Consider the following 245,413-nt stretch of genomic DNA (forward strand, 5'->3'; position numbering starts at 1 on the left):
ATAAAGGTTTCTGTTACAAATAAATCAATGTCCCAGCAGTACATAAATGGAAAGTGGAAGAGGAGAGACCGTAAGGTTGTGATCATGTGAATTTATTAGAATTCAGGTCATGCTGATGTATGAAAAATGCTGTCAGGGAACAATAATTCACTTTACTTTGGACTGGATAGATTAGGAAATATGGCATCTTGCCTTAGTTTTCAGAGCTGGTATTTCATATGCATGGGAAATGTGAAATTCACTGTGTTAGTAAGGAATGAAGCTGTAGGGGAGAGAAAACCTGAGGCTTAGCCAAAACTTTCAAAGTGACTAGTGACACTGGATTGTTAATGGAATCTTATTTTTGGAAGGGTAATCTAGAAACATCTGTGTCTCTTTGATGCCTCTTCAAAACTCGGCAGCCAAAAATTGAGGAACACATCCTAACTTAATAACTCTTAGAGTCTCTCTGGAAGAGAAAGTGGGTACCAATACTTCTCTGGACAAGAAAGACTGTATATTTGTAAGTAATTTAGCAGTTGTCAACACTGGTTTACAAGAACAGTAGACAAACCCATAACAAAAAAACCACAATCTTTTTATAGTACTTTTTTAGCATCTTGCTTTCCCATTTTCAGACACATTATTCTCAGAACCTTTGTTTATTGCCCAGAAGTGGGCTTCATCAAGTTTATTAGCATGGTGTCAAGTGACATCAAGTGGTCATTTGAAGAAATCATTTGTGTCTTTCCTTCAGAGCAGTGGCCTTGGGCGGCTCTGCAGACCCCCAAAGGCTGAGATGCACAGAACCGTAGTGAGAGCTCAGTACTGATCCATGCTACTGTATTAAAAACAAACATTCATAAATGTGTCCACTCTGTGCACATACTTTGTGCAGTCCGTAAAAGACTACAGTCTTCCCATAATTCCACTGAGCCAAATGTTTGGGAAACAAATTTTTGAATCACTCAGGATCTCTCTACTTCCTCGATCAGCTACAACTGTTGGTTATCAGCCAGCACATTCCTGAATATATTGAAACAGAGCTCGTTATCCACAAACTTCATATTCTAACCTTAAGAAATCCATGGACCTGACCATCAATGCTCATTTCACAAGTGTATGAGAACTTTTGTACAATGCAGGTGGGCCATGTTCTAGGAGAACGGGTGAAACCACAGGCTTGATAGATGAGCAGCCCTGAGCAACCTGCTCTAGGAGATCCTGCTTGTGCACAGACATGGGACTAGAGAGACTCCAGGGATCCCTTCCAGCCTCACCCATTCTGTGAGCCTGTGGTTCTGTTTGGTTGCAACATTGAAATACTTGTTTTGAAAACACTTTTATGCGTTGGTTTGTTGCTGTGGGTTTTTTTTCCTCAGAATGTCCCTATCCTCACAATATGGTTCCAATCTGCTAGAGTGTAATTGTCTAGTGTAAAAACAGTCTTTCACAAAACTTTCAACTGCTGTAGTTCCCAGAGTTGCTGTGTGAAAAACTTCCAAATCCATAATAACTTGCCCAGCTCTGGGGGCAGAGACACCAGTACTTGAAACCTTGCTGTCTAGACCAGTTCTGGATTCCTACCAGGTCTGATGGATTGCTAGCTAGATTCTGTGCATGTTCTTCAGGGAGGCTGAAGACAACATAAATGCTATAAATTCCCCTCAGTTATTCTTTATGCAGGTTGTTGCTGTCTCAAAGTCTCAGAGTTCTAGCGACAATTAATTGCAGCAATTTTAAAATTTTCATCTCCACTTTTAACAAGTACTTTAGATTTAATAAACCTAGTAACTAGATTAATGTCATCTCATGCATTTCTCTGGCTTCCCTTGTGATGCTCTGGTGGGATTATGCAGCTTCAATCTTTTTTCAGCTGTTAAGGTTGTATTGATAAATATGTAATAGCACAGAAGTGAACAGAGTACTAAAAGTGCTGTTAAGAAGTTGTGAATTGAGATTGCTTATAGCACCTCTTGTATTCATGACCTGCTCAGAAGTGATTTGTTTTTCCTCAGCATTTCAATTAAGGCATGTTGAAATAATTTGAGGTGTAACTACTAGACATGACACATCCCTCTATCTTTAGAGGTTAAAAAAAAAAAAGCACCAGCTTGTCTAGGAGGTAGGAATATTGACACATTCAGGCAGTGTTTCTTACTCTATAAAGTTCATTTCTACCAAAGATTCCTTGTGCCTGATAATCTAAAAGAAAAGTGGACAGAAGTTTCCTGCAACTTTGGAAAAAATAGTGACAGCATTTAATGCTCTGTGGTGATGGGACGGCTCCAGACCCATCTGAGAAATGTATTTTTGTGTTACTAGAGAAGATCTTCTAAGGGACCTCGCTTCCAGGCCCTGTGAGAGGGACCTGCAAGTGTGAGGGGCTAGAGACAAGCTCTAATGCTCATATAGTAACCCAGGATAGAATCTGTTCCCATCATATCAAGGTACCTCCTGAATGATGCCATCACGTAGTGATGATCAAAACCATCAAGAAATGAAGGAACCAGTTCCCTCCTTTGTAGCATGGAGATAGCTATGGCAGCTCTCCTGTTCCGGTCTTGTTCCAGACGAAAAAAGCCCTGAAAAATTGTCATGACCTGGGCTGGACAGACCAGGGAGTCCTGTTTAATTCAGAATTCCCTCAGGCTAAATTAAGGTGAAACGACACCAAATGATCAGTTGAAGATTTTGTTCATGACAGAAGCAAACTGAACTAGGGGGGCATAAAAGTAGGTGGCAGCGTTTATCACAACAGGAATTGGCATGGGACTACTTCTGTAAACCATGTAACCCTGGCTAACCATACACCTCAATTCAGGGAATGAGGAGATCCCTCCCGTGGAGTCCCGAGGTTCAGAGCAGACCCCCTGGCTTTACAGACTCCTCCTCAGAGAAGAGCCCAGGGGCAGCTGGATCCACTCCTACTCCTAGACTTGGTCAACGATCTTATGTCTTAAAGGGATGAGATGTAGGGATTGTGGAAAAGGCAAAGGAAAGAAAGAAGAAGACAGAGAAAAAGGAAGAGAGAAAGATTTCACTGGTCCTGCGTCCAGCGTTGGTCCAGTCAGCCGAGGGGTCCAGTCCCGGTGGACTTGCGCACCCGGGGCTTCAGCTGGTGTCCTTTTATCATCCTTATCCCTCCTCCGGGCGGGCACTTGAACTTATTAGTCTAATGAGCAGTTTGTGAGCCTTTGGGCTTGGGAGTCATTCTGGGGACTAACTTCTTCCCTGCAGACATGGCCGTTGTTTGATCTTTGTATCGGAGCAGGGAGCTGCGCACCCTCCAGCACGCCCTCCCTCTCCTGTTGCTGGTGTCTGAGCTGATGGGCTTTCCACCTTGGTTCCTTGCTCTGCAGGGTTTGTTCTTCGGCAGAGTTTGTCTTTAAGCAGAACTCGCCCCACCACGATGTTTGAGACATTAACTCTTTCAGTCTCCCACAAAAATGGAGTTCCTTTATTTTTAAAAAATGGCCAGAGAAGATAAGCCTCGTCCTGTAAGTTCGTTAGGTGTAGCTCTGAACAGAGCAGGCATTTCCAGAGAGAGTCACTGCCCCGCCTGATTTCTAGATGCTTAGCCAGTCTTTGGTAGGAATGAGAAGTCCAGTACTGGGAAGAGCAGTTTTGGTGTTGGGCTAAAGAAGAAATGTCAGGAGGTAGCTGGAAGAGGTTGACAGCACAGGGTTGCTGTTAAGCAGAACTTTTCTGACTTGTAATTTTGGACTTTGGGTCAATTTTGGATTTTTCTCCTGCTCTGCTCACCGTCTCCCATAGCAACGAAGCAACTTTAAATGCTACTGGAAAAGTAGCGAACTCATTTAAGAAAAGGCTCTCCTTTATACCATGCAAGTTCAGACTGTGGGAAGCTTTGGCTCAGTCCCTCAATGTCATTTTTCAGATGTCAGTACTTTTATTGCAACTCATCCCACTTCAGCCTGGGTAACCAGGTACTGAATCCAAACTTTACAAAGATCCAGCAGTGCTTCCTGTCCCAGAGTACTCACATTTCCATGTAAAACTATATTTGTATCAGTCATTGATCAAACCCTCAAAATGCCACTTTACCATTTTTACAGTCACCCTCCTGCATATTTTTCCTTCCCTTCTTGAATTTCTTCCATACATTTCAATCTCTTTAAAACCTTTGTTTTTACAGGAGCGGTAGTGCTTTTCCCAACAGGTGAAACTATTTCCATTCCAGGTATTTGCCGAGCAGTTAATAACTATGTTCTATAAATCAAATGACCTAGTGTTTTCTGAAAAGCAATGGAAACTTTTCCATCAGTGGGAATGTGTCAGTATTTTAATTAAATGCAAAATAATAATCATTACATTTAACAATGCAAGTAGAAGAGGTTTACATTTTATCCAAATAAATGAGCAAACAGTCCAAATCCTGAGAACAACAGAATGAAATGGAATTAAGCTGCCTGTGATGGTTTCCTTTAAAATAATCATTGCTGGCCACTGTATCACAGGTGCTTCCATTTTTCAATTTATTTCTTAATTACATTTTCCTTTCAGAATTTTTTCTCTGACTTCAAGTGCCATAATTCATCTATCTCTTTTCCTTCCTTTCTAAAAGTTACCTTAGACTCAGTCAGAAATGGAAGTGGGGGAGCAAGCTGGAGCACTGATTGAAATGGAAAATGGCATCACTCTATTAAAGTCCAAAATAACAAATAGAAAAGTTTGCAAAAGGTAAAGAATAATAAAAAAAAAAAAATCAGCCATGTGTACAAAGTATCAGCAAAGTACCCTTTGGTTGAGTCAATTTTGTCCTGTATGTTAAACCGCCAGAAGAGTCACCAAAAGGGTTGGCATGTGCAGGGGCTTTCACATGCTTGGAAAGCACAAGGGGACGTATGCCAAAGCACTGCTGCACAGGAACGGTGAGGTGCCCGAGAAGGGGGATCGGGGCTCTGAGATTCACCATGTGGGCACCTACGGAGCGCTGCGGGTGGAGGATCTGCAGCCAGGAATTCAAGGCTGCGAGCGGAGTCTTACAGCACCTCCACGCTACGCCACCGCCTCGTGCACAGGCTTTGCTCTCCAGCACCACGGGGTTGCTCTGTGTTTTCGGAGTAGTCCAACCACACAGCAATGCCCTACATTTGCCAGGCTTCTAGGGAATACCTGTGCTGCTCAATGAAAGACAGGGAGCCAGCTTAAGAGCTGGACCCCTATCATCCACATTGCTTAGCTGATAACTCACTCTCCAACGCTGTTGTGGACATCTCCAACTCATTTCTAGACAAATTGGGGACAGAAAGGGTAAGCTCTAAACAGCGTAGATGTGAGCCAGCTGGTCCCACTTGCTCTTGGTGTCTGAGGTTGTTTCCTTTAGCAGCACAGACATGGCCCAAGCAGCTTTCTGGAGGAATTGCCTGGTTGGTGTTGTATCCCAAAATAATGCTTGCAGTTCTTTAGGGTGGAAAGTTACCGGTGAGGCACTGAGTTTGGGATCTCTGTTCATTCAGAGACTTCACAAAGAGACACGTGGAGTAGCTTCTTCTATCAAAAGGGCCTGAACTCTTTGAAGTGAGTAAGAGAATATCCCCCGGCTCCAGGGGTCCCGTATCTGACCATGGTTGCAGAACAGCTCTGGGGACTGCTGCAGAGACCAGAGGTGGGCTGGCTGTGCATGGGCTTCTAGAAAAGTGCCCACAGCGTTCCTCTATATCAGTAATAGCCTTTTGCACGTTGCCTGGCTGTGTTCTGGGCAGTTGGAGGAAAGCAGAGTTTTTGAGCAGTCCATCATAATGTGTTAGTGCCTTTTCTGTCCCGTTCGTATCCCATAGGCGCTGTGGTCTATAGAGATGTATTTTTGCTAACAAAATCTGAAAGCCTATTAGGAGTGACTTTTGTGTCTTTATCAGCAAAAATGCAGATTTAATCTGATATGAAAACTACTAATCCATCAGGACTTGGACATTTCATTAGCATGGAGAGAAGCTTTTATTGCCTGCTCAAGCTCATAAACTTGTCTCCAACTGGAAGGCAATGGCATGTAGTTTGAAATCCCAGAGTGGGGTAGTACATGTGCTCAGGTGCCACGTCAATCTATCTCACTTGCCCCAGGGAATGCTTGTAGCACTGTACTAAGCCTACGCTTAAAGGTCGCATGAGGAGAGACTGCTCTGCAGCCAGCAGCTTCGCCTCTGCAGTCACGGTGCTGGGAGCTGAAGCGTTGCTTGGGGAAGTGCGACTTGAGTAAGGAGATAGATGAAGCTGCTGGCCAGCTAAGCTGTCCCTGTGAGCCTCTGACATCAAGGAAACAGGGGAAGGGGAAAGGGAAGAGGAAGGGGAAAGGGAAAGGAATTTATTGAGAGTCATAGGTGAGGACTTGGCTGGGCTTTCCACCCAACAGCTTCAATTCCTGCCTTAGAGGGATGAAATAGTGAGTGACTCACTGGAGGAAGTCTTGCATCCTTTCTTCCCACTGTTGCTCTGTGCTGTCCCACCCATGCTTCTCACAGTCCCTTTGGTTCTGTATCACCCTCATCAGTGCTCTGCCTCCCTGTCTTCTCCTTTCCCTTTCTCCTCCCTCTGCCTCTGCATATGCCTAACTGGGCTTTCCTACTCCGCTACTCCTTCTCCTATGTGGTTCATCCAGCTTTATCCTCCTACCTTTTCCCAGCCTTAGGAAGGGTTCTTCTGTGTTAGCTCTTTGTCATAAACTGTGGAGAGCATAGATTTGAGCCTTGAATGAGGGCGCTTCTTGAAAGTGGTCCTGGAGGGGACAAGGAGCTTTAGGGCTGGGTCTACTCCTGGAAAGAAAAGTTGAGTTTACTGTTTTCTCCCCCTGAATCTTATATTTCATCCAATGTTAGAAAATACTATACATAAGCTATTGCTATCACAAACATGGTGCAGATCTGTTGCAGGAAGATTTATGCACAGTATTGGTTGAAAATGGCAAGAGCTGGTCCCTGCTGCATCTTCTGCCACAATTACTGGGGTGATGGAGCTGCATTTACGGGATGTCAGGGAAATTCTAATGAACATTGGTACAGTCCCCATCAAATTCTAAATACTGATGCTCTATTCAACCTCAAGGCTGGAACAAGGTTATTCAGAACACCTGGTATTAGACCCTTGCATTTGAAGGCCAGTCCCCTGTATTGCTGATGTAGCTGTATTCCCAGTGGAGGGGGGAACTGCCTCCCCTAAAGAGCAATTCAGAGTGATAATACCACCTCTTCAGACCCGCCTCCCCACTTACTAGCAGAATATAAAGTGAGGGTCTTCTGTTGCCCCTCAGACTGTCAACTGCTTGCCTTTTATGTTGTGCATTTAACTTATCTCCTGAGCAATCCTGATAGAAGAAATATGTCAGTGAAGTAAAACTCAGCAACCTGGTATGGCAAAAAATGGTCCTGATCCAGAAGTACACGATCCATTAGCAGAAAGAAAAAATGCTCAGTGTATTTATCTGATCACTTCAGCTGTTACACAATAGCTATTTGCAAACCCAGGGTTATGTCTCACAGCTGGCACAGCCTGGCTTAGATAAATATAAAACTTGCTGTAAGGGAATAGCTCGTAATTGGGTTATGCACAGTGTTTTAATTAGATTTACGTAAATGCATACAATGCATTGCAGAAATCAATAGCTTGAAGACCTTCTTTGGTTTTATTGTTTAATTCAGCAACACCAAATCAGCTGAATTTAATAGCATGCTTACATTTACCCCAACCATCCAAAAATGGCACTCTTAACGTGACGGATAGTATGTTTGAAGTGTGCTGTGCTGCATAATGAGCTCTGCTGAGAGGGTCGCTTGCACGATGCCCTCTTTTATCAGTCTGGCCACCTGGCCACTTGCAGTTTGGGTACTTGCAGACAGTACCTGTTCAGTATAAAGGAAGAAGGTAGGAAGTATTTTAATTCTAGGAAGAATTCAAGGATTAAACAAAAACTGTGCCATTCAAAACAGTACAGGTGAATAGTAATTCATCTGATTTGGTAGGCTGACATGAGCTTATCAGTTACTGGAGTTAAAGCACTTACCATCTCTGCAAATGGTACAGAGTGAAGCAAGGTCTTTTTATTATGGCTAGAAGTAAAAGCATATGAGCTACACATATCATGTTTCATAGACAGGGTGTACTGATTTTCTGCAGAGACCTTAAGGAAAAAATAATTTTTTCATTATTTACTTCAACTGAGCAATTGAAATTGTTAAAGATAATTGCTTTATTATTTACCCATAAAGACTTTCTTGTCTATATCCATCAACTGAGAGGAAAAAGGCAGAAGGAAAACAGTGTCATCAGCTATTTCTTAAAGGGGACAAACTCGAGTGCAGCATGAGATGGATTTAAAATACTCTGAGGTTCCCAAATAGCTATGTATTGCATTTTTTATGGAAAAAAGTAGCAGATTTTCTTTTTTTTTATTCTGTTTTGTTTCCTACCTCAGTGTGGTCTGGTTGGCACTACTGCTTTTTCCATACCTGAAGAAGCCTTTCTGCCCTTAAGAAAACTTTTACGTAAAATAAAGCTGACACTTTTAGAACAGCTTGGGACTGGGCTCACTTACAGTCAATGGAAAGCAACTGCCAAGCGCTTCAAAGCTATTGCTTTAAAAGATCACTTGTTACAGAGAAAACTATGACTTTCCAGGAACATCATCAAGTGCAGAGTTATGCATTCAGCAGTTAACTTCCAGGTTTAAGGAGTTTGTGCAAGGTCCATTTTTGCAGACTTTTCATGATACAGTCTTTAATTGACTGATTGCTGTCTAAACCTCCTGCCTTCTTCAGTACCTCAGTGGACATTGATCATTTCTCCTTGCTGGACAAAGTGTAGTTTCAAGCCTTTTTTACTGCTGCTACTTAGCCCCAGTATATTGTTCCTCACTAATGAATTTTATCACTGTAGTAACATGACCACATTTTTGGGTGTCTGAAGATGCTCAGTGAGTTGTAATAGAAGTTTCCAAAGCATCATTGTTTTTTCCCTGGAAATCCCAAATAGATCCTTCTGCTCTTCCATCTATAAGCCTGAGCTCTTCAGCTCTACCCCTCCAACCTGGGGTTTTGGTCTCTTTTTCCTATTGTACCATGCAATCCTCTCTTATTCCCTTTTCCCAAGTTCAGACCCTGTCTTGTCTCTTCACTCTTTCTCCTCCATTCTATTCCTTTGCTGGATCCTCCTCCCAAACTCTTGTCTCCTCCTTTCTTTCCCCCTGTCCCTGCCCCATCATTGCTTCATGTTTTGGGTGTTTTTCATCCCCTTTATCTTGACTACATGTCATCCTAGCTGTCCTCGTACAGCCTTTCTGTTTACCCAGTCAAGTGCGACACAAGCCTTCAGCAGTAATTGAAGAGAAAGTCCAGCTCCACTTTCACCACTGCAGGCTGCAGCATGTGGTATCCCACAGGAGCATGGCCTGTGCTCCATGCTAGTTGTGTCTAAGAGAGATCACACATCTCAGAGGCTGTGCAATCTTCTGAGACTGAAGCTGTCACCTTCAAAAGTATCAACAGTTAAAGTCAAAGTCAGAAAAATCCACTAAATTGCACCTTGGTGGATTTTCACAGCAGCAAGAAAAGGCAGAGCTGGCACCCCAAAGATCACACCTGCGCTAAATTCTAGTATGCTTATGGTTTCTAATGAAACTAAGCAAAGCAAAACAAAACAAAAAGGCTTGCCAATATTATTTTAAGACACCAAAGGAAAATACGCTTCCTGTTCTCTTTTATTCTTGTTCTGAAGTTCTAAACTTTGTTCTCTACTGGTTTACAACAAAAAAGAAGAGAAAAAAACCTCACAGTAACCAGAACCAAAACAAAAAGCCTAAGCAACCCCTGCCTTATATGACTTTTCAGAGTGGAAAATTTTAGTGATGGTATGGGAAAGCTATAAGCAACCAAATGCAGGTTCTCTTAAAGGAAGTATTGTATTTATTAGGCATTGCATGCACATACACACACACCCTGAAATGGCTCAGAGACCATCTTGCTTTCAATAAGTGATGTTTCCCTTCATTAAACAACAGAAGTTGGTGTTGATAAATACATACCATTAATTTAATATCAAAACCCCAAAGCCATGTGTATCCTCAGCAATGTTTGATGCTAACACTGATTTATACCATCATAAAGGTTAAATATAAATTTGATGAAAGGATGGAAATTGTAATTGTTGAGGGCTAAAGCTTTCATTCTGTCTGGAGTGTAGCTAGAGTGAACAGTAGTGGCACATTAGTGACAGGCTAAGAAATGGTCTATATAAGGACTATGAAAACAAGGACTTAATAGAAATAAAATCTTTGGACCAGCCAATTTGTGAGTTTTGATGTTTGCCACTTAGTTCAGTAAATTTTTCATTTTCTTACTTTTTTTTCTCTTGTCCTTCATCTTGTGCTATTCACAGCAACATTGTAGTTCCAAAAAACCAGGGTGGTCTCATGGGTCTGGTGAGACCTGTCCTCAAGCAAAACTTCTGCTAAGTGGACCAACACCATAGCCAGAAGTATCCAAGTAAATACTGTTTTCCAAAAAAACCCCTAACCAACTAAGATAAGTAATAAAGACAACTAATAGAGTTCTGTGCTTGAGCATCTTCATTAGACATATCCTGAAAATTATCTTGGTTGTCTCAATGGATTGAGAACTGGTGACCAAAAGGTGGTTTTCAGGAAGGAAGATTTAAGGTACCATTTATATCAGTGCACAATCTTGTGCTAACCAGGAAAATTTACAGTCACTAGACCTGTGCAGACCAGACTTAAAATGTATCATCTCAATTAAACAGATTTAAATCAGGGGTTACAGAAAAAAATAGGAGTCACTTCGGCTCTCTAAGGAGGAATCAGATCATAACCTGGCCATAGATGCAGAATTTGCATATGGCAAGAAATATGCATATAAGCCAATTAAGTATTTCAAATCAAAACAACAACCACTATAATAAAAAAAAGATCTTTCAGTTCAGTCTTTGAAAGAGTATGAAATAAATTCCTTTGTAGAAATTTGAAGGTGTGCCCAAGCAAGTTATATATATATATGAAAAGAAATCTGGATCTGAGGTGGGAACATGCACCTGTCCTATAAAAAAGGTGGGGTTTTTTTGCAGAATAAAATATTCTTCAGTGAATTTTCTAAGACTCAGTTTATGCAGGGAAATGCTAGCGTTACTGTGTAAAGGCAGCTGCTGGGCCAACTCAAATCAAGTTTGGACTGCATCCTATAACGTCTGTCTGGTTAAAACAGGAGTAAGCATATGCATTTTCAGTGCCTGGATTTGAACAGTAGTCTCCAAAATAACTGTGTTCAATATTTGGCAGACAAGGAACAAGGAAGAAAAGCTGAATCTTCAATAAAATTGTCACTTGTATTCGCAAGAGTAATATAGACCAGAGTAAGGTACTTTGAAACTGCCCAAAAGAACAAACAGGAAGATGGAGCAAGAGACAGTCAAACCCACAAGAAAAGATGAATAAGGGTCCATGCTGTGCTGGACTTGACAGATCCCCTGAATGAAAAAAGGAAATCAGTTCCACAAGGCAGCTAAGAGCCAATAACAAGTGAATGATAAGGACAGGAGGTGGCAGAAGAAAGAAGGTCCTGGGTTAACAGCTTGAAGAATTGGCACAAGGAAATGGTCGCTGGAGAATATTGCTTACCTATAGTTTTGCTTACTTGCAGTACATGGGGAGCATATGTAGTGTATCCTGTCCCCCTTAAAAATAAAGCTGGGTGGATGGTGGCCTGGTGCATCACTGTCTTTGCAGTTAGTTTCGTGGTGAGAAGAGTAACTATTTGTGGTGTTTGTGAGGCTACACTAGCCCACCACCTTTGATCCCCAGCTGAGGCATAGACATGAAGTGTTCCTTCAATTGACCAGTCCAGGTGCAGAGGGTGAGCTTTCACTCCATCAACTAGCCAGAGTGGTGAGCTGTGATGGCCCTAAATTGTGGTGGTGCATAACAGTCTAAGCACTCCAAAGCTTTCAAACTTACTATTATCCCTTTTATGTTTTATTCAGCCCTGCCTACTTCCAGCTGAAACTTTTCTGACTGTATAGTAGGGCTAGATTTTTCCATTACATATCTTATGGAAATCCATAAAGCAGAATTTTCAGAAGCACTGCTATTGGTTTTCAAATTGGACTGTTGAGACTGTAAATTAATGTGGTGTCAATACTTTTCTTGTGAAATGTTGCAGAGAAAGGAGCCCCCATTTCACTGATTTCTTTTTTGCTCATTTTTTCTATTTTAAGAACTCATATAGAAGGAGTCAGGCTTCCTGCAGTCATTCGGGTCTGATGGTTATTCCTGACACTGGTCACGTCACCCTAGAATCCTCTCAGGAGTTGTCTTCTTCCAGGTTCTCACAGAGCCATGGGAATAGAACCTGTTGGTAACACTGTGGCTAGTGGCACTTCCCAGGAGATGGGTCTGGATTATGCCTGGTCAATGGTTGCTAAAAATTAAGAGATCCAAAAAGATGGTAGTTAGGGAATCAGATTAACAGATCCTTGGCCAGAAAGAGTCACCCTGATCAGCCAGTCTCACCGCTTGCATAATGGAAGCCAGATTCAGGCAGAAATTGATGTATGAAGCTCATAGCTCTTCGTGGAGTTGCTTTAAATTCTTTTACATGAGGTTCTGTGTGCTCTTAAATACACCAAGGGATGGTGAACCCACCACTTGCCAGCCATAAGTTTGGGAAGCCAGTCACTGTCAGTGCAACAGCAGTGCTTTCTCTTCTCTCATGTGAACTGGCCCAGTGGCCTGCACACTGGCTTTTGTAATGTCTTTCACAAGCAATAAAGTCATCCCTGATTAACAGTGACATTTTCCCCACCATGATCTTGACCATCATCTTCATAACTTTCTCTTGGTTTAACTGAATAGATGACAGCGAGGTCTCCCTGACTATATCTGTATCACGCAAATGTATGGATTGCACACCAGAACTGACAATTATTGCTGAGATGCAGGAGCAGAGACCAGACAGAGCCCTCTCCCCTCTCCTGCTGCTGCCCTGCTTGTTGTTCTCACCCCCGTGGGATACTCAGTGGGCCAAAGGGAAGCAAAAGGCTGTAGATGTACAAATATCAAAGGCCCTTCATTTATCTTGTGTGAACTCATTTGAGGATTCCCCTGGCCAGCAGAAGCAAACCAACCATGAGCGGGGTCACCGCATGCACTGGCCTAAAAGCAGTTCTGCTTCAGTAAACCTTGGAAATTTGGCCTTGCACAAATTTCAAGGAACCTAAATCTTTTAAGTTGGCCACAGAGGAAAATAAAGAACGTGTTTAGGAAGTAAAATGCCTTAGTTCATTTCTCCTTTACGTTTATATAACATGCAACTTTTTAAAGGAAGAATCAAGTGTTTAACTTCATAAATCCTTGAAATAGTGTTGTGTGACATTGTCTGCTTTTTTCTTTACTTCTGTTTTCTTCCACAGATAAAATATTGGCAGAATCAACATTATTTTGGTATTGATTCATACTTCTGTTAAGCTATAACAAGCTGCCCATGGTCTTTGCTATACTTAGTTACATTCAGGTAGTCCTTTAGATAAACTCAGACTTGCTTGAATTCATTCATGGACACAGCTGACCACACCTGGGGCTGGCAGCTCCACTTAGTAAGGAAAAGAATCTGCCACCCTTTCTTCCAAGGTTTGGTGTTATACACTTTAGTTATTGCCAGTTATTTCAGTGAAACTGTCTGTGCAGTAAGGTACTTCTAAATACTCAGAAAAGTGATAGAATCCAGCTCTACCTCATTACCACGGCTATAGTGAAATGGTAAAGGCGGAATAAATTGCCTGGTATAATTATGTATATGCCAGATGTTTTTAATCATTCCACTTCAAGCCTCCTTTGCTAACTGCAATTTTGAGCCTTTTCTGAATCTAAAGGAATTGGTAAACATGAGTAATTAAAAAGAAATTAAATGGATTTTAGAAGTGAATTACTGTAGTTCCTGCAACACTATATAATATAATTAGCAACTCTAAAATCAATCTGGACTAGAAAATGTGCTTTATGTGGCACAAAGGATGTTTCATTTGTGGTTTGAACGAAAAACATAGTCGTCATGTTAGTGTGGTTAAACGTCTCAACAGAACCATACCAGGCAAGTAAGGAGAAATTTATTCTTACAGCTGATTTATTAAAATAGAAACAGAAGGCCATATCTCAGCTGGTGTAAATCACAATATTTGCACTGAATGTTACATGCTGAACTTGCACCAGCTGAGCCTGTGGCCCATCCTCCATTTGGATTCATGCAAGGAAAGGTCTGTTGGTAGCCTTGTTCATAATAAATGATTTTTGACTCTGTAGCTGGAACTCCTCTTTCAAATGAGACAAAGTTCCTGTAGCTGAAAGTAAAAGATACCCTACTATTAGGTAACTTTTTTTTTTTTTATTGTGTTGATATTTGGAATCTTTTCTCTGCTTTCCAATACTCTGAGGATATGAAGAAAAAAACCAAGGCTGTAACACGGATTGTCCCAAAGAAAACAGATTTCTGACGAAAGTTTTCCTTAGAGGCTAAAAACCACCTGTGCTTTGTCAGAACTCTGTGACATACCATAAAAGCTCCATTTATCTGGGAGAATACAGGTATTACCAACAGAGGAAGGTGGGTAAGCATGGGCTACCTGTTACAGGAATCACACACATAGCAGTGTTGGTTGGAAAGGATCTCTGGAGGTCTATAGTCCAATTTACTGGTCAGCTGTGATTTTGTCTAGCTGCATCTTGAAAGCCTCCAAGGATGGACATTATAGCATCTCCCTGTGCAGCTTGCTCTAGCATTGCAGCAGCATCCTGATGAAAAAGTTTCTCCTTAACCTCCAAAATAGCAATTTACAGGTGTTTTCCATTGTTATATTGTCTGCCCCTACTGGGTCTGCCTTTGTAATCTTTGTAATTACCCTTCAAGTAGTTGAACTACCCTTCAAGCCACCTGATCATGCCTTAGCCTCGTCTCTGCTGGATTAAACAAGCCCAGCTCCCTCACCATCTCATTGTAGGTCATGTGCACCCTTAACTTATATTGAACCCGATGTTCACCATAATCCCCTGCTCCTCTTCAGCAGATCTGCTGCTCATTGAGGCAGATCCCAGCCTGCACGAGGGAATGGGGTTAATTCTAGGTGCAGAACTTTGCACATCTCTTTGTTGAACTCCATGAGATTTCTGTTGTCCCAGGCAAGTTTCTCAAGATCCCTCTGGACCGAAGAGAAGCGTCAAAAGAGATAAGAATCCTTTTCCGTATATTTTGTGCTAAATACAAGGTACCTCCTTGATTTAAACCCAGTAAATTCTTGCACCTGATTACCTTATCCCTAATTATCTTATCCCATATTATAGAGTATTTCCTGCAGACTGGGAAGGAAGCAACAATATTTCTGTTCTGAAATACAGATTTATTAGAAGTTAGGGTACACAGCTAGTTTGCAGAAACACTTAGATACATGTACACTCAGAGTACCTACCGTGTCTGCTGCCTGCCTCTTGACCGTCACAGCCAACAAGTGGGTATTTGCCTCCTTTCACCAGGTTGCAAGTCGAAAAGTGGAAAGTTGCTTCAGCCATCCATAGGCTAGAAGTATGTAGACAATGCGAAGGAAAGCCTCTTGCATCATACTGATGAGATGCTCATCTGCTTCTTTTCAAACACAGAGGACCAGATCTTCTGCTGCTGCTAAACTGGCTTTCTCTGCGTTGAAGACATGGAGTTATGCCAACTGACAGCAGGGCCAGCGCAATAGCACTTTAATGTTTTTTGCCTTATTTAACTATTACCATTTGTTACAGGTTCGTTCATTAGATGCAGCATAAAGTACAAGTATTTTTATTAGGTTTTCAGTTCTCCTTTCCTGTTAGAGAAAGGCTCCACTTTCAAATGAATATTAGAAGAACATTAAAGTCTAAGCTATCCCTAATCTTTATGGTTTCATTCGAGTTCATAATATATCTTTTGGTTTATCCTGTGAGCTGGGAGCTATCTATTTGAGGGACTTAGTCCAAAGATACAGTATAAGCAGATAGTTTGGTTAAGCTGATTTTTGCAGTTTAAGTGAGTCTAAAGCACATCATGCCTGGGATTATCTTTATACTTGTGGTTAAATTTGACAGAATTTTAGCATTCTTTGTGTATTGCAGTGTACAGCTTGGAAAGTAAAAGGCAGCTAGGTTAGTGGTTTATATGTAAAGGAGCGTTTGAAGGACCGTGTAGATGATTTACATTTTCCTTCTTTTGTACATCACTCAGGGAGAAAGTAAATATTTTGGCAGCTTAGATCATGTGATAGCAAAACAAGAGACCTCATTAATTCAGATATTTCAGATTCAGCAACAGCAGAAAGGAGGGATTATGACTGCCCAATTTGATCCAACTGGAAAAATCTAAATCTAGACCAAGGTCAGGTACATCACAATGAAGAAACAATATAAAGTGCATTTAATTTCCTGAGAGCTGTGATAAAATTAAGATAGGAGCCCTGGGAAGAGAGTCTAATATACCACTCAGCCCTTTCAAGCCTCCCATGTTTACTAGGTGTGTCATAGCTGATTTGAAAGGATGATCCCTAAATAAAAACCTGCAGAATTTTCTATTTTTATTCTTTTAAGAGTTCTTGTCTTTCTGAGTAGGCCCATTCATAGAGTTAAATGATATTCAGTTGTTCAATATTACTTCATGAAAGCCTTTGTGCTCTTTGTCAGTAACTAGAGTTTGCCAGGGCATAACTCTGTGATAAGCTGTGCCTTCCCTCCCGTGGGATTGCAAATCATAGCTCTGCAATGGGCTTCGCCGTCTTAGATTTAACATTTGCCCTTCACAGTGTAGAACTGCTCATGGTAGAAAAGACCCTTCCTCACAAACAAAGCAGGAGCAGGACCCTGGAGGACTCCTGTGCCACTGCTGTTGCAAAGCATTTCCTTAAGCTTAATTTACTTTGCGGGGGCCAGAAAAGAAGAGCAGCACTAGCTGGAGGAGAAGCAGAGGCAGTGGAAACATTACCACTTTACGCTGCTGCCTCCTTGGTGGTTGTTCTAAGAAAGACTCTTGGTTCAGTGGGTGAAAATTTGTCCTCTTTATGTTTTTTCTTCTCTCTCCAGTCTATCTCTTTAATAACTTTAGTTGCATGCATATGGGAATATGTGTGTGCATGTGTGTATGTGCATGTGTATACACATACATTTTTATATAGGGGCATCTGCACATTGTGAATCGAAAGCATGTTGCTACTACCTCTTAGAGACTAAGGGCTCTGTTCTAAGCAGTAAATGTCATATGCATTCACTCCTGCTTGAAAATAACACCCAGCAGTTTCTTAGCTCTTATTAGATCAGATCTAGGTAACAGTGGGAAGGAATTTAAATTGCCCTCTAACCCAAGCCTGGTTTTCCTTCCCAATTTCACAACGGTTAGATGCATCTGTGAAAGATGCCCTTTGCCTTCTGCCCACTTTTTTGTTCACTTCACCCAGGTAATAAAAATCCTCTGTCCCACTCCAAAGACCAGACTGTAACAGCTGGCTCTTCAGCTCAAGTAACAGCAGTCAAGAGCAGAAGCATTTGTGATTGAAAGTAGCCATCGGTGAAAGGGGAGGATGGCAAAATATCTGCAGGCTGCTGAACATTTCCCAGCAATTCAGCTATGGCCAACTGTGAGCGCTAATTAGAAACATTGCATCACTGACCTGCTATTAAAAGGGAAGGGAAATGGGTCTGTTTACCTTTGTTGCATTTAGTTCTGCTTACAAAAGGAGCGACTGCTTCTCCTGGCTTCTGCAAAGCATGTTGCACATCTGATGCTGCACCAGAGCTGAAAATTCAACTGGACTCTGAGAAAGAAGTCGGTATTGCTACGAAATGTAGCTGTGCAGAGTCTCTCTCACATGCACATGCATATCAAAGTCAGGTTAAATTCCTGTTTAAAAAGCAAAGAAATTCAAGGTGTTTTTAGAGCACCAAGTTTAGTGTCTGTCACTCCTCGGTAGTCAGCACTCTTAGCACTGCACAGTCAGAACCCATAAGCACGTTTTCCCCCCGAGATCATGCAGATGTAAAGGCGGTGCATGCAGCAGGTCGAGGTCATAACTTCATGTGCAAGTTTGCATGTTATTCTCAAGGGTTGGTGAGCCACGCATTTACATTAAAAACATGTAAGTGATGGCTCTGGTGTGTTCGTATGGCTGTAGGGTCTGCTTTTACAGCTGCCAGGTGTCAAGAAATTTTATGTAATACTACTACTACCACTAATAATAATAATACAAAATTATTAGTTTCTGTAACCCTCAGCCTAAGCAGGTCTTTGTACTGGATTAAACCCCATCGCTCCTCTATATACCTGTGTGTCACATGCTTGTTCCAAGGTATGAAAACTAAATTTAAAATCTTCAGTTATCTTCCTTAATTCTGCAACAGCAAATCCAGAAGGGGAGAAAGGTTAGTCACCCCAAAAGCCATCCTGTTTCTCTGTTCCCAGGCATCAGAATAAATGAGAGCAATCATTTCTCACCTCATCAAGAGAGACACCTTGGGGGGTTTCACCTTACACTAATGCAAACTCCTCAAATGGATCCTCAGATGAGATGAGCTCACTGCCCCTTTCAAAACTGTGAGACCAGCAAACAGAGATCAGATGTGATAAATGTATTTTCATATTAAAAACCCCACTAACTCAAGGTGCTTTGGGAGCCAAACTACTGCTAATTTCATGTTAGCAATGTTGAGTTACCTTCTTTTGAAGGATTTTGAGGTCACTCTCCATCAATTCCTGGTTTGCTGCTCTCTGGATGAGCGGTTCTTGGTTGCGATTGTCTGCCACACTTGTTTAAGCTAACATTTTGCTTTGTTTATTTGGGATTTTATTGCTCTGCATAAAAAGATGTGATTAGCTAATTGAAACGTGAACTAATTACTGTAGCCCTGTACCACCAGCTTGGTTTGGCTTGACACCGGGGTTCAAGTTGAACATACAGCTGCAAGCCAGAGGGAGCGAGGTAAAGGTCTGAATATTTGCAGGGGAGCACTGCACAGGGGCCACTGAGGTGTTTCTGCAAAAAAGGCAGAAACGTACTGCCCAAGAGCCATGTCCAGCTTGGGACGCAGCTTGAGTGGACGATCAATGAGCGGTGCCAGCAGTGGTGTGCAACTGTGCATGGGGCAGAAGCCCCTCTGGCAACGGTGAACCTCGGAGCAGAAACCTGGACTGCGTTGTAGGCTGAAATTACCTTCTCACGATAGGGTTGGATACCTACACTGCAGGGGAGGAATGACCAAGTCACCCCTAAGGAGAAATTACACAACTCTTGAGTCCTCAGTGGTTTTCTAAGAAACAACCCAACAAGCTCATCTTCCTTTGGCGGATCCCCAGGTGGATCCCCAGTCACAAGGGTGAAGAATTTGCTGTTTGATACATGTGAGCACAGAACAACTTGCATCTCTTAGAAATGCTAAACTAATGCTGATTTTATGCAGGAAGGATCAACTGAATGTTGTAGCTGCCTGTTTTGAAAGCACATTTTCATATGTACCAAATGTTAAATGAACCCACCGATTGTCTAGGACTTTTTAAGTAGGTTTTACCCTGCACCAGGAGAATAGAAGGGTTGCATCACCCAGCCAGGCTGACATGGTGTTTTGGCAACATGGCGAACAAAAGCAGCTCCATAGAGACATCATGCAAACTGCTTCAAATTGGGTTAGAAATACGAGCTGGAAATGACAAACCAGGGACTAACCATGTGAAACTTGCAAAGGGAGAGAGATACTCACACAGTACCAGTGCTGAAAGAGCCCTGCTGAGCACTCTGTTTAAACACACATTTGGCATTAAGCGGGTGAGCCCACCAAAGGTTAAAATGAATAATCTGAGTAATAAATGTTCTTGTAGCCAAAACATGGAATTGAACTAAGAGAAAGCATGAATGCCGTTGCCAGGCTGCTGTAACCAGAGGCTGGGAGCACTACTGCATTCTCTGCGGGCCTGGGGACCATTAGTTCGTAGTTACCTGCTGGTTACAGGGCAATGTTTTGCCAGATCAGTGCCTCAAAGAACAGGTGGGATTTATCCCTGCAAAAGCAGGTACCTGCATCTCAGTGAGGTTCTGGGTTCCTAATTTAGACCAGGAGAGGAAGAGAGGTTTGTAAAGCACTATTCATCTGACCTATCTAGATATTTGAGAAAAAATTCTGCTTAGGCACACCTTTGCATGCATGCACACACTTGAGCACATGTGCATGACCACAGACACGTGCACATATTTTCTCTTTTTCTGTTGCCTGCAATACAGGTCTGGGTGATTAGCTGAGATGCAAACAACTATAGGTCAGACAGCAAAGGTTGAACAGATGAACCCCAAATGAACACTGCATTGTGTGGAGCTTTGACAGCAGCATGTACCCAGGAGGCAACATCTTTTCCCTGCATGGCACTGCTCAGTGCTTCGCTTGCATCCAAGCAAGTTCCCAGCCCTCTATTTAGAGCTACTGGGAAGGGCTGTTCTAGTTTCTTTCATGGGACAAGAAAAAAAGGGAATTTTGAGAGAGGATCATCTTATTCTCTCTTTCTATGGGTGACGTACACATCTTTTTTCCTATCGCCCTGGTCCTTCAGGTGTTCAAATGAGCAATACCATTGCTACTGAGCAGTGCTGGGCATTGGGTGAGCACGTGCAGGTCAGGGCTGGTGAGTCCTGGACATAGTCTGAAACAGAAATGGGAGCAGAGAGGAGCATTTTGGGGTGAAGCCCCAGCTCAGCAGGTCATCAGCACACTAGCCTCTAGCACTGGCAGCATGTTGGGCTTGGGTACTGGCCCCTCTTCATGACTCCAGTCCAGAGCTTGGCATCGATTTTTAAAGTATCTGAAAGCACTGAAAGGTTCTCTGCACATTGCTGCTAATGAGATTTCAATGTAAAATAAAAGGAACGGTGTCTAACCCAGATTAAACTCGCTCCTGAGTTATTTTTAGCTTACCTAAACTCTTTCAACCCTTTTGGTAAAACTCATCAAAATTCATCTCTACTAAAAGGATGTAACTTCAAAGAAATCATATGCATTAAACGTCAACATGCTTTACTCATTATAAATTACAGTATCATTACATCTAACATGAGTTAAAATGAGAGAGATTTAATTTCACTATCTTTAAATGAAGGCTTTTTAGCAAGGGAACAAACTTTGCTTTTAAAATTATTTTTAAAGTAAAAGTTGGTATAGAATCTTTATTTTACATGTTATCATACTTGTATATAATAATAAAGGCAAAAATATAACACTCCATTGTTCTTAGGAAGATGTGGAAATAGTAGCTTACTTCTGCTCATTTTACAACCCTCTTTTTGGATACACTTCTAATTTAAACTATGGAAACTGAAAACGTTCCTTTAAAACTGGTTGTCATGGTTATAAAATCCCGAAAGAAATGATGTGCGTCTGCATCTGCTGAGGGAAACATTTATGGCATGATTTAGCAGGGGGAGAAAAAAAAAAGCAACCACCCACCACAACCCATTTTCAGACTTGCTTATTACATTACTTGATAATAATTCATCGCCCTCCCCAAAAAGCTCCAGGAAGGATTCTCACACATTTTTCACTGCATGCAGTTCATTAGCAAATATCATATGGCGAGGGGTTAGTTCTGTCAAGTTCTAACAGGTTGGGGTTTTTTGTTTGTTTGTTTTCTTTAGTTGTCTTTGTTTCAAGCAAGCGTATCTGGAAATATAGAGTGTGCTAGACTACTAGCGTACATTTGCTGTCACAATTGATATCTTGGATTCCTTCCATTATTTTTCCTTCCCTGCTACAGTTAGAAAGTCGTCTGGCCAGAATAAAAAGCCAACCTCAAACCTGCAGGTCAAACTGGCCGGAACAAAAGTCTGCATTTCTTGATAGAGCTCAAAAAAGATAAAGAAAAGAAAAAGAGGGCGGGGGGGGGGGGGGGGGGCGGGAAGGAGAAAATGAAAGGAAAAAAAGAGAAAGGGAAATAAGGGAAAGGGAAAGAAACAACACCCCACTGAAGGAAAACTGAGTCTTTTGTGAAGCCATTACACCATCGTATGCTCCCAGGATGAAGTTTCCTAACCTTTTGAAGCTGTAGGTTTATTAGAAATGAGCCTATGTTGGGCCAGACCTTATCTCTTACAGGGATGCAGAAGTCTGCACATGTCTCAGAAACTATTGTTCGGCACTTTTAATTTTTTTCACTAAGAAAAGCTGATTGCATAGACAATTAAAAAATTACACTGCAAAAGGTTGAGGTAGCATTTTTTTAATCTTCAGAAAGAAGGAGAAAGAAAAAGCATGGGTGATCTGTTGGCTGGAGGAAATCTCTGCAGCTCCTGGCCCTGCTTCACAAAGTAAATAGCAGATAAGAAGGAGGAGGGCATTTTAGATAAATAATACGTTTTGTGTTATCAGATTTTGAACCACAGTGGGATTCCAAGGGTCTGCTTATACCCATTGATCCAGGGCTTTTCCTATTCAAAAACTGCTGCTGGAGAAGGAAGTTTGGTGTCCTAAGCATGAAGCAGAACCCTTCTGAGAAAGTTTGGAAAATAACAACATGCTGAGCTACTTCTGAAAGGCTGTGGATATTTCCAAACCCTTTGACTTTCCCCCACCCATGAAACCAGGGATGCCATTTTTCACTGTTCTGTTTCAGTGGAAAATTATTTCTAATGAATATTTTCTACACTCCCAACAGAAGCCCATAATTTATTGCATCTGAAAGGAAGGATATAAGAAACTGGAGAAGAAGGGGAGCATCAAGGGCAGAATTATGCTTCTCCGATACTCTCACCTCCTTCCTTTCCACCTCAACAAATGCAAAATCTTGCCACCATTTTTGGATGCCTGAATATGACTTCTGGTTGTTCATGTACTGCGTGATCACAGATTTGCCTTTTCCCTTGCTGTCTGTTGAGTGAGAGACGTGCTTTCCCATGCCTGCATTACCTAGCCCTTGCTCAGGATTTGCTCAGCCCTAATGGCCGGAATAAATATGAGAAGGAGGGACAGGCGGCAGGGCTGCATCTATCCAGCTTCCCACAGCTGGTCCCACTGGTACCTCCCACTGGTACTCATACCCTGCAGTCTCCTCTGCAGGGTACTGCAAAGTTGTGCCCTAGTGGAGCTGGGGTCTTTGAATGTTACAACACACACACACACACATATATATATATATATGAAAAACAGCTAAATACTCTCCAAACTCTCCTCCCATGTTGAATAGTGTCTGTTCTGCAGTCTTAGATCTCGCATACCAATGTGCTATTCTTTGAGTAGTGTCTACATCACTGATTTATAATGTCGTCCTAATGCCTACTTATAAGTAGATGGCAAGACTGATGAATCCATCAAGTCTGTCCATTTATTTCTCACCTCGGTTCTTTTCTTGCCTGTGCTTTATTTACCTAGCAGGCAATAAACTGATTCAATCTATCTCCTCACCCAGCCTTTCCTTATTTCCCTGCTAATTATTAGTAAATAGATTTGGCAACCTGTCGGAGGGTCACCCTCTGCCCCATGCCACAGGGGCAGCGGTCTCACCTGCTCTCAGCTGAGACAGACCATCACACCGCTTTGCTCTCTCCAGGGGCTGATGACAGTCGGCTACACTGCAATCAGATTAATTTGGAAGTACGTTACTTTCCTAGAGAAAATGTCACAGAATTACAAAGGAGAGAGATGGAAGAGGTTTATTAAATTGGTCAGGCCATCTTCCTGCCAATCAAGGGCAGTTCCCAACAGTGCACACTCCAAGCTCTGCTCCAGCGACGGTTTCTAAGTGCCTCGTGATGTGCTGCCGGCCCCTGCCCTTGAGGGCTCTTCACAGCCGGCACCGTCCCATGTCAGGAGACCTTCCTCCTCTTTGTTAAAGGAGGTGTGGAGTAGCACTAATCCTGGCAGCAGCACTTGTGAAGCCAGAAAGCACCTCTGGGACGGCATGCTTTGCTGTTTATCGGGAAGGTCACCTCAATGCCTCAGTGGGCAGTTTCCAGCTGATGTAGCTGTGCTCCCCTTCATGCCAACAGGGCAAGATACAAATTCAAACCCTTTGCTACAACATTTAACCTGCCCTAGACTTTTTACCTTCTAACCCTCTCAGTGAGAGCCTATTTTAAAAGAACACTTTAGGTTGTGCTCGTCTAATGAGAAACAAACCCTTCACATGGTCTGTATAAACTGGGAACTTCTGAAAATACCTATGACATTTGGACATCTTTGAAAGTTAGTGGGTTAGCACAGCACAGGGTAAATGTGGCCAACTTTTGGTCTGACCTCACCACACGAATCATTTCGGTGTGGGGCTGGTGGTGAGTTTCCATGACCTGCTGCAGAAATGATTGGACTGTCCCAAACGGTGTCCCGTTTGAGCTCTCAGATTGCTTTTCCATCCTGGGAACCAGAGACGAGCCTTTGAGAAGCAGCAACCTGCCTCTTCGGATTTCAGCTACTCCCATCCTTGTTTCAGCATCTCTGAAAACCAGAAGGGGAGCGACCAGATTTGTAGGGAAAACTCAGGTTTGGGATCTCTTTAACTCTCTCTCTTTCCCATGCAGAATCACAGGCTAGCTTTAAAATTATGCCCTGAATAGGGAGTAAACGAGTGCACAGCTCTTTGTCTCTCTTGCTTAGCTGCTGTGGGAGAGACAGGCAGCGCTAAGAGTGGCAGGAGCTCTTGGGAGGTAGCAAAGTCTGCGAGAGCTGGGCAGCAGCAAGTGACTTGCAGGCGTGGGGTGAACTGAAGAGACAACGAGCAGCAACAGGCACAGCGCCTGGCAGACGCGAGCCGGGGAGCTCGTGGAGGCAGGAGCTGTCACACAGATTTGTGCTTTCTCGCTGCTTTAGTTATTGGGCACTTCCAAGCAGAGATACTTGTCGTTTGCAGGGGAAGACCAACCCACCGGCTTTCCTCTGCAGGTGTATTTATAAAAAGCCTGGGCAGAAGCACACCTTTCTTCACAGGATAGCTCTGTTTGTGGCTTCATCTTCAGCAATAAAAATCCATACGTCCTTTCTTGATAGATGCTTCCTTCATACCTCCTGATCCACATATTCTCCATGTGCAGAAGAATAATAGATACTACCAGTGAACCACACTTTTCCCTTCATAATCTGCATTTTAATAACCATTTAGCCAGCCCCTCATAACACGTTCATGGAAAGCTTTTGGCAGGTCCTCTGAAAACAAATTTCTTCAAGTCTTTTGCAAATGGGCTCTTCAGCAAGAAGAGTCTTGATACACTCTACACATTGCTCTTGAAGACTTGTGTGATGACTCTAAGTACTGCATTTCACCTGCAGGATATGTATTTGCAAAGATTCAGGATCCAATGTTTCCATGCCTGTGTTTGTACAGCACAACAGCAATTTATAACCATCAGCCCAGGCCACTAATGACATAAGGGTCTTGTCACTTTAGCCCCATCCATCTGGATAATGGGGACAGATAAACTCATCCAAAGAGTTTCAGTGAGCTGGAAGTGCCCTGTGTCTTGCCCATCATGATGGATCTTTAGCAGGCTCAGGTTCCAGTTTGGCATCCACAGTTAGTTAGTTGCCTAAATTTCACGTGAGATGAACATAGCCCATAAGGAGTAGAATAGGAAAGTAATTGTTCCGATATTGTCTCTCTCTTGGTGAATGTCAGCAAAGCTTGAGGCTCTGCATGTCCATTTTTGATGGCAGAGAAATTAAGGTGAGTACTTTGCTAGTGTCTCTACCATTTCTTCATACAACACAATTTATTCAAGTGTAATTCTATAAATACATGATATATTTATTTGTTTGGCAGTCTTTGAAGAGAAGTGGTTATGAACAGGAGAAGCCATCTACAAATGGCTTGCAAGGCAAACCTCCACATCTAAGCTAAGCAGTCAGGATGTGTTTTTTCTGTCTTCCTCTCTATCCAAGGGCAGAAGAGCATCTCCAAAAAGTTGCAGCAGTGACTGCTGAGCAGCTGCTAGTACTGGCAGTCAAAAGCACTGAGCAGTGCTGCCACAAAGGTGTTTGCAGACATGTATTGCTCCATGTGAGCTCAGTGTAGCTCTTCAAATATCTGCCCCATCCTGCCCAAATGCTTCCAACACTCAACCCTCAGGCTTGCAGGACCAGCCTGCTCATGCCTGAAGGCAATGAGGTGCAACCAGGTGAGCAAGAGACTATACTCAGGCAGACCTGGCTAGATGGAAATCATTGGCCAGGAGACGGAGGTGGTCAAGGTGGCCCCCAAAATAGCTGACATCAGTGGCATACCTCTACCCGTTTGTAGCTTTCAATGTCTGGCTCAATTTTTGCTCTGAAGAGAGAAGCTGTTTTATTTCTATGTAGCAAACCACCGGAGAATTTCCAACATTAGAGAACTTGCTCACTCCGTCTTCATTGCTTTGCCTAATCAGAAGTGTAGGATGATCATTTTAACCAAATTCTCTGCCCACACTGTGGGCAATTAGGAAAAAAACTTCTGTAAGAAGTTGCCTATAAAGGGTGCACTGATGTGAGGAAGGAGCAGGTCTGAACCAAGCCTCTGTCTCTGCCCTGTGCTCCTGCTCCATGTTAGCTTACAAATGTTGTTTATGGCTGGATCCTAAATCAGTGGGAGCATCACCCTGGGGAATAATCTTCAGTGTTGGATGGTGCTCTCATAAAGGGCATGAGATAGGCATGTATATTAACTTTTTTCCCTGGCTTTCAGGGCTTGTTTAGGCAGAGGTAATATACACAGGTAAAGCAATCTGCAAAGTGAAACAGGCGCTTTCTCTCCCTCAGGGCCTGGGCAATCGTGGGGACTGATCCTGCACCCTGGCCAGCATCCTTGCCACTTGCAGGGGTACAAGTCCATCCTTGTCTGGGGGGGGTGGGGGTGGAATGAGTTTGGGATGCTGGTGAGGACCAGTCCCATGGATAATGACAGCAGTTGCCAGCTTGCTCAGGCACAGCTGCGCTACCGCACAAACCAGTGCTGTCAGCCAGTAACAAATTAGCTCCTGCAAATAAATCCACTCTTGCTTCATCCTTCAGTCTCCCTCCATTGTGCCTGGCAGCTCCCTTTCCAGCGTGGCTCCCAGGGCTGGGATGCACAGCCTTGACACAGTCCCAAACGCCCACTTGGAAAAAGCTGCTGCACTGATGCTGCCAGCTTCCTATCTGGCAAAAGCCAACCCTAATTACGAAAGACAAGCAGCAGGAATGGTCTCTGCCACTGGGTTTTCAGCAATGGAAATTATGGCCTGTTCTACCAGTGCCTGCCATGAAGGCTTTAAGCTGTCCTCCCTCCTGTGCTGAGCCTGGGGTCTTCTCACGGCAGCTGAGGATGCTGAGAGTAAGCGCTCAGTCAGTCAGAAAAAGAAAAGGTCAGCAATGGGTATTTTTCACCATAAATAGAAAACATTTTCTCCCCAGAGAACCTGTCCCTACAGATGGCAACACCTATCTGTGGACAGCTAGATTTGGATGCTTCACCCTCAAACTGAATTAGTTCCACTCTGTCCGTCACAACTGTAATTACCCCTCCGCACCCTGATACCATCACTGGCTGGGACAAAGGCTGTAGGATCTGGGTCAAAGCTACTTGAAGGGAATAGAGAAAACTCCACCAATTTCCACATGCTTTGGTTTCTGAGCTGAAGGAGTTTTGGAGCAATCGTGATTTCAAGAACACATCGGCAATGTTGTGTATGTTTATGTTAGAAAAGTCACTGGCACCTTGGCACAGATGATTCTTTGGGGAATGCCACCTGTGATGAAGCTAATGATGTAAGAATCAAAGGGAGGAAATGTAGTAGAAATTATTTAAATTTCCAAGTGAAACACTTCTGCCTCTACCCCACCCTCCCAATCTTCATTTTTCATTTGGAATGTAGATAACATATGGAATTTTTTTGAAGCAAAAAGTTATGCATTTGCACCAAATAAAATGGAACATTTTAGGAACAAAAGGTTATAAGCAAATACTTACTATCCATTTAGATAAAGTATTCCCTCTTCACCCTGATTTGCCTGGGAGAGGGAATTAGAAGCTACAGAAGTTTTACGGATGAGATACCTGTGCCCAGCTCAGCTTGATTTATTTCCTATTGTCTTCAGGCTAGTGAGGAGGAAGGCCAAGCATTGTTCTTATTGTTCTCTATAAAAGCTCTATTCTAACAATAGATATATGTGTCTCCCCCATCCCCTAGCCTCCTAAAAATAAGATTATGTTTTGCTCATTAATCTTAACAAATTGTGTTCTGCTTTGGCCAGGAAAACAAGAGCTATCGCTTTTATGGTGCCAGAGCTCAAGAGAAGTAACAACACAAACGCACGAGGTCAATAAAATGCACTTTTTATTCTGTATCAATGAAAATATAGCCACATGTAAATAAAGACGTGTGGAAAAAAAAAATCAACGTTGATCCTCCCTGAAGAAGTACAGTTCATTGTGCTAAAACCCATAATCCTTTGGGTTAGAAACAGTTGTCTGCCAATGCTTTAAAGTGACCCACATTTTCCTTGTTGAATTTTAGCAAACAGAAAAGTGCAACAAGAAGCTTGCTACAGATTAACCAATTTCAATCGACCTCACATGGCAATGTCCAAAAGTGACAGGGTAGTCACATTTAACCAAAGCGTTCCCACGCATTCTTCCTCGGCAGTTACGCGAGTGGTCAAGGGAGCATCCACTCTGTATGAACTGATGTGTGATTTTCAGTACAAAGATGATCCTTCCTTGATGTAATTCTTGATCGCTTTGCAGATTTCTGATATGGTAGCAGAGGTGCATTCCTTTTATAGCTGTTCAGTTTCAAATGCTTTATTTTTTTCTCTAGGTTTTTATAAGCTTCCTGCTGTCAAAATACAGTTCTCAATTGCTTTTGTAGAAATAATCCTGAAAGGCAGAGGCATTTAAAATCCCCCAAATCCTCAGTATATTAACAACAGCAAAAAAGATAGCTGGGCTGTTCAAAAATATCGTCAGTAACATGAATGTCATTTGCATTGGCTAGTGTACAAAGAGCAGCAAGTAGTAACAAAAGAAACATTATCTAAGCAATAACCCTTTCCCCCAATTTCTCCCTTGCAAAAAAGAGTTTTGTCAAAATATTTTTCTTCCCCGCAGTCCAGTGTCTGTGAATCACATACATTCAAAAGCTGCAGTTACTCTGTAGATCAGTTTTTTCCCATATGAGCTTTTAAAACCAGTTGTTTTGCCCAACTTCTCTATGAGGGTTGCACAAACACGATTATACCAGCTGGTGCTTTTTCAGCTAATGGGACACCTTGAAATTTTAAATCAAAACTAAGGACCTCAGGGTAAAAAAAAAAGGAGGCTTTCAAGCCCATTATGCTTTGCTTGGGAAGAAAGTCCTGCTAATGTTAGTGGAACAATTCCCACAAGCCAGGGATTAGCGCTGCAGGATTGTCCCTGTTAGGTGCTCAGGGGTGCAGAGCGAGACATCGCAGCACAAGCGTGGGTCAGTGAGCGCTGAGCTGGCAATACAAAGCTGCCTGCTCCCAGGGAAAGAAAAAAAAAAAATGTATATTGGCCGTGCAGCTACATTTCAGCAGAGAAAAAGAAAGAGAAGGCAGGTTATGCCTAGGATGGGTGCTCAGCACAGACCATGTGGGTACATCACGAGGGCAGGCTGGGGTGTTTTTTTAGATTTAGCCTCTTCTGTGCAGGCTTGTATAGCAGCTCCTGCTCAGTTTAGTTTTCACTTCTCATTTGGGGTGAGGGGGAAAGCCTAAGAAAAAAAGCTAGAAAAATAGTACAACATTTTGACTGTAATGAGGTCCTCAAAGATGACAACACTTCATTTAGAAAAATCTCCCCCTGCCACTAATTGTCAGAATACTGTGAGCACGGCGTTACGAGGGTACTTCACCAGACACCACTGGGGAGCTGGGGGTGCACAGACACATAGGCAAGATCATGCCCACCCCTCGTCCCTCTTTCCTCCCAGTATATATTCCCCAGACTTTCCTTCATTTAAGAGACTAGGATGACTAGTTCCTAAACACAAGTGGGAACACATAAGCATTTCAAAGGGATGAGGAAGGCAGGGGAGGAATCCTAAAACCCATGCCAAAACTCCCATGGCCCTCATGGAGCCAGGACTTCACCCTTCGAAGCCTGGTCTGGGTCTGGGGTGAGGGCTACACCTCATGAAGTCCTACGCAAGCTGCTCCTTCCCTGTGTGATGCTCTGCTCTGCTCCAGCTGCGGATGGACATGAGGAAACACAAACAAAAGCTGAGCACATCAGCCCACGTCCGAATCGGCAATGCTTGGATACAGGGCTGCAGGGCAGGATTCAGAGTCCCACAGTACCTGGTGCACAACCTCCTGTCTTTGTCACTGTGTGTCTCTGTGGTAGCAATAATAACTTTATTTTTAACTGTGCTTCTCCCCAGAGAGAGTTTGCACAGATTATGTACATATCTGGCTTGCACAAGGATATTCTAGACAGTCATGAATTTTGAGCAGTTACTTTGGATGGAAATTACTGACAGTTCAGAAACCGAGAATAAGTCATTTGGATTCAAATATGTATTAATTAAAAAGTGCCCTTTCCCTGATGGGTTCAGCTGATTTTTATGGCAATTCACCTTGCTGTCCCAATCTTCAAACACATCCTGTACATTTCTGCCTGCATTTGGCATGCAGCATTTTGTAGGGCATGAAATCTTGGAGCCATTTGCATTAGACAAGGGCCTGAAATTAAAATTCTAGTACCCGCAGTTCTCGGTTTTGAGAAAGCTCAGCCCACACTGGAACTCACTGCCCAGGTCCGTCTGTGAGAACTGGGTTAGACTACAGAGAAATTAATGGAAAGATTTCCACTGAGCTTAATAAGAACATTCACAAAAGATGCTCAAAGTCTGAAAATATTTACCTTCAAAACAAAGAACACAATTCAGAAGATCTGCTGAGACCACTTTACTGAATCACTCTGTCACTGGCTGGTATTTAAGCAGGACATTAACAAATCAGCTCTAACTACAATTCCTATCAGCATATTATTTCTTCTGAACACAAATAGCAAAACAGATCATTATGTCATTAAATCTGCTGATACAACATTACTTAATCAATTTTCCCATTTCTACAAGTTGCTAGCCTAATAATCTAGGCAAGAAAAAAAGAAGTCAAGGAAGGAGGAAAAGTGAAAGAAAAGACAGAAAGAAAGAGAAAAGAGATAAGCAAACAAGGAAGGGTAAAACCTGCTTTTCATTGTGGAAAATATTCTGCTTCATATTACGTAGCTTTGAAAACACACAGAAATTATCACAAGATACAGAACTACACCTGCATGTAAAAGCCCCAGCCGAGTGCTATATGCATAACAACAGTAAATAGGTATGTAAAGTTTATGAAGCATATCATGTCCTAATTCATGTGAGAACGGTTTGCAGTACTAATGGGATTTCGTTACATAAACTGTGCTGATAAGGCATTGGAGCTTTAGACAGTTAGCAAGTGTATTTTTATTACTGGCATGTTTTCCAGAAAAAAATATGGTGAACCTTTATCTCCACTGCATCCCCACAAGCTGCAGGTTTATTGTGGTGTCCCATGTCCCTTACAGGGCCACAGCTTTCTTAAAGGGCAAATAATTGACAATCAGTAACAAGCAAGGAAGGGAACAAACCTGTCCTATGAGAAATACTGCAGTACCAGCTTTAGGAGCATCTTTGAATCACTGCGGAACTAGTGGCAGGGGAAATACATTGAGGTTAGTTGTGAAATTTGCCGGTGCTAGTAAAATAGTGCTAACTATTCCATTTGAGGGAACATGTTTTGCATGCAAGTTTTCTGGGAAAGCTGATTAGCCAGTTCTGCACTCCCCAGAAACAAGCCTTAGTTCCCCTTGTCTGAGTACAGGGCTTTTATTGGGACAGTTGAAAGGTACATTTACAGTGTTTGCTTTGCACTTTAACGCTAATGAGCTTTTTCACTGGTATCAATAAATTCTCCCGCTCACATGTTTGGCATGCATTGCCAGATAAATCCTTTATTGTCTTTCTGGTAGCTTGCCCAATTCCCACAAGGCAGATTTTTAAAACCCAAATCCTTGCTAGCTACTGCCTCTCCTACTCGATAAATTGAATTTACCACTTGATAGAATTATGCAGTTGGTGGCATTCAGCCCTTCCTTTAAGTCAAAAAAAAAAATGTGGCTGGGAATCTACAGAGCATCAATGGGCAGTAGGAAGAGTTGGGAGGTACCATAGCATCCTTGGACCCACAGTCCTTTTCTAAGAAGAGCCACATCGTGGGAGGACTCTGCAGAACAAAAACCCTTCTGTTATTGATTTCAGGAGAAGGACATTCACACTGATGACCACATAGCAATAAGCTCTGAACATGTAGTGAGTGCAATGGGGTCGCTGGTATTCAAAAGCTAGGTTTAAACTACTAGTGTAGGTGACATTCCAGCTCTGTAATTTTTAAGTACCACCTGACTGAGCTTGTTTGTAATGCCAGGACTCCTAATTATACCTAAAATAAAATAAAAAAAAAAAAGAAGCCATTGCCAAACAGCATTTGATGATACAAGTGAAGAAGGCAGTAATTAATCCTGCAGGGACAACAAAGGACTAATTAGAAGCAGAGCAGAAATTTTGTTTTGCTTTAGAGAAAAAAAAAAACTTTTTCCATAAGAGCTCGGGTAAGACACCTAATTTACAAACTGAACTGTGACGTCCGACTAATGGTCCTGGCAGCAGCCCTGAATGCAACTGGATTCCCAATTGATCAGCCAGAAAGCACAGGGTACCACACCACTCCTCGCCTGCTTGCAATGAGCCGTCGTGTCCCCTCCTGCCCCACCATCTGGAGGAGGTGGACACCAGCACAAAAGGGTTTTTTTCCTAGGAAAACAAAGTGGTGATGGAGAAAAGAGGTGCAACAACCAGGAAATTCTTCTGAAATCAAGCCTAGGACGGGAAAGCACCTGTGTGTCCTGGCATAGAACACATGGAAATGTTGAGCAGAGCCCTAAGGTCTGCCCGAGGAAATGAAAAGGACTTTTACTAGCACTACACGGCATCAGTTCAAAGTGCCGCTGGTGGTGAAGTTCACCCAAGGTGTAACCAGAGGAGGAAACCAGAGGAAATGGTCACACATGGCAGATGCTGGATTGAGCATGAAGCTGGTGTCTCACTTGAGTTCCCCTTCTCAAACTGGCTCATTAAAACCCACAAACGCTCCAATCCCTGCTATCCCATGGAACACTGTACTGTTCAAGATTGTACAAAAGTCCATAAATAAAATTAAAATGAAGGTTTGTTTAATAAAATAGTGCACCGAGAATGGAAGAAGGCTTGCCCTGTCATTCCTGTTTAATTTGGAGACTTGCTGCTAAGCCACCGATCGGAAAGGATTTTTTGAGTAACCCTGTGAGGCATCATGGATATGGGGGAGGTTACAGAGTCTGGAAAAATGGCTTTTCAGTTAAATCTAATAGGGCCAGGTGTAAACCTTGGAATGTGCCTAGAAAAACAGGGAATAAGCCTGGGAATGGGGCAGGGGCAGACTCTAGGGATGTGCACGGGCCAACATGGATGTACCCAGACCCTTTGGGCAAGCCCAGGCCATTTCAGCAACGCTGTCCACAAACTGACAGTGGCAGGAGCAGGCTGAATCCAGAGGGTTGAGAATCACCTCCAGATCCAGCCGCTAATAAGAAACCTACTTGCCACTGCCCTTCACACGTTTTCTGTAGCCTTGGATGTGCATGTCTGCCAGTGCAACACCGAAAACCAGCTCAAATGCTATTGATTTTCTGATGGCATTTTCAGACACTGTAATCACCTTTCACTGGGCCAGGGAAGAGGTTGGAAGAGGGAGTGGGTGTTGCTAATGCATCCATATTAGCCCACTGTTTCCAGAAACTGCATGGTCACTGAGACATTTTTTTCAGTGTTTGGCATCAAGTGTGGATGTTAGCTGATGCCCAGTGACCGGCTTCATTTATTTATATGCCATAGTTTCAGAATATGCCAAATTTCTCTGGTGTCTGCTTGATGAGTATCAGCTCTTAGAAATGTTCATTATCTTGAAAATTGGCACCACATTCCTCAGTATGGTATTTAAATTGAAACCCAGAAAATAATGGAACATAACTAAGAACCTTCAAATTTTACCTCCTCTCTATTTGTGCTATTAAAATGTACAGAATCACCGGATGATAAAACAACATAGCTTGGACGGGACCTTTTGGAAATCATTTGGTCTAACCCCCCTGCTTAAAGCAGGGCCAGCTTCAAACATAGAGTCCAAACACCGATGCTACACAGTTTGGATACCATATGCCCCCTTCTGACAGGTCTTTGGCAAGCTGGAAGAGCTTTGGCTCTCCTGAAGCCCACATTTTCCCCTAAGGGCATCTATATTTGAGTATCCTCTAACGGCCTTTCCCTGTTCCACAGCTGTCACCCCAGAAAGAGCTGCCAGACTCATCCTTAAATGCCACCTGAAGGAAAGAGGAGCCTGTCAACTTCCAAATAAATAAATGAGGAAGATGCAAACAGCCACTACGCAGAGACTAGTAAGTATTGACTTCAGTGGAACATTGTCACCATTTTTGGACACTATTCTTTACACCCTTTCCCTCTCCCCCCTCTCCTCCCACTGCACAGCACAGAGCCAGGGCTCTGCTGTAGCCTGGGCAATCGCCTGGCAGTTGGTCACTCTCTGTCTACCTTGGAAGTTCTTCACTACAATTTTTCCCTTTGTTGGACGTTTCCGAGCCTTGGGTTCTTTCCACTGCATGCCACAGCTCAGCGATAAAACTCCTAACATCCTCAATACCTCAGAGCAGTCAAAGATCCCAAATAGGTGGTAGTCTTTTACTGTCCAAAAATTGACTGGCGATTCCCTGCTGTGCCTTGGCGTTGCGCATCATGATGAAGAGCATCTCAACTGCTATATACCTGTGAAAATGGGGGTCCCTGGACTATCCTGTCAAGGCATTGGGGTAAAAAGTTAAAAACCTGATCACCACAGGCCAAGAACTGAGCATCGGAGTGTCTTTATGGAGCTCTCATTAGCAGTTTAGGAGCTGAACACTTTGTTTCTGGCTGTAGGCTGAGACATTTCAGCATTCCCTGTACTGTTAGTCACACCTATATGAAAGTTCTTCTGTGCTGGGAAGATGGTAAGTGGTCCCTTTAGGAGGCATCTTTTTATACAACCGAGATCAGGCTGGGAGCTTGAGTTATGGGTTGCATTCACTTCATTTACCCTCCAGCAGTCTACAAATAAAGTGTCTAATCTAAAGTCATTACTCTACAGTAAATGATGAGAGACTGGCACCTCCACAGCACGATTTATCCCACCTGTCCAAAACACCTGTCTTAAATGGGCCAGATCTGAGTCCCCATTCCAAATAGGCAGGTATATATGCATATGGTGTGTCGATATATCCTTTGCAGGCAGGCAGAAATATACTCTGCCAATTGCTCGGTCTGAACTGAATCTGCTCTGAACCAGATAACATACACTCATGCCACTGGCAGGGAAGGATGTGTGTGGGGGACTGAGCCCAACCTAATATAAAATCCTTTTTATAGGGCTTTTAATTAAGGCTAATTGATGTATTTGTGGCAGACAGCCAAATACGGAGTTGGTGCACACCAATAGTCTCAGACTATGGGCCAAGCAAACTTACATCTCCAAGCAGAAAATAATGAAGAAATGTACTTATCTGCTTTATAGACAATGGATAAAAAGGTTGTGAGAATATTGCCCCAGATGCCTGGTTCCACCTGCCTTGCATCAGGAGGCTGATTAACATATGATAAATTAATATGATTTATTTATCATGGCCTGGTCAAGCCCTTTATGAATGATTCTATCATTTGAATATTCAAAATCAATATGTGCCTTCTTGTCCCACTGTGCCATACAAGGTCAATTTTCTGTATGACTTAACGCACCCTCAGTAAGGATGATTTTATTTTGTTTGTCATTTGTTAGATATCACGAAGCTGATCTTTGCACAATATTCTTTATGTCAGTAGGAAAATTTGCTGCTTTTCTGCCAGAAATAATGTGGACTTCTTGTCTGTTTTAGCTCCATTCAGCACTGTGCTTTAAGAATTTATTTAATTTTGAAATGCACTGTAACATACTAAAACCAACAAAACACGTAGAGATCATGTTATCAGTTTGTACCAAAAAATAAAGGGAAAGTTATAAAAAATATTCCCAGATGTGGAAATCTAGCTGGATCAAACTTTTCCTCTCTGTAGGCTACATGGGAAAGCGCTGCTTTGGCAGCACAGACATACGTGAAGGACTGGGGCCATCCAGGAAAAATGACAGCGTCAACTTTTCTATTTCCTTCCTTAAATTCCCTGAAGGATAGCAGTGCAGATCCAGAAGTGCCAAGAAAAATGCAAACTATTGCTGTTTAGTGCTCATAGCTCTCACTGCAGCTCAGGATGGGAGAGTCACAGAGCCTGGGCTGCCACGGAGACATGCCTTTCTCCAAAGGAATCTCACTTCTCAAACTCTCTCTAACAAGTATGTTAGCAGCAAGACTACAAAGCATTATAGATCCTATAGACATGAAGATATGTGTTAACACAGGAGCTTCTGGTACAAAAAAAGAACTGAAAAAAAAGCCTTTAGATGCAGCCTATTAAAAACAACAGTAACAAAACCTGTTAAAACCCTCTTCTGTAGGAAAATGGTATTTGAAGACTTTTTTTAAAAAACAGGTATCACTTTGATGCCACCTCACTTAGGAAAAAAAGATTTATTTTAAAAAACAATCTGTCCAATTCTGACATCCAAAAGATAGGTTTGAGTTTTCTAAATGCTCAAAATCCAAGTAAAAAAGTATCGATTCATTATAATATATCCCTCTACCTCCTCACTCCCAAATTCCACATTAAACCTTTGGCTCTTTATTTTCCCTTCCAGTTCAGGACATCTTTTTCCCCAAAAAGCCTCCCAGCTATTTCATGAGCACAACATCTGTTTTCTGACCCATGCAAACTATGACGTCTGTATAATGGTCTCAGTTACTTCCAGAGCGACCGCTCACGGCTTGCAAATAGCACAATGTTATTTCTGCAGCTGCCAGTTCTCTAAAATTGTCCTGGGATCCAAAATACACTTTAAGGTCCAATATGATCATCAGATTCAACCTTCAGTTCACACCTGTGTAACAGAGTTACTTTCCATGTGGTGGTAAATGCAGACTGAATTTGAATCTAGCAATGAGCCCAAGCTTTGGTGCCAGCAGCATCCAGTCCCTATAGCTGTGCTACTTCTGCAGAAGAGGGAAAAGAACAAATGGGCAAAGCTTAACTTTGTCACTTCCAGAGTCAGCTCTGCTCTAACCCCTGTCCCCTGGCAAAGACAGAAAGATGGAAAAAAGGATTTACAAATACAAACTCATTAGAACTGAATCTTCACTACAACAATTAATTTTTTTAGTTATTATCCTGAAGTGCTCTTCTATCTCGTATATGTAACATTACACAAAAAAGCTATTAAAGGTACTCTAGTTCATTTGCTTTGGAAAGTGTTTACTTTTCTGTACACGTTTGATTTCTATTCCAAAGTCCACAAAGATAAAATCCACTTCTGTGCAGGTAAAATGCTTTGAACACACAAAGCACAAGGTAAGTGCCAAGAACGCTGTTACCAGCACGCGGCAGGAACATCCGTACGGGTATACAGCTCCTAAAGGAAAGGAAGCATGCAGCCGAGAGCTCCCTCCGCGCACCACGTAGCTGCTTGTGCACCGCCTTAGGTGGAAGAGACACGTTTGTGTCCTTATTGCACTTGTGACTATAGGTGGTTGCTTTCAGTCCAGCCTGAACTACAGGACCATGACTCATGCTTCTTTAACAGAAAAGGAATGCCCCAGTCGGCAGCACGCTCGATCGCATCATGCACAACTGCTAGGGGACAGGAACCAGTGCCCAGGTAGCAACTCCACGAAACAACACGTAATGCTCCCATCATGAAACTGCAAAGGCAAAGTGCTTCAGAATTGTACAAGCCAAATTTTCAGAGCAATAGCCACCAGAGTCAATCCTGCAAATTGGGCCTCCGGCTGCACCCCCAGCACACAAGACCTGGGATAGCCCACCTGCAGGCTGCATTTATCATGTTTGTAAGACACCCGTTGCGCTACTACCTCCTACAAAGTACAAGCTGGTTCCACTGAACTTGCAATGGACAATATTGGAATATCAGAGCGAAAGCAGCACTAGAAATGGACCTGGAAACACCGTATTTGTTTCGTGAACTTGGTATTTTACACTATATATAGCTTTTAGCCACTACACATTTTAACCAGTTGTGTAATAGACATTCTGGGCTCAAATAATTTTCAAGGTCAGATTAATCCTGTTACATGTCCTCTCACTGTAAAGTGGCACAATGTTACACCTGACTTGCAAGATAAACCTAAATAGAGATCCCTTTGCATGCCATGCAGTTCTAACTAGAATTAGTATCAGTTACAAAGAAAAGAAGTCCTTCACAAAGGCAGAGGAATGCCATTAAGGCTAAAGCTTTCTAACGAAGTCACCCCCATTACCCTGCTGGCTCTTTTGCAGCATCGCATCATGGCAGATTCATGCATACAAGGAACTTTACCAAAATCTGGCCCCTAGACAGCCTCCGTGACTCAGCTATTCACTGGGCAGCTCTGGGCAGTTGCTGTGTCTGTCTTAACCAGCAATCCGAGTCAGACAAGAACATTCAAATCTTCAAAGCTTGGCACTTAAATTGTACCCACAAGGTCTGTACATACTCCAGGAGCCTGAAGCAACCCTGTAACTCCCTAACCCTATAACCACCCAATTAACTACCCAAGTCCCAGGGTAGGATTTAGAGTAGGACCGTGAAGCTCCTGCTGTTTTGCAAGTGCAGTTTGTCCTTGAAGACCAAAGCATGGTTGCAGAGTTACAGACTTACACTTCTGTCAGAACAACAGCTGCAAAATACAGCTGAAAGTTTTGACAGTGGCAACTGCAGCTGTGGAAAACTATAATGAGCAGGCAGCCTAACCACTAGGCTTTTGGGAAGAGCTGTCCCTTTTGGTGGCTTTTTATTCTTCTTTTTTTTTTGTTTTCTATAACTTCCTAAAGAAAGGAACTGGAGAAGGGGCAGAAACCGGACAGAAAGGAACAGCAAATGAGAAAGACCGTCATCTCCCAAAAAGCCTCCAGGAACTGACACAACAGAAGCAATGACTTCTTCGGCTTTCTTATGAACTTTTGGGAATTCATGGGTTTGGATTTCACAGTAGAAGATATGTTCACCCTAAGATGCAGTTTCCTAATTGCCACTACTGCAAATGATGGTTTGGTTTGGTTTGTTTTTTTAAGTTTTTCAGGAAGCAATTTACTTTAGTTTCCTAATGTTAAGTAATGGTTCTGGTATTGGTGTCTGGTAAAGGTGCCCACTAATTACAAACATGTCTTTTATTTACCTGATTCATAGCGATGCCCTGTGGTACACATATGTTTTACTCCAGGCACTTTTGAAAACATGGGATCTTGATGCAAGAGGCCATTTAAGCGTGAAGGGGAAATTCTTCTGTGAAGGAGCCATTGCACTCTGCTGGGCTGGCCTCAAGCTGTACCGCTTAACAGCTCTGAAGCTGCGATGGCCGTTTCTGCTGTGCATCACATGTACCTGGATTCAAAACCAGTGCAAACAGAGAGGCAAAAACCCCCACCACACTCAGGTGCAGACCCAGGCAGAGTCCAAAACCTCAGCTCCAAACCGGAGAACAAGCAGGATCCAGTGCAAGAGCCTGCCCTGCTGCAGCCAGGAGTGCCGCGTGGAGGGCGATGCTCGAGCCGAGGAGGCGGAGACGGGCTCCGAGCATGATTCAAGACTGGGAGATGCTGATGGGAGCCAACTAAGAGGAGGGTCAGAGCATCTGACACAGACCTAAGGGACTTCGTACGCGTGACGACCGGCTGTGCGGGCGCTGCAAGCCTGCTCTTGAAGCGTGCCTCCCCTCCGTGCACTGAAACCTTCCACGAGGCCAAGGCAAGAGCAAGCGGGCAGCACCCTAGGGAGGACTTCATCTCCCCAGCACACCCACCACTCTCCCAGCCAAACTTTGTCATCCAGGTACCTTGGACTAAAGGGAATTTTGCCCTGACTGGTTATTTTCTCTCTTTCTCAAAGGCAGTTGCAGACTGATAAGCGTCCTCAGAAAAGAGAGTGGAGGGGGATTAACTGCAGCTTTTTAACTTCAGGCTTTCAAACCTGCTCACATGGCTCCCGAGGAGCTGAAATACGATTGTTCTCTCCCTTGCTCAGACCTCGTGCAAAGTCTTTCTGCCAGGGGCAATGGGGGGGACAGCGGGATAGCAACCTCAACCCTGCAAAAATGGGACATCCTAATGAAGATACTGACAGATCTGGACACCGTCGCTGAGTGCTGCAGAGAGAATCTACATAATGTTACTCTAACAGTTCAGTAAAAATGGCATCAGTAAAAGGAGGTTTTCAAGAAAGAAGTTACCCCCAAACACTCAGGGAGTGCAGCTGAGACAGTTTCTGTTAGTTTCATTTTGTTACATAAATCACCATTATTATTTCTTACTTATGATGTTAAAAGAGCAGGAGGATACTTGAAATAAAAGGCTGTGCATGCACAATACCCACACGAATAAATTCCAGTGATCCACCCCAGCACCAGACACGGTGCCCTTCCCTGGCCACTGAACTGAGCCCTCCCTTTAGGAGGAGTAGGGGAATTTATCACCAAATATACAGTATATTGTAATGGAATGATACCAGGAAACAATACTAATTGGAGTCTGCACGTGTCCTCTACGTCATGTTAATCTACTGCTTAACTCGGCAGAAAAGACAGTGAGGAAATAAAAGCTCAATTCACCCAGCCTGAGATCAAAACTGTCATGGCAATATTGGCAGGTTAGACCCTGATTCTTTAAATAGTACATTGCCTTTGTTAAACAAAAGTCATTCTTTTATTACATAATAGAGATTATAAATAAATGTAAAGTGTGCATGCAGTCAACTGCATATTATACAAGCAATATCTATGTTAATAATTGTTTTCTTTGGCAGGCCAGAATCCAGCTGGACATGCAATATTTACATATCAAAATCCTTGGTGTGTTCAAGTCATATTGGATGCAAGTGAAAATATATATGTATATATATTTACCGTATACACACACACATATATATGTATAAAGGTATATATACACCTCTGCATATATACTGTATACATATATACACATAGGTATATGCTAAAAGTGGATTTCATCTTTTTCTGATTCAGGTGATGCAGGCCTTGAAACACTAAAAATATCCTGACAGGGTATCTGGGGGGGCCGCTGGGGTGATAAATGAGACTTGGGGGAAGAGATCTGGGGTATGTTCTTTTCAGACAATATTTTTAAAATTTCTGCCACCTGTTTCTCAAGGGCAGCCATCCTACTGCTTAGCAGCTGGATATCTTCTTTGAGTTCGTGCTTGACTTCCTGCAGCGTGGTTTGTAAGGCCTGCTCAGGAATAGGGTAGAAAGGGTGCCGAGCATCAGCCTGAATGGGGCTGTGCTCCAGAGGGCTGCGAGTCTCACCGGCTTTATCCAAGCGAAGGTCACTTTTTGTTATTCCACTGTCACAAGAGTCTGTTTTCCTCAGTGGGTTTTTATTTACACCGTTCTCCGAGTCATTGCACTTGGGGTCGTCAGACAGCAACCCCATGGACTCAGCCTTCGTGACGTTGTTCCAGTCCTCCTTCTTCTCCTCGTGAGTCCCCATCGTGTTCTTCAGTCGAAGCCACCCTTTCCCGTTCCCGTTTTTCATCCGCATGGGACTGTTTACTTTGAGACATTTTTGGTCCCCGTTTCCATTTGGCTTGAGCTCCATCGCATCCCTGTTGTTCTGCTTCACGGCCTCACTGGTTTTCATGTAAGCCAGGGACGTCTGGATGGGGGTGATCTGAGACACGGTGACCACGCTGGTGCCTGTGATGGAGGCCCCGTTCTGCACGCTCCGGCTTTCCACCTGAAGCTGGTTCCTCTCCGGGTCGATGTGGGTCGAGCCTTGATTACGCATCTCCTTTTGCTGTTTGAATTTCTGGAAGAGTTTCCGCACAGGGTGGTCCACAGGGATGCTCAGCGTCACCTCGTTCTTCTGGCGCAGGCGCTCCTCTTCTTCCTTTTTGACATCGCTGATCTTCCGGAAGATGATCTATGGGGGAGAAATCCACAACAGAGTCAGCAGCCAAAGGACATCGCATATGGAGAACATTACTGGGAGATGGGGAAACAGTATCGAGGGAACAGCCATTTCTCCTTCCTTTCTATCTTAATTTCTTGTAGTGAATTTAAATGGAGCTGAGCACAACATAGTAACCTCAGATATAAGCCACTGCATAGATAGGGTATATATATATACACACACACACACACACACACACACTTTCTTAAAAGTGTAGATTAAAAATGGGTTTCACCTTTATTTTTGATGCAGAAGATGGAGCCTTGGAGAACTACAAATATCCCAACACCAAGAGAAGGAAAGAAACTGAATAAGAGAAGAAAAAAAGCAAGCAAGAACCCAAATACTGTGATACCTACCTACCCATTACACACGCTCAGACCTGTTCCATCACTATCTTTAGTACAGACCAAAAGGAAACAGTAATTCAGTGGAGATTACACAGCTCTAAGTTTAATTCAACGTACATACCCTTCCAGAGACTGGAAAATCCAAATGTGTTCAATACTTTCTAGCTTTGCTTATTGCTAGTTTTGTAGGATTGGCTGCAGGGTGCAATTAGGTTCTCCGTGTGCCACACTGTGTGGTTTCACACAGCAACACAAGCGTTTCCTGGAGAGTTTATATGTCTAATATGTGTGGGTGTACTGGGAGCACCATGGAGAAGCACCATAACAGGATTTGTGATTATAAAACCCAGCAATATCCACTGTTTCATGATGCCGTGCTATTTAATGCTGCAGTTATTTCACCCTGCAGCATCTCTCAGGCCCCTGAGAAAAAGGAATCTGAGCCTCAAGCTGTGGAAGAATCCACAGAGTAAAAACCTTTCTGTTGATTCTATGCATGTTACTCATATGAAATTTTTAAAATTTTTTTTTTAGGTTCAACCAGCTTTCTTGAATGCAGGACTGAGGCAGGATAAGGAAGCTCTGGTTCTCTGGATGATGATACTAAAATGAAAAGCAGCATGGGATTAAATGCAAATATGGACTGTGTAGGGATAGTGTTGGCAAGAAGAGTAAAAGAAAGCCCCTGCAATACACAAACAAAACTCTGTGGCAGTCAGATGTAAGTTTTGAAGTATCCATTTGAGTATCCATATTTCAATATCTATTTACTTTTTATAAAAAGGCTTCTCACGCCTGTCCGTATTTGCAAAGAAATAGTTGCTTTCAAGTTTCACATCTTCAGAAGTCAGCAGAAGAGTGCCATGATGGCTACAGCTCCTTCCCTGTATGAATCTGGGATGAGCTGGACTTCAAAGCTTCGTTAGAGAGCTTTCAAATGCAGTAAATATATCCTTGTGTGCTGCTGATAGATGCAGCTGCTTATAATAATTTGGAAAGTTAACATGTTTATTAGAAGCCCAGTTTAAAAAAAAAAACCAAAAACAAGAGAGAAACATGGAAGAGACTTTCATCTGGCTCTTCTGACCTAGATGCAGCGACACATGCACTCATTTGGAAGCTCTCCTTCATTAGCGCCTACCCTCATGGAGCAACTCCCTCTCTCTCAGAGAAGCCACTGGGGACAGCAAATACATGCAAGAGAAGTTGCCCTTGATTCAAAATTAAGTAATTGCATTTAATTGAAGCCACGCTCTCTAAATGAAGATTCGGAAGGTGGGTTGTGTTGTTTTGTTTGCGCCTTTCTTTCCCTGGAGGGCAGCGTGGCACCTCTGGCAGATGACGGCATGCTGCAAGCAACCGGCTGCCAGGATGTGTCCCCAGGCTGTGTCTTGGAGAAGATGGCTGGTTCCTCCACTGGTCTCCCTCTCCTGCTCTGCTGCTTTGCCCCGTGTTGCGCCAGGCCAGAGCGGCTGGGTCCCTGAAAACATCTGGAGTGGGGAAAACATCCTCTACCCAACGTTTCCCTGCTTTCTGGCCATGACCCTACTTCACAGCTTGGGCACCCCCCCTGTCCCCCTGCCAGCTTCTGCCTGGCGGGTGGTTGGAGGCAGCCGGGGATGCTGCAGGGCAGGCAGCTGCCTGCGGTCTGGCAGGGGCTCACAGCGCTCCCGCGTCCGGCGCAGCACTGAATGCACCGTTGGGAGAGGCACGAGGTAACGTGGACAACTTCTGTCCTGCCACCTGTTCATAAAGACCAGAACGACAACAACAAAGACCGCAGCACCAGTTTTTGATTTCTCTCCGAACGCTTGCACTTCACTGAAAACTACCCTCGGCTCCCTTTTTCCCCCAGTCTACTCTTGTTCTTTCATTTCTCCCTTTCTCCTCTCAGTTCAAAACTTCACCAGCCAGAGGTTATCTCCCTGCACAGAATATAATTACCTGTGACTTCTGCAGAAGGAAAGCCAAGACTTCACGAATTTGACATTCATAATCCTGAAGTGGGCCCTTCTGAAAGCCAGGAAATCACTATGGTGGGTTTTTTTGCCCCAGAACCACTTGGCCGTATGCCACTTGGATGAGCCGAGCCCAGTGGCACAGGGGTCTGAGCCCGAGGGCTGCCACGCCTCAGCACAGAGCCAACGCTTTGGGGAAAGCCGAACGCATCCCTGCTGCAGGGATGGGTGGCCAAAGTGATGAACGCCATCAGATTTGCAGTGCAAATCTGCTCCGGCCAAGTGAGACCAAGGACCCGGTTACCACTCCCAGTTGTGGGCTTTTTCCCCACTTTATGCCCATGCAGTGGAGAAGACACGCTCCCAAAGCCCTGCTGTCACCTCCACAGGAGGAGATGTTCCTTCAGCCTCTCGTAGGATGCAGGCAGGAGCCTGGAACAGCTCTTCAATAAATCCTTTCCTCTTTCTCTGCTTGGGACAGAAAGTGCTACACCCTGAAACGATTATGGGTAGCTACTTTGAAGAAGCCTGCTGCACTCTGAATTAGTACAGAAAATGCCCAGGGACTCAGAAATCCAGGGGTTAGCTGGGGGTCGAGAATACCTTGGTGGAGCAGTATTTCCAAGGGAGCAAAGGTGGGCTGATTCACAGCCCTGCACCCACCCTCCCCTCAGCTTTCTCATGAAACCTGGATGTGTTCACAGGTGTTTGTTATTTTCTTTTTCACTCTGAAATGCAAAACTGGGCAGACCGTCAAATCCCGGGTGACACTGTGAGATTACGGCACTTTGGAGACGAGGGTCTTGGTCCTCATTCACCCACTGAACTACTCTGTCACGTCGAGGAAACCATTTCACCCCTGTGTCACCCCATGCAGACTGTCCCCTCTTCAGGATGCCCACCCTCAACCAACAGAGTACTACTTCTAGCCCAGTAGGGATCAAGTCTTGGGCAGGACTACTTGATATCATTAGAATATGTACAAATACAAGAAAAGAAACATCCTTTTATACAGACAAAGAACTGGGGAAAAAATGAGATGTGAATTCTAGCAGTAATAGTTGTTTTTCATTACCAAATTTTTCCATATTAGGAATATTTTCATGTGGTTGGATTTAATCCACTTCTACAGTGGTTTAACCTAAGCCAGAATAGGATTAAATGTGTTTACATGGAGACTTAATTCTATTAATGTCTAATAACTATTACTGGCTATTTTTCTCTATAAATAAGAACAGAAAAACACCTCATGCAATCTGACGTTCCTCAGCAAATTGGAGAGGCTTATTTGAAATCTTAAATTGGATGAGCTATTTCAGTTGTCCCTGACCCTTTTCAGAGTGGTTACACATAGGCCTGTCCAAAGGTATGTCCCAGGAATAGACACAAACCCCAAAGGAATTTATCAGAAGAAACTGAATTAACTGTGTGTACAGCACATCTCAAGGAGTGAAAAGCCATACCCCTGTCTCACGGCAAGTGCTAAATTCATTAATGTGATGGAGATTCAGTGTAGAACTTCATTTCCTTTATGGATGGGATTGTGAAAGACTGCCCCGTGTGACACAAATCCTGTCTCACGAGACCACATTCCTGTTTTTCTTGCTTTTAATGTATTTATTTTGGGAAGGAGGGAGAATGGAGGTGACATTAATTACTGAGCTGACAAAGGTTAAGCAGAAGATAACTGATGGTCAGCCCTGGGAACTGAAGTATTTGGGTTATCTATAAGGAGAAAACAGGAACTTAAAATTCTTCATTTGGTCTTAACCCCAACCTCCTTTCCCTCCACTCCATACTGAGAGGTAACTTGTTATAACTGTGAACTCAGCCCATCACCACTTCCAAAGAGGGACCTGACCGAAAGTATTGGCAATGGGTACATTACTGCTGGAGCAGCTCCTGTGAGGTGCCAGCTTGTATAACCGAACCCAAATCCACATGCAGACGAGGGCAGCAGCAATGAGAGGTCAGGGAGCCAGCTCAAGGCTGACACACGTACAAGTTCTCCCATCTACTGCTGAATTAATCAGTAAAGCCGTGGCCTTTCCAGATGCTTTGAAATGCATTCCTTGTCTGCTGTCTTTTTTTGTACCGGTACTGCGAAAATCATCCCTCCACGACCTCGTTCCATTCACAAAGGTCCCTTAATAAGTGACTCCACGGAAGGTACATGAATGGATTAAATAACTGGTAAAAGTCTTGAAGAATTACAGTAAGTTCATAAAAGTAGCAAATATTTGACCAGTTATCATCCTGTCCCATTCCTAGAACATCCCATGCTGTTGTTAGTGGCACACAATATGTGCCTGCCCCTCACCACAGAAATTCACAGAAATGTATAACAGTATAGCAAAAGGGCACACAGTTGTCATGGTGATGACTATAGTGGGTGTGCATCCAGTCAGACAGAGGGAAAGCCACACAAAGCCATCAACGTAAAGATTTTCCCAGTGACTAATAAACTCTGGGGACCCAAGCTGTGGCATCCTACAAATGTGGCTGATGGGCAAGGGATGCTGGAGTCCTGCAGCAAGGGGAGACCCTGTCCTTGACTCAGCTCGTTGGGTGTTTCTGCAGCACCAAAAACTGGAACAGAAAGTAAACAGAACGTTTCAGTCCCCACAGCTACATACATCCATGTAGAGCAGAATGAGGAGCCCTGCCATGAGGCTGGACTAGGGCTGCAATCAGTAACCAACAGGTCACACTTATTAATGCACAGGCTAGGCTCATGTAGGTGGTGGTCACCTCTCAAAAATTTGTTCCAGAAGTAACTATCTTGTCTGTATTAATGTCTTGTAGAAGCCCCATCTCCCTCTCATCTGGTTACTCACAATCCAATGGATTTGTCCAGATCCCTGTATCTTTGTTCCCATTTAGTACAGTAACATCCTAGAAGGCACCTTAATTCAATATTGTGGCCCTGAAGACAACTACTCACTGTTCCCCTCCCCAGCAGCACTGAAAATGAGATCAGTTGAATGATCCAGGTTAATAAATTTGAAGAAATAAATAGGGCCCTTTTTAACCCGGACCACGCCAGTGACCCATCTGACAACACAGACCCACAGTTGTACTGGAAAACACTGCAGATGGAGCGAGTGGGATGAGTGGACGGAGCAAGTGGGAACTTTCCAAGCCGGCTGCGGGGATGGAGGCGGCGTGTTAGGGAAACGCACCCTCCCTTGGACCACACTGAAGAGACGGCAGCTTACAGCTGGCCGAGACCCACAGAACAGCTCCTTCACCAGCCTTCAGATCCCACCAGAGGGATTTGATCTGGTCCATGTCCTACGGGAATGTCTAATTCACATAAAAAGGGTCAGTGTCCTCACAAGGTGTGTTGGTCTTGGCACCCTTTTATATAGGTCCTTTTTCGGAAACAGGAGAGCTGTCTTCCATTGCCTCCTTGGCCTGGAAAGATCCAAGGCAAGTCCTTCACACAAGCTTAGCTGAAGCTGGCAAATGACTTTTAGTTTTTTATGATATAACCACTATAAGACAAATACTGCAATCACATATACCTCGTTTTCACAATGCTAAAAAAACCCCAACAAATACAACTGGAAAAAATAAGGAAAGCTTAATTCATGCCTAGCCTGCACAACATAAAACAAACTTTTGTAAAGATGTTTGCAAAAAATACTATTAATTTTCACATCTTGGACTGCATTGTAGAAAAGTGATTGCCATTTTTCTTATGCTAATGAGAGAGGCCAATTTCTGTCAGATCCAGGATTTAGACACAGGATACCCCAACCCATGCGGTGCTCAGACGAGTGTGCTATTTTCCTGCTTCTAAGACCAAACTACAAAATACACCCAATTTCCAGAGCATAAGACACTCAGAACAGAGTTCACCTACGAAGCCTGTGTCTGCATCTGAACTCATCCTCCAGGAGCGCTGCACAGTCGAGGGAGAGAAAAAAGGCACTTGGAGGGTGTGACTCATTTCACCTGCAGCTAGATGTTAAAACAGGTCAGACAAGATGTACCCTGAAATGCCTGTTTGCCTCCTGAGTTTATAAAGGGAGCTTTCCTGCATGTCCCTTGGATGCAGACATCCTCCACGTGATGGTGGGTAAGAAGTATCCAAACCCCTGCCTCTAGCAGTGCAAATGTCAGGGTTTGGTGCAGACTGTGTAAAAAGCCTTCCCGTAAAGCTTTTCTCTGTGTGGTGTGTGTGTGTGTGTATTATACCCTTCCTCTGACGCTATTTTTGTTCCCCACAGCATGCTGGGGTATTGCCAGTTCCCGGCTGAGATGCGTTCTCCACCCAGCCTCAGAGACCAGCCAGTCCTTCCAGATAAACACTATTATTTTAAAAGCTGCAGAGGGAGGACGAGCGACAACTGCACAGAAGACCATGCCAGATTGGCGGGTCCAAGTGAGAGCTTGTGAAAAAATAGACTTTTTGTTTGCATGGAGCAATGGTAACAAACTACTAATAGGGAAGGTGAAGGCCCCCTGTTCTTACCTTGCTCTCTGGGAAAACCCTCCAGCAGTTGGCGGAGAACCGGTCCGGTCTTCCCACAGCTCCTAGGAAATTGGAGCCCACCCGGGATGGCTGTGGCTGCTCTGGTACAACCACCCTTTTGCATTGCAAATCTCATCCCAACTCCCAGGTGTTGCAGGACTGATCCTGCTCAGATCTCTCCCAGCATCAGCACTGTGTGCTGCTAAGGGCTGTCATCACCAGCAAACCCTTCCCAGGCCATTGCTTTGATGTACTCACGTGAGTCTAGGATGCTTCATCCCTCAATCCTTGAGGACTAACCCTCTCTAGCTGCATTCTGTTGTCAAAACAGGACATATCTGGGACCCTTTTTTTTTTTATATTCTGAAGACTAGGCCAGCCAAGCCCAATTTCTCATGTGTAACCTTTGGTAAACAGGCTTGCTCCAAAACTGAAGTGTTTTTTAAACCTAGGCAGGTCACAGAGAACATGTTTCGCTATTACTACTTGTATGTTAAAAAGATTTAAATCTTATTTTTTCAGATATTAATTTTTCTTTTTAAATTAACTTTAAGATGTTAACAACTCTTCCTTTTAATTTACATGCATTAAAATGCACTTAAATTTAAAAAGTTAAACTATTGAAAGAATGGACAGAAATGAATGAATAGGAAATTACCTCACACAAGCCCTTCTGTTTGCCATTAGGCAGAAACTGGAGCCCTGGGGCCTGGGCTAGCAGAGCTGTGAAATGCAGTTCAGTCTGATAGAAGAGCCACGGGCCATCTGTATTCGTCCTTCATCTGAAAGTCCAGCCTGTGAGCCTCACAGCAAGCCAGAGAAACCTCAACAGCCGGCGTTAATGCAAACCTTCCTTTGGGATGGATGTAAGAAGCTGCTGCCATGCACGGTGGAGGGACTCACTGTGGCTGGACTGGTTCCCTGCCTTGAAAACCTGTTTCATTGCAGGTTTACTGCCCTTCCAAAAAAGAGAGGGCGATGGCAGCATCGCCCACAAGATGCAATTCCAGCTCTTAACCCCAAGGGAGAGTCTGGAGTAATGCCTCCTCCTAGGTCAGGGCATGGCAAGGAGGTAGGAGCAGACAGCTAGGATGGGAAGACCAAGCCAGCAAGACCAGCAAACATCAGCAAAGGGCCAGAAAGGAGCACTGGCTCCGACCCAGCTTCCATTAACAGCTTTTCGGTATGGCTCATGCATGAGAGCGGCCTCCGACCGCAGTGTCCTGCACTGGCAGGAGTCTCTGCAACCGAGAAGCATGGTCAGAAACCCTCTACTGAATATGACAGTGACAAGAAACCTGGCAGAAACGGAAGGGAACTGAAGCCACAGAAAGCGAGAGCCAACAGAGACTGAAGCCAGGGTGCCTCTTTCCAAATGCAAACTGCATTTAGGCTGCTTCACCTAATTTACTCCTGTAAATCTCCATGTCCTCTTAGTTCACTTTATTAATCTGCACTCTGAGGATGCAGAATAGATGGCCTGAAATGATGGCTTTATTGTTCTTCTGCTCTGTACACTCCTCAGATAGCTTTACTTTGATGTGAAATTCAACCTCAAAAACAAATTGCTCTAACAACTGTTTTAATTGCTCTCCAGTAAATTCTCCTTAATCCTCCTGTCCCAGGAACTGTTTTGTGTTAAACCATTGCTCCATCTGCGTGTGGGAGAGGAATCGCTGTCCTTGGCTGTGCAGTGAAAATGACTGACTGCTGAGCAATTAGTTAATCTCCGGGATAGGAATGTTTCACTAAACAGTCTTTCATGCTGGATTTTGGAAGAAAAGAAGATTTTTGTAGGTTAGTCTGTTGGCTGCTTGAAAGAAACAGTAAATAATAGCCTTTCCGCAAATTTCCATTGATCCTGACTTCACAGACACGGTAGTATGCAGAAGCAAAAGCTTGCTAGCAAGCACATTTTAATTTTTCTTTGGAGAAACTGTATTCGTGTAGTTTCCTCCAAAGCCATTATAGAATTGACTTGTAAGAGATGTGAAGATTTCCAACCCAAGTAACAGTGACGTCACTTCAAGGAAAGAAGAATTATTTCCATGATGTTGAAAAAGCCCTTTTAAGGGAAATTTAATGGCGTTTTATGTGCAAGAAAGGGGTTAATCTTTTCATCATGACTTAATAAAGATCTGTGTCCCCCAAGTTGCTCATCTAAAGAAAAAGCAGAGCACATAGGGAGGGAGACACCCTTCAAAAGAATCCAACAACAGCCAATAACTGATTTCCCAGAGCCCAGAACTTCCATCACCTTGTAACTGCTTGCTCTGTGTTTTAGAAATTGGTTACTGTAGGTCAGATTTTAATCTGGTTCCATTTTGTGTTTGCAATCAATTCACACGGCACCCAACTACTCTTGCAGAGAGACATCTGTGCATGCTGGCAGTCAATTAGGCTGATCTGCATTTGCGAACAAGCATGCATATTAAGAAGAGAGCGGTTGAGAGTTTGCCCCATCTAATTCATACTTGGTATGGATCTGAAGTCATCCTGTTTTACTTTAAAACATGTCTGGATTGAAGAAGAAAGAGAAAAGAAGCAGGCAGAGATCCAAGTCACATTTGTCACATCCCAAGAGCACCATGGCCCAACACAAACAGCACCAGGCTGGGATTCAGGAGGATGGATCGCTCTGCTGGCCTGACCTTCGGTCAAGTGGGAGGTCTTGTGCAAATCACACTGTCTCTTCATGTCCCCATCTCTCCCAGTGTAAGAGAGGATAATAACACTGCCCTCATTTCTCCAATTAATTGGAAATCCCTCTATCATTGTTAACTATTTATAACCGAGAGACTAGGATCCATGGCTGATAGCAGAGACAGAGGTCACCGTTTTGGCCTGTTGCCAAAACTGAGACAGTTCATTAAAAACACAGCCATAAAAAAATTACACATAAGTGTTCTCAGGATTTCAACTCAAGATTAAGGGCCCAAGGCACTGCTGCACTGAGGCGTCTAGGGCAGCGCACAAGGGATGTACAATGCCACATGAAGTTCTTTCCTGATGCCCTGGTAATCAGTCAAACCTTGATTAAGGGTAGCATTGACACCTACTTTGCAAGGAAGGATCAGTCAAATCGCTCAGCTTGAGTGATGGGCATTGATTCTTCAAATGGTGTGATTACATGTTTAACTAAGCATGTGCTGAGCTAAGGAGTCAGATTTCCAAAAGAAATGCCAAAGCTTTATACTCTGTTTGCACAATTACACACATTCACACCAACCACAAAAGCATCTTTTGCATTTTTTAGCAGCTCAGTCTCTTGAATCAGGAGCTCTTCCATTCTTCCAGTCGCCCAGACCTGTGCACCTCCTCCCCATACATTCGGCACTTAGAGAGCTCTCCTCTTTGTACCCCAGGGAAAAACAACCGCGGATTTTCTGTTGCTGCAGGCTTAGCTGTTATATCTGATGCCTGCTGGGCTCTCTGCTTCTGCTTGGAAAGGGATGCTGGAGAAGGGCACCGTGGACCTTCGGCAGCAGGGAGCTTTGTTGTGGTTTTTAAACAAGACTCTGGAATTGAAACTGGTCACTTCTTTTGCTGCTTTTTGCCCTCGCTGTTTTCTCTTTTCTTTGCTTTAACCAAATAGCAGATGCCTTAGCATGTTGCAGAACAGCCAGATTCAGACCCATTTCTCCAACACTATCAAGGACCGCAAAGCACACCTTCCACACGCAAAATTATTTAAAACAATAAACTAGAAAGGCTACTTCATTTATGAATTTATGGTATTTTTCAACCAGTGTCTATTGCTGGTTGGCCTAGTTTAGAGTCAGTCCATCGCAGAGAGGAGTATTTTTTTGATCTGTGCAGCCTCAGAAGAGAGACTGAACTGTGACCATGATCCAAAGAGACACAGTCCCTCCTCACAGTCCCTCCTATGGGGCTCCTGTCACAACCTGGGATAATGAAACCCAGCCTTAGCCTCCTAATTCCTTTTCAGGACCCTAAATCCTACACTGAACTCAATACAAAGACTAAATTGGACTGGGAGCTGAAATACTTTGTTGAATCAGGGCCTAATTTGTTTTCTGTACACAACACAGAGATGGTTAAACATGGGGAAATTGAGCAGAGAGCAATTTTGGGTTAACTGTTGCGGTGTAACTATTACTGAGTAGTGTCTCATGGGGACCCTTGTTCCCTCTCACTGGTTAGGTTTATCCACTTTGGGATTTAAACTCACGCCTGCCTTCACTCCATAACAACTCTTCCATGAAAACAAGGCGAGCCTGGGTTGGTCATTCAGTGGGTGAGCAAACTAAATGGTTCCTCCTGCTCCCTGCCTCCTTCTACCAATGTCTCCTTCTTGCAGATGTGCTCCTGATGGAGAGTATCACGTACTCATGTCTCCTTCCCCCTTCCATTCCTCTTCCCCTTCTCTTCCTTACTGAAGCAGTTATTAGAGGGAGCAAGGGGCAGGGGAGATATTTCTCCTATTTCTTTACCTGGCACTAAGGCAGAGAGAAGAGCCGATTTCTAACGCTCTTGCTGGACTTTCTTTCCTTCCATCTTGCAGATGTTTTTTGCTCTGTGTACCACAGAGCTCCTGCAAGAAGGGAAGCTGGGGTAGTTATAGAGACTGTAGTGGATTTCCAACCCCTGGGAAAGAGAAGCCCTGCAGAAGGCTAAAAATCCAAGCTCGATAGACCCCAAATCTTTCCCTGGCTGTGGAGAATCTCAGCAAAGACAGCCTCCACCCACCACAACAAAACCATCCCATGACTTTTAGAACTCCACACTGATGTAAACAGCCAGTGACACATAGCACCAAGTGGGGCACCAAGACCGTGTTGCCACCACCAGTCCTGCCAGCACATCACCATTAGGTACCCTAGAGTTGAGGGGAGCTTCCCATTGCCTCCTAGCTCAGCTGCGGGGTGGTACGCTCACTGCGAGACAGTGCCCCTTCAATGGGACAGCTTCCAACTAGATCGGGCAGGCTCGGTCCTTGCAAACTTGTATCGGCCATTGGATCAATATCTGCTATTGGCACTGGCCTAATGAAATGTCAGTAAGCGGCAGTGTCAATTGATTCAGGCTTTTCTGCGGTGCAGATGAGTTACGGTCTGTGCATTTTATTACAGATGATTAAAAAAAAGAAACTCCTCAAAGAAAGCAGCTTTTGCTTTGCCCACTTCTAAAAGTCATATGCTTCTGAGCATAAATAGGGAAAGATAGTTCAAAGCCTTCAGATGACAGTGGGGTGGTTTGAGCTTGGGGCAGACTGCAGAAATGGTGTTCTCTGGGATGGGGAAAAGTGTCAAAAGACATCATGCCGCTCTTCAGCCTGATTTAACTTGCAACAGAAAATCAATCATCAATAACAATATGCAGTACTAATCTACCACGCTTCTTTCCCTGTGTTGGAAAAAAGTAGGATTCATGTTGCTGCCTCTTTTGCCAGATGCCAAAACCAGGGCACAGAGAGGTCATATATCACTTGCCCAGGGTCACTGAGCTGCTTAGCAGAGGAGTGAAGGGGACGGAACCAAGGTTTCCAGCCCAGAAGGAAAAACCATACCACAAAAAGATTAAACAGATAATTATAAAGTAAAATAAAATTATTAATATAATAATGCACGTTCTTTTCACTACTGTCCAGTCTGGGAAATATAGTTCTGGATTTGAAATAGTTGGAAGGGCTCAACTGTAATTGCAGTTAATTGCTGAAATTGAATCCAGTCCAGGACAACTTTACTGCTGTTCAGGTTTGTGTTGGAAGAGGGGTGGGGAGGTGGGCAGCACTATCTCTGTTTATTTAGTGAAAAATTTCAGAAGGTCTTGCTTTTATTCCAATAAAAAATGTCAAAATCTTCACATTTGGCTTCTGGCCAGCCCTATGTGTGACAGACCCAGTATTCCTGCATATCCCTAGCACAAAGCCACACAGAACATGGACCCAGAGGATTTGCAGAATTCATGTTTTGTTCTCTGCATTTTTGCCTCTTATGGGTTTCTGCCTGAAGACCAAATGGTCTCAATAAATGCCTAAGAGAGATTCTCCATTTACAAAGTAATACATCAGCAAAAGAATTGCAAATTGTTCCCAAAATGAACTATTCTCTCCTCTCTACTTTAAGTGGAAATTTAAATTAATTGGAATCATTATGGGTTTTTTTTTCCTTAAATATTACTGTACCAGACTATAAAGTGCCTGAAATTTAATCAGAAGTCTTCAGACCTGAAAAAGTGTTTTGCAACTGAAAGCTTGTTGATTTTTTTCCAGCTATATCCACTGGTCTAACAAAAGATAACACTCCTTGCTATCAGCCTTGCTTCTGACATTGAGGACATTCTACCTGGCTTTCAGAAACTTTGGTTTTATACAGAATGTGCTCTGTTTGTTCACTTCATCATTTTCAAGGTTTTGTTAATTTATTGAAAAGCTTTTATAACAGGAGCTTCAATTAAAACAATGCACTTCCAGTGCCACGCGATGTAGAACACCATCAGTTTTGTTTGGAAGTGATGAGTCAGAAATGAAGAAATAATTTTAAAGGGCAGAACATACGAACAACAGACCCAAACAAAAGGGACAATGGGCAACCTCTGTACCTTGAAGAGCCAAGGCAGAAAAACTTTGTTGTATCTTTCCATATTACAGCACAGAGAGGTAAAACATGCTGCTCTGTCACTGTCAGACATTCCTCACCTGAACCAGGTTTAATAATGCAGACTAGTTTGGTGGGGAGTGCCACTGACTCCAGACTCAAGCTAATTCAAAACATGGTAGTATTCCTGAGTGGAGCAGATTTAGGCGAGTGGCTGGGCAATCATTTGCTTGTTTCCTATTTGCTTCTAGATCCCAGTGAAGGACCTGATCTTTTAAATGCTCATGGGGCTGAAAATGAGGGCATGGCTACGCCACACCACAGCGAAGGGCACAAGGACCCCTATTGCAACATAGTAGTGTTCCCCCACAGAAAGGCGGCATTAATTAGGCTCAGTTCAGAACTGCTTTAATCTGGCTCTGCTGCTTTCAAGCCCAAAGCTCACACTGCACCATGGTTCCGCTTTCAGCTAGCCAGCCATGCAAAAATTACCTCGGAGTTACTTCTTCTCCTTCTTGACACATAAATACAGTCTATTGTCATATCAGAGAAGACCGAACCTGCCTGGACCAAATTCAGGGAAGTGCTGCCAGTGCTCACTCTCTTTCTACAGATCTTTTGGATGAAACCCAAGCTCAAATGACCGCTGGACGTATCTCTGTGCCTACCTTCCCCATCGGATGCCCCGCGAACGAAGCCACAGGGATGCTGCAAGGGAGAATGAACTGGGGCAATTCAGCAACTCATATCTCTGCTCCTCAGCTCAGAGACACCAGCACAAAATCCACTGGCATCGTGACCTGGCAATTCTTTTAAATTGAAATCAAGACTCGGGAAAGATGAACATCTCTGGCAGATCATTCACTGACTGAAAGACAGGGACAGCCGACTGCGTAATAGATGTGAAATAACTCAAGTTAAGCCATTGGGAAATCCCAATTTAACAGGAAAAAAGACCAAAAGGTTATTTAAACTTTTAATATCTACTTCATTTAACTATAGAAAGCTCTATGCAATAACCTTAACAAGTATCCCTGGGATTCTTCAAGTGAAACGTCTCACCCAGCAAGAGCTAAAATTTCCCCAGTTGGCAGCATGTGAGTAAGGAGTGCTGGCTGTTGAAACATACTGTAATTGCCTTTAATACAATCACAGCCAGTGCTTCATTGGGGAGGAACCCCTTAAGGAGAAAAAAAGACCCAAGACATAAGCATACAAACATTGAAGAGCATCCAGACAAGAAGAAATATACTCTGAAGAGGATGTGCTACTTTCACCCAAGCATCTCTCTTTAGCCAAAAGTGGTTGGTATAGAGCTGTCACTGAGGGTACTTTAGCTCAAAAGATTGAAGGAATTAGAGTTTTTCAGATGCATCTGTAATTGTCAACAGAGCAGGGGCCTTCTGTTTATGGCATAATCAAATGGAAAATCTTTAGAGAGCAAAGACCCCCTTTCAATGATGTTGTTAATATTTTCTTGTACCTGAATCTGCACCAGTGAAGAACTTTCTGGGGCAGAAAGTCAAGGAAAATCACCCACAGCCAAAAGAGCCTGGACGAGAGTTATCCACCAACTAGCGAGCTTCCTACAACAGCATGGAAATACTGCATCAGCCACATGAAACTTCACCACAAAGACAGCGTGCTGTTCCCTGAAGGTTACTTGTGCAGAAATGAAGTTGCTAATGATAGTCGTATCAGAGCCTCTTGCAGGCAAAACCAGTGGGTTGCCTCTGTGACAAACACCCAGGGAGGATGAAGTGCTCCTCCTGTCCCCAAAGGGACCATTAGATGTTTTTTCTAACCTCAGAAGATGTGACTGAGGAACTTGGCAAATGGTGACTCTGCAGAGCTTTGTGTTTCTTTCTGAAGGGTATCGGCAAGAGGAAGAGACAGCACAAAAGAGTTAACTAGTGGGGTTATGGGGATGGGATAAACAGATGGTGTGGTGAAGAGCCATTTCCTTCCCATTTACATGCTGACTGCATTAAATCAATCTCTGGGCTTTCATGGCAATAAGCTAAGGCTCTGCTGGGGAGGATTTTAATGATCTGGCTATATCCTAGTTGTGGGTATCATTGTATTGTGTCCCAGCATTTAGTCTATTCTTGGGGAAAAGGTCCTTCAGTTTTTTTCATGTGATTCTTGGTTGATCTTCCCTAATACCTGCATCACAGCCATCACCTCTTTTCTAGATGTGGATCTCTGTAAAGCTCATCAGCACTGTTTTATGTTCCTATCCATGTATTTAGGCACTGACACAGGATGCTCCTTAGGGGCTGAGCCTGCTGTTTTTGCAGCCTTAGCTTATCTCATTGCTCCAGACCCAAACAAATTAGTTTGTAATCCTCAGTATTGTGTACTTTCGCAAATCTGGCTTTAAAAGTGGTCAGAAATGACCTCCTCATGTAAAATTGGAGTCAGTCCAGTTGATTTGTCCCCTCTTCCTCTCTGGGGCCAGTAAGAAAATCCTATACCTGCACAAATAACAAGTCTTTGCAATCAATAACATTGATGATTCTGTATTTCCCCTTTTGTGACTATGCTGCACCCTGTTTACACACTGTTCGTATGCTTTCCACCACTCTCTGTGCACACACAATTAACAAAACACCAGCTGATACAGGATAAACGCTGCTGCAAGGATGCAGAGAGACACCAGACAGAAGTACAGATTTCTACCTCTGGCTCTGTTACTTTTCATCTCAGATGCTGTGTTTGCTTCCCACAGGTCCTTTTGACCTCTGAGACTTTGACTAAAGCATCCTCTCTCTTTTTGTCTGGTTTGATTTTTTTTTCTGGTATCTGAAGAATCTGGCTAACCCTAAGCCTCCCACATGAGACAGCAGTTCTTCAGTCACCTTCTCCCAGTAAGGCTTTGTCCAGGCACTTCCAGGAGGCCGACTCTTTTCAGCGGGGTCCATCACCCACCTTAGATGCTAGAGGATGCCTACAGATGTGCAGCTGTGCCAGATGTTCCACCCATGGGGCAGGGCTGATCCGTGGAGCAAGAGCATCTGCCCACAAGAAGGCTAGCAAGGCTAAAGAAGGCTGTTGGGGATTTTGCAAGGTCAATCTCTGTCCCAGCAGAGTCCTTATCTACCCTATTAGTAGCTGAGACGTTGGACTGAATTTGAGCACAACTGGTCTGGGAGGAAGCTCTTCACGGGACACGTTACTGATGGACCACAGGGCAAATAGTGCCGTGGTTCAAACTTTGCAGTAAATGCTTTAAGTTATGGCTGATGGTTCATGCAGATCAGTCAGGCATCTGTTTGGTACACTAATGCGTGGCTGTGTTGAGCTTGTAAATTATTATTCATGTACTTTTGTAGAACATCTTGAGGTTATTGGCTAAGTCCTTTAATAAATGGAAGCAGCGACAATTAATAACACATGAAAAACATGCATGATTCAGTTAATCCATTCATATTTCTACTGTAGCCTTCTTTGGCAGAAAAGTTAATACAGCCTGGGAGAAGGATGGGGGTCATTCATAACTGAGCTGCTCTGAACAACCAACAACTGCTCCATTTAAAAATGGATTTGCCTTAGACACATGATGGAGATGGAAATTCATTACAATGGCAGGCAGTCAAGGAAGGCAGAGTTGGTGAAAATAGTGAGGCTAGACACAGAAATTAAGTGCTGAGATGCCAGGATGTTCTGATAAGGTCAGAGACATGGAGAAGGAAAACTGGATGTCTGTGCACTGAGGGGCAAGTGATGGCCATGAATGAAAAAGCAAAGCTAATCTTAATAAAAATGCTACATTTCAGCTGACCGGTAGAAATATCCTGCTTAGAAATGGCCGTTCTTTGCTGCTGTCATCTACTGGTTGCTTAGGCCCCCATTTTCACATTTTCAAGGGAGTGCAAAGTGTTTTAGGCTTTCAGAAAAAGCCAAAGCCTGTTCCTGTGGTAACAGAAGTGCTGTCTGTAATAAAAAACAGAGGACAATGGACTGTTTCCTAAAGGCATTTGTACTCACGGAGCACGGAGAGGTACATCCCGCTGCGCTGGAGGTACAGTGACTGATGGAAATATTTAGATAGGAAGCACTATACAAAATCTTTTTGGCAGCTGAGACAAAGGAGTGCTAATAAAATAATCTAGAATTCACCTAAAAGTCTGAGGGGAGGTCCCGAAGTTCAAAAGATCACTGACAGTTTAATTAAGGGAGTTAAGAGAACGAGAGACTTTTATAACTGCTTAGGCTATGCTCCTTTTTTAACAGTAACTTACATCTGAAAACTATATTATATTTTTGTTATCTTTAGGAAGGGAAACGAATTAAGACTAAGGGCTGTAAAAACTGAGAAGTAAAAATATGAGGAAAAAACATGGATTAATAATGTATATTACTTCCTAAACCCATGGAAGATTTTTGCCTTTCAGCAAGTTGCTCAAAAGTGCAATAATATGGGACTCAGCTTATTTCAGGTGCTTCCCAGAATCCCCCTGTCCCTCCTGACAGCTATGCCCACCTCTGGCATATATGTAAATCATCTACTCTCAAAATTGCTCCTCCAGACTTCCTTTGCATGGGACCTAAACTGAGGCAGCTTGCTAATCACAGTAACTGGCTGACAATTAAAAAAGGCACAGTCAATCAGCCATCATTAAGCTGGAAGTGACAGGCTGGGTTTTATTTTTAACTAAAACTAGTGGGATTCATGCAAACTTCCCCACAAAGTTTCTCTTGCACTTTGTGTACAGTTTAATACTTTCCTACATGCACTGTTTCTTTGCTGTAGAAAGCAGCCCAAAAATAGCATTCAAAGTAAGGTAAATCTAGGATTTGCACGGCTGCAGTGATTACCACATGCTGAACCAGTACGTTTGGGTATTGCATCGGTGAATTGTGTGCTGCAGAACAATAGATGGATGGATTTATACTTCTACAGAAAAGAAAGACCTTACACAGGGAGTTTTATTTAGCATTTTACAGGCTCACAGTGTGTAACTGGTGAGGAGCCTTTTTGTGCAAGCCAAGGCAAAAACCTGTTTGGAGAGGGAGAGACAAGAATAAAATTAGTGCTCTCTCCAGCACAAAACAGCTGTGAAATTGTTACAGATCATTTCTAGATTGGTCAAAATTGATCCCATTTTGGGCAGAGCCAGAAAACTCCCACTGGGGTGAATGCTAAAGCTCTGCCTTCTCCTTTTGAAGCCTATGGGAATCCATTTATATGATCCCAATGAACAGGCAGAAGTTTTCTTTCCCCAGCCATGGCTTTTGGTGCATTGCGACTGGCATTCCCAGTCTTGCAGAAGTAAGGTTTGGGGAGTGAGAAGCCTGTTGTAGAAACTCATTTTTATACCTGCAAGTCACGCTGTGTTGTGTTACTGAAACGTCTGGTGTTCAGCTCCAGGAAGCAACAACAGAAGCAACCAGAACCCTTGGAATTAATCATCTCAGTTTTGTAACATTTCCCCCTCTTTTTGTGGTTATTGTGTTGGAAAAGTTGTAGATCGACATAGCAATTAGGCTCAGCAGCCCAGGCAAGAAGAAATCCATTGCTCTGGGCTAATTGTTTGGAGGGGTGTGAGATAACACAGCAGACCTCTTTCCCCACTTTCTGTGCAAACCCTACCTGGTAGGATGCTGGTGGCCTCAGCGTTAGGGGCAGTTCTACCTAACGGAGGTGGCCCACAAGCAGGGAACCACCTGCAGCAGTGGCAGCTGCTGGGCACACTGAGGGCATCACAAAATAAATTGGTTACTCTCAGCGGTAACACAAATGCATTTGTAATACTCCCATGGCTTATTAGGCACCAGAGGAGTCGCACAAAGCTATGGGGAGATGGGCTTTGTTAGGACACCTGCCCAAAAGAGAGCCTGCCGCAGAGCTGAGCCTGGCAAAGTAACAGCCCGCAAGAGAAGCTCAGGGACGGGGACGGTGATCCACGCGGGTCTGCTGCTGGCTGAGCTGCCGGTGCCCGTGGACATGACAATATCAAAACACGGCGGGGGCTGATGATAAAGACCTTCTTAACTGGCAATCAAAATTGAAATGGCAATGTTGCTTCCCATTGCACCATGCACATTCCCTCCCCTTCCCTAGCAGTTGGAAGAGATTAAAAGCGTCAATTTTAATCGATGAGGGGAGGTGAACACAAAATGTTTATTTTTTAATATTTACAAGATTAAATATAGTAAACCTTTGATTTACTTTTTATCATCATTCAAGTCCTGTGCAAGCAACACTGCCCTGAATCGATATTAACAGAGAGCCTGCAGAAGGCTTTCCGAGTCAACTAAGGAGAGTCTCTTAATTATGACAGCTTTCTAAATAAGAAAATGGTTTTAATTCATAAAAAGTAGAATAGCAAATCATCGTCAATCTGGCTTTTCACTCTAACATAGCCAGCTTACATTTTTGTTTTCCTACGGACGCTGCCCACCCCCGACATTTCCTGTTTAATGATCTTTCCACACTCAAATAAATCACTCTTTGCATTGCCTGCCTGAAGAAGAGATGCTCATACCTTTTGCTGGGGCAAATCAGCAGAGTGCCTTTTATAAAATCTGCTGAGTCCCTGCGTGCAGAAAGCAGTATATCAGCACACACGACTTTTTTCTGCAGCCATGCCATGCTGTTCAAAGATCTTGATTGAAAAGTATGCTAAATTGCCTTGCATTTCTCAACAAAAACCAGCAGTATGACAAACAAGATCAAATGTCCTTTTGATTTAGATTTAGACAGGGAAGCTACACATCCAGGAAAAAATAAGTCTATCTCTGTAATGTCAAAGGATTATCAGAACTGGGCTCAGTCCTACTTTTAACAGAGTGCTTTGCCGTTCGCTCCTACAGAAGCATGGTCAGGACATCTAAGGAAGGTATTTAATTTAGAGATTATATTCAGAATAGAATAGGGGCCTGCTGGTACCCTTGTGGGATTAGTGTGACTCTGAAACACTATTAAAGATGATAGCGCGTTGGCTAATCTCTGCATCTGCCTGCAGTCCAAAGGTGAAATGTAGTAATCCAGACTGTGCCATGAATCTATACTACCCCAAGCCTCCCAAAGACCCTGTGGGATATACAATGCCCTGTTTTTCAGGTAAGTATTTAAACTCTCACTAAGACATCCAAGTCCTTGAGGTGGAGAGGAGAGGAGAGGAGAGGAGAGGAGAGGAGAGGAGAGGAGAGGAGAGGAGAGGAGAGGAGAGGAGAGGAGAGGAGAGGAGAGGAGAGGAGAGGAGAGGAGAGGAGAGGAGAGGAGAGGAGAGGAGAGGAGAGGAGAGGAGAGGAGAGGAGAGGAGAGGAGAGGAGAGGAGAGGAGAGAATATTTTGGTTGGAAGGGACCTACAGTGACCATCTAGTCCAACCGCCTGACCTATTCAGGGCTGATCCAAGTTAAACCATGTTGTTAAGGGTGTTGTCCAAATGCCTCTTAAACATTGACAGGCTTGGGGCATCGACCAGCTTCTAGGAAGCCTGTTCCAGTGTTTGACCACCCTCTTGGTAAAGAAATGCTTCCTAATGTCCAGTCTAAACCTCCTTGGCACAGCTTTAGGGGTTCAGAGGCACAATTGCTCTCATACCCCCGATTTCCCACAGTCTGCGTGACCTGAAGTGTGCCCAGAAGAGACCACTGTAAAGGAGATGATGAAGTGGCAAAAAGGAGAGGGAAGGGAGTGAGGCACACAGAAAAGAGTCAGACTCACAGCTACCAAAAAAAAAGTGAGAAAGCAAACCCACGAACAGCTTTTACAGCAATCGCTCTGCTCAGACAGCTGTCCCATGCCGTCTGGCAGAGAGGCACAGAGGGGTGAAGTTAATGCTGCCGCAGCTTTCTCTTTGAATTTTTATGCTGCTCTTCTACCTAGCAAAGTCATGCACGGTCCTCCAAGGACTAACTTCCTTGCTTTGACTGCTTTAAACTCAAATCCCCATGTCCCTGAAGAGAAGCAAAGACACAAGGAATGGCTCAGGGGAGCAGGAGATGGAAGAGCTGCAGAAAAACCTCTACCCTCAGATCTGTAATCCTCACTCACAAGGAATTGCATGGGTCTCTCCATGGCAGAAGGTGTAGCATGGACTGTGCAGGGCTGTCTGTAACCACACAGATACAAATACACAAGGAATTACTCCATTCTCCATACTGATAAATTCCTCACGTGGGTTTGGCCCAGACCTATTAGCAGTTTCTCAAGAAATTCCCAGGCATGGACCAGCCAGTGACCACTGTCAATTGGTAGGTCTGGATGAGGTCATGTGTTGTTTGAAGTGGGCTCTTCTGTCCCATGCACATTCAATATACAAGTCTAGACACCATCAGAAGTAGTACTAGATCTAAATCAGTGAAACAGTCCTTTAGGAAGTATTGCAATGGAATATTAACATAACTGGAGATAGCTGTGAATGCAATGAAACCAAACAATAAAAAATATAAAAATATTGTCTTAAGTGAAAGCTTCTTCAAGCATAACGGAGGCTGCAGAGTCTGCTAAGATGTGAACAAAACAAAACCAAATTGATTTTTGAGGGTATAATTTGTTTGCTCTGTAATCATGCTAAACTGTCACTACAGCTAAACTATAGCTATAGGACTTCATTTTCTGGGACAACATGTTCATATAAAAGAAGAAAAAACCCAGGCAACTACAGACCAGAGAGGGACAGGAAAGGGCAGGAGCATCCTGAGACAAGGTAGAACAATCTTTCCTTTCTCACATGGAGATGGAGAAAGGAAGTTGGTGAAATTAAAGGCAAGGCTAGCCTGTGAGCTCTACAGAGAGAGCATGAGGAGGTAAATAGCCCATTTATGCCCAAACTGAACCAACCTTATTGCTTTAAAAAAAGAGGAAAAAAAGGTATAAGGTGTGTTACTTTTGTTGGAGTTACAGGTGAGGACAGAGTGAGGAGGAAAAGTAAGAGGTCAGACCTTTGGCTTACACAGCTGAGGAGGGTGTCCTTTGCCATGGGCACAAGAGAGCTGCCTGTTACTGCAGTAATGAAGCAAGAGCTGTAAACGTCCAAACACAATGTCATGGGCAGCACAGCTATGGGCTGTGACTACCATCACTCAGTGTTTTTCCCTGGAGAAGTGAAGAGGGGCACCACCATGCCTGGATGGGGAGCCCCTCTGTGTCCCCTTGCCTCAGCTAGGGTCAGCAAGCGGCAGGATGTATCAGCCTGCAGATGCTTTGAGTCCCTGCAAAGATACAGACAGGGAAAGGAAACATGCCATACACGTTGCCATCAAGAAGCCGATCAAATTAACTTTCAATAGGCTTGAGCAAGCCATTGAGTTACAAACAAACTCGGAGATAAGTGATGCCAAAAGCCTGCTGGCCATGTAAGCCATAACAGAACTTGATCTGTTGGATCTGCCCTTCCAGAGGCTTGATCCTGCACTCCCTGGGACCCTTGACACTGGCTCAAACCAGCAGAAGAATAAGCTGCACATGCAAAAGGAAAGTACCAGGAGTGAGAGATGGATGAGGACCAAGTACCAGCCTGGGGATGGGCATATTCCCTATCACAGGACAGGAGTCCAGGACCCCCCTGAAGCCCCCACCAGCTGATCTACATTATTAGTCACAGCAGTTCCCTAAGCAGCATGTTTTTCTCCCCTGCTTCTCCTCATTAATAATGATGGAAAAACTTGGTTTCCCCAGATAGTTTTGCCATCATTACTGTCCCACATGGAGCAAGTTCCCAATAATAGACTGAAAAAAATGGTGAAAATGGATGACGGACCTGCCAGTGTAGATGGACCACTGGGCAGAGGAGGTGCTCAGCACATCCTGCTCCACAGTTACCCCACAGCTTTTTGTTTGCCAGTTGCCCAAGGACGATGCTCTGATCCCTTTCTACGTAAGCAAGTCACTCCCCACAACTGATCAGGACTGAGTGTGAGCACCAGCTGGCAAAGTGCAAACAGCTCTGAATTAAGCTGCCGTAATTGTGAACGGCTTTCAGAGCTCAAAACCTGCGAAAGTCCCCAGGTTCACCAGAACATGCGCAACCTTCAGGAGCAAGGGCCAATATGCAGAGCAATGCTTTCTGCTTTTGACATTGCTTCTGCATCAGGACACTCGCTAATATTGCACGCCATCTGGAGAGTCTTAAAAATGAAGAAGGGGGATCCTGAATGAACCTCAGTACAACCTTCACTTTTAGGAGACATGAACGCAGAATTCAAATTAAAATAAAGCTTTTCTAAAAACTATGTGACACAGAAATGATGAGTGATTCAGTCAAGAAACCACATGCGATTCATTAAAACCTCAAAAAAAACCAGAAAGCCAATTTAAAAAGAAATTACTCCAATCTGAAATAGAAAGAAAAACAGGGCGTGTGTTAAGACAGTCTGATGGTATCACCCGCTAAAAAGCCTCAGAGATTCACAGTGTGCTGGAGGAATTAGATAACATCAGTCGCTCACAGTGTTGTTCCTGGCTTTAAGAGTGTCATGGAAAAGAACCGAGACTCTCCGGATGGTATTTCACTGCCTTAAAGACACTCATTTCTCCTCGTATCTCCTTGGTTTATTCTCCAGCACACCTTCCAGGAGAAAATGCACCAGAGCTCCTATATGGACAATCCTCCTTTTCCCTGGCTGCTCCTGACTCATTTCTCTAACACAGCTCTTTTTGCTCATGGTAGAAAACAGCAGCATGTGACGGTGTACTTTAAAAGCTGGGGGAAATCTTTGCTTTATTGAAGCATGGGAGAATTTTAGTTGGGATTTCAGGAGGGCCAAAATTTGAGTTTGATTTTTTCCTGCACTTGCACAGACTGTGTTGGTCCAGCAGTTAGGTGGAGGTGGTGCATTAGCTGATGCAAATGGGACCGATGATGAGAAAAGGAAAAAAAAACACTTTAAAAATATTTCAGCTGAACACTTGTTTTCTGTGGGAACATATTTGGTAGCTTGATGTAGGCCTGCCTTCCTGAATTTTGACCATCAATAAAATGTACACTTATTTATACAGGTTCGAGCCTCCTAGAGGTCTGTCTTGGCTCCCCTCCTCGGGCCAAGCTCCATGGCTTAAGCTTGCAGAGAGGCCCTCCTCCAGCTGTGTGAAATCTTGAAAAGCACTTAATGAATTAGACATTATTAATATTCTCCTCCAACATTAGAAGGCAGTAATTAACTCTTTGAAGACTCATCCCAAACACTGCTTTATAACTTTCAGTCCTCTGAGGCAGCTATGTAATCTCATTGTGTTTTTCAAGAATATCTTTCCAGATTAATTATTTTCCCTGTTTGGAAAAAAAGTTCAAAGTCCTAGTTCTGCCTTGGAGTGTGCATCAGTGACGTTAGATGTGCCAGAAAGATTTCAGAGCACGAAACACGATATGCTGCAATACTTTGCAATTACAGAATAAAAGTCACCTCGCCACCCTGGGCAGGAAAGATGACTGCAGGTTGAAAAGCTAGCAGACACGCTCACTTTATGGGCTCATAAATGCAGCATGATGGCTGAGCTACCTAACACAAAAAAGACAACAAAAATCCAGAGTTGATAATAGCATGCTGAGCAGATGCCTTAAGTAGGTCATTCAACATACCAGGCCTCTAAATGTTATTTGGGAGTGAGAAAACATTATCTTCCCACTTCAGCAAGACTTTCTCTTCCCTGTCATGTGGAACTAACCTTTTGTGTTCAGTACTAGTATTAATTTATTAGCCTTTTGAACGTCTAAATTGTTTTGCAGTCTAGAGACTACATCTAAGTGCTGGTTGAGGGGCAGTGCAGCACAAACACATGTGTGTGTGCACTCACATACATGTATGCGTATTTCAAAGAGCAGACCTGATGAAAAAACAATTCTGTTTATATATTTTTGACAGTGAGAACAGCCATTTTCTTGAACACAGAACTGCAAGGAGTGTATTTTTTTTTTATAATTAAATGTCAAACCTTACGAGTGATGACTACATAGAAAAAGTGCTAAGTATATTTCTATTGAAATCAATTAAAGGAAACAATGATTTTCTTTCCATTTATATTACATGACTCCAGCACAAACTGCTGCAGTACAATGCAGCTCTGTCAGCCTAAACTCATTGCCTGAACTACTGTTTTCTGTTCACCTGATGGAACTGTCCTGGATGGCGCTGCTTTTCCTAAGAGATGAATTCACCGTCAAACACTTCTGTGCCCAACAGGGAATCACGTATACTTTCAGGAGATAGGAGGTGTGAAACAATCCCCTGAATAACTTAATGTAACAGGACTTAGATAGTGTCCCTGGTGTTGAAAGTAGCATGATCTATTTTGTGCCTAAGAACAATACACAGAATTTCTGCAAAGCAGGCTCTGGCTCAGCACATCTTACTGCAATACTAGAAGTAAGAGTCCTCCCAACATAGTTGTTGAGTAAAAGTGTAGGAGACATCATAGGTGGAGTTCATCTGATATACCCTAGGTATTTAAAAGTTAGTGATCATGGACTCTCTCAAAAGTCAGCAGGAAGGGGGTGGTTTTCCCATCCCAGACTGGGTACTGAAGAGGGGCCAGGTGATTGCCTTCTGGAGGAACCACTCCTCATGGGCTAGAAAGGTGACCAGTGACTAGCCTGGACATCATCACCCAGCTTTTAGTGAAATGAACTCTACCCTGCAGGTACCACACTGACACTACCTTTCTTTGACTCTCCAACCACTCTCATGTAAAGCCCACACGTGCCCCCAGCCAACACTTCCTTTCCTTCTACGAAATCGAACATCTCTTTAGAAGTGCCGTTCCTTCTTGCTTTGAGTCACTGCCCCCATGGCAAAGTCCACGTACCTAACACTGAGCTAGAGAGCAGGTATCTGTACTGGGGACATGAGCCCACGAGTGTTTCCACCTGGGCAATTCCCTATGCCAGGGCCCTGCAGGGGAACTAATTTTCCTTAAAAAAGGTGCGTGGGAGAGAAGAAAATCCATGAAAACCCAGCCAGGAGGCTATTCCCCATACGCACTCCTGGACTACAGAGTTGAACTCCAGCACGTCGCTGGAGTGAGGAAAAGATATGTATGTGTTTTTGCTGTACACAGCCTTGTCACGGCTAATGGGTGAAGGGGAGTCCCAGGAAGCTAGCTGAAGTGACAGGTTTACGGTTTTAAGAAGGAAAGAATACATTTTGGCACAATGCGTGTGGCATTATCTTGTCCCATGAAATCACCGTCAGCAATGCCTGAGCCAAATTGTCATCGCGGGACAGTAGCTGGTGGCACGTTACAGGTAGGCAAGATGGCAAGCTGGGGATGCTGAAGTCAAGGTTGGGGGGACATCTTATAAACAGAGAAGCAATAAGCTAGAAACCCCAAACCAGCTTTCAAGCCCCAAAGCCCTTCTTCAGGTCTGAAGCAGAGTTAACAACCTTCAAGACAGAGGTAAGCTGACAAGCTGGAACCAAACCTGATTATAATTCAGCTCATTCAGGCTTCAGCACAGACAGAGGGGGACTGTAATCCCATTGCATCTGCTTTTTGCCATGGGTATTTTGTGCCATACTTGGTATATTAGCGAGCACAAGGAATGCACTAAAAATTAAACCTCCTTTGAAAGAAGCATTTGTAAGGTGCTCCAGTGGATAGAGAGAAACTAGACTCAGAAAAGTAAAATTTTAGTTGTGCTGAATTCTTATTACTGCAGAGGCTGAATTTGTCTTGTGAAATTCTGAGGTAGCCTTGCTACATTATCAGGTGAGATGCCCAAGGTACAGCTGCAGAAAAATGTGTTTCAGCGGCTAGAGGATCACAGTTAATGCTCAATAATCTATAAATCATTGTTATGAGATTTCTCTATGCAAATGAAATTTATATAACCCTCATCAATCTTAAAAAAAAATCATAAAGATTAAGTTTTGCAGCCGCAATGCGAATTAAAGAATCCCTTAACCTGTTTTCAAGACACATCCTTATAGCTAATTAATTTTTAGATGGAGTGTTCTTTGAAAGGACTAATGGATAGTGAGCATTGCTGATTGATTATAAAATGAGCAGGAGGGTTTAAGAAGTGAGCTGTGAATGTAGAATCGCTACCAAGCTTTATTAACCTTGCCATATTAAAATTCTAAACTATGCAAGTAAGACAAGCAGGTATTAATACAGTACTTTTGCTGAGTACATTTTATTTATTTAACATCAATAAATTTCTCTTAGTTGGTCTATGCCATGCAGATCCATCAGACTGTTCTCTGACCTATATCTTAGCAGGTGAGAGACTAAACCTCACCTCTGAGGCATCCAGCATCTTGATTCTATCAGACTATAAAATATAACTTTATACATTACGCAATGGGGGAAAAAAGCCAAAAACCAGCAACTGTGAAGAAAAGGAAAAGAAATGTAATTCCTATGTCACCCTGCTAGGACTGCTTCTCAGAGCTGCAAATCTACAGGCAACTTCTATGGAGGCATCATTAACAAACAGAGACGACATTTATTGGAAGGCCAGTTAATCTGCAATGACCTGAAAACATCAAGAGTAAATTGGGGGTTGTTAAACACTGCAAACAGTCTGCAAGAACGTGCAATCTGTCCGTGAGAGAAAGGAGAAAACAAGAGCTGTTGCCTTACCCGCTTCCTCAGATTGCAGGTGAGCGTGAGATTCCTCGAGAATGAGTTTGCAAAAGCAGTATAAAAGTCCAATACTTTAAGCAAGGCTTCTCGTTTAATAATATGTAAATCGCAGTATGTCAGAGCCCGTACATTGGCACATGCGTGGGCCAGACTGGTTTCCTTCCAGAAGATATCACCAAACACATCACCTTTACCTGAAAAACAGCAGGACAAATTTGTTAAAAGGTAATGCTTATGCAGCATTCTTCAGCACACAAATGATTTCTTCCCAAACTGTCTTATGCTTCCAATTATCCTAACATAAGCTCCTAGCTTTGAAAACTAATAAGGGTAGAAGTTTTAAAAGTATCTGAGGTACTTGAGTATCCTTAGCAGTAGCCCCAGGTTTTTAAGGTATTTATAGATTGCTTTGTGAAGTGTCACAAAGCATAAAAGCCTGATTGTAAAGGTCTCCTTGTAGCTGAAGATGGAGGTAATGGATTTTTCAAAGGCTCCTGAATATAATAAGCACTTAACTAATGTCCAGGTGATTGGATATTTCTGAGGGTCTGTTCCTAAGTGACTTAGGAGCCCCACTCTTACCAAAAGCCTGTGACATCTCGGTTCCTACATCACCATGGCTTTGCAGTATGGTGCAAAAGCCAGCTTCCAGGGCCCAGGGACCACGTTTTAAAGGACATTTAAACATTTTTAATTCAGTGTGAATGGCAACACTCCTTCTGAAAAACCCACCAAAAACCTCCCTGAGACTTTTAACCTCTAAATATCCAGCTTGAAATCTTAAACACATCCAGATGTCTAGTTCTAAATCCAAACACATCCACTTAAGTAGAGGCTTATGCTTAAGTGTGTATTTAATTGTTTACTGAGTAAGAAAGAGTTTGACACCTTAGACACCTGCACATATAAATAACTTCAACCAGATGTGAAAATTACACCTGAAGGCTATTTCTACATTGGTAGGCAGTGTAGCAGAAGAGCTGATGCTGAGGACCTGCACATTTTGAGGACTTAGGAGTAGCTGTAGTCCAGTCCCACGGACAGATGAGCTCCAAGGGATGAAAGTGCATGAGATGTGCTCTGACATACACCAGACTCCTTTCCTTTCCTCTGCAAGGAATCCACACCCCCAGACAGCCATGCTAGACACTGCAGCAGGACAACTCAGGAGGACCAGGACATCAGATTCAAAATCACACTCCTGACCCCAACCACAACACCAGCATGGATGCAGACTGGAGATACGCTTTCAGGTTCGGACCCTATGGTTGCTCTGAAAAGAAGTAGTGGGAGCAACAGAAAGCACACTGAAGCATCCAAAAGCTGCCTCTTGCTGCCCAGCTGCTTGCCAGCCACAGGCTGGGCTAGGGCCACGGTGTGCGGTTTGTGGCTGACACCTCAAATCTTGAAGCAGAAACCATGGTACAAAGGGTGGTTTCTGTTTCAGACCCCGATGATATCCAAGCCCTTTATTTTAGCAGTTATTAAAAGGAAACTAAAATCAGGCAGGCAGTGGTGGTATTGCTATTGATTCAGGTACCTCAAGCAGCCCTTTGGTGAAGGTTAGTGATTTTGTAGTTTGGGGATAAAAAAGGTAATACATTCTAATATTTCCTCTTTTAAGTAGTTGTAACATTTCACTCAACTCTATTTTGGGAACACAGACCAGAGTAATAATTTATCCAATCCTATTACTTTTTGGGGTCAGAGGCTCTGTTCCTCTATTTCCAGTTCTGGTTTAGGTATTGTATCCAGTAAAACATACCTAACATTTCTCATGCAGAGTAAAATAAAGCGTGCAAGTCCTTATCTTCATTTCCTCGTTTTTATTTTCTAACAAAGTCTGTGTAGCAGAATCATCCCTTAGAAAGGTTGTAACTGCATTCTCATTGAACTGCTTTTAATTCTGCATATTTTGATGTAATTAAAATTAACTATAATTCATAATATAGCTGGTATAATTTATAAAACAAGTTGCTCTAAAATGTTCTTCTTATCACAGAGCATTTCCTAGTAACATATCATTTATCCAATGTACTGTTTTGAAATTACCCTTTGCAGTTAATTGTCCTTGTCTATACCCACAGTTCAAAACCTGGTTTACAGATATACTCAGTACAGTTACATAATTTATAGGAAATAGACCATTTTTGAAATGCACAAAATTGCTTAATGGATTTGCTCTCTGAGGTGGACACAGGACAGAATTGAGTCATGCTTTCAGCAGCTGCAGAGTGCAGTTAAAAAGACAGAATTCATTAATAGGGACTATTACGATTTTCCCACAGAAATGTGAGCAAAATACTTGTTTTCTTTCTAAATTTAAGGTAACACACAGTTAATTTAAGCCAAGAGGTTGAAAGCAGTGGAAGCTCACTCTGAAACTCTGCACGATGGTGTGTTACAGAATGTGTGCCCAAACCACGGATAACTGAAATCACCATTCATAAACTCAAGAAGATCTTCTCATTGCCTTCAGTTCAGTGAGGCAGGGAACAGCACTGGGTCCCTCAGAAAGGCTGGGACATGATGAACTGAATTTATTCACTCTTCCATGAGCCATCAGACACTGGATTTGAACGGTGAAGTATAAGCTCCTCTTATATTGTGGGTTACTCTCTTCAGAAAGTATAAAATCTTGGAAGCGTTTAAGGGTTCTTGAATTTGACATTTCCCACACACACTTCCAAGTCTTGTTTGCCTCTTACAAATGTGCTAAGGAACATACTTAATGAAAACAAAACCAACCAGATTCTCCAAAACAATGTATCTTTTCTCATAACTACAGAGATTAATGTACTATACTTCGTCCCTATTAACCGTAGTTCACTGAGTGGAGAGTGGTAATTATTCATTCAAGTTTAATTTTACACGGTGCAACTAAATGAAAAAAAACTTTCAGAGTTGCAAAAGAAAATTTAACCGGTAGGTCTGAAACACCAGCTACTCGAAGGCACCTATACCCTGGACACTTCCACGACACGCGCGCACCTCCACGTAAAGCCCGGGGCTGGGCTGGCAATACAGACGTGCTTGGGGCTGAGGCAGCCTGCAGGCTTTTCAAAGCCTCTCTCTAGAGATTTCTTGAGGCCCCAGCATGTTACCTCCCAAATCTGCACTGCCCTGAGTCCTGAGCAGTCTTCATACCTGCTCCTGAATGGAGGTGAAGCTCTGGGAAGTCCTCCTGCCCCTGCTCCCACAGTACCCAAAGCACCGCTGAAAAAAGGGACGCCGTAAGTTAGAGTGGGAACCGCTTGCGTACATTTTGCACTTGGTATGAGGAAAGGGGAGGGGAGAGTCAGGATTTGGATACTGCTGGATTAAAGCTGGCAGGAACATGGGTGTAAGGGTTTGGGACTGAAGGAACCACGGAAACCACGGAGAGATGTGCAGGGTGTTGGTGACAGGCATAATTTTTGCTGAAATAGCTACACTGGTATCATCCTAAATATGGACAAAAATTTGCTGGTGTATTATGTACATATGCCTGTAGGTAAAACATACATATATGTTCAGGCATGTTTGTGTATATATTTAGAGACAATCATATGGTATGCAACTATATAATAGACAATGATATTTCTATACACTAGTCTATCTTTTATATTATGATAACTCTCCCATACCGAAGGCGGGGGGCAGATATTCTCCGCAGCCTTGCACCATGGACTGACTTGCCAATTTGTGAGACAGAAGCTCATGCCTGGACCTTTCAGGCAGAACAAATCTTAAGGGCCTTATGAAACTCCCTAGAAGCTTGCAAAGGGAATGAAAAAGTCCTTGGACTCCGAGAGGAAACACTTTTGTTAAACAGCGTCTCAGAAGCCGTATAAGGCAAAATTGATCCTTCTCCAGATGGGGACAGAAACTGAGCTAAGAAATATCCTCGGAGACATGAGAATTTGATGGGGCCTTTGGGAGAAAGTTTGGGCAGGCAGTGAAAGAATAAATTCTTGGTGGAGAACAGCACTGAGGAAAAACACATAAAAGGGACCAAGACTTCCTCTTAAGGTGATAAGGAGTTCTTCTGGGCTGTGCAGCCTTAGCTAATAGGCCAGCTACCCCTCCCCCCATTTTGAACATTTCCAAAGTCCCATCAGTCACATTAGCAAAAGCCAGACATGATGAATAATGTAGGCTTTCCATCATGATGTGCTCAAATCTGTTGCTTATGAAAAGCAAAGGCTGATTTTGTTGCAGAATCAGTAAAACTGCATCATGTAGAGAAAACATTCATCTAATCAGCTCAGGTACTAATAGCCATGAAGTGATGGCAGCATGCACAGAACTGGAGGTCAGTGACTGCATATCAAGTCCCTGCAGCCATAATTACATATACTGGTATGTATATTCATACAAACACATCTGCCTGTGTCTATACATCTGCGGTGAAACCTCTGGCTGCAGGACAGATGTACCTCAAACTGATGTCAAAATCGAATGAGCAAAGAGGGAAGCAGCTCCTGTTACCCAGAGCAGCAAACAGCTCTCTGATGGTTCAGCGAGTAGGTAAGCTCTGCAGCTCCTTGCCATGGGACATCAAGGCCGGCTGCATAGGTTTACAAAATGATGGGATGTATCCATGGAATAAAATCCATCTGTGGCTACTAAACACAAAAGATTTCCCTCTGAGTGAGGAAGACCTTGAAACACAATTCAATGGAGGGCTGGAGAATATTCGGGGGAAGTATTTCTGTTTGCTTCCTTCACCTTCCTACTTTCTCCTGCACATCCGCTATTGGCCATTTTTGGAGACAGGCTACTGGGCTGGCTGGATTTCTGGACTTAGCCAATACTGCTGTGTATTGGTTTTATGTGGCAAGGTTTTGGTAGCGGGGGGGGGTTACAGGGGTGGCTTCTGTAAGAAGCTGCTGGAAGCTTCCCCTGTGTTCGAGAGAGAGCGAGCCCATACCAGTCGGCTCTAAGACGGACCCGCCGCCGGCCAAGGCCGAGCCAATCAGCGATAGTGGTAACGCCTCTGTGATAACATTTTTAAGAAGGAAAAAAAGTTGGGACAGGGAGAAACAGCCGCCGGAGAGAGGATTGAGGACATGTAAGAGAAACAAGCCTGCGGACACCAAGGTCAGTGAAGAAGGAAGGGGAGGAGATGCTCCAGGCACCGGAGCAGAGATTCCCCTGCAGCCCGTGGGGAAGACCCTGGTGAGGCAGGCTGTCCCCCTGCAGCCCAGGGAGGTCCACGGTGGAGCTGATCTCCACCTGCAGCCCGTGGAGGACCCCACGCCGGAGCAGGTGGGTTCCCGAAGGAGGCTGTGACCCCGTGGGAACCCCGCGCTGGAGCAGGTTCCTGGCAGGACCTGCGGATCTGCAGAGAGAGGAGCCCACGGAGCAGGTTTTCTGGCAGGACTTGTGACCCCGTGGGGGACCCGCGCTGGAGCAGTCTGCTCCTGAAGGACTGCACACCGTGGAAAGGACCCATGCTGGAGCAGTTCGTGAAGAACTGCAGCCCGTGGGAATGGCCCACGTTGGAGACGTTCGTGGAGGACTGTCTCCCGTGGGTGGGACCTCACGCTGGAGCGGGGGAAGAGTGTGATGAGCCCTCACCCTGAGGAGGTGAAGGGGCAGAAAATAACGTGTGATGACTGTAAACCCCATCCCTGTCCCCCTTTTGCCGCTGGGGGGGCTTGGTGGAGAAATCCGGGAGTGAAGTTGTGCCCGGGAAGAAGGGAGGGGTGGTGGGAAGGTGTTCTGAGATTTCATTTTATTTCTCATTACCTTACTCTGGCTGATTTGTAATAAATTGAGCTAATTTTCCCTAAGCTGAGTCTGTTTTGCCCGTGACGGTAATTAGTGAATGATCTCTCCTGTCCTTATCTCGACCCGCAAGTTTTTGTTATATTTTTCTCTCCCCTGTCCAGCTGAGGATGGGGGAGTGATAGAACGGCTTTTGGTGGGCACCTGGCATCCAGCCAGGGTCAACCCATCACAAGCTGTTTAAGTCTGAAGAGGGGATCTGGAGAAGTTGGGGGTGAGGTAGAGATGCAAATTCATCAGCTGCCTCCTGCCATCTGGGACATCATTGCTTCCTGTAAGCATAGCCTACGATGTGCACAGATGACTACTAGACTGTGAGAGAGGTCTCCTTGCCCCTGTGAATGTTTTAGCCAAAACTTCAGCTTTTTCTGGGGCATCCAGAAGGGTCCGAAGTCCCTTGAAAATCCGATCAGAGCTCAGCACTGACCAGTCAGATATCCAGCTCTACAGGACTGCAACATTAACATGTGAAAGGGCAGAATGATGGGAGAAAACAGCATTTCTAGCATTTGAAAGATTGTTAAAATAGTCAGTAAAGAAACAATAACAAGAGACTGTGCCAAAGATCCAAGTCCATTCTGGCAAAGGTACTTTGCATTATTTAACACAGTGCAACCTTCCCCATCGGCACCTAGAAACACAAAAGAAACTCACCTTTCTTCCAGCATTCAGAACTGCTGCAAGAAGAGCAAGTGGTCTATATAGATATTCTCCCCTCACCTTTCTCATTTTTAGTGCAAGTCTCCTAGTACTTCATGTTTTTCTAGAAGCCCCAGCTCCTGGAGACTGGATATCTCCATTTTGATTTTATACAGAAATAAGTTTCCATCCTTCCTGACTGAGGAAATAAACTTGAAAGCATGACCATTCCCACCATCTTCAAAACTCATAAGGCAAATCAGATTGCCTCAAACTGTTAGTCTGATTTAAAAGAAATATATCACATGATTTTAAAATAATTTTCCTTTTCTTGTGCTGCCAAGACTTTTGAGTTCCTGAGTTTGGCAGTGAAGCATGCAGGTCTAATTCAAAAACATTTCAATTCAGTGAAAGGAATCTTTCTGACATTGGAGGCTGCAGATCACATCTATAACACACCAGTTGGCACTAAATTAAGATTGATGCTTCTTATTATAGTTAACTATCATGCAGACAAGAGATGAAAATATTTTAAATTTACAAAATAATGTGAAAAATTGAGCGTTCCCTTCAACTCTGTCAGTAAGAACTAATAACACTTTTGAACAAGCGTCAACAGAACTAAATCTTACATAGTTCTGCGCATGCCAACCCAGACCTGCAAGGTATGACTTATTCCAAGGCACGTGCTTAAGAAGAATTGCACACTGCAGAGCAGCACATCACATTGGTTCTCAGATCAGTAATCCTTCAAGTATTTTGCAAAATACCTTGAGATTCAATACTTAAAAAACAACCTGCATCACATTAATTATTGCACTCCTGCTAGCTGAAAAAAACCCAACCCTTTCCTTTATGAATCATTTTCCTCTTAGTTAATTTAGAGCTTTAACTCATTGGAACGAAAGGGACCTTTCCTATAGATGAAATAGGACACAGGCTGTTCCATAAATTGCTACCAGGTGCACGTTACTAACCTGCGGAAACTCTCACAATTAGTCTGCCTTGGTTTACTTCACATGAAAACCAAAAAACAAGCTCAGTATAAAATATCAAGAACTGATTTGACATAGGGGCAAATTCTGCCACCTTCATTCCACTTGAGAAGAAAACCAAGCTGCAACTAAACTACTTAAAATTACAGAATTATCTACCAAAACCATGAGATGGAATTGGACCGACAGTTTTTCGTGTCATACAGTGCATCACGCACAGTCTTGTCCTGCAGAAAGCACATGCCTGGCTGTGTAGCACCAAGGAAATTCAAAATGTTGATGCATGGATGCCAAACACCAAATTACTAATGCCCACGGATGAGAGCTATGGAGCGCCTGAGTCTCCTGCTCACCTAAATGGGAGCTGCTACTTGCTCAGCCTCTAAAGAAATTTCCTGTGTGCGATTTGGTAGGAGACTTAATCTTTTGACCTCCAAACACGTTAAGATTAAGAGTAGAAAAAGACTCATCCTTATTTGCAGCTGTAATACCAAATTCAAGAAGACATGCCACTTGCGCTCTTGCTTTCCTTAACTCCTCTGATACTGCATAATATCCCCTTCCCGGACCAAATATTTGGCAATAATTCATGAAGCAGACCTTTAATAAGTGAAACTCTGGCTTGCCTAAAAGCAATAAATCCAATAAACAACAGGTTGCTCTGGGACTATACACAGAACATGCTGAGAATTAACATGCAACAGATAAAGGCAAATAACAACTTAATTGAATACATATGGGATCAGGACCCTAAGTGCAGCTGAAACATGAGCTATTAAATCTATATTCATTCTGGCTTGACTATCGAAATTGAATTCATTCAGCAGCAGCCCCCACTAGGATTTCACTGCTCAATATATTTTTATCGCTATGCAGTTTGAGCAGTATTTTTGATCAATTCCTACAATCAACATTTCAACGTGGTGGATCATTATTTTTCTGCTGGCAAAACGACTTCTTCAAACCTTGTTAATCAATCTGCCTGGTTTAAGTTACTGTACAACTTACGCAGTCAGCTGTGCAAATAGCGGGAGCTGGAAAGCAGCTTCTAGAGACACTTGGTTGGCATCACCACTTACGTGGAACTCCTCACCAGGAGCAAATTCAGGTTAATTGCAGCAGGGTGAATTGTTAGGTGCCCTCTGCTAGCAGATGCCTGGTTTCATTAGCCCGGGGGACTTCAAACCCCCGGTCCTTCCTGAGACTTCTTTGCTGATAACACCTCCCCATGCAGAGCAGCGGCAGTTAAATTGTTTACTCCTGCTTGAGATGGTGGAAAATTACTGATGTGCCTTCTCAGGGTCACCTCACTTGCTAAGAAAGTTTTGATAATTAGAGACAAGACTGTTTGCCCTTCTCCATTATCCTGGCAACTGCAGATGAGTTATGTTAAAATGACTGGCTCTTGTTTTCTCCAGCGAAGCAGCACCCCATCACACCAGCTCTGCATGTGGTGTGCGTGTTTCTGCTACTCCACCTGCAAAAGGTGGGAGACTGTCCTCAAGACATGGAGATAACTAATGAGGGGAATGTAATGGGGCACCTGGGTACCTTCATTAATGAGTCCTATAAACTGCAGATCTACAATTGGATTCATTCTCTTACTGTACTGATTTTTGTAATGCTGATTACTGCAGCAGCTGGGCATTTAATTACGCACAAATGAGAACAAAACCAAACCAGGGGAGAAGAAAATGTCACAGTGCTGCAAGATGCCCTGTCAATCACTGGGTTTCACCTGCTTTTGAGCACAAGAAATGCCAAAGCTGGGGCCATTGAGCCTGGAAAACTGCTGCTAAACAAAAGGATGGTTGTCTCCACAGTGGGCGGGCAGAAAGCACCTGGCCAGGACGTGAAGCCTCCTGAGGACACCGTTTCAGCAGGCAGGGAGGCTGGATGTGCCAACTCACTGGGGCCGTGAGGAAAGGGAACGTGGTAAGGGAAGATGGAGAAGGGGAAAAAGCAGCAATATCGTGGAGTGATTCAGGCTAGGACCCAAGGGAGGATGAAGCCCTGCACTTTGGACAGAAGCATGAATGTAAGAGACAGAAGATGCATGTTCTTAACCCGTTTTTGTGTTCCTACCCGATTCACTTTTCTAGGATATTCCACTTTTGAGAATACACCAAAACTTCCATCTGTGGGTGAGCACGGTAAAGAAAAAAAAAATGACACCCCCTCTCTCTCCCTCTAAGCAAGGCAAATAACACTACCATATTAATTTACACTATTAAAACAGTAACTGCAAAGTACCAGTTCCAAAGCAAACTTAGGAAACGGATGGCTTTGCAAGGAGCAGAAGCTGGCAGACAGCATGTCCTGCCACGCTCCTGCTCCCATAGAGGAAATTAATGAGGACAAGTTTCCAAAGGATACTTATCGCATTTCCACTCCAGGTTACTGCTGGGGGATGGAGAAGATGGACAGACTGGTAGTACAACTCCTGAAGTTGACTTTACCTAGGAAATCCAGTGTGACGGCAGGTGCTTGGAGTATTTAAAGCAGGCTGCGCAGGTTTTCATGTTAGGCAGAGGTTTTTAAACCTGGTTTCCCCCTTAGGCAGATTCACTTTCCTTGTGCTTGAACTTCTCAAGGCAGAACAGATAGATAAAAATTATGTTCTTCACCATCTGATCTGCAGTCACTATTTCAGGTGCCACAGCTGCCACTATAAATGTCTTTGCAACTACATCTGGGAGGCTTTCTTCCACAAGTAACTTTTAGGATATGACATCTCATAATTACTCAGTTCACTATTCTGTTAAATAATTTGTCAGAGCATGAAAAAACTCTTCAGTGTGCTCTATGACTAGAGGAAACAGTTTATCTTGCTTCAAGTTACATTTACACGTTCTGCCAATCCCTGTAGTACACAATGAACATAGCTCTGAGTCATGGGATAGCTTGTCAGCGGCCATGGCAAAATCAAAGCCACTTCTGGTAATTAAAGTTAATTCACCTTAACTAGATACAGTTAAAGGTCTCTCCAGCCAAATGGAGACTAAGATAGATACTAGATTTACCATATCTACAAGGTAGAAACAAAAAGTTCTTATTGTCATTCCAAACACACAATATGCATTAGTAAATGCAATAAAGTTTTGCATGTAATCCATTTAGTGATGGCTTCTAGTTCAGTAAATTACATATTTATTGTTTGTTTTCATTGTAATACCCAGAAAAGTTATTTGTTTAAATGCTGCTACTTACTCTTAAAGCTTTTTTTTTTTTAAATAGCTGTAAGCAAATATAAGATATCATCACTGAGATTAATAATAAAAATAAAATGGTCCAGTGAGCTGAAAGACAAGGAATATTTTACTATGGAAATTGCAGATTTAGGAGCTTTCAACACAATGACTTCACATCTGAATATGCAAATAGATTCATTCTTACATTAAATCTCTCTTTTTAAAAACCTTAGTATATACTAGCATACGGAAAGCTGCAGCAGGTATTTCAAAAGAGCATGGATGTGCATTTTCCCCAGTTCATCCTCTCCAGCTCGGAGGACCTGGGTTCTGCCCTTGGGGAGCCATCCCCAGGCAGTCCTATCCACACACCTGCATGCTGGCCAGTCCCACCCCAGTGCAGGACACCTGTACACAGGCTTGTACGGCAACACGTCAGGAATCAACTTCGGCTACGTGCTTGTCCTCATTTCTCTCCTCCTCCCCCTTGCTGCCAGCTGGGAAGGAGCTGAAGCCTTGATTCACGACCAGTATTGACTCCCCACGTCCGCCCTCTTCCCACACGCCAGTGCAAGTCCAAAGTGTAACCCTCATCGCCCAGCGATTGTCCCCATGGGGTACAAGAGGGACCCATGGAGCCCCCTTAGAGGGAAGAAGCAGTGCAGAGCTTCGGTGGGGTGTGAGAGGTCCCCTAGGACAAGGCCACCCACCCAATTTGCTCTCAGGGAGCCACAGCTCCCGTTTCAGAGAGGGCAGATAGCTAATATTCAATGGGAAACGAGTTCTACAGTAAATGGTCTATTTTAAACAGGCAAGACAAACTCTAGGTAGTTTTCATGCAGAGCCACCGGTTCTTCCTCTACATTGTTCTGCCTCTGAGGATGACTCCTGCCTCACCACTGGTGCTGACCACTCAGTTCCACCATCTGCTACACCTTTCCCGATCCCACACAAGCTAGCGAGGAGGCTGCATTAGGCTCCTTCCCACCCACTGCTGGCAAACCAGACACGACAGCGGGGGGACGGCATGATTAACCTGGAGCTCCCCCATTACTCAGACTTCTCATGACTGTGGCTGGATAGATGGTGCATCGCTATCTCTTTGCATAGTCCAATCAGACTATTTATCTTCTTCAAAGCCAGTTCACTACAAGCAACGGTTTTGCTTCCTTGTCGAGACTGTTTGCGGGTGTTATTCTGGGCTAGAATACAGACAAATGAAAATCCCAGTGTGAAGATTAAGATGGAAATCCTCCTGAGAGACTAATATAAAACAATGTGCATTTCCTCGATCAGGCTATTTAAAAGATGTCAGGCACACAGATGCCATTCTCTTCTGCTCAGAGACACCGTAACTGTGACCGGTGAGCCATACTGGGCAGAAAGAGCATTCCCAAAGGCATAAAAGATGAAGGGTTTGCTTTTAGAGTAGTATCTCTGGAGACACGACATCTCCAACTCATGACAACCACGAGCTTCCTGCAGTCCCAGCTGATGTTAGGCAAGACTAGTTAATATTCAAAGCTAAGCAGAAGGCAAATATATCCAAACCACTAGCATTTCAATAGAGATCACAGTACCTAAAATAGCCACCACCTCGTCGTCCTGGATGACTTCTAGGGATCCTGAGACCACAAAGCAAAGAGCGTCAACGCTTTCCCCAGCATGATAGATGAGGTCCCCCGGGGCGCAATGGATCGTCTGAAACTCCACAGCCAGGGCTCGCAGGCAGCCGTCGCTAGCCAGCCGGAAGGCAGGGTGCTCGTTAAAAACTTTCCGGTTTAGATGCACGCAAATATCTGCTCTCATGTCCTTTGGGCAAATTGAGAGAACCTGAATGAAAGAAAGATTAAAAATAATCAGCTGGGAACGTGACAGGAGGCCAGCGCGCGCTTTATGAAATAACTGAATGGAGGAACCCGGGTGGATCTTAGGATCCATCCATCCAGTTATTTCGTAAAGCTTCTGGCGGGAATTTTATCTCGAATTGGGGTAGCCTTTTTCTACCCATCTACTGCTTTCACTGCAGCTGAAAGGGTGATGTGGAAGAAGGGGCTATTCTGTTACACCGTTCTCATCCCTAACAGTTTTCACACTCGTTTTCCAGAATCGCAGGTGGCACTACTAGGTTCCTGTCTGTGGATATCCCTCCAGACTTGGTGCCCAGACTATCCTCCCGCTGCTACGCTCAATCCCTGCAGGAGCACAGAACGGAGGCTCAGAGCTGAAGGAGCTTGAAGACATGCAAAGACGGACCATTCACAATAGAAAACACCACATTTTGCTCACATCCAGAAAACCTAGTCTTCAAAAGTCTTGATGTAGACGACCACTTACCAACGCGTATCCAAACACACCTAGGGTTTTGTTTCAGTGCCGTACAGACATATAATAAGTAACCTGCCCTGGAGGGCTTACAGACTAGAAAATCCAAAGAGCTTGAGACTAGAGCAAAAAGAAAGTATTATGAAACCTTATGAAATGTAAAGTAAAGGTGAGTGAAAAAACTGTCCTGTGAACATGAAGATGTCTTCATAGCAGACCAATTAAATAAGACCTTCAATTAATTCCTTACCTTAAATAGCTTTCCCTACTGAAACAGTAACACAAATACTCCTGAAGAAAGTGAAAACCTGTGGGTCTTGTTAGGTTTGTAAACTGTGTCTTTAATATTTGCACATCCTCCTAAACACACTAATGTCCTTATAACCCTAAAATACATGGTAGCTAATTGCACTGAGAAACATATAAAACCTTTTAAAGTTTAAATAGAAAAGAGCATGAGATTAAGAGCACTCTGGAAGTCTCCTATAAAGAAGACTGCAGATCGATAGTACTGATTAATTTCTCATTGTATGGAATTAATCTGGCAGCTTGCTCTGCAGACAGGGACATTGGGTCAATGTGTTGACTGCCATTGAATATTAGCAAACAGAGGGAGACTGGTAACCCTGCCTAAGTTTTGAGGCAAATGGTCATGTTAATATTGAAGTAAAGCCACGATTTTCATTTCTGTTTAATGCAGAAGAGGTATAAAACATATTATTGTAAAGTATTACTAAAGGTCCTAAAGCATAGAATGGGAAAATAGTAAACAATTTCTAGTTTAATAATATTTAGTCCCTTTCTTATTTCAATAGATCAAAGTTCCTTTGCAGTCAAAGATACAATGATTGCAAAAAGGTGAAGTTGAAGTTATTCTCCTATCCTCTGGACCATGACAGTCTGAGGCAAGGAAGGGCCTATGCAACCACCTGCACTAACCTCTTGCACTCATGATTTTCATATCAATCCAGAAAACCTGGTAAAATTATAGCCTAGAAGGCCTTGATTTAATGTTTTCAAATTATATAGGGTAGTTGTTCCAATGGACAGCTACTCTCTCTTAAAACATGTGCTGTTTCTGAACTGATTTTTTTTTAATTTTCAGACAACAGCTAGCGGATCTCATCATGCTGCTCAGATATAAGACCTGCATTCATCAGAAATCTCTTCCACATGTAGGTGTTTATAGAATATGATCAGGTCATCTCTCGATCTCATCTTGACTAAGCAAGAGATGATGCTTCTTGTGCCTAACACTATGAAGCACAGTATCTCTTTGGAAACTTCCCCACAGCATGAGGTTTTCTCACTTACAACCACCTTCTCAGATCTACCAGATCATTAGTTTTTCTTTGATTGAACACAGAATAATCATTTGGTTTAATGCTATTTTTCTGTAAAAAAATGTTGTACAGAACACATTAAAATACCCTGCATAAGTTTGTTTTATCATAAAAATTAATAACAAACACATTTGACAAGACATATCCTCCATAAACCATCATTTGCATTAGCAATAATGTCTTGTCTGAGTCACTGTTGATCATATCCCATATCACATTTCCATAATTTTATTAGGGGCAAATGTCAATTTTACAAACTTATACTTACCTGAGTCATTCCATTTTCCATTAGAAATATAGGCACACCTTAGTTCTTCCAGTAAAAAACAAAAATTATTTTTGAGAGTGATTGTTTCACCTCAGCCCTACTTCTGGATCAAACAGAAAGCTCGTCTTTATTACAACAAAATAGAAACATGCCATCTTTCTTCTTCTGAATAGCAATTCAATGAAAAATTCTGCTTTCTTTTGTATCATGATGGATGATTTTTAACATTTTTATCTGCTCTTGGGCCTAAATCATGCTTAGAAGTTTTTTACGTCCCTTTAATAACTTTCAGTAATGTAAGTACTTCTGACTTAACAAGGCCATGAGCTATGAATTCTCAAACACTGCTCTTAAGAAAAATGTGTGTATTCATGCATGACTGATTTCCAAATTTTATCTTTTAAGCTTCCAAACTGCAGGAAAAATTGGTTAAACTATTGCAGAGGTTGTTACTGTAAGATTCAGAGATGTTCCAGGACCCTTTGGTTTTTGGAGTGTAAATTAATTGTGTCCCTCAAGAATAAAAGCCACTTGGATGCAAAGCAGCATATTGCTTCCTCACAAATACAGAGTTAAATACAGAGTATTAAAATGAGCACTCAAAGCATTACTCTTTTTATAGACACAACAAATGTATCTATTATCACACACTGTAATATGAAGAGACAGAAAAAATTCCATTGCACAGAAAAAGCCAGTCTTAGAAAGCATAATTCAGGAATTTTCTGATGGCATGATAAAGTGATTCTCCTAATGACATATTACTGTATAGAGATATATACGGAGATATCACTTATCAACTAGTACAGCAGTAAATGAGTTATGATCCAAGAGTTAGCCAGGAACAAATATTCTTTATTTCAGTTTTTTGTCTGCTACGCTGCAACTACTGAGAACAGAGAAAGAAACAGATGAAAACTAAAAGAAATACTTAATATTAAAAGATTTGGCAAAGGAGCTTTGACTGATAAGGATAAATGTAGATATACGTAGGGAAAAAAAAGAGCAAAGATAGACAATCTCCATATTCAGCTATGTGTTTACTGTATGCTCCAAGCACAGAACTTCATGAGCTCCAACCTGACTTTGCAGCACTTCTTTTTGAGTTTACAAATACCAATGTCATGAATTCAGAGGAGTCTCACAGATGCCACCAGTTTCTCTGTTAGTTGTAATGTAGAAAGGGGTTGTTGGTGACACAGATTACGGTATGTAGTAATTTTCCTGCTTCCAAAGAAGACACATAATGTGATATTGGATCACACAGAAGCATTTGGAAGCTAATGATAAATAGTCCAAAGATTCTAAGAGCAGAAAATGAGAAAATGAGCACTTCAAATTCAGATAAATATTCTTCTGAAAATGATCCCTTATTAATGATACAAGACTTTGACATTCTTATTGTGAAATGCTCTTACTGAGATCTCAGCATTTTTAAGGCAGCATGCAACTAAAAAGATAAAACTAGTAACAACACGGTTGTACATGAGTCCATAAGATGTACAAATGCACACACATGGGTGTAAAAGAGAAATTCAATTTAAGGGAGAGGATATCCTGTAATGCTTAATCTATTGTTTCGCTGTTAGAGAAATGCCTCCAACACTTCATGTTAGTAGAACCAAAGTTCAGCTGGGAAATTTGTTCTAGCCCGTATATTCTTTCAGCAGCGTATCAAAAACCACCAAGACAAATTTCTGAAGAGGAAATTTCCTTAGAGATTTCAAGACATTTCTCAGTGAAACCTGTAGTTTATAAGCAAGGCAGGATATTAAGGTTGCTGACTGCAATGCTTTCCTAACTGATGGGTTTGGAGCACACAACTTGGAGCAGGCAGTCTGCAGGGACCAGATGCTAGTGCTGCTACAGAAGTTGCTTCGTAATAAATCTGTAGCCACAGACTTCACAGTCAGCTTTCCCATATGCATCGAAGCAGCATGAAAGAACAGAACCTGCTACGTTTCAATGCAAAATCAGAGGAGAAAGTCGAATTTTACCCAGAGGAAAATCTTCGCTGGCTGTAAAAGCTGTGTTTCTACCAGGAAAGGAGCAAGGCTCCATGCCACACATGAACAGTACACATGTATCCACAAAGACCTGAGCCACTACAAAGCTGAGAGAGGAGAAAGTAAAGCACAGAATAACATTTATCACATCCCTCCTCCACAGAGAAAATTAAACCTCCTCAAAGTCCATGTAAGACAATTGCTGAGCTCTGCCATCATCACCTGGCACCCAGCTGATACAAACCCCAACACAACGACACCCAATGCAGAGATTCAACACCGCTGTCATCTCTAGAGCACCCTATGGCATACGTAAAATGCTGGCAGCGAGAGAAAAGCTTGCGGTTGCTGCTAGAGATTGGGAAAGGCAGTAACCAGCTCAGGAAGACTTGCAGGGAATTGGCACAAAACGTCTCACTATCTTTTCAGCTCAAGATCTGTAAAGGGGGAATAAAATTCCCAAGGAGGTTCCATCTGATTTTTTTCCTCTCCCATCCGTTTCCTCAGCACGCTCAGGCAGTTTAAGATAAGCCCCTTGAACAGTTCAAAGAACTCGATGGGGAGCAGAGATTATTAAAAACTCAGAGAAAAGCAAATGAAACTAAACAAAACCTACAGATTAAGAGTGTGTCCAAACAATATCTTTTAGGACGGGTTTAATTATTTTTAAAAAAATGTTCCCCAGCTGGAAAACAATACAGGATGGCTTAGCAAATATTACAGAATCTGTTAAGACTTGTTAACAAAAAGGGCAGAGGCCCATGAATCATGAATGCTATCTATTTGCAATTCTCTTTCAGCACACAGGATTCTCACTTTCTCGGGGTTGTAGCTAAGGGATATATTGACTGATATTCAAGCAAAGAGCTTAGACTGTCTTAGCGGTGGAATAACAAGGACTGTTTCCTAAATGAATAACCATAACAAATATTGGAGATACTAAAAAATGTCAGCTTTGACAGCAAATAAAATAAACTCCTCCAACTTCTAACCGGTTACAGGCCACAGATAGCTCTTTTTATTTTGTGGAGAAAGGCCACTCTGGGTTTTCTGACATATTCAGCAGTCATAATCAAGGTCAGTTCTTTCCAAAAAACCACAATACCCTCTAGGCACCTGACCAAGTTATTCAGATTTTTAGAAGGATTTGGCTCATTTGAATGTTGAATGCTTTTGCAGACCTGGCTAAAAGTGTTACATTTGGCACTGGACGGAGGCCAAAGAGACAAAGGTAAGAAAACAGCTGATTGGCAAATCACAGAGCATTTTCCTGTAATAATCAGGTAAATTTGTAAGTAACTCAAAGGTGATGTATGGAACTGAGCAGTTATTAACCCTGCATGCATTAGGGTAATCTTTAATACATCACTGAAAATCTTGGCACTAAGAATTGAATTTTAGCAGCAATGGTGTGCTCTGTTTTAATTGCACTAAAATCCAAGGTCACTTGTATTTAAATGCTCAGAAATCGAGATCTGAAATTCAAGTCTAATAAGTTGAGTTTGGTTTGTTATTAATAATACATGAGCTGAACCAGTGATCAAAATGGTTAGATTTAGTGGTATAGCAACAAAATTAACTGGTTTTTAACTGAGTAACAAGTGTTAGAGACATGAAAAAATCCGTAGAAATCGGTTCTAGATTACATTAAATTCAGCTTTGTCAACACAGATAGAATCTGGCTAAGGGTCTGAAAAATGGGGGAAGATGAGAGGCATCACCATGTGTTTTAAGGAATCAAGTGGTTCACCAGCACAAGGCCTGCTGATGACCTGAAGTAGCAGATCCCAGGTTGCCTAAGGGTTGTACAGTAAGGGTTTTAGTGGTTTTGGTTTTGCTATAATATCCATCCTAAGCACAATCATTACATGACCTTCTAATGGTGCAAAGGATGGCAGACTACGGGGAATTCTATCATTAAAAATCAACTTTTTAGATGACAGAAAGAAAAATAAACATCAGAAAGAATATGGCATACATCAAAGAATCTCTCAAGTCACAACATTTTTTTGGACTGACAACTTCTGGCACAAAGGTCACCCTTGGAAGAATGAAGACGATCAATGGATTTTTTTTATTTTGTGCTTTTTCTGGAGGTGCCTCTATTTTCTAACATGCAGCATTGTGTAAAGACATTCAAGGGTGAAAGCATTAAGAAAACAGATCTGTAGAAGACCTTCCCCTAGATGTGGTCTCTCGGACTGACAGCCCCTCTGGCAGTTCCATCCCCTTGGTGGCAGTGCTCAGGGAAATGCCCGACCCATCCACTCAGGTACTTATTCCCCCAAGAAATAAGCTCATGAGCTGCTCCATAGCCCTGGCATTTCCTCAAGCATGACAGGTTCATAGTTTAATCTGTACCAATCCCAAGATGAACACATCCAAGAAGCAGAGATAATTGTGGATAATCTTTCCTGGCTCTGGACAGTGCATACAGGAGGTAAATAATCCATACCATCCACAAAGGTGAAACAGAAAGCCCCACTGGTGCACAGGCCCCGCACTCGGACCCGTGTGAAGGACAGTGAGACCCTGACCGTCTCTCCTGCATCCCGCTCTCCAAAGAACCGTGGATTGCAACTGTTACCTGGTCCTAGCTCAGCTCTGTGAGGTGAGGGAAGACTTCTTGTTCACCTCGTCCCGATCTGCAAGGAACGACCAACAACCCCGCCTCTACAACGAAACAAAAATACTTGTCCAAACGATTTTTACCTTCCCTCTTCAGCAGGGAATTGTATGTAGCTGTCACACCTAATTTTGTAGAAGTTCTCTTTGGCCACGAAGCTTGGAAGCCTTCTACCCCGGTCATCCACGAGGAAATCCAGCCAGCACTTACAGCCACCTCTATGGGATGGGGCACCGTAGGAATGGCAGCCTGATTCCCCTATTCGTCTCAGGGTATCACTAATTATTACTACAGCTCTTGAAGATCTTATTAACAGCAAACATGACTAAACTGCACTGTCCTTCTGTAGATTAATGTTTACTAAAGTTACAACCTGTGTCTATTTACCATAAACCCATCTCTCCTGTATGAAAGCTTAGTGGGCCAGCAGTGAATAGTTTTAATACTGTGTTGTTTTCCCATGATTTCCATTTCAGTCATTGCAATGTGGAATTGGCTCTCATTATTCGAATTGCCATTGATGCTTAGGTTGAGACTAAATAGACGCCTTTTTTCTCTTTCAACCTATGGCTTTTCTGAAGGAATCGACTGTTAAAACATGATAGACATTTATTTAATTGCTTTCTGAGCAAATCCTAAGCCATACAACAGCATAGAGGTCAAGAAGAGAAAATCTTTGGGTTTTACTGACATTTCAGAACGTTATCATTAGATGAGACCTTGAGACATCTGCATGTTAGTTAATGGTTGTTCTGCTTTCATGTATAATGACCTATTTCTTATAGAAGAGCTAGTATCTATAAATTTTTCATTTGCTGCCTAGAGATTTCAATAAAAACTAAGAGATTTGAATTCAGTGTGTGTTTCATATATCAAATTATTACTGTAAAGATTTTTTTCAGCTGCTTAAAAATGGTCATATACAGAGAATGTACTGCCTCTTTTTTACCTGTCTCAAAAAAACAGGTTCTGCTGGATGAGAGGTACTGTTTAGTATATAAAGGCTTCTTAGGTTTGTCATGTTTTTAGCTCTGCTCATTATTAGATGAATAACCCCGAAACCTGTAGCATTAAACATAAAAAAAAAATTCCACCTTGTTTGAGCCACTGTTAGACCAGGAGGTAACAGTCCATGTGCATGTACTACATATATCATCCCAGCTGTCAGAGGATGGCTCTCATGTTTAAGTGATTTAAGATTATGGATCAGAGGCCACTTGCTTCCCCTTAAGTAATAATAATAAATATGCTAATGCTTTTAGTGTCAATTTTAATTCCTTATTTGTGAACACTCGGAGACAGGCTGAAGTGCTGTGGTTTGAAGACAGGATTTGAAGATGAGCTATTCCCAAGGAGAACAGGGAAGCCAAAATTGTATGCTTAAGGCACTGCCACTTCAGTGTGGGAGAACAAGTCCTCTTCCACATACAAGGACAACAGACTGGGCCTTTAAGACAAAGTTTTGTTTGGGACAGCTTGCTCTCACAAGAAGCAAGGACAGGATCTTCATTTAACTTCCTCCATGCTAACTTCCACTTTGTCTTCAGTTCCCATCTAAGGACTCATTCTCACCAGTTTTAGGCAAGATCTTTTGGACCACACACTGAATGTGTCATTCAAGGATAGGGATTTGACATCTGCCGCAACAAAACTACACATTAAGTGGTAGCAATTCCAATCAAGTTATTAAATGATATTTTAATTTCAAGCATAATAATTTAAAATCTTTAGTTATCAAAGAAACACATGCACATGTGTTTATTTGTACTCCATCAAATTGCTAGGGTTGTTCATCACCATAGGAACCTACTGTAACACTCATATAAGAAATTTCATTCTTTGTTAGTACATTAACCTTCTTGCTCTTTGAATTTGGATTTCAAAACAAAGCCATTTCAACATGCTGAGTGACTGAATGAAATGTATTATAAATTTGTGGCAAATGATGTTGCAAAACACATTCCAGGGTGACAATGCAGATATATTTGGAACAGTTTAGGATGTAATACTGTATGTTAGTTTGAAAAACATCCTTCGATGATGGAAACTGTCTGAGCTGTCTGATGGAAACTGAAAAGTTGAGAAATTCCTCACTAATTATCATGTGTCATGAGCACACGTGTTTTGCAAGATAATAAGAAGCTTACTGAAAAGTTCATAAAAATTAAGGAGAATGGGAAATCATGTGATGCAAAGATATCCAGACAACAGACTGGTCAGAATCTCATTATTGGAGCTTTGAAAACTAGACTGGAAGAAACCCCTAAGGTCACATCCAGGCTGTCAGACAAAGCAGTGCAGAGAGGCAATTCAAGACCTGGGGCAGTAATCCCCTATTCCAACCTACGCTGGAGCACTACCTGGATTTAGCAGCTCAGCTGCAGGTGCAGTGTAGTCCCGTTAGCCCCACTGTGTCTACAGTAGTAAATCTGACTTGACTCTGTGTACCTTGGAGGTCCCTACAGGGCGCTCCCATCCACTTGCTGCTCTAGGCTTAGTACAGATGGATTCAATTTAAATGCAGAGGGTCTTGAAGGGGTAATGAAGGAACTAATGCAAGAGAAACGATCCACCCTACGTGACTAGTCTCTGGGACCGTACCACTCTTTCTATAATTTTTCAGCTGGGATTTACAACATTTTCTCATTTGTTTTGGTGAAGCACATCATAACACCTTCCTGAGTGAAGATAAAGGTAGGAAAGCTGCCTGGCTACGACACAGCTTTCCACCCTTTTGCTAAAACAAATCCTGACTTTGGCTAAGGTCCTGCAGCTGAAAGCAAACTGCCTGATCCTTACACTCATCCAGACCCCGGGATGCTCAGTGCGGGCACTACAGGCCGCTGGTGCTGTTGCTTTTGCAGACTTGCAGGCTGTAAGGGATACAAAACACCAAAATATTCAAACCGGTGCTCAAGTTCTTACGTTTATCTTGTCTCTGTTCTTCTGTAACATGGGCTTTTCTGGGAAGTTCGATTAGATGCAACTACTGAAGTCCAGATGCAGAGGTTCCTGAAATCCTTCCACTGTTTTAAATACGTTTTGGATCCAGGCCTAAGTTTAGGCAAGTCTTTACCAAGGGAAAATTGTTAAAAACCTAAGTCACAGATTTTACAGCCATATTAATTATCTAGCTAAGCAGCCACTACTATCTTACAGACCAGAGAACACTGCTTACCATGAGTCGAAGATTATGGCTCTAACTGCATTTTTATAATCTATAAAACCGGACATGCGGAAACTATGGAAGGAAATTTCAGTAATTAAAGCAGAGGTTCTCCTAATTAACTGCAAAGCATCATTAAAATCTAATGAAACTGTAGTGGAATAATACAGGATTCTGGCTTAACTGCAAGGAGATAAATGCAAATGAAAGTTGAATTTTCACATGGTTTTGAGTTTACACAATAGGACTGAATGCATTTACAGTAGTTTACAATATAAAAGCTCACTTTTAACACTGTATGAATCAGCATTGGGAAGTTAGGGTATTAGTGTATAAGAAGTTAACATATTAAAGAATGTGGCATATTGAAGCACGAGAATCAAAGAAATCAAAATCTTTGTTACTTAAAATAGTTCTATTTATGATGGTAAACCAAATTTCACAGCAGATGATTAATAAGATAACTGCTGTTGCATTAGCATGATGTAAGACTAAATTTTTCAGGGTAGCAACTTCATCTTGGCATATCTGAACAAGCTGCATCATCATCCCATATTACGCAACAGATTCAACTGAAGCAAGAACTTCAAAGATCTGCAAGCACTAGACATCTTAAGATATTAATCTGCCATGACGCTTCTTTAGCCTCCCTTGGACACTTGCCTTTTAAGTTCTTGGGAGGGAAATCTTCATGGAAACCGGAGCTTAAATGCCTAATTTCAGCTGATGTGTATCAGGTCCACAGAAGCCACAGGAGCATCGCCGATCTCCACTGACCAAAAATCTAGACCTAAACCTGTTGTATCTTGCCTACATTCACGGTATTGCAGGTGGAAACCCTCCCATCTAACTTCATCTCTCTAAAATATCCAAGGCTAGACAGACTCGCTGCACATACCATGGAGAAAGAGAGGCCCTGAGCGCAATTCACTTGGTCTGTCCTGGCACACGATGAATCACTCTCCAAAGACGACCTTCTGCTTTAATCAGCTTTTGAAGAAACCTAAATGACCAGTCCTTTCTGAGGGCTAAAGTCCTGTAGGACTTCTACCCTGCATGGCTGCCAGCAGTGCCGCATTTTCTGTATCTCCCTACCAAAGGCCTTAAGTTCTAGCCGACAGATTTTAGCTCAAGGAGATCAATCTCTACTGCCATTAAATCCTATACTAATTATGCTGATGGATATGTTGATGTCCTGGGCATCAGCAAAAGGTCCAAGCCAATCAAACTCATTTCACTGCAACTCACAGATGCCAATACTTTTCAGAATAATACTGATGTAGGTTAGACACCAAATTATGTTCTCGGACTAATTTGAAGACCAATTTCCCGTTGATTTCAATAGTGAAGTACATTAAAATTATTTAGAATTTAGGCAAAGTAAGACTGGAAAGCAGAAAACATTTACCATAATAAAAAAAAGAGGCCTATTTCCAAAGCAGCAAAACAGTTCTTTTTTAAAACATCCAGCTTTTGATCCAAACACAAACATAATAATAGAGTAGCATGCAGTTAAGAATTTGTTAGTAAGTTATATGCTGTTATACAGTCCTGTTTCTAAGAAAGCACACAACAGACACAAGCTCTTGCTATCTAAATTGTTACCTCATGTACTCATACCTTCTCTGTGTCAATTCCTTTAGACATGGACCAGGTTGAGACAATATAATCCATGACTCTTTCACTAAGGCCTTTTGGGACTTGATATAATTTTAGGAAATCCCTCACATTGTTCAGCATCTCATGGTATCGGTTGGTGTTGGCATACATTTGCTGGAAAATGGTGGTGACGTTTCCAAAAATAGTTGCATAAAGAAGAGCTGGAAAAAAACCAAAGGTAGTTAAAAATAAATATGTATGCTCCAGTAAATGCTACTCATAATCCAAGGATAACATCAAAGAATTTTATGTATGGTTACAAATTACTGCAAATACATAGGTGTAGACTGAAAATTTCTATTTATGCACACACTCTCGCACACATACATGTACATAGTTATTTATTGAATTTACCCATACAGCTCATATAGCCACTCAGTATGCATTAATTTACAAAATCAGTCATACAGATAACGTCCACACATGACGTTATTTAAAAACAGCCGGTGCATTTTAACTCTATACCTTATACTAATCCAAACTAATTTTCAAATGTAGCTTCAGCCTGCCAGTAAACCTTGAAAGCACTATCCAAAGAATCTTGTGGATCTCCCATAAGATCAGCTCAGCTAGCACATGCTATGAGTAGAGAATGGCCTCAGTCCCAAAGATGGAATAAAATGGAGAAGAAAGGAACCTGGGAAAACTGGCAAGGAGATCTCTATACAAATGGGGTCCTGTGTCAACAGCCAAGATGTGCACAAGAAAGATTCAGAGTGGCAATTCACAGACCAATTTCACAGTCAGCCCCAGCAGACAACTTGGATATGTCATGTCAACTCTAGATGCCAGTCGCTAATGATTCCAAAGAGAGAAAAATTAGATGAGCGAACAACAGAAAGTGCCATTGCTGAGGGCATATGACTAGGGCAGGAGGAGGACATGGTAGAGTAGGAAGCACTACCTGAAACCCACTCCTGCAGTTACCTTCTTTTCTGGTTTGATTCTCCCCTTTCCATACACACCACCGTTACTGTCAAGCTCAGCCAGCTGAGTTGTGCAACACCAAAGAACGACGTGCCATATTCAAGAAAATCACGTTTTAAGTAAGCCTTTCCAACTGAAAAGGCATCAACCTCTGTATACTATTACAAGTGTGATGCACTGAACACTATTTGATGGAGAACAGTTAATTTCTGAAGCCTAAATTCTACAAAGCGTTTAAGAAAAAACTTAAATGCACACCTTTACTAGTGCTGTCTTGAATAGTGGTGGATTGAAAGACGTTCTTGAAGTCAAGCAAGTTTAAGGTGCCTTATTGAGTCACAATGTAATTACCCTTGCAAGCAAGCCCAAAATGACATTCTTCCATTAGGCATTACAGATTTTGCAGAAAAGAGAATTATTCTGATATCTCATAACACCAATGTGCGGCATTACTTCTGCTCTTGACATTATCAAATACACAGAAATGTGCCTGTCATTTTTAATAATCTTTGCTTGGAGGTACTTTATAGCAGAATGCAGCTATGCATTTCCATATTGCTTTTTTGAAAAACAACTGCAGCCTACAAATGGCAAGAAATAACCTACTGTGAAAGGAAAAAATGTCTTCCACCTCTCAGTGCATAATGTCTTCCCTCTACGCAACACATTTCCACCTCATTCCAGAAAACTCACTTTGTTTCATACTAATTGACTATTGTTCATCACCCCTATTTGAGAGGTGGCATTTTTAAGGAAACATGGTGCTTTCCTAAAACCTGTCTAACAGAAAAATTGTACTTCCATTTCTCACAGTGCTTTTTACTATGTCCATGTAAAACTTCGATGCTGAAGTTCATCAGAAATACAATGTTCATTATTTTACCAAAGCCTTGGGTTTTTTCATCTCGACACACAAGATCATATCAAACAAGGTCACACAATGTGTAGCAAAGATGAGCGTGAGGTTTCAGTTGTAGAAAACACAGCAGATTAATACTCTGTGTGATGTCCAGAAATAAATCTCTTTGCAAGGGTAGTTTTTTTCCCTTGCTTTACTGATTGTTGCATCATACCTGCTAACTACTGAAAGGTTTTCTCTACCTCTGTATCCATTCAGATATATATCAACACTCAGAGTATAAGACTTCATCGATTGTAAAAAAGTCTAGTTGGATTAATGCCACCTGACTTTTTTCTTTCTTCTTTTTTCAGCTTTCTCCACTCTTTTGGACTTTTGTAGGACAAACTTGATGAAGTGTCACTTCTTCTAAGTGCAACATCCCTCATCCTTCTGAAGAACAGTTGCTGATTTATCATGAACTCAGCTCATCAGATATGTGAGTGCACAGTATCTCGTCTTGCCCTCTGGTGTTAGATGCATCTGCAATTTATTGTGACTATAAATGTAAAGAAAAGCCATAACTGTCCCCAAAATGCAGCCTTTCTGCATGAATAAAATTTATGCAAGCCTGTAACTCCAGCTAGACTGCATATGCAATTACAATGCATATAACCCAACTGGCCATGCAAACCTACAGAGAAGACAGGCTGATTGAAAAAGTGACACAGTGCCCTGTAAGGTTGGGGAAAAAGAGATTCAACTCTTGACACCTGCCAGGTTGGAAACAGCTAAGAATGCCATGGTGAAAACAGCTTGTCTGAAGCAACTGGCACATATTACCTTCTCTGCAAAAAAAATTACTTTGGCAGAGACAATTTGTAGAAAATATACAGCCAGAAGAGAAATTCTAGTTCTGTGTCTCCTAATATAGGAGTACTTAAACTAATATAATTATACTTAAAGAGTATGGTCAAGAAATTAAGGATAGAATAAATCCTTGGATCAAGCCTGCAAAATCGCTGGAAGCATTCATTACCCAGCAGTACCTCACTAAGCCAGAATTCATGAACCTACACACTGTAGAGTCCGCACAGACAAAACCAGCATTATCCCTCTGTTGGAAATCAAAGCCTTCCTTTGCCTCCTATTGGAAATGGTAAAGACACATGGTTGAGTTCATCTAAATATTCCACTTCTCTTACAGGTTACTGCATGGGGGGCCTTTGGCAAACATTTAAAGGGAACCCACTTAGATCTTCACAGCTTTGAAGCTGTGCCTCAAAGACTCTCCTCACTCGTGGTGCTTCCCTATGCCAACGCTGGTAGCTGCTGGGACTGGTTTGGCGGTTTTGGGGGGGAAAGCACATTTTTCATAATTTGGCATGGAAAATCCACCTCTCTCTGTAAATCAGCTCCCCACCCCTGTTCTCTATATGATACCTAGAAAAGGGGATCATTTAAAAAAAGCTAATATTTATTGTTTTGCGGGTCTTGGTATGCAACAAAACAAGGAAATAATAAATACATAAATAAAATAATTTGCATTGCATTTGTTACACCTGTTGAGACACTCCTCTACAGGGAAAGGGTCCTCTGCTTTGGAGGGTCTAATGGGAAGAGGTTAGTCTGCCTTAAAAATACAAGTTACCTGCTTTTGCTCTTCCCCACCCAACTTTAGGCTGGATTAGTTGCATTAGCTGCAAATACAACAGAGAGGGGACAGAACAGAGAGGTGAGCTGGATCAGCTCCTTCGTTGGCAGAGATGTCTGAGCTTGGGGAGCTGACCACCTCCGGAGCACGGTGTATCCCCTACGCACAGATGCACACGTGCAGCCACGTGCACACACTGGCGAGCATCTAACGCTGCTGTTGCGTTTATCAGCCTTTGAAGGTTTAAGGCTCTCCATCAATAACCCTTAGGGCCTATAATTAGCGAACGAAGATGTCTCAGAGCATCCCTATTTAATGAGCAAACGGTGAAGTGCCAAGAGTGAACCTTACCCCTCACCTTTTTAAAAACATAGGCAGAGGAGCGCTACCAAGGGCATTTCACTTTTGCTGTGTTTTAATTATTTTTGTCAGGCAGAACTGGCAGTAAAGATCGTTTGCAAAAGGTTCTGAAGGAAATAAAAGACTGTGCCTCCCTTGACAGTATGAAGATTTAAACAAGTTCTAAAGAAATCTCCACAGTGTATGTATACATATACTTCAATAGTTTTAATTTAGTCTCTCTGTTTACAAGAAACGGGAGAGATGATGCTACAGAGGTTGAAGGTGAAATTACTTTACGTAATTTCTTGAATAACTAGTTAGGTCAAACTGCATTTATTCACCTTCTCTTTAATGACTTGCATTCCTCCAGACATTTCCTGTTATGTTCCTACAATCATGCAATGCTCATTTACTTAATTGTCCTATGTGTGTAAATCTGGAACAGTCTTTACTAGATTTCATAGAGATCAATTTGATATAATGATGCAGAAATATTTTTTCTCAGTCCTAAAGGTGAGGTAGGTGGTTCAACTGTTATTTTAATTTCTATTTTCACTCTTCAGTGTTGAAAAATATACCCTAAATTATATAGAAGGATCTAAGTGCTATATATTTTTATATATAAAATGTGTGTTACTGTATTTGTACATATATAAACCATTTTTGAATGATTTAGCAACAGTGTTACATAAATCTTTCTGCCTGTTTAAAAGCAAGGAACTTTCTAAAGAAAAATGATTCAGAGTTACGTAAATTATCCCAAAGCATTTCAGATCTCTTACTATCCTGACCGTACGCTAAGTATATCCAGAAAGGAACATCTGCCTTTAGGAACTGAAGGCTTGATTGAGAGATCTAATTTTCCCTATGGTCTGCTCTATGCTAGAGTATTATTAGTCTAAGCATATACAATATGCCTCTAAACTGTAATTGCAAAGAAGAAGATAAGCAAGGTGAGTGTTGGTATCTGCTCCCAAATAATGAGTGATAGGATGAGAGGAAATGGCCTTGTGTTGTGCCAGGGGAGGTTTAGATTGAATATTAGGAAAAATTTCTTCACCGAAAGGGTTGTCAAGCCTTGGAACAGGCTGCCCAGGGAAGTGGTTGAGTCACCATCCCTGGAGGTATTTAAAAGACGTGCAGATGCGGCACTGACATGGTTTAGTGGTGGACTTGGCAGTGCTAGTTTAATGGTTGGACTCAATGAACTTAAAAGTCTTTTCCAACCTAAACGATTCTATGATTCTATGAGGCCTTGATCCTGGAAAAATATAGGTATTCATTTTTGCATGCTAAGACTACTGCAACTTCTTCAATGAATTTTTGGAATTAGGTATTCCTGCAAGATTATTAGATTAATATTATTAAAGCTGTATCATTCAGGAGAGATTCAATACGAATTCCAATATATAGATACTAGATATAATTAGATAATAAGCCCAGTACCCAAATATCTGATTTACGATTTTAAAAGCTGAGCAGTTTTCTGTTATTTCCTTCCACCTCACCTTAATACATCATATTGCAAAACTTTTGCAGGCCCTATTGGGTGCAACGCCTGGCAGCACAGTGCAGTGTCCACCTCCTAAGTTCAACAGCTTCACTGAGAGGCAGCAGCAGCAATAGGCTGCTGCTGTCACAATAAACAGCTTTCTTCAAATCCATCAACACCATTCAACAAAGCCTATTACTTGGAAGAAAATAATCCTTCTAAGTCCCCTCCCTTATCACTGTTTTATAGCACTTTTTTGATGCCGACCACCTCTACCCTGCAGTGACACTCCTGCCTGCCAGCTCTGCTAATGAAAGCACCGACACAACCCTGTGGTTTTACAGGTCTTCAAAAGGCCAATTTTGATTTTGAATCTTTGGCCCAAATAAATATTGTGCTCTTAAAATACACTCCCCCATTCCAGTAATGCTGACACCGGTTTTAAATCAGTGTTCAATCAGTGTCCTAAATACAACTACTCCCCATTTACAGGGAGGCGATACCAACATCATAGCAATACTAGCTTTCAAATTTTACTTCCAAAAGTACCCAAAGTAAAAAAAAAAAATCTTTCCTCCAATTACCCCTGCAGTCATACCACTGTACTATCCCACATAATCCAATATATTTATCCAACAATGCAGTGTTAGACCCCCTTTGCAGAGGAGAAGCTAATGGGCAAAGCTCTGGATTCAACAGTGAACTTCAGCTCTGAACTTCTCGCCAAAATCATCTGACTGCTGAAATTAGGGGGGAGTTGGATGCAATTGTGTCTAGGTGAATGCACACCATGGCCAGTCTGTTCCGTCACCACCATATCCTATACGCTTTACATACAGTGCCTGCACCCAGAGCTATGTCCCATTTTGCCAACACAGGGAGGTGGTGGCCATCCACACATTCCTATATCCCATGCTGCACTCACAGCAGATGCATGGCTCCGCTGAACATTCACCCTTGTTTTCCTGACCCAACACCTTCTTGATAATATAGTAATGCAAACTCTAAATTAAGAGGATCATGATATGTTGCAGTTTAACCCCAGCCAGCAACTAAGCACCATGCAGCTGCTCGCTCACTCCTCTCCCTACCCCCATGGGATGGGGAGGAGAATGAGGAAAAAAGTAAAACTTGTGGGTTGAGATAAGAACAGTTTAATAATTGAAATGAAATAAAATATTATAATAATAATAGTAGTAGTAATGAAAAGGGAAATAACAAAAAGAGAGAGAAATAAAACCCAGGAAAAACAAGGGATGCACAATGCAATTGCTCGCTGCCCGCTGCCCAGCTAGTCCCCGAGCAGCGATCAGCCCCTCTCGGCCAACTCCCCCCAGTTTATATACTGAGCATGACGTCCCTATGGTATGGAATATCCCTTTGACTAGTTCAGGTCAGCTGTCCTGGCAATGCTCCCTCCCAGCTTCTTGTGCACCTCCTCGCTGGCACAGCGTGGGAAACTGAAAAGTCCTTGACTTAGGATAAGCACAACAACTAAAACATCAGTGTGTTACCAACATTATTCTCATACTAAATCCAAAACATAGCGCTGTACCAGCTGCTAGGAAGAAAATTAACTCTCTCCCAGCTGAAACCAGGACATGATAATAAAGATAGGTCTGTAAAATCCCTGTTAACATTGATGAGATTTTTTTTTTATGAGAACTAAATTATTAGGTAATTAAGAGAATCATCAGAAGTAAACTATAGGAGCTCACACTTGCTGTTCTTCCAGTTATAGGGGACACTGCACAGAAGAGTGGAACAGCTGTTTTGGAGGTAGTTAGGCATTTTGCATACTTTATGCATAAATTCTTATAAAAATAAGGGCTTTCAACTGCACTTGTACAGTCACTAATTTTTAAATGGCGAAACTGGGGGCTTTTTTTTTCATGAGAGCACTTAGCTAACAGAAAATATTTACTTTAAAGCTCCAATGCCTCTCCACCATGCAAATGTGATGAGCTGACTACCTACATTTTTGTGCACAGTTGCAATCCAAGACTGGCTGAATTGGTATTGCAAAACACAGTCTTAAATTAAGGCTACCATTGTCCGTAGCTATCAGTGTGTTTGGCTTCTAGCCCTGAGGGAGCGATGGGCATGAGCTGAAGTTGGACATGAGTTGAAGGTTACTCAGCAGCATAGACAACAAAATTACACATTGCCCCCCCTGAGGATGAGTGGCCAAGGGCTGCCTGGGTCTGACGATGTAGATGTTCAGCAGCTTGAAATCACAGTTCACACACAACATCTTCCCTGCTCAACATCCCCTATCACAGCCACCCCATGTTACTAGATTACTTTGTTCTTTCACTTGAGAAACGGTACTAGCCATCAGAAATACAGCCCCGTAGATGTTCAGCGGTCTCCTCTTGGCATTTGGATGCAATTTACTGCATTTACTTTCAACTGGAAAGCGTAACATGTCTTGGGTTGGCTAGGGTCTGCTTCTCCCTCATCATATTATTCAAGGGTGTTAAGCATCATATGGGAAGGCGCAGGCTGAAAAATGGCTGCAATTACACCACAACAGGCAGCAGGGCAAATAGCATTACCCTGTGTTAGCATTACCCTGAGGCAAAACCTCACTTTGCCTGAAAAATGCGTATCTTGTAGTGAAGGGGCCTTAACTCTGGAAACTTTTTCCCAAGAGCTCTGGAGTAAGAGGCTGAGAGTTAGGGCTTTTTCTACATATTTCCTGCACAGTGGAAGTTGGGTCTAATGGGTCAACAGCTTTTGGTGGTGACAATTGGTGGAGGAATAATTTAAGTTTCCATTTATAAGAGCGGTATGGCATAAACACAGAGAATAATTAACTAGTGAAATGAGCTAAACCATTTCTTATACTAATGCTTCAGCATTCCTGTTTCTTCAGAAATCCATCACCTCCTTACCAATGGGCACATCCAGCATTTTGCATGCTGCATAAAGTCCTGTGCAATGGTAAATGTTAATTACAAGGCAATCACTTCCCTGAAGGAATTACAGTGGATGCAGAAGGAAAGTGGAGAGGCAGAAGATGACCGGAATTCATGAGAATTATGTTCAACATGAATGCCAGCAGCCCCGTGCCTCTAGCACTTTGCTCCATCCCTTATTTATTGTTTTCTCCATTTTGAATATTATCTTTAACATTGCCTCATTTCCATGCAAATCTCTCCAGTATGTCAAAGAAAGCTGAATCGTGTCTGTCAAATAATCATCCACCCATCACATAAATCTTTCTCTTTCCTTTCTCCACCAAAGAAATAAGGAAGCTGCTTTCCCGGAGTGCTGTCTTTACTGTTATTCCTGCCCAACGCTGACACCTGTGGATCAAAACCATCCCATGTGCCTTCCTCACTGTGGCTCACCATGTCAAAACTGTCACCAGTATCAAGCACAGGACACAAAGGGTTGCCAGCACTATTGAATGGAAGCACAGGAACCAAAGGGCTCATCTCCAGAAAAAAAGTTCTCTGAGCAAAGTTGGCAGCTGTCAGTATTACCGCGTGAAATGACAGCTTGTTGCTAGATTTGAGCTGCAAGGTTTTTTTCTGTTGTTGATCTTTTTTTTCTTTAATATTTTTGAGGGAATCTTTTAGTGGGACACCAGTTCTTGTCACATTAAGATGAACCCAGGATAGCAATGTTGCTGGAGGCTGGATGCTAAACCATCACTTGCACACTGAGAAACACCACCTAAACTGCCCGTCTTGTTAAAATATAATAGGAAACTTGTAAACACAGCTTCAAAGTACTGGACTGTACTGGAAGATGTTTCTAGTTCTCTGCTCCTAGGTACTTTTTTTCTGTGTATGCCAATGTAAAAGATTGTACTGTATAAATCTACATGTTGGTGTGTTTTAGGTACTCACAAATATACATATATATACATGTACATACACACATATACACCTGTATGTAAGTGTAAAGGTGAACATACAATATGAATGGGCTCAGACTTTCTGCAGCTGCTAATTTTCCTTTCGCTCTTCTAATTTGCTCATTCTTTTCACTTCTTTCAAATCTAATTTTGTTTATGTGTTTAATTAAATGTTCAATTTTATCTCAGCACAATTAATAAGAATGGATTTGGGACAATTAGACAAATGATTCCAGCTATAAAACACAAGCTACGCATAGCCTTGACAGGTGTCGTAGACACCCCTGTTAGCATAATAGTGCCTGCTTATACAATATCTGCCTGAAAATATGAATGAGAGAGAGCGCAGGTAAAGCAATGCTGCTTCTATTCAGTAGTTCCTTCTTTCTGTATTTTAATCATCAGCCTGAACTCTGGGTGAGGATAGATTTTTTTAAATGTAATTATAGGGTATTTTTAGGAACAAACTGAACAAAATAAAGTACTTAACTGTTAATATTAAAAGCCTCAAATTTGGAGATAATGTTTGCATCCTATTATTTTCAGAATAATTCTGCTTTGTAAAATGAACACAAAACTGGCTTAATTGAACTGAACAATAATGTTTCTTATTTATTGAGGTCATCTACAGAAGCACCTTCCCTCTAATTCTCAGTCCTGCAAATTCAGCATCTCTGGACAGAGCCGAACAAAATTTTGTATCCAAATTTTCTGTGATGCTGACAGTCTATCTCAAATTAAATTTGCCTTCCCTAAAGTGTTTGCACTAAAACCAAGGGAAAAAAGAATAAAGTTCCATGAAAAGTTGAAACAATTCACCTCCAGGTTTTATAAAGATAAAATATTTCATAGCAAAACATTTTTCCTCCAGTCTTTTATTTTAAACCTTTCAAACCTGAACAATAGAAGAAAATCCTATTTTGATGCAAAAAAAATGTCTTAACAGCCTAAGAAAAATGGAACATTCATTATCTTCACACACACACCCAATTTATATTATAATGGAATATTTTCCACAAAACATGGACCTGTTGGAGCGGGTCCAGAGGAGGGCCACAAAGATCATGAGAGGGCTGGAGCATGTTCCCTCTGAGGACAGGCTGAGAGAGTTGGGGTTGTTCAGCCTGGAGAAGAGAAGGCTCCGGGGAGACCTTACAGCAGCCTTTCAGTGCTTAAAGGGGGCCGACAGGAAAGATGGGGAGGGACTTTGTATAAAGACAAGGGGTAATGGCTTGAAACTGAAAGACGGTAGATTTAGACTAGATGTAAGGAAGAAGTTCTTCACTGTGAGGGTGGTGAGGCACTGGAACAAGAGGTTCTGCCCGGAGAAGTTGTGGATGCCCCATCCCTGGCAGTGTCCAAGGTCAGGCTGGATGGGGCTTTGAGCAACCTGGTCTAGTGGAAGGTGTCCCTGCCCATGGCAGGGGGGTTGGAACTAGGTGATGCTTAAGGTCCCTTCCAACCCAAACCATTCTGTGATTTTATGAAAACCAAAAAATGAGTTCCTAGCGCACTGCTAGCAATCAGGGCCAATGCAAACCCCTTTTTGCCCGATTTATTAGCACCAGGTTTCCATTTTATCAGGGCATTTGTGCACATGACTGGTGTGAAGCCTGGTCCCCACTCCCACTAAAGGCAACGCTTGAACAGACTGCTGCTCAGGGCTGGACCTCAGCACCTCTCATGTTTTGCTGAAATGATGCTGGTTCTGCCTAAAAAATTTCACAGTAATACTTTCAGGCTTTCAAGGTGAATTAACTTTACTCTGCTTTGATTATCCACTTTGGGAACCTGTCCTTCATCGCAGTATTGATTTAGCTGTGGCAGATGCTGAGCTGTCACTGAGCCTGACAGCTTCTTCAGAGCTTCCTCGGTGGTTGTCTTGTAAAACAGTCAATAGCCAAGTGAAACCAAACTGCAAAAATGAGCACATTTCCCACTTTTATATTCTATGAAATCATGTGTGCTACTCTGTACTGCATCCTTCTGGGAGGAGGGGGGAGGAAGAAAGTTGGTCTCTTAATTTAGCATTCAGCATTATCAATTAACCCTTTATGTAGTCCAAGTACATCCACCTCCCCAGCCCTGACACATCGGTGGGACCATGTGTCCCATGACCTTTCAGTCACAGGTCTGTGGCTTTGCCATCACTCACCACCGCTACGAAGCCACTTCTCACCAGTGGAGAAGGGTCTTTGGGGAAGATATTAGTGTGAATGTGCTTAGAGAGAGGGTTTCATCTCCTACACAACGTCGATTTGAATCCCAGTATATTTGAGTAGTTTTTATGGCACGTGAGACAACATCTATGGTTCTAGGAAGATGCTCTCTACTTTCACCTTTGCAAGTACCACAAACTGTTCTGCTGAAGAGCAACGGCATGGCAAAATGGCAGGCACCACCTTAAATATATTTTTGCATTTTCTCTCAGAGGATCACAAAGCCAGACAGTAATATATATGTAGAACTGGACATCAGCACTCCAAATGTTACAAAGAGATCTGTTTTCAGATGAAACAAGAGCTGTCTAAACACTATATCAAGCACATTAGCTCCACCTCTTTCCACCAGTCCCACAGTTCTCAACCGCTCCTTTCTCCATAATACCAAGAATAAAAACATCACTGGAGATATTACTAGCCATCTATGCTGTCCTGGTAGAAGGCATTTGAGAATATTCAACAGAACGACAAAAGATTGCATACACTGGCAAACTAAAACAAATAAACAAAGTCTGGCATTTCATTTCAGCCTCTGTGCATGTGTTGCTGAACTCTCCGTGACTATGTGAGACTGGAAAAGTGTCTTTATTTCCTGGCAGCAGGTCCTGGAGCTCTCCTCCTCCCTGTCCAGCTCCTTCTGATCAGCACTTGTTTCTATCTGATTACCTCTCTGTTTTCTTGCTCACTATTCCAGGAAGGAGATGCTGGAATTAGATTTGCTGCATTTCCATTCCTACATTAACACTAATTTCTCTGAAGTCAATGAAATTACACTGACGTCTGGAGAGTATCTGAGGAGAATAATTGAGTGTATTTTATCACTTTTCTTTGACTTTCTTGTGGTTGTTTCATAGCATTTTTAAATGTCCTGTTTGACTAAAATCCACTTATTCTGCTCTTGGATGCTGCAATGAAGTTACTCTCTTCAGGACGATGGTGTTCTTGCTGTAAAGCTCCAGACGCCGTCTGGAAGATGCCTGGGATACGTATGGCCCACAGAGACATGTACAGCCACAGAAGTGACATGCAGCATCACACCAACTGCCCATCTAAGCCAAAATCCTGCCTCTGTCTGCAGCCCCTTCCGGATACTTATGGTAAGAGTACAAGAAAGAAGGTGCACAGGGCATCTCTGCCCTGAGCTACTCCTTCCAAATTTCCACCAACCCAGAGCCCAGGGACTTCTAAACTGCCAACTGCATCCAGAGCATGGTATGTATTAGCCACCGACCAGACACCTCCACCGAGAATATCTAATTCCTTTCCACAAATCTATTTCTGCTTTTTCTAACCAAAACATTATGTGACAAGGTATTTTGTCATCCTATTCTGCAAGTCTGGCTGCCCCAGCCTTTACGTTGGCTACTCCCAGCTCCCCTTCTGAGAAAGTGAGTAATTGCTCTTCTTCACCTCCTGCGCACCACTCCTGATTTTTGTAAGCCGTCCTCCACTGCGTTTTCTCAGTCGTGAAGAGCCCTCATCTATTTGATCTCTCCTTCTGAGAAAGTCATTCCATGCTTTATTCTCGTCACCTTTTAGACGTCCTTTTTAATCTCACAAAATCTTGTTGTAGAACAGTGCAGTGTGGTGCAACGATGTTCATTTCAATTACTTGTCTAGAAATCCTATTTGCCTGGTTTTTTGACCAGTACTGAATATTGGTATTTTCAAGTAGCTATCTGCAATAAGTGTCAGATGTCTTTCCCAAGTGGTAACTGCTAATTTAGAAACCATTATTGTATAGGTATAGCTAGCTATTTTTTTGCCTAAGTGTATTAATTTGCATGCGCTGACACTGAATTTCATCTGTCCTTTTCAAAATCGCTTCTGTGGTAGGATTGCTATATCAAACCAGAAACCCTAATTTCAGTATTAAGCTGAAAAAAGACCTGCAGCACAAGGGAGAAAAGCTGCACTTAGACGCAACTATGAGGTAAAGAGTAAAAAAAGTCTGGGCAAGATTAAATTGTTTCTTGAATTTTTTAGGTTTATGCTAGTATCATGGCTTAGGTCCCAATAATTGGGAAGATTTTATCGTCTTTCTACTACAAGCAGGACTGACTATTTCCCAGAGCAGGGCGAATGCAAGCAAAGCTGTTCTTTCTTGGATTTCATCCAAGAGTGACTAAGCCAACCCTAAAAGTCCAGTGAAAATAAATGAGAGATTTGACAGAATAAAAATGTCAAGATGTGACCCAACACTTAAAACAGTTATGGGATGTCTCTTGAACATTAACTCTTTAGCAGCAAGCGTAAGCATTAATTTCTAAAATACATGTTTAACCCTCCAGTTTGGCAGTCCCAGTGTCACACCATTGCATGTGCCATTAATGATGCTGAACAGCTATCATCTTTACTCAAGTAACAGTCAGAGCAGCTACGAATTCAACAGGTTAATTTAAGTGACCCTGACACCTTCGATGTTCTTGTTCGTACGGTGACAGCTGAAGGAATTCCTGAAGGGTCTCTCCCCCACTTATTTTGCCAATACATGAAACATCCCCAGCTGCTTGTTAGCTGTTATGAGGCACTAATAGATGGGCATATATGCCATTAATTCCCTTTATTAGGGGCAAAGACATCTGAAATTATACACAGAATAGGGATTGTACATGGAATGGGCAAATGAATGGAATGGGGAGTATTTTCAGGTTTTTTTGGTCCCTCTGGATTAATGACCTAAACCAGCCAGCGCTACTAATACCTGCAGGTATCATTCACATTCAGTTGTTCCTACCACTGACTACTTTCTGAGTAAGAAACTGTTGTAAGCCTTGCAAGATAAAGTCTTCAAACCCAACGAAAATTAAATTCAACAACCCATTTATTAGCACATCTTTTCAGGCCTTCCAGCCTGCTTGTTCCCAAGCCTCTGCAATATGGTACATTAATTTTATACTGAACTATTAATTGTAGTTGACTTTGCAAAGCTGTTTTCTTTACATTTTTTATTCAGTTCTGCAAACCCAATCCCAATGGAGTTCATTTTATTCCCCACAGTTTGTTTGATCAAATTGCAAATATTTCCTTTAATCTTTTTAGGCATTCGGATTTATTATCTATGGAGCAGAGCCTCTTCATCTCTTCTGCTGATTGTTTGGGAGAAACAATCTTTCACATATTTCTCATTTTATGCAAGTGTTTGTTCCCGCAAGTACATATTAGTAAGCATAACATTAAAACACATTTACCTAACCTAAATAAAAACACTTTGAACCAAATTTGCAAGCTAACCTGCTTTGGTTCTTAATGACATTAATCTGAACTCATTTTTCCCAGAGGTTGTGATCCATAATTCATTGAGGTCAACGGAATGTAGCTGCTGATGTTAGTGAGTTTTAGGGTCAGCAGTAAACAGGTATGTTTATCTTTTCCTTTGAGAATTGCATGGGAAATTTCCCAAAGGCAGGGCAAAAGGCCTTTGGGAAACTATTTTAATTTTCTTCATTTCTATTCATAGTAAGAATTAGTAATAATAATAATTAATAATAACAACAACAATAATATCACAGCCACTCCATATTTGACATTTATACATACATTTTACAAAGAAAGATAAATTCAATTTTGTTCCATACCTGTCATTCACTTCAATTGTCCCTGTTCTAGTTTTCATTAGAACATTCAGAATGACATATTTTATTAAATGGAAACATTTACTGCTTTTAAAAATTATTATTCCCCATTTTATTATTTAGCTGCTTTTTTTCTAGTGAAATAGGGTAAAGTTTAGCAAAAAAATGAGAGAAAGTAACACCTGTGGATTTTCTTAATCTGAATTTGTAGTTGTAGAAGATCTTCTAAAGTTAAAGTAGAAACCCAATGTCTTATTTCTTTACTATATGTTCTACTTTTTCGACCATCAAAGTGAAAAGTTGGGTTTTTTTAAAATAAATATTTCCTCCCATTTTTTAAGACCTTTCTAGCAGAAAACAAAGGGAAGGATTTTTCTCCAGTTTCTTTCTAGTGTAAAAAAATCTGGAAAACATAGTAAGAGAATGAGCAAGAGAGAACTTTTCTGTTACCTTGAAAACAGGGACATATTAGTTGGGAAGTAAAAAAAAAAAATCTTGTGTATATTAATTCCTTTCTTCAAAATATGTCCTTTTCAATAAAAATACATTTTCAACAAAAGTAAGGGTTTGCCTAAATAATTTCCATATTATCTCAATAAGTTTCTACCACAAGTTTTTTTCACTATCTCATTAATTCCCTCCATCGCTTCCTCCCCTCCATGTCTCCTTTCAGCCTCTGCTGAAGTCTTCCAGAAGTGATACAGCATATTTTTTTATTTTGTTTAGAGGCTTAGCTGCCTCCCACCTGATATCTCTCTAAGCTGTTTTTCTTCATTTTACTCAATGTCATTCCTAATTATTTAACCTAATTGATAAGATGCCTCCTCTGGGTAGAGCTGGTTGCCATGACACTGTAAGAAATTACTCCATATTTCTCCATCCCTGGATCTTTCTGAAGAATTTATACAGAACATCTTGCTTTCACCAACTCCCCAGCTTCGCACACATCCATAAAAAATAATTAATGACCGAACCCTTGCAGCCAGGTTTTATCAGAATAATAGGGCTAAAAATGTTTTTTTCATGAAGTTTTCTCCTTCTGCTAATACCGGCCAAGATCCCACAGCTTCAGCGCTCTGCCGTAGCCCTGCACACCTTTGTCACGCAAAGCACCGTTAGTCCAGCTGCCAAATGGCAAACTCTCATCACAGGGGACTTGTTTTACTGAAGTAACCGTAATTAACAGCCTCATCAGCTTCTGCCCTGTTGGTCCTATTGGAGTTACTAGGGATACCGAAGACTCAGGGCTGCTTAAGGATGAAGGTCTGCCTGGTTTCTCTGATCTGCCTACCGCACGGAGCTCCACAAGGTGGCTTTGGTCTAAGACGTGGGACGCGTGGCGTCACCCACAGAGCGCCTAGGGCAACTCACACGCTCCCCCCGCCTGCATGTGTCTCCTCAAATCCAGACAAAACAGAGGCAGAGAACGCACCTTTCTGCATCTGCCACCACCTTCCACGTGCCACCACCATCACGTGGCCAGGGGACGGGCTGCTCCCATGGCACGACAGCTACGACTGCCCAAACGCTGGCCCCAGCTCATGCCCTATCGATGTCTACACCTGCGCTAGAACATAGGAGTCCGGGCACTGCAAGGCAGAGGCACTCTTCCTCCACCAGTTTGCAGACGGCAAAGCACAAGGAATTAATGCAACAGCAATGACTAACCTAATAGACAACTTCGTCCCTAATGCTATGTTTTGAAGGCAGCTGGGAAGGACAGAAGTTCCCAGGTGTCTTTCTAGTATCGTTGTGACCCTGTGTACACCTCCTCCTTCAAAACATAACGGACAACACAGAAGGTGGTATTTACTTGAAAATTTAACAGGTGTCCGCTAAAGGTAAAGGTACAACAGGCTGCTCAGAGGCAGGACCACCGTGACAGCGGAGGGCTTCCAATAGACTGGCGAGGCAAAGGGTCTTAGAAGTAAAAATAGGTTATGCTTCGTGTGACAAACCAAATGCACCCAGTGGACAGCAAGGAGCCGTGAGGTGGCACAGGCACAGCATCATCAGCATAATGCAGCTCATACAGGTATGACTTTGGTGGGAGCCGAGCTGGGTTACAGCTGAGTGCTTTTGCAAAGCCCCCCCCCAACTTCTCATCAATCAAAAGTGGTGTACTGTCAACAACATGGAGGAAAGAAGACACAGCTTACAGTAAGTTGGTGTCTAAGAAGCTGGAACCTAACCCTAAAGTTTCAGGCAACCTTCTAATTACAGTACTATGATTTGAGACAGTGAATTTCAGAACAGATGTTAATGGCTTGAGATGTTTTAAGGGCCCTGTAATTCTCCAAGAGCTTTAGAGTTGCAGAAAAAGGAGCGCATTGAGGGAACCTCGTGCGAAGAGCAGGGACACAGGATGGAGCTCCAGGGGAATCTGAGAGCCCTCCCAGGAGAGCGGTCCTTCCTAGAAGTCCCCACTCACCTTTGGCAATCCCAACCCCTCCTGCCCGGCCACTAAGTCACCCCAAACCTCAATCCCCATCTCCTCACAACCTCCCCTACCTCATGGCCCAGACCTTTCCAATCAGGACATTGGTTTGAAAACATGAAATTAAGCCGAAGCATGTTAAGTATACCCCAAGCAGCATTAACAGCTCAATCTCTACAGTCCATTTTGGACTGGTTTTAGGCAGTGATCACACTGTTTATATTGCAGTACTCTGGGCAATTACATACAATTGAGAGGACCACAGTTCGTACCTAAGGCAGCCTGAAATACACAGCATGGACAATCCTCACAGTGTATTTGTCCTTGTGAAAGTTGCTAGAGAAACAGAATATTGGCTATATCCATTATTTTTATTTACACACACCACTAGAGCTCTGATTCTGCTCTTCAAAACTATGTACTCAGTATTGCAGAACTGATACAGACTGTGAATAGCTAAGCTTTTTATGGTAAGAAAATATTCATTTATTTTCATTTTTACATTAGTAACAAACTTGCTGAATAAAACCTGCTTTTATTGTTGTTGGTGATGATTCATACACAAGGCTAGGATAAGAATTGCGGCAGAAGCTAACGAAATCATAACTATCAAGTCAGATATAATACCAAAATTACCTCTGAAGTCCTTGATGTTATCTCCATTTCACACTTCAGAGGCATAAGGCTATTATTAAATTTCATTTTTTTAATTACTATTTTGAGCAGATTCATGCCAGATTCAAGGACTGATTTATTTACCTAATGTATTTATTTGCATTTATGGAAGATGTTTCGGAGTGCTCTAACCAAAATAATAACAAATTAAAATTCTCAAAAGCTACCATTTACTGATTATAATTAGTAAGTGCTTGCCCATCTTCCATCTAATTTACACGAAATGAATGTACAGTCCATTTCCAGGTTCACCCTCTACAAGCAATCAGCAAACAGTAAGTACTTTAAAGAACATATACTGACAGGGACTGAGCAGAGGATGAGAAATGATCTTTTCAACCCTGCACAGAACCCACAATTTAAGCAAGCCTGTGCCCACCCCACAAATCTCCACCTGCCTCATGCAGACATGGAGTCATTAATTGCTCCATAATTAGACAAGACCAAAGGAATAGAAGTCACTGAGCAGAGTCAGTGTGCAGCACACATGGCAGAGCATGTCCCCTTATGCCCCCCCTAATTAACAGGTACCAAGTGCATGTACGTTGAAGCCAACAGGCTGCAGAAAACCACGCAGCATAGCCACAAAGAGTCACCTCGATGGAAAGGGAAGTTGCCACAGACATGCAAAATGCACATTAGTTAGCACAGCATACACTCACTGGAAAAATGAGCTGACAAATGCAGAAAACAAAGTATGTTTTCTTTATCTACAGCTCTTTTGGATGATCTCTGACCACTAAAGCTGTAGGTTTGGTCCCATTCCTGAGCCAGTGACCAGGCTGTTTTACTCTACCGTTTCCAGTTACTACTGTAATGAGACATTTCACCACTGTCTTTTCCAGGGACAGTTTAAAAGCTTGATATTTACCCCCCTTGCCCTCAAAAAACATGTAGAGATTGATATGTCTCAGACTTTATCTCTCTCAAAACTCTGATTTTGAGACCAAACTGGAAAGAGAGAACAATTTTTAGATTTAAACATTGGGGGTAGGTGGGTGTGGATTATGGTGACAGTAATTAAAATGAAATTGGTTTGCACTATTTTATATTCCACTACATAACACTAAAGAATAAAAAACTCAAAGCAGAGGATGCTTAATGACAAAATTGATAGGTCAGTTTGTTCCATATTGAATTTATCAGGTTGTAATGGAAGGAAGAGGGCACAGAGTGCTAACAAGTTTTTAAAAAATGTTTTGGCAAGATCAGTTAAATGCTTCCTCTTTGACAAATTAGCTGCTTCTATTGAAATAATATTCTCCCTGAAAATCTTTAACCAGCTTTAATAATCTGCCAATTTCCTTGCTAGTAAGGGATTTCTGCAATACTCCAGTGGTATTTGCATTCAGGGCATTCAGACTTACAAGGGCCACATTGAATATCTTTGTATTTAAATTCATGAGGATGTTCAGACAAGTTACCATTGTGGCACTATCTAGTACTAAATTATTACGAGCAGTTTGAAAATAACTGCTCATCTGGTATCTCGATTTTTCTTAAATACTAGAAGAAGAAAACTCTTGTCTTTTTGATCTCATGATCCTCACATAGGCTGAGATGACATCTGGGAAAGGCTATTGAACACATTTACCATGACTGATCTTCCATGTGTTATCTTTCATTTTCCTTCAGAGAAAAATAAAAAATCGTATATCTCAGTATCAACTACTAAAAATATATATTACAGCCCTTCAGAAGCAAGTCTATTTCTCAATATATTTCACCTATTGTATTTCAAATAGAAACTGAATCATTCAAATTCCTTTTTGTTAAAATCATGACAAAGGCAGTACACCCCGTCCACGGAGAAGCAGTGACTTTGTCCTCTGCATGGAACTAAAATATGACTTAATACTATCCTGTTGCTGATGAACTAGTGGCTCTGTAGGCTGTTCACTAGGTCTTTGTAACCAGCAATTGGTCAGGTCACTGCTTTGGACAGATAATTTTTCTCAGGATAGAGCTGGCTGTGGGAACTTGGAAGGGAGGTTCAGGACATGCCAGATCTTTTTTGCAGTTTCTGCTAGCCAGGGAAGGTGGGGATCATCAGTCTTTAGGAAATAAGGATCTCTTCTGCGAGAATACAAAATGTTTTCCATGAAAACATCCCCCCTGTATTTGTGCACAACTGTACACAACTGTACATGCCAACTGTATTTTGCATTATTTAATAACGCAAAGAAGCTTTCATGATTAACTCACCTGTAAGCCTACAGCACAGCCACAAGCTAAGTAACAGCAAAGGTAGTCCTGGAAGTATTTTAATTAGCCTGGTAACATGCACTTCAAATAATTTGCAATAGAAAAGACTTTTTAAAACGTTACTTGAGAAAATGTAATCTTGATAGAGAAAGAAAGGGGAGGAGAGAAAAAGAACATTACCCAGCACTTTATTTTCCTAACTAAAAATAATTTTTAACAGCTTCTAAATTTATGAGTAGTATATTTAAATGACAAAAAGATAAAAAGAATCTCTATTAGGTGTAATGTCTTCTATTTAGAGAAAAGTGACAATAGAAGTTCTGGAGACATGAGTTACATAAACCTAGCATCAGAAGAATCAGGCTCCAACAATTGCAATAGTCCTTCCCCATGAGCTGACAGAACTTTTCAACAGTCCCTTGCTAAGAAAGACAGTGAAGGGAGGGAAAGGTGGATAAAAGATGAGGAATTGGCAATATGTAATAATTTTTCCAGTTGTTGGTAAAAAAGGTTTTAGAATGCTTTTACCTTCATTACATGTACATTCATGATCCATTTGAAATCAATACAGAAAAGCTGCCATCTATTCTGAGAAGCCAAAAACTGTCTAAATCCAGACTGTTTCACATTATCCAAGTTATTGGAGGTGCTGAATTAACACCGTTCTGACAGCAAACCTGCAGACTGATTCCTTTGCCTCAAGCAACTTCAGAGACATTTTGGGGAGATGTGTATTGATTTTAGCATCAGCAGAAGTAAAGAGGGAATGACAGGGAAAGGCGAAAGAATTTAAGCACTGCTTTGCTTTATTACACTAGCACAATTTTTGACTGAGAAAAGAAATGAAAAATTGGGTGAGCAAAGATTTTAAGAAGTCAGCTGCACCGGGATGGTAAACACAGGTGCAACCTTCTCTCTGTCCGTATCCCCAATAATCACCTGACTGTGGTTATTTTCAGCCGCTTGTTTTCAGCTTCTTTTCTCAAGAAAGATACTATAGCTGCTGCTTTTCCTACAAATAGTAGTAAACATACAGTGAAAGCCATTTGAGAAACAAAAGCCTCTTACTTATGCTAAAAAGTATACCTTTTCTAAATACATTCTCATAATTTTCTCCCTTCCTTATAAGGAGTATAAAATGGCTAGAGCATTTTCAGATGTTTTACAATTACACATTAATGTAGTCAACAGCTTTTGCAAAAGTTGAGAAAAAACCCTCAAAAGTAGCAAGCATTTGCACAAAAAATACAATCTTGATAATTTGATTTTTCAAGAAGCAAGACCTCTTTTAAAATACCAATTTTGGAAGAAGCATTCCATTTTAAAACTTACTTTTTCTCATAATGTGATTATGTAATTGTATTAAATGCTCTTAGTCATTGAAATTTTTGAAAAAAAAGAATGCAGGACAGGGTACTGCAGATGAAACTGGTCTGTACACACAGCTTTGCTCCGATGCCAGAGTATTTCAGCATAAACATTCAGAACAGAGAATTTCACTTGGAGGAGTGCCTTGCAAAGTGAAAACTGGATCACTGTTAGGGTCTTTGGGCATCATGGAACAGAACCAAAGAAAAAGCACAAGCGGAAAACAAAAGGTTAAGCAAATTCAGATGCCTGCATCATTGTGTTGCAATGAGGACTAACCCTGGAATTACTTAGACTCATCGGCTGCTTCTCTTTTAAATCTAAATATTCCCGAGTCACCTTCAACGCTGCTTTTCTGCAGTGACCAACAGACTTGGCAAGGATATGGGAGGGACCAGGCAGAGGCACCTGCAAAATATGGAGTCTGCTGAAACGAGGGGGATGTGGGAAAGAGTTACGAAGAATGGCCAGGCTTGGTCACAGGAGATGGATGAGTTCATCTGGAGGAGAACATCTGGGAGACAAATGGGCAGGAGCCCAGGGCGGGGTGCAATAGGAAGGATTAGTTAGAAAGGTGACCTGGAACCTCTGGAAAGTAAAAGATGTGGGATTGAAATCCCTCAGACCAAGGATGGTTGCGCAGGTCCTAGGGAAATATTCTGATGACCAGCTTCTCTTCAAATACACAGGTGAGGGCAGTGACCCTGCCATGCTGAACCCCTGTTGGCTCCTTTCAAAGAATAACTACTGACTCCGACTGCATTTGTGGTGGTGGGTCTCAGACGGGCAGAGAATCCTGGCAGCCACTCTGCCTTATAAGCTTCTGCTCATGGGCTTTCCAACATTTGGATACCCACTGCGTACAACAAGAAACCTGACAATGTCCAACTCCTTTGGCCATTTCCATATTGTTCCTGTCCCACGCTCCCATCCAGGAAGCACATAAAAGGCACCTAGAATTTATAAAGAGGTTTGTAGCTTCAGCCACTGCTTTGAAGATTTGTTGTGGCGGGGCATTTTTGTAACCTCTGGTGTTCACCATTCAAAGCAAAACCTTGAGAAGACCCTGTGGATCCAGTTCAGCTATCCATGTTTACTCACACTTGTAACAGGAAAGTGGGTATTTATTTTCTGTCTTCAGATAACACTCCGAAGCTGGTTTCCTTTCACTAATACATCGCTATTAAATTTCTCTGCTAATTAAAAAAGCCAAGGCCATAGCTAAGGAATTGCAAAGCGCTCTAATGGAATTACTATTCTAAGGTGGCTTGAATGTCATAATTTCCTTCTCCAACATAGCAAAATCTTGACAATCACATTAAAGATAAAGAGCTGGAATAAATGCTGTTGGCTTTTTCAAAGGAAACATCATTATGGATATTAACACCTTCTGTGTTAACAGTAATACATGCATTAAATATAGCAGCTTGAGTGACTGAAATGCCTATAAAGCATCTGCCACAAGATAAAGCGTAAAGAAAACTCTGGGCTGAGAAACACCCTGGAGAACTGGAATTAAAACAAGATCTCCAGCATACCTAAGCTATGACTTCCATCTGACTACAAATACAGTCCATTTCAATTCATCTTCGTATTTAAGAAATTATCTAACCTCCTTTGACATCAGGCTAGGCAGCATTTATGGTTTTGTCATCGTATCAGAGCTCTCTCCTTTCACTGTAAAATTCCTATGCTCCAGAGACACAGTCTTTCCATTTTCTATCACACCATTTTAGGGAAGAGGTTAAATGGTCCCTCAGCTTTTCACAGTGGACAGGGAACATGGTTAAGAGCCAGTCTGCTTGTCCCATGAACCTCAATCATCTGCTAAACACTGTTTTCCCTGTTTCAACTTTTGCACACACACAAAGCCTCCCCGACCTCAGTTTCTTCATAACCACTCTTCCAACATACATAATGCTATTTTCCTGCTCAAGCCTTCTCCACCTGCCAATATCAAAGCTGCCAAACCAACCGAGCATCCACATGGTGCAACTTTGCCAAGCCTTGGTTACGACCCCGCTGAGCCATCGGTGTTTGCTGAGCACGGACGAGCATGGGGCTTTACCCTGGAGCTCATGGCACTTGCAGTAACATCAGAAACGTGTGGACAGTTGTACCAGCAGATGAGACCTCTGACATCAGGTCTGGGTTTCTGTTATCACTGACACCACTACTTCTTTTGCATTTAACAAATTAAACACAACTAAGACTGATACTAAAATGTAGGGAGCACTGAATTCCCTGGTTTTGGCTAGCTTTCCCATGGTTTTTTTGCATTATAGCTGTTCCAATGCATCATCTTTGAAAGTCAATGTACTGTCAGGTATTTAATATTTAAATTGCTGAGACTGGGGATACAGAGTTGACATTTAAATTTTAAAAAGGGGGAGGGGGGGAAAAAAAGGGAGGTGGAGGCATAGCAGACAGCATCTTTTTTTTAATTAAACAGTGTTATTTAAATAATAATGGTAATGATAATTTGCACTGATGAATTTTACCCCAGGTCAGGCGAGTTAGCTTCTAGGGAACTGAGTCCTTGGGATGGAAAAGAAGGAGAAGTTGTTCAGGAACAATTTTGACAATGCGTTTCCTCCTCTTTTTTGTCCAATACTCCTGATGAACGTTTTGTCAACTTTTTTACCATGTAGCTCTATAGCTGATCAAAAGCTGGGATAAGCAAACAGAAAAGCTGTAAAACAGTAATCTATGTTTTTACCAGCAAAGTGAGTGTAAAAAATAAATCAGCATTTGAAAAATGCCTTCCTGTGGTCTATAGGAATAATTGTTCAGCAGTAGTTGAGCATCAAATCCCACATTTACTCAGAGTAGCCTCTTCCCTCTACATCTGATCCAGAAGGTGGAACACAAACCAGATGGCTACAGGGCCCAGAAAAAAAAGTTACTGCAATGCCCTGAGCTCAAGGCTATCCTGAAAACCATCTCTAAGCCACAGCTGCACAACAGCACATCCCTGCAAGATTGCTAATGTGGATGTTGGGAGTCAGTACCATTCCCAGCTGCCTGCACTCCACTCTGCCCTTGGTAAATCAAGTCTTAATGTCAAGTACACAAGGACATAATAGTACCTACATGCCTCACTGTGGCTGCCAACTAAAGGACTCGCCACAGACGAAAGCGAGCAACTTTCAAATGAACTTTCCAAATAACGTGATTATTTCCGTAGAGCGACAGACAGAAGGGAACAAGAATAAAGAAAGGGAATGAGCACTCAAAGTGACAAAATATAAACAGCAGATGGTTTTACATAACTGACAAAAAGGAAAAAGTAAAGAAAAAAAGAATCCCTTCATGAAAGGGGCTAAACCGTTGTAGATTAAAGTCTCAGTTTAAAAATTGATGCACTGTGGGAAACTGAAGAGCTCAAAAGAAGAAAAAACAACAGGATGCAGTCTTTTTTCTCTCCGTCCTTGGCCTCTGCTATGTGCTGGTCACTAAATCTATATTCCTCGCTAGGTACAAATACAGGCAAAGCACACTCAAACCCAAACCTTCCTCTTACTCTCTGAGCCTGAACATCCAACTCATTTGCAAATCTTACTAACTTAAATCCTCCTAGAGGACATAATTGCAGTAATATGATAATCAGGTTCACAAGACTCATCTTAAGAGTAGTTTAATGTTCATCTAAGCAAATGATACCCCTCTTAAGGTAACTTGCAACCGCTTGCCTAATTTCCTGACCTAAATGTCTCTCAATAACTTCTGGGCCCAAAAATAGTTGGCTCTCCCTTGGAATATATTTGGGCATGTGCATAAAAGCATCTTCTAATTCTCTTCCCACCATTTCAGCCTTTAACCAGAAACTAGCTAAGAAGGCACAGTACCAGATTCAAAGATGTGCTTACACAAAACCCTACTCAACCCGGAGCTCAGGATTGGAATTAGGAAAGGGATTAAAACCACGAGGTCAAGGAATAAAATTTGTGACAGAACTAGAGCCATGAGGTCAGGGAATAAACTTCTCCAGGAGAAGGAGAAAGTGCCCTGAAATTCCCCTCCCGCATGCTCCAGGCAGAGGATTCTGTTCCTCTCTTTCCCTTTTTCCCCACCCTATTATTTTTTCAGGCCAATAAAGGAACTGACAGAATAAAAGCTCCAGGTGTTACATTTCAATCTGACTATATTGGTCCTTTTACTTACAGAAATTTTCCAAGACTTAAAATAAAAGAGTCTACTGTCCTTTCCACGAAGACATTTCCACTGCAAACAAGCCCCTTGCACAGAACGACCATTCCAGTTTCACCCCAGGTTTTAACAGGAACCCAGGTTACTACTGACACTCCAAAATCTGTGCCCTTCTTCCCCCATCAGGTCTGGATGAGGAAAACCACACTTGTCTGTCATTTTTCCCTTGGACCATCTCTGCCTATGGTTTTGCTCATCCTTTGCAGAGATGAAATCTCCAGGATCCACACAAAGCACACAAAAATGAGCTCTGCCAATGTAACCACTGGAAGGAAAAGGCAAGCTGAATCCTCTTCCTCAGAGAATTTAGCACAGCTACTTGGTACTTCTTGTATTTCCTTAATCCTCACAGATTTGTCAAGTGGGACACCTTGCTTTTTGAAATAAGTTTGCTGCACTCTGTACTAAGTGCTTGATTAAGGGACAGCTGTGTATGTACTGATTATGAAAAGGTTGGAGTCTGTCCTTTTTGTGGGAACAGTGTGCATCAAATTTTCCAGGGCAAAAAATGGGCAAAATTAAAGCTGAAGCAAACAGAACGACTGCTATGAAATGGGCCCAGAGTGCTTTTATATATATTTTTAAATGTCTCCAATATTCTCTACTTAAAGACTTTGACAACATAATTCTGCAAAAAAGCGTATTTACCCTGCATAAATAACACAGAGCACTAACCTCCCAAAGGAAAGAAAATACTTATTCCTGTTGCTGTGATAAATGTTTCAGATGACAGCAGAAAATCTCTCCTCTAGCAGCACGAAGAAACACAGGGAACAAAGCTCACTGCCAGTCCTCCCATCCCAGTTCATTTATATACTCAGGGTTGGAAAAGAGGAAGAAAAATTCCTGACCATAATCAATTTCAACCTTTTCTAATTTCACCATGATCCATGCTTATAAATATTTTCATTAACTATCCCATACAACACTCAGCTACATACTTAGCCTAATTAGATTATGGAAATGGTTTTAAATCAGGGAGGTTTAATTAGCAGCAATTATTTCACATGCTGTTACCACTATGTTATGGGATGGCATGGATAATTTCATAACAAAACAGAAAAAAAAAAAGATTTTTCTCACAATTCCATATTCTATTGTGATGCACAACACAGGCTTCACTTTCTGCCTATACAAATAGATGCTACTAACAGCCACAAAAAATAACTGTGAGTTGATAGGTACTCACTTTCACATCTCAACATCGTACGTACACCCTCACTAAAGCCAGCTTGGCTTTCAATTAAAAGAGAAAAAAAAAAGAAAACAAAAAGGAGATGCAGGCTGAAGATTCCCACTGTTTTAATGAGAAGATGCCATGTAAATCAGCCTCCAAGATAACACGCTCCACGCTCTACCTTGTCACAAAAAGTGAGCTGAAATTAGTATCAGCGAGACATATTGTTGCATAGCTGAGCCTATGGATCCTGGAGGTCTCCCCTCGTTGTCAAAACAACAGGGGTAACATTCTGGTTGCATGGAAATAAGCAGAAAAAATGTGTCAGGATTTTACCCTGGGACAACATAGATAGACTTATTCCAATTATAGCTGTACATAACTACCTAGTTGTATGCCGGGTCAACAGTTGTACCACATCAGCAATTTAGGGGGGGGGGGGGGGGGGAATTAGGAAAAAAAAGTAATTACCATCTTCACAGAAACAACTTCAAGAAAAACAGCATATGAGGATAGAGTCCCTGAGGATAACAATGGGATAATACCTCAATCTGATACATGAGATACCTGGACAGCCTAAACAGAATTCAGTAAAGTCCGTTGTTCTATACTGGGTTCTAAAATGAAGTAAATAGGATCAAACAGGATCAAAACCTAAGAAATGGATTTATCAAAAATTAACTTTGTCCTCATTTTGTGACACTTTTCGAGCCAAATCTTCTAACTAGGATATTAACTTTCTTGATATTTTTAGTTAGGTGTCTTGAACGTGAAGTGACTATAAAATGAAGTAAAGAGAATTTTACAAATATAAAGCTGATTGATTGTCAAATTTTATTTGGGGCAGGAAATGGAAGTAAAGTAATACTATGTCTCCCAAATGTACATTCAATGTTTTTTTACCAAAATAAAGATAGTTAGTTTGGAGTAAGGGAGTTAGTTATCTGCAGAGTGAACAGTGTGCTTCCCAGCTGAGACAGAGTTTCACCTCCCACACTAAACTTCCTTTCTTTGTCAGACTAATTCGTTTTGGCCTGATATTTTCCAATGTCAAGGTGAATGTTTTTAGGAAATTTGAGGGAAGATTGGTTTGGCTGGTTTTCATTTGTTGTAACTCTACATGAAAAATATGGTCTTTTTCACTCATTTTTGGAAGTACATGTAAGAGTAACAACAGGTATAGGCAGAAGTATCAAATACGATGCAATTATTGATTACACTAGGATAAAATGTACATACAAACTTTAAAAATATCCTTCCAATATTAAAAGCATTCAAAAATAACATCTACAGTAGAACTGAATTTATTATGCTTTCTCTAAGGTTATTCCAAAATTTTTCAGACAGAAACAGGTTGCAAGAACAAGAAACCAAGGAAATCTCATGCAGAAAGCACAAACCAATGACAAATCATCCAATTTAAAAACTAAAACCAGTGAGATCTTAAATTGGTTTCTTGGTCTTTATGGAAAAAAATGTGTCTAATGTTAACCTACTATTAAGGCTTACCACTCCAAGACCTAGAGCTCAGAGGTCAGGGACCTCAGAGTAATGGCTTGATGGTTTATCTTAATCTTGCCTGTTTAGTAGCTGTTATCTCACATTTCCTTTTTATAACTAATATTTCTGTGTGGGTTTGGGGGGGTAAAAAGGGAGCAAGGAGCAGATCCTAAATGCACTTAAAATATTCTATGTTGGTTGCAATGGGAAAGGTTTTCAGAAAAAAGTAAATGTTATGTAAAAGCCAAGATCTCTTTGAAAGTGAACAGGACATAAACTCCCCAAAGCTGTATCAGTGTTTTGACTATGTTGCCTAATATCCTAAACAACTCACATTTCCAGTGTCTAGGATGGGACTTCCAAATCTTTTGTAGATTTACAGCAGATGATACCTGTTGTGGCTTTGTCATGTCAGTCATATATATCTTGCCATTCTACTAAATAATATTGGCTCTGCCTTAAACATGCTAATATATCAGTTTAAAAGATCAGCATGTATTGGACTGGTGCATTTATGCCTACATATGCTCATCACATTCTTATGAGAAGCAAGAGACAGGGACTAATTTCAGCACAAATCTGTACTGTTCCCATGTACCCTGGCTATATTAATCCTGGAACTATTTACCATTGAACATACTGCTCATGGTAGAAAGAATTGGCTCCAGTCCTATTTGGTAGGCTGCATCCCCTGAAGCAAAATAATATATATATATATATTATTATTATTTTTGAATCAAGATGAACTACAAGGTTCATCTGATTTCTTCCCATGAATGCTGTGGCTCAGACCCACATGAACTTCTGGCTATCATGAAATATCCTGACTGCAGGCTATTAGACTGGCCAGAGCAATGGACAGTATCCCCTATTTACCTTTGCCTTCTCCTGAGCTTTTAAACTGTAGATAGGTAAAAATTAAATGCCTCCTGCACTCTTTGAATTTAACTGAGGTCTGAACCAGTTACGTGGAGTCAACTACAGAAATTCAGACTAATTCAGTGCAGTCGGACTCCTTTTTTTTTGATTCCTGGAACATTTTCATCTGTTTTCATTGGCTCCCTGTAACTTGGAACATGGTTTGGTAGGCACTGTACAAAAACATGTGGAGTTCCTGCCCCCAGCCATTTAACATTTAAACCAATAAATCAGGCATGGGTTTGGAGAGGAAAAAAGAACCACAAAATTTATCAAATGCCAAAGTCCACGATTCTACCAAATGTCAGATCTGGAAATGAAACTAAAGGTTTCACATTCCTAGATGAGAGCCTTAACCTTTAGACATCTCTACCCAAAAGCTCTTGTTCCTCTGTTAAATGTTACTAATTAAAAGAGACCACAACTGACTCCTTTTTTTCATGTACACATGAAAACACATTAGTTAACAACCTCCATGTGTTGCCATTATACGTGAAGATGCTTTGTTGCTACAGTTATAACCTGAAAGACAATAAACTATGAGAAAGTCTGCTTCATTCTGACATTCTTATTGTAGTAACATTAAAACCATTAAAAATATCATACCGCTGCAGAGATGTCTGTGTCATATTGACACTACGACACGCCTTTATCCACAGTGTAAATTTGGTTAGAAATGTATGTGCAGCACGCAAAGGAAGAAAGGAATAAATATCTGGCGCAGAGATAAAGAACATAGGACTCTGTTCCCTTTGAATTTATAATCGTAAAGTGATATATTTCAGCAAACATCCTCTTTGTTGCTTTCTCAGCTGGCTGAAAATGGATTATAAGGTGAGGATGCATAACTTCTCTACGGTCCATTATTTCTTATTATCATCCAGATGGAGCGTGGCTATTAGAGCACCACTAAAAACTCTAATGAACTGCAATGTTTTAGATTACTAATTCTTCAACAGCGTGTTTGTGTATCAATAATAGACTGTAAAGACAACAACAACAACAATCTGACCAATTAGGCTAGATCAAATCTGCTCAGCTCGGCTTCCCATCCCTCTTATTCTGGGTGTTCATGTGGGTGTTCAATACTGATGCAGTTTCCATTAAACTCCTTCCAAAGCCTCTAATCACTCCTTACAATACTGCAAACATTTAGAAGTATTTAATGGCTTCTCTTGCTTATAAGAAGCATTTAAACAAAAACACAACCATGTTTAAACCATATGAATAATTTTCTCGCTATTCTATCTGTAATGCAGGGGAGTTTAAAATCTCACTTGTTCCTAAGACAGCTAGAGAGTAGTTTATTTGTGAGAGCCCCAATATTTATCATTAACTCCTCTGTTTAGCAAAGCACTTTAGAATTTAATTCATTAATACTTTCTGATATTCCTGGGTTTGTTTGGGGTTTTTTAACAGTTTACACAGAAACTTGATTTAAGCTTGTGCTTTCCTGGATTGCTCCTTTACCAGTTGGTAGAATATGTAAAACAGCTGCAGTGCTGGGTCCCACTTCAAAGCTTGGGAAAAGTTGGTTTTTTTCCAAAAATGGACAAAGCAGGCTGTGGGATCTATGAAGTCACTAGCTTCCTAAAATTGTAATCCTGCTCCAAAGCCCAACAACACAACACAAATTATGGCCATCTGTTATGATCCCTGAAAAATACTAAGGAAGTTCTGCCAAGGAAGATTTATTATTTTGAAATGAAGACTAATGCTTCAGATAAATCTCTCTAATTCTGCCATTTAAAATCCCATTTAACAGCCAATGCTATCCCTTGACTTCCCAGAAGAGACAGCGGAGCAACTCAACATGGGTGTAACCATGGGCACCTGCCTGGTCCTACCGGAGGAGTAGAGAGGGGACAAGGTACTCTGTGGCACCAACCACATCAGCTCCCGCAAGGTCCCATGAGACCACCGGCAGGCTCACCTGTGTTTCGCTTCTCAGCAGGACCAGCTTTCAGCCCCTGCTGCAAATGAGACATATGCGATAGGGCTCAACACACCATCACTCGCACGCAAGCACAGGCACACAGTCTTGCACGTCACTACACAGACCTCTCTGATAAAATGACCTTGTGCACAGGGAAAGGGAAGGTTGGCCAAGGACCTCCAAGGGCTGTGACCATGCCACGGGTGTTGTAGGCATCTGTCCTGGTTTTGGCCGGGATAGAGTTAATTTTCTTCTTAGTAGCCGGTACAGTGTGTTTTGGATTTAGTGTGAGAATAATGTTGATAACAGAAAAATTAACTCTATCCCAGCCGAAACCAGGACAGCTTCTCACACACTTGTTTTTCCCTTCTCCTTCATTCATCTTCAGACAAGAAGATTTGATTACAAGCTCCTTCTTGCATGACCAATCTTCACCCACATTTAATTATTTCAGACTCACATCCTCCAGCCCTTTCAATATTTTCCAGTATGGCACTGATGCCAGCAGCTTCTTTCTGAACTTCTTTCTTACCTTATTGACTTGCTTGCCTTTTTTTTTTTTTTTCTTTCAAGTGCTAATGTAGAAAGATTGTGTTTGATTAACTAGAAAGTTACATTTCCTCTAGGTAAGGTGGGCTATCAATTTGAGCAGGAAATGTCTGCATTAATGAGGCACAGTCAATAGTCATAGGCATAAACCTTCTTTATGCCTCAGTTTCCTATTAAAAATAATGGAGTGGAAGCATCCATCAGATTTCAAGCTTTAAAATGTTTCTGGTCAAAGAGGAAGAAGGGCAAATGAAGCTAGTCCTTTCATCATATAAAGGAATTATAGTTTGTTCCCATGTCTTTACCAAACAGGTGATCATTCAAACATATCATGTAAAAAAATAATTTCCATACACGGGAACTTGCTGAAATGGATGGTGAGGTTTTACAATATGACTACATGAATTTTAGGCATGAGTCCTAGAGACCTTCAAACGGGACTTAGCCTCCTAATTCCCTCTTGACTATATTTGGAAGTTCCACCCATAAACCTTAAACATCAGAAATGTTCCTTTCATTATGGCTTGTGGCCAGAAAAACACTTAAAGGTAAGCTCGCATTAAGCAACAATGAGGTCAGTGGGACTAATTCGAGTGATTAAAACGCACCGCATGTTTAAGGTCCCAGTTCAGGAAGGACCGAAGAACCTGATTAAATGCTTTTAAAAAATAGGTAGGGATTCATTACACCTCGCTCTGCCCTCCTAGCCTTTAACCTAACGTCATTCGATCTCATATGAGGCAAGAGAAATGAGACTTAAAGGATGCAACACCCCATTCAAAGGCAGATAATGTTTGCCTGTGTGACAACTGATGATACTTTCAAGCTGTTCAACCTTGCCAATACATTGTAAGAATTACAATTTTTCCCTTGCTGCTACCATTACTGTTGCCATGTGCACACACAAACACAAGGGTTGAAGGGACACAGATATCACTGCTGCTTCCAGTGTTCCAACCTCAGGAAAGATCCAATTTAGGGGGCTTTTACCTCAAAACTGACCACTGAGGGAAAACTGACACAGAACTCGACACGATGCCACTTTTACAGAGCTGGGCTTTTTCCTGCAGAGGAATTCAGCCTCCAAGGCATCTCTAATTGTCACACCACCATGTAGAAATCAGTGGCAGATATTTATAACCCCTTTTCTATCAATTTCATCCCATTTCAATTCTGATTACGCTTCACAATAGAGCTTTGAAATATGGTTTAATTTTCATGACATACTTTAGAAGAAATTAAATATTCTGCTCTATTAGAAAATCCTTCATGTTATTATGCAACAAAAATGTAGACAAAATAATATAAAAGCTTATTAATGTTTCAACTTTTAAAAAATATCTTTTTCTATCTGCTGGCCTTCTTCCTTTTACCTGCTTACTTAGTTTCCCCTGGAAAAAGAGAGAAATTGTTGAAAGTGAGAAAATTGCCCCCAAATCTCTCTTTCTCTCAATCTTTAAGGAAGATTCTACTTCCATCCTCCTACTATTCTTCCAGTGGATAATACCAAAACATGTGGAATTTTTTTAAAAATATATTTTAGAGGAATAAAGTCAGGAAGAAAGAGGGAGAAAATAAAATATCCAAGATAAAATTAGTATTTTCTCTTTCTTTAGTGTAAAACTTTATTTTCTTAATGAAAAAGTCCTGATGAAAATGCTGAGGCAAGAACATTTATCTGAGAACTATATTTCGGTAAGAAAAACTTTTAAAGCCAAAAAAAGTCAAACTCCTCTACTGAAATTAATTTCCCTATGTTTCCTGCAGATGGACTTGATTCAGACCCACAGTGAGAACAGGTTCATCTTCCATAAATAATTGAATCAAGATTCGTCAGCTCCAAACAATGCCTTCCGTGAGAATATGAATGGTACCATGCAGCCCTTGTGCTTGAGAAAAAAATCCCACTAAAACCTTGTTTTAGTGTTGGACAACCCATTCACCTCTCAATGCCTTGCACAATTTGGCTGACAGCAGCATTTCCACAGGGAGCTGAACTTCCCCAGGATGAGCGTACCCCAGCACGTGCATGCACATTTTACAGTTCAAATATGGAAGTGATATAGGGTGAATATGCAGTACAAACTTGCAGCCACTACATCACGGACCATAAAACATCACTAAATGCTAAAGGATGATCAACCGTCTAGAGCAAGTGAGCTTTGCTAGCTTTGTCTTGCTTAACACATAACAGAGATTTTCGGCTGTACCTTATTCTCCCTGCAACATCAGAGAGATGTAGGGTTGGGAGGGTCCTCAGGGGATTGCCTGGTCCAATTCCCATACTGAGGCAGGAGCAAGGATACCTGGAGCAAGCCCGACAGATACTCATTGATGAAGTGGAGTCTGCCAAATCTGGTGGTGGCTTTGCCCATGCTCTGAATCTATCCACAGCTGAAAAGTTTTGCTGGACTGATGTTGGAAACCCCAGTTTCCAACATCAGTCTTTCTTTCCCTCCTAACTGACCTGATTGCCCTTCAGAAAACACAGAGGACCAACATTTTTTTTCCCTTTCAAGCACACTCTTTCCATGGTAGAAGTCAATCTTCATGTTCCTCTTCAGCTTCCATCAGCTTAAACCAAAGTCAGTTCCTCCAAATGTTCCCCTGAGATCCTGCCTTGTAACAAATTTTTATTGATCTCCTCTGTCTCTAGCTGGTCTATAGCTTTCTTAAAACCCTGTATCAAAAAAAAAAAAAAAAAAAAAGTCTCACCAGCCCTAATCCCAGCAGAATAAATGCCTTCTTCAGCTTGCCTAAGACACTGCTCCTGATACTCTCCAGAGAGAGATTTACAGGTTTTAGCCCACTGTTGTGTTACATTGTTTGCAGTTGCCTATCACTTTCCCCCTCCCTTTTCCTCCAAGATCCTCTCCAGCCTCACAGCAGCAGAGCTGGTTACTCCCTATACTGCACGTATGCATTTGATTTGCCCTCTTTACACGTGGTGCATTGCACTTGCCTTTACTGACTTCACCCTGCTGATTTCAGGCCACCCTTCCAATTTATTGGATCATTATGGATTCTGATGCTGTCATCTAAACCACTTGCAACCCGTCCCATAACTCCCCCAATGTACTCTCTCTGTTCTGTCACTCAACTCTGCTCATGAAAGTGTTGAGTAAAATCACATGCGGGGCAAAGACTTCTCTGGCAATTCCCTCCAGGTTTGACAGTGAAGCCCTTGATTACTTTTTGAGAGAGATTTTTAAATCAGTTATTGCTGGCTTTGTTATGACTGTGTTGAGATCATCTTTCACTCGTTTGCTATGAGACCACTACGTGGAAAAGTGTCAGAAGCCTTTTAAAAAGTTCAGATGTATCGTATCTACTAAATTCCCCTTATTCACTAGACAGTTATCTTGTCAAAGAAAGAAATCAGATTAATTTGCCATGAACTCATCTTGACAAATCCATTCTGGCTGCTGGCCAGTGGAATAAAACTAGTTTTAACCATTCATGACCAAAATAATCCAACTGAAGCACAACTGGATTTTTTTTTGACTCAGCACTGGCAGGGAGGCACAGCAGGTACCCAAGGGAGAGATGCCATTTTGGATGCTATCCTGTCCTTCCTCCGAATTGACGGGAAAGGCGTAAAGCTTTTTAAGGAGGAACCTGCAGTCATACTCCCACGTAGGGTACGCTTTCATCAGCAGAAAATTTTCCCTGATTCTACCAAGGTTCTTGCAGAAAAAGCTGCAGGAAAGATGAATGAAGATAAGAGACATGCAGGCTCAGTCCTCAGTGGTCTCAGTATTTTCAAGAGGAACATGACATTGTACTACTTCAGACCTACAGAAATGAAGCAATGAGAAACCAAGAACTAGTATCTGTCACCTTTTATCCAATTACCTGATATCTCTTAGTACCACCAAACGTGTTACAGTACCACAGGCATTAGTGCAATAATGAAACCTCCCAGAGATTTGGGCTTTTTATTTCTTTTACAAAAACAACACAAAAAAACCAGCTCTATCTATCAGCCTCTCCGGATGTGCAGTGATGTCAGTTTTTCAGTTCTAAAATTCAGCCTAACAAAATTTAGGCATGGGAATTTCTTGATTGACCTGAAAAATAGTATTTTAAGGCCTGATTCGCTGGTATGATTCAACTTTTCTACAACGGGACACTTCCTAAAACAACTTGTCTCCTCATGCCACTGCCCATCCTAACAACTTGCCTTACACTCTGGTTGATAAACCACAGCACTTCTCTGCAAGTAAAGCCAGGCCAATATTAAGGAGATTTAACAGAAAATACGTCTTTTACCCACTGAAAAGCAGTGCCCAGTGTGGAGCACAGCTCCACTGAAATCAGGCAGGATCTACCTGGGTAACTGGCCTGACTTATTTGGGTAACTCTTCCTTTCGAATGCCAACCACACACAGGTATTTTCTCATGAGTATACAAAATTAAGCCCTGCAGATTTCAAAGGATCTCTATGCTGACACAGGCCTAGATCACTCACTTGGCTTTCTGAAACTTCAGAACAGAAAAACACAAACAATCTCCCTAGCCCCTTCCATCCAAAGGGTATAATACCTCGGGGGTTATCTTTTATCTAAGATTTGTTTATCCCTCTAGCACAATATGCTATAAAGCTGTGCTGAGTTGTGAGCTAGTTGGATGTATTTGCTGATCTAGTTGGATTAATTAAATTTTTTTGCTTCCTGAGAGATACAGATGTTATGAGTAATCCAGGACAACCTGATAATCCTTCTTGGGACCATCTCAGGTGGTTTCTTGCACTGTGTGTGAGCAACAGCACTATGTAAAGGTTGATTTTCCACATTTATGTATCATTATTTAACAGCCATTTTCAGTTGTTTTAAATAAGATAGCTCAGTAGCATGAAATAACATTTCTTTCTTCATTCTTACCTCTCACACTCACTGCCCCACCTCTCTTAATACCATAAATTCATTTAAACATATCAAGCCAATGATAATAAATGTAAAGCTTAAATAAACACACACTAGCTATAACCTTGCAAAAAAAATCCCATAAAGCTTCCCAAAGAGGCTGTTTTACAGTTTTAAAGCTCTTTATATAAAGATACATTTTTGCTATAAACTAGAACCCAAATATCTAAAAATCTACTGCCATGTCAGAGTTAAAGCAAAACAAGGCACATATGCCCCTCGTGGTGCTTCTGCCAATTACCCTTGTATCCACGCCAATCTCACTCTTAGACTGAAGTTTCATGAAAAAGTGGATGATGCTAGATCATTTACTCCCTAAGAGTAACTTTTTTTTACTGTAGGCTACTGATGCATTTATACTCTAAGCCTTTTCCATGCAGCTGTTCAGAGAATATTAAGATTGCCAAGTTTGGGTGATGCACTGAGACCAATACCCTTCCTGGAAACACTTCATCTGCTCCAGCTGAGAGACATAACCGAAATTGCTAGTAATTAAAACATATCACAGAAAAATCCTGATATCCTTGCTTTGTAGAGCTGGTAGCACTTGGACTATGGTCCAGCAGTCAAAGTGTCAAAATGCTTTTCCAGTAGCACTCAAAAGGGGAAATTTCCACTGAAAGGCAACTTCATGTAACTTTCTGTGTCACCTCCTTCTGTGTGCACTGGTGGGTGCATGTGAATGAACAGTTTTACCCTCTCTTGGTTTGGATGTTAAAGAATGTACCACCTTCCTCATTGCCTCATCTGAAATACTAAACTGATGAATTTACCCCCAGTTTCACTTATAACTTGTATCACTGACATAGTTGCATAGAAATCTTTACCCCTCCTCTTCTAGGTGACTTGCACCCTTTGGAAAACCTTTCTTCAAGCTCTGAACTATCAAGATACGCTCACTTCAAAGACAAGGCGTAGGGGTGATGCATAGCTTTACTTCTTGTATTTCATCCAGCGGGATATTGGCGATGAAGCCAAATGCCAACCTGCCCAGAACAAGACAGCTAGAAATACACCCAAATCAGCCATTTTGGGAAAATCTTTGGCATCCTGTCTCAACGTTTAAAAACCACTCTGGGTCAAGCAGTTCTTTACTGCAAGGCAGTCACCACATCAACACCTCCTCCTCCGTTAGGCCTACATCCCTTAGAAACTAATTAATTCCTCCAGACAATCTCCACCTCCCCTAAATAAAATGCTCTGTCTTTGAGACATCGTTGTTAATGCACAGCTGAGTTTGCAGCCTTTCCAGGTGGATGCATGCTTGTGCAGAGGAGCAGGAGGGATGCAGCTGCACACAGAAGATCTCCTAGTTGGGAAGCATCCTTGTGCCCTCCTCTCAGTAGCCTTGATCAGGACAGTTTTGCCAAACCATGTAGTAGATACACATCATACAATATAGAAGACCGTGAAGAAGCGAGAAGATGCTTCATCCCTCCCTCACCAGGCCAAATTCTGTAGGACATTCAAAACTTTGCCAAGTCCAACCTGGTAATAACCTGCAAGTGCTCCTTCCAGGGGGTGCAGGTTATCACCCAGCTCTCCAGCCAGTTCACACCGGTTGCTGTGGAAGCATCCTGCACCCCACCTTGCCAAACGCAGTTTGAGGGTTACATCCCTATGTAGCTGAAGCAATTAAGAGCTCACTAGTGGGGCCAGGCTCTTGTTCAATGAGATTTGGACAAGGCCCACATTTTAAGAAACTGTAAGGAGCAGCTCAAAAATTGGCACAAGTCATCGACTGCTGAAGAGGTCAAACCCTTCTGCGGATTCTGGACAGGTAGCACAGAGCCGTGTCTCTCCCATATCCCAAATCCCTGCAGGAAAAGAAAATGGCCTTATACAGGACTGACTCTTGTGGGACACCCTTAGAGCAGGGTTGGATTTCCACCATAGCTAAACACTCAGGCCTATAAATTCCTACAACTGTAAAGCTTTCTCACATTACTATCTGTTGCTGTAAAAAACATGATTTAATCTATGTTACTGGTAGCGATTTTTGCTAGAAGGTGCTATCTTACACATACATTTTCCTCGGGATCAAAAATTAAATCCTATGGACTCTTGGGACTGCTTGTCTGGAAGTCTGCCAGACAAGCGCTTTCCTACAATTACACACTGTTGTGTCAGTGCGTGGGCTTTGCCACTGCTTAACAAATTTACTAGATAAACCTCCATGATTCATACAAACAGCACTCAAGTGGCTAACTACCATATATTGGCAGGGAACTGACTAATGTTACTCGAACAATGAAAGAACCCACTTGAATAACGAATTAGGTTTTGGCAGATCAATGGAGAGATGACTGACAGCCCGCGGCAGTCCGTGTCACAACGCTAAAACAAGAGCTGAGGAACAGCAAGGGAGGGTGCCACAAGCAACCAGCAGCTTTTCAGCATCGTTCACCCATTGCTCAATACGGGAGGTTTTAGAATCAGGGGTGGCTCAGATGAGAGCATCTCACCCGATCTCCATAGGAAAGAGCATGTCCTATTCTCCCCGTTTAGTAAAATTAAAAGCAGAGCAGGGTATCAGGAGGAACGCACCCACGCTTTCCTTCATCAGCTCTCCCCTGAACAATAACAACTTGGGGTCAAAGTGATAGCAATCACATCTGTTTTCTTTTCCAACCTGCAAATCATCACCATGGGTATTTTTAAGATGAAAACAAGAAGTCAGCACTTCAAGCCATGAAATTAGAAACTGAGTTTTAGAAAGAGCTCTCTAGAAATTGCTCCAATGGCCAGCAGCAATGACCAATTTTCCAGAGAAGGTATCCTATACAATCACCGCAACAAATTCTTCTGCTCATACACAAAACCAACTTGAATTAACAAGCCTGTCCTCACCATAATTTAAAACCAGTCACTGAAAAATAATTTCTCCCCCACAACAACCTCCCCATAAATCTGGAAGTAAATAGAAACCAAAGCAGGAGATGTATATAAGCATCTCCCTAAAGCAAAAACAACAAAGCACCCTTTCTGAGCTCTTCTGGGGACTGACAGATGACTTAAGAGATTCTTCTGGGACTTTCACATCCTGAGAAACAGTGAAGTATTCCACATTCATTGGCATTCCTGGCTTCAATATCTTGTTCTGACCTTCCCTTGCAGCAAGGATCATCAGGGAATTTCAGTGACCAGTGGAATATACTGGATCTCTGTTACTGCTCAGATACAGTATGTGCTGGGTTGAGCCAACTCAGCTGGATAAACTAACTCATGTAAATGCCATATTTATGGGGCTAGACTGACCCTGCAATCTGCTCTATGTCATTCAGAGCAATTTCATTGTTACACGTGGACAGAGGCAAACCGATTGCTCCCAGTTACACAAGAAGCACGCAGAAGTGTATCAGGGACCTTTTGAGCTGCCATCTGGGAAGCTGGCCACTTTTCTCCCAGTGGAAGCACAGGAGGGAAGAAGGCATATGGCAGTACACAAACTCTTGTTTAAACATTCACATTTGTTTCTTCAGAAAACCCCATCTCTCCTGAATTCTGCAAGCTGTTTCGCCCTGCCGTATTGCCACCTTCCCCAAAATGCCTTTTCCCTTTTACAGACTTTCTGCTCACTGAAGTCCTGGCTGTGCTCAGCTGCAAGATAGTAATAGCGTACAAACCAAAAGTACCTTTCTGGCTTCTTTCTTAATACATTCCTTTTTGTGAAAGGCACAAACCCAGTTAGTTTTCCAACATCTTTGGCTGTGCTGCAGAAGCCTAAAACCTGCCTGTGGACTGAGCTAGAGCAACATGCAGCAGCAGAGACTGAGTTTCTTGCTAGAGGCTGTGAGCTGACAGAAGATAATGGGAGGTTTATGAGAAAGGTCCTTCCTGAATGATAAATGATTCCTGGTCCATTCAAAGCATCTGACGGACCTACCTATTTGTTCTGTTCCGCACAAAGAGGGGACGAAATTACCTATATCAACACAAAAGGAGCTACAAAAATCAGATTTTCAATGCATATTCAGCAACTCTAGGCAGCAAATGCAAAGTAGGTATTTAAACAATAACCCTTGTAAAAACCTTGCTTCCTTGTCGTACGATGCTTTATGTTTGCCATTTTTAGCTTTTCAAGTGTCAAGAAGCAACAGAAAAAATATTGCTGAACAGCACTGGACACCAAGAAAAAGCAAGTGAGGCAAAAAGAAATCTGAAGTATGCTCCACCAGATGAAGTTAAGTTATTCAAAGCTCTCTTTTCTGCAAGACAGGTGATGTATTTCAGTCTAAATATCCCACCCGATTCTGTCCTCAGTGAACAACCAAGTGACAAACTGCCAATCAAATTGAAAAGCATCCCCATTCATCTGGGTTTCCCCCGCCACCGCCCCACACGGAGCAATGCTTTATCAGCAGGTACAGAATCTTAATTTGGCTATTTTTAACAAGTACACCATTTTGCAATCCTGCCCACCAGAAGGATTTGCAAATCTCTCCAAATACTCCTCCCAGGTCCTGATAACTTTGCCAGCATGAATAGGAAACTTTGGGCTTGCAGAACAAGCCGCTGCTAGCTGACAACGCAGTGAAGATTTTCTTTCATATCTGCAGTTTGCATGAGTAGGCAGCTGGGATTGTGATGAATTACTATCTTCAATTCCACTGCTAAGTTTAAGACATTTATTTGGCACAGTCTGTTAGAAGAGACACTGCCAATATCAACTATTGGTGTTAGCAAACTTTTTTGGGAGAACTACCAAAGGTATTTCACAGTCTCTCTGCTTATAACAGGAGTCAGCTCAGGGACCAGAGTTTTTATTGATTGAACTTTAATTGAATTCTGCTGAATGTTTATCTCAAAACACTGTTTCAAAAGAAAAACTAAAACATCTCACTTTGAAAACAACTTGAATAGTTTTCAATTCTTAGTTACACCTTTTCCTGAGGCCAAATCCTTTTCCCAAGCTCACTGGCAACTTTGATTGCCTGAGAAACTGCTTTTTCCATCGGCTATTTATTGTGCCTTCCTGTCCCATTTTGGTGTTCAGACTGTCCTGCTTTCAGTAGCTGGTACTGCAAAGCATGTTTATACAATCCTGCAGGTCTGATCTCTTTGCAGAAATACTGCAAGTATAAATTCCATGACCAGTATCTATTTGGAAGTTGGCATATTTTCTAACCAGTGTTCAACCAACCAAGCAACTCCTTTTAGATTTCAGGAGCAGTCATCATACTGATGTGCTTCAAACCTTCATTGATATGTTTGCAAAAGAGTCAATCATTTGATCACAATTGAGAATTTTTACACTTGCAAATAATTTAAAAAGGTTTCTTCTGTGTGTAGCCTTCCTGCATGCCACAACGCTCTTCACCCCACTCACAAGAGAAGCCACATGTATTTTGATGGCATTATTTTTATGGAATAAGCAACTTAACTGTTCTTTTGCCATGCTTCTTCAATTTTAGATTCTACTTTTGACTTTGCCCAAAAGCCTATAAACCTACTCATGGTTCTCCAACTACTAAGCTTACAGGTACCACTTATAAATTTGACATGTACATTTAATAATTTCGTGGGTACCACTTATGAAAACTATTAAAATCAGCCAGTGGCACATACACAGGTTATTGTAATGTCAACTCTGATACTGCTGTGTGTATTCCCCATCTTTAACATATGCTTCAGAGATGAAAAAGCAAGAGAACAATCCACCTAGAACAAATACAAAGCAGGTTACAAGCTCCATTTCCTTTTCACTTACTGAGGCCATGTATCTATTTTATTATTACTATTATTATTATTCATTATGGTTTTATGGCTCTCACTCGACCCTAAATCATTTACCACAGCTGCTTAATTGCTTCTGCGGGGCAACAGAAGTCCCCACAAAAGACAAGGGAAGTAAATATTATGGTATTTAAAATGTTCTATATCCACTTTATTCTCCAAATCCCCAGCCTTGTGTAAATACCACAAAGCAGTTTCAACAAATGGCTAATCAGCACCTATAGGTTTTCTATGGCCTAGCTGCAATAGCTCATTAATGCTGTAGCTTGGGGATTTGCTTTTTATGGACTTTGAAAATGTTCTGCAACACATCAACCCATCATGTAAAGATGCTGTTCAGCAGAAATTTCATTGCACCGCACTGCAAGTAGAGTCCTACAACTGTAACCTCTCTTTTTAAAAAGCATTTAAAAGTCTCCAAACAAATGGCTTTAATCTTCTAAAGATCTAGAAAGACTGTAGCAAGAAAACTTCCTTTTTATAGTTCAGTATTTCTCTGAGATGAGCTCAAAGTGTTAGCTGAGATAATTATCAGAGAGATTATGCAGATCTTATTTTCAAAAGGTTTTGTTTGCTCTCTTGTTACGTAATTGCTTAGTATTTGTATGGAGCTCAGAAAATTGAAAGCATCAGAGAAATACCAAGAATTATTTATTTAACAGAAAAATAATTCTCCCAAATTATATTAACATTTTCAGCAGTCTTTACTATATTTTGAAGATTTCTGTCAACCTCGAGAGCTGCTCAGTGATCTAACCTTGGTAGCACATAAAATAAGAAATGTGCCTTAACAATATTGGTTTTAGACCATTTCAGCCATGCTGCAAAACAGCATGAAGCAGAGAAAAGGTGCAATATAGTGTCTTATGATTTCCTTCACTTCTAGCTTTGCTGGTGCCAAAGGTCACCACAATCTGGAGGTAAAATCAGGACTTGTAAGTCAAACCAGTGCCATGAAGTACACAATCACTTTATGGAATCACGAAATGTTTCAAGAATTGGCTAAAACAAGCTCAAACATTTCCAAGCCTGTTCAAGTTTATAAGCAAAACTCAGTCAGACTATGTGAATTCGAATATACATTGTAACTTTTAAGCAATTCCAGCCAAGACCATTCAACCACGACCAAAGCCATCTTTGAAGTGTAAATAAGAGGCCCTGAACTCAATATAAAATTATCATTGAGCACACTTACGTACATACCACACTTAGTCTCACAAACAATTTAAAAGCTACAGCAGCTCCACAATTTCAATTCCTGTTTTCAATAATTCCAAGTTCAGTTCATGATTATTTACAGGTACTTCAGATTTTTTAGGATGTCGAGAAAGCTTACAGCAAGTGTGCTATGCAACCGTCGAAGTAGCTATGCATCTACCTTTTGCTTAAACACAATAAAATCAAATTCTACTTACAGCCAACCATCATCATGGCCACTGAAAAAATCTTCTCTCCATCAGTGGTTGGTGCTATGTTTCCAAATCCTATCGTTGTAAGGCTTGTCATGGTAAAGTAGAGAGAGGATATGTACAAGGAGTCTTTACTGGGTCCTCCTTCCCACTGCCCTGAGCCAGTGGTGTTGTATCGATATGGTGTCCCAATACTCAGTGCCAATTGGTAGAGCCAGCTATCTGTTTTGATTGTATTAGTGACTTCATCTATGACTTCGTAGTCCCCGATGCTGTACCATATGCAGGCTAGCCAGTGGGCCACCAGTCCAAACACACACACCAACAGTACCAGTACAGCAGCACCATATTCCAGGTAATGGTCCAACTTCCTGGCAACTCGACCAAGTCGTAGAAGACGCACCACTTTTAAGGAACTGAAGAGGCTACTGATCCCCTAGAAAAGAATAAAAGTCATTATTTCACCTGAAATATCCTGCTTGTTAAGACAGCAGGCTGTACAGCAATTCCTGCATCTGCTTTAAATCTTTCTACACAATTTTTCAAGTCCCAGATGACAGAATACAAGATCAAACCCTCCTCCCCCTCCAGTACTTTTGTCCTCATCAGGGTAAATCAAGTTTGGCACTCATTAGGTGGATAAATTACTTCATTCAAGCTCAGTCTTTCCAAATAACAGAAGAGTTCTGCGGAATCCAAGGTGAGAAATGGCATGTTTATTACAAAAAGGAGTGATTAGATACTTTGCCAGTTTGAAGTAAACAGGAGACTCTGCTTTGAGCTCAAGGAGGTCAAATGTGGTAGAGGAGCAGTCACAGATGAAACTACAACATCTAAGTGGAGCCTTCTCAAAGCTTTTCAGAGAACAGTATTCTATTAAATCCAAGCAGAGGATTGCTATTCTGGCCAAAACGGGGGTCCACTTATTTCAACAACCCTCAGCATTAACAGGTGCTCAAGAGAAATGTCAGAAAGTAATTGTAATGGGTAAGTACAGAGAAATCTGCCTATTGTTCCTCTCATCCACCAGGGAGTAGCTGGGTAACTTCCTCTAGTCCAACAGTCTCCACCTCATATTATCCTTCACCACAGCTAATAAATTTTGTTATTTATAAGAAGTCTCACTGACTGAACACAGAACTAACAACTGTGGGCACATGCCCTTTCTGAGTGAGACTAATACAGACCACAAGGCACTGGCAAGAAAACCACATGCCTTTGCATATAGGGTTAATTTCCTTTCCAATCAACAGACATTGCAGATATTCTCCTAATGCAAGTATTTGTGCGATGGTTTTTTTTTTTTCACGCAAGATAAATGAAGTACAAATAAATGAAAGTACAAATATTCAGGGAATAGAAGCCCAGGAACCATCAAAAAGTTAATAGAAACATCTGAGAGGGAACAAGAAATGTGCGCAAGTGGTTTGCAATGTATTTTAATAGAGTTTATAGATGCAGAAAGAGAAGAAAAATATGTTCCTGATCTATTGCAATCCCATGATATACCTAACTTGTGCATTAAATTAATTAGTGGCTCAAAATAGAAGGTTTGTAAAGGAAGGTTTCTAATATAAAACATTCAGAAGCTGAAGACATTTAATTTAAAGTAGAAATTAAGACATAGAAAGCAATGAGGCAAACATTCCTAGTTACTGTGCCAAGAGTAAATTGCCCTTTTCTATGCATCATTATCAAATCAGTCTAGTCAAAACACTGGCTAATTATATTATCAAACAGTGAAAGACTGGAGTTTCTGGAGTTTTCCATACCAGAAAAACATTAATCTCTTTTGCACCTCTGTTTCTTTTCACAACTAAGGTTTGAAGGGTAACATACATCTGATATTTCTAGATGTAATCTGTTGGACAAAGTTCTTGTATGCTTTTCAAATCCTGTTGGAATTTGTTTCAGATCCCCAAATCCTTAATAAATTGAAGTTCTATATTTGCATTCAAGCTCTCATGATGACTAATACCATGGAGGGAAGTGGAATTTTCCCATTTTGATTTCTGTATTTTGCATTTACACAAGAAACAGATGTAGTTTATCATTCTTATTTCCATCTAAATGTATATCTGCTGATTTGCTTTGGGATATATATCTGTGAGGCACTCTGAACAGTCAACTTGTCCAATAAACTGGGAAGTCCCTTACAATGTTCATTACACAATGGACTGGGGCCAATGGACTACTGAATGAGGGTCACAGCCCACAGAAACAATATCTACATTAGAAAAAAGAAAACTACAGAGTAGTTTAATAGTGTGTTTCGCAAAATTAATCTGCAGTGTGTTTCAGTGAATTAACCCTGATTCTGAAAGTTTACTACATGCTGTGAAATGAGAGGGAGAAAACAGCAGGGTTGGGGTTTTTTTTTTGTAGGAGAAGATCCTATTGCATTGGTGAAGGAGATATACTTTATTTCCATTTTACTTAAAAAGTCACTGTTCATTACCAAGATTGAGGCTAGGGAAGGAGTTAAAAGACCTGGAATCTCAACTTGGGAGTCCCCTTTTGCACCCAGTAGTTTAAGTTCGCCCCAGTGGCAAGGCTTACACTGCTCTTTCTACTGCACAAATCCAAACTGAGAGTCAACCCTTGTTCAATAGAGTTTACAGTCCGACACTCCATCCTCCATCCAGAGTACATCTTCTCTGTCTAACTTACATGGACAGTTTAGCAGTTGTACAACTAATATAATGCAGCATTTATTTTAAAGTCTGGGAGAAAGTTTGTGCTATGATTATTTTTTTTTCCTAAGCACAGGTAACAATCACATCTCTTATGCATAAAACAAAGAGAAATGTTTCATTTTAGCTGACATTGAAATGTATTCTTTCCAAAGAGTAATTCATTTAAGTTTCACTCTAAGTCTTAAAGCCAGTTCAGTCTGACCCACTACTTTAAGGCCAAAAAAACAGAGATATATTTATTGAGCATTCACATTTCATGTCTAATCTTGCAAAACATAAAGACAATACTGGAAGCTTTAAAAGCCTATTCCATAAAATACTACCCAGGAAAGAGCAATTAAGCACATACTAAATGAACATGAGATGCATCGCACTGTTTAAGTACTGGGTTGGGTGAAGCCGGTACCTTTATACTTAAAAAATCGCCTCATGATTAAATGCACAATTGTTAGTAAACAAAGCTCTGCCTCAGATTCAGCAATGATCTCTTTGGTGGAAATTATGTGAAAGACTAACTGCCTTGAATTAAGTTGGGGCTATTCAGAAATTCAGTGTTCTAAACTCAATTGATTGCTGGCTGCCTTTAATTTCATTTTTCTTTTAACTGTATTTATGCTCCATAATGAATATTTTGGAAATCCTTCTACTAAAGGATGAGCATCAGCTCTAATTGAGGTAACCTTAGCACTCAAGGAACAGAGAGGTGATTAGAAACCTTGAATGGCATGTAATCCTGTTTGGCACTAGCATCATGTAAATAACACACAGTTTTGATACCAAGGATCCAACCTTCTGGGAGGAGCGTTTGTCACTCTATTGCCATATTTAGTCAGTTGGGCCAACTGTCTGCAATATCTGCTGGTCTGTGTTCCCTGAGAATATCTCTTTATGTTATGAACCATCCAATGCTGCCCCTTGAGGTTTTGACTAATGTATTTGATCATGTCTTAATCAGATGAGGACATTCAGCTTGCTCATGTTCAATCATCTCGGCTGTAGAAATCTTTTAACTGAAAAACCATCTACTCCAGAATTGCATTTTGTGTGTCAAGTTTGGAACCAAATTCCTATCTGATACACATCATTGACTTAAGTGTTACAAGTGTGAGTCACAGGACACTTTCCCGATGACTTCTAAGGCCACTGGATCAGGAGAGGACATGAGCAGTAGCTCTGAACCAGCCCTTTCTGTGCCACCATTTCTATTTAGCAGACAGCTGAAGCCACCACAACAGATTTGGACAATGTCAAATTTATCCAGAAAGACATTCTTGAGGAATGGATTTTCAACTTTGGAATTAAATTAGCCATTCGTGATTAAACAAAGCCCAAGTTTAATGACATAAGCGCCTTGCAAAGTCTGTGTTCTCAAATTCTCTTGACATACTAAGAAAGGAAATTCAGTTTGATAGTGGAGGCACAAGTGATGACAGCACTCTGAAATGCAGAGGGACCACTCCTTCCTATTAATATTACCTGAATCTTGCCATTTCAGATCCTAGATGTTACCACATTGTCAAACTTCAGTATTCCAGGATGAAAGAAGTGTCTAAGCTGTGTGTCTGCACCTGGCTAAACTTTTCCAACCACAAGGCTCAGAAACATGTTTCCCTCAATTGCGATATATGCCGTGGGAACAGACCTCTGCATCCTGAGCAAGAACAGGGAGCCAAGTTCTCTTGTGCTTAATGAATCCCTGATAAGTCAGGCAATAGGAAGGATGAAGCTGTCAAAGTCATGTTATACAGGGGTCGAGAGCCAAACGTACAAGAGGATAAGGGGAACACTGTCACCAAAGGAAAATGAAGGTTAACAAGTGCAGGAAATCATTCAAGTTAGCACGAGTGCCAGAGGTGGCCTCCTAAACCAGGAAAGAGAGAGTGGATTCTGTTCTACACTGAAGAAGCAACAGAATAGCAGAGCTGCATCTTTGTGAAAGATGTGAAAGATTTAATCAGCTGGTTACTTGCTAATCTAGTAAGTCTTTTCTGCAGTAGGAAATTATTGCATAAGTGTTGAAAAAAGTAAAATAAAACCAAAACCAGCCATTAGTTTCTACCATCCAAATATACTAAAATCTGCTTAAATCTCAAAATTAAATCCCAGTATGCTGAAATAGTAAATTTGTGCGCTTTTTTTTCCTATTAGAGAACAACGTGTTTTTAACTCTAGGCACTTTTTTTATTAGATTTCACTCCATTATTTTTTATTTATTTGTTGTTAGCTGTGGGCACATATGCAACAGCAACAAAAAAAAGCAACATGCATTTTAAACATGTTCTAAAACTGAAATCCTACCAGCTCTGAAAATGAGGATCGGTACTGCATCATTTAGCAGAAAACACTGTCTCAGAAAAGGTCAGAGGAAAAAAAAGAAGAGCTTTTCACTGTGTTTTGATGTTCAGCACATTGTGGTTTTGAAGAATTTATGGAGTGGCCAAGAACCAAAGCTGGGAACCTTTCTATGAAATGCTGTAGGGCATGTTGCCACTGTAGTCAAAGGTATGACTGCAGTATCTACAGACTTTCTTAAGCTAAATTTAAGCTAATATGCTTAGAGTAGCTAGATGCAAGCAATTACAGCAACCTGCATTCAGCACAACTAGCCATTAAAGCGATCAAACCCTCTGAGGAGTTCACAGCCCCGGCTGAGCTCTTTATCTCCGTGCAAGAGCAAAATGGTTTGATGTAAGCTGAGCTTGAGCACACCTGCACCTGACTGAGCTCTAACCACCCTCCTGGGGTGGGATTCGTCTCACATAATGTGAAACCTTACAGCCAACCACCCCGTCTGTGCGAATCGTCCAGCTTTCCTCCCTGGTGAGTGAAGAGAGAGGCATGTCAGAAGAGTGATTCACCCAATCCGTCTCAGACAGCCGGGGACGGGATGAATCACCTCCTGGAGCTGTCTCTCTCCCCTCCCACTGAATAAAAAGAAGCTGAAGCCTATCACTTACACAGCTTATGGGAGGAGAAATTAAACCCATCCTTAGAAATCGGGATAGCCCAGATCTGGGCAGCATCCAAACCTGTATGATGTTATTACAGAGATAGATATTATGGAGCACAGCCTCACAATGTGAGACTTACCTTTCTCGATATGAGCCTGGAGAATAAATGCTATTAATAACAGTAGGCTGAGATTTTCTGCAGATGCAATAGCATGCTTCTTTCTTCATTGAATGGCCAATTACTCCACAGAAAGTGATGCTACACTACATTTGGTTCTGATAGGATTTTGCAGAAATCCCCATTGGCTTGAAGAAGGAATTGAATCAGTTCATAAAAAAATGAACAATCACAAAGTAAACTGGACTGGAGTTCTTGATCTCAAAAGGGCAAGAGCTGGTAAATTATAAATGATAGTACATTGAACTATAGAAAATAGTAGGTGAAGACAACTGGACTGTGAGAGATAGGAGAGTCAGACACCTGGCAGCAGAGGACACCTGGCAAAAGGTACAAAATAGCCAGAGGTTGTATCTCAAAGAAGGGGAAAAACTTGTAAATCTGGGCATCAGTTATAAATGTGTAAATAATCACCCAAAGGAAAAAAAACTGAAACAGAGCTGACAATATATAAGAAATTAAAACTTGATCAACAGAAAGCTCCACCCTAGAGGGCCAAAAGAATAGGGATAGAGTGAGAATTGCCAAATGTCACGTTGAACTTTTCCATGTAAAGAACATTAAAACAAATACCCAAAGATTCTTCACATTCATAAATGAAAAAAGAACAACAAAAGTGACTAAGCTGCAATAAAGCAAAAATAATCCAGGCTTGGGCTAAAAATTAAATTAATTCTTAGCTTTAATTTTCAAAGATGATGTTGATGTTTTCCAGAAAAGCTAATGCATCAAGAAGGAAATAAATAGATACATTACCTGAACAAACGTTAAGGGAAGGAGTAATTAGAAACATTGAGATAAATCAAAATGCAATCAGTGCAGCAATAGGTTTGCTAAGATAAGGTTAGATGGGATCTAGCCAAGTTTTCCTGATAGCTTTCTCTAATAACACACCCCATCTTCAAAATGAAAGAAACGCAGTATTTCAGTAACGCAAAGGGTGAAATTCCTAGGAAACACAGAGAGAACAGGGACCACAGCTGGGATTGTAAAGTAGCTTGTGAAAAGGATGGCAAAATGGAATCCATTAAAAGGCAGTCTAGCAACAGTTACAAATGGCAATTCTCAGTGATTTTGTTGGTTTCTTAGTGAAGTAAACAGAAATACTATATGGCCACAAAATCTGCTGATGACACACCTTTGGAATACACTGTTAATGCAAAGAATAACCAGGTGGGAATAAAGGAAAATGTGATTAAGCTTAATAACATAGAGTCTCAAGGCATCCATTACAGGGCAAATTAACAAAAATTTCTGCAACTACAAAGATCTTTAGCTGAAGATTACTGAGAACAAGATATATTTGGGTATATGGGTCAATCCCACAGTGACTCAGAGCAATCAGTGGGTTGCACTCACAGAAGAGGTTAATCCAGTTCTAGGACGGATCAGCTGAGTGTTTCCACCGTCAAGAGGAAAAGCCAAACCCCAATTACAAAGCAAAGATGAATTCTCCGCTTGGAGTAATACGTACAGCTCTGCCCTAAAGATATGTATTCAAACTTAACTCCATGCAGAGAGAGGCAGCTGGAATGGCCAAGAAAATTTCCATAACTTTTCATAAATGAGGTTTCTAGACAAGATCAGTTTGCTTAGATTAAGGAAAAGAAAATAGGCACGTTTATGCAGGGGAACAGGGGATGACTGTTCTTTCTAAGCACATCAAGGAGATAATCATGAGGGAAGAAAAAGAAATATTTAACCAAGAAGGTTGGCACAGGGACAAATGCGCAGACTGCAAATTAAGACAGATTTGCAGACACCATGAGTTAAGGCGTATTTCAATCAGTTTATGGGAAGGGTGATAGGATGAACCTGCCCACTAAAACCAATGACTCAATGACTCAGAAGGTCCCAGTGAGTTTTACCCCTACTATTTTTTTCTGCTTTTGTTTTTTCCTTTGAAAAGTTGAAGTGAGGCAAATACAGTCTCAAGGGGAGGACGCATCGCATCTCAGCCTAAACTATACTGTGGAGGGGTCTGCATCTGAGCTAGTCACACTAGCACGTCATTACAGTCAACAGTGAGAAACAGGCATTTTAGGGCAGGGTGACTCCTGAGACCTATTTTGGAGATGCATCTTAGAATGTGAGGAGCCATGCCCTGAACGTGCTTGTATCTCCTTGTGGACTATGCCTGGCCCTGCATCTCATCAGAGGAATCCCATGCTTAGTACATTTTGAAATACAGTCCAAATACTTTATTTAAAGAACCATGGACAAAACTTTCACTACCTTTCCCTCACCAGAAGTAATTATACACAAAAAAAATTCACCCAAACAAATCATTTGGCTGATTCTGTAAAGTCAAGGTATAGTTCAGCATTTGGTTTTGAAGCAGTGGAAAAGGCACCAGTTTTGTAAACCTTGGGCAATCTTTACCAAGCAGTTGTTACATGATGGTACACAACGTAAAAGACAAAAAGTGCCTACAGATTTTAGGAACCACTGAAATGGTGAGTCTTGCCAACACGAGCGGGTGAGCCTGCAGGCACATATCCAGAAGGTACTATTCTGCGCAGTGCAGGAGGGGTATTCAGGAGGACATATAGGCTGTTTGAAATTTAACCAGCAAATCATTCCCAAAAGAAATTTTTGAGCTTAGCTACTTAAATAGAGCTTAGCTCTAAAATCCCTGGTTAGCTCCTTAATGCTTCTTTACTGGAGTTAATGTTAAAATAAATCTTCCAACATATCTCAGAAACCCTTCTTTTTTAGGTAAACAATTAATGTAATAAAGTTGCATAGTTACAAATCAAAATCCTGGAATGAGAAAAATAAAAAAGCAACATTTCTGATTTATCACCACTTTAAGAACTGAATTTAGGGTGTATTCAATTATGTAAATCGACACAGGAGCAAGGGGCTTTGCTTCCGCACAAGCTGTCTAGATCCTGGGTCCAGATACGAGCAGAGCCCATTTAATACTTGACCCTGTACCACTGGTAGCAATGGGAGTAGTGACTGCAGTGAGCACAAAATTGAGTCCTTACAGCAAAATGAAAGCAAGTAGGTTTTCTCATGCAGTCTCTGAAAGCACTGATAAATTTACTGCTTGAGATTTATCCTTTTTTTTTCCAGGAGGATGGGGGAGCTTTTCTCCGCCCCCCCCCGCCCCCCAAATGTCAATAAGCTAAAACATTATAAATAAACTACTAGTGAATTGTTTATGGCACAACTATACAATGCAATACATTTCAAACAGTGAATAACTGAGGTTATAAAAAGAAGGGCGATTTCAAAATATTTCTTCTAGATTCAAGGTAAGGGGGATGTGGCATCTTGCACTATTTATTTGTCAGTGCAGCAGTGTGCCCAACCGAGGAAAAAAGAAGATGATATCATAAAATCTGATAATTTTCACTTATTTAGGGGAGGTGGATAGAGGATGAAATGGGAGGGAAAGGAAGGTGTGTCACATTGGTTGGGACAGCTTCTGAGCAGGATACTGAACTTAGCTGATTGATAGTTTAATGCTAGCAAAAACCTACAAATTTCCTATGACAATATAGGAATAAAAAGAAAAGAAATATCTGGAGAGAGTAACCTGAGCTGCAATGTTTCTGCAAGTACTTCTGCAGCTACACATACCCTTGATGCCAAAGGGTAGATGTAACACCGATGCAGTCCTGAACAAAATAGAGACTCACAGCAAGTTACAAGGCTGTCTCGCTAGTAAAACTTTGTTAATTCTGGTATTAGCCATGCAGTTAGTTTCTCCTAGGCTGTACCTTGGCTCCATTTTGTGCCGAGCAATCGCCCGTCCCTAAGCCTGCAAATCTTTTCCTCCCATTGACGGCTGTGCACAGTGACCTCAGCAACGTGGATTTGTGCTACTCCCATCAGCATTATTTCGGTGAGTATCTGACTGGATTATTTAATTTGCCTCGTCTCCTTTGTAAGCCTTCCCCTCCGTTGCGAGCGAAGGGATCACGCAAGACTCAAAGCTCCCCTTGAAAGTACTCCACACACAATTTGCCTCAACTGGACTCTGCATCATTTAATACGGCTCTGACTAAAGATTTGATTTAAATGGCTTGTACCCAACATCTGCTTCCCAGTAACATATACAACGCATTAAAAAAAAAAAGGGGGGGGGAGGGGGGGAAGATCACTGAGACATGTAATTAAAGTTCAGTATGCCATAATCCGCATCAGAGCAGTGCAGCACAAGGCTACCAGGTCACATCCATCTCACGGGACGACCCTGCCTGCTCTCCCACCCCCCCTGCACCGAGTCCCGTTCAGGCCCTTCCCTTCACAAGTTGCCCCTCACATCAATACGACATTCCTGCGTCTCCACAGGGGAACCTGCAGAAATATCCTAGACCTTGTAGAGCATTAAAAAAGCTGGTAATGAAACAGTTGAATAAAACCTTAGCTTCAATAACAGCTAAAGAGATGGGATGCGACTCTGCAACTAATAGGGGTCATAGGGGTGAATAAGCGACAGGGGTGAAGAGGGTTGACCATCTACATAATATATGCCTAAGGTGGATACATTTATATTTGGACATTGTAACCAAGCCATTGTATTATTAGATTGTGGTTTTCTGCACACTACAGCAGGATGACAGTATTCTTCATATTTAATTGCCTTCCAACTGCATAACAAAGGGGGAAATGCCAAGGCCCAGGCTTAGTGCGTCTGTCGTTATGCTGCTAGGAGTTTTCATCATAGTTTAACACTTGGCTGCAGCAAGGATTTAGTTCTGGGAATTATTTTCTCCATGTCAGTCACCTAGATTTAAGAAAGGTATCTAGCCATAGACTTTGCTTCAGAGCCAAAGCCACATTCTTGAAACACACCAATTTATCTTCGCCTTGCATATGCCACTCAGACTGGGGTCCATAAACCCTCCTCAAACATCTCCCAAAAGGGGAATGTTTGCAGTAAAGCACTGCTAATGTGCATACAGCTAAACTAGTCATATCAGCTTTTATTTGCTTTCAATTTACAGACATTGCTATTTTAGTTGCTATTAATTGCAGTGATGCAAAGAAGTTTCTGCTACCGCTGAAATAGATTGATAATAGTAATTAAAAGATTACAATTACAAGGATTCCATGCCTTAATATGTCCCGCACAGACCACTAAATTTTAAAGGCCACTGGGTCATGTAGTTTTACATTATTAAACAATAGACATAGAACTTCAGAGTTTTAGGTCATTTAAATTTGTCTGCTTTCACTTCCAGCCATTGGCTCATGAAAACTAATTTTTGCAGAGAGGATGATCTTTTATACAACTCATTTGAAAACCATCTATTTGGCTATCTGTATGTACCATCCTGACATCTGGTCCCATTCTTTGCAATATGTACCATGTCATTTTAGGGCCATGTTTCTGGCAGAGATGAGATCAAGCTTCTAGGTTTTGTTTCATTACAAACTCAGAAATTCATGAATCTCAGTGAAAATTCCCAGAAAAGAAAAAAAAAAAAAAAAAGAAAAGACACCAATATTTTTCAAAATGGCAAAGGGGGCTTTTTCAGCAGTATTTAACACTTGATTTGTGGAAGCATTTTCCATTTGGCCAAAAGCCTGTCCATCCACCTAGTCTTCTACTCCTATGTACTAATTTACAGAGGCTCCAATGCAGCCCTCAGCAGCACTGTATCAGTGTGCCTGTACCCGAGTGTGGGTACCTGAGGTCCTTCCAGCTCCACGTACTCTCCCAATTGCATAGCTCCATGTGGGGACAAGAGCCAAGCACCTGCAAAACATCCTGGTTTCCCTGGGATATAAATCCGTGCATTTGGTCCCAAAGGGAGTTGCAGCACGGTTTGACCATATCTGAACAAGCAATGGGATCAGCATCCTCAGGCACACCATAAACCCATCTGCTGACCATTTCAGCACAGTGTAACTCTGATGATTGTGATTTGTATGGAACTGATGGTTACCCCCGCTATAAAAAATCTTTTGGTAGCCCAGACTGACAGAGGTTGGATATTTATCTCTCTCTAGTAGGCAGAACACATACAAAGGCTAAGCCTGAAGGTAACATAGTTCTCTAGCTTCAAAAGTAGGGAGTCATGTTTTTAGAAATATAAGTGAAGGTGCATACACCAATGGAAAGAGTTGATACATACACCCAAGTACTCAGGGTAAAAATTAGAATGGCTTCATGTAACTCCAAGACAAACATCAAACTTCCAGTCGCTACATAATTCACAGCCTAGTAACAACAGGAACTTCATGTGACCAAAATCTTTAGATCCAAACACCATATCCCACATTACTCCACTTATTTTTTTTATTTAAAAGAGGAGACAGACAGACACCCAGACAGACATGCACTTTTGGACTAAATCTGAAGTTTCAGAGAACTCTTTTACTAAAAAAAAAAAAAAAAAAAAAAGTCAGCCTAGATTCAGAGACTCTGAGCACACACCCTCTATTCTGGTTTGTACCTTGAAAATTGGCTGGATTCCTCAGTATGTTCTACAGTGTCCCTTCTCATACTTTTATATATGAAAGGTTTTCTGTACGGCTTTGTTTTAGCCAGAATATATTTCAGTGCAAGTAATGTCTCCCAATTAGAAAAGATGCCATGCATTTTTCTGATTTTTTAAGACTACCAACCTACCAATTTTCTTAAATAAAGTACATATCCCACTAAGGATTCCACTTTCCCCTCTCTTAGCTCATTTTTCTCCAGCCTATTTTACCTTGTTTTCCTACCCTTTCAATACCACTTAGCCACTTAATTCCTCATCCATCACATCAATTTAGATCACTCTATGCTGTGCAAGGTATCTCTCTTTCTCATTATCTTCCTTTACCCCTCCTTGTCATACATCCAAATCCCCCTGAGCAGACTGCAACAGCCTGGCTCTGTGACTCCGGGCATGGAAACCTACACCGCTAATTCTGCCTCAAATCATCTTAATCCCCCCAGTTCTCAATTTGTGTGTCATAATCCTTTTCATTATATCCTTCTACTGAGGCTCTACATCCACTCAACAACAAAATCACTTTGATTTGCAGTCATGTTTGCCTCAGGTGGGAATTTCACAAGACTCCAGCCTTGGCCTAATGTTGTCCATGATGGAAATGACACTGTTCCTACTCTGGCCAAGACTGACTGCATTTGCAGAATCCAACCCTCAGTAAGAAAACTCACATTTTCTTTTTTCAATCTCCTTTTTTTAATCTTTCGATTTATCTCCTTAATTCTGACATTATAAAATAGCACTCAAGTGCATAACGGACCTTATACAATAACTCAGCAGCCTCTGCATGAGAACCTTCAAGCACCTGTATCACACATAGTAGTCTACATCTACAATGGAGAGACACAAACCTAAATTGCCTTGGCTGTATCCTTCTTCATGGATGAGAGCCCAGCCTATAGGGAGGAAAAGGAACTGCCTGCAGTGGTGTGTCCCCCTACTCACCTAGTCCCTTAACAACTAACAAAAGTGTATTTGATGCTTTATGTGGAAAAAAGAGGGATGGAGGTGGGACACTCACAGGAAATTTGGAAAGTCATATGGCTTTTAGGGCTATTCACTCTGATTTGGGTCCATCCTTCACCACCATACCAAGAACTCAAAGAGCACCAGGACCTGCCCCCAAGGTCTTTACCACTAAGCTCTGATTTTCTATTAACTTTTTCTGAAATGCCACAATTACCAACTTTAATGCTAAAGACAAATGCCCTTATCCAACACCCAGGGCCAAGATAAAGAGCTAAAACCCACCAGAATCAAGAACTAAAAGAATTCCTCTCTCTCCTACATGCCTTAAGGAGGAAACACTCACCTTCTAATGAGAAATACTCTCCTTTTAATCGATCAGAATATCTTCCAAATTAAGCTTATCGACTTACTTATTCTTTACCTATGAACAGTGTTTGAGCACGCTACTGCTAGTGGGCCAAAGAGTTAAATCCCAGAAAAGAAGCACTAGTTAAAATAAATGTTAAAAGCCAAATGAAGATAAAGAGCATTAATAACTACAACCACCCAGAACACACCAACCAGCTCAAAAGACTTAAATGTCACAAACGAAGACATATCACAAAAAAAATAAAAATAAAAAAAATATCTCCCTTGGAAGACAGAGAAAAGGGAAAATGTAGACCCAAGGAGGAAGACTGACTGTTTACATACCTGTTTTCAAAATCACTTCAATTCTTTTCAGGCACTAGGCAAAACTGGAATTGGAGGGGTTTGAAATCAAGTACATAAGCAGCTATACTCCAATGTCTGCTGGAGGCTTCAGGGCCATAACACACCATTTCACAAGAAAGAAATGTTACTATTGGTTCTTTTATTAAAAAGGAGTTGATATTTCATTTGTTTGAAGGTAAATGACAGCAGCTGTGTGATCACTGGAGCTCATGATACCTTGTTGTTGTTATTACATTTTAGTTAAAGTTTGCCACTTTAAGTGTGCCTCACTTATAATTCACTATGCCAACGATTCCCTTCACTGTGACAAATGTTGCAGATGGTTTATCTCCCATCTATATGTTAGAGAAAGAGGTTAAGCTCATTGCTTAAATCTGTACTGCTTGGGCACAGAAATTTTCTGTTTGTTTTACATATTAAAGCACAAAAATCTGGAGATAATGCTGCATTTTTATAAAAATCAGGTTGTTCTTAGTATGAAATTGGTTATCTTGAAAAGCTGTATTATATTTACAACCTTGATAATACCACCTCCTTACACAGCCTGACTGTACAACCTGCTTCCAGACGGGCAGCCCTCATATGATCTTGAATTTAAGCTGCAAGTATTATCACTTCTGTCATATTTGCTATAAATAAAATGGAACAATGTCAAAAGATGGTACTCAGCACAGAGACAGGGATGGAATTTTAAAGGAGCTCTACAAAATCTGCACCAAAGTCTGCATTAAAAAACAAGAATGTAGATTTTATATAGTAAGGAAATATAACTGCAGAATTTGAGAATTTTAAAAAAAAAAAAAAACTCAACCAAAAAAACGACTCTACGGTGTTTGAAGAAAAAACTGTTAAAATGTTAAAAAATGAACAGAGGCTTTTTCATCTGTTTATGGCCCTAAAGATAAAAGGCTCTAGAGAAAAATTAAAACAAGTTCTAATGCCATTATAGTTGCATTTTAATAATGAATTTTCTCTGCACTGACCTATGCATACATTATTTGTCGTAGTTATTGCTTGTTTTCTCTATTATCTTAGGCTGCAAGCTCGATTTCGTAAATGTTAATACATTTAGTAGTTAAAAAGCTTTAATTCAGCGTCCATTTAAGATATTTATGTTTCCTCTCCTCAAACAGTTTCTAGAATTCCAGCAGTAGTTCAAGAACTGTTTAAAAAAATGGAGATAAATCTCCTTCTCAATCAGACATTTAAAAAGACATCACCAGAAAAAGAAAATTACAGCACGGTTCAAAAAGTAATCCTAGGGCAGGATTTTAAAAATGCTCATTCAGAGGCATTCTCCACTTTTGTATAAGTCAGTGGCAAATTTGCCACCAGTTTCAGGATTTTTGATTAGTTACATCACGTCATATTAGTCTAGGCCCTGCAATGGATTAGGACTGCTTAAAGGCAATCACTGGGTATGAGATGAAAAGGGAGGCTGTGGGAGGGGGACATCCCAACTGGTCCAGACCATTTTGATCTGGACATGCAATGATGCTTTTGGATGACAAGCAAGCGATTCTAAAACTCACACCCATTAATGTACATATCCACACATGGTACTAAAATCATAAGACACCTCTTCTCCAACACAGGAATGCTGTGTAGGTAAAGCCCAGCAGTTTTAAGGCCAGCCCTGCATATTTCCACAGAGCTTCAGTTGCCTCTATTTGCTGCCAGACACCTGGTAGCATGCTCCTAAACTAATTCCTAACTAAAACAATCCTTTTGAGGCAGACTACAATCACTTACCTCATCTACATTCTCAAAGGCATTGATGATGTCATATGGTAAACAGGACAGAAGATCAATCACAAACCACGTTTTCAGGTAGTTCATCCGTATGAGTTTGGGATCAGATATAACCTCTCCACCAGGGCCAACAAAGGTCGTATGAAAGTTCAAAACAATGTCAACCAGAAAAATAACGTCCACGACACTGTCCAGCACGAGCCAGGCAATGTTGTTCTGTTTCGTCTTGAAGGAGACATTATATGGAACCATAATTGCTGTGTAGAAGGTTAGAATTAAGATGACCCAGTCCCAAGTGGTCTTAAAAGCACAATAGTGTAGTATAATGTGTGGTGGAGTCTTTGGAGCTTCTTGCTTGTACTGAGGAAGAATATCAGATCCCAGCTGGAGAACCTGTAAAAGACAGAAAAACAAATGTTACTGTTTTCAATTAATATGATGCAATAAGGGGTCTTACGGATTTCTGTAAGTAACAGCACAAAGACAGGACTGTGTTCATTGGACATTGCAAGTCAACCCGCAGTTTCTAAACTATCTGATTTATTAAGACTGTGCGGAGGCAGGTATCCCTCGATGAATGGGAGCAGCACAGCATCTAAGGATATTGTTGCAAAAAGGGAGGTCTTTGCAGGTGGACTGAGGGGAAACCATGCGAACAGCAAGGGCAGACAGGCTCCATAAACAGGTTGTGGGTACTGCCACACCAGCTTATGCTCTGTAGCTATGAACATGAGTACTCATTCATATTTGGAAGCGTTAGAAGACTAATGCTTTGTGCCTGACCTCTTTTTTAAACCACTGTTGAGCCAGAACAAAACCCTATCAAAGGTAAACCAGATTTCAGCCTTGCTGGCTGACCTCTGTCTAAAATGAAGCATTGCGTGCACAATTTCTGCCCAAACACCCTGGCAATATCATCCTTCCTTCTCATTTTCTTCAAAAAGTTGTTGTTCTTACAAGCTTAATATCACTAGTGGGTTCTCTTTTATTTCTTGTAATTACTTCTCTTTTCTTTTTTGTGTATGACTATAATCTCCTGCATGCTCACTTTTGTAAAATGTGGAACCAAAAACATTGCAAAGGAACCAAGCCAAATTCACTTAAGACATTCCTCCCAGCTAATCTAATTTCCTTTTATCTCAGTCCAACACAAGAAACAAAAGCACAAAGGAACACACAACACGGCAATATGTTGCGCTGACAACTGAAAGATTCATTTATATTTTGGAACTAGTAACACCTTTTACATTTGGGGATCTCAAGTCTGTATGGGATAAAATAAATAATTCCAGCAACTTTAAAACTCATTTCAGCCCTACACCTGTCCCGTATTGCAGCGGATGCACCATATTTGCAGGGACAGCTGGATTGCAAATAGCAGTCCCATATGTGTAAAAATGATCAAACGCAGGGTGCTTCCTCGATGAAGAGGAGTAAACAGCTCTCGATAAACAGCACAACAACTAAGGATATGAACTCAAGTACCACAGATACAGATTCTCCATTAATTCTTTGCAGTCTGACTTTTAAGATGAGAAAGCTGTTACTGAGATCAGACAGTAAAAGTCTGGATCTACTGAAAATCTGTTCTTCAGAAATCACCAAGGGACAACGACAGCAGCCTCTCTCATGCCGTGTTGGAGGCTTCCCAACACGCCTAAACTGGCCCAGTGTCAGGCTGTAACCTGATGGGATGCAGACCTGCTTCTGCCTACCTCTTCCCACCCTCCCTACGGTCAGATTTAGCAATCACGACCTGTAAGGAAAGTCAGTTAAATTGACACGATGAAAAACTAACTTATTGTTACATTAGTTAGCCATTTGTTTTCTGCAGAGTCAGCCGAGTTGCACAAATTTATCCTGTGGCCAGAAAACCACTAGACCCACTACACAGGCAGCAGGGAGAGCGCAGCAGAGACTTCCAGGAGAGCACGGCCTCTCTCTTTGTCAACAGCCTCATCTCGCACCACCTTTGGTCTAACACAAAGCCACGTGTTGAGCTTCAGCTGAACAGCAACGGACACCGAGCAGTGAGGTCCCAATGGCACTCATCAGAGACTCTCACAAATGCCAAACCCGCCGTGAGACCCATAAAACTGTCAACCTCTAGGTGTCCCTTCCCCAGTGACCAGGACAAGTCTCACTAACAGCACTGCTATAACCACTCAGTAGGCAAGGTTCAGCTGGCCACCACGGCACACTGAATGCTCTGGTGGATCCATGGGTCCTTCCCCGGGATAAAAGCAATGATCGATACAGTCATTTTTTCACAGCAGCCTTTGTGCAAATCCATGAAACTTCTTCCAATGCCAGAATTTTCCCCTGCATTTAACACACAATTTTGGCTGACTCATAATCTAGTCATTATCTCCAGTTATCTCTTTGGACTCATCTGTGGTCAACTCCTTACTGTCATGATAAATCAGGACTGGGACTTCTTTCCTTGGTTTCTCCAGACCTATTTGTTCCCTGCCATGTTCACTGGGGTAGGAGCTGGAAACAGCCTCACTATAGCTGGAATAATAAGCTGCTTGGGGTGCAAGCCGAATATGATGAACATATGCTTGATAGTTCCCTATGCCTCTGGTAGTGGAGTGCTTAGGAGCTCCCATGATACTGTAAAAGCATAATTGTTATTCTTAACATAATATCATGCTGAGTTTGACATGGTGAGTGGGTGGCAAGTGGCTGTGGAGACCACTGAACTATAATGATTATTTCTTTCATGCTGCATGAATTTTTAATTTTAAACCACTAAAGAATACACAGTATCTTGTTAGTCAGCTGCATTCATCGTAGACTCTCTGAATTTTTCTTGTATACAACTAATGAAAATAGCTGATAATTGTTAAGCCTGGTAAAGATGGGCAGTATGTTCTGCAAGGGATGAGCTGTGATGATAACGCTCCTCCTCAGACACAGAAGTATGAAAAATGGGACCTGTACAGCAACGGCGTACCTCCACTCACTCTGCGGTCCTCACAGCACTTTGCCTACAAAGCACTCTGCAGCTCCAAACGACTTGTAAGAGAGGACATTGCACACTCTCCAAGCAACCTATTCCCAAGTACAACCTTCTCCTTTACCTGCACCTTTCCTACAGCCTGATCTAAATCTTCCTTGCCGTGACTCAATGCCATTACTTTTTCTCTAATAGTGGTCCTGGGATGGCTCCTATGACTGGAGTGTTGGAATAGAAGGACACAGGCTCTTTAGGAAGGAGAGGCAGGGGAGATGAGGAGGGGGTGTTGCCCACTATGTCAGTGACCAGGTAGAGTGCATGGAATGTTGCCTGGGGATGGATGAAGAACTGACCGAGAGCGTATGGGTCGGGATTAAAGGGAGGGCAGGGACAGGTGACATTGTAGTGGGGGGTCTGCTACAGGCCACCTGACCAGCAAGACCAAGAGAATGAGGCCCTCTATAGACAGACAGGAGCAGCCTCACGTTCACAAGCCCTGGTCCTTATGGGGGACTTCAACCACCCTGATATCTGTTGGAGGGACAACGCAGCAGGGCATAAGCAACCCAGGAGGTTCCTGGAATGAGTTGATGACCACCTCCTTCCCCAAGTGATAAGAGGAGACAACAAGGAGAGGTGTTATGCTGAACCTTGTTCTCACCAACAAGGAGGGGCTGGTGGGGAATGTGAACCTCAAGGGCAGCCTTGGCTGCAGTGACCGTGAAATGGTGGAGTTCCATATCCTTAGGACAGCGAGCAGGGCATACAGCAAGCTTGCTATCCCGGACTTCAGGAGAGCAGACTTTGGCCTCTTCAGGGATCTGCTTGCTAGAGTACCACGGGATAAAGCCCTGGAGGGGAGAGGGGCCCAAGAAAGCTGGCTAATATTCAAGGATCACCTCATCCAAACTCAGGAGCGATGCATCCCAACAAAGAGGCAGTCAGGCAAAAACGCCAGGAGGCCTGCATGGATGAACAAGGACCTCCTGGACAAACTCAAACACAGAAAGGAAGCCTACAGAGGGTGGAAGCAGAGGCAGGTAGCCTGAGGAGAATACAGAGAAACTGCCTGAGTAGCCAGGGATCAGGTTAGGAAAGCTAAAGCCCTGATAAAATTAAATCTGGCCGGGGACATCAAGGGCAATAAGAAAAGCTTCTATAGGTACGTCAGTGATAAAAGGAAGACTAGGGAAAATGTGGGCCCTGTCCAGAAGGAAACTGGAGACCTGGTTACCCAGGACATGGAGAAGGCTGAGGTACTCAACAACTTTTTTGCTTCAGTCTTCACTGGCAAGTGCTCCAGCCCAAGATGCAGAAGGCAAAGACAGGGACTGGGAGAATGAAGAACTGCCCGCTGTAGGAGAAGATCAGGTTCGAGACCATCTAAGGAACCTGAAGGTGCACAAGTCCATGGGACCTGATGAGATGCATTTGCGGATCATGAGCGAACTAGCAGATGAAGTGGCTAAGCCACTATCCATCATATTTGAGTAGTTGTGGCAGTCTGAGGAAGTTCCCACTGACTGGAAAAGGGGAAACTTAACTCCCTGGAAAAAAGGAAGACCCGGGGAACTACAGGCCAATCAGTCTCACCTCTGAGCCCGGCAAAATCATGGAGCAGATCCTCCTGGAAACTATGTTAGGGCACATGGAAGATAACGAGGTGATGGTGACAACCCACATGGCTTCACTAAGGGCAAATCATGCCTGACAAGTTTGGTGGCCTTTCACGATGGGGTTACAATGTTGGTAGCTAAGGAAAGAGCAACTGACATCATCTACTTGAACTTGTGCAAAGCATTTGACACTGTCCCATACAACATCCTTGTCTCTAAAATGGAGAGACATGGATTTGACAGATGGACTGTTCGGTGGGTGAAGAATTGGATGGATGGTCACACTCAAAGAGTTGTGGTCAACAGCTTGACATCTAAGCAGAGACCAGTGACAAGTGGCGTTTCTCAGGGGTTCACACTGGGACCAGCACTGTTTAACATCTTTGTCAGTGACATGGACAGTGGGATTGAGTAGACCCTTGGCAAGTTTGCCAACACCACCAAGCTGCATGGCGAAGCTGACATGCTGGAGGGAAGGAATGCCATCCACAGGGACCTTGACAGGCTTGAGAGGTGGGCCCATGTGAACTTCAGGAAGTTCAACAAGACCAAGTGCAAGGTCCTGCACCTGGGTCAGAGCAATCCCAAGCACAAATACAGTCTGGGCGATGAGTGGATTGAGAGCAGCCCTGCAGAGAAGGACTTGGGGGAGTTGGTTGACAAGAAGCTCAACATGACCTGGCAATGTGCACTTGCAACCCAGAAAGCCAACCATATCCTGGGCTGCATCAAAAGAAGTGTGGCCAGCAGGTCGAGGGAGGAGATTCTGCCCCTCTACTCTGCTCTTGTGAGACCCCACCTGGAGTGCTGTGTTCAGCTCTGGGGCCCCCAACATAAGAAGGACATGGACCTGTTGGAGCAAGTCCAGAGGAAGGCCACAAAGATGATCAGAGGGCTGGAGCACCTCTCCTATGAAGAAAGGCTGAGAGAATTGGGGTTGGTCAGCCTGGAGAAGAGAAGGCTCCGGGGAGACCTTATAGCAGTCCAGTACCTAAAGGGGGCCTACAAGAAAGCCGGAGAGGGACCTTTTACAAAGGCATGTAGCGATAGGACAAGGGGTAATGGCTTGAAACTGAAAGACAGTAGATTGAGATTAGATGTAAGGAAAAAGTTCATCACTGTGAGGGTGGTGAGGCACTGGAACAAGAGGTTCTGCCCAGAGAGGTTGTGGGTGTCCCATCCCTGGCAGTGTCCAAGGCCAGGCTGGATGGGGCTTTGAGCAACCTGGGCTAGTGGAAGGTGTCCCTGCCCATGGCAGGAGCATTGGAACTAGATGATCTTTAAGGTCATTTCCAATCCAAACCATTCTGTGATTCTACGATTGTAAACCAGTAATGGATATAATGGGATTTACAGAACACAAATTTCACGAATTAGAAAAGCAAGATGTGAGAGTAACTTAGCAGTCATCCAAACTATTGGTATGGGATAATTCAAAGGAAAACATCACACTGACAACACCTGAAAACTGTGGGTTTCCATTCTGATTTTCATTTAAATAGAGTTTTTTTTATCAAAGTCCACTAAAACCAGAAAGGGAACCAAAAAAAAAAACATTTAAAGCTGCTACCAGTTCTTAGCATCAAACCCAGGACAAGCTCTGCGGCACAAGGTGGCTAGAGCTGTCATTTTCAGTAGCCCACATGTTTTTGACCTGTGTATTTTTCATTACCAACGGACATGAAGATGAAAGCAGTACCTCCGTTTCATCAGTTAACCTGAAGGCATTCACTTGTTGCACCATCTGCACTGTTAAGGAGATGTTTGCAACCTGCCAAAGAGTTCATTTCATCAGTTCTGAAGAAAAAAATGATGAGCAAAATATTGCAGGAATGACTTTGCAAGACAGTCAAGGTTAAGGTATAAAAGTAGTCAGTGTGCCTGTACAACCCCAGGGACCCAGGCAGGGATACTTCCGAAGAGGTTTCTCAAACAATCCCATTTCCCTGGGAGAGAAGTCAACGATCCACAGGGCTCAAAGACATCAAGTCTGGTTCCACGTTGCTGTGAGACAGCACGTAGGGGTGTACACTGTGCACCCCAACTTAAACAACAACCAGCAAACTGAGAATTGCATGCACAGAAATAGGGCCATGTAAGTAAAAGTGACCTATGGAGACTGTTTTCGTGACTGAAAGAGCATGACCTGTCCCAGAAACACGGGCTTGGCACACAGTGCTGCTTTAGGATGAGCAGAGGAGAGGTTGAAAAAAAATCAGAGTTGGGCAATATGTTCCCCCCACCTCTTCCTGCCTTATGAAGGGAGCGGGCTCACGTCTGTCCCACTTACTTCGGCTAAGCGGGAGTGTTTGTGCACCACCTCGGCCTTGTTCATCGGCGTTAGCTGCTGCAGCACGCTCCGGCTGTTCGTCAGGGCCCGCGTCAACCGAGCAAACTTCGTCCAACCTGCGGGAAAGAAGGAAATCGTGTCAGAAGTACTCGGACCTTATTCATCACTAGTAAATCTCCTTCGTGTTCACTGATATTTGCTCTCAGATTTGAATAGTTTCTCTAAATTGCGGCGCAGAACAGCTTCAGGCTCCAGGCTTAAAGACCTTGCAAAAGAGGAGAAATACCGCTGCTTCAAGGCAACCACGAGTAAATCTGAGTAAAATCAAAATGCTCCGGCTCGTTCTTTCTTCTGCCTTTTGGAGACATTGTGTTAGAGGGATCACATTGTGCTTTCAGCCTTCTGGGGAGTTACTCTGCTGCTGAAATCTAAGCCACTGAAGTTAATGCAAAGGCTTCCCAGCAAATCCTGCTGAAGTAAAATCCTCCCCAGCTACAGAAAGACTCCTGCTGATTCAGGGCCACTGGAGCAGCCACAAAAGTCTGATCCTTAAGTCTTCACTGTTTCTTGCCCCAACTAGACTTCTGGGACAAAACTAAAACTTAAAAAAAAAAAAAAAAAAAAAAAAAAAAAAAAATCAGCAAAATTCAGGGCTGCAACAACAGCAATCCTTCAGACTAAAAAAAAAGTATCATTAAGACTTTAAAGAAAGATTAAGCACTAGATTTTAAATGGCATTAAGAAATATATTTAGCTGTTAAACTAATGATAAACAAGCTGCCTTAATGGTAGCTTGAGACCCACACACTGGGCCACCCCTGGGGAATTTTTTCTGCAACGTTCAGAAAGGAGCAATCAGAGTTTGTTACCGACAGCAGCACCGACCCGGGAACGTGTCATCAAGTCATTCCTGCTGGAAAAACGCCCAGATGTGACAGCTGGCGTGGATACGTCAAGGGATGAGGTAGATCAGCAGTAGCAAAGAAAACGCCAGGGGTTTAAACAGTGTAGCAACTTGGTGTTTAGCAGGAAAATTGAAAATCCAGATATCTGCAGGAAGGAAATGCCTCCCCAAGAGCACTGAAGGAGATGCTCAACATTTGGTTTAGCCAGGTATAACCTGCTATTTTACTACACGGGTCTGTATAAAATATCAGACAACTTACGGACAGGAAAGGGGTTCAGGAGAAGGGTTTACTTTTATTTAATTTGAATGCTGAGTAGCTGAAAATTGGGGAAAATGTCACATCTGAGAAAGGAAACATTTCCATTTTAGCTAGGTTTATTTTTAAATGCCTGTTGTCTGATAGGAGTCAGGGACTTGGAAAGTTAAGAGAAGCCCTGGGGTAGATAAAATGAAGAGCAGAGAACAGACAATACAATAAAACTTCAAGAAAAAAAATCATTCACAGTTTGGCTTTTCAATTTACCACATATATATCATGTTCACACAAATGTAAATCCATTGTTCATCGTTTAGCAATCAGAACGGATCTCAATACCACGATACACCACCAGCACAGCACAAACCATTTGTGTCTGGCTATTTATATATGACCTCAAAAATGCACATTAAAAATGCACTGGGAAAAGGTAAAAAAAAGAAGTATTTTATTAACTTTTCAAATCTGAACCTTAAATGTGAACTTCAGATATGCTTCATGCTTCTCGAGCTTACAGGGATATTCAATTAGGAACATACACTTTCTGTATTAAACAAGGTCAAGAGAGACCATAGTGATCCGAGCATGGACTATTAATTTCTAGAAAATATTCTTGTGGTTTTCTTTTTCCTAATTGTCTATAAAACTGTGGCAAGGAGACAGCTTTAAGACAAAAGTCAGAACTGTTCTTTACCTTTCTTAGCCAGTGATTTCAAAGAGCAAGTGAGCATGGTAACAGCATCGTGACAGCTCTGCCCCGACATTTCTCATAATTGCTGGAGGTCACAGTGCATCCAGCTGATTGGTTTTGGCGTGCTGCAACCACGCTGCAAGAACCAGAGAAAAAGAGCAGCTCTCCTCCGGGAAGGTGGTCATGCACCTCCAGACCCTGGGCAGGTACTTACACACACACACGCACGCACTCGGTGTCCTCTTCCCCTGGCAAGACGCTTCCCTGCGGTCCATGGGGACAAATTTGGGCCAGTCCCCAAGCTTTAGCTTGTCCCCCTGCCCCACAGAGCTGCTACGAGAGTGATGGAGAAGTGCTCAGCAAAGCCAAAACCACCACGGCCAAACTGTTGGATTCAGCCCCGAAGGCCCTCCTCATTTGTCACATCTCCGCGTTGTCAGCTACTCCAACTGACAGGAACCTCACGAAGTTCAACAAGGAGAAGTACAAAGTTCTGTACTTAAGGAGGTACAACCCCATGCACCGATATACATTGGGGGCCACCCAGCTGGAAAGCGGCTTGGCAGAAAAGGATGTGGGGGTCCAAAAATGCCTATCCTGTTATAAAAGCAAAACTGCTAAGAAACCCCTTGTCATCATCTTAGGTAAGAAAAACATCTGTTCTGCATTAACCACAAATACAGAAAGTCTGAGGAAGTTGGGGAAGATGTGCCACAAGGAGCTGGAGGGGTAAGACACACACCAAACAGCAATCCTTTTGCTGTAAAAATAAAAAAGAAAGGAAGAACTATGACTTTTTCAAATACTCCCTTTCCACCTTGGTGAGAACATTAATGTCATGTGAAAGAAAGAAGCCATACGTTTTAGCGTTCAGGGTTACCTCTCTGCCCATCTGGTCTGAACTCTTCACAGGGAAAACCATTTCATCGTGTCCTTTCTCCACCAAGACCAAAGCTTTGGTTTGTGCTAGAGCAGACGTTTTGCAAAAAACCTTCCAGCTTCATTTAGAGGCCTCACATTTTCACATCTCTTCCAGCCCTGTGAAGCCCATGATTCTGGACATTGGAAGTACAGAATATGCTAACATGACTTTTTCCTAATTCAGCACAAAGTCCGGCATTATTTCACCTGCTCCAATCTATCCATCTGCAATAGTGTGAAAAAGTAACAAGTTCTTTTGTTTCCTATTTACAACCCAAGAGAATTAAAAACACAGCAACAGCAAGATCCTGGGGTATGAGTGGGAAGGTGAAAATGTATACAGGCTGCCTCGTGTCTGAAATAATCTGTACAGGGTACATTTCTCTGTTTCTTGACCTTGTTGTAGACTAGATAAGTTCAGAATTATATTTAAAACCAATGTGTATGTTTAAATAGACCAAGCAAAATTTGCATAGCTGCCTACTGCTGTCAATGTTTCTTCAAACGATTCTCTCCTTTCTTTTCCTCTATAGACAGAGACTTGAAAAGAACGATAATTTTATCCCATGTATTAGTGACCGCCTGTCCTCACAGATATTTTCAGTCTGCAAGGAGTAAAGGAGCAGCACAAATAGCAGGTGCAAGAGGGGAAAAAAAGTACTCGTGAGAAAAAGTGACACTTCTGATGCTCTCTTTTGCTCAGCTGGATTGTGTCTTTCTTCCACAGCACCACTTGAAAAATAATACCCTGAACTTGCACCACTGCACTCAAATTCTTAGGAACAAAGGCAACATCATCAGATCACACACCAGATCGGGCCAGCAGCTGCTTCTCCTTACGAGAAGTTAAACTGGGTATTTCAGAGGAAGATGTTAACTACCTCAAATGGAAAATTCTGGAATAGCATACACATAAAATGATTTTTTTCCTCTTGTCCTCTTTAATTACTTTCTGATTCATGGACAAAAAAAACAGAAGAATTTGTACCCCCGCTTTAAAAAAAAACCACCCTCATGATCTGCATTCATTCTCATGATTCAAAACAAGGGTCTGTTCTTAAACAGTAGCCTAGCAAAGTATATCCCTGTTCATATCCATTACTCAAAATTCCTGCATTCTCAATAAATTGAAGATGCAGGTTTAACAACTCCATACAGTTATGAAAATATGACATGAAGAAGACAACCATGATGACAGACATGATCTAAACTAGTCGCTGCCTTGTCCCAGCTATAATGCTGTCCTTCCAAGCATGCACCTTTCTTCTTCCTCCATGCGTTTTAGTCACAATTAAATATTTTACATGCACAAAATATTCTCCACATCTCTTGCTCTAATTAGGACTGCCAATTTGACAGCCCTCTCTCTGTGGGGCTAACTGAGCCAGGGGTGACTTGGTGGCATACTTCACACAACAGCTGAGCCAAAGGTTTCTCTGAAGAGAAAAAAAAAGGAGTATTAAATTAATTTTAAAAAAAATAAAAATTGGTATTTCTTTCAAACCTTAGATGCTACAAAATGAGTTGAAGCTGTTAATGTTGTGCCAGGATGCCTGAGGGAGGGGAAGGGTGGTAGGCAATAGTGAAGTGAAGCAGACAGAGCACCTGAACACCTCCTCAGAGGGGGAAAAGCTTTCCAGATGGGTCGAAGATGCTCACGCAGCCACTCCCTAGATTCCACTTCAGAAATTATGTGGCGTCTAAGGGGGAAATGGTATTTCCACTTTAGAACTTGATCCTATCATCCCTCCCCTGTCAGAAAGTCCAAACGATCTTACCCGAAACCTCTTACTCACTACAGCATGTGCTTTTCCATCAGCTACTCCTCCAACAAGAGTAGTATTATGCCCACACATCTTTCTTCCCGAGATCCTGAATCAATCATTGTGTTTATACTGGACAGCTGGGATGGGAACGGCTCTGCAGCAGCTGCTCTCCTAACAGCTCCACCACCACACTCACTGCTTTCTCTGTGTTAAGGAACCTTCTGCAAACCACACTCTTACACCGCCATAGGGACCTCTCTCTCCCTGCCTTTCTGGTCACCAGTCTCCTTCCCATTAATACACCCTGCAGATCGATCCAGTACCCAAACACTCTCATCCATCTCCAACAGCCGCTCCTCTCCTCTGCTGCCTTTTCTAAGTAAGGAGAAATGTCATCCAGGTCAAAGATGCTGCTGTAGCGTATGGCGGAGCATAAAAAGGACCAGGGTAAAAGCTGCCCAAAGAAAGTGCAGCAAGGGAGGCTTCCCCACGCAGAAGTGCTGCTGGAAGTGATGGGACAGAATCACTGTTTCCTAACGGCTATCTGGAGACAAAACCGTTAAATCCCTCTGATTCCTCCCGAGGTCACAAAGCCGGCAGAGAATTGGTTAGACTCCACCCAAAACTGTGAGCGTCCTGATGGCATTCCCACATGCACCAAGGAGCGAGTCCGGGTGCCCATCACGCACGGACATTCCTGCCAAGGGACTGGGTCAGACCTGGGCAGTTCCCTCTGACGGGGAGAAGTCCTTGCCCAGGCACAGGCAAATGAGCAAAAAAGATTTCGGGTCTTTTGGTCCACTAGTCCTTAAGTCACCTTCCCTGTACAAACCTCAGCAGTCAATAGGCCTACCCATTGCCTTCAAAGGTAACAGCAAATATTTTCAAATCTAGGTATCCGCAAGTGAGAAAACCCTTCAAATTCTCCCCATAATTTAATCAGGAGTTGAAGATTTGCTATCTCTGTGACTGGATTTGTGTACAGGTCCAAATATGGATTTAGCCACCTAGCGAGCAGCCACAGTGAAAAAAAAATAAAATCTCTAGTTCATAAACTATATTATGTTATTTTAAAGCTAAATTCATACATCAGAGTTTATGAAGAGTTTAAAAATCTCAAGGCGAGATGTTAATGTTCTTTATAGTGCACTTGCTCTGAAAAATCTAGACATGACTAGTTCCCCCTAATAAAACATTAGTGTAGCTCTGCTGGGTTGCAATTAACCTTTTTATCAAGGTTTGTCTGGTCTTAAAAGGATCAGAAATAATGAAGGCTTTTAAATCACTGTAACAGTATCTTAGACTGCAGTGAAAACACTTGGGTCAAGAATGATAGTCTGTATAAAAAACAACCACAAAGGGCAATTATAGCAATGCTCGTGCTGATTCCTGCCTGCAGGAGTGTAAGTAACACCTCCAGACCACAGGAAGGTTGTTCTTCTCCTCTCACTGTGGAGCACGAAACAGTTACCATACAGAATGCTTAAATAATATATACTCTATGACTTACCCACAAAAGCAAAGAGCTAGCACCACTCAGAGATAGGCAGTTTGGAATTCAATTTATAACATGGATCATCCTTTTGCATCAATAGTTAGCATCTACAAATCTCAACTATTTCTAAACGTTCAGACAGTAAAATCATTGCAATGGCTGGTTGTTTGCTCTTTACTGCAGGTAAAGTATGGCTGGAAGAGCTCATTGCCTCTTTGAAGAACTTAATCATCCTAGTTTTGCATTGTTAGAGAGAGAAGGATAAATGGGATTCCTGGATAAACAGAATAATAGTCAAACAAAGCTCAATCATTCCAATGATGCAGTAAAACTATTTACGGACTGAAGAACCACAGACTCTATTCAAATGTAATTCAAAATATTAGGATAAATTTCCCGATTTGAAATTCTACGCATTCCACTGTCTGATAATGCACTGTACTCCTGGGATAATTTTTACATCTGACCTCTGATCTTGCTCAGTGTTGTATTCCCAGTTACCATCCACCCACTGCAACTACTGGGGAGCTCAAAATGGATGAAGAATCACTGGGTAATCTTGGGCATATCACTTTACTTCTCTGAGCTTCAGTTTCTTCTCCTTAAAATGAAGATAATGCTAATGACCTACTTTGCAAGCCATTTTGAGATCTACTGATGAGAAGTGCTAAAATTTATACACCACTAGGCTACATTTGGTATACAATGTATTTTTAAATCTAATTTTGAAATAGCTGTAAATTTACAGTGCACAACTTCTTAAATTTCATGTTTCTGTAACTAAAGCTAAACTTTATACATGCACACAGACCATCAAGGACTTATTTCCCATAACTATATAAAATCAAGTGCAAATTTTGGGAAGAAAGAAACAAAAAAAAGACTAAGTACTGTAAATGTCTGTCAACTGGCTGTTAGGAGTTCATCAGATAGCAAGATGGTGCCATTCAATGGTCAAGGAAAAAGGACTACACCAGCCAAAGGCTCAGGGTCAAAAGGAAGCTAGAAATGAAAAAGCAGCATACAATAAAGCACATAGGGTTGGGAAGAAAGAGGGAACAAGTAGGTATGTGAATGAGAAATTATGGCTTATGAGAATGGACTTAGAAAGCTGAAGACATATGGGAAAAATCCTTCTCTGGCTAGATTTATTACAGTAACAATGAAGTTTTTAAAGAACTCCCAGAGTATGACCAAAAGGCTTTCTGCGCCCATATGCAGAAAGGGCAAACAGGCTGACCCAAGGAATTACAGGTTGCTCGGCTTGATCTCAGTGCCAGGCAAAATGAGAGAAAAGATGATCTGAGTTTCAATACGTTTAATAAAAAAGGAAAGGAACATAATGAATGTCTGTCAATACGGAATGATGTAAAATGCCCCACAATGTTGATTTCATTATTCGATAAGAGTATAAAATTAGCTCAGGAAGATGGCCAAATGCCTTGACAGAACAAGCTGCAAGCCAAATGCAACGGCCAGCTGGAGCCACAGCATATGTATGATGTACGGCGGAGAGGCAAAAGCCAGGGCAGCTCCCAGTACCAGTGCTCCCTTTCTGGGCTGGGCTGGGCAGCAACGTGGACCATTAACTTGATGACAACCTCAGTGGCTGCCCCCGGTTTGTTCCCACCTGCAGCCAAGGACCCAATAGCTCCCAAATCAGCACAGCCACAGTACTCATCACATAACATCACCTCATCCTGGTGCTGCATTTGAATCACCCAAGAGCCACAGGTTGGCCAAATCCTCGTGTACGGTAATCTTCACTAAATTGACACTGTGTGACACTCTCGACAAAATATTGAGACTACGCAGTTCAGTAAATTACAGGTTAAATGGATGAAGAACTTGCTACCTGGCAGATATCAAACAAGGAGTAGTGGAAAATAGTAAAAAAATTATTACTGAGAGCCTTCTGGACCCCAGCGGACAGGTCCCCTTCTATTCAGTGCTTTTCTTGATGGTTTGAAAGTCATTATAAAATGACTGATAAAATGCCCAGATGACGGGAAGATTAGAGGAATGTTAAACAGTAGTGAGGGCAGTCATGCAGGATGATGTGCTTGATAACCAGGCATGTGCCATTAAAATGTGTTTTAAATGGAAATCAGGTATCTAGGCAAAAGAAATGCAAATTGTATCTCCAGCACAGGAAGGGGAAACAAACGTCCCTAGCAAAGAACAGTCCTGAAAAGGATCCAGAGGTCTTAGCAGATAAGCAATTTCAGCATGTTTGGCAAAAAGTCACCTGCTCCTTGGATATACAGTGGTAAGAGCTAGGCTTGGAGAGGCCGAGCAACGGGCAAGGTTGAGGAGTTAGCTGTGAACCCACCTGGCTACAATACTGGCCACAGAGACTGACTGGGGACCCGGGAGGCTGAAATCCATGCTGCCACAGCTTCACTCCTACTGCTGCCAGTGAGCTGGATGAAAGTGCAGCTAAAATGCCTGTGTATCTGCTATCACCAGACCTCCAAATTCAGGCTAGAGAGACGTTTAAGGAGCTCAGCTCATTTACTTTATCAAAAGAAGGTAGAGCGATGACTTGATTATATATGTAAGTGCCTTAATGGGACTTTTTTAGTACAGTGGAAAAAATGCGTAAGAAGATGGCACTGCAAGAAGCTGAAGCCAGGTTAATTTAAATATGACACTTTTTTAAAGCCAAAAGTGTAATGAAAAAGTAAGAAAAATATGAAGGAATGTGGTAGATTCTCAGTCTCTTCAGACTTCTAAATCAATGCTGGATGAGGTGATGGTTTAGTTACACACAAGTTCATGGGTTCTGCAGAGGACTACCTTAGTGAAATGTAATGCCCTGTGATATACAGATTAGACTCTTAAACTCTCTAACTCTATTTATACTTATTATTTTATATATGGCTTACGAGTGTTCAGTTTTCTACATAGAAAGTATAACCATCTACAGTTACTGCTTTAAAGATCAATTTCCAGTTTAATTCAATCTCTCACAGGGTTAGATTTGATTTCAATGGGATTTCTTTTTCATTGCACATTCAACTTGTAGAAATTTACGGACAGTTAATGTGCATTGTGGGTTGCTGATGGAGCACACAAAGGCCTCCAAAGGCAATACCAGATTCAGAAAAGCACTTGTTTTCTGTGAGGGAAACTAAACAGCCCTGGATATGGAAATTCTCTTCATCATGGTGGGTCTCTAACAACAAAGCAAGAAGGAGGGGAGGGCAGAAATAAGGCCTCAGAGCGTCACCCCTAGGACACAACTACCTCTTCATGACTGTTCAGCCTTTGCAGTCTCCGCTAAAAGTGCCAGCAGCATGTCACTGACGACAGTAACAGGGATGCTTGTCCTGCAGGAACAGGAGCAAAGCGACCTCAGAAGGTCTTCCTGGTTACTAGCAAGCTGTGCCCATCCAAAATGGATGGTTTCAAATCCCAAGAGACTATATCTTGGCATCATTCCTCCGAGTTGTCTATTCTTGACATAGGAAGCCCACCTGGTGTCCTGGCAAATGATCACTTCTCTTGTCATCCCCGACAAAGTCCTTTCTCAAGGCCCAGGTGTCCCTGGATGCTGCACTCTAGACCCAGGGGAGAACGGAGAGATGGAGGTGATCTCCTTGGTGCCTGAAGGCACTGGGGGTTAAAACTCTTCAGATCAGAGCAATAGGAAACAGCACCAGAACACGTGAATCTCTACAGCACCGAGACCCTTGTTATTACAGCCATGGTAAAGCGCAATAAAAACATGGTAAGGATATCCAAATTGTGACCTGTTAAATTACTGTTATGGATTACTGTCAAGGTGATGTATTCAACAGGGTACACTGTGCTTCAGCTAAAGGTAGAAACCTCATTTTCATGCTCTAATCCCTCCACCCACTTCTTCTATTATCACCAGGATTGATACCCCATCAAGGAAAAAAGTTCCCATGTGCAACTAGTTATATATGCTTAATAACTTGCACTTATTAAAGATAAAAAAGGATCAGAATTATAGGCTTAGCAAGGATTAGCAAGCATAAGTGCGTATTTCTGCAACTACTACACTTTTTATAGCCCTGTCACACTCCGAGATAGAGTTGTATCATTATATAGAGTTATATAACCATAAAGAGTTATATCACTGGAAGCATTACAGCATTGTCCCAGACAGTCTTGATTATCAAAGTCTGGCTCTATCAAGTGAAGAAAAAAAAAAAAAAACCACAACCAAAAACCAAAAAAAAAAAAAACCCAACAACTTCGGGATACTGTTGTGCCATCTCCTGATCCCATCTGTTAACAGCACACAGTCCTGAGTTGTACGGGCCTCATTAACACAACTTTGCATCCTAATTCAGCATCCCATCAGTATTCACCAGACCTTCCCAGTCACTTCCAGCAGGTGACAAGCCTGATATTTCACTCAAAAGAGACTCAAGATAACCAGTGAGAATCCAAGCCGAAAAAACTTGCAAGTTTACCCAGAGGCCACATTTCTTCTTCACTGATGATAACAAAGGGAATAAAGCCGTAGCACAACTAGGTGAAATTCCACTATTAGCCAAAAAATGCCAGTCTTTTTTTCTATCCTTAAACTTTCAGTTCAATCTAATCTACAGCACTCCTGGCTTCAAACGGCATTAACATTTTAAGTGGCCCGATTTGCACTTCTAATAGTTAGGGCCCAGAAAAATGGCTTCATTTTTTTCTGACAAATAAACATAAGATTATTACCACTGTGTGTCTTTGGAGGGATTGAAAGTCTTCAGATGTTTTTAAAAGGCCATTGGGTAAAGACAGAATAAAAGCACAGCAAGCTGATAAAAGCATCCAACTGTGACCCTACAATGGTACAAACATAAAAAAAAAATAAAAAAGATTCTTTGGGTTTTATTCTCTGGAAGAAAATACATAATACAATCTTTCATATGCTTGTAATGGCCTTCCACCTCTGCTGTGTAATGCATTCAGCCAGGACACCTGGTGATGTGGCCCTCCACCACCACAGGCAGGACCTATTGCTTGATACTGAATCCAGATCAGACAAATGTTCATGTTACCAAAGAGCAGGAAAAGGAAAGAAAAAGAGACCAGACAAACATAGCACAGCTGCTTCACCGGAAAATAAGCCGTCGTCCCAGTGACCACCAAGCGCAGCCATCATCTCCTGTGGCATCTCTTGCCCCATCACTAATTCTCAGGCCTCTTCTCCCACGCTGCCACCACCCACAGCTCATCCAGCCACCGACTCAGGAGCTGAGGCGCTACAAACCACAAACCCAGTCAACGGAGGGTGCTGTCCCTCCCCTCCAGACCTGCACAACTGCCCGTGGCATCTCCACCCAGGGGTGAACATGTCAACCAGGTGGCTGATGTTTCCTTCCATTATCATCTTCACTGCATCTGCTTGAGATGCTGGGGTGTTTTGGGTTTTTTTTTTTTACACTTTTGCATGGTTAGACACTTTTTAAGTAATTTTCCATTTACAAGGATACAACAGTACTTTTTGGTCACTGTTACATTGCTATACATTATAGGTCTCCCACACATCGCCCAGCAGTAATAGATACCAGCATGGGTAACAAGAAAACAAGTCAGTCAAATCTTCAGTGTCGAACCGCCTGTACCCTCTCAGAAAACAAGGTTTTTTGATCTCTGCCACTGTATTTTATTAGAGGAAGGTAGCTTTTATATATCCGTTTTCTCCAGTCTTGCCTTCAGTCCAGTAAGTTTCAACAGCCTTCTGGACTGCAACAAATTCACAGTCTCCTGGGCGACCTGGGAAAATTTTTCATTGCTTTTACGCCCTCCTGCAAGCAAAGTCCCCTCCTCCTCCTCTTCCTCCTTTCTGACAGCATTAACACACAGCAAACGGTGAGCACACAGGTAAGCAGAGACACACACCATCTGTCGCAGTGCCCCAGACCTAACTCCTCTTGCTCGCACGGGGCTAGTCCCCGTGATGTCAACTATATTTTCTGTAGTGAGCCTGTAAACAAGCGTGTTTTTGAGCCCGTACCAGGGGAAAAAAAATCCCACCTCTCTCTTGCAATGCACTTTGTAGTAAGACAACTGTTTTCTTTTATTTGTACGTCCTGTTTTCACAAATACAAGCTCCTCCACACTTCCGAGCAGTTCTGCATCCTTAGCACCGGGGCACTGCTCCCTGTCTCCCAAAACTGCTGTTCCCTTGCAAGGTCTACATGAGATGCCGAGTGCGTTGCAGTCACCGCAAGCAGATCTGGCAAACCCAACCATTTATTTCCAGAAGCCAGGACACACAGACACCCTGCAGTGTAAATACACCCATCGTTATGATTTAAATACCAAATCCTTGTACCTTGTAGGAGCATGATATACTGAAGCTTCACAACAAAGCAACATACCTTCGAACAGTGCAGAATATATTGGTACAGAGAGATTATTGCATAATGGCATCAATATTTTATTTCTCTTGAATTTTTTATCTCAAATTTACTGCTCCCATAAGTAATAGACAGTAACTCATCTGCACCACAGTTACTTATGTATTATGTATTGCATGGTCCTGGCAGAATTTCTGAAGAAAAATCCTTCTTTTAAAAAGAAAAAAAAAATAGCCCTTTCAGTGACAAATCCCAGCACTCAAGAGCAGTATTTTATTGAAATGCTTTTTACAAAAGTTTAAAAATTCTCCACCAAATTGTAATGTATATGTTTACCAATCTCGTAATTCAAAAAGAAAGTGGCCTGACAGCTTCTAAGCACATTGTAATGTTATCTGCAAGGACAATGAATTATGCATCTCTCATAGCACTAACTGACAAAACAACGCTGTGATCCCAGTGCCGTGGGATCCCGCATATCCACCCAGTTGAGACACAAAGGGTAATGCAACAGTGCTGTTTTCCCATCCCTGTAGTAAAATGGTGCAAATATTTGAATATGATTTTTTTACATGAAGAATATAAAAGACAAGCTCTAATTTATGCAAAAGTAGAAGAAAGATCGGGTCAATCATTTGTAATTATGGAGCTTGTTGGACATATTGATCAATGTTAATCAATGCTCTAATCAAAGCACCCTAAGCAAATTCTTAAGACTCCAATCATATGCCTTAAAGGCAGTGGAGAGATGTGGCTGTACTGACGTCTGCTGTGTTTTGTTTTGTGGTGGTTTTTTTTAAAGTATGACTTTGACAGAAGTAAGTGCTTTTTAAACATGCAGTCAAACCTCTCCAGTTGCTGATGACAATATTTTGCAATGTGCATAGTTAATACCTGGCATTTTAACCAATGGTACCCGTCACTGAAGAACAGCAGTATACAAGTTACGCACTTCACAGCTATTGCTCTTTCCTATGGGAACATATGTTGTTCCTGTAATGGATGCCAGGTGGATTCTGCTCCTCCTCAGCCACAAGACAGGGATGGGGAGAGCTCAGCCCACCCCCCACATCCCTGCCTCCCCAGGGAAGGCAGCAGAGTACCAATCTCCCAGGCCAAGAATCCAAAGGAGGCAACATTCATCATTTCTGCATTTGAGAGCCACTGTCTATACGTTTTCCCTGTCCTGCTGCAGCCACACACTCCTCAGTGCAACTCTGTACTGTGGGAAGTGGGGCAGAGCAGGTGAAAGTGTCGGGGGGGTTGGAGGCTGGTTCCATGTGAGATACATCTCAGTCCCCCAAGAAAGCATCAAATAGGAAATCCTGCAAGACCATCCTTGCAAAGACTGGCTTTTTCCTTGATGAGATCCCACTACGTATTATATACAACGCAGCAAGGAGGCAGTCCCATGCCTTCAGACCTCTACAATTAGTCCTTTCAATTAACTGGCATTTATCTTAAAAAATTCAGATTCTTTCCAGGCAGAACTCCACGTTATGGAGCTGAAAGTGAAGTAGAGGAACATTCTCAGGTTGCTAACTAAATTGTAGAGGCAGTAAAGCTTATGATGGCTGAGAAGGTATTCCTGTATCAGGATCTTATAACTTTATGGATAATACTCTCTAGACAAAAGAATTCTCATATTTGCTGTTAGCCCAAACAGAGGCTTTTTGGTTTATTTTACGTCTGCCTTTATAAATGCACTTTTCAGTTGTCCAAACCCATATAATAAGTGTTATCTAGCTAATAGAAAATTAGTTTAAATCCTGTTTGCATTCAAGTAACACCAAGTTTATTCTAAAGAAGACGGCTTAGAGCACACACGGCTCTCGCTGAGAAATCAAGCCTTCTCCAAGGGTGAAGAGAAAAATATAGCAAGGAATTAATCATCAGAAGGCAACTTCCAAGAGAAGATGAGATGTGGATGCTGTAGCATAAATGCCCTTCTTTAGGTAAGTGTGCATTATTTTACCCAAAGCAATACACATATGAACCTGACACAAGACACACATGTCTTATAGCCGAAGCAGAGGATGCTGCTAGATCCTCTGCACCTTTCTCCACTAATTCTCTCTTGTGCAAGGCTGTGGGTCTGGCCATGGGTTGTTAGGTGATGAGAGCACGGCACATCTCAACGAACACCATCACCAGCAGCTGCTAAGTAACAAGTACGACGTCCGCTGCCATGCAGTTACCATCGCTAACCAGTGATAAAGGACCCGAACAGCCGTTTCTTTTGCATTTCATCTCCAAGAGTGAGAAAGGGAGGGAATATCAACACCTCAGCACAAAGGAGCTGAAATTATTTTTTTCTGAAAAGAAGATACCAGTCCCTTAGGAGAAAGGTCTCCCCAAACAACACAGCATTAAAATTACTCAAAACTATGTGATATTTAGCAAATGCCAGTTGTAGTGAAGTAGTGAAATTACAAAGAGACGGGAAGGCTTGTGACTCTGGCAAAACGTTGTTAGGGAATTTCTACTCATGGTGATTCATCTTTTATTTTTAAGCAATAATTTAGGAGAGTGGCATTGAAACTCTGACAGGTCACAACATTTCCTGAATTCAAGACACAGATCACAGGCATGACATGTCCCTGTCACAGGACTAAGCTCAAGCATGTACTTTATCATTTACAAAAAGCAAAATTTCATATTTACCTTTTGTTGAATCATCTTCAATCGGTTGTTTGAATAAAGTGATATCCTTAAAAGTGCACAAGAACAAAACCACTTTTTCATGCTCATTTCTTATAGGTGCAATTTGCATGTAGAACCAAACTGGGGTTCCTGAAGCAGAGAAAAAAAGGTGACATTGGACTGTGGTGTAGCACAAACCTTCCCCAGCCCATAAAGAGAATACTTCATCATTTATGTTATTATAACACACAGGTAGCTTAGGACCATATCTCAATATTTCTACACCTTCCAGATCTTCTAATTTTACCTCCTCAAAGGAAAACAACATATTCCCATTTTTACAGCTTCATTAATCTAATTAGATGATAAGCAGAGACAGGAGGCATTATAAATCTCCATTCTGAAATAAAATATATTATTCTTTCCCTCTTGCTCTTGTTTTTTCCCCGCATGTCTCACAAACTTAGTGTCTGCAAGGTAGGAAGGCAAGAAAAAATGGATGGATGGTATCTTTGATTCCTTCACATAATATGGAGCTATCAGATCCAAAACTGATGGAGTATACTGTCAAATGCTCCAAATTTGATGCTATTTAAGAGGACCTGAGCTAACCCAGACATAGACCCTAAATGTCCTATCAGGACAAATCAGGAGATTTGATTTCCTTTTTCTGTTTCAGGTCATACCCTCCACCTCCTCATTGTCCTGACCAGTGGAGCACTCTCCCAAGGTAGTTATCTCTTTTTAGCTTTTGAAATAAACACAAAATATATTTCGAATCCTATCACTCATCAAATAAACAGCCAAAAACCACCTACGGCGTTGGAGTGGTTAGCATGGCTTTTGGTAAATCCTCACTGTTCCCACAGGGCTCGGCAGGTGCACAGGAGCTGAAACTGGTCTTTTTTCCTCCTAGACTGAAACACACATGGCAGTCCCCCAGGTACATGCAGGTCTTCCCTGTAAGGGGCAAAATCCTAAAAGACTAAGCAGTTTGCTGAGAAACACGCTGTTCACCTGCAGGGACGTGAATGTCAGAGATACCTTCCATCCAGCAAAGCTCCATGCCCACAGCTGTGTCCCTCTCCCTCCCAAACTTGCACCTATACACACTGCATTATAAATGCCTTCACAGCCAGCTAATTACCTTTGGGATTGCATGCGATCTCAGCCAGTCGACATAATGGCTTTTCTCCTGAGCTGCCTGAATGCCAGCCTGAGAGCCGACACGTTGAGACAAGCCGCTTGCCCACTGTCAGGCCACGGGCATCCCTGGCCCTCCCAAATCTGCTCTAATGCACCACATCTGGGAGCTGTGCCAGGAACTGCAGGATAGATGCCCAGAGGGCAACAAAGCCCATTTGGACTACGACTACTGCAGCGAAGGTTAAAATCCACAAGGTTTTGAAACAAAATTCAACATTGCTGAACTGGGATTAAACCAGTAACTTGCTAGCAGTAAACTGGAGAAGTAGGAGAGATGGGGGACTACTTTTTGTGATAATTCCAAAGCCATTATGCTGACTACTTGATTATCTCAATTCCTGGTTGCTAACCCAAGATAAAAGATTTTTTTCATAACTTCTAAAACAGAGTGCTGCAGCTCTCTGGAGTAATACTGCACTTCACCTAGCAACTCATCAGCACCCTTTGAAAAGCTCTGAAAGTAAGTGGACGAAATAACCTGTACAACGGCACTGATAAAAATCAAAAACAGAGGCAAGGTGGCTGCTGCTGTAGAAGCAGCAATCTGGGCAAAAGCAGGCAAAGAGGTTTCCTGAGTATTACCATACATAGATGTAGATATATGCACACCTAACATGGTTGCTGAACAGTTGGGTGGGTAGAGCTGAGGACTATATATGAGGGAATGTAGTAAAGAAGAAAATTGTAGCAAACTTTCAGGTCTGAACCTGAAACCTGCAAGCTGGGTTAAAATGCCACGGGGGTGTGTGAAGTCAGCAGTTGTACGGATGCTGCCGGAGAACATCAGCTCTTAAAGATCACCTCTGTGCCAAAGGAAAGAAAGATGAGAAAGCAACCTGAAAAATCTCAAAATCTCCCTCTGCCAAAAGCATAAAGGAATGGATGAGAAAAAAAAGGGTTGTGCCACATCATGAAAAATACACAGCACGTCTGGACCTACAGTTTGAAAATGTGGGTGGGAGGGTGCTCTGAGAGCACTGCAAGCTCCGTGCAGGTTCTCTGCAGGTGATAAACACAAGCCCTTTCACAGAGTAACTGTCTACACTTTGCAGAAGTATATTCATACCAACAGATAACTATTCTTTATTTCTTTATCTGCTCCATTATTCAGCCTGGAGAATAAGCAGGCAGTTTCTTGAAGGCCCTTCTTCCACAAGGCTCAGAGCATGACAAAATGAAGCAAACCCTGGGCACACCAGCTGCTGAACTGGAACCAAAAGGTCAGTCTATTCACATTAGCAAGAGGTTGAAGTTCTGGGCTTTGGGTGATGGAGAAGAAAGCTGGCAATAGATGTTATGGATGGGAACTGACTCAAGCCTGAAAAGAAATAGGAGTACTTTTCCATAAAGTCCTTCTGTAATCCTGTGTAAGTTATGGAAAGTATAGGCTTGGAGATCTGGGCAAAGGTGAAGATTTTATTAAGGCAACTGCAGCTCAATAAATCTCTGAAGCATCATCAAGCTCCAGCAGACAATCCACAACCCAAAGCAAAAAGTGACTGGTTTGTTACAGAAAAGTCACCAAGAGAAGGCTTTCCTCTTCTTTCTTACACTTGAATAAAATAGAAAGGAATTTAGTTCAGGACTGGCCCGTGCTAGAGCAGGAGCTGCCAGCCCAGTTAATAAGAAAAAACAGGGTCAGGGAGAGCCCTGGGTCTCTGGGATCCTCTTCAGAAATCACACAGACATAGGGCATGGCAGTGCTGGGCACCACCACCTGCAAAGGTACCCAACACCAGTCTGTCCCAGGGAATTCCCCTAATGTGAGGGAGCATCCAGGTGACCTGCACAGGAAACAGGCAGAGAAGCAGAATATCTCAAGAACAGACACATCCACATGCTTGAGGAACTGAAAGAGGTCATTTGGAGGGCTCTCCTGGGCACCTGCAGAAACAGCTGGACTTCAGAGCTGCTCTTGCTTCTCTTTTTAATTAAAGCGTTGGCTAAAATGCTTTGAAGCAGGCAGAATTGGAGAAATCTGAAGACATTTCCTACTGTTTAAGTGCACATACAGAAAGATTTAGTCTAAAAAGGGAAAGTGGAAGTAAAGCATAATGCATGTGAGTTTGTTTCAAGAAGATGAGAGAATCAAGATCAAGAGATCCAGGATGCTCTCTTCAATGTCATGAAAGGTTTATGTGAGTTTCCAGTGAAACGGGGCAGCCAGGCACAGTTAGCTCTTTCTTAAGGCACACCATTACCTTCCCTCAGCCACAGCATGTTGGGGAAACCTCCAGCCTCACCCCAGCAAGGTGCTCCATGCCAGCACCAAAATTCACCCAGGGGGAGCATGGCCTCAGCTACTGGGCTCCAGGCAGCTGAACCAGGGGGAAAAAGCTCCCCAGCCCCACAGGACCTGCACCCTCTACTGGGGAATGAAAGCCAAACTGAAGAGAACATCTCCATCAGGATTGTTCCTGGCTTGCGTTTGACAAGGCCACCAACCCAGTCAAGTAGACACATTCTGCTCAGGGTAGAGGAATCAGCTTTTCTGGAGCACGTTTCATCTGATAGTTTTGGCTTTCTACCTTGGGAAGATGGCCTGTGCCAGTGGAGGAGGCTGCTCATCTCCACTGACAACAGCAGGAATTTCAACCGCCAGCCCGGGAGAGATGTCCACACTGCACAAGCCCAGCCTGAGACCACACAACAGTACGGATTTTGTTTAGTATGTGCTATAACATTGATAAGCCATAAGCAGTACTACCCACATACATGGTAGGACAGAAAACGTGACTGGCGTGACTCATGGTTAAGACAAAATGAAGAAAATATTCTCTGGTTCTGGAAACCTCCTGTAAACCCAATGCCACCAAGAGGAAGGGACTTAGGTCCTACACCTCATGAAGCTACAGAATTCCCTGGTTTTCTAATTAAACCCTGCATTATATGCCAAATTTAGTACTCTCCCCAGAGCTCATACATGCTGGTTTACACACCGCAGAGGCATCTTGACACTGCTGGGAGCATCCGCTCAAGGCAGTCAGGGTCTGGGTTCTCACTTGTGCAGACATGGGGGTGTTTCCTGAGGGATGTGGGGGAACCTCATTCAGGATTTCCTTTCACTTAACCCAGTGAGTTTCCCTTCAGGGAAACAATCCTCAAAACTAAATATATTTTGGAAAGAAGGAGTCAGACTAGAGACAGCAGGGAACAACTACTATTCTTGGCAATCTGAACACTTGTCCTGAAAAAAGAGATCTCTTCTTGAGCTGTGGCAACCAAAATACCTGTTTCTTCTCCAAATCTTGCCCCAAATTTACCCATATGTCAAAATGAAAATTTATTTTAGTCTATTGTATACTTTAAATATGCTTCATCACTCCCAACACCATACACAAATATATACGTACTGTTTTTCTTGTAGAGGAGAATTTCAAAGCAGTTTGACTCATAGTTGTCGAAAGTCTGTCTGACTTTTTCAATGGTCTTCTTGTCTGTCAGTTCACCATACATAAAACTGAAAAAGAAAAAAGGTTTCTCTTTCTTCTGAACAAGCAACAATTTTGTTACAGTCACCTTAAAGAACATAAGCACTGAAGATGCTATTAACTGTCATTTACTAAAGTTTAAACATGACTTACACTTCATTTAAATATTTAGAGGCTCACAAGGAAACCTACAACAGTGAGTAACCATGACCACCTTTTTACCATAAATGACAGTAAACAAATGTACTGTAATGTTTCATTAAGTGCTTTTCTGAGCATATCTTTAAGGATATATGGTTAGAAAAAGAGCTGATAGCTTATAAAACCATTACTGCCACAGCTGCAGGCCATGAGAATACTGCTGTCAAAATAGACAAAACTGAACAAAACCTCTAAAACCTCCCAAATTTTGTTCAATCCTCTTGAAAAGGCTTCTGGAGGAGGAATGGAAGCTAGTACAAGTAAAGGCTGCTGGCTGAATCGATGGTTACAAATCTAATCTTGTCAAGATGCATCTGGGACAGTAAGATAATCGGAATCCTTTTCCTAAATACTGATTACAAATAGAGGTAGGATTTAACCAATAAGAAGTGATGACTGTAATGCTCTGAAAATTCAGCACAGAAAGCGTGTGAGTTGTCTCAGTGTAGCTATGTCTGCACTACTACCAAACATAACCAAATTCACCCTCATTTTCCTTATTGTATACCGCATTTCTTTAATATTTCAGTGAAAATACGGAAAACATTAAAATGTTTTTGGAGACTCATCCCTCTGCAGGCTGAGAATATAAAAATGTAATTTTAACTCTGCTATTTCTTGCCACTTGACCATCTCATCTTTGCATTCTTTTCCAGGTCAGACTTTCAGCTGGCATAAGGAAACCCAACCCCCTGACCTTACTTTTGAAAGCCTTTGTAAGGAAACAGCCAGTCTTTTATTGTTATTCTTCCCTGGATTAAAAATAAGCGAAGGCCACTCTGCAAATTCCCAATTACAGGACTGAAGGAAAATGGAACATGGGATAAAAGCTTTCAGACACTTGGATGAATATACTTTCAATTGATCAGACTTTTTTTTTTATATTTTATTTGTTCACAAACAGTTTCAGCTTCAGCTGAGACCTACAACAGACAACCCTGAGAATGTGAAAGAGAAAAGAAAAGCTATCAGTGCCTCTGTGGTTTCAATGCAGCTTCTCTTTTATTGATCAACAGACCTCCAAAGGTTCAATAAACATTTATTTTATCTCTTGTGTTCTGAAAGAAACAATAAAACAGCATAGTGGTTAGTGACTCGGCAAGCATTAAAATACTCAATGAAGGCCAGACCATGAATCTTTTCTTTACACAGCCAACCAAGGGAGGTAACGGGGCTGCTCCCAGAGCAAGGTGCTGCCCAGCGTGGGTGATGGAGGCAGGCGCAGGGCAGCCTACAACATCTCTATGGCACTACAGGCACTTCTTCACTGGTAACCCAGGGAAAGCTATTGATAAATGACACGTCATAACTGTTACCTTTGGGACAGCACCGTAATGGCAACGCCACTACAGCGACCAACATCAGGAAATGGTTTTACCAGGGCACAAGGCTTCATTAACGTACTGCTTATCATTAACATACACAGCTGTCTTTAGGAAATGCAAATCACAGCCTACTGCTCATTTTCAAATGACCTGCCTTTCTTTCCTGAGTTCAGCTGATAACCTTTTATACATTTATACATGAGATGACACCAAAAAGAGTTTGATTTTTTTTTTTTAATCTATGCCTGTTTTAATGCACTGATGAGGTAAAGCAGAATGCTCTCCTCTCTGCAAGACAAAATAAGAGCTGATAGTTTTCACGCAGCCTGTTGTGGAATTGAATTATCTTTTTTTTTGTTTTCTTCAGATTTAAAACAATGTTTGTCTTAGTCCTGAAGAAAAAAATAACAAAAATTTGTTAAAGTGCTTGACTTTACATGGCTTATAATACAGAAAGTCATCATTAATTAGTGTTAAAATGACAAATCGTACTTGGCATTCTGAGTGGTGGACGATACCAGTTAGCACTGCTGAATACAATCAATCAACTTTATGTTTTAAATTAAAGGCAGCTTATTATTGCAGTAAGCCTGTAACACTCAAATCTTACATTATTTTCACATATAAAGAGACATTTTAAAGGCTTGTGGAATAATAAAAACATTTTTCAGGTGGCGATTTAACAGCACCAAAGAAACATCAAAGCCACTCACTGTGTAAGTTATATAAGATCTCTGCTTATCACAGGTTTAATTTAATTTAGTCTGCCCTATTTTGTACACATGGAGGGACTCCTACTTCTTCAGTCAATCACTCTGTCTTTTTCTGCCTCATGTTTTTTGTTATTTAGTGCTTGTCGAGTGCCTTCAGTGCAAACTGTACAAGGCATAAATACCAACCCCCCCCTGCTACTGGGAATCTTACTACCTAGAAAATAGACTTATCAAAGAGAAACAAGACTTACTGAAATACTCAGAGAAAGGCACAGTCTTAGATAATTTCCCCATCTCTGAAACAGACCATTTGTCATTTAAGATGCCTGGGCTCCCACCTCCCTTTGAAAGCATCCCTTGGCACAGAAGAGCGTAGTGTGCTCTTTGTAGCGTGCTCTTCTCTCCTTTGTCAGGATCCAGAGCATCAGAACAGCTCCAGGTCTGCAGCGTGTGCCAGGGCGATATTTAACAGCTGTCTGGGAGGAATTATCCAGGATAGAGGACAGGTGAAGCACAGAAGGCATATGATCCTACATCCAATTTACAGCTCTGTTCATCCAGAAGTGTTGGATGAAAAGGCATCAATTACAACAAACATCTACCCAGGAGGAACAGCAAATGCAGATACACGTCAATAGCTTCAGAACTTTGCAAGTTAAAGAGCAGGCACAATTTTTAAGGAGAAACTGTGCAGCTCCCTGGGTCCCACTGGCACACTCAGCAAGGTTTCTTTGCACACCTTTGGCAGTGCAAGGAGGCCTTCTCACACACGCAAAAATCAGGTTACGGAGGCGACATCCCACTATCAAATCTAACTTTTTTCAAGTCCAGCACACTGTACCCACCATGCAAAATCCCATTTCTTTGAACACGGTGGGAATTTTGCCATTAGCTTCACTGGAGACAAGATTTCACTCGCAGACTTTTTTTAATCCCACTTGAAAAGGCAATAAATCAAAACAAGGGAGAGCAGAGATGCTGACTGGAGCGCTGCAAGTGTTTCAGTGGAAACACTACCTGTAAACAACCGCTTCAGCAAGGAGATGCAATTCCCTCCCCCTGTACAGCTGGAAGGCAACACACAAAGAGGGCTTAAGAGCAGGTTTCCACTTCGAAAACAAAACCAGCAACCAGCTACTTCCAGCCCGGTGCGAGGCTCTCGGGTGCAAGGACAGGTAAGCGAAGCAAAACCTGGCGCAAATGCCAAGTGTAAAATGCCAGGGTAGGTCTACTAACCAGCTACTCAAAGGGCTGCCTGCTCTTCCAAAGGCTTGATGAGAATACAGAGCTTAACTGATAAGCAATGATATTTAAGAAAACACTGATAGTACTTGCAACATTAAACTGGATTTTAATGTTCCATGACTTTATTCTTTCAGTGCATTCATGAAGGCATACATTGTCATGACTGTGGGCAACTGGCCATGAAACAAGTGGTTTTCCTACATGCTGGCTGATCTACTGGTGCACCTCCAGGCACGGATTTCTGCATGGTGGATTGAAGGTTAGAGGTGTCACAACTGCAGATGCCCTGTTCCTTCTGGACTCAGCTCATTTTCATTTGGCACAGAAATGCCTCACCAGCACACAAGTTCTTCCACCTAAAAATCCTGTGCATTTTAGCACTCGCTTATACCAATTATTCTGTATATCAGCCCCCGCTGCACGTGCAACTTTTGGTGCCATGTGCACCCAGAAAAAACACACACTCATTGCCACCACACAACATTCACGTAGCCTGACCCCGATGTACACTGTGCCTTCTGTATAGTGCCCGTGAAATTAGGGAGTCTGGCACTCGTACTGAGGTATGTCTAAGCGATTTTCCTGCCAACGGGCACATTGTTGCTGATTAAAAAGATGCGAGAAGTACGAAATCAAAGGGATTACCAGCTCATCGCAGGACTAACTCATTGCCTGCGCTGGAACAAAAATCACTCGCACCTCCAGTGCCTTCAGTTCATGCAGCCCTCCCTGTGACCAGTGTCAGCCAGGACCACCTGAGACTGAATCTGATGATGACATATGAGCAGCCCCAATGTAGGGTATGGGGTGGGACAGACAGAAACAGAATATAGTGACTACTCGCTGGAGTACCCAGGAGAAAAGCATGGGTGAAAGCTGATTCGTCCTCTATCACACTCAAGATCAGTAACAACAATAACTCGAATCAGGGGCTAGATTTACATTGTTTGTATCTGTGTTATTTTAATTCGGTTGGAATTTTAGCACTAAAAAGCTGTAAAAACAGACCCTTCCAAAACCTACAATAAAGGTGTGGCACCAGAGCACCCATTCCAGAGCACCTGCCTTAGAACAGTAAAGCAAACATAATATATAAAGCAATTTTTATGTACAATGTAACATAATCTGGGCACAACATAGCGAATCCGGACTGAGAGCCTAACTCAGGAAATAATACAAGTAATAGCCCCAGATATCAAAAAGCCTCCAGTGGCATTCTACTGAGCAACCCTAAGCAGGCAGCATTGGCCTACAAGACTATTTTCCATTCCATAAGCTCTTTATTGGAGAGCAGCTCCAAAGACATTGCTCTGGAAGGCTACACACTGCATGTCAGACCATGCCAAAAACCTCTCCAGCTCTCCTTTAATCTGCGAAGACTGGGATGTCTCCTAAGAAGCAGGAAACATCACACTGCATATGTAATTCTACCAGCTATGACCCAGGCACAAAAGAAGTACTAGCCATGCTTTCAGTGTAGAGGCCTCTCCAAAATCCAGAGATGGATATATAGAATGACAAAAAAAAAAAAAAAAAAAAAAAAAAAAAGAAACAAAAGAAAAATCTCTGCTACCAATTCCATTTTCCACAATAATTCCTCCTTGAATTTGCATCTGTATGATTCACCTGCATGATCTACATGAACGTGGTCAAAACAGGGTCCTTACAAATGGTAACTAGAGCCCATCATACTCACAAAAAGCACTCAGATGGAATAAAACTTTTGGTCCCCCCAGTATTTGAGGCACAGGGAAATTATCATCAGAGAGGTATTGCTAACCCTTTACTCCCCCAGCATTTTCCTACAATCCAATTCTGTATTTTTCATGATTTTAACATGCACAGACTATAAAAGTGCTGGCTTACAGCAAACGTATACAGTTCAATATACAGGATAGCAGAGAGCAAAGGGGAAAGCATGCACGTATATCCAGCATGGCTGCGATAAGGCTGTTTCTTTCAGCCTCGCTGAGTCTATCGACTCTGTTGCTACTGTGTGAATGAATGATCCATTTCAGCAGCACGTGCCCATCTCTTCTCCATTGCCCATTAGAGGACATGGGGCTGCACAGAGCAACCCCAGACCCCTGAGGCTTCCTCGCCTTCCTGGAAGTGGAGACCAGTGACCACACATCAGCACATGTTGCTTTTTGGAGAAAATGATGACTGACATCCAAGGACAGGCTCCCTGCCTGCCCTGTTCCTGCCAGCTGGAGCATCAGTCAACGATCAGTGTCTGGCAGCTCCCATCTCCCAAAAATCATGGCTGTAGATACGCAGCCCCCTCCTCCCAGTGCCCTGGAGTTGGTCGCTCCCTGAACACATGAAGAGAAAACCTATAGAAACTTGTATCTCAGCAACTCCTTGTTGCCTCTGTCCCTGGTTTACTTTGCTCATGCACACACGCATTAGGGATTTAGTCTTTCCCCAAAGCATCTCCTTTTAAAGGATGCAGCAGACAAGGCGCAGATGCATGTCTAACCATAAATCACAGCTGCCCGCTCCTGAAAGACCACCAACAAAAGGAAAAAAGCCATAAAGCTGCAATGCCCAGAGTAAATATATCATCAGCTTAATCGCCCTCTTGAGAATAAAGATGCAGTTTGTACATTACTGTGCTCTGTGTGTGTGTGTGTGTGTGTAATAACAGGGACCAACATGGGCTACAGAAGAGCCCACTGCCTCCTAGCATGATAACAGGAGAATTAACAAAAAATCGAGTAAAAAAAGCCTTTGAAATATATTACCTAAACCCCCACTTTCTTTATTGGATCATTAGCTAGGGCACATTCGTACTGGTATTAGCCAGAATAAATTTCAAATGAGAAAAGAATAAGGTCTAAATCCTCATAATATTTACCCCCTCTTCAGGGGGCACCTGTAGTTCACCCTCATTCACTGCTGAAACTTTTTAAAAGCTTTTTCATCAAACAGTCTTTATTCCTGCAATGCTCATTGCATTTATGCAGTTACCAGAAGATGACGGAAACTTCCAAACTGGGCAGATTTGGCTTGCTTTCAAAACAGATTTGGGTGAAACGTATTAAATCTGTAGATGTTCTAAGTAAAATTAAAATATAAACAACATGAATTTAGCTTTCTTTTATTTAGGATTAAGTCTTACAGGATCCTAACCACTACCCCAGATTTAGCAAACGACTTAACCTTAAGTATTTGAGCAGTTTGTTAATCCTGGTGGAACTAACCATTGATTACTGGAAGTTAGTCAACAATGTGCTTAACTGAATGCACATCGTTAAGTGCTTTACCACGTCCCGGATAAGTTGCTGGTTTCATTCATTTAAAGCCTGTTTCAGTACTTCAATTTCTGAAAAACAATGCTTTTCTTACACCAATCCTTTTCCCAAAACCTAACACTTCTTCCCAGCAGATTATAATTTTAAAAGTGCATCGAGTGGCAGTGAACAGACAGTCGGCATACCTGCAAGTGCTACTCTTCTGCATGACGTCAGCTCGATGATATCCAGAGAGTTTACAAAAACCGTCATTACTATAAACTACGGGCCAGTCCACAATCTGGGCATTTCCCAACAAAAAACTGGATTCTGAAAAGAGAAAGAGGAGAGAGAGAGAAAGGGTGTTGTCAGTGGCAAAGTACATTTAAATCTTACATATGTTACACAGCAGATGCAGACGGTTATTCGTGATGGTAACTTCTACCATGAAATTTCAGAGAGAACTGAAATCAAAATGGGCATCAGAAAATAAATCATGATGAAACAGGGTGACTCCTACTAACATAAGTAGCTTCTTGCACCCCAAAATACTGATATAAGCACCGACGCTTTCACAATTTAGAAAGGATTCATTCATTGACAACACCTGGGCAAGGTATCATGTTTGATTTTTGTTTTATAGGTATATAAACATATATCTCGAAATTAACCTTACATTAACTCGCAAACTGAGTTTTAAATGCTGAACTGTAGCGTGCCCAACGCCGATGACGATTCTCTTGCTTAAGACAATTAAATTTTTCCTCCTGGCAGGTCCCAGACTGCTGTGCAGGACACAGCCAGCATCCCTAGGATGAGGGACAGAGGGTGCCAGGAGCCGCTGGGAGGGGCGAGACGTGCCCACCGCATCTCGTGGTACACCACGAGCCCCATCACGCCCGGGAGCGCGAGTGTTAAGTGACCCAGGTGGAAATTCAGCACAATCGGGGAACTGACAAGTGCCAAAGGGACTTAGACGTTGAAATAACACAAAACAGGTATTGAATTTCAGTGGCAGTCTATTAAAAATACAAATAGGTGGGTTTGGCTCATCCTAGTAAGGAGCATTCATTGCTGTAAATGCAAAACATGGGCAGGGAGTATTTCTAGGAGGCTGAACTCAGGTTTAAATATCGCTTCAGTCATCTGTTCTTTCGGTCAGTGCCTACGGTTTATACGCACGGACTGGCACCAACACATTATGAGTTAGTCCTAAAATAGTTTTATTCACTAGTTTGGAAAGATTCTTCCATCCCTGCTTTTAGCAAGGTGTTTCCAAAGAAGGAAATACCTATTTTGCTTAAACACAATGTTGTGGGATTTTACGTTCATTGACACCGTAAACATGCCTAATTTTGTTTCAGAAATAATATTCTTACTTAGTAAAGGTTCTCAAATTGTAGTCTGTGATGATCTTTGGAGTTTTCTTTATTTTTACTGTTAGTTTTCAATTTCATTTTGACTGCAGCTATGGAACTAACTAGTCCCATTCATTGATGCTATAAAGCTATTAAAATATAACTATTAACAATCACTGCTGTATAGAAATTATAGGAAACATTCCTTTCAGCAGTTCTTGTGGGGGGAAAAAAAAAAATTAAGGAGATTTTTACAAATTTTCCTCATAATAGCTGAAGAACGGTTATGCCAATTACTGAGGTGCACACATTCATTTTCACATAAAAGCGACACTGGGTTTGCATAAGCTACACACACCCTTCTCAGGGTATTTATAACTGTGACTAGATTGTACATTATGCAAACATTATTCCGTTGTACATGGAAAGTGTACTGAAAAAAACAGTATTTCTTTTTTCTCTATAAGCATGAATTTGGAAAAAAATAATCTGGAGATTATTGGATTTTCTATAGAAAAGCAGATTAAAAAATATTTAAAAGCCAACCAATGTGAGAAACAGAAGTTTAGATTTTGTGAAATCTAACACTTTTAAGCTCAAAGAATTTATCTGAATCCATCACAAATATTCTTAAGCCTAAATGCCAACTTGAAAAATTTGCTTTCCTACCCGAAGGGAGATGCCCTCACTACAAGCAGCAGGAGACACGGAGTAAAACCTGAGCATGACACAAAATCTGCCTGGCTTTCCGCAGCCTTTTCGGCACCGGGGACTCAGCCCAGCTTTGCTCAGCACAGCCCACGCACTAACACAGGGGACATCCTAATCCCCTGGAAACCAAAGGGTTCAATGGAGCTCATCCCATTGTATTGATGTTTCCCCAACACCTTCTCCAGTTTGGAAAAGGGGAGACATCACCAGACCCCTAAACCCACCGGGCTCCCCCCATGGCAGCCACCCTACCACCACCACACCCCAGCACCTGGAAAGGATGGGAGCGTAAGCAATTCTTAATTTCCCATCCCACAGGGAAAAAACCAACATTACAAGTCCTCTGGTTAGATTTGGAAAGAGATTTCTTTATAGGATTATCTTTCGCCAAAGTCTGGCTCACATACCTAGATACAACGGGCGCAACCTGGGCGATGAGAGACTGCAATACCAAATTCGCTCATGGATGCTGTGCACATCTGGGTGCTCCCAGAGGACCACAGTCCAAAAGCAGATAACCCTGCTTTGAAGCCTCCCTGTCCGACAGACATAATCTTGATTGTGTATTTCCACCACGTAACTGTTTCAGGACACAGAGTACACAGCAAAAGTTACACGTTGCAGCCAGCAGCTGACATACAGCATTTAATGGCTGTCTTCTATGGATTATACTTCTTTACACTTGAGGGGCTCAAAATACTTGACAAAGCATTCACTAAACTGACCAAATCCACCGGAAACTTGGGAGGGAACAAAACATAAAGCCAAACCATTGACAGTTTAAAAAAAAAAAAAAAAACAAAACAATAAAAAATCCCATAAAATTAGACAAAAATAGACACTAGAAGTATCTTGGTAGATAGAAGTATTTGTAAGGTTAGATCAGATAAATAGTATAGGTACTAGAAACTTGACCAGATATTAGAATATGTTTTGTCCCCATGAATTTTTCTTTACTTAATTGACTTCTTTTTTACCCTCGTCTCCTAAGCAAATAAGGCTTATTCACCCATGCTCAGCATGTGAATATGTATGTGTGTGTTCTACTCCAGCTGAAGAAAAATCTTGAATCAATGTTTGCATCTTGTTAGAGACCAACGAGTCTAACTGCGGGCACAAAGCCATAGGAATCCATGTTTCATTAATGCTGCTGCTCACTGAGCAGCTTGATAAAATTTAAGGAAGAACAGGCCAGCGTCTGACCCTTGGGTTTTGTTGTGTACCCAAGTCTCAGCATCCACAGGACTCCATGCCTACCCTACATTTTATCAGGTGTCACGGTATTTTCTCCAATCAAGAAACATATTCATTCTTCCCTATTTCTACAATTTCTCCAGATCAAAACTCCAGGCAGATTTAACTTTACAGCAGCCAGTCCATACCCAGCTGTAAACATCCAAACTGCGTACTGGGTGACAGGACACTTTGAGAGAACTTCTTTTTTTTTGGCCATAATTTTTTAAAATTGCAGAGTGCAAAGGGACATGGAGGAGTTTTTGCTTTGAGTCCTCTGCTGTGACTCCTTGTATATTCTCTAACACATCTCCATTTTGAGGCCTAACCTTGATCAACAACAGAGACTACTTAGTAGAGAATACAACCTTAGGGTTTCTAGGAGTTTTGTGTAGTTGGGGAAGAGACTGCTTTATATCACGTCATCACCACTTCCCACTCCTGAAAGTCCATTTCTGCAGTTACCTCCCCTGAGGCTGGGTCCTAACAGCCAGTCCTGGACTAAATCCATCTGCATGCCTGACTTCCACATTTCTACAACTCCGTTAGAGCCTTCTCACTAAGAAAGGTCAATCACAGTTGTGCCTTGGGTTAAGACCTCCATCAGTCTGACTATGGCAAATTCCACTCTGTTCAATTTCCAGCTGGCTGTTTGAACCTGGCATAAGAGACAAGGGTTGGAAAAAACTCATTTCTTCTCCACCTCCAGTTGCCATAGGGCAGCCTAACACCAAAGACGAGTCTTTTCCCTTCCAAACACAACTGGCTGCACGTTCCTCCTGGCCTCCTTTGCCAGCAGCTCCAAAGCAAGGACCCTCAGCCAAGGGGACCTTGACGTCCCCCAGTGCCCTGCTGCAGTGATTCTGTAGCGAAGTCCCGTACGAGCCTCTTGGCACAAGCCAAGTCTTCATTCAAGCAGATCAGGCATAGGGCAAGACAAGCATGCTACAGACCTGCCTACAGGCTGCCAACTGACTCGCTCCTTCCCGAGACACATCCATACTCGTTGCACGCAACAGGGAGGACGCGCACCCCAACCACAGCCGGTCCCCCCACGGCAGCCCAGGGACGTGTCCCGCCGGCGTTGCTGCAGGCAAGCACGGGGTGCTCCTCCATTATCAAACCCCAGGTTCAGCACCGGTCCTCCCCTTCCCCTGATGGCCCACACTCCCCATTGGCTAATTCATACCAAAGATCTTTTCTGGAGTGAGCCAAAGGACTTTTACACAATCACTCCTTTCTAAAGCATGGGCATGAGCCCAGCAATGCCACACACCAAGGACTGCCCCCACCCAGGGCAGAAGCCTTCTGCAAGACAGACCCAGGCTTAGACTCCCTTCATGGGAGAAGCCAGCTCTCCTTGCCTGCTCTAGTCTTCAACAGATAAGACTGGTGTTTTGTGCCTTCTTCAGAAGAAAAAGGAAAGGAGGCAACAAAAGGTCTGCAAATTGCAGGGTGGTGAGCATAGCAAGGACACCAGCACTGGGATCTCCACAGCTGTCTTCCCGTTGGGATTCAATACACAACAGCTATATTCTGCAAACTAGGGGTTTTTTTTAAAGAATATATTATATTGGAGGTATTCTCAACGGTATGTATTTCTCAACAGAGTTTAGCTACTAATAACTGGACAACAGTGAATTCAGCCACTACACCTACACCAGAACACCTGGATTTACTCAGTTTTTAAGTACACCACGACTTCACTGAACGAGTAGTATCACAACAGGGATTGCCAAGGATAGCCAAAGTTACGGATGGCAATGCATAAATACAGCTCGCATTCTGCAGTAAGACACTGGTAACTAAAACTTGTGCAATATTCGTGCTGTGGCCCAGAAAGGAAAGTCTTCTCTCTCCATGTACAGCAGCACCCAATCTGACAAGTATTTTACTAAGGAGGCTGGGAATTTCTCCCCTGGTCCGCTAGACATTGGCCATCGCTGAAAGTAGGAGAGTTAATCTGAGAGCCAATGGTCTGATCCAGTATGTGAAACTCTATGCAACTGTGATCCATATTACCATGTGGTGATATCTCAGACCGAAAACATTAATGTGCAGCTAACTTCAAAACTTGCATGATGATTAGCCTGAAATGTCTGGTAATGCATTCATCCTTGCTTGGTTTTCTCCGATGCACTGACAATGCAATTCCACTTCCCATTTCCTTAGAGATAAAAGTCAATTTTTATTATTTCTAAGCTTGTCTTGATGTCATTGCCTTCACCAATCATTTTCTTCACCCATCTCCCTCTCTGATATATTGCAGAGAGCCCAAATCACAAATGTGTAGGTTGCATAAGTTCTTTAACTGGCCATGTCTAAACACCAGTGTCTGTCTATAAAAGAGCAGGGAAGCAGGGCCTCGCCTGTCTCAGAGTTGCTAGATTCCTCTTAGGAAGTCAGCAGGCTTTTTATTAGCTAATATAACTCTCCTATTTACAAGGTTTAATACTGATGGCAAGGAATTGGGGTATTAGCAGCATACAGTTAGCAAAATTTCAGGTTGGAAAACACAATTGAGGAAAACAATTGTTAACGGCACTGTATTTGCTGCTGCTGCACTTCTGTTTTGTAAAAAGACTTTTGTATAAATGCAGCCTATGCTGTAGAGCAGCAAGCCTTTAATCTTACTCTATCTTGCAGTAGCTAATACTCAACACAGTGCTGAGCCTTGTTTTGTTTAAAAAAAAAAAGACCACAGTGTGCAAGCAATTTTTTTTAACCAAAAAAATGCCCAAAGCAGTGTAAAATTCATGTTATGTAATCACAGGAGAGCAAGAACAGCTAAATCATTCCAGGAGATATGCTTAGCCAAGTGAGAAACATTGTCTCTAATCATCTTTTCTCAAGAATGCCTGGGTACCACTTGTAACCAAAATTGTTTAAATCACCATTTCAGAATTCCATCTCATACCAAGAAAACAGGTAACTAATCTTTTTAGAAAAGTCACCATTGAAAAGATGTTTTAAAAAAACGAAGCAGTGGCAGAACACAAGTAATAATAATTATAATAATAATAAAAAGTAGCAATGTTTCCATCTAGGAATAACCTCCTAACTCAAGCAACTTTACACAGAGCTGTCCTTCAGAATTACCACCCTCCCACTGCAGAGCAAATGCAGCCTGGACCTGACAGGGTCTGTGAAATGTCTGGAATTTGCCTTTTTTGCTAATGCTGTCTTATAAAAGCCCCAAACCACTCAAACTGCTGTCAGCTGACTCTCCTTACAACTACACAGGGTCAGCATATTGCTGCAGTCTTGTTCAGACCATCTTGGAAAACTCATGGGGCTCCTCGTGTGTGTGTATTGGGGAGGGGGGTCCTAAAAAACATTCTCATTTTTTCATTTCCTTTTAGCTCTCCTGAGCAAGCCTCAGCCCTGATAATACAGAGTTCTACCGGTGTTGTTTGCAGTGACTCCAACCACATGCTCGAGCCGTACTGCATCCCAACAGAGCACAAGGGAAAATCCTAAACCCTTCTGGAGGGCAGTGCCCTCCGCAATCGGCCTCCACGGGCACCAACATCCCTCCGGCTCTGGGGTCGGCTCCAGGCAAACCGCTGGGCTTGAAGCAGCAACCTCCGCCGGCACGTCGTGCTCCTTACTATAAAACCACATCGCTGTTTTCTAACAAAGCTGTTATTTCCCCGGTGTCTTTAAAGCATGCAAAACATCAGTGTCATCCAATTTATCCAGCACATTAAGCGTTGCTTGCCTGAAAAAAAAATCTCTCAAAGGACTAACTCTTTACGTCACCTTTCTGTACCAGTGTTGTTTTCATTTAATACTCATATTATGAAAATGCAAAGAGGGCTAAACCCAGAGCAAGATGCCACCGTACCGACTACGCTAAAATGATCTATTTCCTGCCCCAAATAAGTGCTCCTCAAATAAAACAAAAGATAAATAATCCAGCATTGGCTGAAATATTAAATCCACGTGTAAGTCACTTAGCTGGGAACACAGCAGCTTTCAGCAATTTAGCAAGCGAGCTCAGGAAGAAAGATTAGAGTCTGCCTGGAATTTACCTCCTGAAAACTTAAAAAATTAATTTAAATCATTCTGAATGTGAAAGCCCACAAACAGCGCGGTCCCCTGCCTTTATTGTGGCACAACGTCACTGACCCCAGGAAGAGTTTTGAATCAATAAGGACAAGAGATCGTCCCTATGATTTGCCTGCAAAATGACATTTCATACAATCCCGGTCACAGTTTCTCCCCCACACATTCGTTTATCCTAGAGTTAAACTAATCCTCACCTATCCCGGTTATCATCTAAATGACAACGCTGAATCTGTTTTCTATTAAAATTATGCAGAACACAACACAGATGTAGAAAAACTAAATTTAAACTGGAGCACACTGTAGCTCTGGCTTGAGGCACACAGGCACCCTCAGGGAGCAACCAAAAATCAGATTTCCAGCTTTATACAAACAAGAGCGCTTGCTTCACATGCCCAGATGAGAAAATTGTTGTAACAGTAGTTGTTCAGACGTGGGGGCTCCTCTTGCAAACACTCAGCCCAAAGCTAGTCCTGGCTGCAGCTTCACAGAGCCTGGCTGTATCTCAAAAAACCTGTTTTGGCAGAGGATCGTCTGCCTCTCCCGTGCTCTCCTCTTTGCTCCTAAAGCAAAACTATCAACAGGACGGATCCCAGCCCAGCACCAAGGTGCTGTTTCAGGTGAGTCTCCTAAGGGGCGATTTGGAAGCCAGCAGTTGGACTCCCTCCCACTGCCACGTGTGGGTGCAGGATCAGGCCCTGGCTATCTGGGTTACCGGGGGCTTGGCACTTCCAATAGCCAGTCACTGAGTGTGCTGATTAAACAAGTACCAAACTTTTTTCTGAAAAGCGGGTTATTATGAGCGCTAACTCCAAAATCTTCCTCTATTACTTAATTTTATCAAACCAGAAAATCCTATTCCCTTAGCTTTCCAGGAGAATAACTTAAAATCCCAGTTAGTGACCGAACAGTACCCTGTTAAACAGGCTAATTAAATGTATTTCTGCAGCTCACTTAACTTCCTGACATTATTCTTTGGCTGTATACTCCTTCCAATAGCAATAAAAAACCCTGGATGTTTACTCAAAAAAAAATAATAAAAAAAAAATCAATAATTTCATTTTTCTCTTCTCGCTCAGATTTAAACATCATCCTGGGAACGCAACAACTCTTGCAGTGACCTCTTGTGGCAAGCGCTCAGCAGCGCTCAAGCTTCCCCCAGAAGAGAACAACGTCGCTCCATCCCACCGCCACCGATACGCACCGAAAGAAATACTAGAAAGAGAAGACCCAGAATTTACAAAGCAGCTGATCAGCCCTCAAGGAAACCCAGCTATTCCTTTAGCTAACCATACGGCATTATTTGGGTTTCTAAATTAATACGACGTTATGGAGCTGCCATAATCAGGTGGGGTTTTGTAAAAAACACATATAAAAAATTTTAGACCGTGTAAAACTCCCCCCGATTTCAGCAGCAGTCAGCTTGCTTAATCTTTCTGCATTCAGCAAACCAACTCGAAGGGTAAGGAAAGGGGGGCGCTTGCAATTGAAAACTCCTCAAAAATGTCATCGAGTAATGCTTCTTAGTGTAAAAATCCACTTTGCATTGATTTACATATCAGCAGGCCCCCTGCAGTCGTAGAAACTGCAAAAGGAACCCTGTGCCCTTCGAATGCGAAAGCAAGCCCTAACAACACAAGCTCCTTGGTCATCCCTTCAGTCACTTCTCCGCAGTCAACTGAACTAGAGGATGGAAACTTTCACCCCACAGTTTATAGTGTCTTTATGCAGAGATTTAGGGAAGTGCTGAGGTCTGCGTTTTTTACAGAGGATCCCCAAAGACAGACATCCTGTAAACTTGAAGTAACTTGTTTTAATGAACTTTCTCTCTGCAGCATGTGTAACTTAATTTGGATCAGATGAAAATGCAGCTTGTTTGAATTCAGGGGAGAGAAGCCTACACGTATCATGTCCCATGAGAACAACGATGTTTTGTCACCCTGCCTGTAAGACATCAGGTACGCTACATGGGCTAGTAAGAAGGACAGGAAAGACAATAGACACTTTTTTTTTCCTATAATGCCAGTGTAATAAAAATGAAAAAGGTGTCTTAGCGCTACGATGTGACACTCACTTCCGTCCCCCTTCCTGGGTAATCTGCCTTGACAACACAGTCACCTGTAAATAGGGCCGACCCTTTTGTCCACCAAAGTCACAGGGACCCAGCAGGGCGTAAAGCTCTGTCTGAAGGAACTGCTTTGTAGGAACATGGCACAAAGCTGAAAAAGGCCAGGAATTAAATGCTAGCTTCATTAAAGCTCACGGTAAAATTCCCACGTAAGCCTTACGGAGCAAAGATTTCAGCCCAAGTGTCAAAATACATTTGTGAAAGACCTGAAAGACCCATTTTCCCGAGGAAGCTTCTAAGAGTTATTGCAACAGAAACAATAACCAATAATGGTGACTCTTATCATATAGATAAGACTATATATAGTATTCCACTAAATTAAGCCCCTCTCCCAGACTATTAGTGCTCTTTACTGCATATTGCCGCAAAGTCCCAGAGTTAACCTTTTCCCAAACTCATCCTCCACCATAAAAGCAGTTACGCCATTAATACAAGCTTAACGCTTTTGCTGCTAAAATATGTGAAGGGTGAAGACAGACAGGCAAGACAGACACATTTCCCTGCCCTTGCGTGCGTGGCTCAACTTGCCGGCTGGCTCTGCACGTGGGCCAGGTCCACGACACCCAGCCCTGCTCTAGAGACTTGCCCAATTCCGTACCCATTGCACCTCCACGATGCTGAGCTGAGGTCGGTATCAGCAGGAGCTCTGAATGCACCAAAGAAGCAACCAATAACATTAGTAATAACGGGCACAGACTGCTGAGAACATCTTAGGAGATAACATTGCCCTAAGGAAGGCCCTTATTAAAAGTCCAAAAATACTAATGGCAGTAAAAGGCAGTCACCTTAATGTGATTTAACCCAGTGCTCTCACAAACCACTTCTTTGAGCTCAGCAAAACACCTGGTGTTCTTAAGATCCAGGGCACAGTCAAGGCTGTAGCGAGATCATATCAATCTTTGTGAGCCTCAGATAAGGCCTTTACTTGATGAATTTTCACTGTGCTTTAAAAGAAAAAAAAAAAAAAAAAGATTGCAGAGAGTGCACTGAGATTACCCTGAAGATAGGTCTGTGTGTCCCAAGGGCTCGTCCCTTTTTACCAACCACAGCACTTGATCTAACGACAGACCCCGCTTCTCCCTGCAGACTTTGTCTCTCCTCGAGTGGAGCTCAGCTGTGGTGTGGGCAAAGAACCCGCAAAGCAGCTTTGAGGTTACCGTCCACCACCAAATACTTTGGGAAGCACCTGCAACGTGCTGCTGTCCAAAAAGCCAAGTATGCTGCTGCTCTAAAACACTTCACAAGCTCCAAGGCGTAAAGTCATCTCTCAAAGAGAGGTTCCCCGGACAAAGGGGCATCACGGGAACCCCCCCATCGCTTTGGCAGTTGCTCCATCCTTCCCAAACACGTTGGCTGGGAGAGGAACGTCCAGCAGAGCAGCCCAGAAATCCCACCACTCCATACGGAGGGCAGAAGAGCCACAGCCTCCCCGTTCCTTTCTGCTTAGCTCTTTGATGCTTTGCTCCTGACTAACTCACCGTGAACGTTTCTCCCACAATTTTAATCTCATTTGTAGCCAAAGCTGGGGTGGAAAGGTTCACAACTATTCCTAAAGAGAAAATGCATAGATAATGCTGAAAATTGAATATATGATTGTTTTTAGCAGCAGGCTCACCGCCATACTAAGTCTGCACACCGGGTTCCCGCTATGCCAGTTCTGACTTGCTCCATTTTAAAATTATTGCAATTTTGTCTATAAATTTTGTTATTCAGATCCACCTCTGGCAATTCTGAGTAATTTGTCTCCACCTACATCTCATTTTGAAACTACTGCTTCCATTTCACCTGAAGCACAGCCTATATGCCGAAATACCTGTCTAAGTTTTCGAGCCATACGTATTGTCTAATAGAAGATATTACCTCTATCTACAAACCTTCTCCTGGTTGTTAAGAGAAGACTTATGGTCAAGAAGTGCCGTGGGATTCCCTAAGTGTGAGAAATCTCAAAAGAGAGTGTTCTTGAACCAGGAAAGGTGATAGAAGGGCTTTTTTTGAGGATGCTGAAGATGTATTTTAAAAACCAATCATCAGTCTTTCCTTCATCCTGTTCCTCAACTTTGGAGCCTGTCTCTTGGAATCTGGTGAATCCAAGTATAAAAACAAAACCCAGCACACTGTCAGCAGACCAAATCCTTGCCTTCTACCAAGCACTGGCAGGAGATCCTCGAACCAGATGTGCTCTACTGGATACCATTAAGTTTGGATTAAACAGTGCTCAATCCAATGAAAATTACTATTTCTATAAAGGACAAATAGGGTTATGTCCTGGATGACAAAACCAAGAACTAAATCATGTTTCAGGGCACAACACCGACCACTTACATGAGTTAAAAACAAATTCCCAACCCACGTTTTGCATTCTTGTCCAATGGGGCAGATTTGCCTCTGTAGCACCATGCTTAGGCACCATCAGTGGCAGAGAAAAAGCAGAATGAATGACCAAATCAGCATGATTTATGCTCCCAAATTAGACCAGGTTAAAAACTGGCGGGGGATACGTGTTTTTAAAGTACAATGTTCGAAAGCCTTCTGAGCTTTTCCAGTTTTTGACTTCTCAAAGCTTAACTGAGCCTTCACCAGGGAGGACATGTGATTTAATTAGAGCACGATACAAAAGCATGGCAATCCCAAACCGTGTTCCCAGCTCTGCCACTGACTTGCCGCATGACCTTGGGAAAGCAACCGTGATGCCTCAAGCCCCCGTTTACGCCACAATTCGAAGAACAGATTGGGAATGCTTCTGTGTGTCCTCTTCCACAGGAGCTGTGAAGTGTAATTAAATTCCACCCAGCACTTTGAAATTGTCAGAGGGAAAGTGCTACATAAACCCCTATTAATTAATTTTGCATTTAATGTTCTGGTAAATAAATACACTATTGCGGGAAACTAGCTCTTCGTGATCGTGCAGCTACAGAGCTCGACAGGGAGTCAGCTGCCGACCACAGAACTGACACAGGCAACACGGGAGGAAGGAAGCCCCCCAAAAAATGGTTGATGGTTTAATGCAAGGCTGGCGTTTCAACACACAACATTCTAAAACAAATTCTAAGTCCTCATCCCACTCTTGCTCCTGTGGAAGTCAATGAATCACTAATTCACTACCTGCCATCGAAATCAACTTCAAGCCAGCGCACCAGACCACATTAGTATGAACGTGAGGTAAAACCAGAACCGCGCAATAGGAAGGTGGAAGGGAACACTTTTCAGCACGACTGCACATCACATTAATGTCTTGATTAATAATACATGTGGCAGCTTTTCTCAATGCTCTGCTCTGCCCGCCTTTCCCATTCACGTCCCCAGATGCACGCTGGCACGGCAGTGCCTTGGTATGGCAGGGTCGCCCTAAACTTGGACTGTCCAAGGAGGTATCTTTTAGCAGATCCAAAGTCGAGGGGTCTCTTATTGGACTTCATCTGTGCCGACACTCATATGCTTCAGTAGTTCTGTGCCAGTGCAAAGACTACGTAAAAAAGGAATGTAACTAGCACAAGACTTGCCTAAAGCAGCATCTACCTTAACACACCTAGAGAGACGGTGTCTGCAACCACACCGTAACTTCAATGGAGCTGTATAGAGTACTCTTGATCAGTGCTTTGCCCTGGATGAAACGGTAAAAAACTCCAGCAGCAAGGAACAATTTGATGGCCATGCAGTCCTGAACCAGTCCTGTAAATATTCACCTAACAGAGGAGCTGTAGATGAGCAACTGCAGACAGTTCTTTACATATTTGCTCAGCCACAGGATTACCATCCTCCAAATCACAGTCACTCCCTCATCCTCTTTCCCCGTACCTTTGCCACGGACTTGAAAGTGTCACAGAATTACAAACCTGAACGAAAACTGGGTTGCAAGCCCAATTATTAGAGAACTAAAGAAGAAGGAAAAAAACCCGACCTGACGAGCAGACATGCTATTAGAAACGTAAATGATGACTACTTATTTTCAGAGGCAGCTCACCCAAAAAAAAAAAAAAAAAAAAAGCTACAAATTCCTAGTACCGACAACGATGTAAGAAGTGAGGGGGGGACAGGGAAAGGACGGCGGAGGGCAGGCTCCAAGCGGGGCACAGCGCACCCCGTTCCTTGAAGGCACCGCTTTGGCACAGACCCCACCAGCGTGGCAGCGGGGCGCGGCGGACGGACGGACGGACGGACGGAGGGACGGACGGACGGACGGAGGGATGAAGGAGGGGAATCTCTCACCGCTGGAGCGCCGGACAATGTTCTCCAGGAAGGTGTTCTGCGGTGCCACCAGCCCTCTCTTGCCCCCCGGCATCCTGCAGCGCCGGGCTCGGCGGCCGGGGGTGCGCGGTAGCGGCAGCGACAGCGGCGGCGGCGGCGGCGGCGGAGGGGGGGGGGGGCCGGCGGCGGCTGGTGCGCCCGGTGCCCGTGAGTCGCGCAGGGGCGGCCGCGGCCGCTCATGGTAGTGGCGCCCCCGCGGCGGCTGCAGCGCGGACTGGGGCCGCGCCGCCAACGGCGCCGCCGCCGCCGCCCGCCCGCCCGTTCGCCCGCCCCCCCCCCCGCGCCTGCGCGCCCGCCCCGCCGGGCGGCCCCGGGACCGGGAGATGGGCGGGGAGGGGGGGGGGCGGAGCGGGGATGCGCGGCGCGGGGGCACCCGGGGTCGCGTCCCGCCGAGCATCGGTCCCTGGTTGTCGCCGAGCAGGGCGCTCCGGGAAACCCCCTTCGAAGTTTTGCCCCGGTTCCCTGAGGGAGGCAAACCAAAAAAAAACCCCAAAACCAAACCCTCTAAGCCCCGGCATTTTCGCCTGAGCCCTGCTTTATTAGGACGTTCCCACGTTCTCAGCGGTGGGGTTTGGGAGAAAACGGGCTACCGAGTGCTATCTGACATAACGGAACGCGGCTGCATTTTGCCCACGAATGATAACCGTAAAGCGCAAGGTAACATGTAAAATGCCAGCCTCAACCATTTTTCCGGAGGATTCCTCCCTCTCCCGGTGAGAGCGGCTGTGAGGGGGAGGCAACAGGAGGCAGGTTTGGGGCCGGAGCGCTCTTTTCCATCATTTTTTTTTTTCAGGGCCCCAGCTCTACCGGGTTGCTCCTGTGCCGGAGCCCCAAAGGAGCGGATGAGTCAGTGCAGTGAGACGCCACACACCAATCAATCTCTGTGTAAGCCTTTCCCCACTCTTGACCCAGCCGCCTTTCTCCCTCCAGCCTTTTCATTACTCGGACAGTGTCTTTTAAAGGCATGGACAGTTAAATCCTGGAAGGAATTTCTCCACCTATTCCTTCTGCCTCTGCTGGTTTTGCATGCTGCTACAGACTAGAAAGGATCGTAGAAGGAAACAAGAGACGGAAAATCGCTGTCTGGCTAGGGCAGGAGCGTGCCCCGCAGAGCGCATCCCGGTCTGCTGCACGCTCCTGCTGTAGTTGGCCCAGGCAGCAGTGCTTCTCCCAGAGGACGTTATTCTGCTGTAGAAAAATCAATTCCCTTTTTTTTCCCAGCCTGTTATTAGCACCTCCTCCTTCCCGTGCTTCGGTCTTGGTCCAACAAGTCACACTGAGGTCACCTGAACTCACTCTGTTGCAGGAGCAGCTCTTTCAACCTGGGTGCCAGGACTGCTGTCCCTGCCAGCCGGCCCGCAGGCAGCTGCTGAAAGGAAAAGGTCTGGTTCTGCTTTCATTTAAACAAATGCAAATCAGGAGGAGCTCCATTACTTAGCATACAGAAGCTCCGTCAGCTTGTGAATGCTGATATAAACCTAGCTTGAGAGGTGAACCGGACCCTATTTGTCAAACACTTATTGGTTCACCCCCACCACCCCCAGTTCTGAAATCTTCAGGACTTTGCTTAGAGTGGTGTGGTTTAAAAGATGCTCCTGCTGAGCTCTGCCCCAGATACAGGGAAATTTGGCTCCTGGTAATTGGCAGGTGGACGGCGACACACCTTCATTTCTTTCCAGTGAGCAGCAGCCATATAAAAACCTCTGTGCACAGGCAAATACTATGTGACTGATCTGTCTGGACAGTATTGCCAGGACCTCTGTTCCCCAATTCCCTCCGTTTCACCCAATTTGAACCCAATTTGAATCCTTCTACTCATTTCCCATACTTATTTTGAAACCTAGATTTGCCTACTTACCTCATCCCCCCAATCTTTTGATTAACACATCAAACCCCTTCTTGTTTACCCTTTCTACTAAACTTCTCCATTGTGGTGTGGCAGTCATGCCCAAGAGCCACTCTATCCTCCCTGCTCCATCTCCTCAACTTCAGCTCCCACTATTAAGTTTTGCTGCTATATTTCCAGTGGTGCTAATTAAACAATCAGTTATGGAGAGGGACAAGCTCCAAAAACATATCTTTAAATATCACAGATGTCTGATAGGGCAGGACATGTGGTGGGATGCTTGCCTCTCCATCAAGGTAGCAAAAAACTCCAGAGGACACCTCTTTTTTTCCTGAAATGCTGGATGAGGCTAAAGATAACCTTGAAAAGAAGAGTCTGATAAAGAAAGCAAACTGGGAATTGCAAAGACACTCTTGTCTTCTTTGGGGGATCTTCAAATTGTGCTTGGAAACGGCATCAAGCCACCATGGAGGAAGCCGTCAGAAAGGTTTGAGGTCAGTGTAAGTAGGAAAAAGGCAGCTAAGCAGTTTCTTTCCAAATGAAAAATACTCCAGTCTCAACCAGCTGTTCTTAAATGTGGCAGAAAATTCACTGTCATTCAAAATGCATTTATTCTTTTATCCCAGAACAGGTAAGTCAACACAGTTTGAATTTTAGGGAAATAGTTAGTTGTTAAAACTTTAAAAAAAAAAGCCTAAGCTAACCATAACGAGATTCCTGATGGAAGATCAGAGGATTCCTAGTTCTTCTTTCTTCCCAGCTTTCAAACTTTATTTCTTTAAGCAAAGAGACTGGCTTTCTTTCCTAAAAGGAAAAAAGGCTAAAAGGGAATGAGCACATTGCTGTGCCAGGGTAAAAGAGTAATCACAATTCCTTCCTCTTCTGCTTCACCATTTCTTTTCTTCTGAAATTTGAAACACCTGCTCAGGGTGATTTACCTCTTTACTGGTATTTCTACAAAAGGCATGACACCCCATATCCACTGAGCAGTGGGCAAACATCAGCTCCCACGGCAAGTGGAGACACCGCACGCTCTAAAATTCAGCTCCATCCAGTGAGGAGCTTCCCCTTTGAATGCAAAGCTACAGGAGAGGGTTATTTTACTTCAGGGACTAACATTTCTGAACTGGTTCTTATACACAGCATAGAGCTTTAAATGTATCTTCCATGAATTTATGAATTGAAAAATTGTCACTGGGGACTCAGGGGGCTCCTAGAAGAGGAGGGAGGCACAGGCCAGCATAAACAGGTCAGGCACTGGTCCACCCCAATGGCCCGAGTCATTAAAACACGCGAGCTGCTGAACCGATTCACAACATCGCCTTTGCTTTCAGTGTTTGGAGGTAATAAGGTGAGTCAGGTTCCCTGGGACCACCTTGGGCACTCAGTGAGACCCAGCCACATAGGTCTAAAAATATTGTGAGCAGAACTGAGTGATGGGATACCCTTGGCAAGGCTCAAGGCTGTTTTCTAACACAGGTGCACACAGAAGACTTCCCATTCTAAAAATCATAATCAAAATGACCACAAGCTTTGGTTATAAACAGCACAATTTTTACAAATCAGGCTATGAACTCCAAAACTAACAATGTTTGATTTCCAAGAGATTTGTGTTTCATGACTTCCCGGTATATCGCTGAAACAAGGGCTCAAGTGGGAAACAGGTGCCAGAGGGAGATGTTTGAAGCATTCTAACTGCAGGAAAAGCAGGTAGAGTTTGGTCCTTAAAGCCCAGAGGATCTGCACAGAAGAATGTGACAAAAGAGACTTTTCTGGTATCCTTAAGGCATGAGGTCCTTAGTAAATCTTCTCCATGGTTAAAGTACACCTGTTGTCACAAACTGGAGTGGGACAACAGGTGAGCTTGTACTGCAACTTTCTTCTCCTCAGCAGGGAGGACTGTAAGGTGAATTCTCTTTTACTGGCTCCAAAACACCACCCAAGAAGTGTGTGTGGGACTCGTCAGAAATCTGCAGGAAGCAAGCATCTGTGAGCCCACTGTCCCTTTCACCATGCAAGTGAAATCTGAGTTCAAAAGTTACTGAGGGGATGCCATCAGATCTGCTTAGGCATGTGACAGCATTTCTTCATTTGGTTTGGACAGTAGCCTTCAGAAAGGAGGAAATACCTCTGCTCATACCAACAGCTGATAATATCAAGAAAGAATACTTAGGGGGAAAAAAAGGGGGGGGGGGGATAAATTACAGTTTCTTTCCTATTTTTTTTGTCATTTGCTTCCTCTCCCATTAGAAATTCGAAAAAGTGGTTTGACAGACAGGAAATCAATAAAAACTTTACCAAAGTTGTTGCTATTGGTATAAAAATTGATGGAAAATATGAGTGAAACCTCAGAGCCAAAGTACTTGCTGGTATCTGATTTGGCACCGATGAGAATTCATTCTCTGTTGTGTTGCACAAGTCTGGACAACTAGACCTGGAAGTTATGGATCCCTTTGGCAGTCCAAAGCAAAGGGATGCAGAACTCATGTGAGACTACAGCATTGAGAGGGTCAGATGATAGCTGAGTCGAGCACACAGGAATTAGGAAAAATTAAGGCTTCCAGCGTGTCGTGCGCCTAGGATACACTCAGGGTGGTGCTCAGCGAACAGGTAATGGCTAAGTCTTTCCCCTTTATGCTTCTCATTCAACATGGCCCTGTGCCCTATTCCTGGGACACCAGCCAACCTCTGCTCAAGTATGGCATGATTAATTTCTTTGTGGTGCTCATCACTAATCTGCTGGTGCTTTGTAGGCATCAATGAACGTCTTCTGCATTTTACCTTGTCCTACAGGGATCAGACAGGAAACTGGGGCCCAGTGAGATTAAGGTCAAAATTGTCTGGTAATTCATAGCGCCCAGCTTGAGGTAGCCAGGATCCTATAGCAGAGGAGTCCCACTTTAGCAGAAGATTACATGTTCAGTGTCCGGTGACTTCAATTATGGTTGTGAGAGCAAAGCATTTCTCCAGATCACAAACTGTGCATTTCCCATGAGCTTATGAGAAAAATAGGAAGAATAGGCACTGAGAGACACTAGGTTCGAGTGACTTGCACAGCTTCATGGAAGAGCCCTGTAACAGATTTAACAATTCCAGGTCTTGTTTGCTTTTAACCTAAGATTTTATAGACCTTACCTTATTGCTTCATACATTTCATTTTCTCTAATGAGCATACAGAAGGTATGACAGGCCAAAGCCACACAGAAGTTGGAAGCCAGTGGAGGAGATGTATACACACACATGTATATGAAATATTGTGGGGAATGTAACTGAAGACTGTTGCAATGACTAGACATAAGGGCAGAAGCAACCCAATCATCATATAGGCATTGCCTCACTTCGCAGTGCTTAGAAACCCCAACTTTACTTTTCCACAGGCTTTTCTTAAGCTTGAATCTGACACTTGGTAAAAAAGCCTTTAAAATATTATCATTCTATTAACTTTTTTTTTCCATATTCCTTCACCTGCAAAGTCTGTGCTTCAGTTATCATCAGTCCAGATGTGCAGTCACAGGGAGCCATTAAAGCTTCTGAAATGACCTAAAGTAACACCTCGAATTTAACAGCATCAGAACTTTCAAAGTCCATTATCACAGCACCAGGCAGGTGTTGCAAGGTCCAAACCAAGACTCCAGTGGACTTTCTCCCTGGAAAGAAAGGAAATTCCTTCTTTTCAAGGGTACAGCGTTCATATATCTAACCCCGCAAGGAAATCATTACAGATGCTGCGGCACATTTATGGGTAAGAAACATACAGTGATAGAAGTGAAAGTTTTCACGTCTTTGAGACTTTCGAGAGAGAAAAGGTGGGAACCTCAAACTCCTACTTGGAAAGGAGAGGAGGAAAGAGTCCTCTGAGGTAACCGAAAAACCCAGTAAGACCAGTACCACAGGACAGCAGCTTACAGATGCCTGAGAAGCAAGGTTTGGGACAAGGATGGATGGGGCACAGTCACAGAAGTCAGTGGTGTAAATGATTGGTGTTCAGTAGGTCAAAAAGGTATGTGGAATAAGGAGAGGAAACGTTATATCAGCATAAGGACAGCAAATGTCAGCACTGAGGTTAATCACACGCGGCTCTAATGAGCCTGCGGCAACATCCCCTTCCAGGGTTTCTTCCTGAGAAATAAGCTGATAGGAACCAATAATTTATTGTCAGACTTTACAGAGATAAATCACCGGATTAATTACAGAAAGCCAAGAAAAACAGATTGATGTTCTTCTCGTCTTGCCTTTTTTTTTTTTTTTAAGGGGAAAATATTTCTACTCACAAACAGGTAATGCCTGAAATAACAATCATGTGAAGATGGGATTACAGAGTATTCCCGTGCTTCAAAATCATACTCTTTGGGTTATTTTTGCCAATAGCTGAATCATCACAGAAAAGGAAACAATCCACGGTTATATCTTAGAAGAAGTGTTTTGCATTTAAAGTGGTGCCCAGCCAAAAGCACCTCACGGAAGCATCTTCTGTTTCTCTTGGCCTTCTGGACTAATCCTAAAGTCTTTATAGGCCAAAAAAATCCTTGCAGGCATGCTCTGAGGAAATCCATAACAGAGGCAAAGTCTGCACGGGCTCACAGGTCCTTCCTAGGCCCAGTTTACAATACACAAAAAACTGCTTTTAATTCCAGGATGCAATGCCTGCGGGTGTCTTTCAACTACTTGAGCCAGCAATAAATCCTTGACACCATAAGGGCAGGGAACTCAGAAATAAGTGGTATCCTAACAGCAGAAAGGGCTATTTTTTCAGGCAGCAGTGGATAATAGTTTGGATTAAGTCTAACAGAGGTCCCAAACAGCATAATATTCCCCCCTGCACCCCCACAGGTCCCAATCCCACCAGTGGGGAGCTGGGGTAGTATGAAATGAAGAGCTGCAAATACCCCCCACTCTTCTTCTCCAGCCATGGTCACGCATGAGGGACAGGAGGAAAGCAAGCACCCCACTGGAGGATGGAGCCATTTTCTGCATCAGGGCTGTTCTTCAGGCTTCCTGCAGACTCAAAGACATGGATTGCTTCATAGGGTATGATCTGACCATGTTTCCAGGCTTTTGGGGGGACTCTCAAGGAAAGAAACTTTTCTTTGTTAAAGAAGTAAAAGCTGAGAGTCTCTAATCCTATGACTCCAGGAGCTGGGGCTCTAGGTCTGATCTTTTTTTGTTGTTGTTGAATCTTTTTTCCTTCCACACTTGGTAGCATGAACGTGTAGAAAGCAGCCAGGAAAGCTGCACTGGCAGGAGGGAGGACAGACCAACTAGCTATCAGTGGTGCTCGTGGCAAAAGCTGTGGCAGGTAGGACAGTCTGAGACAGACCATCACTTCATTTTCCTTCCCAGAGGTGTTACAAGTTATTCCCACATCTGACACCTCCTCTGGACCTTTCTCTGTGTGAGAACCGCATTGGGTTCTGGAGCCTCTTCTGTAATGAGCAGGAGCTACAGAAAAAGCCTTCTACAGAACTGTTACAGGAATGCCTCTGAGAGCCTGAGGATTGTGCATCAAGTACACTAGAAAAATCTCAAGACTTTTTGGCAGCTGAAGCTTCGACATAAGTGGATGACATTAAATTGTCCTGAAAATTATGAACTTAAAAAAAAAAACGAACCACAAAAAAAACCCACAGAAAAATGCTTTAAACACAATGTTTGCTTCTAATGTAGGTAGTCTAAGTTAAGCATTTTATATGTTTGGATAAAATGTTATAACAACAGTGATGCAGTTAAGAACAAGGGTTTTTTCAATTTTAAACCTATTTATATGCACTTGTTTATAAAAAATGTCTTTGAGAAGGAAATTACTTATACCAGGGCTCAGCTCAGCTGCGATATTTTTTTTTAGAAATTGTCATTAGAACTCAGCAGGGGGTTAAATGTTGAGTTTAAACATAACTTGTTAAAACTTGTATTACTGGAAAGCCAGAAATTTTCGGCAATGAAGACACTATACCTATACATACATATACCTACATGGTTCAGTTTGAGCTAAAGACAGGCAAAAAAATATTGCTCTATAGATAGCAAACTAAGACAGAACATTTGGGCTAGCAAAAAAAATGAGGGTAGAGCCCACAATCAGACTTAGATCCTCTTATTGCCAGCCTGATGCTTCATGCACCTGCCCCAAACTCCCTTTCGGGTAGAGAGAAGGATGACACCAGATGCATGTCTGCACCAACCCTTGCTCGCATACTTTCTCTTCACAGAGATGGGTTTGACATGGAAACCTTAATTTCAATGTATAGTACAGCAAAACCAGTTACCTATGGGTGCATCACACAACAGAGGAATTGATCATTCATGCCATTCTGGAAGGCAACTGATGGTTGTCCCTTCCATACACGTTATCCTTCAAGGTATGTCTAACTGCAATAGGAAAAAAAAAATTATGAGTCCCTTTTCATAACTACTGAGGCAAAAGATCTGCAGGATAACCACATAGATTCCACAGTAAACATCTAATTCAGCTAAATATTTTTGCACCAGTGAATTTTTCCACTGAGCTCAGTGCTAACGTGGCCTATGCACAGCTTAGCTGTCCAGGCTTAGGATGAGTGGTAGCTGGCTGTCCAGTTTTTCTTCTTTAGTTTAATTCTGTGCAAGTTTTCATATTGATTTTCACAGAAGCAGAAAGAAGTTCTTAAATTGGTATGTTTATAATAGTGACTCTTCAGAAAAGTTAAAAAACTTAGCATAGAATTGCCTCTTTTTAGTGCAGTTAATCTCGACCTATCACCACACTGGCAATGTTTTCTTGCATTAAGTTTTATTAGGATTTGCTGCTGGCTTTGCAGAAAATATAACATAGATGCAGAATCTGCTGACACACAAACCTTTCATAACAAGTAACACGGCTGCTACTCCAGCACTTATTTGGAAAGTGGTTACATCTTACATGACTAATTGATTAGGATGGAAAAGGTTTCCCTAATTTTCTGTTCTATTGGATACACAGAATAGCACAACTCTTCACGAACACAAGCAGGTCCAACAGATGAGATGCTGTTTAAAATGCAGTTCAGACTGAATTAAGTACTGAAGGACACTAAACTCCGCTTTACAAGAAGGAAGGATCTGCCAGGGCATTGACCAAACGACTGTCAAAAATATCTTGCTAGATAATCTGGTTGCTTCCCTTAAGACTACAAACATGCCAGGTAAGCAATGTAAGGTAAAACACATTTTTCTTTCTATAGTGGGTGGCCAGTCTGAAGCCTACAGACCTTGTCCTGCCTGCAGCGCCTTTGGACTGTGGAAGAAGTCTTAAGATGTGGTGTCCCCCAGAGTCAAGTCACTGGAGCTGGAGCAACTACAGGGTCCCTCCTGGACCAGGACACACATCCCAGCACTCAGGAGACCAAAGCTGTCACCACTCAGGGGCTGAAACTGCAGCTGCAGGTGCTATCATGCTCTAACCTTTCCTCAAGACCTTCTTGCTGCTCTAGAAAAGTGCACAAGAGCGACAGAAGACCTGCACCACAGACAGCACAACTGCTTCTGAGTCTGGCACAGAATGAGACATCGAGACCAACACATACGTGTAAGCACAGGGAACTGCTCCTGGGCTTGGGCCAGAGTAACCCAAGGCCATTTTTGAAAGAGGTCCGCAAACATCAAAGTGGGGTTTAATTTTGATACTTGGCCCCTGGGCTCACACCAGACCCGTATATTAGCTCCCCATGATCCATGCTTTGGAAATCCTGACCAAGAACTTTAAAATGCACTAGCGTACACCCACAGCAAGCTTTCAGGCTTTGAAATTTTACAGACCAGCTGTACTCTAGCACCATCCACTCACTGATGCAAGTACCAGGCTGCAGGAGATGAGCAATGCAAACTACAGGAAAGGTATCCTGGAAGGGCAAAAAGAAAACTTATTCCATGGCAGGTAAGTTGTTCAGTACATACATCCAAAAAACAGATGTCGGGAAGCAGGAGGAGAGATGAGCAAAGAGATGAATATCTGAGTGTTCTTTCTATTGGTGAATCTGATCCAACCCTCTGCCCTGCTAACGACCCTCCTTTTTCAAATTACAAGCTGCTCCTGTGTTGAAGACTTGAATGGGAAGTTCACCTCTAAGCATTTGGACTTTAGTTGGAAAACATCACTGTTAACATTAAGAAGATAGTCAGATATATGCGGAAATTGGAGCAGGTTCCAAGAGGAAGCTATTGTAGCAATTACCTTTTAGTAACTTAAACTTTGACATCTTTAAGAGTTTCATTTAGTCATACAGGCAAACCTGCAATCTGATAGAAGCAATTAAAACTAAGCTGCTTCTTAGAGTGCATTGAAGGGAGCCTGGGCTGTCCTTCTCATGCAGATACGGCACTTAAAGGAACTGTCTGCGAGCCCGTGCTCTGGGATGTCTCCCACAACCTGTTTAATAATGCAGAGCTGTCTGTTAAGATCCAACGTACAAACTGGGCAACGGGCGGAGGTCAGAAACACTGGGCAGCAGCAAATTGGACACGCAAGCACTTGGATCCTCCTTGTGATTTTCTCCAGCCAACGAGGCTGACAAATGCTCTGTAACCCAGGGAAGCCAAATGGAGCCAAGTCCCGCCACAGCGGAGAGCGGTGGGAGAGCGGTACAGCCCCTGCTCTGAAGACCAGCTGGTCCAGTACATCAGAGCAACCCAGGCATTTGAGAAATGCCGCCACTGGGCATTTCCCACTTCCAACAGAGCGGTTTGGGGTTAGGCACCCAGGGGAAGACACTGACTGAATGCGCTTACCATTAGGACAAATGTTTGGGAAGCATCCAACCCTCCTTGCTTCAGGCACCACCTAAAAAGACCTGCCAAAAACTGTACCCTCCCTTATCACCGGCAGGTTTGCAAAGTTATATCCATTTTTCTCGGGCAAATGTTGTGCTTTACTTTATAAACTCTCATATGTCTGCAGCACCCTGCTACAGGACTGGCTGTTTGCAGTTGTAGCCCCTTCATCTTCTTGCTAGATAAAAACGAACAAGAGTCCTCTTGCCTGTTTTTTATGACAGGGGTATGAAGAGGGCTCGGGGGAAGGGAGATACTGTGTGCCACTGATCCAATTAGAATTTCTCTTCTCTGACTGTGGGGGACCAAGAATTGCTCACAGCATCCCAGATGCACTTGCAGGCAAAAGCTCTACAACTGCTAGAGGCTGCTAATTTATTTACTTTATTTCAAAATCATAACTGTTACTTTACTCTGGAAGAAATTAAAGTTATTAGGTTATGTAAAACCCATTTCAACATAAGGCAGGTAATTAAATCAACTTCTTGAAACTTAGAGCATCGGTACATTTTAGCCAACAATTTGTTTTGACATTGCTTTATGAAAGCAGTTCTCCTCAGCTGTACCACCTAGTCATTTAACATCTACTTCCTTAACTTATTTCTATATTTCCAAATGCAGCTCAAATTAACTGTAGATTGTAGAAATCACTTCACCTAAAACAGTTATCCAGCTGCTTGGATGTGACAGGAGCTCAGACCAGGCTACAGTTTTCCAACTTCATGTGTTAAGAGTAAAATTTGCTTCCATGTCAGTGCTATAAATATAAAAACCCCACATCTTCCTCAGAATGTATATATGAATAGTCCCACGTACAGGAGTATGAGTGGTTGTAGCCATAATAATTATTTCTGTAATAAATATTACTTTCATTTTTGAAGACAACAATTTCTGCTTGCACTGTAGCTCCTCACTAAAGTCCTTTGCATTCAGTAATTAAATAACTCAGGGCAAGGTTTGCTCCATAATGAAGAGTAGCAGTTGACCGTGTACTGTTGAACCTAATTTCCATCAGAAAGATATAATTGCAGCGTTACTTTAATTTCTGGTTAGAAAACTGCAAATCATCAATACAAACCAATTTGCACCAGAAACGCTCATATTTTTCAAGTGCTTTTTGAGCTACAGATGATACAAAAATCATCTGGTTCTTAGTTACATCAATCTCACTTATCTTCATCTTGAAATAGACACAAACTAGACCTAAAGAAAACAGAACAGACTTATACAGTTATTAAATCTTCTGGAAAAAACAGAATCCTGTATCTTTTGTAGGATACAGGATTCCCATCCTGCTGTTTTCAATCAAATAACTTTGAGATTTTTCTCTGCTAGGAGTAGAAATACACATTTAATAAGCATAAACCTAATGCCCCCTGTTGGTTATATATAGCTAAAAACCTAGCCTATGCACATAGAGATTCCTGCATCTGTTACAGCTAACAAAAGCATTGTACAGACGTTTAAGATTTTATACAGGCACAGAGATTATGCTCTGGATTCATCTGGATGCATTTCTCGCCTCCTCTACAGGCAAGGAGCCACATCCCGGTACAAAGGATGCTTCTGTGTGTACAAAGCTAGTCCTAATCGCAGGAGTGCTCTCTAATAACCTGTCCTGCAGGCTCAAACACTGTACATGGCAATCAGCAGTCGTATAGCCTAGGGCCTCTGCCTTACCTGATAGAATAAGCCAGAATGCTAATTGTGGGTCAGGTGTTTAAAACAAAAGCTACGTGGGGTTTTTAGCTTTTCCATAACACATTTCAGTAGTTTCTGAGGAGACACTCCAACTGAAAACTAACAACATCTTCAGCTGGGTAAGTTTTCTGTAGTCATTTTATCCTAAATTTGGAATTGCCCTTTATTAAAAAAAAGCTCCAGGAACAAGTAAACAAAAATACCCCAAATGATGCGAAGCTTTTTCACCAAAGCATACTTTGGCCCACAGCACTCTTTCTGTTGAGTGAAGTGTTTCGCCCGGCTCTGGCCAGCAGAAGACACGGAACGACTCCTGCTACCTGCGGTCTCAGGAGCGGTAACAGAGCCAAGAAGTTCAGAGGTGAGAATCACTTCTGCAAGTGACAGGAGTTTGCTCGCACCCATCTCTGTGCCTTTGCCTTTCAGCAAGGATTACTGCCAGCTGCCCAGAGCTGACCATTACCTGTCCCCCCCAGCCACATCCCCAGCGGAGGGTGCTGACCAGTCCTCCACAGCTGGCTGAGCATCCCTCCCTCAGAAAGACACCACGCGGTAGGCAAGTAATAAAGACCTCAGACCTGGGCAGCAGAGCAAAACACAAAGACCATCCCCTTGTCTTGGCCTGGAAATAGCATCAGAATTGGAGACACGCAGCAGGAATTACCACCCTCTCACATTTTGCGGCAAATGCTGCCATTAAAATAGTTATATTTGTGAGGAGTGCCCTGCCATCTCTTGTTCTTTGAATCTGTGATGCTACAGACTCTATGTTCATCAGCAAGGAAGCCCAGAGCTGGGTATCAGCAAATGCCAGCCTCCTGCCGACATATCTGGCCTCCACCATACAGATGGCTAAAACTGCCCAGAGCCTAAGTGACTTTCAGTGTTATGCTGTGAAACCACAGCACAGCCAGGAGCAGGAGGCATAAATCCCTTTTCACTCCCTTACCTTGGCTCCTGGAGCAGCTGCCTCTCGTTGGGGGATAGCCTCACCTCTGTCTTCAGGTTAAAAGCATGCCAGTGATGTCAGGATTAGGACCGAGAGGGACAAAATAAACTCTTTATGAAATGACAGAACATGAAAATGCAGGGGAACGCCAGGAGGCATTTTGTGACTGCTGGTAGCCCAGCAGATGCCTATCGCTCAGCAAACATGGTGGGGTCTCGGGCACCCCTTTTACCCTTTCCAAAAAAAATGGAAAGCAACCGCATACCCAAATGGACCTCATCTCCCTCAGCCACACCATGCACAGCCAAACCCAGTACTTTTGGCTTGTCCTGCTTAAAGGATAGCAGAGCTATTTTTTGCTGCTCGCCTTAACCCTCCACACCTGGCGGGCAGAGTTACTCCTCACCCATGCTGGGTACAGCTTTTCTCAAGCCACCCGGTTCACCTCCTGCCAGGCTGTAAGTGGCACCCATCCGCAGCAGGTCCCTGTGGTGCTGAGACCGCTGAGCACCCAGGATGAGACCCCATGAGCCCCCCAAGCGCCACCCAACCCCTTGGTGCCCTGCAGAGTACCAAGCATCACCTGAGACCAGAGGCACCAAAACTCTTCCTGACTGTGAAAGATCCCTGGAGCTGCGCCTGTCCGTGTGTCCACAGCAGCCACCACCACAGTGACACGGGGACACCACCCTCCCTGGGCATAAACCCCCTCAGGACCCCCGTCGGCTCCAGCACCAGCCATGCTGCAATGGAAGGTGCAGCTGCTGCAGCACTGGCAAAACCAGGCCCTGTTTGTCCAATTTTATTGTTTACTCAGGTGGACCAGGAGGAGGGGGAGTTGCTGCTCATTCAATCCCCTGGATCTCATCCTACCTAGATCAGAGGGGCAGCTGGTGCAGGCTTCGTTGCTGCACCCTGGGAGCCAATGCCTGTGAGCAAGCACCCACCCTCCAGTCACCTCCGTCCTCTGCTGGGTTTGGCCAAAGCCAAGTTTCAGACCCAAAGTCTCCCAATTCCCCACCTCTGGCATAGCTGAGCTGTGAGTGATAAAAACATACAGGTTCCTTAATGGCAAAAGTGCACGGAGAAAGATGGCATGACCGAAATTATTGTATAAAACGCGGGCAATGTAGAACCAAGCTTTCGGCATTTCTTTGAATCAAATCCAGCAAAGCCTCATCACTGAAACAGTATTGCAATATTCAGTTGTTCCTTCAACAAAAGCAAATGTAGTTTCCTCTCTGCCCTTAATTTGAAAGCACCCTATATTAGATGATTTTTTGGACATTCATTAATGATATATAAACGCTATCATTAATTAGCCAATTCTATTCCTTTGCTGGTTTTGGCATAAAAATATCTCTACTGAGCCACTCTTGAACCAGCATTATTTGCATAGAATTAAAATTTTATTCCAGGTTCTTTGATAGAAGTTTGGGGAACTTTTTGCTCTTTTTGGCACTCCCACCTCCTGTAATTTTAAAATACATTCAAGAATTCTCATCAGTGATAAGAGAGAGGGGAGACACTGAGAACAGTATCTGGATTTATCTGTTACAGTGTTTTGTGTAATCCAGTCTGACTTTATTCCATGCTGGGGAACCTGATGTTTATCCTCATACGTTGTCCTTTGTGACCTCTAAGACCATGAAGATAAGAAGAGCAAAGCTTTTAAAATAATGCAGTGTCATATCTCTAAAAGATTCCTGTAAATCTGCCTTTGAGGCTGGAGGGAGGGAAGGATAATCCAACTGAAAAAAAGCTTTAAAAAACACATGTGATACGCTACAAATCTATGTAACTGCTCAACCAAACTGGAAGAAAAAGAGCAAAGAAGCACCTGCAAAGCAGCACCGCAAATGGCATGTAATGCAAGCAAACAATGAAGAAACTCTTGCAGCCTTTAAGGACATCGAGTGAAATGCAGAATGCTTAAAGTTGGCTTGGCTCGCTCTCTGCTTGATTTGAATTTCAAGCTCTGATGTACAAAAAGCTTTGTCTCCATGAAAGGTTTTGAAGTCCTGCAGGACTGACTGCCTGGATGCTTTTGCTTTGAAGCTGTCTAAAGCTTCCCCTGTCATCACTGTTTCACATTAAAATATGTATTCTCCATTGCAGGACTTAGCAAATAGATTTTCAGTTGTTATATTTCTTTCCCCTCTAGTCAGATTGGTTTTTTCAGGCTCCAAGTATATGCAGATTTAATGGAGAGATCTTTAAAAAATAATGCTTTCCTTAGAGAAAACAATAAGTTAAAAGCCATTTGTTGTCTCCTGCTGGCAGATTTTTGCCAACAAAACCAGAAAATGTAATATAATCAGAATGATCTATGCTGTAAAACAAGACTGTCTGCCTCTTCTAAACCATTCTCTCGTCCTGGTTACATCAATTCCTAACACTTAAGTGTTTCCGTGATTTCAGCTGCCTTCCAGTTGACACCCAAGCCCAGTCCCAAGGAACTGAGCAGAACACAGGGAATGCACGTGATGGTTAACATCATGGGCAATGCTGCTTCCCTGAGCCCTGCGTTTCAGGCTCAGTGCTGGGTCCTGGCCCTCACCTGAGACCAGTTCTCCCTCTGCCAAGCTCCAGCAGCTCCCACATCCACCCGGCTAACACAGAGTATATTTGCCTTTCCCTCTTCTTGCAGCCTTTTCTTTCTCCCTCTACCTCATCCCATGCTCCTACTCATCCCACTCTCCTGCTTTCCTTCTTTTCATGACCCAAACACCTGACCTCTTGCCTCTTAAACTCTTCTTCTTGGACTTAAATCCTCCACCTGCATCTTCCAATGGTGGAATGGATTCAGAATGGATAAACACAACAGATTCAGAAAACAGCACTGCAGTTGAATGAACCACCAAACTTACCCAAGGGTATGATGTTTTGCCAAAGGAAGAAACACATTCCTGTCTTTCATGTTGTATATAATGAGTAATAGCGATCAGGATCTGAAGATGATCTTTACCCATCACCAATTATAAGAAGATTTTAGGCAAAGTGTTTTGTGTTTTAGAAATGTAAATACACTGTGATGACTCGTGAGCTGGCGTAATCAGACAGATCAGCAAGGAGCCACATCAGTGAGAAACGCCCTTAAAAGAGACTAGACCAAGTTTAACTGCAGCCCAAGCCGATGTGTCTCCAGTTACTCCATTGCCTTTGCTTAGGAGGCTGAATTCCACCTACTAATTGTTGCTTCTACCTACACCTCTGCTTCTAATGAGTAAGATTTACTAATCCCACCCTGTGCAGTCCAAATAGAGACTCAGTGTAGAAAGTATTAGCTCCAATTCTTTTTATTCAAATCTTCTTCTATATTTTCCTTTATTCCACTTACTAAATTATTTCTCAAATCCTGCAGATCCAAGTCACCCTTTCATTCTGAAGCCCTGTTCATGGCAATAACCCCAGAAACCCACACCCTGTATAATATCCCTTGGAGATAACAGTGAATAACCACACTGCAACACCCCATATCTGAGGTGGCCCCCAGTTGTTAATAAGGAGTTTGTCACAGCAGCTTCACAGTCTGGTTCTCTGCCACCCACTTTGCACCTTCACCTGCCATCCCTCCTCTTTTCCCCTCACACAGTCCTGAAAATACTTCTTTGTGGTTGGCAGGCTGTGCTAGGGTTTCAAACGCGATGCTCCCTTATTCTCCTTCCCCAGCTACCAAGATGCGAGCAACATCTACCTATGTTATTTGCAGTTGAAGAAGGACCGGCTGCAAAATGTATTTTCTGCTTCCTCAATCTCCAAATCGCACTCTAGGCCATCTCCTCCACCAGCCTATCTTCACATCTGCCTCTGCTTGCTCCCCCCCTGCTTCCAGAAACCTCTTTTCATCCTGTTTCCCTTACCTCCTCTCTAAGAAGACATCCCTACACCTCCTCCTCATTTTCCCCAACCCCATTTCAGCCCCATAAATCTCCCCACATGATCTAATCCTTCCCCATCCCCTTCCCCATTCTGCATACAGGAGCTCCGCTTCATAGACAGGACCCGAGCATCACCCCTTGTTTCCCTTTGGTGCTGCAAATCAACCTCCCCCCCCTCTCCCCAGCACTCACGTGTATCCTGCCATCCCTTTGGAGGTGAAATGACCCAACTGCTTCCAACATTTACATCCATCCAGCAGCTTTTGGTAGAAATCATTTGAGCAGCTCTGGTTTATATCCTTCTGAGGTTTCTTAAACTGCTGCCCAGCTTTGATTTACTTGTCAAGCCCCTAGACTTTCTGTATTACTCCCTATTCCCTTGTTAACACAGCTTACTTACTTACTGTTGTTAGCTTTTCACAGCTGCTTTGCATTGTGGAGAGATTTTCACTAGGTTCACGGGGATATCTAAAGCTGTTCTCTTCAGCTAGGAGGCCCCAAATAACTCAGACCCTGTGTGCAAGGGTGGCACCAGTCTATGCTGATTTTCAATTTCCTCCAGTTTTCTTAGCTCAGAGCATCTCAAATGGCAGATTTTGAGGAATTAATATGAATCTGGAGCATAAGTAAATTTTGCCGGAAATTCACCAAGCTCCAACACACATGATGTTTTCCACATTCCTGCAGGACATCTCATATTTCTCTCTGCTTTCCCAGGCTCTGAGGGACCAGCGTGTCAAGACAGCACGCGATTCTGCCTGGGCCATCAGAGGCAGAGGCTGAGTACTGCTTCCTGCTGAGTGGATCTCTATAAAAGAACCCAGAAGACCTGAATAAATAATAGAAAAAGTGGTAAACTTGCTTGGAGGGTGCTGGTGAAAAATAGGCGTAGCCTTATTTTATGTCCCTCTGGGATTTCTCAAGCAGCTGTTCGGTTCTAACTAACTTGAGACGTTTGTTAAGGCAACATGTCTTTGTAAGTTGTAGTTTCCTTTTTTGAAAGGTGTTTCGATTCAATAGTTTTTCACCTATCAAACTTGAAACTTTGACGATAAAATTTAGGAAAAAAATCCAAAACAGAATGATGTATAGGTTTATTTAGACAGCTGGGATTTTTTTCCAGGCAGGCTAACACAAGACAGCATGCAAATACACCACTCCAGTTCCATTGATGTGAACAGAGCTAATCCAAATAGAATCAGGTAAGGGCCTCTTAGTACAGTTAAACTGGATTATTTAGCCATCTGCAGAGAGGTCTTTTCTTCCCTAATAAGCAGCTGGGTACTTCTTTAGCCGAAGTGAACACCCATTGAAGCACTCCCAGTGGAGCAGATGTTTGTCCTGACAGTGAGGGTACCAAGGAGCTGGAGAAGCATTGACATGTTTCCTCAGGTGGCGGTCACAACCTCTTAGGGGTCCACTGAGTATTTCTAATATGAAGCTTTCCAAGACTTATATAGCCAGATGACCCCACACAAGTGCTGTAGCAGTCTGAACCATTTCTTTAAACTTTCCACTGGACAGCTCACCAGGTCCAAACACTGCATGCCAGAATGACACCTGAGACTGAAAAGAAGGATACAGGGATGTTTCCGATGCCCTGGCAGCAGTGAAAAATGATAATTTGGGCAATCTGATTAAATCAGATATATGAAACCAACCCATTGTTTTTTCTGCCTTTGAGAGCAGCTTTTGCAAGGAATTTCATCAGGAGAAAGTCAAGCCACAAATGAGCTCGTATGACCAGAACCAACCGCAAATGGTTTACTGCTCTGGTTGTTATTTAATGAAATATGTGAACCAGTATTAAGCTTTTAAAGGGATTTTCATGAGGTTTTATGAGATGTCTTTTTAATTTTTAATGGTTACTTTCAGAATGTGACAGTTTCCAGAGTTACATGGGGGGTGTACCTGACTGCACCACCTTTCTGTTTCAATACACCCTATTCTTTTTGTGTTTCACATGTAACCTTTGGCATGCAGATTACCATATCAACAAGCTGGTTTATTTTCTGTCGCAACGTGGAGCCAAAGTAGCTCCAAAAATCAGGTGTGTTGCTGCTGAGAAATGTGTTAGAAGCAGCAAAGCTGTTGTGTTTTTATGACATGGAATAAAAACATGAGGACAAAAGACTGAGACAGTACCTCAGATGAAAGACCCATTGTCGTGTTTCCAGCACTGGCTGAGAACAGATGTATGGGAAGGAATACAAGAACATAGCAGGCTTATGAAGATATAGTCCCAGGTTACTCTACAAAACCATGATATTTTGCAGTTCAGGAGCTTCCTAAGCCAGAGGTGTTTCCTCTGCATTTAATATCTACAGGCAGGTTCTTCTTCCATGAGTTTCTCTAGCTGCTTTTTGAACGCTGAGCCAAATATCTGAACCAAAAGTTTTGTTTGTTTGTAATAGCTAATCTGAGGGCAGCAGCTGCCATCAGGATTGATTCTAAGGAAAAAAAAAAAGTATAATAAATCTCATTATTGATGCACTTGGCTTCCAGGGAAACAAAACCAAAACAAACTGTGCCAAACAATAAGCATTTCTCAAAGAGTTAACTCTTACATGTATAAATAACAAGTCGTAAATAACAAGACCCTTTTCTATAGCTCCCACTGGCAATTTCCAATAAGAGTCCTTGAGATTAATGGGAAAAATGAAAGAAAAGAAAAAACAACCCTGAAAATTCTAATTGCAGACAGTTTATTCTTTTTTTAGTTTCAACAAAAAAAAGCATCCCATTTCAATCAGCCCTACCAAGCTCTGTCTCAGAGGACAAAAATATCCCATAGAAATGAAAGTTGTCAGATATATAATGTCACTTCATGTTTCTTGATCTTTCTTCACTGTTTGCGAAACACATTCTCCCAAAATGAACAAATTTTGTGTGGATCCCCAAAACCCAGGTAACCCACAACTGCTGAGCTGACAGCTACTGTACCACTGAAATGCGATGAAATGGCCAAGGCTGAGCATCTGGCACAGTTGGGCTCTACATTTCTTACCTTACAAATGCTGCTCAGCCCAAAGTTAATTTACGTCTGAAAATACCTCCTAATTGTTTTCCCCTGCCAGAAACCATCTGATCAAGAAATCTGTATGAGGTATATTTTCTCTTGGTCTGTATTTAACCACAGTAGCATATTTCTACAAGAACATCACTATGTTTTATAGATGTGCTGGTGCTGCCACAAGCTTTTCTCATTATTGCTTCCAAAAGCTTATGGTCAGAACCAACCGCAGCTTTTCCTGTATGAGCGCTCACAGCTAGACGTAGACAGACGTCACTGTATGGTATGGGATACATCCTTTCCAATCTGTGTATTGTTTACTTTTGCAAATGCAAGACTTCTGAAGGGATAAACAACTGATTTCCCCCCTTTGCAGCTGTATAACTCCAAGCCTTTGCACAGATGCATCCTTTACATCTTGTTTGAAATGAATTGGCAAACCTTGAAGGGAAATGATGGTTTTGGCATCTCTGAATCATAATGAAATACTTCTTTTATAGACATGCAGCTTTCCGATGACTTTAAAGATCGTTGAGGTTTACTCTTTGATCACACACACAGTGCAGACATAAACTTGAGGTAAGAGTTTTCATATCAATTCCACGTAAGGAAAGAGGCCACCCAGAAGGGCCAGCTGAGCCTTGGACCCTGGTTTTGGAGAACAGAAGTAAGCCTTTTCATATTATATTGGATTATATTATATTATATTATATTTTAATACAGGAAGAGTTATAGACTCAACTTTTACGCTCAGCTCCCTGGAACCTCTGTTTGTTAAAAGATCAAGCCAGTACCCAACATTTCAATGAGGCTATTTTTCTTCGTATGGTAATAATGTTACATTCTTATTCAATGCTTTCTTTAAAACCTCTGTTGTGTTAGTTGAGCTGTCATTGTTTGGAAGACATTAGGTTATTGGTTCAGCTTTTGAAGCAAGACACATTGAGGAATTAGTTTCTTTTATTATGCTATAAGCTGTCTGTTCCCAACTAACTGCTGCTGCCTTTGCTGCACAAGCCCTCCTGCAGGACCTGTGCCACATGATTTTGGCAGGAATTGCCATCAGGCTTCCAGGGCCTTAAAATTCACTTCTTTTTTGATTTTCATCTTTGTTCTCTTTTGTCTTACTTTTGATGCCTTTTGGTTTTTGAACAACCCCTGCAGAGTGAGATGCCATCAGATGGAGAGCACCTCCGAAATATTCATCAGGCCATTTCTGCAAATGACTGCTTGAAACATGACTGAAGCAAATAGGTTCCCCAATGGGTTAACCACTCATTTCTTTGTAAAATCCCATCATGACTTCTGAGCATGACCCTGAGCCCCATAAAGGCCATCTGTGACAAGGCAGAAAGCTGATTGCTCAGCTCCCTTCCATCAGCGAAGATCTCACTGGTGGAAATATTTCAGCCTCTCTACCTGGCAGCAGCGGTTAGCACACAGCATGGAGGGGAGCTCCATTCCTGGGGACAGCAGCGTGGTTCATCCTCCCCACCAGCTCCCTTTATTTGTTCAGCAGTAAAATCTTTAAATCCTTTAGGAAGTAAGTCCTGACTAGCTGAAACAACTTTCAACACAGCCCGGGGTGGGGACAGCTTCTCAAACTGTGTTATGGTTCATCCATATAGTCTCCTTGGAAACTTTTCCATCACATGCGGGAGTGTTGTTCCACCCAAAAGTCCTTCTCTTTCCATGTCTACACCAGGCGGCCTTCCCACATGTCCCTCTACAGCCTTCGATCCACCCCGGAGGGGTGAGGAGCCGGCAGGACAACATCTGGTACTCTGCAGGTTCAGTGGATAATACTTGACCTCAGGGTCCCCCAGGGCTCACAGCTGACGAAGACCTTGGGGAACATGGCCAGTGTCCCATTTTCCAAGGTCAAGGAAGCCAGAAATAGTGACTGCCACTAGCTATGGCATGGAAACCTGCTCCAGACTTCAGCAGGAGAGTAAACAAGACACCCAGAAATGGTGGAATTTGGGGAATTTTCAGCCAATTTGGTGCTGTTCTCCAAAATTATCTTCTTGTGATTTTTGTCTGTGAAATGTTTCTACTACAAACCCTCACCTAAGCACCTGAATTGGGGAATAAGTTACATTGCTTGCCTAATTAAAATATGTAATCCAACTATAAGACAGAGTGTACTCACCACTGCGACAGAAGAGATTAGTTTTGAAAATTTTACCCGTACAGACATAATTCTATTTCAGGATATTCGAAAACAACCATGGGAAAAATATAAGCAAGCATATGCCACAGGATGTGAAGAAACCCCACATTTTATCCAAATTGCCTGTTGGGCACAGAGTATTGCACCTCATCATCTTCTTAAGGTAATTTTTTTTTTTTTTTTTCCCACACAACCACAACGGAGCTGTCTGTGCAGTTTTGCACAGATCCCCAGTTGATGTAAGACAGTGTGATCTCCAATAACTCTGTTTATGTTAATGGAGGATTTGGCCCAAGGTGTTAAAATATTTACTGCAGAGAGACTCACAGATCTGTTATAATTATGTTTTATCTACTGATCAAACCTCTGACTGTTCCTAGTGCCTTAATTACTAAACTTGGATTTCTTCCAGGGAGAGATAAACACCAGTAGACAGATGGGCAAAAAAAGAATAATTTAACATTTCCCTGGAGAAGCGACAGAGAAGAAATCATTTAACAATAACCAGAATTAAGTAAAGATTAAGATGTTCAGTAGTCATTGTTCATGAACAAAATCAGACACACTAGAAAGGGGCACGAGCCATGTTACACCCCTGTGTACCCAGCTGGTCCCTGGTGCCTGTCCACTGAGGTTCCTCTCGTCCAGGATCAAATAACCCTTTTTACTGGACTTTTGACACTCTTTACAAGGATTGCTCAAAGTCCTGGTACAATACACCATCAGGAAATTGTTCCACCTGAGGGTTTACCTTCTGATCATCATGACTTTGGCTCTAAAAGCTCTGTGACCTGCTGGTTGCAGTTCTGCTACACTATACGAGTTTACTAGTCTCCTTGCAATAATTTGTTCCATTTTTCAGCTGAGGATGGAAATTAAACTAAAAGTAATGCACAGGTAACTTGTACCAATCAACACAACTTCCTAATACTACAAAAGGCCACGATGAGATTTCCTGTAAGTTAACATCAGGAAGGCAAAGAGACATCCAGGAATTTTGCAAAGCAGAGTTCCCACCGAACCCTTCTTTCAGTGCCTAGGGTGTTTGGGGTCCATGAACAAGAGCATCAGGAAATCTGTTGCAAGTCCTTTCCTGGCTGTATCACACACACATGCTGTTGGCTGCCGGAGAAGAGCTTTCCATAAAGACCTCACATGCACACACTCAAAAAAACCCAACCTAAACAAAACACTGCTCTGCCCACACTTTTCCTACCCGACGAGATTCGAAGAGCACAATCAATATGTAGGCAATAGTTGGTTTATTTGCTGTAGCACTGCAAGGTGCTCGGAGGTGGGAAGGACGTGCCAAGCTTGCAGACACTATGTTGCCTGCTTCAAGCAATGTGGGATGGGATATACGCTGGCTGGTGGCTTCCAGTTTGCTGCCCAGAGCCTGCAGATTAATTTTGAAGGGGTCACAAACGGTGGAAAGAGAATAAGACTAACATCAGAGCATTTAAATGCACTTTCACAGAAAACCTATAGGAACCTGTATATGAAAAGTTCTGAAAAAACCACATTCTTGAAAGGCAATGTGGGAGTGTTCCCTATCGCCATATCAAATCCCTGTAAAAAGCCCGAAGGAAGAAAGATGAGAGTGTGTTGCTCTGCAGTCTCATCTTTTCTGCTCGCCTGTTCCCCGCTTCCCAGGGGATCTATCTATCCAAACTCGGTAAGCTGAAAGGAAGTTCAGCCTGAATCTTACCAAGACCCCACGCACCAGCCAAGAACATGATGTGCATGTAGAAAACAGGGACTGAGAGGGAAAAATCCCACTATACAGTCATTGGTGGACAGGCGGTGTCAAGAGTTCAGTTCATTTGTACGAACTGGTTATTAGGAGACTTGCCAAATAACATGTAAGGCAATGATTTCGCTGCTAAAGTGGTCATTCCCTTCAGCATAAAGTAATTAACCAAATCTGGACCCTGTCTCCTGCACAGCACCCAAACTTGCCTCCTCCTGACTTTAATTCGGTCTCTCATTTTGCTATTCCTGGTGCAGGGTATAAAACTGTAAATCACATTTCCTGGAAGAGTAGGGGAAACTACATACCTTGCTCATCATAAGTGACGAGGCAAACACAATTTAAATACAGATGTTTTGAAGACACTGCATTGGAGGTATTTTGGGGGGGGGAATCAGACTTAACTCTAAAACCATCTGGAACTTTAAAATGAGCATAGATTTCCCAGTTACATCATTACAGTTTTAAAAATAGTCCTCTACATCAGATGCAAAACAATTTACCTGCGTTATTAGTCTTCATTAGTTGTATTACTAAACCACTCAGGACCCTTAGCTGTGAACAGCAACCACCATAAGCAAGGCTCTGTACGAGTAACATAGATAATTATATTTTGACCTGGTTTTGACATTTATAGAGTTTGAGCCAAATTCATCCCAGGAGCCATACAAAAGAAGCCAGTGAAATGACACCCTTGGTCAGTTTAGTCCTCCCCCTCAAATCTTCCGTCAATACTCATTTATTTTCTTAGATACATTTCCCATTTCCCCTTTTTAAACACATTCTGGTTCAGACACCACCCTTTAGCATTTAAATACATCCTAGAATTTCCTTTTTAATTTTTTTTCCTATCCAGCACTCCCTCTTGGTCTTCAGAGTGATACCAACTCTTTCCAAGGGAGCAAAAATGAAGCAAAACCTTAGTGGCAGCAAACTGGTGGCTGCCTGCCTTCAGGAAGTATCTAATGGATTTCCACTCCCTGGCAAAGGAGAAGGCTTCAGCTTTCATGTCCTTTGTAGGTTATTATGGGGCTGTGCATTTCTATGCCTCCGTGAAGCCAAAGAGAAACGACCCTTCAGTTTCCTCGGTAGATTGTCATTATATACCATATGTACCTTCCTGAGCCAGCTTCAGAGACCCAGCAACCTGCCAGCCTGGGTTATAGATGGCCTGACTGCCCAACTACTGACATCCCTTAACTAGGCTTTATTTAAAAAAATAACTCTATGGGATAGGGCAAACCAACCAATTAACCAAGAGAAAAAAAAAAAGTACCTTTTCTTCCCATCCCTTTCAGTGACTTAGGATCTGGGCAGAGATTCTCTCCAATGTAGGAAAGATTATACATATTCCAGCTTTTTCAACACCTTCTTTCATAAAGCATAATTTGCTCAATCTCTGCTCTTTTTGGGTGGTCAGTGTGAATTCATCATCTTCAAGTAACACTCCATGGCTGATTTCTGTTATTTATTTGATGTTTTATATTATCAGGGACAGATGCTTTCCTAAGTCCTTTCAGAAGTGTTGCACCACTAAATTAGTGGGGTCAGGTACCAAAACAGAGGAGTCTCTACGCCAAAGGCTGTTCAACACCTCCAGGGTATTCCTAAATTCCCAGTCATGCCCACTTTTACCTCACTTTTATTTAGATATACTCTTAGGATGCAAGACGTTGTTTCCTCAGTCAGGGCCATTTTATCAGCCACAGAAGAAAGAAAAAAAAATGACTGTGTATGTCTTGCAAGACGTCTTCACAGCTATGGTTTGTTAAAAGCTGAAATAAATCTTGCTATGATCACAGTCCTTCCTTACCACAGGGACCTACACCGCTTCTCCATTACCAGGGAACAAGAGGACATAAGAGTAATGAAGCGGTAACACAGCTCCAACTTAAAGGAGAGGATTAATTTTTCTGGATATACCCATCCTTCACTTCCCCAAGACCCAAGGTGTGTATATTTTGCAGCCGACCTCCAACCATTTATTGTGCACCACTATACTGATGGGTTTTTCCAAAGGACTTCCATTTCTCAATACTTCTAGTGACCCTATGGTCAAATTTTCCACTTTTAAGTACTTTTTAAGGGAGGAAAGGGGCATACCTACACAACTGAGCTTCAGTCTCTCCTATGAGCCTCCCTTATATTGTCTCCAATACGCTATGAACTTGGCTGCGGCTCCTGTTCATTATGTCTGCAGACACTTGACTGAGAGCTCTCTGTAATGGAAATATTTGGCAACTGGGCTTTGTGTCCATCACATTTTTTCTGCTGACTTAATTTCTGCTGACAAAATACTGAAGGAATGAAGACGAGATCTGTTTTAAATAAACAGGATATTTGACTTGGGAACATGATGCAACTACTTTAGTATTGAGAAAAAATAATTACTTTAAAATGCTTTTGTCCGTAGTGTGGAAAAGCACTGAGGAAAGGGAAAGAAAGAAGGTGATGGCAGAATCAAAAGAGGGATTTGATTTGGCAACCTCGATCATCCCTCAGCATAGGTTTACACTCTTTATTGTTGGTTCAACACCTCCAACAACGTACGCAGGTGAGCTGGCCCAGCAAGCTCTGAAATGCTCCTGCTGGCGGCCTTCAGGAGAGGAGCTCTGCGTGGAGTGGTTGATGTCTGCTTATACCTCATTAAGTGCAAAGCGGAGGCTGCCCAAAGCGGACTGGTGGCGTGCAGGTAGTGCCGGGGGACACGGAGCAAGAGGTGCCAGAGGCTGGGGAGGAGATGGACACAGGGAGGGTGGCCGAGGGGAGAGGGCACGGGAGTTAGCCATGGCGGAGGAAACGCTCAGTGCTTGGGAGGCAGATGGGTGAGGAGAGAGACAGGTCTTCAACTCATATAAACCACCCCACATCCACCAACCTCAGCACACCGGACCACTTTAAACCAGGTGGGGACCTGGCCCCAAATACTCTTCCATGCGTGACATAGGAGGGCAGATTTACAAGCATCAATAAGGACATGACAGACACACACCATACGTAGCCTCTCCAGGCGCTATGCCAAAGAAGTAGTCTGTCTGTCATGCAAAACTCTGCTGCAACCCAACATGGAATAGCAAATAATGCTATATTCTTCAAAGAATTAGTATGAAAGCAGGTAGCTGCTTTCTGTTTGCTGCAGTATGTAAGAAAAAGGGCATTCAGGTTCTGCTATGAGATAGAAGATTTCTTCTGTGATTGTTGTCTCTATACAGATAAAACTGGTAATTAGAAATAGCAATGTCTTTTCAATGGCTTGCTTCACTGTGTAGGCAGTAGCCCAACACACTGCAATGTGTGCTGTAGTTAGCAATGCTATTGTTTTTACTCTAAAAGGGTAATGTCAAATTAGGGGGTTGATCCTGCAAACACTTAAATATGCCTTCGCCTTCCAGAATTCAGTCATCCCTTTGTTTCCTTTAGTGTATCGACTCGTATGCCCATGCACAGGACCTACATTTCATAGCAAGGGCCTAGGGTTGAGCCACAATCCAACGTTGTAAAGAAAGAAACTCAAGAACCGCAATACCATCACAACTCCTGCTCAGTGGTAAATGAACAAATATTTCATGTGATGCTACACATCAAAGGTGTTAGAAACTGAAATTCATTATCACCAGAATGATGGGATTTCCCTGAATTTTCATTTTCTAAGCTGTGAGAAACAGACACTATAACACAGATCCAAACTAGCAATGGTACACTTGAGTTTAAATATTTTCTTTCTTAAATGCAAAGACAGGCAAAGGGAAAATTAGAAAGTTATTAATGGTATAGATGTCTTCTGGATTCTCTGTTCTTTTGCCTTGTGTTCTTATGTTCTGAATAATAAAAAGAATATAGTTAGCAGCAGCAAGAACAGAATAGTTTTCTTAAGAGATGTTTGTACCTAATACAGCTTATTGAGAAAGTTTACAGAAGCATCATGTCCCAGTACCTAATCCACCAAAATAGGTCAATAAAGCAATGTCAGAGAAAAAGAAACTTTTTTAAAAATAAGCTGTTTGGGAAGTTAATTCATTTTTTATTAAACTACAGGGTTCTTTCCCTTTTTTAACACCAGGGATTAATGTGGATATGATTGAGGCTACATGTCGTACATTGGCCTTTCAGTCCTTTCAGGCCATCAGTGCATGCTGGAAAAGGAAAATTTGGCTCTTCCACACTAGGAGATTGACAGCTGTGCACCAAGTCAACATTGCACTTCCAAAATATCAAAATACCAGGAGCCAAATACCCAAATGTTTGGATACCAGTGATACTGTAGCATGTGCAATTCTTGTCTGACAGCTGCTTTTCCCTCTGCAGCCCCCCCCGACCGAACCATCGCTGCTGCCACGTACCCTCTGCAAAGGTGGGACAACGCTACCTGCACAGCCTCTCCCTGCTGCTTCGTTATGGCTCTATGTTCATTATTCTATGAACATTCAGGTCCTGTCACTGCCGTTGTTTCTGTTAAATCCTCAGGATGACTCAGAATAGTTGTCATAATGCAATATCATTTTGCTGCTTCTTCACATGAAAGCACTTGCGTTGCATACCAGGAGGGTAAACAGAGTACCTCTCCCTCTTAAAGGTGGAAAATGAGAATCTGGGGAACCATAAAACTGTCAGCCTGGAAAGAGACTAGCGCGAATTATTAAACAATCCGTTTATAAACACCAGGAGAACAATAAAGTGATTAAAAAAAGCCAGAGTGGATGCGTCAAGAACACATTGTGCTAAACCCAAACTCATTTCCCTCTTTGACAGGATGACTGGGAAAGGGGGAGGTGGTAGATGTTGGATGTCTTGATTTCAGTCATGAGAAACTAGGAAAACATGGTTTCCAGGAGCACCTGTCTGCAAAAACGTGTCCCGACAAGTTGTCCTCAGAATGACAGCACATGTTGCCATCAGGCTTCTGAAGTGGTCCATCCTGCTCAATTGTACTCAATATTTCCATTAATTGTGTTAATGATGGAAAGTAAAACTTCAGGAAGATGCAAGTGGCCTCAGTGAAGAAGGTCATACCCACCAAGGAGGGCAGGACGTGAATGGGATGACTGGTCAAGCAGAGGCCACAGACAAACCAAAACCAGCTGTGACTGGGCAGGGGGCAGGAGGCACAATACTGGTGGGGAAGGGGATGCATCCCCCTCTGTGCTTATAGACCTATGCCAGACAAATGATACATCCTCAATCCCCCTATAAATATACCTTCTATATGTCAAGGTATAAATTAGGGTTAGCTGTCAACCTAATCTAATTAGAGACTAATTGGTGACCTAGTCTGCCTTTAACTAGCTTCTCTGGCACCTCCTGAAAAAGAAACAACTACTGAAAATAATTTAAAAATACCACAACATATCCAACATTGGCTGTCACTAAGATCTTATTTAGGTAAGACAATGTGTCCACAGCCCTGTCCCATGCTGTTATTTATTTCAGAAAAGTCAGCAATAAATATATGACTGTATGTTTAAAGAAAGCAACGGCAGCTGGTAACATTGACAAGCGAGCTCTGTTTTCCTGTTATTTACTGTTGTACAGAGGTATTGATAAGAGAGCTAGAGGGAAGATGCACATTTCTCTCCATCTGCTTTATTATACCACTATAAGGCACAGCATGAAAGGTCTCTGTAGAGTCAAGTGGAGAAAATAAAAACTAGGTTTGAGATAAGGAAGAAATTTGACTTGCACTTCTTCCATCCCAAGCTTATCCCACCATACCATTCAGAAAGGTGGTGTCACATGTGGAAACCCTCTGCCAGAGTTTTTTCTCCTCCTCACCTGACCCATAGGAGAATTTGATCCTTTCCCATGCTGCCACGAGGCTTTCAGGTTCCCTTACTATTTTAGGGACTTATTAAAACCAAACTCAGTCAGATAGATGAGGCAGCCCATGGCAATGGGGACCCCTTTTCTAAGAGGGGAAATGTCTGTCTCCTCCCCAGGGAAGCTTGTCCTAACCTGCTAGAGCTCAGAGCAGTTCAAATGTCAGTTAAAAAGGCTTTATTAGTTTGCAGGAGGGGAAGGGTCATCAGCGAGGGCCGAAATGGGTGTCTTGGGTGAGATGGTAGAGCCGCATCGTGAGCAAGCAGCCTCTGAGTCCCTCCTCCACCCAGTGTCCCCACGGGTCACCTGGGTCTGCATTCAGAGGTAAGGGACAAAAAGCTCAGTGCAGCCTTAAGCTCCAGGGATTTTCTATAAGGGTCCTCTGGGAAGTTCGTCTGTTGGGGGAAACAACAGCAGCATGAACTAGGACCCCTGCCCCGGAGCTGCCTCCACGTGCAGGACAGCAGGACTCGGGCACCGGCTTTCCCCTCCGTGACCTGTCCTGCAAATAATAAGCCTCAGCCAGTACTTTTGATGCAGTTGCAGTCTTTAATTACACTTTTCAGCTTTTATTTTCCAAGTTTTATGCACAGAAAGAAAAATATCATTACCCTTATTTCACAGTTACAGAATAATAAAACTACAATGAAGTGCTGGAAAACGTGACGAGTGATCACCTAGCACTGAGGCAGGGAGCCATCCGTGGGCAACCCAGAGTCAGCGCCAGGTACCATTGGGGCTGCTCTCTTTGCTGTGTTTCATGACCCACTCTAAAAGGAGAGTAACAAAAAAAAAAGCACTGCTTTCCCAAAAAGGACCATTCCCCATTTAACAGTCCTGCAGGCTGTGTTTGTATGAGTAGTCTCAGGGAAGGTAGTGGAATGCCTTGTGTTAATATTACGACCACATTTTTGCTTCATATATATATTTTTCCCATGTTACTGATAACACCTTAGGGCACTGAAATGGGAAGAATTCAAACAACTCCGTTTGCTTTCACTACTTACTCTCCTAGCTCCCTTATTCAAATTTAGACAAGTCAGTATCAGCTTTGCTTAACATCCATATTCATTTTAATTTCACGTTCTTTTTCCCTCACCCAATGTCACGTTGTTTGCAGAAAGAATTAACCACAGCCAGGCCAAACAAGCTGTCAAGCAATAAAGATGTTTCTGTTCCTGTCACATTTCAAACTTGCTCTCGCTCACTGCAAAACCCATAAAAGGAGGATTACAGAGGAAAGAAAAATTAGCAGCCACTGCCCGATCGTTTGTTAACATTAATTTCCTACCATCAGTTCGTTTCTTTACCCTGGTCATATTTTGATTAAAAGCATATTGGAAACAAAGGGAATCCTCCAGAAAGCTTCTCTGCTTTCATCTCAGTTAGATAATCTACAACAAAGGGATCAACCATCTCCTCCCTGTGCTGGCATGGAAAAAATGCACAATGCATCAGTCATGGAGGGTTGTCAAGCACTCTGGTTTAGGCTACTGCTCTATTAATAAAGTCTTTTAATGACCACTAGGTGGGGAGAGAAACTTACTGTCCCTAATTCCCTGGAAAATGTGTAAGCAGTGCAGTGCGTTCTCACTCCAAACCCACAGTTTTTAACCTGATCTTTTCCCTCCCTGAGCTGCAGATGAATGGTGAGGGCCATGAACTAGATGTGACCAGAGACAAAGAAATCCTTCAGTATGATCTGCAAGTTTCATTTATGATCTGTAGCTTTTCTGAGCTCTGTTGCAATCCCTGAGATATCAGATCTTAAATTTGTTGATGGTGCAGGAGTGAGTTTAATATTATGCAGGGGAAATGTTGGGCCAAAGTGATTTTTAGGGGTAAGTTCCTTACTGAGAGATTTATTTGGCAGAGGGATTTGGGCTATAGTTAGTTTCTTTGGTTATTAAATAGAAGATACTTAAAGAAAGAATTGGGTTTGCAACTTGAGAGGCCCAGGAGAGAAGGATCAAATTCAGAAAGTTTAAGAAAGGTGACTGAAGAGACACAAGACATTAATTATCTCTCCAGTTATCTCAGAAATGTTAATATTACCTATTTCCAAAGATTCAGTCATCTAAGCCCTCGCTAGGTAAGTACTTACAGGGGTGTCTGGGGTCTTTGGAAGAGTGGATCTCCCTAAGGAGGTATCAGTCATTCTCCGTTGGCAACACCACAGCCAAACCCTCAAGTCAGGCACTTTTATGAATTGCATCCCACTAGCTGGCATGAATCTGGGCCTATATGTCTACATGCTGCCACTGCAGAGTACCGTGGACCCTAGCAACGTTAGCTCTAGACAGCAATACAGGCAACATCAGGCTTCCAAATTTTCCATTGAAGATAGATACACAAGCAGTGAGTTAAGTGCCTAGTCCCTGCTCACACCCAGCTGGTTAGTTAAAAGCTAGATTGGATCTCTCTTTACCACTCTGTGTTGCGGACATGGCTGTAGCATAAACATGCCCTCAGAAAGCCAGACTCCTGGTATTTACTTTAGAGACAGGACCAGAAGTTCTCCTTCTCACTTGCAGTCTTAGCTGAGAAATACAACAGCACCCACAAGCAACTGTGGTTGCTATAAAAATTATATCAGCCTTTTAGTCACCTTTCAGTAACAAATACCTTGAAAGCACTTGGCTTCAGTTACTGTAAGTTTCTCACTTCATGCCTGGTAGTAAACAACATCATCCTTCAAACAAGATGTGAAGGTTGCCATGGAGCTCCCAAATCTTTTCGGTCCCGGAGAAGTTAATGTTTCAACTATAATATTTTGGTGAGGATATGCTGTGTGGTCGTTTTCCTCCACATTCCCTGATAGAGGGATCATTACCTATGACCAAATAAGAGATGTACTTGGCAGCTACCACACTCATCCGCCAAGTTCAGCGTAATGTACTTCCAAGAGGAACATCTGGCTCTGTAATTTTGTTCCTTGGCAGTGCAGCTGTTGTCTACATGCCTGGCTACCCCTCTCTGCTGGCAGCTGTGAAACTGCAGCGTGGTATGTTTTGGACACATACTGCTGCTTTATGATGTCTGGATGTTCTTTGTCCTTTCCTTCATCCCAAACTTGCCTACACCTAGGAATGATTTTGCTTTGCAAACGTGTGCAAGGTGCAGCCCCTCAGATTACACCTCGTTGCAAATGGAAGCAACCAGGGAAGAATAGCAGCATGGGCCTATTTACTTACTCGCCAGAATTAGCAGCAGGTGTTAGCGAGCTGAAGACCACTGTAAGACCACTTGCAGTTAACAGGCACACATAATCATATATGCTGTCCCCATAGGGTGTGAGAGAGAAATGACCTCCTGTCTCAACCACAAGCTGTTTTATGGAAGCTTCACTGAGATCTTAAGTGGATCTGACACAGAAACTAATGAGTTTTCAAGAGAATTTAAATGGAAGATTTATCTGTTCAACTGCAGTAAAAATATTGGCTGTACAGATTTGGGTCCACCACCATTAAATCTGCACGGGGGGAATGCAGCATTAACAACTACATTGGTTTTTAAACACATACTGACCACTGACATGGTGTGTCACCTAACTGTCCGGTGCATCCAAACCTTTTCAGAACCCATCAAGGTTTTACTCAAGACTCAGAGTAAACATCATGGAGCAGTGGCCTGAGGCTAAAAGAATTAGAGGCTTTCATTTATGCTAGAGGAGAAATTCCTAGGCAGAAAAGCCAAGGTATGAGCCAAGAACAGGTGAAAATGCGGGTAGTACGATGGATACCTTAAAGCCACCTTCAGCAGGTGGGTGAGGGAAATGAGCCTCGCAAGGGATGTCTGAAACAAGTTGGTTATGCGATATCTGCTGGTGGTCAGAGCATCGTACTGTACAACGCTGAGCCACTAGATAGCACTGAATGATGCCTTTGTGTTGAGTAACACCCCCTTCCACACTGGAGGGGAAACAGATGAGGGATGTGTTTGCAAACTGGGCAACAACAAGAGAAAAGACAGAAGAGGCTGTAAATTACTGAAGAGTGAAGAATCAATATAGGAAGGACAGGGTCCTTGATTATAGTAACAAGATCATGACTGGAATTCAGGGTAAAGTGAATGTGAATGAAGAAGTATCTTCCAACAGAAAATTTCAAGTTTGTCAAGGAAGGGGTAAAAGGATATCCCCCTGTGCAGACAGATCATACGCTGGGTGAACACTGCCATCAAATTGCATTAGGGTAAAGGACCCTAGGCCAAAACACCACATGAAACCAAAAGTGTAAGTCCACAAAAAAAAACCCAATACCCAAATCTGCACCCAAATCACCACAGTGTCTGGCCAAAAAAAAGGACAATTTGAGGTGTCCAAGCATTACTATGCAACAGTGTGCTCATACCAGAAGTGGGCAGAACAGGAGCAAAGGGATCACATGAGCACTGAGAACAGTTTTTCATGGAAACAATGGAAAAGGTCACTTCGGGAGATGAAAAAATTCTCCATCAGCTACCGAATGAAACAACCCTTCATTTTAAGTTAATTTACAGGTGACAAGGCAGTGTTCTCTCAGGAACACTGACATTAGGAGTGTTAAAAGTCTCCTACCTGCTTGCTCCCCAGAGAGTAGGAGTTTTGATAGACCACGATAACAGAGCTCAGTAGCTCAAGGTGACACAAATCCTGGTTTTAAATCGTAATTTTCCCACTTTCATTCTCCATATTTTTTCCATCAAACAGTAGGAACGTTCCCCAGGATTCAAACCGCAGTTGGCCTCTGACGCTTGGTATAACCTTTTGAGCAGATAAACCCACCATTTTCTGGCAGGTACAGATGAATGTTTGTTACAGCTCCCTGGTGAGTTGCTATGAAAACTAGTGTCAAATTAATAAAAGCCTTAGAAAAAAATGTCAAAGGGTCAAACACCACTCCACGTTTGGGGCTGCTAATTACAGAGTGGCAGGAGAGGCTGGGATATCACCTGCTGGCACTCCGCTCAACGGTACTCTTAAACCAGAGAATGCCTTCGCGGCTGGATGCAGAGGTCAGCCGTGTGAAGAGACAAAGAAGGCGAAGCAAATAGCTTGTTAGGGTTTGAAAGCCCAAGTTTTCCCCCTGCATCATAAAAACAAAGCTGCATGTATCCACAGTGGGAAACAACAGCTGTGAGCAGCTGCCTATTGCGAGAGGTAACCTCGTGTTTATGTGAAGTTGCTTGCCCGATCAGATCCATCCTGCTCGGATGTGAATGTGGTTTCTACGCTCTGGAAGGCAGGACAAGACGTAGGATGTAGTTGTGCACCTGAGAAGATCTCATACTGTCATATCCTCCTGGGTTTCAAGCCCATGTTGAATCCACTTTTCTCAAAACCCAGAATTTGCCAACCTGTTGGTTCCCAAACTGATTTGTGTCAGCTAGGAGCCAAGGGACTTGCCAGCCAAGGAAATTCAGTCGGCGTAGGGAAGTGTCCAGACTTGGACTTTGTCCCTTGGGGCAGAATAGCTGCAGCTGGCGTGAGCCGTGTGAGGCAGCAACTTCAAACCCAAATTCAAGCCCAGCCAACAGGGATGATCTCAACAGGGACAGGCAGCAACAGGAAGGTGAAAGAGCTGAACTAAGGAAAGGTCCCTGTGTCATCCGATTTTCCTTGCTTATGTCTATACAGTCTCTGATACAGCTGGGTCAGGAGAGGGAATGTACTTTTGCAAGTGACATTTCCAAGGAAACATCTCTGCTGTTCTGGGGAGACTCGGAGGCGTCCCAGCCCGAGCCCACTGGTTGTGTGCCCTGCAGCTAAGTGGCACCTGGAGGACAGTTTTAGCTCCTTACGCTCAGTCCTCCACAAATACTACACAGTGACAGATCCCACAGCAGGAAAATCCTATAAACAGCTAGTCCGGCCCTGGTCTTGCATTTGGAGCAACCTGCTGTAGGCATAGCACATGACTCGAAGGCATTTAAGTTAGCAGGAGATAACCACTGATTTATGAGTCAAGGGCATGGGGTGCTATTTCTAGCAACACCGCTACCTCGCATGTCAGCTGGGCAACCCTTTCCCTTCTGGCTCCCCTACTGTCATTTGCACCTTTAGACTGCAAATGCCCTGAGGCTGGGGCTGCTGAGTTTCCCTGTACCTTCGTACAATGCTTAATGTAACAGGAGCGTGTTTCCACTGCGGTCTTCAAAGCATTGCTGAATGCAAATCCTGCATGCCAGCACAGAGCAGTTGGAGCAGGGGCCGCAACAGGAGGGCAATTAAATTAAGATATTATGCAAACATTGAATGAGAACACAAACCAGACCTTTTACTGAGACAAAAAGCACTAGTTAACTTTTTCCTTGTTTCCACAAGCACGCACTCACCACAGTTCCATCAAAAGCGAGGCAGGCAGTGACATGGTTGAGTGCTGAAAGGCTGTTGCTCTGCTATTCACGGCATGACAAGTCGCAGAAAGATCTGTCACATGAATCCACTCTTGTATAATTTCCCAGTGGACTGTTTTCCAATCCACCTTACCTCAGTGCAAATTTGGAAAAGGACTGATAACTGAACCTGGTCAAAAAAGTTGGGAAATCTCATGGGGACAGATTTTCTGAGGAGCTTGGCAGCTCCTTTTCTGGGAAAACCTATAAAGTAAGTTTTCTCTTTTTTTTTTTCCTTTCCTTTTTTTTTTTTTCACCAATAATCAAAATATGGCCCAAGATGGTCTAGATTAAATTGAAAGAGGCATTGAAATCTGTGGTGGCAATCTGAGCTGTATTTCCAATCTGATAAAAAAATTAACAGTGCACAAGACACTTAAGAAAGAGGAGAAATGTATATAAGCACCATGCCATTATTTGGATGTTTAGTGAATGACTTTAACTGAGGATTATTATTTCTATTATTTATCCAGTAACTAACAGAGCAAAATTGGTCTCAACGGCCATTTTGAAGGTGGATGAAGCTCTGAAGATGATCTACAGGAAGGATTAAAAGTCACTGGAGCATTTCAAACAGTGTAATGGTAACAGGCTGAAATGAAGCATCTTATTCCTGATGTTCATTTGCCACCAAAGGAGAGGGCTGTCACCCATGACAGAGGGAAAGACATAACGTCTTCCAGGACCCCAGTGCTTTCCCTTCTCAGATAGGACTGAGATATGGCTGATAGACCTGCAGCGAGGACAGGAAGGACTGAAATGCTTTTGGAAGCCACCAGGTTTCTTTGCTCTTGACTGCCTAAACTGCAGCTACCGCATGGGGCTCTCAGCTCGGCTGATGACGGTGACAAAGGCTGGTGGGCTCAGGACTAAACGTGGAAGCCTGGCTGTGCTTCACCATTACTGCAAGCTCTGTGGCCAAGGCATTAAAGATTAATTGCTCTGGAGGGTACGATTGCGGAGTGGTTCCTGCAGCAGTGTGCTCTCATGCTGCTTGGATGCCTGAGTGGAAAAAGAAGAAGTCAGCCTGTGACAAAAGGAAGGCTTCACAGCTGGGTCCCCTGACAAAAGCCAGTGCAACATATGGTCACAGGGCTCAGATGAGCACAGCAGGCCCAGGGCTTTGGGAAAAGCTTTTCCAAGAAAAAGTCTTACTGGGTGATGCCTACTGAGCTCAGCCTGTGTCTCCAGATCGCCTGCATTAGTTACAGCACGTAAATTGGGGCTGTTCTGCTCCTGTCACTGATGAGCAAAGTCCATCAAAGAAGTCTGAAGCTTAAATTACAGCTGCTTATCAGCTGCTTGCTGTTTTCAAGTTAGTGCTTCTCATGTTTTGCTTCATATGTTAAACCCACTTGTTTTGAGACGTCTGTTCATCTCCATACTGTACTGTGCTCTCCCCTCTGGAGAGAGGACACAGAGGCTTCTGCCCAAAAGCCCCTTCCACAGGTGAGGAGGAGAAGTTACGTGCTTCTGTGCATATCAGAAAATGTAGAGTTCATCCCAACGCAAGGCAAATAATCAGGTCTGATGCCTGCAGGGTGCAAATCAGAGAGACAAGAAAGAAAACAGATCCACCTGATGGCCTCCTAGACATTTGCTGTAACCAACAGCAATCTGTATCTGACTATTACCAAATATGTCCTGAAGACAGCAAAGAAATTATGTTGGAGTCAAGCTCAGTCAATAATAGTTCACTGGGAACTGTTCCCCATATTATTCACCGTAGTTGTAGTCTACATCATATTTGTTTTGACAGGAACAATGATACTCATGATAGATGAATAGATAATGATGAAATGATAATGATGATGGATAATGATAGAAAAGTCATGATTTCCTTTGTGACTAGAGGGTTCTGTACAAATTCTTGAAATATGCTGCAGTGCTGGTCCTCAGAGGTACATGTGGGAAGAGGCATACAAAATAAATATGCATGGCATGTCGTTGTACATTGAGACAGAGGATGGGGTCAAGCTGCATGGTGCAGCTGACCACAGAATCACAGAGTAGCTGAGGTTGGCAGGGACCTCTGGAGGTCATCTGGTCCAACCCTCCTGCTCAGGCAGGGAGCTCTAGACCCAGTTGTCCAGGACTATATCTGAACAACTTTTGAATACCTCCACAGATGGAGACTCCACAACCTCTCTGATGCATTGCATTTGACTCCAATGAAGTCGAACAAAACTGGAAATTCTTAGAAGTCAGCTTTGCCCACTGAAGCTCTTGAGATATCACCATTGCAAAATACACTTTCATGAAGACAGCATAGTCTCAAGTGCTTCTGAACTAAGGAAAACAACCCACAGAGAGTCCTGCCATTTAATGGCAGACCCTGGAAGCAAACCCAGGCAGCTCTCAGACAGTGGCAAATGTGCAGCCAGGCTCATTTCACATAAACGTGCCACTGTGGGAGAAGGGGGAGCAGGGAAATGGAAGCCTGACCCTTAAAAGCTTCATGGGGCTGCATCACTTAATTGCAGTACAGTGCAGAGCAGAGCAGCATACTGCAGTATTTAACAGTCAGTTCCCCAATGATACGCTATGCCTAAATTTCACAAATGGCCACCGCTAAATAAGCAGAGCTTCCTAACGAGAGATGTGAGTGCCCTCTCAGAGGAGGAATGAGCCAGACAGCGATGAGAAAGAGGAAGCACAGATGGGTGAGAGAGTTTCTGGATCAGCCTGAGAGAGCCAGGAACGCCTACCGGGTCATGTCTGCAAAGCTGTGACTGCAGCTTGTGCCACACACAAACCAAATATGTCAGCACAGGTACATTAACAGCTGTGTCACCTGCAGCAAAAGCCCTACTGAGCACTACAAAGCCTGCATAGACCTCTTGGAAAGCATTGGGGTATTTGCTTCAGAGAGCACAGGAACACATTTCCATGGCACCAGCTCAGAGAGCCCAGGCTGTGGCCCTGGACCTAGGTGCGATTTGTGAATCCTTCGCAAGCAGCTGAGGAGGGATGCAGGGCTGTGCTAGTGCCGTCGGGTCACTAACATGAGCCTCCACCGTGGAGGGAGGCTGAGGCACCAGGACCTGCTGAAGGTGATGGCACCTGATTGTCCCCTCTGCAGGAAGGTCTGGAGAATCACAGCAGCCACTCCCCGGAGCTCTCATCTAGCCCTCTCCCATAGCTGAAGGTACTCGATATGTGTCTGACGGCTTTTGGCCACAAGAAAATCTTGGCTTGCAGTTCATTAGGGCAGAAAGATTACTAGCCACTGAGCTGAGTTATCGGCCAATTCACACACACGCTCTGACCCCTCTTTCCCCCAAGTGGTGAGCTGACAAGACATCCCTTGCATTTGCTGTGGTTGCAAAAATCACCTGCGAGTAGCCAGCAGACACTGAAAATTATGGCTTTGACTATTTTCCCACCTCTCCCTCCCCCTTCCGTTGCATGTTCAGGTACTTGTAGGTCCTAACACATTGACTTAATGCTCTAACCTCAGACCTCATGCAATTTGGGGCATACATTTCAGCATTCTACGTAGGGTGCCCACATTCCTCACTTGTTTTACCACCACACCCAGACACCTTTAAAGCAAGAGGATGATTTGGCGATGCAAATAAAAGTCCAACTGCTACAGAAGGAGCAAAGTAACCTGGTGCCAGCACTCCTCCCATAACTGTCACTGGTGGAAAGCCAAGCTGTCCCCATAGTGAGCTGGGGGAGTTCAGCCAGCAGAAAACCAACATGAAGGAAAAAAAAAAAAGAGAAGAGTTTCCTACACATTTTCTCCTTTAACAACCTCTCTACGTATGAGGTTAGGCCAAATATTTTCTTGGTGACAGACAGCAAGTAAGTTGGTTTAGCTTTGTCATGGACCCACCACACCCCTCACACAATGCAGGAGCTGGTCCCTGCCCTGAAGGTTAGCAGAATAAATAGACAGAAAAAAGGAAGCATTCCTCATTCCTGTTTTACACATGAGATAAGGGCATAGCTTAAGCCATCCATTCCACTTGTGCAAGTCTGAGCAGCAGGTTTGGAAACGGTGCTCGGTGCTCCTACGTCTCATTGCAGTGCCTTTGCCACAGGCTTTGCTGACAATAGGCTCAGCAAGGAGACACAGCAGAAAAAGCATGACATCCCTTTGCCTTCCACCTTGGTCCTCCTCCCATCTGCCTGCTCCTGGAATGCGGAGGCAGCACCAGCCTTCTGCTTATTTTTGAGCGGAGGCAGAAAGATCACATGTAGCACAAAAGCACATTCCCTCCCTGGAAGCAGCCCGCTCCCTTCTTTCCGAGAGAGCAAAAACTCTGCATGAATGTTTTATGAATCAGCCGTGTGTTCATTTCAACGATAAAGCCAGCTTGGCAATTTGGCCTGAAAAGGGGGAAGCTGAAAATCTACAGATTCCAACTGGCATGTTTTTAGACACGAACTTTTTCCCCCCGTTGGAGACATTACATTTGGTCACATCTGACTTGGGGAAGTTTCTCTGCTTTTAAAGAAATTGCATGTTATGTCCCAAGCATTACTTAGAGATGAACAAAATAGATTTGTCCCTTTAATGACTTCACCGAGTGCATGCACGCACTGTGCTAATTGGCCACAATTTTGGTACCCCCAGTGCAGCTTGATTTCCTGATTGCAGCCCCTTTACGTTCTCAGCAGTCCACCATCTCCAGAGGCAAATGCCATTCCACGATGCAGAGGAGGCATAGGTAAGGATCCCCCTTGTTTAACCTCCTGCTGTATTGCTCAACCTAAAATAAATGTAATTTAGAAGAAAAAACTTCTATGGAAAACATCATAGGTGGAGAGGAAGAAATTGCCTAAAGTGATATTTTTTCCTGCTATGCTAATCCCAGGCTGAATGCTTACCTAAGTCCACTTCTTTCCACTGTCATAGGGAGAGAGGTAAATATCTTTCATCAGACATCAGCTCTATTCCTGGGAGAGGGAGAGGAAGAGGGTGAGGGTGAAGGGAGGGGGAATTATAATGAGACAGCCATGCAAGAGCAAAATGAGAAAGGAGAGAAGGCAGAGGAAACAGCCAGCAGTTTTCTGGGAGGAAACAAGAGAACCCTGATGCAAACATAGGGATGCACCAGACTATGTACCAGATGCACATAGTCCACCATCCAGAGGCAGGTGTCCCCTCCAGGGAAAACTCATCTTCAAAGTCTAAATACAAATGCCTATGAACAGAACAGCTGGAAATACAGACCCTGGACAAGTACCACCAGCTGTATGGATGGGTAAGTAACACAGCACTATCTACAGTCAGTGATGCAGAATGAACTGTGAGGTAACAAGCTGAGCACCATCTCTCCTAGTTGAAAACAGCCCCCCATTCACGAACACACAAATACACCATGTGCAATTCTCATTACATAGCAGCTGCCTCTGGGAAGCAAGAGGCTACTCTGATGGACAGGACATGAATCGTCCTTCGCTTGACCTCATCTCCCAGAAGACATTTGTTTCATAAGCTCATCTTTCCAAAGGGAAACCCAATGACACTAATTATATCCATGGCAGCAGCATGAAACAGGGAATCCCCTGCTGATGGCATGGACCACCACCGTGGTGGTGACGGTAGCAGCGTGACTGATGGTGTGTAATGGCTGTGGAGAGGTTTGCTCTCACTCAACAAGCCTCAAAGTTGAACCTCAGCACCTGCTCTTCAGCAAGCTGCCTCTAAAAAGGCTTCACACAGAGCACTTCCACCCCTCCTGTGGTCACTGTTAAACTGTTATTTTTCCTCCTTCATTTGCTGCTTCTGCTTTTCAATATATCAAATCCACTTGAGGTCTCAGCGACCACTTCACTGGGGTGGGAGGCTGATGAATGGGGCTGCCAGCAAGGAAGGGGAAGAGAGGATAGAGGGAATAAGGATAAAGTGCCCCTATTTCAATTATTCTTAGCACAATGTGGAAGGCCATACAGGCAACCCAAGAACAAAGAGCAGCCACCCCAAGGCTGCTTTATCTAGGACTAGGGATGTTCTCCCCTGAGAATACAGTGACTGTGGGGATGTCTTAAAGTCCCAAATCCTTTTAGCTGCAGGAGTCTGGCTATTACCATAATGTAGTCCAGGAAAGGTCCTGAATCTGATGGCCAGGGAAACCTTGTTTTTAACAGCACAGTGATAGTTAAGCTTAATATGGTTCTGGTATGCTCAGTCTAATACCAACACAATTCCTGCCCTAAGAAACTCTGACAATCTAAACAGATTAGACAAAGGATAAGAAAAAATGTGAGAAGATTTGCCTGAAGTCAATTTACAGTTCAGTAGTAGTGCCAGAAAATTCATTCCCACATCAGCGCTGGTAGGTGGAAACAGGGTGGCTGGACATGGCTATTTCTAGCAGCGAGACATGGGGAGAAAAACTTCACGGTAGTGCAGTCACTTTCAAAAATCCCCCACCCCACAGAGCTGCCTCTTGTGGGTGAGAATGTAGATACAGATCTGCTGGGTTTAGGTGAAGAGGGGATGATGAAAGGGAGGGTTCAGGAGGACAAGACCTAGGGAAAAATAAGGCCCCTATAAAATCAAGGTGGTCAGGTCTGGTGAGGAAACCAGTTAATGGAGAAAATTCCCCTGACTGTCAATTTTTAAGCTCATAAGATTGCACAAAGGAAGACGACTGCATTGCAGGAGGCACTGGAGAAATGTGGGAGAGGCAGGGTTGGCCAGAGGAAGAGAGCAGGGAGAGCACGATAGAGCATCTTATCCTTTTTTCCCTTCTGCAAGCCTGCAGAGAAATATAGAATGGAGTTAATTGGCAATCATATTGTTCATTGTAGAGCTAATTAACAAATTTGCAAGTCCTTCATCTCCTACAGATCTTCTCACCAAAATTTCTTGCACCGCCCTTGAACTTGCTAATCCCCAAGGAAGCGACTCTAGGGACTGCTCTGTCAGATACGTGCTGATGAAGATGAAGCTGATGTTTCCACACAGACACGTGGAAGTTGGACTTACTCAGCAGTCCCAGGAATAGAACTGCTGCCAGTTAATTTGTTAATTAACAAAAGGTCAGAGGCACTTCATCTAGAGCAGACCTCTTTGCTTGAGAAACTTTGCTAGAAAGTGCCTCAGGTGACATCTTCATTCCATAGTGCTAATAGCACCTGCCCATATCTATTATCTGTTTTAGCCTCCCTTCTTGCCATGGTGGTCTTGGCAAGAAGCCTGTAAAATGAGTAGGAAACAAACTGGGTTGGATACCCAAGAGCCACACACATTTAAACAAGCTTTCCAAGTAATCAGACTAGTTGGGTTCACTTTTTTGCTTCAGCCACATCTTTCCAAACTTTGTGGCTTGGAACCAGCCTGCTCTTACTGAGATCTTATGAGCAAATCTGACCATTTCTAACCTGATTAGTAAAAGAGCAAAAAAGCCCTGGATCCAGATTACATCACCAGACCTTCTGAGCTTTGCTAATAATTACCAATAACCCTGTGACTTCCATGCTGGGGCTCACAGGCAGCTCTGTTCTGCAGAAGTCCCCTAAGTAGTCTTAGGGGAGCTGAAACTTGCACAGCAACCGCAGAAGGGTCAGCTTAACTTCAAGCATTGTCACTTGCAATTTGCAGGTTAAGAAATCTTTTGTAAAATGTAACAGGATTGCCTCAAACTTTGCTAGACTGCTAGACGACAGGACTGACTGTTAATTCACACAGCAGATTCCGGGCCAATTTTGCAAGTAAAAGATACAACTGCAGAGTAGCAGAGGGGATAATGTCTCAACCTCATGAGAGAAAAGTGTAAAACAATGTGATTATACTTTGTTGCAATTAAACCAGCTCTTAAGATATTTTGGTCCAGCTGATCTGAATGATGCCAAACCAGGTTAAGTAACGAAATTAAAGAAAACATATGTTTTTAGTCCAGATACAGGTGTTATAACTTTATCATAACTCCTCTAAAGCTGCATGTATGATCTATATAGGTAAAGCAAAAATGTAGCACTGAATTTGAGTTGTACAGGCAAGATGTCAGCCTTCCTCACCTTCAAGATAAACTCATCCTGTTGGCCTCTTCCACACAAGCCATTAGATAGGCTCTAACAGTGTGGCTGCACTTCCATTATGCATGCTAAGGGATGTAAGTTCTTTTATTAATGCATCTTAATGAAAACTGGTTCCCTACAAAGCTTCCCATACATCAGAGCTTAGAATTGGTAGGGTTTGCAAAGACCCTCCAGTTCAGCCCCTTGATATTTTGAGTATCACAAAAGCTATCCCCTTTAAGTAATTTTCAAAGACCCTTTAAAGAAAGGTGGAGAGGAAAATGTATGTTAAAGCCTCCAGAGAAACAGCAAGGGAATTTCATTGTTTAACCTCTTGCCAAAAAATGGAGGTGGGCACAGTCCTGCTGAGCCTGCCCAGCGTTATGGTTGAAGTGATACAGTCCTGCTGAGCATG

The 245,413-nt window shown here is 42.5% G+C and overlaps 1 protein-coding gene across 1 annotated transcript; it reads right to left on the reverse strand.

The window, feature by feature from the left end:
* Positions 1-41,038: 41,038 nt before the first annotated feature.
* Positions 41,039-200,787, reverse strand: KCNH5 (potassium voltage-gated channel subfamily H member 5). Its single transcript, XM_075031045.1, has 11 exons — positions 200,700-200,787; positions 187,202-187,325; positions 180,198-180,304; positions 175,660-175,788; positions 160,628-160,743; positions 153,760-154,152; positions 138,048-138,477; positions 94,041-94,240; positions 82,267-82,519; positions 70,087-70,283; positions 41,039-42,174 (listed from the first exon to the last, which is right to left on the reverse strand). The coding sequence occupies exons 1-11, from the start codon at positions 200,770-200,772 to the stop codon at positions 41,227-41,229; spliced, it is 2,970 nt and encodes a 989-aa protein (XP_074887146.1). The 5' UTR covers positions 200,773-200,787; the 3' UTR covers positions 41,039-41,226.
* Between the last annotated feature and the right edge of the window lie 44,626 nt (positions 200,788-245,413).

The sequence above is a fragment of the Buteo buteo genome, chromosome 6 (genome assembly GCF_964188355.1).
Source record: "Buteo buteo chromosome 6, bButBut1.hap1.1, whole genome shotgun sequence".
NCBI classification, from domain to species: domain Eukaryota; kingdom Metazoa; phylum Chordata; class Aves; order Accipitriformes; family Accipitridae; genus Buteo; species Buteo buteo.

What these genes read in the sequence shown, in the direction of transcription:
- KCNH5 (XM_075031045.1), bottom strand. Translation starts at nt 200,772, where the DNA reads ATGCCGGGGGGCAAGAGAGGGCTGGTGGCACCGCAGAACACCTTCCTG. An exon ending in CATTGTCCGGCGCTCCAGCG is followed by an intron (nt 187,326 to 200,699) that starts GTGAGAGATTCC and finishes TTCTCTTTTCAG; the next exon opens with AATCCAGTTTTTTGTTGGGA. An exon ending in CCTGCAATCTGAGGAAGCGG is followed by an intron (nt 42,175 to 70,086) that starts GTAAGGCAACAG and finishes TCTCCCCCATAG; the next exon opens with ATCATCTTCCGGAAGATCAG.